General features: G+C 43.5%; 1 protein-coding gene across 1 annotated transcript; it reads left to right on the forward strand.

Annotated features, from left to right (window-relative positions):
* Positions 1-20,916: 20,916 nt before the first annotated feature.
* Positions 20,917-219,645, forward strand: SYNPR (synaptoporin). Its single transcript, XM_086939081.1, has 5 exons — positions 20,917-21,195; positions 104,214-104,338; positions 157,973-158,171; positions 177,814-178,005; positions 217,974-219,645. Exons 1-5 carry the CDS (start codon positions 21,172-21,174, stop codon positions 218,280-218,282), a joined length of 849 nt encoding a protein of 282 aa, XP_086795207.1. The 5' UTR covers positions 20,917-21,171; the 3' UTR covers positions 218,283-219,645.
* Positions 219,646-288,358: the final 68,713 nt, after the last annotated feature.

Below are 288,358 nucleotides of genomic sequence, written 5' to 3' on the forward strand. Positions count from 1 at the left end.
AGTAAACTTGAAACAATTGCACGTTTCCAGGCATCCTTCTGGAATTCTGTAGTAAATTCACATGTAAAAATGATACACATGCATATTTGCCAATTAGAAAAAAACGACAGTGCCAGCAGCGCAAGTGAACACCCTAACTTTTTTTCTAATGGGACGGGTTCCCTTCCTGCTCTCACATTTAATAGTGATGTATTTATTTCCCTTTTCTTAGGGTGGGAAAGTTCAAAAAATGTTTTTAGAACACTCAAATGTGTAGGTTGTGTGCCTCCACACAAACTGCCCGGGGGTTCCCATCCTGGAACGACTATTATACTCGTAACAATAGGTATTGCAGGCAGCTGTGGTGCTTGGCCAGACTAGTTGTTTTTGCGGACTAATTTTACCGCAACAATACTTGTTTTCAGAAAATGATGCCCTTATGTGTGGGGTGACTGAGCACTACAATTGAAACTCTGTTATTGATGGCACAATTAGTACACATAATCACTGTATTTTGATTGAGGACATAATTAAACTTGTTATTTTTAGTTAGAATTGCAGGATGTTTTTAGAACATGACAGAAACCTCATTGTGCCAATCCGGGGGCATTTGGTGCAAAATGTAAAACTAAACTATATACAGTGCTTTAAACACTTTGAAGAATTGTAAAATAATCTGAAAATTGTGATGTAAAGTTCATCATTTGTTTTAAAGTTTTTGTTTTCAGAATGTGTCTTGTGTAAGAGTTGACAAGAATCTCCCTGTTTGGGGAGTTGGGCAGGCTCACTTTGCTTAGCTTTTCACTACAGTTTAAAAATATGTATTTGACTATTTATTAGTTATGGTCCGGCTTGACTGTCAACGGGAGAGGGGCTTTTGCTCCACCCACATGTTGCGAGCCAGGAGTACATGTTTCGACTGGGCATGCGGAAGTTGTGTGCTTCCCCAAAAAAGAGCTTCTTCTCCACACAGCTGTGATCATTTTGTTTGTTTATCCAGCTGCCTGAGCATGAACATTTAGGGGCACAAATATGCCATTGCAATGCTAATAATATGTCTCAGATAACTAGAAAATGTAAAGCGTTTCTCTCTGGCCGCAGCACAGACAGGAGGAGGGCAGTCATTAATATAACTAGATGTTTAGCTCTGGCTTGAAAGTGCTTTCATAAGCCATAGCTATTAGCATTGCAATAACTTCTTTTAAATATTTTGCCAATTGAAATTCTGTTGATAGATTGACTATGCTTGTTGGGGGACCAGCATGGGTTGTAACCCTGACCCTTTGGTCCGGAAAAACACATTGCATTGGAGTGAGATGCTTTAATTAATCCTTAACAGCCTACAGTGTTGTTTTTGGTTAAATTTTCTTGATTTATGATTGTGAGTGTTGAGGGTCATTTGAGGTGTCCAATTTTGTATGTTCAATTAGTTCTTTTTTTGAATACCAGTGTAGATAAAATATCATTAGTCCATGTTGTTGGAAAGTGGGTTATTAGTAGTGGTAAATGTCTATCTACCACTGGCAATAAAGCCACTACCACAATATAGGCTCAGAATAGTTGTCATTAAATTATTCAGATGCTCAACCCTTGGTAGCTAGGCTGCGAACAGGTAGGCTTAACTACAAAGACAGGTATGTAAACCATTTAAAAACACCCATTCAGTAATTAATTAAGACACAACACATAATAAAAATCCATCACCAAGTTACAAAAATAGGAAATATGTTTATGTTTAAATTGACATCAAAACAAAAATAATCCAATACAGGGAACAGGAGATATGATTTTTTAAAGATTTAGCACTATACAGCACATACAAACCTACTATGCCTATTGGAACATTGGTTCGTGCTAGACTGGGACAAAGTCAAAGTTTCAGTCCGACCGGGTCCCTCAAAGCTTTCAGCCAGTCCGTATTCAGGAAAGGTTCTCTGGCTTGCCTTGCGACAAGCTCCCAGTCAGACTCATTGACGTCAGACCTCCAGAGCTTTCCAGTGGGACGAACATGGATGGTAGGCCGGCTTGCGGTTCAGGATCCTCTGCTCGGCTGTCCAGGCCGAATTAGTCCACCTATGGAGCTTTTTTCCAAAGTTGCTTTAAAGTTCTTCAAACTTCTGGAACTTCTTCCTGAAGTTACCTCTGAGGGTTCCAAAGTGTCCAAAACATACACCAAGGGTCTGGAAGCTCCAATATGCTCCTTGAAAGTTTGGGGGTTCCATTCCATTCCCACAATTCACTTGGACAAAATCCTTTCAAATCTACAGCTTGTACTCCAGGCTGGAATTCTTGGTGGTGATTGCCCAGGAGAGTTCTGCTTACCTATAGCTTGCAGGGAGTCCACTCTTTCCTCCTTTGGTAGCAGGTTTAAGCCACAGAGTTGTAGTTCTAGATTGTGCAGCAGGTGCAGTCAGTTTGAGTGCTGGACCTGGTTGGTGAAAATCAAACTTTGAGCACATAACCTTCTTCTTCCTTTAGTTTCAAGCAGCAGATCTGAGAGGCACTGCCCCTCTCAGATACCAATTCAGTGTTCCCTGGGGACATGCTGGAGGGCACTTCTCCGTCCGATGAGGTGCAGGGCAGACCACAGAGCATGACCATTTCTTTCAAAGTGTGCCACAGTGGTCTTCCAGACAGCCACCATTTCTCCAAAATTCAATATGGCTGAGAGGCAAGAGCTGGTTAAACCAACCTCTAGGATGGTTCATCTCCATGTTCTCCCTCCCCTGGCATCTGCAGATTCCTTTCTTAAGCCTGCCATCTGGTTGAGTTCGAAGAGTAGGGGTGTAACTCAAACTGGCTTCTTCTGACTGTCTCCTCCTTCAATTTAAGATCATTGTTTATGACCCCTCTTACTGCTTGTGCATGCCTATATAGCAGAATCCTCTTCTCCCAGAATGGCTCTCTAACCCCAGGGGCTACTTATCACCTCATCAAAGCAGCCTGGCTAATCTGACCAATCAGAGAAGATCACTGGAAGGCTGAATTTTGGCTTACAGATAAGAAAGTCTTATAACTTCTTGTCTGTACATTTTAAGATAAATTCAACAATAGATTATTATTGGATTTATCAATACCATACTAGTAATTCCTTGAATGATATTTTTGAGGGTTTTCCTGTTAATAATTATTGATTAATATCTTCGTGCCATGCTAACCTATATGGCTGGGGATCTGCAAAAGAAGAAAATGAAATGGGCAATTTCTCCAGCACCAGGGCTCATGACACATCTTTTATAAGGACCCTGCCTATATCTATAGGACTACCCCTACCCCTGTAACACCTACGGGAGACTTCAGGGGTTCTGAATATGAGAAATTTTCAATTTCACTAAATCCAAGGCCTATAAAACTCCTCCTTATAAATATATGACCCCCATCCCCCCCCCCCCCCCCCCCCCACTGGGACACCTAAGGGAGGCCCTGAGGTTACCTAATATGCCAAAATATTGTAGTTTATTAATGAGTAGGTGCCCCAAACACCAACGTTGATTTTGGACACAGCTTGAATGTTAAAAGCAGTCCTGCAACACAAGGCTGTTTTTAAACTGACCTCAGGCCTAAGCAGTGCATTCATGCAAGTGCAGAAAGGGCTGCTGGTCTCAAAACCTCCTTGCTCTATTACATAATAGGGACTTAAAGTAGGTTTGAGCCCCCTGCCCTATTTTGTAGTAGTGCTTTATAGGGGAAGTCAAGACAATCATAAGGGTACTGATGGAACTGGCCCTTCTTGCAGCGTCATCCCTAAACTTTTTGCTTCTTCCTCCCTTATTTTTTCTGACCCGTGGCTGTTGGCAATATGACTCTGTACACTTTACCACTGCTGATCAGTGCTAAAGTGCATATGCTCTCTGTGTAAATTGTTATCATGATTGGATATACATGATTGGCATATTTGTATCACCATGAAGTCCCTAGTAAAGTGCACTGGGTGTGCCGGGGCTGGTGATGACAAATGCTACTAGTGGGCCTGCAGCACTGATTGTGCCACCCACATGAGTAGCCCCAAAATGGTGTCTCAGGCCTGCCACCGCAGTGCCTGTGTACAGTCTGTGAACTGCCATGTCCTCCTGGTCAGTGTCCCCACTGACCAGGCCTAACCCTTCCCTTTATTGTGCACATTGGTCACCCCTATGGAAGGCCCAAGGTACCCCCCTGGGCAGGGTGCAGTTTATGGGAAAGGTAGAGCATGTACTGGTGCAGGTGACGTGCTCTGGTAGTGAATTACAGCCATTTTCGTTTTTCACTGCTGCAAGGCTATCTTGCTCCATAGGCTATCATGGGGGATGCTGGCTACAGTGGCTACCAGCATATCTTCCCAGAGGAACAAGATAGGACATAAGAGTCTAGTATCCCTGAACTCAGAATTTAATAACACATCTTTTAGGAAAGGTTGTTTTTAAATCCCGTGTTTGAGAACAGCACTTTTAAAAAGTTGCTGTTCTCTTGTCTGACCCTTCTGTGTGCTTTGGCCTGTTTGTGTATTGACTGTCTGGTTTGAGACTGACAGGGGCTGGGGATTCCCCAGGAGGCTGACTGAGTCAGCCCTAGGCTGAATGACTGCATTTGCAACTTGAATGGTGGGAGGAGATAGCACCTAGCCCTGAATAGGGCTGTGCCTGCCTTTCAGAATGCTGGCTCCACCTCTTGCTGGGTGGCTGATGACCCTGCCCCTCACTCTGAAAGGAAAGGAGAAGCCAGGAAAACAAAGTGCTCAAGAGCACCCAGAACTGGTTCAGACCAGGCTCAGGGCCCACTTGCACAAAGAGAACAAAGACTTTTAGGGGTATAAGTACAGGACCCCTGACAACAGAAAATTAGATCATCCTGGAATCAAGAAGGAACCTCTGCCAAGGAGAAAGCTGAATCTGAAGAAGGAAGACTGTCCTGCTGTTGCTCTGCTGGACTGACATGTTGCTTTGCTACCAAGGAGAGGGGAAGGACTTTGCTGTTGTGCTGTGTCCCCTGTCTTGAAGGAATCTCCAAGGGCCTGAGAAGAGCTGGCTCCCTGTTCTGAAGTCCCAGGAACAACAGGACTTCACCCCCAACTTCCCTGAACTCTGCTGAGAGAGTTCTGTCCTTCCTAGAGTGCTTGATCCAGTTGTGGGGCCTCTGGAAGTTGTACCTGTGCTGGGAAGCTTGAAACTAAGCTTGAGAGACTTTTTGCAAGTGAAAAGTTATCGCATCACTCGCTGCGGAGCGCATCCCCGACAGTGCGAGAAGTTACCCGCCGCTACGAAGGTCGAGATCGTCGCAGCGCCTGTTGCCGCTGTCAGAGCCGTTGCATCCTTTGCTTGCGGGACACACCCGATCAGTGTGGGAAGCCTAACATCGCTGCGAGTGTCGTTGCAGAGCCTGTCATCGCTGGGTGAGATCGCCGCACTGCTTGTTTGCGGACCGCATCACGTCGCTGCGAGTGTCGTCGCAGAATACATCGCATCGAGGAGCGCGAGAGAGAAGATCACCGCTGGTTCGCGCATCGTCGCCCCAGAGATCGTCGCAACTACAGAGATCGTCGCATCGTGCCTTTGCGAGAACAAACTTCCTATGGAACCTCCGCACCGGAATCCATACAAGTGGCCTTCCTCCCCAGACAGACCGGATTCGTCGCAACACGCCCGCTGCTGCAGCGGGGTTGTCGCAAACGCCTCCCCAGGGTCTCAAAAGTAACGCATCGCTTGTTTTCCACCGCACCAGCTTCTGCTTTTGGAACTTTGTCGCAACTAAAAGGTACTGTGAGTAAACGTGACGCAACTGGGAACTTTTCACGCAACTGTGGATTATTTTATCGCAACCTAAAGAACTTTTATTACAACCTTAAGAACCCTTTTGAAACCATATTCTTGAACTGTGTATGTTGGATTTTTGTCGTTTTGGTCTTCTGCAGTTGATATTAAATACCTTTTTTTTTCTAAACTGTTGTGGAGTCAGTTTGTGGTGTTTTCACTGTGTTAGTGTGAGTGTTAGTACAAATACTTTACACATTGCCTCCTGAATAGCCTTGACTGCTCGTGCCAAGCTACCTAGAGGGTGAGCAGAGGTTATCTCAGAGGGTTTCCTCCTTACCCTGACTAGAATCAAGGGTCCCTATTTGGACAGTGGTACCTACCTTTGTCAACTAGAGACCCCCAGTTCTAACAGGTACCCATAGTGTACCCATGTGTATGTAGGTGTTTTCACTTTCTTCTAAGTGTGTTTTCAGGATACTACCAATACCAGCAATGAAACAATGGGGGTGCCCAGAATGTCTTTGCAACACATTTGCACACAAACATATTTCATTCACTTGGGGTGGCGTATTTAGGTCTAAGTTACATTACTTTCTGCATCAGAAAGGAAGACTTTGCAGACTTGATTTTAACAAAAATGTAATTGTCTTTTCTTCCTTGTTACTCAGTGCTATCATATACATGTTGGTGTCAGTAGTGCAGAGCAAAAGCTCCATCTATTAGTTGCATTAGTATGGATGAATGATTGTATCCTCTCTAAGAAAACCTCTCAGATTAGCCCAGTGTCTTAAACCAGTTTCAGCAGGATATTGCATGTTTGCCATTATCTAGGCAGGTGAGTTGACCCTCTGCAATGTCTGTGCTTGCCAGTATTATTCTGATTCCTTCCAGGTTATATTTCAAATTATCCCTGAAGCTGTGACACCCTAATGAAATTGCTGAAGTATGACGGAGTGTTTTGAAATAGGTGGGTTGTTGCTTAGCACAATGGAATCAGCAATCACTTTATGGAGGAGTAGCTGATGCTGGCATGCTTGAGGGAACTGTGGTCTATTTGCATGAGAGGGGAACATTGATTATGTGTATGTTGTGAGAAGAGTGGTTTTGTAAGAATTCTACAATATATTATGCAGGCAGAGCTGGTAGGCACAATATAGGCATACATGTTATTTTCTAGCTACCTTGTTTAACTACCTTGTCTGCTATCAGTGCTAGAATGTTGATAATGATGATTATACAGTGATTGGTTGCATGAAACAAAATTCTAATGGGTCAGGTTTTTTCATATGACTCAGATATTTTCCTTTTCAGACTTGACAAATGTTATTGTTTTGAATCAAAATGTAGTTGTTTTGTGTTAAACAGTTATTGGAATATATTGAATTTCCTTTGACGATTCAGTGTTTTCTTGATGAAGTAATTTGTAAAATGGTACCACCTACATTGCCCTTTTCACTGCATTCTATATAGCACCTGCTTCCACTTTTCCTCTATTGACTCTTGCACTGAAAGCCCTCCTGCAGGCTGAATTTCATCCATGAATTCCTGCAAACCCAATTGAAGACTCCCAAAACAAGTGCTAAATTAAACTGTATTTTCAAGATAGACATTCAATCCAGAAGGACTTTAAAACAACTTACACTTAGATAAAAGAACTCCTGTAATTTGAGTGACAAGCTATGTAATGAAGACAATATTGCAAGTTTAGGCAGAGGAAAATAATTAATCTTATGTGGGAGTCATTCTGAAGAGCTCAATTATGCAACATTTTAATAATACCTTGCTGTTAACTATACATCTGAAAACTTAAGATACCTTTGACAGTAATTAGACTGTATTCTCTTCAAGAATGTTAAACCAAAAAAGTTTGAGATGAATTTATATTCAGTGGCGTTCTTGTGATGCCATTTTTGAATTTACTGTGCAGTAATTGTTGAATGTAATTGGTAGCTTTATTGTCATTTAAATGGGTAACTAATTTTAAGGTAAAGTAATTAGTTATTAGAAATTGACAAACATTTTTCACCATGCCATTTAGGAAAACATTCCTGTTTTTGTTTGCCGACACTGCCAAACATAGAATGTATTGCTGAAGCTTTTATGATTGCAATTATGTACTACAGAAAGAACATTTTTCCATGCTTGAGGCAAAATTATATTTAAATAAGTTGTTTGTTTTGAGATGAACACCAATCTTGTAGGCTAATATTAATCATTATCAATAATATGTACACATGCATAGATCAATCTAAATTAGCACTTTATTTGTAAAATACACAAGTGCTAGACCACAAAGTTATTCCACTGCATCAGTTTTCACTGCTACATGTTACATGCTACATGTTAGTAACCTGTGCTGCAAACTAACCCTAAATGAGACAATTTTCAATGTTGCTTGTACCCAAAGCTATAAGAATGGCCAAGATATGTTTGCAATGTTATTTTTTTTTAATAGTTGATAAATGTTGTGGCAATGTGCTCTGTTTAAAGATTGACAGGCATTGGCTGCGTGGTGGAGTTTCATGAATATGTACCTGTGTTACAAAATAAATGCTGCTGCTGTGTATTGGTAAACACTGACACAAATTAAAGACTGATTTGTAAAGTAATAGGAATCACTCTGGTAAGAAGCAGTACATTTATATTTTGAATTGTGTATTTAAATGTAAAACATCTTGTCCAGCAATGTGTATTCAATGCATATTTGTGCACATAAAGACAACCCACGAGAGCAAAGCTTAAGAAGAGAATCTAAAACAGCTGGTGAGTATGGCAAATGGAGAAAAAAAACTTGACAATAACATGATTTGCTTTCAGTTTTTTTTAAAGTGTGGGTGATCAGAGTTTGTCCTGGCCTTATTGCCGGCACTCCTCATTGGAAGATGAAACCCTCTTGTTTCATTCAGTTGTGCAACAGGAAACTGTAATAAAAGAGAGAAATACATAGTTTGATAATATAAGTTAGATTCATCAGCTCATGTTTTTAATCAATAGAATGAAAATCACACATTATGGAAAGTTTCCGGAATCAAACCTCTTAATTAAGATCAATATGGGATCCTAATATCACTTGAATAATCATTTGAATTTGATTGACTATTGTTAAGAGTGATTTTACGATTCAGCTCTTAACGGGTATAATGTCTGAAGATCAGGCAATTGACTTATATTTAAGTTCAACACTGTTGATCCCCATTACACCTATTTGTATAGTAAGTTTATCATTCTGTTCTCATGAGAAAGAATGATCCAATTTCTCATACATAAAACATCGTTTTTTAATGCCACTGTTACTTTTACAAAGCTCATAGTAAATGCCAAACTTCTTTCGTTCTTCAAGAATACATTAAGCATATATGTACTAGACAGGTTTTATCATCTCTTAATATCATACTCATAATATTAACAATAGTAATAATAATAATAATAGTAATAATAATAATCATACATGAAAATGTCTAGTAGTATCTTTCAGTATCTCCCTAAGTTTATGAAACATTAGATATGAAATGAGAATGTTGGTGATCATTAAAAGTATTAAATAATATATTTAATATCAAAAGTTTATAGATACATTTCTCTTTTATGGTATTTAATTTGGAAGGTATAAAGTGATAATACATTAAGTTGCTAAATTAGTAACCACAGCCAATATTACCCATTAAAATAAAATATGTTCCATAACATGTCATAGCTAATAATGTAACACTTCTAAACTGACAGTTTCTTTTAGTCCATTTATACCAGAGTTCGAAATTTATTTCAGGATAAATTATACATAACATTCTTTTAACAATCACGACTCATTCTTTTAAATTCATTTGGTCTAAATAACAACTATTTTCCCTTTATCACATATTCTGGTTACTATTGAAATGTTGAGATGTTTACATTATTAACAACTAACTACCCATAGAGTGTACAGCACACATTACCACTACCGTAACATGCTGCTGCCCAACTTACCGGAATGCCCGGAGTAATTGACTAACACACATTAGAGTTTTTTCCATACTCAACCATGCACATGGTAAGCTTTAGAACCTTTTTTATCTAACACCTAAGACATTCTAGAGATCAACTCTGTTTATAATTATTCATCAATTATTGGGATACAATCCTTGTTTTCAGGAATAGGGGGCCTCATACATCTATCCTTCATAACAGAGTTCTGTAAACACATGTCAAATATATATCATTTTCTAAAAGGGAAACAATCCCTAATAAGAAGCTAATGTTGGCATTTAAATAAAAAATGCCTTTATTTATAACTTGCTGATTTTAAATTGATACTGAAATTTCAATGTCAGTTCGCATAGGAACACTTATGGGGCATCTACTCCAAACAACCCAGGATGGATTTTCACCAAATATGCATGATGAGAAATAGCATGGTCCAAACCACAATCTCTTTTTTGCTTTTTTATAAATGAGTTAATCAGTTTTTGCAAAAAGGTTAACTAACTATGTGCTAAATCTGGTAAAAGAAAGTACAGATATCTTGATAGTTGGGCCACCATATTTTATTTTCCAAGTCTGTCATTCAAAAATGAAAAATAAAGGAATCTGGATGAAGTTATTGTAGGTAAACCTGCCTCTTCTGCATGGTCACCCTAGATTTTCTGCCTTTTTTCTGAACTCTACTTTTTTCCTGGATGAAAAATTCTTTGCACTTTACCTCTGCTAAATGGTAATAAAGTGTCCCTGCTCCCCATTTAAACATTGTTGAATTGTCTTAATACTAATTGGCATATTTAAATTATCTATCGTGAGTGCTAAGAGCGCTTCAGGTGTACCATTGTACTCTGACTAAAGCAGTGTAAAACTTCACTTTCACCAGACAAAAAACACCTTTGACAGGTCTATTTATTATATTTTAAATATTAACAAGTCATCCCTAAATTGGCCCTGTAGCTCTCAAGACAGACTGTTGTACCTAAAAATAGGCCTCTAGTAATGTAATACTAGCATATCTTTGCAGTGGCTCTCATCTAAAAGCTATTTTAACTGTATGAAGGATGGCTGGCCCATAAAGAAACAATGGGAACAAGTATTAAACATAAGTATTAATCATGCTATCTCATAGTAGGGAACAACTAGAACTTGGATTCAATAACTCTTTTAAAATTCATTGTTTAGTCAGCTTTTTGTTATACTTTTATTAAACGCTTACAAAGTTACATTTTCAGTGCCTAAAGCCTTAGGAGGCGGATTTGAATTGACCTCTAACCGCAGCCCTCTGAGTGTTCAAACACCAATGAGTTATGGAAACTGCTCCTAAAGCAGAGGCAAAGGGCTAGGGGTGGGTGGTTGTTTTTGTTGCTCTGGCATGATGACCATTTGGACTCTTCCTAGGTAGTTAATTTACTTCAAAGCAGCCTCCTCTGTCACAAGCTAATGTCAGATGACACATGGACATACCCCTTTGTTTGTTTCCCAAGTCATCCAGGCACCAATCCCAGCGGGAGGAGAGCCTCCCTCAGAATTGGTATGTAGTGATCATAGCGTTGGGCACATGGGCTTTGAACAAGGGGAGAAGGTTACCTCCATCTTGGATTTGGCCAGAGAGGTACATTGTGGGATTGTTTTCAGAATGGCAGACAGGAACTGCTGCAAATGTGAGTAGGGTTACCCCTGGGAACATGTATCCCATTGTTTAGGGAAGGACAAGGAGTTGCCAGCACTTACAAACTACTGCCAGGCACCAATGTGATCTCCTTTGGTGTCATCTTCAGACCACCTTTTAGACCTGAGCAACAACCATAGAAGACTTGAACTGCTGACTGTAACCTGGCGGTGTCCTGAAAGACTGGGCCTGCTGCCTCTTGTACCCAGGGCAAAGAAGTGGATACCAAGAGTCATTAGGCGTACCTCCTGTTCAAGCTACAGGAGTGCCTAAAGCTGCAAGAGGCTTCTCCTGCAACTGACAAGCTGACCAGTTCCAACTAGACCTGGCTCGAAACCTTCTGCTGGCCTCTGCTGGAGCATGCCTTGACCTCCCAGTGCTGTTTCTGAGGTCATGGAACCCTTGGCTTTGTCTGGCTGGACTTTTCCTACTACCCGTAAAAACCTGAGACTTACAAACTATTCTAACTTAATGACCTCTGGAAGATCGAACAAACCTGCCAAGCCACTCTTACTGGGCCATTACCAATCAGCTAAAGATTCAAGCTTCTTTGCACAGAACTTCGCTGCAGCATCAAATTTGAAAAAGAAGGATCTCACTGAGAATGTATCAGGCATTTTGAAGCCCACTTCAGCTACAGCCTGCAGTCTTCCCCCACTGAATGATTCTGAGGGCTGAAAAAGTTACGTAGGGCTCGTGAATGATGTAGTTTGGAAATCATCCCGACCAAATGGGTTTGGGAATGGTTTCCGAGTGACTCAAATCGGGATAGTCTGACCAACCAAGTACGATGCATCCGGATGCTTCCAGATATGATTAGGGTGGACTCCAATTGACTTCAATGGGAGCCTATCTTTTGACCAAACGCATAGGCTCCCACTGAGGTAAGGGGTGGCTGGGGAAAATCGTGCACACTGTGGCGGGCACCCACTGAGGGTTGAGCTCACTTTAATTTAGTGACTTTTAGAGTTTACCATAAAAAGGACTGTCATTATTACTCATAGTGGGTAGTCACTCCCCTTGACTAATCACCTAATTTTTACAGTTACATTTTTATCTATTGGTCTAATGCGGGTGTGAGAACCCAGGTACTAAGCGATCTAGCTGCCTAGCCAAAACAGAGATGTTTTGTTGTTACAGCCACTGTAAGGTGAAAGGCACTAAATGTACCACTCTGAAAAAAAATAGAAGGGTTTAAACGGAGCATCTTATGACCCCCAGGGAAGATGTTTTGTGGTCCCAGACAGATTAGCAACGTCCCAACCTCCCAACATTCATAAAAATACTCTTGTTTTTTCCCAAGATTCACAATCCCACATGCTCATTTGCAAATCTCATTGAGGGTATATGGACCTCTATTCAGTCCACTAATCACCATATTTTAAAATATTTGTATTTCACCTGTGAAAATCACACTGATAATCTGTACAACCAAAGACTATACAGTGATTACTGTGTGCTTGTGGAATGAGCTCAGGGCCTGTTGTAACCTAACCAAATTCTAGACCCTGTGACCAGACCCCGCTGTGGGGTGTTTGTGCTTGGCATTTGAGCAGGCTAGGACTTGTTTCCAGGACCTTCAGTGCATGACAAAAAGCAGTCCACATCTGAGGCCATATTTATCAAATTTTCACGCAATGCAGTAAGCCACCTTGATGTGCTGCGTGAAAGGGCAGAAATGTGCAGAATTTAATATTATACAGAGCAGGTCTTTGTGCCAGCTCCCCGTGGGTTTTGTGGTGCTAGCTCACCTCAGTTCCCGCCTTCTGCTCTGTTTACTGTTTTACTGTGATACCACTGTGGGTATTAGGTGTTTTGCTGAGATGCTTTTCTGTTACTTTGTATCTTTTACCTAACAAAATGTATTTTGCTTAGCCGTTCTCACTGTTACTTTGTATATTTAGGGCGTCAAAGTATATCTGAATGTTTCAGTGTATTGTTTCAAATGCTTAGCTTAACACTGCATTCATAGCCCCTTTTGTGCAAGCTCTGTCAATTGCTCAACTTGGCCCCCCAGCAGTTCACCTATTTGTTGCCACTACTTATAAGTTATTTTAGTCTTCTCCATATTCCAACCAGCTGATCACTTTCTTGCCATTTCATCCGAGCCCTCCCGCTTGCTTCCTGTCTCCCAGAGCCCCTCCATCATGCCAGGACATACTTAATGGAGGCTGCAGTGTGGCCATGGAGTGGACATGTTTAGTGAGCACGACACCAGTGCGCCAAATGCAAGCCTGTCTGTGCCCGTCCATGCCTAAACCGTTCCCAGTGCCTGAAACCCTATTTTTTCCACCCTGTGCAGCTACACAACTGCAGATCTCCGAGCCCTATATCCCGGGTGCATTAACAACTGCTTCCGCACATCCCAACTAGACCATTCTCCTGCCAACACTGCTGCCTGCTGCTTCACAATGAACACAGATGCAAAAAACCACACCGGATACACACCAAACATGACTAAGTCCACCACGCTAACCAAGATCTCCATGGCACAATTCCAGGGCATTCTACACATAATCACTCAGCAAAAGCCCTATGGAGATCTGGTACAGAATCTCATCCCTCACCCTGGACATCATCTTCGTCATATCGCCATCGTCACCCATGAAGGTTACAAGATACACACTGGGACCAAACCAACAAACATGGAGGTGGAATTGCAGTCATCTACAAGGAGATCTTCAGATGCATGACCTCCTCTGATGGCTCTACCTCGATAATGGAGCATCTCAACTTCCGACCACCAGGACAATGCCCCAGCTTCTTTAATGCAATCCCTGACCTCATTGCCATCAACTCTGAGCACTACATGTTCCTAGGGGATCTTAATTTGCACCTCAAACCCTAGCAACACCAAAGCAACCAATTTCCTGGAAAGAATCAGCAACAACAGCCTCAAGCATCTCCTTATCATCCCTACTCACATCGCAGGGCACACGCTTGACCCCATTTTCACATCTAGCGACAAAGTCAAATACAACTATGTCTAACACCTCACCTAGACTGAACAATTTTCTGTCTTATAAAGCTGATTTCCAAGTGACTATTTGTTCTTGGCAGAGAATTATGTAATTGGGTGCATTATTATACTCTATATGCTTTTTGTTTTGTTTCAGCTTCCATTCACTTTGCATGATTCTATGGATGTAGTGTTGCCCATTTTCTACCCATCTGCAATGTCTCCATGAGGAAGTGGCATTGCATTCATTACACAATCATTGTTAATTTTTCATTATGTTGACAGCACAGCATTATTGAGAAAAAATGATTCATTATTAATAACAATTGTTATTCCAGGATAATGATGACGCTTTACCAGAGACAGATGGGTCAAGCAAATTGTCATTCCTGCCTATGAAAGGAGGGTAGGGGGTTGTTTGTTGCAGATCCACTTAGGGTATGTGTACATCATGGGCATTTTTGAAAGGATCATCCACAGTGGTGGCTGGTGACTTTTGAAAGTGGTAGGGCGTAAAAGTTATTTCTAACTTTCAGGGTATGAGTGAGGCTGCCATACTCTCCCAAGGTCTGAACTGCACAATGTAAAAGCAAAAATCCTGGGACCAATTCCAGCTTCCCCACTTGACCAAAATGGGTGATCCTAGGCAAATATTTTATTTTCCCAAGCCTGCCTTTCCTTCGTTATCACATAGGAGTGCTCCTTAAAATACACACGTTTCAGAGCATGTGCTCTGTAGAAAGACATTATGCTTGATTTAATCGAAAATATGTTGCTTCATGTTAATGTTGCTTAATGTATCATAAGAAACAAGGCCACACACTAATAGCATTGGCATTAGTGTGTGTTCTCCTTTTTGAAAGTCCCAGCTTAAGCTTCATTAAGCAGGAGTGTACACAGGAATGTTTCTAAATTTACTTGAATCACGTTTGAAAGATCCATATTTGACAGACAGAGCAGGCACACAGTCTCTCTCTCATTGATGCACGTGCTTACACAGGCACACATACTCTCTCTCATACACATGCACGGTTACACAGGCGCACCTACTCTCTCTCATACAACCGGGCGCTTACACAGGCACACAACATACTCTCTCTCATACAGGCGCACGCTTACACATGCACACATACTCTTTCTCACACATGCGCGCTCACACAGGCACGCATTCTCTCACACACGTGCTCTCTTACACAGTCACACAAATCAGCGCCAGTCAGCCACTCTTTATTGAATTGTGGGGCAGCTAACACTGGGGCTAAAACAGTGCTGAGGAGGAGTGTCTCTTCATACTCATGCAGTGTTGCACCCCTGAAAAATGGGGGTTCCGATGACTGATAACACCTCACGGGTGGGCAGAAGAGGGACCTTGGCTCTCCGACAGAAAATGCAATTGTGAATATCAGTCTCTTTGTTTGTGAAAACACACACCTTTGCACTTCAGGAGAGCGAAGTTGTGACCGAGAGAGCAGAATACTCCCAGTCGACCATTCTCCTGGAAAAGCCAATAAATGAACAGCACATGCTCGAAACTTTGCTTACAATTTTTTATTATGACTGGACAAACTCCACAACTCCCATGTCCCCTCTTCACTATATTTGCCAAAATGGTGAAAGGGAGAGTAGGCATTTCTGTCACTTTAGTTTATTCCCAAACATTATTTCTGTGTTTCTCCTTCTAGGGGGTTGAATGCTGAGCTCGGTCACTTCGGACTCCAGGGAGCCCGTTTTGACATATTCGCCAAATTATCCGTGGGTTTTTGTGGGCCAGAGAGTAGATGAAATAACCTTTGTTTTACAGAGCTTTCCAATCATTTATGTATTGATAACAGTTGCGGCTGGCATTACGGGCGGGTGGGGGGGTGTAAATGGGGTTGTCGCGCTGCTGAGGGGATGGGTGGGGAGGCGGGAGGGGTTTCAGGGAAAAAATATATATAAAGTAATACTTACCGTCCTGAGACTCCCGACTCCCGCCGTCCTGCGTTGAATTCCTGGCTGCAGCGCTTGTCATCAGGAAGGCAGCCTCCCTCCCCTCCACCAATCACAGCGCTGCAATGGCAGCATTGTGATTGGTGAGGCCGCGCCCCACCCGGGTCATTTTCTCTATGTATGCTGCAGCATACAAAGAGAACAGGGAGAGTGGGCGGTGTTGCTCGAGGGCAGGTGGAGTGGCTTGCCCACTGTTTTTCATACTGCCTGTTTGGGCGGCCTCAGGCTGCCCAGTCAGTATGAACAACAGTGGGCAAGCCACATCCCCCCTGCCCTTGGACAGGACCGCCCACCCCCAACCAGGATCTTCTGCTTTCTCGCCATGCGAGAAGGCAGAAACAAATGGTAGTTATTACCATTTATGTTTCTGCCTTCTCGCACGGCAAGAAAGCAGGGGGGTGCTGCCCAAACTCCCCTATAGAGGAGCTGCCACTGATCATCCATGAAGGACGTTTGTGCTGTTGCTAATTGCACTAAGTCATACACGTTTATGACTCATTACAAATGAAGAGTGGGTGGAGGTGTTTCTTCTGATTTCGGAACAAGTCTGCTGGAATCTGTTAAGAATGATGGAATTTTTTTGTCAGGCCAGTTGAACTTTACTGGGCACTGAATCTTTTGATGGGCATACACATTTATTTTATATTCCAGTTATATTTCCTAAAAGGGGTGCATTGCTTTGTTGACTTTGTGCTTTAGTAGTTACTCTTGCAGGTGAGCACAAGGAAATGGATGAGGAGGTAATGGGCCAGTTACTTACTGGTAATCATTGCTCCAAGTCCAGGTCTGTCCACAGTCCTCAATTTCCCACCCCCATATCACCCTTCCCGAAGGAGCTAGAGGAGAACCAACTGGCAGAATATTATGGTGGGTATTTGGCTTTATAGGAAACACCTCATAAGTAGCTCTCTTTTATGTCCATAAAGAGGGCATCTGTTAGACCTGGCCTTTGTTAGTGTGGTCTCCCCCAACCGTTTTGGCTGGCGACCTCCTGCTTTCACCTTGTTGTGCTAGCTTAGGACTTGGGCGCTTTTTGCACTATTGTGTGTTGTCAAATCGTTAGGCTCATCAAGTACATACTGTGGAGCAGTGTATATATAATAGCCTGATTCAAGTGTGCTGTAAGTCATTAGGTAATACCCTGGGCATGTATCTAGAATGTGCCTTTGTAGGCCTGTCACACAAATTGTGTCCTCCATGGAGGTAGATGATCGATAGTGCCACAGGTTTGCCCTGGTGAGACTTGTGTGCACAGGTCACTGTTACTCGATTTGGCATTTACACAGCTGTGTGCCAAGGTTCTGCATGTCTCATGCTATATTGGAGTTCTCCCTGGTGACAGGGTGTGTTGTTGGGAAGAGGTTGGGCAGTTGTGTGTATATGTTACCTGCAAGAGTCATGAATAACACAGAATGATGTGTTCAGTACGATGGGGCCTGCTTCTCACATTGGATTAGCATCAGGGGGTGTAGAGAAAGGCTGTCTAGCAGTATGGTGCTTGGTATCTATGAGTTGTAATGGCGAATCCTGCTCCGTAGTGGGAGTAGGTTCTACATAACTGTGATGGAAATGTGACTTTGGAAAAGTGAGCGTTTCCATGTGCGTGGCTCTGTGTGCTTGGTGGCCTGGCTCCTAATTCACAGCTGGGTGCCAGGGTGATAGTCACATCTGTGTATTTCTGAAAGAGGGCCATAAACTAGTGGTTCATGGGAAACTGTGGGCCTCTGACTCTGAAGGGCCTTTCTGGGATGGTTACAAAGAGGTAGAATTCGCACCTGCATTCCAAGGGGCAATGTCTTGGCCCCACTAAAGATTGTGTTCAAACCTCCCAGAGTAGGATAGCAGAACAGGACACAATTTAGAGAGGGCCTGTGCTTTTCAACATTAGTCTTTTGAACTGATTGTATCTTCAAAGGCCATAGTGGGTATAACTACTGGGGCTTCGGCCTCAGAAAGTAGAGACACTTTTGGATTCAGAACCATACTTCATTGGTTTGATACTGTGACTTTGACATGAGGAATCATTACGGCAGGAGGGACTGCAACAAGACTATCCATAGACTTGTGGTGACTTGGAGATTGTTGTGCTCTAAGAATGGAACTATCACTTGGTGGATTTTGCCTGAACCTTTCTGGTCTGCAGCTAGTGCCAACTGTTGTGGCCAGGAGCTTGAAGTTCTCTCTGAAGACTGGTGAGCTGGCCTCCTGTCCACGAGACCCCTGGGACTCAAATGATCTCACTGTCTCCATGAGATTGTAAGGACTGCATTGGGTGAGGTGGAGACAGTGGGAAGTGTTCATGGTTCGGACAAGGACCTTCCTGGCATACTCCATCATCTAGCTGTGCAAGAGGAGTGTGTGTACAAAGATCAGCCAGCTGAGGTGGCGGGAAGTGAGGAATTTGAGGAATGCAGGGTAGTTTGAAGAGTGCAAAGGACGCATGCTTGCAACTAAGGGGACCTGTGCTCGCTTGTGCTCCAGTGTGTGGTGTCTGAGGGGTGTCTGGGGGAACCTGAGCTCGGAGCTGAGACTGTCTTAGGCCTCCAGATTGGAAGGACAGCAGTGCCTGACACTGCCACCTCTGTCCAAGGTTGTTGGCTCCCTCTCCCTGGAGCTACGCCACATGGTGCTTTGTTTTTGGAAATATTGTGATGAGACCCAAGAGTTTTCGTATTGCCTTGTAGGCATCTGCAGCTTCCTGCCAGGGATCTACGTCAGGTCATAACTTCGCTTGAGGGGAAAACATATCTTCTGATGGGGGATGCGCCATCTCCCTGGGTCACGACCTTTTGTGACCCAGGGTGGGTGCCTGGAGTTTGAATTCGGATGGACAAAACTAACTGTTTCTTTCCATGTTAGATGGTTCTGACTGTCTAGCCAACAGGGTCCCAGCAGGGGCAAGGTGTATCACTGGCTGGTAGAGTTGAAAGACTGAGGGTCTGGGTCACAGAGCATCGTCATAGACTAGTGACTGTTAGACCTTTCTGCAATGGGAAAGCCCAGCAATTTCAAATAACTGTAGAGTGTATATACAATGTGTGCTTTGCTTTGATTCAAGAGAAGATTGACAATTGTGTATACCTGTAGAGTGTATATGCAATGTGTATATCGTTTTGATTTCAGGGTATGTGTATAATACAAAGACAAGTGTTTTTATACCTGCGATGTGGAGTCTTTTTTATGGCAAATGCAGTGTGTTGCAAAGTGGGATGTTGTGAGAAAGCTTTACACTCGAGTCCTGAGGACAAGCCTGGCTGCTCTGTGATAAGGTACGACAGGATGAGCACAGATTATTGGACACGTGTATCACACTCATTCTATTTGGAACGGTGGGTTCTGAGTTGACTGGCTTGGATGCTTCTTAGCCAGCCCAAAACTGCTGGGTCTAACAGTATCTATGATTGTAGGTTTTTGCTTGGATATTAGCGAGGCTGAGTCATGGGGGTAAAACTCACGCGGGTAAGGACTGTAATGAGGAAGGCCTAACTCGGAGTAATGAAGAGTACCATTAAGTAAGCAGGCCATGAACACCTAGAAGACTATGTCTAATAACACTAACTTGTTGGTTATATGGCACCTCATACTATGCTTTTTGAGTGCCTTAAAAGATAGATGTTACTACTACCCACTCATGGTCTTCAATTGACAAACCTTTGGGAGGATAGAATACTGAGTCGATTTTGCTGGGATTCAAAGTTGTGGTCGGCTCATCGCTGCTTTGTTGTAGTGGCAAACATTCAGCTCACTGAGCTATCCCTCCGGCTAAGGCTTTTTAATATAGCTTTCCACTGTAGTCCATAGCAAATAACCTTCAGTGAATACATCTTCATGAAGTAGTCTTCTGTCATATACCTACTGACACATAACCCATCGGATAGGCTGGGTACACTTGAGAGGTTTGAAGGCACACACCAGTGTAAGATTAGCAGTGGAAGGGGTTTTCCCTATTACAATCGTAGGCCATCGAGGAAGCAAAGATTGATCAGACTTTTGATTATTAGGCTTTGTTTGTGGAGGGCACTGGAGGAGCTCACCAGGCCTCACTGGTCTGTGTGGGAGGAGTCTAATGAACGCCACCTGCCCACAGGTAGGCTGACGCGCAGGCCATGCCCCTGGATGGGACCACCGGGAGGCTACTCCTCCAACAGTTGGAAGCATCTTCATGTGTCCTATTCGTTTTGCAACGCTTGCACTTCAGTAGATGCCTACCATCGCCCCTTTAGTGAGGTACCTGTGCAGTGCCTTTGGGAGAATCTGGAGTGTCTCTGCTAATATTTGTAAGATTTTAATTAATCAAACAAATAAACTTGACTATGACTAGTGCCACCCCTGCTAAAAGGATGCGTGGGCCAGTATAAATAGGCATGTGCATGCTATTGTTGCCAAAATGTAAGGCTTTCTGAATATTGAGTTGCTAAATACCTTACACAGTGAGGTTATTAAGCAGGCATCCTTGGAATTGTATTCAAACTCAATAGAATTGGACATCACCTTTGCAGTGGAGAGTGGAATATAATTAATATCGCCCTCCCACGGCTGCCCATGCTTATCAGCTCCATCGGAGAACCCCCATAGACGCACGCAAGAGCCAGGCTTATCGCTGCTCACCGGGGGGATGTACCAGATGCCCCTACTCACAGCACAGCGAGCTCAGTGCAGCCGTCGTCTGTAACACGAACAGTCTGCCATCCCCCTGCATGGACCACTGAGGCTGCTCCTGAGCGGCGCAGCATCGCCCTGCCTGCCAGCATCTTCTCGCACTGCCTTTCTTCTTCCACGAGGACGCTGAGAGGCAGCCTGCGCCCCGAAGCCTCCGAGAGCCTCTCTAGCATGAGACAACCTGGGGTCGATTTCAAGCGAGGGAAGCAGGATTTTGAAGTCCGGTGTAAATGTGTATGGTGATATTTGCTCCGGTAAGTGATCGTCACAACCATTACTTCATCCAGATTATTTGAATATTATGCTTGCCAATGTCTGATCTTTTATTGTGAAAGCTTCTTTTTGTACATGCCTTGTGAGGTTGTTGTAAAGTTTTTATGTTTTTGACTTCTGAATGCTGAAAGCTGGTTTGAATATGTTTGAATAGTCAAAATAATGTTGTCAGTGTGGTTTAAAAAGAGTTGGCTGTTTTTGTAAAGGTGTTTGATGGCACATTCCTACCGTGCAGCCTTGTCTTTAATGCAATCATTTGAAGAAAGTTAATTTTAAAGTACATTACAGTAGAGATTGTTGATTTTACGTCCCTGCTCAGGTACACATTGAAGAACTATTTGGAATAAGTATGGTGTAGGAAAATGATGTATTAAAAGGCAGAGAGGTTTATTTTTGTACTAACTAATGCATGTAATTTCAAAAGAATATGTCCTTCTGTGCGCTAGGTTCAATCACTAATGGTTATGCATGTAATTTTAAAAGAATATGTTCTCCTGTGTGCTAGTTCAATCAGGTGTTCTAAAATGAATAATTGAAGCCATCAAAGTGAAACACACAGTCGGTGGTATTGTTGCCTTCACTCAGCTCTTACGCTGTTTCTTTCTCCAGAAAAGAAGTGTTGATCTTTTTGCTGAATTTTTCGCTTTCCAGCAAAACACATTTCCACATATTTCCAAATTGTGAGACTGGTTTACGATGGAATAATACATTGATTGGTATGCAGAGTAATAAATCAGGGAAAAATGTAATCTGTTTAATGATAATGGTTGGTAAAATAGTGTAATGTTTGTGAACTAGGTTTCCTGTAAGTCGGAAATAGCTTTCCTGTAAGTCGATTGCTACAACATGTTTCACACTTCTTTTGATCAAGGATATTGAATAAGTTTGTGTGCCTGCTTTACTATACCCTGCAAACTGTTACAATACACAACCTACAGATGGGTCACAAAAGGTGGAAAATTCGCTTCAAAACTATCAATAAGAATGGCAGACGATTGGCGATGGTTAGACAACAGATAGTTGTATTGATTACAGACCCACTGTGTTGTATGTATTTCCCTGGGTTTCACTATGTAGTTAAAGAAGGCACATGGAGATATTTGATGCCCCAAGGTAACAGAACTCGGCCGCAGATGTTGTTTAATACCCACAAATTGCTATAATCCAATGGTATTTTTTTTTAAATAGTCTAAGACAAAAATAAGTTTACGGTTGCATTAATGCAATGGAATTCACATGCTTGTTAGCTTCAATGGTCTGATGATTGTTTTCCAACAAGTGAATCTCCTAATCTGGCAATTACCCTCGATTTAAATATTTTATTAGCAGCTGGCGAGCCTTTTTAAATAAAACATTGTCTTTATAGGAAATGGATATAAAAGCAAAGTGGAAAGTTTTACTGTTGAGTCTATTGTGAATAACTTTTCTTGGAACTTTGCTGACATTCATTCTCCTTCGGTGGTCAGTTGTTACTGCCCAGGGAGCTGTCGTACTGCACTATGCTCTAGCAAGGCCATGTCATTAGCTCTAAAGGTTATTCATGAATGCAGTAACATACTTGAGTATACATGCTGATTGTGTAAAAACTCCAAATAGATGAATGATGTTGTTGTCATGGGTACTTTGGAAATCTTTTACTGTCACCTATACATGCCTGACTATAAATTGCTGTCCTTCACTGGGAGCTTGGAGGTGGGAGTTATATTTTTGGGGGTTTGGGGAAACAGCACTTTTAGTGAGTCTCTGAAGGAAACTGGGGGACGCGTGGCTGAAAATACACTGATCAGAATTGAGGCACACTGGGGTTATAAGTGATTGTGACCCATGGAACATACTGCAATAGATTTGCTTGGAAAGAGCACAATTGCAGTGTGTTCATATTTGTGGATTCAGGGGAACATAATTAATTTTGTTAATGGAGGTTAATATATGCAAAGGGGCATTTCTGCCACACCTGCTCCTGTGGACATGCCCCAGGTGTAAGTATAAGACAGTAGGAGCACATAGAGAAATGCATCATTCGAGCAGACTGCTGTGTAGACCATTTGAGATGATTACGAAGCCCTCAAATTTGCGACCGCTATACAAACACATAGGTGGAAATAAACTATCCGTTGATGTCTTACGTTCTCATTATTCTTTCTGAACTACCTAATTTATATTGTGTGGTGTAAAATATTCCATAATAATACAGACATACGTATAATTGCTTTAGGTCTTGCTTATAAGTGACAGATTTAGTCATGAGGATAAATCAGTCGCACCATTTGCCTGGTGGTAACAGATGAACGTACTGGTTTTGTAAATATTCCCAAGGAGGTGTTGCTTCCTTCTAAGCATGTCACAACCTTTTGAAGAATATATCAGCTGTGATGTCCATGTTCTGTCTCCTAGCCCTGAGGGGCTGCTTGGTGGAATCCATCCTTGCAGCAGCAGGCTTTCATAATCTCTGGGACTCCTCTGCAGTAACTGCATGAAGAGAAGGCTGGGATGGAATTCTGGGTACCCCAAGGGCCCCATGAGCAATGGCACCAAGGCAATCCTTAACTTTATCTTCCTTGTGATATGCAGCTCCCCACCACCACATAAAGTATTGTCCTGGGTTTTCAGTGCCAGCAATCCATTCAAGTGGCTGATGTAGATAAGAGGTCTTTCCTATCCAATGGAGACTAAATAGGGCTGAGCAGAACATACAAAACTATCTCAAGTTCCATTATAATGATAACAGATCAGAGATTTGTTTAGTCTGATGTTGAACTTCTCGTACCTGTGGATCTAAGTATTGATGTAATTATGAAGTTCTCCATCCAACATTTTGATCAGATCAGGTTTTGCGTGTTGCATGCAAACTGACATAAGAAATTCATGCACACAGGGTTATATATCAAACCTACATGCGTATTGTCAGAATAATACAGCCACCCAGCACATACAAACCAGAGCATCTTCAGACAAAAATGCACACACCACACAAAACATCTATGCATCCTTACACACCAACAAAGAGCCACCACAACACACATTACAAAAATACAGGTACTTCTGAACAACCACCTACGCACACTCAACCTCATCATCAAACACAGAGCAACTATACCTACAGGGCAATATATAAAGGTAACATGCACACAAGCTAACACACAGACAATGTACCTGCAGATCTATTTAGAACTGAACACAACATGCATGCAACTACACAGGAAACAAACAGGCTGGCATCCATATAAAGACATGCACCAGATGAATAGACAAACAGAGGTATGAAAAGACAGAAGGAATGAGGATAAATGATTAATAGGGTATTGTTCCAAACGCTTGGCAGAAATGAATATGCGTGATTAACTGAAAAAGGACAAAGATATAATGGACATGCCAAGTCAACTGGGTAGTTACATACAGGTGATTATTGCAACAAAGGGAAGGAATATAAGGCCATGAACATTGAAGTCTGCATTACACACTAGATTTATTCAAAGGGACACCAAGAATTGAATTAGCACTGACTAGCTACTAAGTTTTCAATCAGAAATTCTGCATCCTCTTGAGGAATGTTAAGTATTAAGTGAAAACATGAGCATTACATCTACCAAATGTAGAATATATTAAACAAACATTTGAACCCTCATTACAAGTTAGGCGGAGCAGTACTACCTCATGGAATTCCGCTCCGACCAGTGGGTCAGTTTCTACACTAGTTTTAACCAGATGTGGGCGAACAGAACCTGATTTTACCGTGCTGTAATTCCACACAGTAAATTTGCATGAGACGTTGGCTGCAGCAACAGCATTTCAATGCTCACCCTGCCAGAAAATAACTTCCCCCTTCCTTTTCTATTCCTTCCCCTACCTGACTCCCCACCGCAAACCAAGGTCCCTGCAAACAGAGCAGGTAGTGACCATATGTGTTGAACCCCATGGGATTGGGAATTCTATGTGGTTTTATGACTTGAAAAATCGGTCTTACACAATAATTCCCCATTCCATGGGGTTGAACCAATAACTGCATGGTACTGGGGCAGATTTACCATCGGTAATGATAAACTTATTTGCAATATTGCCGGCCCCCTAGTACTGTGCTTTGATATTTACAAATTAAATAATATTTTCTTGCTATAAAAGGTGTTTTATGCCGGTTTGACATTATGTAGCTTCCAACATACTATTGGTATGTTTTACTTTTCTTTAAGTCTTTAGAGCTTTATATTTGAAATTCAGTATATATTTGAAGTTTTATTTCCAGTAAGCCTAATATGGGCAATTCAGAGCTGCTGAACATTGAAAGGAACAATCTGTTACTAAAACTCCAACACATATTCACTGGGTTACATGTTTTCTGCTTGTAGGCTAATGATATTTCTTTTTTATTAGCTCCACCAATGAAAATTGCAGATGCACAGGCTAAATAAACTCCATTCCTGACGCATGACTGTTGCGTTCAGCTCTTATTTGGCCAATCCCAAATTGTGGAATTGCAAAGTACTTTGTTAAAGGATTTGGCTTTTGAATGCCAACATTTACACTGCCAAACCTGCAAAGTAGACAGCACTCAATAAAAGAATATCAATAACAGGACAGTGAAGAAAACAGAAATTCCAAATAGAAAACTGAATGGATTGATTTTAGGGATATTTAAAAAGATACACTTTATGTATTGTGCAATAATGTTTGTATTGAATGTGACCAGCAGTCATGATATATGATATTTTTACCAATTAGAAAAAGTACGTCTGTATTGGCTTCTGGTAGCCAAAACCTCTGTAAGGAAATGATGAGCCGACGAGAGTCATTGAACTCCTTCTCTGCAGTTCTGTGGAATATATTTGGATTTTGATCACCCATAGTAGGTGTGTGTGCATGAGAAACCAATGAAATGCTCAGTTAACTTCACCTGTTACTGCAGTCAAGTTTCATTTTCCAAGCATCTAGGTATGTCATGTGGGTAACACTGTTTGTTCGTCTCTGTTTACTGTTTGTGGTTACATTCAGGGTTGTACTTTACCTCCAAAGGGTGCCTCGTGAAATGGCTGGCAGTGCTCTGAATGTATTAGAAGGAGAAAGGATCGTGGTGTTGCAGTCTATTTTTAACTATTCGAGAAAAATGTAGCAATGTTCATTATGCATGCTCAACCCTCCTAATGAATAGTCTAAAGTAATTGTGTACTGAAGGCAATGAATGGAAGAAAACCCAGGCGAATTCTATCACGAAGCATCATGCTATACCTTGGGCCGCTTTGGGATATTCTACACATGATATCTGAATAAAAAAAATACATTGTGTGGCTGAAACGAAATAAAGGGTGCTATGTTTGGTTGAAGTCAAAATGTCTTGATATTTTCAGCATGATAAAAAATGCATATCTTTCACAATATATATTGTTTGCATTTTTCTTACAGCAAATGTCAAATGAATCTGCTTTTTTCTCTGCCTACATTTCAGTTCCCTTCTCCTGTATATGTTTTCTTCTTTTAATCCAGTTCCAAGACAGTCAGTTGAAGAGCTTGTTATCCGTCTACAGTGAATGTGTCAGGACCGACACCAAAACAACTGAAACAGACAGTTTTCTGCTGCAATGCCATTGTGCTGAAAAATATGACTTTTTTGTCCTTTTAAGATTTTTATAATGAGAGTTGCTTTTTTATCTCAGGCACTGACTGGAGCAGCAATACGCCACCAGCATTGAAAATATGAAAGTTTAAAGGTGGATCTTAGATCTTTTGTTTCTGCACTGTCTTAAGAAAGAAATTATAACATTAGATCAAGAAAGTGTTAGCACTCTACTCAGACTTGAGTGTCAATAACAGTAATCGTAAAAAGTGCTCGTCAATTTGTTACATTGTCAATTTAGAATTATGGGATGGTCTTTCAAACATATGCTGATGGTTGTGGAGATGGTCACAGAGGAGGAACAGATGGAGAAGTAAAGGGGTGGTCTGCTTAAGCAGAGAGAAAACAAATATGTGGTGTTTACATTATATTTGCAGCATCACAGGTTAATAGTAAATATCACTTTCTCCTGAGTGTGAAGAATGGGGAAGATTAAGAGCGGACAAGCCGAGCAAAACAGATTGGGTCAGATTTACAGGAGTTTACTCCTGAATTCCAGAAGTAAACTGGAGTGAGCCTGGAGGACTCATAGTTGATTGCTGAAGCTCACAAGTAAGTTAGGAGTACTACAAGAACAAGTCATGCTTATTCATGTTTCAGTCTTTGTGAGATAGGTCCTAGAGGGCCAGTTCTAACTGATTTTGCGGTGACCACCATTGGACCGTCGCCATCACCACAGAACCGCATTTCCTGTTGGTGGCGCAGCAATAAGGAGCTCACAATACGCTGGTCTCACGGCTACAGCACGCCATGCTTTTTACGAGTTTCATGACTGCCAGCAGTTTCCTGGAGATTCCTTCTCCATGAAACTTCTGGTGGTGAGGAAACAAAGGGGGGGCTTACATGGCCCCACTTGCCCCATGCATGTTGGTGCTTGCCCACCGTGTGCATGCACCCCTAGTTCCAGAAAGGCTTGGACTTAACAGTCAATGCCTTGCTGGAACTGCCTTTGGCGCTCCCATTGCAGTGCCCATTTTCAGTGGTACCACCATGGCACCGCCAAAGAAACGCACACCAGACATGAGAAAACTCGTAATATGGTGGTAGTGCTAACACAGCTTTGGCGGTGTGGGTGTGGGGCATCGGTGTGGCGGACCCGCTCCCACACTGCCAAAGTCATAATCGGGCCCTAAGTGTAAAACAGGTGACGATCTAGTGAAGTAAGTTCCACATTTTGTGTGCAAATAAAAGAAGCCCGGGACCTGTTAAGTATCTTCTCCAAGGACTTTAAAACAATAATTTCTGTACTGTGGATGGATCGTTACCCTTCAGTACTTAGTATATTGGCTACATAGGAAGGTGTTTGTTGGTATGTATAGTGCAAAACTTGCTTGAAAGTAAAACAGAGTTAAATGTTGGCGGAAGTCATCGTTGTTTACAGAGAATTCTGTAAGATCTATGGGCCTGATTCACAGAATGAACTTAAGACTCAATCCTAAACTTACTACTATTTTGGTATTCACAGAATGCACTTACTCATTTCGGTATTCACAGAAGGCACTTACTCATTTCGGTATTCACAGAAGTTAGTAGTCCTAACTTTAGGACTCCTAAATGCCTTCTGTGAATACCGAAAGTCTTAAAATTAAAATTTTTCTCAGTTTAGTAGTAGTAAAGTTAGGACTCCTAACTTTAGGACTCCTAAATGCCTTCTGTGAATACCGAAAGTCTTAAAGTTAGGATTTTTCTCAGTTTAAAAGTAGAAAAGTTAGGACTCCTAACTTTAGGACTCCAAAATGTCCTCTGTGAATACCTAAAGTCTTAAAATTAGGATTTCTCTCAGTTTAGTAGTAGTAAAGTTAGTAGTCCTAACTTTAGGACTCCTAAATGCCTTCTGTGAATACCGAAAGTCTTAAAATTAGGATGTTTCTCAGTTTAGGAGTCCTAAAGTTAGGAGTCCTAACTTTACTACTACTAAATTGAGAAAAATCCTAATTTTAAGACACTGGTGCAGCGAAGGCGCGTCAAAGGCAAGCACGTCTTCACCCATCTGCGACGCGTCTGCGACCAGCACCAGGAACCCTGGACCTCCGCCCCGCCAATGCTACGACCCAGCAGCATTCCACGCACTCAACCCAGGCTGCAACAACAACTGCAAGCTAGCATCACCAGCCGACACCCATGGACCCTTCAGCTGTCACCGCTGCCGGCACACCTGCAGCACCGCCAAGAACACGGATCCAGCACAACCCGCCCACAAGAACACAACCAAACCGAAGACCCTGCAATGCATCCTCCTCAACGTCCGATCCCTCCACAAACACGCCACAGAAATCTGGGACCTCCTCGACAGCACCACCCCAGACGTAGCATTTTTCACTGAAACTTGGACCAACACCACCTCGGGATAGGACATCGCCATCGCCATCCCCCAAGGATACAAGATCTCCAGGAAGGACCGCCCCACCCACCCAGGAGGAGGAATTGCCATCGTCCACAAATCCAGCCTCCGCCTGAGCACACTCCCTGACGAGTCCACAGAACTGATGGAACACCTTCACTTCAAGATACTGGCCAGCCCCACCACCGCCCTCCGAGGAACCCTCATCTACCGACCCCCTGGACCCCGCGGACCCTTCGCCAACTCCATCACGGACATTATCTCCCCGCAGGCCATCGCATACACCAACTACACCCTGCTGGGAGACCTCAACTTCCACCTCGACAATCAACTGGACCCCAACACCACATGCCTCCTGGACAACCTCCACAACATTGGACTCCGCCAGATCGTGACCAAGCCCACGCACTCAGCAGGACACACCCTCGACCCCCTCTTCACTACAGGAAACTCCATCACCTTCAGCCACACCACCGAACTCCCATGGACCGACCATCGTTGCGTCCACTTCACCTTCAGAACACCCACCATCCACAGACACCAGCACCTGCTTCCACAAAGAAACTGGACCAAAATCACCGATGACCAGCTCACCTCCTCACTCAACAACTCCACCCCAACCATCGCGGAAAACGAGGACCCCAACACCGCAGCCCGAACCCTGCATAGATGGATCTCGGACAGCACCAACACCATAGCCTCCTACAGGAAAAACAACAATACCCGTGCCAAGAAAGCCAGATGGTTTACCACCGAACTTCGAGAGTCCAGGCGCACATGCCGCCACCTCGAAAAGGCCTGGAGAAACACCAAATCCACAGAAGCCCACAACAACTTCAGAGCTACCACCAACGCCCACCATCAACTCATCAGAGAAACGAGGAAAAAAGCGATTGAAGACAGAATCTCCAACCACGCACACAACAGCAAGGAACTCTTCAGCATCATCATGGAGTTTGCCCAACCCACCAGCGAGTCTACCGACATCCCTCCCTCACAAGACCTCTGCGACAAACTCAGCATCTTTTTCCACCACAAAATCAAGAGCATCTACGACAACTTCGACGAAGACATACAACACACTGTACCCTCACCAACCACCCCCGACACCCGGAAACCAGCGATTGATGACTGGACAGCCCTCACCACCGAAGACACACTGAAGACAATGAAGTCAATCCACTCAGGGGCCCCCACTGACCCCTGCCCCAACCACATCTTCAACAGAGCCGCCAACACCATCGCACCCATGCTCCACCAAACCATCAACCGCTCCCTGGCTACCGCCTCGTTCCCTGACGACTGGAAACACACCGAGGTCAACCCCCTTCTAAAGAAACCCTCAGCAGACCCCACCGACCTCAAAAACTGCAGACCCATCTCCCTGCTACTGTTCCCAGCGAAAGTCATTGAGAAAGCCATCAACATCCAACTCGCCACATTCATTGAAGAACACAACATCCTCGACTCCTCCCAATCCGGCTTCAGAAAAAATCACCGTACGGAAACCGTCCTCCTCGCTGCAACAGACGACATCCGCACCTTACTGGACAAAAGAGAAACAGTAGCCCTCATCCTCCTCGACCTATCAGCGGCGTTCGACACAGTCTCCCACCGCACCCTAATACGCAGACTCTATGATGCAGGAATCCAGGACAAGGCCCTCGACTGGATCTGCTCCTTCCTCTCCGGCAGGACGCAGCGGGTCAGACTCCCCCCTTTCCTCTCGGACCCCACACCTACCACCTGCGGAGTCCCCCAGGGTCCTCCCTCAGCCCGACGCTCTTCAACGTCTACATGGCTCCACTTGCCCTAATCGTCAGAACCTACGGACTCAGCATCGTGTCATATGCAGACGACACCCAGCTCATCCTCTCCCTATCCAACGAGCCCAACACCGCCAGACGCAACTTTCGAGAAGGCATGGAAGCCGTCGCCAAATGGATGAAAAACAGCTGCCTACAACTAAACACCAACAAAACAGAAGTACTCATCATGGGCCCAAACCCCGACGCCTGGAGCGACACCTGGTGGCCTACCACCCTCGGAAACCCGCAAACCCCCACAGACCACGCACGCAACCTGGGAATCATCCTGGACTCCGAGCTCAAAATGGACCGCCAGATCAACTCTGTCTCATCTTCCTGCTTCCACACCCTCCGCCTCGTTCGTAAGACCTTCAAATGGATCCCCCTCGAACACCGAAAGACAGTCACTCACGCCCTGGTCACCAGCAGACTCGACTACGGCAACGCACTCTACGCCGGAATGAACAAAAACCTCATCCGCAAGCTACAGAACATCCAGAACGCCGCTGCAAGACTGGTCCTCAACCTGCCAAAACACTGCCACATCTCCCAGCACCTGCGCACACTCCACTGGCTCCCCGTCGAGGCGAGAATCACCTTTAAGATGTTCACCCACGCACACAAGGCCCTCCACAGCACTGGACCAGCATATCTGAACAGCCGACTCAAATTCCACGCACCCCAAATGACCCTACGATCAGCCCAGCTTTCCTACGCCGTGGTCCCCCGCACCAGAAAGACCAGATCGGGAGGCCGCTCCTTCTCCTTCCTCGCGGCCAAAGCATGTAACCCCCTTCCGCTCCACCTCAGACAGACAACATTGCTCCCCATCTTCGCACGAAACCTCAAAACCTGGCTCTTCGACAGACCCCCTCCTTGATGGAATTGAACCTGCACCCCCCCCACACCCCCCACCCCTAGCGCCTTTAGACCCTTACGGGTGAGTAGTTGCGCTTTAACAAACTCCTGATTAATAAACTCCTGATTGATATTCTAATTTAACATTAAAGTTAGATTTTGTGATATTATATTTCATACACTTCAGTCATCATAAGTCAGGTTGTAGATGTTTGTGGTATGACATTCAACAGCAGATTTTAATGAAGTATCATTTCAACTGATTTGATAGTTTGGAGGCCTCCCACAGATGAGCAAAATCTCAATTTTGTGATTTGAGTTTCAGCTGTAAATTGGCATCCAGGGTTTTAGTTTTGAAAGGTCAGTAAGAGTTCATTTATATTGGATTCAAAACTTATTTCCAGATATAGCTGTGTATCATTAATTATTGGAGATATGAGACACCTGAATATTGCAGCTGTTAACTAGATTGCTCCATAAATATATTGAAAACATGGGCGCTGAATGGAGCTTTGAAGCATTTTGGGGTTCAGTAGAGTAGTTAGGAATGAGAATTTCAAATTATAAAGCTATCAGGGTTTTTTCAGCTATGAGTAATGCCAGCTGAGTACTTGGCCGTTAAATCAATTTGGATTTTGATGTAAGAGGTTTTAGCCTCTTTCACAACTTTCCTGTAGATCCTCCTAGAATTTCAGGAGATGGCATGGAGGGTTAACGAGGGACTTCAAACCCACTTTATTTCCATTCCGCTGACAGCCCTGCGCATCACCATTGTTTTTGTGGGTATATTTTAGGCATTGTTAGTGCAGAAAGAGGTGTGTAATGCTAACAATATTGCTGCCTGGTAAGGTCATGTTTTTATATAGCATTTTCCCTATTGCTCGTGAATGCAAGAGAATTAAATCCTATTGTTGATATTGTAGAAATTGTCAGATTCTATTAATAAAAAAATAGGTCTCCACGTAAGTTCAACAAACACATTACCATATATTCTATCAAAAGGACTCCAGGGCCCTTATAACATATAGTGTGCACTGTCCTTGTTTGCTCTAGGCCGCACTTGTAAGCCAGTAAGCCAGTACAAAGAGGAACACTGCACCCTATAAAAATGTATGTGCTGCCCCCAGAGCAACCACGAACTTGCTGTGCACTGGGGGAAGCACATTACATAAAATACGGATCAGCTGCTTCAAAGATGCTATTGTTTCTCTGTAAAGGCAGCAACCCACCAGCACCTTAAAGAGGGTTGGAGATACCTTCAGGCGAGTGCAGTGAGTTAGTGCACTTATCTGTAGGGAGATATCTGGATAGGACTTGGGACCGCCTTTCTCCCTCCCTTGCTGCCATCGGGGCGCAAAGTGACACACTAAAACTGTGCCAACCTTTTGTGGTGCACTTTCAGTGCACCTTCTATGGATGTATTTACCTCTGCACTGGCATCCGTAAAACCTCATGGGCAGAGAGACAAAGTGATTCCATAACTTGCATGGAGCCATTAACCCATGCCAATGAGGGAACGCCCTCAGAAGATAGCACTGGCGCTGCATGTGCACCAGCACTTTCAGCATTACAGAAAGGGCCACACAAGCTTCTGCGACCTCTTCTGTAATACCATAGTGCCTCATGGTTGGAAAAAGCAGGCACAAATTCCTGTTTTGCCCCTGAAGGACTATGTGTAATATGGCCCGAGTTTAAAAATTAGTTGAGCACAATTGTCCGTATGTTTATTTGTTTGTATAGCACAACTAATACCCTGGGGCGCCTAGGCGCTTGGCATCAAACCACATGATTACACTGAGGTAACACTGAGAGACTAAGACCAAAAATAAGAGACACTATGAGGTAAATAGCCAAGTCTTTAGACCCTTCCTAAAGGTGAGCAGATCAGGCGAGATTTTAAGCTTAACAGGCAGATGTTTCCACAATCTGGCTGTGATGTTTACAAAGCATTTACCACTCCAGTTCGAAAGTCGGGGTTGGGCACCTCTACTAGTTTGTGTGATGAGGAACGAATATTTCTGGAAGGGACGTACCGGCAGAATCGATTATTCAGATAGTCTGGGCCGTGTTTATGAAGGGCCTTAAAGGCAATGCATAGCACTTTGAAATGTATAATTCTTTATACGGGTAGCAAGTTTAAGGCTTTAAGGGCCTGCTTGGCTGAGGACTGAGGAGTGTTTAGGAATGCCAAAGAGCAGATGAGCCGCAGAGTTTAGAAGAACCTGCAGCTTTACTTTATTTATTTATTTTTGAGATTTGTAAAGCGCTCAAATATCCCATGGGTGTCTTGGCGCTACGGACAACAGCATGTGCTGGTAATGTGAGTTATTGATTAAAATAACCAGGTTTTGACCATTTTTCTGAAGGCTAACAATGTCTGGCATGATTTGATGTGCAAGAGAAGTGATTTCCAAAGTTTTGCAGTGGAGACGATAAATCGTTTATCGCCCCATGTGGCAGTCTTGACGCGAGGGACCTTGATCAGTAACGCCGTGGCAGAGTGAAGGGCTCTGTTGGGGGTATACATAGCTAGCTCCTTTATTAGAAATTGAGGCCCAAAATCGCGCATGGCCTGAAAGGCAATGCACCGTGCCTTAAATTTGATGCGATTTTTCACAGAGAGCCAGTGGTACTGTTTAAGGATATGGGAAATTGGCTTGAATTTAGGAGTTCTGGGTAGCATTCTGGCCGCGGCGTTCTGGACAGATTGTAGCTTTTGCGTGACATTGTTTTGTGCATTTTCAAACAGTCCGTTACAATAGTCTATAGAGGACAAGACTAGAGTACTGACCAAAGTTTTACCGGCGTTCAAGGGGAGGAATGGCAGGATTTTTTTTATCATTCATAGTTTGTAAAAGGAAGACAATACCTCTGAGTTGGCATGATGTACAAAGGTCAATCTGTCGTCAAATATGATGCCCAGATTCCTGACCTTAGTGACAGGAATCGGGGGGGAGGCCAGAATAGGAGGCCACCATGACTGAGGCCAAGCGGGGGCCAGGTTACCAATTGTCATGACCTCTGTTTTGTCCGAGTTCAACTTAAGGCAATTGCTGGCCATCCAGCTACTAATTGCCAGCATGCCTTCTTGAAATTCAGCTGCAACCTTGTCAGCGTTGTTGTTTATTGCCAGTACCAATTGGGTATCGTCGGCGTAAGATGTAAGGCCCATCCCGTGTGATTTGATGATTCTCGCTAAGTCCGACACATAGATGTTAAAAAGCATCGGACTCAGCGATGAGCCTTGTGGTACACCGCATGGGAGGGCCAGTTGGGCACAATGGAAATTGCCCAAATGTACCGACTGGGTGCGTGAGGTGAGAAAAGATGACAACAGGTCTCGTGCCTTAAGCTGAATGCCCATTTTAGTGACACAGTCGATCAAGATGGAGTGATCGACCGTGTCAAATGCCGCTGACAGGTCTAACAAGATGAGAGCTGCAGCCCCGCCTTGGTCCAAGATGATTCTAATGTCTTCCGTCTCCTTAATAGGCGCGGTTTCGGTTCCATGCCCTCTGCGGAAACCAAATTGGGTATCGTCTAGAAGGTGATGTTCTTCTATAAATTTAGAGAGTTGAGTATTCATTATCCACAATTTTAGCCGGAAATGGCAGGCTAGCTATGGGCCTATAGTTATTAGTGTTTACTGTGTCCAAGTTAGATTTTTTTAGTAACAGTTTCAAGATGATTTTCTTTCAGGAGGTGGGGTAGATACCTGAAGAGAACATGGCTTTGAAAATGTTGGCCAAGGTTGGAGCCACTTGTTCAGGGAATTGATTAAGTACAGCAGGCGGGCAAGGGTCATTGGCTGAGCCAGATTTCACAGAGAACATTATGTTAATAATCTGGTCTGGAGTTGTGTCATGGAATAGTGCTAGGGTGTGGTCAGAGGCTTCTTCTTTGAGAGGCAGGTCTATGGAGTTGGTCTGGGATGCGAACTTTAAATAGATGCTGTTTACTTTTTCAAAAAAGTAGTTCGCTAGAGAGTTGCACAGTGACTGCGAGGGTGTAGGGGCAGCTGCTGATGCGGAGCCAGATAGTTCAGTGACTACTTTAAAGAGTTCTTGTTAGAATTTTTCGCAGCGTCAATCTATGCGACATAGTAATTCCTTTTTTCCTGTGCGATTAAGGTTTTGTACTTGGCAAGAGCTTCTTTATAGAGGAGTTTCTCTTGCTAAGAGTACGATTTGTCCCACTGTCTTTCCCTATTTCTACACAGTTTCTTTTGCTCCCTTAGAGGTTCAGAGAACCACGGGGCAGATGGAGATTTCCGGTTTTTAGAGTAAGTTTCATTAGGTACCAGCTTATCAAAAGCCTCATGTAGCCACTTTTCATAAATTGCTGACGCTGTGTTAGGATTTGAAGGAACCACTGGTTGGGTGGAGGACAGTTGAGCTTTGAGGAGTTGATTGTCAATGTTCTTCCAGGCTTTAAATACCACAGGTATGTTATTGGGCTTAATCTTAGGGGAGTTATTATTAATGAGGATATCAAATAGCTTGACAAGAAGTCCCTTTTGTATACCGACCAGAGAGGCATTGCAATAGTCCAACTTGGATAAAACTAGTGCCAAAACCACAATTTTTTACAGTTCCGGAGGCATAAAAGGAAAATATTTTCTCAAAGTTTTTAATGTGGAAAACGTAGATGAAATGAGCGCCTTTACATGGTGGGAAAAAAACAGAGTTGCATCAAAGATAACTCCCAAGGTTTTTGCCTTAGTGGCTGGATTGGGAAGGGGACCTAATTCCTGATACCGCCAGTCAGAGGACCAGAAGGATGGATCTCTGCTAAAAAGTAAAACTTCAGGGTTTTTTTAGTTTAACTTGACGCAGTTCTCTAGCACCCATCCACTCACTTGTTGCATGCAGGCTTAAAAGTTATGGACTATGTCCTGAATATTTTTTGAAATGGAGACAACAGCCACGGTTGGTAGTAGGAGTTTCTGAAGGGCGGTGATGTGGGGAGGGGGAGGGGCAGGGTGGGGGATAGTAATGTTTGGATTACGGAGTTTAACAGGTGAGTAAACATATAAATAAATTAAACAAATTTTGTTGCGCACACTGCATTGCATTTGGTGATGCAGTGCGCGCCACGAAATTCGTTTTATTTATTTATATGTTTGCTTACCTGTCAAACTCCGTAATCCATACATTACTATCCCCCACCCTGCCCCTCCCCCTCCCCACGTCATTGCCCTGCAGAAACTCCTACTACCGACCGCAGCTGGGAGACAATAATCTGTGTATCATCTGCATATGATGCCATAGCTACGCAAATGATTTTCTCTTTCTGACCAGCTATGTTACTGAGTAAATCAACTAGGGGGGGGGGTTATTCAGCACTGAATACCATGATAATAAGCAGGTGACAAATAAAGGTTTGGGCCTCCTGAATACTGTTTAAATCTTTTAAATTGATTTTTCCATTCTATTCATTTGAATTGCTTATTTTCTGATTAATCTCCTTGTGATGGGGGGGAGAGATATAAAGTCATTTTAACCCTTTCGCTGCTGATGACGAGCTCAGCTCGTCATCACCCACGGGTGTCGTGTGCTGATGACGAGCTGAGCTCGTCATAAATGCACCAAAATAGCAATTTGCAGCACAGCGCAAAAATCCCCGCAGCAGCCATGTGGTTAACATGATAAAAAGTTAGTGCCTAATTTTCTGTCTTCCTCAAGTTTTAAGCCGTTTTGACTTGGTGACATGATCAGCAACGACTATTTAGTCAAGAGTTACAGAGCTTATCTTTGAGAGAGTGTCTGTGTTTAAATGTCTATAACCCATTCTAGTATACCCCTATTATAAGTAACTGAGTATTAAAAAGAAATCCTTTATTCTGGTTTCCAGCACCTTCTAAGTATCAGGAATTTGAAGATTCAAAAGGGTCTTCAGTAGGTCTTAAATGGTAATCGACTTGGATTAGGCCTAAGATGAAATATCAAAGTTCAGGTTCCCCATCAGGTTAAAGTTTATTTAAAGCTAGTCTTCCCTCTGAGAACACAGGAGAACTATGTGGAAAGATTCCTGCTGTTCAGGCTTAGGGTGTAGGGAAATTGTATTGTTAGAACTGGCATCCACCTAGTGCTACCAACTTTTTGTCTTCAGATCTTCTGTCTTTGGTGAATTCGTTTTTGCTAGCTTTGGGACTCTGTACAGTTTATCACTACTATTGGTATTACTAGTGCTAATGTGCTTGTGTTCTTTCCCTAGAACATGGTAACATTGACTTATATCCAATTGGCATATTTAATTTACTTGTAAGTCCCTAGTAAGGTGGTGCTACATGTGCCCAGGTCCTGTAAGATAAATACTACTATTAGGCCTGCAACATTGATTATGGTTGTGCCACTAATTTAAGTTGCACATTAAAGATGTCTCAGGTCTACCAGTGCAGGGCCTGTGTGTGCAGTTTATACTGCAATTTCAACATTGAAAAGTAAGTCTTTTGCTAGGCCTAAATCGTCCATTTTAATACGTATAAGTCACACCAAGGGTATTTATTTATTTATAAAGTTTTATATAGCGCGAAGGCCCTGAACAGCCCAGACGGCAGGGTGTAATGTATTTCAAATGGGGGACATATACTTTTAAGTTTTGCCTGTCCTTGCAGTAAAAAGCTCTTAAATTCATTTTTCACTACTGCAGGGCTTATCTTCCCCATAGGATAACATTGGAGTTTCCTTATTACATTTTATAAGTGTCATTTACAAATAGTGATAGATTTCAGTTCATGTTTGGTGCCTCTGGAATTTGAATTTAAAATCCTAACTCATGGTGACAGTGGAGTTTAAAATGCAATTCTGAAAATACCACTTTCAGAAAGCTGCCATTTTCTTTCCATAACTTTTTGGTGCCTACAGCCTGCTTCTGGGTCACATGACTAGGTGTAAATGATAGTTGCAGGGTAGAGAATGTATGACAACAGCACACATTTTTTTATTTTGGCTTCTTGTTATGATTGTGTTTGTTTTTTGTGCCACTGTGTTTTTGTGATCCGTTATTGCATATGATGTTGTTGTCTTGTAGTGTGATTGTTGTGTTGCATTCTGTTTTGATTGTATTGTTATAATGTGTCCTGTAATGTTTTAATCAAACTATTATGTTACTTTGTGTATGTTATTGTGATACATTTAGTTGTTTACTTTAGATATGCCAATACTGCCGCAAATGTTATTCGCTGTCAAAATTCTTTTATTATTAATGTGCACAAGCTTATGTTTAAATATGACAAATGCAAAAATGCACAATTTGTACTAGGTAATCATACTTAAATGTTGTAGGCCCGCAAATAAATGTAAGGGCTGAGGGCTGTTTTAAGTTAACTTAACTGTAGATGCCATTTAACCCCTTGGCCGCAGCGGTAATTTTGCCGTGGCGCTGAGGGGGAAGGGTGGCCACGCGACACCGCCATGCTCATGACGGAACCACTCCGTCACGAGCCACGGGTGCGCTGTGCTTGTGACGGAGTGGTTCTGTCACAGCATCGCCCGCTCAATAAAACGGTTGCATATGCGCGGAATTGATGCCGCGTAGGCGAGGCGGCCGTGCCGTGACGGATCCACTCCGTCACCAGCACAGTGCATCCATAGCTCGTGACGGAGTGGTTCCGTCATGAGCACAGAAGGGGTTAAACCGAAGAAACATGTATTGACTCTCAAAGGCCTTTTTTTCATTGAATATTATTTGTGGACCAGGTTTTTGCTTTTTTCATTATAAATGTTTCCAGGAGCCTTCTGTTAGCTAGTTAATAGGCATATGTTATGTATTAGTCAGATGATAGTGAGTTCTCTCCCGAAAGAAGAGGAGATGACCAGAAGAATGGTTAATGGCAAGAACTGTCTGCACAGCAAAACATCAATGCTATAACTTTTCAAGTTCAATGTCTGAAAACCTATTGTGTTCCTCTAGAATAAAGGGAAGTAGGCTTATCCCCATGAGTTTGCTGATATTCTATTGAAGGATGAAGAAGATGAAAGAAAACAATGTTGTAACATAGAATTTATGTGTTTATATTAGTGTGCGTTCTTAGAGTAGGACATATTCCTTGCCCAACTGTAGACTCGCCTTGGGTTCCTGATGACTTTTCTTTATGAGAGACTGCCTTGCTTAGATTTCACTGAATCTTTAGGCTGAGAATACTTTCCAGCTATAATGCAAAGGCATCCTGCTTGAGCATCAATTTCTCTCTTTTTCATCAGAGCACTTCAATGAGTTTCTGATCTGACACCTTTTCCACCTTTATCCCAAATTAATTTTGTTTAGAGAATTTCCTTATAGAACACACTTGTTGTGTTATTACTGTTGTGATTGCAATTCTAATTCACATTTTGTTCTGCTTTAGAATCAAATATCGATTTTGACGGATTGTATTAACTTTCAATGCAGAAATCCATAAATTAAAACATTTTGGATAAATATATGAAAGACTAAAAGATTTGAAAATAACACTCTTTAACTCCCACTAAATGTTCGTTGTTGACTGAATTTAAAGTCTTTTTGATGATGTATTGTTATGTAGATGTTTGCTCCTCATTTCTCTTTGTTAATGAACAAAGGTTCAAACGTCCAGAGACAGGGGTTATTTAATGACTTCACCCAAAGAATAAAGTATAGAAAACACCTGCCGCCTCAACAACAAACACTGCTATATTTACAGTTAAAAGCACCATCTGCCTTGAAAGTTCATGTGAAAAGCAACTATTTACCACTTTCTAGGGTAGTTAAATGCCACTTAAGACACAGCCAAAAAATGTCATCACTGCTCAGTTTGTGCGATGTCATGAATAGCATATCAATGTGAGAAAGTCTGTTATTGTTCCTTGAAGGCTTTAAAAATACAGATATGTTCTGTTTTACAGCAATTATCAGCTATATAGTGTATACACTCATTCTATTCCATTATTTTCATTACAATGAAATATTCTTCATAGCATAGCCTTCAAATGGTGAGATTTTGGGACAGTCCCTTTATTAGAAATCCAGGTGAGATAGCTGTGATGAAGTGGAATACTTCTGCAGGCAGTAGCTATGGAGCTTTCTCATTTACAATGACAGATGAAGGTGCAGGGGAAGCCTGTCTTTGTCATATTTATCCAACAGAAAAGCAACAGGCTTATGGCAAGGAATATGCTTCAATAACAGAAAACATTTTAAAGGCCTTTTCTAAACAGGTATTTCATTTACAAAATAAACATGCGTATTTGTGTGAAATAGCATTAAATCCATTTCTGGTGTGGGATGAGCACACAGATAGCTTGAACTGTAAGAAATGTGGGCAATTCTGATTATGACTTGAGTTAAAACTGAGCAGTGGTGTGTGAAAGGAAAAAGTGCTTTACAACACTTCCATTCATAATTCAACAAACACTTATGTGAATCAATATTAGGAGTTCAATTTCAACTCTAACAGAGTTAATGTGAATGCAATTCAGTCAGTAATCAGAGTTAAGTAGGTTGAGAAAAGACGTGATCCACTTTGATTGCTCTCTGTTCTCTTTCTTCCAGGATGTCATTAGTTTTCTCCTTTCAAGTTTAGAATTGACTTCCGAGTGGCCCTGTTGTGATTTATTTCTGACACTCTCAGCGTCTTTGGCTCTGCGCCCCTCCTGGGATATGGCATTTTGTAGGTTATATATTCACATTTTCGTGATGCTTTCATCCAAAGCTGCAGCGCAGTTGGACAAGTACTCGTGTTTCCTTTCCCCTTCGATGCCCAGGCTATAATTCATAGGCAAAGTGGTGAATGTGTGGTATCTGGACTTTCTCCTGCCACCATGGTTTCTACACTACTGTGAAAGATATTATATTTGTGTTAGTTATTTTATGTTGCTTGCTATTTTATTTATTTTAGTCCATCAGTCTTTACAGTTTTATTCCAAATGTTTCAAGATATCATATTTTTATTGGAAATGTATTTCACAGGGATATTGTGACATATGTCTGCCTTACATTGTTTTCAATAAAATATTGTGGTACAGTCCCAAGTCTTGTAATTTATTTTAGACTTATTATATGGTTGAATAGATTTAACTCATGAGGCCTCTCACCTCATGGCCCAAGCTAAATGTGCCATTTGCCAGCCATTGGCGCAAATCATTTCCATTGAGTTGGTCACTCATTGTTTTATATGATATGGGGCATAACTAAACCAGTGCTCCCCCACCCCCGCAAAGTACGTGGAAGGCCCATTCACATTGACAAGCTTAAATAAACTAAATGAGAGAGGGCTCCTGACACACGCATTTTAAAAGAATTATAGCCCGTGCAAGGAAAAGATGGCAGGTTGGTCAGAGGGCTTCCCCAGGACAAGAACCTGAGGACCCCTCCATGCTCTGTGGGGGATGCATGGCCATGTGTTACGTAGGACCCTGTCTGTGATATATTTTGATGTTGATAGTCTTGATTATGCTCACCAGGACCAGCACAATTTGCTGTTCAATTAAATGAATGATTGTGAAGCAAATATATTACCCCCTGAAAACTTTCTAACATCTTCCTCGGTTTATGCACCTTTCTCACCCAATCAACATGTGCATTAGGTCTCTTGGTAGACCAAGCCAACTCCCAACCCATCTCCGAATTCCTACGGCCCATCCATTAATACCATTTGTAAACCTGCATCAAGAGCCAGTGAATCTATCACCCTCTTGGATTAATGCTTATTGTCCTTGAGCAATCACTGCCTTTCAATCTTCTTTATCAACCCTTGTCTTGATTCCCCAAACCGAATCACAGCATCCATTCCACTTTGTTCACGCCAACGCTTAAATGAATTTAAACTTCCTCAGGCATCCATCAAGCGCCAGTTCCTTTCGAGTCCCATCCAGGCTCATGGGACCTGGTCCCTAACACTCTTCCTATCATTCTAAGGGAGGGTACCAACTCTGTCAGTAATTGTCTACTCCAGAACTAAAACAATTAATTCCGTTTGATGTTCATCACACAACAACAACTCAAAATGTCATAATACAAATCACTTTCCAAGCACAAAAGAACGCCTCACATTCAACATTTATACAGAAACAAATTACCAAGTTATTGATCTTCATACCAAATAGAGCTCGTTTTTGTTTAGGGGAGCCAGGGGTGGGCTGTATCTCCTTTAATACCTAAAACATTCTTAAACCCATCAGACTGCTTTCACGGCCATCTTTGCTGCAGAATGTGTTTTCTAACATTCAGAAGTGATTCTAAAGTACGCAAACAATCTGTTCTAACCCTCTTGTAACACTGCTTGGGTGCTATGATGCTTGGCAGCAACCTTCCCCTTTCTGATGTATTGTATTCATCTAACAGGGTAATGTAGAAGAGATTGTAAAGAAATGTGTATGTGCTCTTGTTTTCTCGAAGCCATTGCCAGGAAAAATTGGCAGAGGCACGAACATTGCGCTTTTATACCACTTAGCAGTATGATACATACTTCAGGCTCAGATGGTCTTTTTGAATGGGTCAATATTAGGACATTGCCCCAAAAATTGTAGATACCATATCATCCCTGCTCTCTGTTCCACTACCTTACTTAGATACTGGAAAGCAGCATTAGAAACCCTTTGCTGCAGCCCATCCTCCTCAGAGGTACTGGCTTTCCAATATAGGAAGGCACATCCTATTTGTAGAGGACCTTCTGAGACTGTTTTTCCTATTTATATAAAGGAAAAATCAACAATGACCCCCTGCTAGGTGGAGGAAGACTCACAGTACATAGGGAAATGCTATTTTTAACAGGCACAATTCTCTACTGTAGGGGGTTTGTTTCTGTAAAATCTAAATGCCAGCCAGTTTGCCCATGACATAGTTGCACGTTCAGCAGGATATTTTTTGCGAAGGTTCATCCATTGTGTGTGTAGGCCACTTTGGTTAAAAATTCCTCACCACATATGGCAGTTGATTTGAAATACTGCATCATGATCTGGTGGGCTGATAGAGAAAGGACTTTTGCCCCCTATCTCCATAGTGCCATCCCTACTTAGGGCTAAATGAGCTCCTTCAGGAAAAAAAAATCAGATAGATATAAATAGAGAAAAATAGGTTTGAGATTTTTCAAATAATTTCACCTTGTGAACAAGGCAAACCATTAATACAGAAGTCAATGATGTTCACTTATAAAGCTGGAAATATTTAAGTTATTTTTTAACAGGAAAGTTGCCAATCGAGCTGGCTCGAGTGCAAGTGGTTGGATAGTGGATAGTGTCGATTGTCTCATGAAATAAAGTCACATTTAGGTTTGGGGATTTTTTGTATCTTGATCTGCTCATGCAGCAGTTCTCTCAAAGATGTATTCAATAAGGGCTCTACAAAAACAGGTTTAGTAGGAGCTCCATAGACGTTCTTGGAGAATAGTAAAGAACTGGTGAAAGTTCGTAGGCTGCATCATTATCTGACTGGAACTGTAATTTCTTCTGAGTCTTCTTATGTGTCTTGAAAAAAACATCATAACTACGGTAGTGACTCAGGACTTTTTATCCACTCACAGAAATTCGGCATCTGAATGTTCAGTATTCAATTTGGATACTGTAGGATGAAGTAGCACAACACCACTTGTCATGTGTCTTCCAATGTCTTCCTCACACTGTCCAAGAGTGATACAGACATTGAGGAGGAGCGTCATGGATCACTGTCATTTGAAAGCCCAAACAAATGTATATGTATCCAGTAAGCTACCTTGCCATTCACAATAGCTCCCTATATACTTTTTTATGCTACAGTGACCAGCAGATCTGTCTTTTTGGAACTTTTGTGCAAAAACAGCAGATAGGGGAGACTTACAGCCATTCTCGACCTATATTTAGGCACGTTGTATCCAGAGAGAGTTAGAGCACCTCTTTTTCTTCCCAGCCAGAGAAACCCAAAAATCTCCTTGATTCAAACTCAGTAGGTAGAGTTTGGTGACTGTACAGGGAAAAAACATCTTAATATTTTGTGATTTAAAATAGTTTGAGGCATCAACTCTGACCCTTGCTTAATTTTGACTTAATCCTTTCTCATCTGAGACCTATTTAAAAACATGAGTTTTGGCTTGGAATTGCTAACCCTCTATAGCTCACTTACTAAGATTACCAAAATTGCTTGAACCTTCACAACATATAAATAGCTAATTTCTCCTGCAATTCTGCATCACCTTAAAAGTTATCGACAGGCAATGGGCAATTACCAGGTTTTAATCATTGGTTTAGCCTCATCAACAATTTAACACCTTATAAAGCACACTTTTTTTTAAAACTGTTTTTATTTATACAAAAGGTATCAATACTCTGGGAAAAATACATGGCACACAGCAAGTTTGCAGGCTTACTGAAAGTTAAAACATTAATGAGCAGCAATATGTACTAGCATATTTCTCCACCAATTGTCACTGGGACGAAAACAGGAACTGGGCCCCCTCACACCTTTCCCCACCCATCTCGAGGATTCCAGCCGGAGGGGGGGGAGGGCAACCTCCAGGTCCTCTCCCTCTCATGTGCCTGACTCAATCCTAGATGCAGCTATTGTCAATATCATCACTCCCTATTTATAGACCATAGTGTCTCAGTCATGGGGTCCAAATCTTGGTGAACTTCTTGGGGCAGCCACGCGCATAAATTGAATTATATAACTAAATACCTACCAAGAGATTTTACAGCATCTCAAAATATGATACAATGGTATTAAATGCAACAAATGTAACTAACACTGCCTAAAACATAAGTAAAAAAACTATTTCCCAGTGCAAACCTTACTGACCCACTTTGTGCTTATGTTACTGCTGCAACAATTCGCCATTTCTGTAACCACATTGACTGTTACTGTGAGAGTAGTATTGATGCCTTAATCAGATATTCAATCCTTGTAGCATTAAATCGGACATTTCACCAGCCTTATTAGAAAGATCCATTAACATAAGGACACTTCTATGTAAGGCAACCAAAGATATGACAATGTGAATTAGAGTTGACATAATTAAGGAGAACAATGTTGCCAAACTAATTTCATAATTGGAAAATTCATCAAAAATTAGACATTACATTGACTAGATGAGCTGTCATAGCACATCTTAAAATGTATATTCATTCAGAGTTTTGAGACCGTGAGTCCCATTTGTAAAACTTTGCATGATTAAATAAAACAATGTGCCAATGATGTTATGTGAGATGTCATCAGCGATGTCATTTAGCACATCATGAGTGATGTAATATGTGAGGTCATAAGCAGTGCATGGCAGAACTGCAAATTGTAGTTAGCTCAGTAAACTATAACTGGTAAATTTCAGTTTTATTTTAATTTGTAAACATTAGTGTTCCTGTTTTGTCACTTTGACCTACTCAGAAAGAGAGCAAGAGAAAGAGAGAGAGAGATTCAATTAAGAAAGTAGCCATTTATTTGATCCATACTTAATACTTTGACATTAACTTTTTTGACAAATTGAGGAACTATAAGTCATTAGAAAGGATAAACAATTGCCTGAATAGCTTCCATTGTAGCATCATCATGATTTTTTCACAGATAGTGTGTGTACAAATGGCGAATAGTATTTTCAGTGGCTAAAGTATCTTGGGAGGCTGGAAAGTGTGGATGTTTGCATAATATACTGCCCTCTTTAGAGTTTCATTTAGAAATAACCCTGTAAAGAGAAACCCAGTGTAAAAGTCTCAGTTTACAGCACAAGCCCGGGTCCTGTAAATTAAATGCTACTAGTGGGCCTACAGCACTTATTGTGCCACCCACCTGGTGGTCCTTTCAACATGGCTCTGGCTTGCCATTGCAGAGCTTGTTTTTTGCAATTTAAACTGCCATTTGACCTAGCAAGTTAACCTCCTTGCCAGAACCAAACCTTCCTTTTTGTTACGTAAATGTCACCCCTAAGGTAGGCCCTAGGTAGCCCCACCTTAAAGAATGCCCTCCAGGAACATCATATTCCCATAGGGCATCCACTCCTACTTTTTAATTTGGCAGGATATTTTTATTTATTTATTTTATTTTGAATATTTGTATAGCGCAACTGATACCTTGCAGGCTTCCTGGCGCTTGAGAATACTCTAATGAGGAGAAACCAAAGTAAATAGCAGGTGGGAGGATTTAGGGGAGTAACCAGGTCTTGATCCGTTTCCGAAAGGGAAGAAGTTGTGAGATCTGGCGTATGTCAATGGGCAGACTGTTCCATAATTTGGCCGCTGCGACCCTGAAAGATCTGTCCCCGGTTCTGGCTCTGTTGTATCTGGGCACTTTTACCAGACAGGCCGAGGACGATCGCAGGTCTCTCGTCGGAGTGTACCACAGGAACAGAGCCTGCAGAGGTCTGGGCCCAAGTCCGTGCAGAGCCTTGAAGACAATGCAGAGGGACTTGAAGGCCACCCGCTGCTTTAAAGGTAACCAATGTAGATCGGCTAGGGCCGCTGTGGCCACAGATCTCCTTGTCCGGCCGAGAGCTAGCTTGGCGGCGGCTGACTGAATTCTTTGAAGCCGGACTAGCAGTGTGACCGGAGACTCCAGGAGCAGTGCGTTGCAATAGTCGAGGCGACTGAGAATAGTGCACCTGACTATCAACGCCCGAGCTTGTGCAGGGAGGAGTGGCATAATTTTACGCAGGGAACGTAGAAGAGCTGTGCAGATCCCCACTGTTTTAGCGACCTGGATTTCCATACTCAGCTTGTTATTGAGCATGGCTCCTAGGTTGCGGACCGAGGTAACTGGCTGAGGTTTGTCCCTAATCTCTGGAGGCCAGAAGTCACTTGGGAACTGGCGAGGTATGTTGTTACCAGCGCAAAACAGAACCTCTGTTTTGGAGGAGTTAAATTGTAGGGAGTTCCTGTGCAACCACCCAGCCGTCTCTCTTAGGCAGTCGTGGAAGGAAGTTAAGGGGATGGAGTCTTCTCCCTCCCAGGAGAGAATGAGCTGGGTGTCGTCAGCATAGTTGATCGTTTTTATCCTGAACGACTTAATTAACGTGATCAAAGGTTTGAGGTACACGTTAAAAAGGATGGGATTGATGGAAGAGCCCTGGGGAACTCCCTGGGGCACAGGTGCAAATGCGGATTGGAATGGGGGGAGACAGCCTGTCTCCTGTCCCGCAGGTAGGAATGAAACCATAGCAGAGCCGTGCCATCCACACCTGCCTCACTGAGTCTCTCCAACAGCGTCCTGTGGTTGACCGTATCGAATGCGGCAGACAAGTCCAGCAGTATCAGTGCTACTGGCTGGCCCCTGTCTGCCCGCATGCAAAGATCCTCCATGGCTGTCAGGACAGCTGTTTCGGTACCGTGGGCTGGACGGAAACCCAATTGGAGATCATCCAGGAAGTTGTTATGCTCCAGGTGATTAGAGAGACAGGAGCTGACCCATCGTTCGGCGACTTTCGCTGGAAATGGCAGTAGGGAGATGGGTCGGTAGTTTGATAGACAGTCTGGGCTCAAGGAGGGCTTTTTCAGGAGTGGGGTGACAAGCGCCTGTTTCCAAGGGGTTGGAACATATCCGCAGTGCAAAGACTGGTTACATATTTGGCGCAAAGTGCCGAAAAGTTCTGTTCCAGAGCTTTTCCAAATTTTTGGAGGCAGGGGGTCAAGCGGGGAACCCGAGGTAATTCCAAGCGCCAGTCTTTCAAACTCGGATTCAGAAATAGGGGGGAATTCCCGTAACCTAGCCGTAGGGATGGAGCCTGAGGGCGTCAAATCCTGGGTACTGGTGCTAGCTCCCAGCGAGGGGGGGTCTTCAAATTGTGAATAATGATGTTAATTTTATTAATGAAGAATGCTGCAAGATTGTCACAGAGGGCTTGAGTAGGAGGCTGCGTCATTGTGGCACAGTCTGGGTGGGTTAGGTTTTTGAGTATCTGAAAGATACTTTTCGAACTATTGATGGCATTGGCAATGGTAGAGCAGAAGTAGTTAGCCTTGCTTTGGACAATGGCAGTTTTATATGCTCGGAGGTTGTCTTTCCAGAGAGATTTGTTGTTATGCCTCCATTTCCTCTCTGATTGTCTGCAAGCTAATTTGAGGGCTCTCAATGAGTCATCAAACCAGGGGGCTGGTGCTCTTCTCTTAGGTTTGCACCTTTTCTGGGGGACAAGGTGTTCCGAGGTGTTAGAAATCCTTGTGCAGAGGGCCATGTAGTTGTCCTCCACCGACTGAACAGTGGAAAAGCTGTCTTCCACATTAAATACGGGGCCGGCCAGTCTTAGTTTGTCAAGAGCTTTCCAATCTCTGTACAGAGAATCGGGGGAGGTGCTGGGTGGCGGCCTGCTGGCTCTGCTGCCAGCTATGTGAAATTTAATAAGTGCATGGTCGGTCCAGCACATAGGCAATATGTCGCTCAGGAATACTAGCTGGGGGGAGGAGAAAATTAGATCAAGCTGGTGCCCAACAGAGTGTGTAGGTTTATTGACCAGTTGGGAGAGTCCCATACCTTAACAGGAAAGTATAAGATTATTTAGGGCATCAACCATTAAAACTATTGAGTATAGGACTGACCCTGACCTATTTTTAACCACTACCCAAGTACACACAACCCCCCATGGTCCCCACCCGCACACACCCAACTGTTCCCTAAAAAGATCTCGGACAAAGAGCCCAGGAAATGGTGAGCCCGTCGAGCATTGCAGCCCCGGCCCGAAGAGGCGCAAGGCCCAATGATGAAGCATGACACGTTTCGGGGTGTGTGAGGGCAACATGACAAAAGTTTTGTCTTTTCCCCTTCCCCCCTCATCTCCCCATTAGGAACTGCACTCCCCTTTTTCAACAGGCCCTAGGTAGCCTCCTGGGCAGGGTGCAGTGTAGTTAAAAGGTAGGACCTGTACTTTTAAGTTTTAGTGTGATCCTGGTAGTGAAAAAATGCCATATCTGTTTTTCACTAGTGCAAGGCCTATCGCTCTCAAAGGTTAACATGGGAATCGCCTTAAAACATATTTTAAGCGTAGTTTCCCATCGGGAGAAGATAGAAAACTGGAGTTTGGTGTCTCTGGACTCACAATTTAAAAACTCATCTTTTAGGAAAGTTGTATTTTAAATTGCAGGTCTAAAAATTCAACTTTCAGAAAGTTGCAAAAAGAAGAAGTGATGGACAGAATGCAGAACAATTTCATACATTCACCCCAGTACAAGGATCTGGGCCTAAATCCATCGTTTTTTTCTCCCCATGCCATTCCAGTTTGAACCCAGCCATATGCAAATCAGTCTTGACCATGGTCCCTGGCTGATGAGGGGTGATTCTCCAAAACCGGTCCCAGGATGCTTGTTTCAGTCCAGGGAGGACCTGGCCTGGCAGTTCAGGTTGGACTGTTCCCAAGGAGAACGGGGTCAAGACTGAAGCGCATATGGCTGGGTCTGAACTTGAATGGCATGGGGGCAAAACAACTATGGATTTAGGCCCAGATCTCTGTACTGCGATGAATGTTTGACATTTTGCAGCATTTTGTCCACCAATTGTTCTTTTTACTTTTAGAAATTTGGCAATTTCTTACTTTAATCATTCTATGCCTCTGCCTGTCTCTGAATACATGTCTGAGTTAGGGTGACAGGTGGACGTTCTGCATTCCCTCTTGACAGACTCACAAAGGCAGCTGAGGTATGACATTTGCATCGTGATGGACCATCACCAGGCTGATGGGCCTTCCCACGGTAGATTAGGAGGGAGGAGCTGACACTTGTACCTTAATAAGACTGTGCCTGTCCCCTCACAAAGAGCTGGATAACCCCTGTAGTATGCCTGGTGCCAGGAAAGGCGGAAACCTTGTGATCTTCAAAGGCCTCTTTCATGTCCCCCCACTTCAAAGGCATATTTGGGTATAAGTACTGGACCACTGACACCACCAGATCAGAACTTTGCTGGAACCAAAGACCTTCTGTCTGGAAGGAGAGCTGCTGTTCTGCAGGAGGGACTGCCACTTTGCTACCTGCATTGCTGCATTGGCCTACTATTTTCCGTGCTTTAGGCGGGACTGTCACTTTGTTACCCACTCTGCTGCATTGGCCAGTTGCCTGCTGCTTCTTGGCTGGGAATGAGAGGGACAGGACCTGCTCGCTACATCCTTGAACCCAAGTTTCTCCAAGGGTTTGTCAGCTTGCCACCTGCTCTCTGAAGTCTCAGGTACACAAAAGACGTCTTGCAACTTTGCTGGTGCTGCTGGACTCTGCCATCTGTGAGTCCTTCCCTTGCATGAAGAACCCCCTCCAGTCCTTGGCCTCACAAGTTGGTTCCTTGCACTACAGACCCTTTAAATCAAGCTTTTGGGCTCTTTGCGAACAAGCCCATTTGCTCCAGAACCGTCTCGCTCGCTCAAAAAATGTGTTTCTTTGCACAGCAGTATTACCGATAGCGATTGCAAAGCCCTATCCCATCTGTCTGCGATGCCCGGCGGCCCTTCACCCTGAACACCACCGGCGATGTTCACCGTGTTCCCAGCAAACTTTTTCCCAGCAAATGGGACTATTGGCTCAACTTGAGAAGGCATTTCCGCTGGGCTTGTGCCGTGGTTACAGCACATATTTACAACAAGGGGTGGTGAGGGACAGAGTCTCTGAATTAAGCAGAAAGCTCTCACCCAGTCAAGAGATCAGGGCTATATCCAACACCGTTTTTTAGCTCACTGCACCATCCCAGTTTCAGAACCTGGCTGTATGCAAATTAGTCTGTTCCTGTCCCAGTGCATGATGGGAACAGGGCAAACCAAACTACAAAAGCCAATTCTTACACTGGGAAGGAAACAAGCTCCCGGGGACCGGTTTCTGGCATTACAGCCGTCTTCGGCCCGGTTTGCTTGAATCCTGATGGTGCAATGAGCAAGGGTCTCACATCTGAGAATACCCTTCCACGCTTAGGGTGGACAAAAATATTTACAACAAGGGGTGGTGAGGGACAGAGTCTCTGAATTAAGCAGAAAGCTCTCACCTAGTCAAGAGATCAGGGCTATATCCAACACCGTTTTTTAGCTCACTGCACCATCCCAGTTTCAGAACCTGGCTGTATGCAAATTAGTCTGTTCCTGTCCCAGTGCATGATGGGAACAGGGCAAACCAAACTACAAAAGCCAATTCTTACACTGGGAAGGAAACAAGCTCCCGGGGACCGGTTTCTGGCATTACAGCCGTCTTCGGCCCGGTTTGCTTGAATCCTGATGGTGCAATGAGCAAGGGTCTCACATCTGAGAATACCCTTCCACGCTTAGGGTGGACAAAAATATTTACAACAAGGGGTGGTGAGGGACAGAGTCTCTGAATTAAGCAGAAAGCTCTCACCCAGTCAAGAGATCAGGGCTATATCCAACACCGTTTTTTAGCTCACTGCACCATCCCAGTTTCAGAACCTGGCTGTATGCAAATTAGTCTGTTCCTGTCCCAGTGCATGATAGGAACAGGGCAAACCAAACTACAAAAGCCAATTCTTACACTGGGAAGGAAACAAGCTCCCGGGGACCGGTTTCTGGCATTACAGCCGTCTTCGGCCCGGTTTGCTTGAATCCTGATGGTGCAATGAGCAAGGGTCTCACATCTGAGAATACCCTTCCACGCTTAGGGTGGACAAAAATATTTACAACAAGGGGTGGTGAGGGACAGAGTCTCTGAATTAAGCAGAAAGCTCTCACCTAGTCAAGAGATCAGGGCTATATCCAACACCGTTTTTTAGCTCACTGCACCATCCCAGTTTCAGAACCTGGCTGTATGCAAATTAGTCTGTTCCTGTCCCAGTGCATGATGGGAACAGGGCAAACCAAACTACAAAAGCCAATTCTTACACTGGGAAGGAAACAAGCTCCCGGGGACCGGTTTCTGGCATTACAGCCGTCTTCGGCCCGGTTTGCTTGAATCCTGATGGTGCAATGAGCAAGGGTCTCACATCTGAGAATACCCTTCCACGCTTAGGGTGGACAAAAATATTTACAACAAGGGGTGGTGAGGGACAGAGTCTCTGAATTAAGCAGAAAGCTCTCACCCAGTCAAGAGATCAGGGCTATATCCAACACCGTTTTTTAGCTCACTGCACCATCCCAGTTTCAGAACCTGGCTGTATGCAAATTAGTCTGTTCCTGTCCCAGTGCATGATGGGAACAGGGCAAACCAAACTACAAAAGCCAATTCTTACACTGGGAAGGAAACAAGCTCCCGGGGACCGGTTTCTGGCATTACAGCCGTCTTCGGCCCGGTTTGCTTGAATCCTGATGGTGCAATGAGCAAGGGTCCCACATCTGAGAATACCCTTCCACGCTTAGGGTGGACAAAAATATTTACAACAAGGGGTGGTGAGGGACAGAGTCTCTGAATTAAGCAGAAAGCTCTCACCCAGTCAAGAGATCAGGGCTATATCCAACACCGTTTTTTAGCTCACTGCACCATCCCAGTTTCAGAACCTGGCTGTATGCAAATTAGTCTGTTCCTGTCCCAGTGCATGATGGGAACAGGGCAAACCAAACTACAAAAGCCAATTCTTACACTGGGAAGGAAACAAGCTCCCGGGGACCGGTTTCTGGCATTACAGCCGTCTTCGGCCCGGTTTGCTTGAATCCTGATGGTGCAATGAGCAAGGGTCTCACATCTGAGAATACCCTTCCACGCTTAGGGTGGACAAAAATATTTACAACAAGGGGTGGTGAGGGACAGAGTCTCTGAATTAAGCAGAAAGCTCTCACCCAGTCAAGAGATCAGGGCTATATCCAACACCGTTTTTTAGCTCACTGCACCATCCCAGTTTCAGAACCTGGCTGTATGCAAATTAGTCTGTTCCTGTCCCAGTGCATGATGGGAACAGGGCAAACCAAACTACAAAAGCCAATTCTTACACTGGGAAGGAAACAAGCTCCCGGGGACCGGTTTCTGGCATTACAGCCGTCTTCGGCCCGGTTTGCTTGAATCCTGATGGTGCAATGAGCAAGGGTCTCACATCTGAGAATACCCTTCCACGCTTAGGGTGGACAAAAATATTTACAACAAGGGGTGGTGAGGGACAGAGTCTCTGAATTAAGCAGAAAGCTCTCACCCAGTCAAGAGATCAGGGCTATATCCAACACCGTTTTTTAGCTCACTGCACCATCCCAGTTTCAGAACCTGGCTGTATGCAAATTAGTCTGTTCCTGTCCCAGTGCATGATGGGAACAGGGCAAACCAAACTACAAAAGCCAATTCTTACACTGGGAAGGAAACAAGCTCCCGGGGACCGGTTTCTGGCATTACAGCCGTCTTCGGCCCGGTTTGCTTGAATCCTGATGGTGCAATGAGCAAGGGTCTCACATCTGAGAATACCCTTCCACGCTTAGGGTGGACAAAAATATTTACAACAAGGGGTGGTGAGGGACAGAGTCTCTGAATTAAGCAGAAAGCTCTCACCCAGTCAAGAGATCAGGGCTATATCCAACACCGTTTTTTAGCTCACTGCACCATCCCAGTTTCAGAACCTGGCTGTATGCAAATTAGTCTGTTCCTGTCCCAGTGCATGATGGGAACAGGGCAAACCAAACTACAAAAGCCAATTCTTACACTGGGAAGGAAACAAGCTCCCGGGGACCGGTTTCTGGCATTACAGCCGTCTTCGGCCCGGTTTGCTTGAATCCTGATGGTGCAATGAGCAAGGGTCTCACATCTGAGAATACCCTTCCACGCTTAGGGTGGACAAAAATATTTACAACAAGGGGTGGTGAGGGACAGAGTCTCTGAATTAAGCAGAAAGCTCTCACCCAGTCAAGAGATCAGGGCTATATCCAACACCGTTTTTTAGCTCACTGCACCATCCCAGTTTCAGAACCTGGCTGTATGCAAATTAGTCTGTTCCTGTCCCAGTGCATGATGGGAACAGGGCAAACCAAACTACAAAAGCCAATTCTTACACTGGGAAGGAAACAAGCTCCCGGGGACCGGTTTCTGGCATTACAGCCGTCTTCGGCCCGGTTTGCTTGAATCCTGATGGTGCAATGAGCAAGGGTCTCACATCTGAGAATACCCTTCCACGCTTAGGGTGGACAAAAATATTTACAACAAGGGGTGGTGAGGGACAGAGTCTCTGAATTAAGCAGAAAGCTCTCACCCAGTCAAGAGATCAGGGCTATATCCAACACCGTTTTTTATCTCACAGCACAAGCAATAAGGCTATGAGGGGAGCAACCTTTCACTTGACGTGTTTTTCTAATACGTCTCACTCCCCAGCCCTGGTCCTGTATTTGCATTAAAGTGCTTGCTCTTGCCCGCTCCTTCCCAGCTTGGCAGTGCTGAGATTGACCAAATTTAATCTGTCCTTTCAACATTCTTGTGAAGCATTGGCAACAGGATGTAGGTCACACAGCTATCTATATTGCAGCAGGTGCAGTGGCCCGCAGCCACAGAGTCTAGGAAGTTCACTGCACCAAAATTATAGCTGTTTTTTTACAATCAAACCATTCCCTTTTCTCTTGATTGCATTACTGTAGGGACACTGGAATTATGAGATTCTGTGGCTGCAGAATCTTCCAGATAATTAAAGATCTGTTGCATTTGCCAAATTATCATTATCTGCTGCATTATTTGTAGATTACAAAACAAATGGTTCTAGCTCAAATGGAACAAAAGTTACTATAACAGTAGTGATAAGTGTTACCTTTCACAAAGGATTGCTGGTCATGGGTGATAAACTGGTGCCAATGAGATGCAATCTTCCCCCATACAGTGTTTCCATGCGTAAAAACAACATACTGAAGCAATGCTATTACAAAACGTGTCACATTAAGCCACATAATTTGACTTTTCTTGCGGCCTGACAAATAATTTGATCCTCCCCTGCCATATAATTCTAGTGGCTCTGCGTTAGGGTCTACGATGCAATTGGTACATCAATGAAAGGATGGCCCCTGCCTGCCACAGGGTGGTAGGGTTGTTCAGGAATAACACCGATCATGCTAGCCTTCTGTTTGTTCAGGTCTGCCTAGCCTACCGGCTTTGACGGGCAGGAATACATACCCGATTCGGACAGGAGACTCACAAAGGCCAAAATGTCTTTATTTTACGTGTCTCCTTTCTAAAATCCCCTAATCTTCAATGTAACTCAAAGGGGAAAATCAATTTCTCAGATTTTTTTTTACAAAACCTCCCTTAAAATGTTGGTATTTATGGGAACCTAGGGTCTGATGATGTGATAAGCTGTCCCGATGCAATACTGACAGCAGCTCCTATCCCAAAAGGGCCGAGTGCTTCCTTTCTTAAATCCCCAACACTTCCTCGCTGCAGCACCAGGGATTAACTACAAGAAATTGTTGATGACATGATGAGAACCATTGGATTTCCAGCAGTGAATTCAAGGTCTCTTTCAGACTATGATGGGCGACCCAAAAAGTTTTTTATATGCTTAACATTTACACATTTTAATCATCGCCATGATCACAAAGTGAACACCCTTACATTGCAATACCGTAATTATCCTTTTTTAAACCGAATGAATTTAAAGGGTTGTTTTGTGTCAAGTAACAATAATAAGAACAGTAATAAGAACATTGAGTGAAATAGAATACAAAATTCGACATGTTTATTTTCTTTTTACAGTGAATGACCTGTTACCAGTGTAGAAAATATCGTTATTTGTTACATTTGGTACATTAAAGACGAAAAACGCTTTACCATGTTGTCACTTGGAACATTTAATGCAAAAGTCACAAAATGTCTGTCAAACAGAAACTGTCTTTTATGTTAGTTGTTTTCTGATGCACTCATACCGTAATCCTGATTTATAGAATTAATATTTAATGCAACTTCAGCATTAGTAGGCCATTAGGCTACATGTTTTGATGAAATGATCAATAAAATAATTTAGCATTCTACTTTTGAGATGACATTCTTGCTATCCTGGTCTTATTGGAATAGATCACCGTATAATGAGATTGCGCTAAAAATAGTTTGCTCTGTATGGTTTTGTAAGTAGTAATGCAGTCAGCAATCAGCTATTGTTCAGTGTTTATATCAAAATGGAAGACAACGGGCGCTAAAATGGAGTGAACCTCAAAAAGTAATAATCAACTACATCTGCCTAGTTCTCTGTTTGCCAAAAACATTCACCTCACAATAATTATTGGAATAGTGCAGAAGGTATTGGTAGGTGAGAATTTCAGGAAAACAAATTAAAACAGGAACTGAAGTTAAAAGATAAAGCTAAATTTAATCTGGTAACAGTTCTATTCTGCATTCCTAATGGAAGAACCCCCTCATGGTGTACTAAGGCTTATATATGATGATTACCAGAGCGTAAGGTGAGATAACATATAGAAAAGTATTATTGGGGTGTGTTTAGGATGGAATACAGAAGTATACAATGAATACAATCTTTCTGAATGTCTTCTTTGTCATGGATAGCAATCTCAGCCAACATTGCTCGTGGGTAGGATTGTGGGGGGTCGCGCGGAGAGGGGAGGTCATGCTGGTGGTTTAATTTAAAAATAATTGTAAAAAAATTAAGCTTAACTTTCAGCTGGCCGGGTCCTGCGTCTTCATTGCTCCTGAACGCCTGGTGACCTGCCTCTGGCAGTAACAGGACACAGGCAGCAAGGTTCCCTCCCCTGGGCCAATCACAATGCTGCAAGCAGCATTGTGATTGTTTGGGCCGCAGCCCAGCCAGTGGCTTATGTGGAGGCCATCTTCTCCATGCAGTCTGCAATGCAGCCTACATGGAGAAGGGCAGAGTGCATGACTGGTATGGGCGCCCCAGGGGGCCGACCAACCGGTCTTTGTGCACTTGCGGTGGGCAGGCACACCACTCCTCCACTGCCCTGGTTGCAGAGCAGCTCCGCCCACCCTCCCACCCGCAACCAAACATAAAATGGTAATAACTTGAAGTTATTTCCATTGTATGTTTTTTTTTTGTGTGTTCCTCATCTTCACCATGGCTCTAATCTGTCGGACCAATGGACAGGGAAGAATGGCATAAGGGAAGTTGACATGCTGTCTCAGTCAAAGACTGGTAGGGGTATAATCGATATACGGATCCATCAGAAACCCTAGAGCTATGTAATTCTCCCATCCAGTCCTTACCCCTTATGTACTGCTCGACAGATAATTACCATTAACCAGTTTCCACCATCGCTGTTACCACCAATTCGCCTAGTAAGAGGACGAAGATGTTATAGCAAAAAAGTGTATCATGGCTTCGTAATCATTGGAACTGGGGGGAAAAAATAAAAAAACCCAGCCCAAACTATTGGGACCAATCGAGTTTCTGCCAAAAAGTTCTATTGTCTGATTTTCCAGCCCTAGAAAGGTCCATTTTTGATATTTGTAACATGGAGGAACACCAATCATGTAGCGACGGAGGAGAAGCCTCTTTCCACCGCTTGCAGATTTCTCGTCGGTCCACTAACATAGAATAGAACAAAAGGTTGTTAGTTAGGCTTCGTTTCTGGTCTACTACTCCAAATATTACTAACCGGAGATCTATATTCACGGTGGAGCCTATTGAAGATGTTAGTTTATTGCCTATTGAGTGCCAACAAGATGTTAAGTGTGGGCAGTCGTAAAACATGTGTGCGTCCGATGCCGCCACTTGGCCGCATCGGGCACACGCCACCGATACACCTGATGAAAATTTAGACAATCTCTGAGGGGAGTAGTAAGCCCTGTGAAGGGTATACAGGTGGTTTCTACGGAGCCAGGCAGGTTTAACTATATGCCAGAGAACATTGCAGGAGGCTAGCCATAGTTCATGCAAGTTGATTGAAGGCAACAAGGAGCCCCACAGTTGGTCTGGAAGATGGAATTCCCCATCGATCTCCTCTAAAATTAGGTTGTAGAAAAAGGAAACCTCCTTGGGTGCAGATGTTTTATCAAGTAAAGAAGATTCCAATTGACTACTTCCTCCCAGGGGAAATTGAGGGCGGCGGGGAACCCCAGTTGTTTTTGCTTGTGCCCAACTTGAAATTTGTAAAAATTTTAATCTGGAAAAATTAGGGCCCACCTTGCTCACTAGAAGTTCCCAGGAAAGCATATCCCCTTCCACAAACAGGTCTCCCCATGTTGAGATTCCAGCGTCCATTAATGGACTTATCAATACAACGTTGGCCCAACCAGGAGGAGCAGGGAGATCCCATATAGGAGATCTATTTGAATGGTATCCTATTTTAGTAGTAACTCTGAGATTGTACCAAGTTATTGCTAGGCCCTGCAGCACCTTCAGTTTGATCTTCTTAAAAAATGTGGGGTCTCCAAACTTAAAAAGAAACCCCAACTGCCCTAGTCCTTCACACTGTAATAGTGTTGTAAACATCAGGCCGATATCTCGGTATGATGTAATTTTAGGCAGCATTCGGGCATGTGTCATCTGAAAGGCCCAGGCGTAAATCTGGAGGTCTGGGCCGGCCAAACCGCCCTTCTCCCTGCAACGCTTTAATTTCCTCCAAGCTATTCTTACACTTTTGTTCTTCCAGACAAATGAAGAGATATCACTCTGCATCTTTGCAATCAGTGATGTTTCAAAATATAATGGTATACTATTAAAAATAAAAGTCAACTTAGGTAGAATGGACATTTTAACTAGATTTGAATGGCCCAGGAGTGTTAATGGGAGATGTCCCCAAGAGCCCATTAATTTCCTGCACTCTTTAGCAACTAGGGTAAAGTTAGTAGAGGCGATCAAGTTGATATCCTTGACGATTCTTATACCTAGATATCTCATGTTACCACAAAGTTGCACAGGAAGCCCAGTTACTACGGTATTTCCATTTTATGTTTCTGCTTCTCGCACTGCGAGAAAGCAGTGGGTCAACGCTCCTCTGCCCTAGTGGAGGAGCCGCCCGACGGATAGTACAGAAGTGATTCCCATGAGCTTAGCTTCAGAGGGGCATGGGTTCACCCCCTCATGTATTCTGGGGTTGGCAGCTGGGTTTCCTTGAAAGTCTGAAACGTTCTTGTACACCCACAAACCTGAAGGTGGGGGAAACAAAAAGGACAACTTGCACACATTACCAACGGAAAGATTTCCAATAATCTGATCCCTAGAACCCTTCATTTGAATGTCTTGTCATCGGGTACCTGCAGGAGGCTCACAGACACGCAATTGATCATGTATTTTCAGTGTTGGGAAGGATGAGAGAAGAAGAAATATCGATAAGGTTATCCTTGGCTGCTCCTCTGTTTTTGGGAAGGAGTGAAATGGAGTGGGAGACCAGGACTAAGGTCCATGACATCCCTCAATATATGTTTTGTTTGCATTGAGAGAAATAGATAACATGCTGAAAGACCTCCACATTCCTGTACATAATTGCAAGGTGTCATAATATTTAACCACCTCTCACTAATATCTCTGGAGCACCCTCACCCATACGACTACAGTACCATCACACCACTCCATCAATCTCCTCACTCAAGCATCCTTCTGTGTGACTCATTGATAGCGATTAGTGGTCAAAATGCACAGTAATGTGTCTTTGTTATATACGGTATCTAACCTACTTCAGCCTCCCAATATTTTCAGTCTCCTGTGTTGTATTTCCCTCCTCTCATGTCTATCTCACATTGCCATTCTTCTCCCTTCCTGTCTCAGCCTCCACTAGATAATCCGTCTCCTTCATCATCTGTACAGTCTTTGCTGCTTCCTGCATGACTTTTTACAATGCATTTTACCCATGTGTTACTCTATTTTCTTCCTCACTTCCCCCTCATTCTGAAACTGTGTCTCATGTCATATCTGTTATGGAGCAGTCTAAGTCACATGCATAGATTTCTTTTTCATGGAGTCTTGATTTCATTTACTGACTTGTTCTCTCTTGTACTCTCTGATTCCGCCTGTTTCTCTATCTTTATCACTGTCAGAACGACCTAACAACATCACACGCACTGGCTCCCTAGCACTGTCTGTTTATCTGGCATTCTCTTGCTGCCCTGCAGTGTATTATTTCTCTATATTTGGTCTCAGCTGTAATATCTTTTTGCAGTCTCTGACTTCAGTGCAGATTGTCTCCACTCTACTGTCTCCCAGTCCCTTGATGTGTCCTGATCAGGGTCGGGCTGCCCTATACATCAAAGAGGAAGTCCCCGAAGAGCTGCTCTGACAGGCCAGTGTGTGGGCTTTTCTTGGCGGTTTGTGGGCCAGTTTTATGGTCTGCTGGGCCAGTGTTTACTGCTGATTTCCCTGACGTTAAACCTAACATTGCGGGGGGCAGCGGGCTCAAATCTGCCCCAATTTGCAAACATGGGCTACTAGTCTCTAATGGGGGCCTCCTTTATGTTGGTGCCCAGGTTTAGTTTCTGTCACAGTGTGACCCTGTTTTTGACTCCCATTTTTGCACTGGGATTACCCACAGCCTTCCCCTAGTTTGTTGAAGAAGAATACATCTTGGAAACAAAAAAAGAACTGACTGCTGCCCATCTGCAGTATGCTAGGAATACAAGTGAAGGCTTCTGCTGAATTTCTTGTGACCTCTCTGGCTGCTGCCTGTGCATAGTTGGTAGCCGATAGCCAAGATAGGAAATGCAGAGGTACAAGCACAGGGTTCTGAATGTCTCTCTGCCCTTCTCAAGAAACAGTTCTGCCCAAGTAATTTCCTGCTACAAGTTAAAGTGAGTTGAGTGTAGGTTTAGGGCTCGATTTATATCTTGGCAGTATGTATACTCCATTACAATGGCAACAGAGTATACATACTGCTAAGCTAAAGGTCTGCCCACTAACTTTAAAAGTGGGTGGACCTTCGGTATAATCACAGTGCAGACAACTCTGTCTCCTCCTTGATTAAACCCTTCCGACGTCCCTGAGGAGTGAGGGCCATCAGATGGAGACCTCTAATTCTGCCTGTCACCACCAGGAAAAACCCTGGCAGTTAGAAGTGGTAGAAACTGCTACATACTCCCCTTGCCATGTAATAGGACTCCTGCAGCGAGGGGAGCATTTTCATTTTTATTTTGAAAAAGAAAATCCCACTTCTGTTTTTTTTTTTTAAATAAAAAAGAAAATAGCTTGGGGCAGGGCTCCGTCATGTTGGGGTAGCCCTGAACTAAACTGTAATCAGCATTGACAGGAACCGCGGTGCCCTGCCAATACATTACAAATGACCACCAGCTTGGCTGTTATTTCTAAATTTGGTAGGCAGCACCTCAATCAGGGCATCAGAGTAATTTACTCCAGCTCAGAGAAACGAGCCACCCACCATTATTTAAATTAGGCCCTTGGCCCTGTGAGTTCACCCCTTTGCTGGACTACCTTTTTGTTAGTTTTGTTCTTCCTTGAACTGTGATGCAGTGCCAAACCTGGGGGCCGATTAGGATTGCGGTGATTCCGCATCCTCCAGGCCGGCGGAAGCCACCGCCGGCCTGGAGGATGCGGAATCACCGCAGCAGTGCCTCCAAAGACCCCCGCCAGATTAGAATGGCTGGGGAGTCATCTGCGGACGAGAAAACCGTCCGCCGCTTTTTCGCCATGGTCGCCTTCCGAGCTCTAATGTGGTGGTGGCGTCTATCAGACCCCGCCAGCCATATTAGGATGGGGCAGGAAACATGCTTTTCCACGGTGGCTTTTCCGCCGTGGAAAAGCATGTGGTCTTTTCAGTTTTGGGGCCCGTTGCGGGCCCCCAGGGTGTCAGGGGGTGGGGGGTGCACATGGGGGGTACCTATGGTACCCCCCCTTTATTTACATGAACAAAGCAGCAGGCACCGCGCGGTGACTGCCGCTTTGTGCATGTCAATGCAATACATACATTTTTAACCTTGCGGCGGGTGCTGCTTCAAGCAGCATCCGTCACAAGGTTAAAGATACGGGATGTGACCGCCAGGGTAGCGGTCACATCCTGATTTGCATAGAGGGACCGCCACTGCCCATGCGGACGGTCCCTCTACCTCGGGGGTGGCGGATGGGCGCAGGTCCCCCCGCCATCCTAATGACCCCCCTGGTTAGCTTGTAAGCTAGCTGAGTTGTTGAGAAGCTTTTGTGTCCGGAGAGAAGGACTTTGTACCTATGGACTTCTAAATACATCTGTAGATAAGACATTGGTCGGCTCCCATAATCGTTGAAGGTCCACCCCCTCATTGAGGAATATCTGACTGAGAGTCTTTACAGATAGCCTATTTTGGGTGACCAATATCACGAACCCTAAATCCAGACGATAGATAGGTAGGTTTACCTACCTTGAGCACCTTTCGAACGTCCCCTTTTTTCCATATTACCTGGTACCATGACTGTCCCTTATTTGCTTTGTATTGTATTGCTTTATGTGTTCCTGATTATTCAGGATATAAACAGTAACCATCACTGGGTGAAAGTATCATCATTTTGTTGTGAGGATTGTGAATCCTGTGTTTTAGCAATGTTTGATTGCAGCCAGCCGGTGATCACAATTATTGTATTTTTTCAAACACTGCTTACCCTTACCAGCAGTTTCTGCCACTACTCTTTCATGGTATAGAGTTTAGCATATAGGAATAGTGTCTACTTTGTTTTGATCAAGACCAGTATATATTGTGGATGAAAATGATTTACTGATACATACCGCAGCCTCAAATTTCATTGCACAAGACGTGCCTGCTTTCAGTTTATGAAGAATATTCTTTTGAAAGTCACGATGACCTTCCAGGCAAACCAAGCACAGTTTGTATATTTTTTCCACCTGCTCACATATCTGTAAACTCTGCCTTTGAAGAAGGTCTCACAGGTAGCAATGGTACTTACTCTTAATGAATGCATTCCTTTTCTGCACATTGAACAGTGGAAGACAAGGGAAGAAATAGCCAGAAGGGGCTACATTAAGAAGTTGGCACTGATTAAATCAAGTAACAAATTGTAGAAAAGCCGCCAGGCAGCGCTTGCGCCGATATAGTGTTCATTCAGAAGCTTGGGGAGATATTAATCTTGGTGTGTATAATATGACAGCAGATCTTGTGTTTGAACAGGGACCAAAACAGTGGCAATACAAAAATAAATTGTTATAGCAAAAAGTTGAAATTCATGCTCTTCACGATTGCTTAAGTATACTTTTGAAATTGCAGAAAGAGCCCTGTTTTTCTGGTAACAGTAACAGAGATTTTAGTATGCAGAGTTAGACATTACTTTCCAACATTGCTGATGAATTAATACGGCATCTGTGAGAGTCAAACTGATATTACTTGAGGCACTCTCCATTTAGCTCCATAGCGCCCACAGTTTTACATAAATATTGACCTCACAGCACTTAACTGAACATTGTTGGTTTTGTCTGGGTTCGTGGTGTGCTTTGTGCTATTTTCTTGGCTAGCATTCCTAAGAAGTGTAGAGACAAGTGGGATAATGCATCCAGAAATGTAGTGTGCCAAGCTAATTAGCCTTTATCAGGAAGGATTTTGTTTTGCTATGGTCATTATCGGAGGGAGACATTTTAAGACAGTGTCCCTTCTTTGTGTCAGCATGTTGGGAACACTAAGGACAAAAACGGTACTATTTTTGTTATACTGTAATAGTGATTTCTTTTATGTATTGTAATATTCTACTTTATCAGTGCTATTACTCTCAATGTGCTATTATCTCTTCCATAAGAGGGCAGGGGGAGGTGCATAACACGGAACGCCTTGGTCTTGCATCTTTTCCCCATGTGTTACATAGTGTATTAATGTATATTATCATATTGGTATGTATGAGAGCCATTAACAGGAATATTCTAATTGTGATAATTTGCTGCTATGACATAGCGACGGTGGGTTACAGATCTCATAACTCACTGTCACTAGGTCTTAAAGGAATTCCAGGCTGCTGTTGCAGGGGTCTAGGAGAGCCTTTCAGAGCAGCACTGGAAAACAGGGAGCACAGCTTCTGAAGGAAAGGCACAGAGGGGCATATTATCAAGGGGGTTTATCTCCGCTTTTTTGGCTTTAAAAGCCAAGAAAGCGGAGATAAAATTATCTCCCTATTACCTAGCTTTCGCTAACACCAGTTAGCGACAGCTAGTAGGAGATAGCGACCATCTTTGGCCCCACTTTGCATGTCAGTGATATTTATCACTAATGACATGCAAAGTGGGCGTGCCAAGTTGTTAGCAACTGGAAACAGTCACTAACATTGCTATCTCCTATTACCAACATTTGGAGATATTCGCGCTAAGCGTGAATATCTCCAAAAGCTAACACCTGCCCTGAGCAGTTCTTGGCCATGTTATCCAATGGGAGGTGAATAACATGGCTAAGAGCATTAGCTCGGTAATGCATGAATATCGCTGACTTTTCAGCGATATTCATGCATTGCGGCCGATTTTTATCGCATTTGCGATAAACCTTGGTAATACCAAGGTTTATCTGCGATAAAAATCGCCGCAGCTCAGTGGTAAATTTTTGTCTCTAACCAAGCAATAGCGATAATTATCGCTATTGTTTGGTAATATGCCCCAGAGAGTGGTGGGTTGGGTGACAGGATGTCAGGTATTTTTTTATATTTGGGACTGGGAGGACAGGCCATGTTATGTGTGGCTCTCCCATTTATCCTCTACTCCTGCGTAGCAGTCGAAATCAGGGGTAGATGACTTGGGCGGGAGGGACCATGCATAACACAAATATACAGATCGGTTAAAAGCGAATTGCGGGCATGTTTCTCACCTCGGGGTTCTGAGTGACATGATAGACAGCTCGTTGTCTATTTCTCGTCACTCAGAACACCTTGGTGAAAACATCCCCTTAGTTCACTGTTATCCATCTATAATTCTATATGTTAACTGTGGTTCACGAAAAGAACCGGTAGTGTAATTCCAGATTGTGAATCTGATTAATCACTGCTTCATACAGATTTATTTTCAACCTGCTCTGGCATCGTTTCAATGGCAGTGTGATACAACATCACTGGGATTTTGTTAGAGACTTTATAGAAGAAGGAATCCCAAAAGAGGGGTAACACAGATGCTACTTGATTTTTGCTTCTTGACAAACACCTTTTTGAATTTTACTACTTTGAGGCAACACCATCCTTTTTCTTTTCCCTTGCAAGAGGATGCTATGCTGATTGATTTTTGATGATTATGAGAACTGTCCTCTTACGTTTGGACTGCTTTTCTGATGCTACAGTCAGTAGAAGATGGACTGAAACCTTCTTTGCTGAACCAGTTTAATTAAATTTTTCTTTATTTCTTTTGTTCTATGCTAATGGGCTCACCCTTAATGGACTTTAAATCTGAACCCTTTCCCCTTCTTCGTAGGATTTGAGCTGTTAGACAAACAAACGTTCCTTCCACCTTTAATGGTAGTGGGACTCTGTAACTCTGAAAATTGATTTTTATAATAACCATCCGATAAAGCTTCGCCTAAATGTTTGGCAATTTTTAATACATGCTGTGATAATATTTACTGAAATCCTTTAAAGACTGCCTATTGCTATGGATTTTGAATCTTTAACACAATAACCAAAGTAATCTATTACCTGCCTGAGTCCATTATTAAGTCTTGTTGGTTCTTAGACTTATACTGTGCGATTTAACACGTATTCTGACTTCTGTCAGAACATCGAGCATTACTTCTGTTCTATGTTGCTATTGCAGAGCTTTTGTTTTGCTTAATTTTAGTCCAACTTAACTTCCTCAGGAGGTTGGGTCTTCCTGTTGTTATTTTTTATTTCTGCAGCATGGTCTAGAGAGTAGTGTACCTAAATCTGATCTAAAATTTGTGAGTTGGCTGTCAATTAATAGTCCTCACCGGACAGCTAGCGTGGTGATTTGGCCCCACTAATTTCCACCACACCAATCGGCGGAGATGGATTCATCGGAGGATCATTGCCTCTGTCGTACATTGAAATGCTGCAGATTGTCTTATTGTAAAGGGTCCAGTTTGGTTAGTTTAGTAAGGAAAGTAAGCATAAAATAAAATGTTACTACTCGTGATGCAATACATGCTACAGTTTCTCCATATTTTTCTCAAACCATTATTTTTTTTTAACTGTTTTATTCCTTTGTCAACTTTGTAAAGGCATTATTTTTTTATATTCTTCTATTATGATGGTCACAGGAGATAAGACTCTGTTGAGTCCACTGCCTTTTGGCTTTGTTTACGCTATAGAAATACCATACACATACATATGTACAGAGGGTTATCCTCCAGGAAGTAAGCAAAGCCACCTCATAGCACTGTCCATTCCTGGGCTCTTTTATTCCGTGGTGAGACCTGTGGTTACTTTTAAAAACACTCCAGGAAAGACTGGGCTTTGAAAATTGCTGCTGCGCTTACGTTGCAGGAGACTTGCGAAGTCCCTCTCCAACAACAGACGCTTCAAGTTCCACTATTCTAGTTGCTCTGTCCATCTAGGTTCACTCCTGCAATATTCCAGCAGATCTCAACAGGAAATGTGCAGAGAAACTGGACCTCAACTCCTAGCTACTGCCCAGCAATTGCCAGGGGATGTCTTCTTTAGCATGGCTCCATGCAGGATGTTGCATGCAGATACAACCCTTTTCCATGTGAGCTACAAATGTACTGCCTTTCAGTGCCAGACATAAGCTTACAACATTGCTTTGAGGGGTACAGTGGGGCTGTCCATCAAGGCTTGATTAATTATTGAATACAAACATTTTAAAATAATCAGCCTTGAAGAGCATTTACCAGTTGCAAAACTCACACATTTGCATTAAGCTTGTCGCAACGTTGTAGCCATAGCGACCCCTTCAAAAGAAAAAAATGAATGCCTTTCTTGCACTTATACCTCTTGAGTTTGCAGATTGACTGCTCATCAGGATTTGTATTTCAGGTACCTGAGATCCAGCTAGAGACTGTTTTAATTGCCTGCCAAGGCTTATATCATCAATTTGCGATATATAGAGGGTCAGCAATCTGCCCAGGTTTATGGCTTTAATACACAATCAGCAGAGAGTAAGGGCAATTGGTAAGCTTCCTTCAGTCATTAACATTTTGCCCACAATACCTCTAATTGTGCCCATAATTGGGAGGTGTACATCGCAGTCATGATATATGGAGTTATTACTCTTTACCACATACACCCATTTAATTTGGTACATTAGTTGGAAATGTATGCATAGGTGAGATGCACTCTTTCATTTGATGTGGTGATCATGCCTGAAGTTTGGCATACTCCAGTCTCAGCATCCTGTCAGTGTGACAGGGCCTGCCTGTGCTGAATCAGAAGCACATGGCACATCAACAGTTTGTTTGAGGAGCCACCCTTACTCAAGTAGATGCAGCAAATAATTATGCATTCCTTGCTGTCCATGAAAAAGTCCCCCAAGAAGCTGCTGGGTGTGTACCCCCACACAGGAAGGAAGCTCCCTAGGATTGAAGGCCCAGGAGAAAATGCAACATGTGGGTCCCAGACTCAGCCACAACAAGTGTGTGCATGGGTTTTCGCTCTTTGTGCAGTCACCTCAGGTGAGCAACAGTTAATATGACCCAAAAGTGGACAACACAGCAAGAGGGCAAGGAAAGAGCCCGTGAGCCCTAGTAGAGGGGGCTTTACTCAGCTATCAACCCACCTAAAATCAAAGAAAATGGCCAATGTTCAGGTCCTATTTGCCACCCACCCCAAGCAGTACTTTGTGCTCTTGACAAGACTCCAGGTTCTGTCTCACCGGACCACTGGTACTTCCCCTGAAACAGCATCCTACAATACAGAACCGGCAAGTAGGAAGTCTGTGGCCCTCACTGCTAGGGGACAATGACATCTAGAATGGTAGGTGCGTCTCAATAATCCACACATGAGCATCCAAAGCCAACCACATGGTTAAGACACATCAGTCCAATTGTTCTTTATCCAGCTTGTGTTCAGGTGCTATGGATCTACAATCTGGGGTGCCAGTGCGTTAAAACAAGTGATGCACCAGCAGAGCAACGGGCTTGAAAATACGCCCCTCAATTCCCTGCATACATTGGGTGCCTACACCAAATCATCCACCTCATAATCCATCCAGGATCAAATAATTTCATCCCTCGAAACATGTGTGACTGTCACTGTTGGCGTTGAATGCATTAACCATTGAGGTGGCGTGGTGTGACTTTTATTACATTACATTTTTCACAATGGTGTAATCATTCAGAATGTACATTGTTATTGCTTCTCTCAAAACAGTGATAATTGGAAGTACGTTTGTTATCTTTCGAAGATTAATGTCATCAAAATCACATGGTTACTGTCTCACCTTGCTTTGTTTATGCTTCATGGTTCATTGACATATATTTCCACTACTCGAAAAAGTACCCATATCTAGACCTGGGAGAAATATTAATTACGCTGGAGTAATTCTACATAATGTTGTGGTAACTATGTGTAAAAACGCTCTGCTGACTCTGTCTTACCTGCCGGGACCCTGTTTGTGATTCCTGTTTTTTAACCAGCGCCTCGCGGTACCCGCTTCGCGGGTCCCGCTTCGTGGGGTGTGCTCGAGTGGGCCCGTGGTCATAGGAAGTGTTGGCCCCTGGACCTAGTGACCTAGTTGTGGGTGCGTGAGTTGGCGGCAGGGCTGTGAGCAGCGGGACCAGGACTACATATCCCAGGAGTCCCCACCAGCCTGAATCACCATTACCTGGGCCGCTCTTCCTGCTTGCCCCGCCCCACCAACGAACTTGAAAAACCCCAGCCTTTGGAGATCATTTGGGACGCTCTGCTGACTCTGTCTTATCTACTGGGAACCTGTTTGTGATTCCTGTTTTTTAACCACCATCTCGCGGTACCCGCTTCGCGGGTCCCGCTTCGTGGGGTGTGCTCGAGTGGGCCAGTGGTCAGAGGAAGTGTTGGCCCCTGGACCTAGTGACCTAGTTGTGGGTGCGCGAGTTGGCGGCAGGGCTGTGAGCAGCGGGACCGGGACTACATATCCCAGGAGTCCCCGCCAGCCCGAATCACCATCACCTGGGCCGCTCTCCCTGCTTGCCCCGCCCCACCAATGAACTTGAAAAACCCCAGCCTTTGGAGATCATTTGGGACGCTCTGCTGACTCTGTCTTACCTGCTGGGACCCTGTTTGTGATTCCTGTTTTTTAACCACCGTCTCGCGGTACCCGCTTCGCGGGTCCCGCTTCGTGGGGTGTGCTCGAGTAGGCCCGTGGTCAGAGGAAGTGTTAGCCCCTGGACCTAGTGACCTAGTTGTGGGTGCGTGAGTTCGCGGCAGGGCTGCGAGCAGCGGGACCGGGACTACATATCCCAGGAGTCCCCGCCAGCCCGAATCACCATCACCTGGGCCGCTCTCCCTGCTTGCCCCGCCCCACCAACGAACTTGAAAAACCCCAGCCTTTGGAGATCATTTGGGACTCTCTGCTGACTCTGTCTTACCTGCCGGGACCCTGTTTGTGATTCCTGTTTTTTAACCAGCGCTTCGCGGGTCCCGCTTCGTGGGGTGTGCTCGAGTGGGCCCGTGGTCAGAGGAAGTGTTGGCCCATGGATCTAGTGACCTAGTTGTGGGTGCGTGAGTTGGCGGCAGGGCTGCGAGCAGCGGGACCGGGACTACATATCCCAGGAGTCCCCGCCAGCCCGAATCACCATCATCTGGGCTGCTCTCCCTGCTTTCCCCGCCCCACTAACTCAAGGCCCTATAGAAACAAACAGATAATCCCGCTGCACGGGAGTACCCGGGATAAGCCGGGGACAAGGGCGCGCCCTCTGAGGCCCTCAGAGACCGAGTGAGGCCGGGCTGGGCCTACTCCCTTTCATCACTTTTGTGGACTACACCTTCCAGCTAATCCCTTGGCAATGGCGCAAAGTCCTGATAAAGCTACTATGGAAAAAACGGGGGCAATCAATACTGTTGGGACACTTGACAATTATTTCACACGGGCTCCCACCGACCCAGGTAGGGAAAAGCTACTGGCTGTGCGCCGAGCAGAACGTCGTCGCTCTGTAGAAAGCTTAAAGAATAGGATTTCTTTAGATCCCCTACCTCATGTTCCTCCACCCACTCTAGGCCCAACCGGCAACAATGAAGATCCCCTATCTCTGTAAAGCTTCCCCCTTTTGTTACGTGAATCCACCCCAACACCTTTAGGCCCCATAACTCAGCCACTAGCTGACATTTCCCTTTCCAGTCCGATTTTAATAGAGACACATCAGACACCCCGGACTGTTGTCCGAACTAAACCAGTTTTAAATAAATCCCAAAAATCAATGCCCGCTAAGGTATATGGCCCTCCACCTGCCAAGAGAAGACAGAAAGGGAGCATCCCACAAAAGCCTAAGATCAGACACACTGACTTCGGCAAATCTTCAAGGCCTACCATCACATCTACTACGGCCTCAACGGCCGCACTAGTTAATTCACCAATCCTAACACTTCCCCCACCATTGGAATCACTTTCCCAGCCAGCGAATAATACGCCTCAATCTGACATCCCTGCAGACCTTGCTCCAAAGGACACTCCTCCTGCAGTCTCTCTAGATAATATGGAACACCTAATAAGGTCTTTCATCTTACCTATCATAGAGAGTCTGAGGAGGGTAGAGAACAGGCTTGAGGATATCGAATCTGTACTCAGCAAGCACGTAGGATTATCCAATGGATCGGTGAGTGGCACTGTTCCGCCCCCAGCCCTGGCTACACCAGCCATTCCCATTCCCCCCAAACCACCGGTCAAACCTATTGACTTAACACACCCTAAGCAACCGAGAGCTCCAGCGGTTAAGGAGCGCTCTAACTTAACTCTTAGTTCAGCTGGTGCACCCAATAGGGGACCAGGAAAAGTACCCGTGGGAAACACACGGGAGAATACACCGGTGATTACACAGGGTTCCATTAGAAATTCCAGGTCACCGTCTCGTAAACTTCCTCCAGTAGAACTATCCCCGGAAGCCCTCCCCTATGTGGTTGTGCTGACAGGGGTCCCTAGATTACCTGACAACAAGAGGGAAGGGTTTCATCAATTGAAAAATAAAATCATGCACTGGCTCAGCCAATTTAGACCGCTTGCACAAAACATCAATGGAGAAATTGTACATGTCAGGCGTTTGCCTTGGCTAGGCAATAGGACCAAGGATAAGGATGGGGATGTGGTTGTCATAAATTTCAGAGACCCGCGAGCGGTTAATTATAACTAAACTGGCCCCTAGGTAGTGGCTCTAATTCTATCGTCCCACGCCCGCTGACTTACTTTTATCCGAGATCCATAGTGCTCCCACACACCTATTCTGGTCCCATGGCTCTCAATTATACTACCCCCATATTACCTCTCAACTCTGGACATCCGTTACAAGTTCCCCAGCCCCTACCTGTTGCTGACCCCTTTGGGTGGAATATGGTACCTTCCAGGCCTAATAGGAACTTGAACAGTAGAATGGACCACCTGAGACCTTTCACACCACTGGAGTCAGCAAACAGGTTTGATGGGCTCTCAGGATTGGATAACTGTGATTGAAGTTCACAGACTCAACATAGTATGGGTACCCATCTAAACGCCACCGGCGAGGGAGAGATTGGTGTGCAATCCCAATCCACCAAACCCCCTATCGTGCTGGCGGATTTTACTGAGCCTTCTGTACCTAACTCCCCTGCAACTCCATCTGGAGATTGCACAACCCGACTTTCCATTCTTTCATGGAATTTGGCGGGACTCCAGGGCAAGTTAGACTCCCCTGAGTGGGGGACTTTCATCGATGATCAGGATATATGCCTGTTTCAGGAGACATGGGCACGGAAGGACACATGGCGCTCTGGGTATGCAACCTTTACAACCCCAGCTAAATGGGAGGGAAAAGGACGACCCTCGGGAGGGCTCGGTATATGGGTGGCTTCCCATCTGGAATGCAAGGCTAGGGTCCTTCACACTAATTCCCTGGATATTCAGTGCGTGCTGTTGGAATGGCCGAACCACAGCCAACTCGCTCTTATAAACGTATACTCCAGACCGACGGGTATAACTAAGCCCTCTCTATTTCTCCCCAGAATTCCTTTGGGTGCTGGGATTGTGCTGGGCGGAGACTTTAACTGCCAGTTTGAGCCACTTAGCCTGACTATGGAGGGTGCACTCATGGAGGAGGATGACCAGTGGGGAATTCCACAATTGGTTGGCCCCCCACCAAAGCCATGGTCTCCCCTAGCAACACAAATTACGGCACTCACTCTCAGTAATTCCCTGAGAGCTTGCAATGGCCGATTTAAGAGTGACATCACCGCAAAACCTACCTTTAACAAATCAGGGCAAGGGTCTCATTTGGACTATATCTTGGTTCAGACATCGAACTGGAATAGGGTCTCTGATTTTATGGTAGTCGAAAGAACTGACAGCGACCACAACGTACTAATTCTTTTCCTGGTCGCGCCAAGTGGGTTTTTGGGCGACCCACTGACAGAGGCACCCCCAAATCCCAAATTAATTCTCACAAATGATAGGCGTAGAGCGAGGTGGGCAAAGCTTTTGGACAATCCTGCCCACATTTCCGAGTTGTACGAATTGTGGAATTCCCTCCCGCTGGACTTAAGAACCTGCCCAACGCTGCTCCAGTTTCGCAGGAAACTTAAAACATGGCTGTTCACTCAATAACTCATTAAAGGTATTGCTAAGATAATTAACATCATTGAGACCACTGCAAACAATTAGCGCCAAGACGCCTTCGGGTATATGCAGCGCTTAACAAATAGCAATAAATAAATAAATAAATAAATAAATACGCTCAGCTACTCCCCATATTTGAACGGGTCGGGGCTCTTATTAGTCACTCCCCGCCAGAAAATATATTCCGCAAGCTGGGTACCCTCCATTTGGAATTGGTGGACACCCTCATGGAATTTTTAAATCCAATTGTGCGGAAGGGGATCCGCAGGGGCCAAAGACCCTCTTGGTATAATTTAGCTTGCAGGAAGGCAAAGGCTAACCTCCTCGCTGTATTGAGATATCCAAGGGATACGTACTTAATTAAGATAAGAATTAAAGCAAGTAATCCACCATGCAAAGGTGGAATGGGATTATTCCAATTGGGATAATATGCTGGCCGCTCTCCAGACTAGAGATGCCCGTAAATTCTGGCAGATAGTGAGAACAGGGTCTGCCGAGCCGACTCAGGCTGTGGAGGCTAATATAGCGGCCTCAGTATGGGAGTACCACTTTCGCAGCCTCTATGAAGAGGTTAGCCCTAGCTCCCCTAACCATCGTGATGATTTGACGCCCGAACACCATTTACCGTCTGGTGGGTCTACTGCTCATTCTGGAATTATCGAGGGTGCTGAGACACTACAATTCACCCTAAAGGAGGTCCATAATACAATATCCAAACTGCCCTCGGGCAAGGCCCCTGGTTAGATAAAATCCCGGGTGATTTATTTAAGCACCAACCCAGGGTTTGGGCTCCCTATCTGTTGGAAGTCTTCAATGCAATTCGGGGGAATGGCAGTCCCTAGCACTTGGCTGGGAGCAGAGATTGTACCTATCTTCAAGAAGGGCTCTCCTCTGCTCCCAGCCAACTATAGGCCAATCAGCCTCATTGATGTAGCACAAAAAACTTTTGCGATGCTGATACTGATACTTGACCGCCTGCAGGAATGGATGACGGACAACTCCGTTTTAAGTACATACCAGGCAGGGTTTTGGTCCAAGGTCTCGACGATGGACCAAATTTTTCGTTTGGCCCTTCTATTCTGGAAGACGGTGCGGGTAGAGGGGGGTTCGTTGTACACTGTCTTTGTCGATCTCCGCGCAGCCTTTGATTTGGTTCCGCGGAGCAAACTGTGGGCAGTACTCGCCGATCTTGGTGTCCCTCCTGCTCTTTTAAACATCATTGTTCGATTGCATACCCATAACTATGCTCAGTTCAGGTGTGGGAGGTTGGGTACCCTCTCACAAAGATTTCCCGTTGGCAGAGGGGTAAGGCAGGGATGTGTTCTCGCACCGACCCTGTTTTGCCTCTTTGTCAACGGGGTAATCGATCACCTAAACAATGTTCCCAATATAGATGCACCAAGGCTTGGTGGCAGAAGGGTGCCCGCAATTATGTTTGCGGATGAAATCCTCCTGCTAGCTAAATCCCGAATGGGGATTCAGCGCATTCTTGAGGGCTTTGAGGCATTCTGCCAAGACCACGGTCTCGAAATAAATGCCTTGAAGACCAAGTACATGATTTTTAATCCCCCCCAAAAAACACGCCCCAATCCCTCCATAGGCCCGAATAGGCTTGAAAGAGTTTTCACGTTTGAGTACCTGGGTGTGACCTTGAATGACAAACTGGAATGGGGTGAACATCAAATCAAGTCACAGCTCAGATTGGCTCAAATAGCAGGGGGAATAATTAGGCTAGCCAATGCCAACAAATCATCTATTAGACCGCTAGCCCCCCCCTTGGAGATCTATAGACTCCAGGCCAGAGGCGCGATTCTTTACGGCAGTGAACTCTGGGGACATATCTGCAAGAAAGAGCTGGTCATAGTTGAAAACAAGTTTCTTAGACAATTTTTAAAGTTACCGGCTAGCACCCCGCTTCTCCCTCTTAGATTGGATCTGGGCTTAAAACCGTTGGATGAAGTAGTGGGTGTAAAGCCTTTAACCTTTCGGAGAAGATTATGGTCTACCCCTGAGCTAGCCAATTATAGACAGGAATTGAAGGAAATCCTTGCTCTGCCTACCATAGAGAACATCCCGTGGTTCAAATATCTGAAAACTGAGTTTACCCGGCTGGGTCTCCCCACCCTTTGGAGAGACCCTGAAATGGCTTGCCTGGGTTTGTCTCGTAAAGATCTGGTGGCAACCTTCTATGCTTGTAATCTTGAATCCCATACACAGGGCATTCGCCCAGACTCCCTGGCTAACACCTGTCTTGGGGTGAAAGACTATTACAAGTTTGAACCAGTTCTTGACGATATTTTTCCAAACCTGGCCAGGAAGTTATACTTACAATGGCGGTATGGCACTCTTCCGCTTAGAGCATTTACAAGCAAATGGAATTTCCACACCTTGAAAAATTGTCCAGGATGCAATTGCGGGCTTGAAGACGAATTGCACCTAGTCTTCTTCTGTCCCGCACATTGTGCGGCTAGGAGGTACTGGATAATCCCACTATGCAAAAATCTAGGGTTTGTTAAATGCTCTGAGGCCTTTAGAATTCTTAAGACCGATCTCTCAAAAGTAACTGTTTTTGCAATGGCTAAATTCCTCGAAGCAGTATGGCACAAGAGAAGGCTTTTAACTTCCAGGTTACCCTATCCTTGACCAGATCGTGTACTACTGACTGCGCAACCCTTTGCATTTGACTCTTTTTTAACTAGAATCTAAAATTTGTATAAAACTGTCCTGTTTTTATTCGAATATATTGTCAAAATTACTACATAGTACTGATCTATTGAGTGTTGTAGTCCTTATGTTGCTATTTATTGGGACATTGTCCTGTTTTATCTGTATGCTATCCCGCTACTGTTGTAACACTGATGTCTAAATTTGGTTAGTTGTAATTTTATGTATATCTTTTATGGCAATCGCCGAAACAAAGATTTTGAAGTAGTAGTAGCAAAAACGCTAAAGGCAATTAATCAAGCTATGCACATCTCTAACCATAACTCAGGAAGTTCAAACTTCTCTGTGTGATTTCTGAGTTACAGTGTAAGCAAAGGCAGGGGACACTGTTTCTATATTTTGCAACATGAATGCAGCTTAAGCAGCTTAAGCAAAACATATTGTGCCGTATTATCAAGAACGGCGATAAGGACATCAAACCTGGACTTCTATTGGAATTCTCAAGGGCATATTATCAAGTCCCTTATCGCTGATTTAGCTGCAGTATCCTGACGCTAAATCGACGATGATGTTATCGCTGTTCTTGATAATATGGCCCATCCTTTTTTACTGTCAGTGAAGATTGCTTCCTCTGCAGTATTTTTTACACTTTATAAGTTTGCAATAGAATGCCCTCCTTACCTCCAAGTAAGTACTGCGCCTGATAAATACCGATGCCGATTGGAGCAGTATTAACTGGTAGAGTATTGCCATGTCATTTGTTGCTATGTTTTCCCCTATTCCGATGTACAAAACTCCGAATATTGAAATTTTTGCCTGCAAACATGGCAGCAGGTATTATCTTGAGAAATGTTATGGGGGAAAAAACACTGTTTGAGGTAATTTTGACAAACCTGGAAATCGTGATTAAAACACAAACTCCCTCAGGACTCTTGAGGTTCTCACAATAATGGCCCTTGTGAAGTTCTGGTATGCCAGTGAATGCTGTCACTGTGATTGTTCTGTTCTCCCTTGTCACTGCCTATTGGCAGGGGTAAATCCATGTCTGTGGCTATGCATGTTTTTGTCGAATAAGTGTGGTCACTCTGTCCTTGCACTATTTGTGCACTAACTTATCCACCTGCCTGTTTGTCCGTCTTTTCCTCCATCCATTGAACAGATTTCGCACCCAGCCACTGACATAGTGAAAAACACACAGCTTTACTTGGCAATCACGAAAGAACTGCTTCAAAGTAAAAGCCGGACCTATTGGCATCGTCTGGTCTGTTAAATCGTATCTCATTGATCCACCTCAGTCGGAGGTAGGTTTTCTGAGAGATGTTTTAGTGGTCTCAGTCTCCCCCTTTCTCACTGATTAGCTGAACATGAGTTTTTTATGGTATTTGTATCATGTGATGTGCTTACTTGCATTACTTTGTCTTGATATAACTGGCTTTAATACTAAAACACTGCATTAGAACAGTGTGTGTGTTGGGCGTGTTTAATATGACTTTGATGGTATAAATTGAAGTCTTTCTGTGAAGTTCTTCGTGCATCGTTGGCACGTTAACCGCATCGCTGCGGCGGTTATTTTTCCGCTACGCGGCTTTTTTGTAAAAGCCGCATTAGATGACGAGCTCAGCTCGTCATCCGCACACGCCCCCCATGGCTGATGACGAGCTCAGCTCGTCATCAGCATCGAAGGGGTTAAACATAACTTGCAGTTCTTTAAATACATGTGTCTGTGTTCTGATTCTTGTTTGAGCTTCATTTATTTAAGATATTATTTATTTCTTAATCTGATTGCCTCTGATTATAGTGCATACCAACGAGGGCTGTCTGTAGTAGACATCACTCGTTAGTGAATGTGTTCCTTCAATATCTGCTTTCTGTCAACAACTTGAATTTTTAAAAAGATGCAAGTTTTTCTCCTTAGGGATCTATAACTGCCAAGATGCAGCAGTACAAAGGCATTTCAACCATGTACTTCTCATTAGATTTACAAGGGATGCTACTTGTTTATACATCTAACAGTCTTGGTCCCTTGGCTAAATATGCAAATACATATTTTTTCTATATTGGTTTATTACGTATTCAAATGAAGAGGCTATGCTGCTGAAAATTGTCTTTTTATGAGGAATACATGACATTTTCTGTGATCATGTATGAGGGTGGTTTTAGCAATACATAACCCAAATTTCTAATACCTTGGTTTTTATCCTGACATTGTTTTTTAAACGGGCATTGCTTTTTTGACAATTCTTTACCCTGCAGTTGTGGTAAGGTTTTTTTTTTTGTTTTCCTGGGAAGTTTTACTCAAACTGTTAACCCAGATGTTTCATCATAATACACACATTTTGCATACAGCTAGAGTTTGTTAGTTCAAAAAATGTAATTGTATCTGCTAAACTAGAGGTGAAGATACTCATTGCATAAAGGGTGAAAGGCAGCGGCTAAGCTATGGTGACCAGTTTTTACAGGCATGACTCCCAATGTTACTGTTAGACCTAGCATCTCGGGCATGGTTTCACCTGTTTTTTTTTGGCCTCTATCCCCGGTATTTTTGACTTTACGCTGGACTTCGTTTTTGCTGAGTTATGTACCCTGGGCCCTTTACCACTATGGATCAGTGCTAAGGTGCAAGTGTTCCCTGTGTACATTGTAATTCTATTGGTTCTCCATGATTAGCATATTTGATTTATTGGTAAGACCCTAGCAAAGTGCTCTATGTGTGCCCAGGGCCTGTAAATCAAATGCTACTAGTCGACAAGCAGCACTGTTTGTGCCACCCACTTGACTAGCCCTGTAAACCTTTCTCAGGCCTGCCATTGCAGTGTCTGTGAGTGCCATTATGAACTGCCATGTCCACTTGTCAAGCGCACCCACTTGCGAGGGCACTAACCTTCCCTCTTACTACATGTAAGGCACCCCTAAGTTAGGGTCAAGTTACCCCCGTGGGCAGCGTATAGTGTATGTGAAAGGTAAGACATGTACTGGTGTGTTTTACATGTCCTGATAGTGAAATGCTTCAAATTTAGTTTTAATTACTGCAAAGGTTAGCTTTCCCATAGGCTATTATTGGAGCTGCCTTGTAACATTTTACAAGTGTAACTTTCAATCGGGAACAGCTAGAGATTTGAAGTTTGGGCTCTCCGAGCTCAGGATTTAAAAATGCATGTTTTAGTGATTGTTAACCATTTTATGCCTCTGCCTGCCTGTGGAATCAATGTCTGTTTGTGCATTCACTCCAGACAGCCACACAAAGGGAGTTGAAGTGTGCCCTGCATTTCCTGATGGCCCACCACTCTGGCGATCTAGAGTGGGGGAGGAGCTATCAACAGCCGCTGAATTGGGCTGTGCCTGGCCATTCACAATGATGTCACACTCCCCCAGGAGTGTGTCTGGAGCCAAGACCAAGCAGAACAATAGCTTGTGCACTACAACGACAATTCTTCAACAAGGAGAAGAGCTGACGAGCTGTGGAGAGGAGTACTACCACTTTGCTGTGTGTTGCTTTGCTGGCTTGGCCTGCAGTTGCTACTACTGCTTTGGAGAGGAAAAGGACAGGACTTTGCTTTGTATCCTGCCTGTTAGGTTTCTCCAAGGGCTTCTCTGTGCTTGCCTCCTGTTGGAAGTCTCAGGGCCATCAAAGACTTAATCTGCAGCATCCCTGAACTGGTAGTTCTGACCTGCCTTGTGGTGCCAAACCCAGTTCCGGGCCCTTGGAGGTTGGTTCTGCTTCAAAGACCTACCTGAAACCATCAAAATCGATGCTTCTGTACACCAGCTGCTGTTTTTCTAAATGCAGCACAGCATAGCCGCCGGCTAGCCAAAGACATCAGCGCAGTGTCTTTCACCGGCCAAAGAAACTACTGCATCCCAAGTTTAGCGCACCATGTCTTTAAAGTCCAAGACCCGCGCACTGACTCTGACACAGGCCTTGTTATGCAGTTGAAAGAATTGCACCCAGGAACCGATGCATTGCTGTGTTTTCTGATGTTTCCCTCCTCTGCGGCTGTTTTTCCTTGTGGATTTTGACGCATCTGAGTTACTTTGTGTAAAATCACAACATTCATAGCGTTCTATGGACAGAATAGCTTGAAACCTTTTAAAAGTTGTATTTTGAGTTGTCTATGTTGGATTTTTGCCATGTGTGTCTTGTTTGGTTTACATAAAGATACTTTATTTTTATAAACTGGGGTGGTGTCCATTTGTAGTGTTTTTACAGCGTTACTGTGTGTTATGTACAAATACTTTACACAGTGCCTCTGAGATAAGCCTGACTGCTCATGCCAAGCTACAGGAAGGAAGGGTCCCTACTTGGACAGGGTGTAAGCCACAACCAACTAGAGACCCCTATTTCTAACAGTTACTAGCTTAATAGAGCCGGTGCAATACTAGTAAACCGGTGGGGCCACAGCTGCAGAGGGCATGGCCCATGCAAATACATGTTAGTAACTGGTTTCTCCCTGCCCAAATTCCAGGTACTAGCTGAACCAGATAAAAAACTATTCAAAATTAGACCTGTCTTTTACAGTGCCTAGTTCAGACCCCCAATTTTTCTAAGGTGATGGGGACCCCTAGGGGAACCGCCAAGGCAGTGGTCAAAGCACAGCCAGTTTTTGCAGTGCAGAACCACTTCTGCTTAACTGGAGTGCTTGTGAGAAGGGACACAGGTAGGCAGGATAATGGCCTGAGAGTAATATGTTAATGTAATCCATCTGTGTGTATTGTATGTATGCAGGATAGTTTTTTACAACAGCCTAATATGCCTGATGTGGCACTGTTTGCCGCAGTGAAATGTGACAGGTATTTGTCTCGCCAATGACGTCTCCTCAGAACAAGGCAGGGAAGGAGAAAACTTGACAGGGCATTTAATCTGTTTATGGAAGATTCTGCTTCACCTGGTAAAGAATAATTGGGAAAGTTCTACAACCTTTAGCCTCAGTTATTGTTCTTGAGGCATGCACCAGAACTCTGTGAAATACTGCTGTGAAACCTCTACCAGTGAAATAGTTTTTTTTAATGATATGGAGTTTACAGCCTGAGGTGCCTGGAAGTTTAGATGCTCCTAGAGCCGAGGAAGCCTGCAGATCAGCTGGGGAATTACTTTCATTTTATTTTTTATTTTACAAGTTTTATATGGTGCTGACACAACCCAAGGAGTATAAAAACACTTCACAGCAACATACACAACAGAATCATAAACAGTCACAGTACAGTAATAAGCAGAGATTCTAGTTAGTTCAAAATTCAATATAATGTACTAAAAGTTCTGTTCAGACAGAGTTGAGAAGATCGATTGAGGAGCTGAGGATCAGATCAGCAAGAAACTTTGCGGCAGTGGTAATCATCATTAGTAGGGGTTTACGAGGTGACAGAGCGGATATTGTCCAGAGGGATAGAGATGACAGTGTAGGAGAAATTCTTTTAATTGTCTCTTGAAGCTTGTGAAGGAGGGGTTGTTTCTGCTACCCAGTGAGCGAGAGTTCAAGATTTTAGGGGTGTTGCCTGAGAAAGAGCATGAGAGGTTTTTTGTTTGTTTATTTTGGGGAGGATGAGAAGGAGCACATTGGAGATTCATAGGTTTCTTTACTGTTCTGCTTTTGTGAGTTTGGCAGTGAGGTCATCTGTTTTGCCAGTGTTTAAGGCTTTATGTGTGAGACAGGGTGTTTTGAAACAAAGTGTTTCATGGCTCCTGTGACCATTTTTGCTGTTGCATTTAAGGTGGCTCTCAAGGGGGCTACATGTGCTTTAGGTGCTCCAGTGAGTGTATCATTTCCATTTTCTAGTCTGGACAGAACTAGAGCCTGTTGTGCGGTTTTTAGGTCAATAGATGGTAGGAACGGCTTGATTTTGTTGAGGAGTTTTAGGCTGTAGAAAGCACCCTTTGCAGTAGAGCTTATATGATAGCTCATGTTTAGTTGGAGTCCAGAGAGATCCTTAGAGATTTAGCTGAGTCAGCTAAAGTAAGCTTGCAGTTTCGGAAGTCCAGGTTATTTATCCATTCTTGGATCTGTGGGGGGTGGCCGTGATCGGAGAAGACAAGAATTTAATTTTTTTCTTGATTGAGTTTGCGATGGTTGTGTGATAGCCAGGTTTGTACTTTTAAGAGTGTGGAGTTTAGTAGGTGAATTTAGTTAAGAGAGGATAATTCTAGGTAGAGTTGGGTATCATTGGCAAATAGGTGATAGGGGATATTTGCTTGTTTTAGAATGGTTGTCAGGGGTTCCATGTAAATGCTGAAGAGTGTGGGAGAAAGGACTGAGCGTTGCGGGACACCTTGGGGTATGGGAGGGATGTCGGACATTGAGTTGTTGATGTTTATGAGTTTGGGGATTGGTTATGTAGAAACTAAGATAACCATTTCAGAAGGAAGACGAGCAGGCAGCATCTGTTTGAGTCAAGGGAGTTGTGAAAGTAATTTGTTATGCTCAGTACAGGTGTTTCAGTGCTGCATCCCTTCCTGAAACCTGACTGGTGTGAGTTGAGTAACTTGTTGGAGTCCAGGTGTTGGTTGAGTTGGGAGAGAACACATTTCTTGAGGATTTTTGCTAGGAATGGAACATTGGTGATCGGTCTAAAGTTCTTGCGATTGTTCTGGTCTGCATCTGTTTTTTTAGCAAGGGGTGACTTGGCCTTGTTTTAGACAGTCGGACATCAGCCCATTGTTCAAGGATCTGTTAATGATCTTGGTCCATAGAGGGGTTAAGGTGAGGTTGAGGGTTTTAGCCTGGGAGGCAGGTAGTGGGTCTGCATAGTGGGGTGAAGGTTTGGATTTCGTAATCACCATGGAGATGTCCTCTTCTGAGAGAGGTTTGAAGCCCTTCCAACACTTGGGTGTGGAGGAGGGTGTTGGGTATTGGATTATTTTAACAGTCAATGTGGGAGGAGTCTCAGTTTTGGAGATCATGGAGTGAACTAGGGTTGGGTTTATCTCTGTTTTGGGTAAAGAGTTGAATGTGTTGAGTCGATTTAGATTTTTTTCTCATTGAAGACCAAGTTGTCCCATTGTAGTTTTGAAGCAGGGGGATTCCTTTTGGCAGGTTTGGAGGTTTTATTTTGGACAATGTTGAAGAGGTCTAAGGGGTGGTTTTTGGCTTTGTCTAGGGCATTCCAGAAGAAGGTGTCTTTATCTTTGAGGATGTGTTTTTTGTAGTTCCTGCATTCTCTTCTTAGCTGGAAGATGTTGGTTGTGGGTTTGCTCTCCTGAGTCTTTCAGCAGCTCTGACTTGTCTTCTTTCAGAGTTGAGGTCCTTGTTGAACCAGGCTATTGACGGGGTATCGCTGCCTCTTTTGTGTTTCAGGGGGTCTAGTTGGTCAAGGGCAGTTTTCATCGTCGAGGTGTGAATGGTAGTGAGCTCATCCATATTGAAGTTGTCTTTGGTGGGTAGGAGTAGGGATTTTATTTTTTCTTCCAAGTCAGAGAGAGGGATATGATTGAGGTTTCTACCCCATCGATGGGTAAACATGCTCAGTTGGGTGGTGCTGCAGCTTGGGTAATGTTACACAGAATGATGTGGTGGTCTGACCAGTCAATTGGGAGAACGTTGTTGATGTTCATTATTTCAGTTTTGGCTATGATGGCATCAAAGGTAGAGCCTTTGTTGCTGGGTTGTCCCTTGCAGCATTAGGTGAGGTATTTGCTGAATAGGAGCTCGTTTTGTGAGTGTATTAATGTGTCCTTCTCGTTATTCCAGTGGAGATTGAAGTCACCTAGGATAATGTTGTCGGAGTTAGGGTGGAATCAGTGTGTTAGTAGGTCAGATAGTTGTTTCCTGAACGTGGGAGTGTTTCATAAAGGTTGGTAGATCAGATGGCATTTTGTTACTTTGTTGCCTTTTTGTATTAGGGTGGTGTTGAGGTATTCGATTGTTGAGTAGGAGAGGGTTTTAGTTTCAGCTATTTTGATGCGATTCTTATGTATGATTGATATGCCACTGCCATGATGGACTAATCTGTCCTTTTTGATGATTGGGAAACCTGGGGGACTAGGAGGTCAAGGATCAAATAGGATGATTCATTGAGTCAGGTTACATTGGCAAACGCAATGTCAATGTCATAGTTCAGCTTGGACTCAGTCAACTCTGTTTTATGCTTGATTGCTGATCTACAGTTTATTAGCATGCAGTGTGCCTTGCAGATGGTGGTGTGATTTTGGGAGGGGGAGCCAAAGGTATTACGTGCGTTGTGATATTGTTCTTATAATCCTAGGTGAGTTGATGTCTCTGCCAATTCCGGTGATTACCTATATGTTAGAGGTTGGGGGCCTGGGCTGTCATAAGGTCATATGTCTTGGCAAGATTCATTGCCTCTCCCTAGGACATCTTAGGACTCATTTCTTTGGCCTGTGATGTTGGCTGTTGAGAGGGGTAGTGCACCAGCTTTTCAGTTGGGATTTGGGTAGCTGAGAGGCTTCACTGATGTGTACGTGGGAGGGGAGTTGCGAGTGTTGGGTGAGGATAGTGGAGGTTTTGGCGTTGATAAGGATTTTGTTTATGCCCTGAGTGATTATGTCGAGTTGGCTTTGTAGGCAGGTAAGGCTTTCAGTTACGGATATATTGGGCATAGGGTTCTAAGGCAAGAGAGACTCAAGTTGTTTTTCCACACGTGTTAGACATTCGGTTAATTCAACACTAGGTTCAGGGTAGAGAGGGAGGGGAATTAAGGGGATGTTTAATTTGGAGGTGTTGGTTGGGCTGGGAGGGGTTGTGGGGTGGTTGGACTGTGGGTAGAGGTGACCCAAGTGTCCTATATTGAGCAGATTGTGGGGAGTGTGTTTAGCTTGTGTCCTTAAGCTTTTTTGGCTGTGGTTTGGGTGGTGATTAGGCTTATGTTGGGGTTATGGGGGGTCGATAGTACAAGGTTACTGTTTTGAGTGGGGTGAGGGGTTGAAACAGGGAGCAGTGTCTTGGGGAAGGGGTGAGTCAAGAGGATGGGGTGGCGTATGTGGTGGCCCATCGCGTAGGGGTGGAGTGTAGGTCTAAGGTGTACAGTGAGTTTTGAGCTTCTGGTAGGTTTTGTGAGTGCTATTTTTTGTTAAGTTCTGGGGGCAGGTTGGGTAGTGGTTGGATAGTTGGGGGGACAAGAAATGGAGTTGCAAAGCCCAGGGAAGATGTGTTCAAATTGGTGCAGGTTAAGGTTGTTGGCTTGGACCATGACTTTGCCATTTCTTTATAATGTTATGGTGGCATCGCCTTTGAAAGTGAGTGAGTTGGAAATCTGCATTTTTTGGCCATGGGAGATGTTGGTCATATTACCAACTCAAAGGTGGCTTGCTAGGTTCTTTCTCCATTTAGCCTGGTGGGTGTTGTAAAACATGAGACCTGTTTTTGTATTTCCTTTGAAGGTTTTGGTTCACTGGTGTAATATAGGAAACATATGGTGGGTGTTTACTAGTTATGTGGAACACTTTACAACTTTTTCCAATTGAGCAAGAGTCAGTGAAAGCTATTAATAGAACTGACTTTTTTCTCACCTCTCTGTTTTAACTAACTTTTTCATGAATTTCCCACTGACGATTGCTGAGTGCCTTTTCTCACTGTCGTCCCATGGTATATGTCTTATTTCTCAAAGCCCTTCAGGACCACATAGCCATTGTGTTCATTGTTTGGTGTTTTTTTCATATAAGATTGTTATATTTTTTACTAAATTTTGTTCAGATCTTTCAAATTATTTTGATGGCTCTGTTAAGTGGTTAGTAGCTCTACACTAGCTCACACAGAGATCCGGGGGTGTTGCCCTGTTGCTCAAGTACCTTAGGAGAGATGCATTTGGTCACCACTCACTCACTTTCATCCACTCGCAATACACTCTCTCTCGATCTCTCTCTCTCTTTGGCTCTCGACAAAGGGACTCAAATGATGTGATGTGACATGCAGCTCAAGAGAGCGGTGATGCGGGATTCCAATGGCATCACTCTTCACCAGATCTCTCTTCATGTACTGAGCATCCAGAATAAATAGGGAATAAAATAGTGTTCAGGTGTTTCCTTTTTTGACTTTTATGTGATGCGCATAAAAATCCACAAAGGGCAAGGAAAGCAGTAGCCAGGCTCTGTGGACAGTTCCATTCTCTGAAATCTGCACCATGTTAATCTTCTTTACTTCTGCAAAGATAACTGATGCAGTGATGCGCAAATGAAGCTGACTTGTACTGACGTGTGTTAAGGTGGAAGACCGGAGGAAGGGTGATGCTTAGGGAGGTTGCAGCTACATCCTAATGCTTGGGTTGTATTTCAACAACGAATACAATGTTCATTGATATTAAGAGGACATGATCAAACGTGACATTGTACATGCTTGAGGCAAACAGAAAAGGCAAAGGCCCTACATCACTTTAACATTGAATTAAAACCTTTAAAATGGTGAGTCCACAAGTTAAAAGTCACAGGGAAACAGAGCTATTGTGGGGAGGTAACGAGAAATGGTTTTCTAAAGATAAAATAGCGAACTATCTATTATAAAAAAACAGATCCAACTCGTATGTAGAGTTGTATCCAAATCTCACCTGCTAAGGCATTGATGCTCGCTTAAAAAACGTCAGACAGAAAATGGGCGACCCCAAGAATAGAGCGAAGAGTTAGAAGAAGAAACCTCATCATGTCAGAGTCAAGGGGCATAGCACAAAGCAGTGTTGTGCTTTTCTGTTACATGTGTTACATAAAGCCATGCTTTTACCACCCTATTATCAAAGCAGGTTTGTGGAGGTGATAATGTGTGATAACAATATATATGCACATTTAAGCAGGTAGACTGCAGTAGAGGCAAAGCAACCACACTCATACACACCACATAAAAATAACCTAGCAAAATAATAGGATTACAGCGCAAAGCATAGCAACAAAACAATGTACCAGCAACATGACAGCAAACATACAATACAACAAAATACAGCATGCCAACAAAGTATGAAACTACAGCTCAACGATACCTGTACAATACTAGATCCCAATTCAGCACACCATCAAAACACACCAACGCAGCAACTAGAACTATAAAAGATAGCAGAATAATACAGTAACATAAAGTGAAATATGAGCACATATTTGCAATTGTTTTCTTTGGAGTATGCTGTGTTTTTTTGTGTTTGGGAGTTGTGGTGGTATTGTACAATATTGCGCAGCAATATTCTTTGCTGTGCTGTTCAGCACCAAAACCTCTGAAAGGAGGCCCCAAATGCGCCCTGCATCGCAAAATGTGATGCAGCGCACACTACGAAATTCGTTTTATTAATTAAATTGTTTAGTTCCCTCCAATTATCCATATTCTGTTTTTTTTGCACCCCTCACCCTGCCCCTCCCCCGACCCGCCTTTCTGCCCCACCCGCAACTCTCTCCACGGGCTGCGGCTCTCTATGAGCCAGTGGGTAATTAATGTGTGAGTAGGTGACTCAATGACTTAATAAGACTACAGCACAGTTCACGGTGAGTACTCTGTTCAACAACTGGAAGCTTTGGCACAAGGAGCAGGCTATTGTCATGAGAAATTCAAGATAGGTCCAAGCATTAACAAATAGTGTTAAATTCAGAACACAACACAACAAAAGTTCTAAACCAATGTGGAAAAACAAGATCAATTTAATAAGAAAATGTCAAGAAAGATAAAAAACAGACAAAGAGAACCAAAGTTACAGATGTATTTATCTCTGTGGCAAAAATCGCCATGAAACAGACCAGAATCAATTAAAGTCCAGGGCTAACTCGGTGTCCAGTGCAGTCCACTCCTAACTGGGCAGCTCCTTCTTCCACACATGATGGAGTCTTCTTCAGCCTTATTCACCCCTGGGGCATTTGCAAAAGGCCAACCATTCGGCTTTTTGAGAGCAGTCCAGTCTCTAGATTCAAGATGGGAACAGGAGGCTTGCGTCCCTCTCGGGTTCTCCAAGTCCCCTCCCCAATCCAGCACTATGATAAAGAAGCCTCACGCCTTTTCTTGATTCAGATCACGTTTCCCTTGTTGTTCTCTGGATGAAAGGCTTTTGTCACATGAGCTCCATTGTGGCATTTAAGGCAGGCCTCTTCCCTGGTCTTTGACAATACCTTCTGTTTCTGACCACTCCCACAATGGCCCATCCCAGATAAGTTGCCTGTGATGAACAATTACTCTGCCTTTTAATTTCATGGGAAAGCACATTTTCTCACTCCATTTACATGATAACTACTACCACAGGGAGGAAGAAAAAGAAAAGTTCAACCATTCTTCCAAACTTCCAGGCAGCAAAAGGTATAAATATCTTCTATTAATACATTTATTTTTATTTTTCATGACAACAGTACAAACTAATTGCATCATTGTTATAGTCTTCATGGAAGTCATTATATGAGCGGACAACGTTAACAGTACAATAAATACAGTACTTTATAAAAAGAAAAAGGTCTCTCCTGCAAGCATCTCCAATGTATCAACAAACTTGCAAATGTGCTAGTTTTATTGTCTTTGATTGACAGCGTGCCATCACCATCTAGTCCACATCTGCCATGTATTGGGCCCAATCATGTCATATCCCAGACTGTTGTGTGTGCACCCTCTTGCTTCATACCATGAATATTCCAACACACTTGACTCATCTAGACCGTCTTTCCATTTAGCAATACTAGTTGGGGTATGAGCATGTAAGTTATGTGTGATATATTAACCTGCTAGCCTACGATAATGGACACCACCAGAAAGAGTTTTAATATACTCAGGTATATTTAGTAATGCCAAGCGAGGATCCGGGGCAATTCAGAAACCAAGCACCGCATAACAAGTCTGTTCTTCTGCCTCTTCCCAAAAAACCATGTAGAGGGATGCCAGACCTTGTGAAATAGCACTCCCACTGCACCATGGAATTGGACACACCGGGGGAATCAGTCTTGTTTAATACACTATAATTTTTCTCATGAAATAAAATCCAATGTTCTGTTCCGATTCTCTGCCTAAGGTGTTAGCTGCCCTCCCCTCCTCCTATTACGCCTTACGTGCCGACCGGCCGGCTGGGAAGGCGGGAGGCGGTGTCGACTTGATCATTCGTTAAGGCCTCCATTTCCAATTGCTCTCTTCCCCATCTATCACGGCGGTCGACTGTCTGGTGGTGCGATCTGCCTCGTTCCAAGTTCCTATCACCTGTGTTTTAATCTATCGCCCCCCCAGCCAATGCCCTACTTTATATCTGGCATTCTGGAGCTGCGAGCTACGTTGGCAGTAAATAACTTATCTGTTTTAGTGCTTAGGGACTTCAATTTCTGGCTATCTGACCCCGCTGAAGATGCCACATCAAAAGATTTCACTGAACTTCTCCTTAGTTTAAATTTTGTGTCACACACCCACCCATGTTCGAGGGCATACCCTAGACCAGATTTGGGCACTTAATGTTCCGATCACGTCCCCTACTGTCACGCCCTGCCGCTGGTCTGATCACTTTCTGATCTCGTTTTTCCTTGACTTAAGTCTTGCAAAAAAACCTCCCTTTCCCCAGAACACCTGGGCTCGCAACTGGAACAAAGTGAACATGCCCACTCTTTGCTCCTCATTTTTAGCTTCCTGTCCCGTCCTTGAGGAATTTACTCCTTCAGCCCAAGCAACCACCATTAATAAATGGCTAACCAGAGCATGTGATCAAGTGACCCCCCTTAGGCGCGTCAGAATTAGACGCGCCCACAATGCCAACAGATGGTTCAACGCCGACCTTAAGGAGAAAAAACTGGGTGTGCGCCAGGCCGGGCACGCATGGAGGAGCGCTTATTGCCCAATATTAAAAACACAGTACACCTCCGCCCTTAACGGGTATAAAAAAGCCATTCTCCTTCCTAAGACTAATTACTTTTCGGGAAAAATTCTCTTGGCTGAAAACCAACCCAGGGAAATTTTTTCTACGGTCTTCGAGTTGGCTTCTTCAGATAGAGTTTCCCTCAAACCCTCTCCCTCCCAATCTCTTTGTGATTCTCTCAAAAAAAAAATTGTGGAGAAAATTGCGATCATTAAGGCCAATATACCACCGCTTTCTTCAACTTTCTCTATCCTTCAGCCACCCATCCAATCCTTTACACTTGGACCACATACCTCCCATGACCAGAGAAAAGTTTTTCCCTTTGTTGGCCCGAGTCAAGTCAGGATCCCCCTCTGACATTTGCCCTGCCTATGTCCTAAGAGAGATCTTTTTAGCCTGCCCCCTGCCCCCCCCTTGCCTTTCTTAACGTCTCTCTCACACCTTCACAAGTCAGAAACAATAATTCCCATTCTAAAAAAACCTGGTGCCGACCCCTCCTCCCTTTCTAACTATCGTCCCATCTCCCTTCTCCCGTTTTTGGGAAAAGTCCTGGAGTGCCATGTGACAAAAATTTTCAGCACCTTTGTTAAATCACTTTGCCAACTAGGCAATTGTCATATCACAGTTGTACAATGAGGTAAATAATTATATGTTGCACACATTGTAAAAAAAAAAAAAAGAATTGCTGGGCACAGGAGGCGAATCCTGAAATAATGCATGTTATCCTGACAATGCAAGACAAAAACGACATGCATTAGAAAACGTCTGGGCCTAAAATGCAGGTTATATCATACATAACTCAATGCTGCTGGGTATACTTTGCAAGTCCTGGCAATGTGAGGAAAAACAGCAAACATAACAACATCAGGGCATAAATATGAATACAAACATAGGAATCACCATCAACTGTGCTTCTGGGCTCCTATTACCTATTATACTGTAATTTGCACAACTAGTAGGTTGCAGAGACCCCTTCACACATACTGCTTGAGTTAACGTAATTATAGTGGTTCTCTGGGTGTGGCAAAATTCCTAACAGAACACGGGGCCTCCATCGAAGTTTCATCTCATAAGGTTATATCACAGAGCATGTGTCCCCCCAGGTAGGTCACAACAGGGGGGCATACACATTTCATATGATGGCAAGAGTCGCAAAAAATTGACCCGCACCAAGGTTTGTATACAAGTACTTAATTATCAGATTTCTATATTTAACAAGTGTTATGGATGTTCAGAAGAAAACTTCCCACATCTGATATTTTGCTAACTCGGTTTTGAGGGTAGCATAGTTCTTTTGGATAACCTCAGTTAGGTTGGTAGCACTAATTTCTTTCTCTAAAGATGTTATTTCCTCTCTGATGTTTTTTACTTTACGATCTGGAATTCTAATTAGAATATCCATCATTTTGTATGATACCTCATAGAGGCCTCCCTCCCATTCACTTAGATGGTCTGGCTCCAAGTCTTCATAGTTGGGAAAAATGAGAATTTTTCTAGATATTTGCTCCGTCCCACCATTTGGCGAGTTCGGATTTCTTTTGTCTTTCTAACTGTACAAACTAATTCTTTAAGCCTTCTGCTCGTGGTACCTTAGGTGCCAAAGATTTGGCGTTGTCATCTTTTTTTTCAAATAGTCCTCCTAGTAACTCCTCCCTGTTATCACCAAAATCCATCTTGTTATTATTATATATTGGCTAGTGCGTGAAAAGTGCTAGATCAGCTCAAAACTAAATAACACAAAAACGCTCAAGGGTCAGAGCTATAATGACCGGCACATATTTTCACTATTAGTGATGCCTATCTAGCAAATGGTTCCTTGTGCGACACGGTCGAGGATGTGACCTATATACACCCCCTGATAGTGGCTAAACAGTCACTGAAACATGTATCGCAAAAAATTGACCTGCACCAAGGTTTGTATACAAGTACTTAATTATCAGATTTCTATATTTAACAAGCTGCAGGCACCTAAAATACAACTGAATGCAGGTGGGAGAGAGATCTCTTGCGGTCCCTCCGGATGTGGAAGGATAAGCAAGGCAGCATGCTAATTAGTGTGGGTGGCTGTGGCAGACAGTACCTTACGGAGTCACATCAATTCAAAGCAGCACGCTGGTCCCGATTACAGGGTTCCTGACACATACTGAGCTGTTCAGGTGGGTTGGGCCATATCCTCAGACCCATCACTACTTCCTAGGGTGGGGTAAGCCGCACTGGATACAAAATGCAGTTTTGGCGTCATGCACTCGGGATATCAAGCCAAAAACACTCACCATGTGCTAGGTTAGTAAAAGCACCACAGCCGCCTTGTTCAAGTCAGCCCCAGCACCAAGAGAGATCAGCACGCTCACCACACTGTAAATCCACCCACAAAGGAAAGCTTTTGCCAAGCACTTGACAGGGCAGGTTGCCAAGTCCTGGGATATCACTCGGGCACATCAGCAGTAATGCAAGCAGGCCAACACATAGTATCCTTGGAAGGTGAAGTGGCAGTAACTCCGCAAGTTGGAAGAACGACTTATGGAGGGGGGACGCTGGGTGTTGGAATAGTATTTTATTCATTTTATTTATTTATTGACATTTGTAGAGCGCGGCGAATACCCGTGGGCGTCTCGGCGCTAATTAAGGGATGGATCAGCAACTGGGGTAAAGAAGATATACAAGGCTATTGGTCAAATAACCACGTCTTTAGCTGTTTGCGGAATGTGAACAGGGAGGGACTTGCTCGGATATGTGCAGGAAGGGTGTTCCAGAGTCTAGGGGCGGCAACCAGGAAACGCCTGTCGCCCCAGGTGACTGTTCTAGTGCGAGGCACAGCCAAGAGGTTCTGAATAGAGGAACAAAGAGATCGGGTTGGGACATGATGGAGAAGATTCTGTTTGAGAAAGTAGGGACCTTGATTATTGAGTGACTTGTAAACAATACACAGCGATTTGAATTTGATACGGCTGCGTATCGGGAGCCAATGGAGATCCCTAATGATGTTTGTAACTGGTGCGAACTTGGGGATCCCAGCCAGCATTCGTGCGGCTGCATTTTGGATTGACTGCATCTTATTTGTCACTCGGACTTGGGCATTTAAGAATAGAGCATTACAATAGTCCAAGGAGGACAGGACTAGTGAGCTGACCAGTGTTTTCCCGGCCGTGTTCGGTAGGAAAGGTAGTATTTTCCTAATCATTCTCAATTTCATATGAGCTGAAGCCGCAGTTTTATTCGCATGTGCCATAAAATTGAGGCCAGCATCGAAGATGACGCCTAGATTTCTCACTTTGCTAGCTGGACTCGGCGGGGGACCGAAAGATGGTGGCCACCAGACAGGAGACCAGCCCGGGGAGAGGTGACCGAAGATGACCACTTCAGTTTTTTCTGAATTGAGTTTCAGACAATTCGTGGCCATCCAGTCACCTATTGCCATCATTCCTCTCGTGAATCGATTGGCCACTTCTTCCCCGTCCCCTTTGATAGCCAGTACCAATTGGGTGTCATCGGCGTAGGAGGTCAGGCTCATCCCAAATGCTTTGATGACATTTGCAAGGTCCGACATGTAGATATTAAATAGTGTCGGACTCAGGGATGAGCCTTGAGGGACCCCACACGGCAGAGACACCTTCGATGATTGGTAGGGTCCTAGAGATACTGCTTGTGATCTATTGGCCAGAAACGATACAAGCAGGTCCAGAGCAGTTTTCTGGACCCCCAGTCGTTCGACACGGTCGACTAAGATCTTGTGGTCGACCGTGTCGAAGGCCGCCGAAAGTTCCAGCAGTACCAGGAGTGCTGTCCCCCCCTGGTCTCGTATGGCTCTGATGTCATCTGCAGCCTTTAGAAGGGCAGTTTCCGTGCCATGACATTTGCGGAATCCGAACTGGGTGTTGTCGAGCAACTGGTGCTGCTCCACAAATTCCGACAGTTGCTGATTCATGGCTTTTTCTATTACCTTAGCCAGGAAAGGAAGACTGGCTATCGGACGATAATTTTTCAGGTCATCTTTATTCAAATTAGCTTTCTTTAAGAGGGGTTTGACCAACGTGTGTTTCAGAGAAGCCGGGAAAATTCCGGAGCTAAACATAGTGTTGCAAACATGAGTAATAACCGGTATCAACGTGTCCATAACTGGCATAAGAACTTTGAGCGGACACGGGTCTAATGCAGAACCTGATTTGATTCTTGAAATAATACTCCTTGGCTGATCCATAGTGAGCTCGACAAAGCGGGTCAGTGTGTTATCCCGTGAAGTGGAGGACAAGGATAGTGGTGTAGAGTCCGTGTTTAGAGAAAAAGCCTGATAGATGTCATTAACTTTTGTAGTAGTAGAACTTACTATTCCAACTCCAGTCTGTGCGGACACTAGGGAAGGTGGGGGATTTTAAATCCAACCCCCCTCCCCTCCCCCTCCGCAAGTCGTTGTTCTGACTTGCTGAGTAATGGTATGCAGAATCACAATGCAGTCGTTGTAACAATTGCATTGAGATTCCATGGGGGAAAAAAGTTTTGTCATAAACATTGTTTACCTCTCGATGATTCTTATTCGTACTGTTTAAAAAAAAATCTTAGGTCAATCTTTTTGTCTATCTCTAGTCTGAATTTCCAGTCTTGTGTCATTGTTATCTATCTCTGTACTCGGGATGATGAACTTTTGGGCTTTTAGGGCCAGAAGCAATTCAATGCTTCATGACATGCTTTTAACCGCCATAATGATGTTGCTGTATACTCCGTGTTGTATTGTGTGGGTGATCTGTGTGAATGTATAATTTTAAATTTGTACTGTGTTATTCTTTTATGGGCTACCATGCCTGAATAAATATACATTGATGATGATGACGTATGTATGTATGTGGTATTTCTAAAACACAAACCTAGCCAAAAGGCTAATAGTTCAGTAGTTTACATAACTACAACTTTGAAAACTATCTTCATAGAAAACAAAGATACTTAGGATTGGCCGAGGGGAGTTTAGGCATAAATGGTGGATTGATTTCATATTGATTAAGGTAACAAACACATTTGGTGGACCTGATGACTTTCATGTGTCTATTTTGGAAAAATACAAATGATTAGTTTATGAAAGAAACAACAATTATCCTTTAGCTTTAATTCGAGAAATTTAACCACAAAAATGGCAGGTTTTGAGAAGAGACGTTGTTAACAGCCAACATATGTAAATGAACACCTATCTTGCTATACTGTTGTGGGACATTTAATTTATGGCTAAGTAATTCGTGGAATGTATTGCAGTGGAATGCTTGGTAGCTTCAAGAGCTGTAAGCATTTATCTACAACAGCAGTAGCCTGTTAGCTCGGGAGTTTTAGTAATCTAGCCATTACATGGTTGAAACACTTAACTCACTATAACAGTTTAATATAGTTCATAATACATTTTATTTGTGGTAACCCAAATTCGTATACTTGTAATTGAGTTTTTATATATAGTGGGCCTATTGTGATTATGGATAATTAAAGGGCATTCCTACTTTATTGTTTTGAAATGTTTTATAACGTGTAAGATACAGTTTGAAGCTTTCGCTGTTATGATAATTACAATTTATATAACATTTGCTATTCGTTTTTTAAAGATAAGATAAAAAAGATCTTCAACCTGAATAAAAGCTGGAGATTTGGGAATCACCAGATTTTTAAGAGCTAAAGTTTTACTTTGCTATTCCAGTTATACCAATTTTAATTCATGCACTCATGGAGCATTGAAACTTATATATTTTGCACACTTGGGGACATTTTATTGGTTCATCCTATACTTGCTTAATTCACACGAAAAAAATCAATGCAATCCCAATTAAAGTTGTGATGGAAAGTAGTCTAAAGCACAAACATTGCAACCATCCATGGGTTTTGATGCCAATCCTTATATGCTAACATTGGGAAGCAGGCACTTTTACCAGAAATCTACTCTTCCTTGAGGAGGCTTTAAAGTTTGAAAAAAAAATTATTTTCTTAAAACCTTTCCAACTTTGCATGTGTGGTGCACTGTATAGTACAAACACAATAGGCCTGATTACAAGACGAGTCTTTATTTATTGCCCCTGATAAAAAAAACATACTATGGAATAAATTATTTATCGGTTGTGATAGATAACACCTATTGAAAGATTATGGGGAATAACATGCATAGTTTGGAGTTTAAGGCACCAAATTCGGCATGATACAGTAAATGCCTTATGCTTTCCCCTGTTACTTTTCATTTGACCTGCCTAGATTTAACAAATGTTGAGTTATTAAACGCATCTGATTAATATCGTATGTGTTAAATGACACTGAAGTTGTAATTCTGAACCGTCCTTAAACAGGGGTTTATACTCAGGTCCGAAAAACATCTGACTGGTAATCAGTCCCATTGTGGGGAAAGTATTAAACTCTAGCAAAGCTAGACTTACCGTCCAGTACCAAACCTATGCTCGGCATCATGCACACACTCTTGCTCCTTGTGCATCGGCGCGAGGCAGCCTTAAGTGTGCCAGCGCCAGGGGAGAAAGAAATGGCCATATCTAAATAGATATTTGGCTGTACTGCTTCCTCCCTTTCATGCAACGCTGCACTGTGCAAAAACATAGGAAATAAGGCCTGATGCCTCTAGGAGTGGTGTGAACGAAATGCAGAGGTTACCAAAAGACAATCTTTTTATGCCCAAAGTGGTCATTCAAGGTTGAATTTATCACAATAATCTAGAAATTACTAAATTTCAGCCATATTTATACCGCCTGTATAGTGTTGACGAATTCTTGAAGGAAACATGGATGGATATAATGTTATATTATAGTCACAGCTTCCCTTAAGGACTGATGTGCTAGATGCATACGGCCCCTTCAGAGATCTGAGAACTAGTGGGAAAGGTGCGATCAAGCGAACAGCATTTGAATAGAGTAGATCAGAAGGAAAAACGTTGCCTATGTGGACTAGCGATTTCAGGATAAGCTAACTGATCAATTGGGAACTTGGGAGCAACATCTCCCTTTAGGATGGTGCTCAAAACAAGTCTGTTTTAATATGTGTCATTCTCTAGTTCCTGAGCCACAGCGCTTGAGTCTTATGCATATATAGTTGTTATATTCTCTAATACTTATACCTTTCATGTTATACTCCTCGCACATTTATGTAATCCTTGAGAGAATCATTTCCCCTCTTGCCCTTTCCTTTTGTTCCCCCCTCCTTCATTTCCCAGTTGGTACTACCCTGCTGTTGGGCCAGAGGCTGCCTTCGAATGTTGAGGTGGGCACCCTGACTGAGAGGAGAAAAGAGAACGCTGCGCCCTGTAACCCTGTAACCTGAGCTGTTTATTGGTGGAAGAGTGGAGACCGTAATAAAGTCTTATCTTGATTTACCTTTGTTTCAGTCTTCTTTGTAACAAAAGCCACATAAATTGTGATGATATTGATTAGCTATTGCATCCTGACAGCTCTGCTTTTGGCAGCTACCAGTTTCTTCACATGATAGGATAATGAGGAGGAGGAAGAGCGTTTGGCACATTTTGGAAAAAATATGAAGATACTAATGGAAACATAGACAATAGCATTTTTGGGCCTAACAAAAAGACGCCTCCTTTTCCTACAGGAGCCATTTCTCTTTATAGCTCACAACGCCTACCAATAATTACACAAATTAACAGGATCATTAGGCAGCAATGTTCACTCGTAATTCACTTCACACCATTTTCCAGGGAAAGGTTCGTGAATAGTTCAAAGAAAGAAGTAACACGTGAGCTTTTTAAGCATGTGGCATATATTAATTTAGAGGCATTCCTTTTCTGAAATTGACTATTTTGGACTGCATCTTCGGAAATTGCTTCTGTGTTGAAATGTCGTTTAAAGCTTTTACATTTTAAAGTAGGAATATTCCGATTTTTTTGGTTTAATGATGTTAGCTTACTCTTTCTTTACTGCGGTTTCACACAATATTCCTCTCAGACATTTACCCACCTTGCCACCCTCCCCACAGGAGGCTGAGATGGCATCCACCTGATTTTCAGCACATTATTCCATACACTGCGATCTAGATTAGATTTACCCACTCGATCTGTCAAATTAGCAATTATCCTTTAAAAGAAAGTGAGCCAGTCCTTCTACTCAATTGAATTTGTATTTTAAGGGTACGGCTATTGGATAAGTGCTTCTGCTTTTTGATAAGGCTCTTTTTTAGGTTTGGTGTAGTGGCAGTAGCAGCCATTTAGTCTCATGCAATAAAAAGAAAATCATAATTAAATACATATATATTTACAGACATTGGTCTGTTCAACTGTCATTCACATTTGGCTTCCACCCACAACATCCTATCTAGTTTGGTAATGGATCAGCCCACTTCAGCAATTGGCTGTCTTGCACTGTGAGTGCCTGCATTTTCCTTGTCCATGTCCTAGACTAGAAAAAAAATGCACTTCCGTGCCAAGGCTGGTGTGACAATTCTTGATTTTCTGAATGATTTCTCTTTCTATTATGTAGCCTTATTTAATGTATTTGTCATTCTTGTGTGTTTAAACTATGTCTTTTCGAAAAGGAATATTTCCTTTGATGTACATTACAATTTTAAAAGGTTTCTGTACTTATTCAAAGCACACTTATCTGCTAGAAATCACACATACTGTTCTATGAAAGTTATATACGATAGGTATTTTTTTAAATATAAAGCAAATGGGTGCCATGTTTAGACAGCAGCATGCTCTTTTGTGTTTCTTTATATGTTTGTAGCTTATGCATGCAATGAGCAATTAAGAAAAATGGCTCCAACACCTCATATTGGCTAGGCTAGACCTACTTGCTTTACCACTGATTGTCTGTTTAATTATAATGAATATGTTGCTTCAAATAGTCGTGCCAACACTGCAAAATAAATAAAGTAAAATCGCTGTTACTGCAGGACTAAAGCAATTTTAGATGTTAGATGGTATTTTTTATTGCACCTTGTGCTTTTAGACGAGAGAACATTGGCTCCATTCATCTGAGGTCTCCCAAGGTCAGTCAGGTACGAACATGCTGGAAATGCTCACTGACATTGGACTGTCAAGTGCTTCTTGAATTAAAAGGTCTCTCTGTGTTGTGGATTTCTGATTTGTAAGTGGGGTGACACCCTCTCGTTTCTAGGTACCTAACTCCTGGGTACTTCCAGCCGGATTGTGGTTTAAAATATGTGGCAGTAAATATCATGAAAACCAGCATCAGGTGCTAATCTAAAAACCTGCCAATTCTTTTTAAAATCACACATGTGGCTTATTGAAGCCAAATTTTTGTTAGGAGTGTAAGGTAGAGAGTAATTCACTACCGTTACTCTGATATAGACATGTTTGCTAACAGAAAGCGTGGCACAACGATGAGCAAACACAAATAAATAGCTGTAGTAACAATAAAATACTTGTTTAAAAAAATTGAAATGGTTAAAATTAGAAGCATTTTCTTAAGCAACTCACTTAAAAAATAGGCAGTATTGATAAAATCCACCTTTAATATTAGAGCAAACGAAATCACAGTTTAGAATAACATTGAATGCTCGGCTATTGTTCAGGTATAGGACAGCAGATTGTCTTTATTTTTACAGTCTTAGAACGGTTGTTGGAAGCCCTGCAAGAGACTGTAATATCTGACAAAAGAGAGAGTTACGCAGTAGGAATTTATCTTAAGGATTCTAGTTATAAAGGGTTTTGCAGTAGTGGTCGGTGCGTACCTGGGCTGTCTGCTTCAGTTTCTGCGGTCTGAGGAAGACTTCTAATGGCAATTGCCGGAATGCCGCGTCATCAGCACCCATATGTCTGTACATTCCTTAAATCTGTTTGGAAGCTAGAGTTCACTTTGGCTGTGGCTGATGTCCAATCAGCCCATTTGGCCATTCATGATTTTTTGTTTACTGCCGAGAGTGACAGTGAGTATGTGATTGATGTGTTATGCTTGCTTTTTTGTTTATTAAAATGTAATCAAGACGGGTATTTTCTGTTTTGCGTTTCTGGGTTTCCATGTGAGGATTCTTTTCGTCCTTCATGGTTTACTTTGTCCTGCTGAATAAGAGATTGTCTGATTTTATTGGGCCTGGGCAGCTGAGGAATTATTGCTTCCACTTTGCCAGGCTTGAGGATTTAGTGCTGTTTTTTATGTTACCGAAGAATTGAAACCTATATCTACTTCTATCATATGAATATTCCCTTGGTTGAATTCTCTGATGTGTGTGTTTTCTGGGAGAGATAATATTATGTTAGCTATAGAATTTCCTATCTCTTTTCCTATTCTCCAATTCGTTGTAGGAAGTTCAAGAGAAAACATTTTTTGTTTGAACACATTTGCAGCACAATACACAGAGTGTTGCTTGAAAGGTAATAAACATGGATTTCGTTAAATGCCTCTAGTAGTACGCAGATGGTATTTGGATGAGAAACAGAGCTTCTTGGTTTATTTAGACATAAGTGTGTGTATTAGAGCTTTCATTTATCATCTTATTAATTAGTAATCTGCAACTAATTATGTAGCATCTGAACTGCAGAGTTAATTAATGTGTTCTCAGAATGTGGTAAATTGGCATTAGTGGTGAATTGATGATTGTGGTTTATAAAAGGGTGAAAAATGAACAAAATTTAGATGCTAAAGATAGCTCGAATTAGCTTATCAGTGGTGCTGTCCCTTCAGCCATTAGAAGCATAACATCTCAAGTCTGTGGATTGTTAATGAGCTTTGGGAAACATGACATGATCACATACATCTTTATGAAGTATTCCCTTTATGGGGAGATGTCTTTTTAGGTTCTCAGTAATAAATCAGTATTTTATGCCTTCTTTCAAGACAATGTAGAGATTATATCGCAAATAACAAACGCCTAAAGTTGGATATGAAGTAATTAAATCATTTTAAACAGCGTAGGATGAAAATGTATCTGCATGCTGGAGCACATAAAGTCACATTTTCTTTAACTATGCTTCTATAAAAATATGCATCTTCATAATACCCCTATAGGTTTAGAAATATTACAGTAAGTCATGTATGCACAACAGGAAACTCTGTGCAAAGTGAAGCTCTCTGTGAAATGAGAGAGACCAGACATTTAGTGGCAGATGTACCACCATTCCAATTTGCGAGTTGAAAGTGCGTGGTTTTGGGACTTACACTTTGCGACTCCTAATGGGGTCGTACATGGCCTGCCTCATAATATTCATGAAGCAGGTGCAATTTGCGACCCCATTGGGAATGGCTTGCACTCCAAGGAATGGTGGACTGCTGGGGTCAGCAGTTCACCGTGTCTGTGACTCTCTTTTCAATAAAGAAGTTTTTCATGAAACATTACTATTTCATTTTTTAAGAGTAGGCAGTGGTCCGTAGGACCACTGCTTGCTCTTGAAAAATATTTTGAATGGCAGTCACAAAAGGGAAGGGATCCCTCGGGGACCCTTCCCTTTTGCGAGTGGCTTACCACCCATTTGAAATCGGTGGTAAACTGCAAGTATTTTGCAGCCGCAATTGTGCCCGCAAAACAATCTTACATTGTAGTGCGAGTCGCTATTCAGAAGGGATGACCTTGGCACGCCCCTTCCTAATAGCGAGTCACAAACTCTATTTTGCGAGTCGGTAATAGGTTACTGACTTGCAAAATAGGGTTTGCAAATAGGGCAGACCTCTTTTGCGGTTGCAAAGGGGCCAATTTTCCATTTGCAACCGCAAAAAACAGTTGTACGTCTGGCCCTTAGAACTTTACAGATCACAAGTGTTTAAAAGCCCATAAGATGTTATTGGGATTTCCAGCTGTCTCAAGCGATTGAGATTGAGTGTGCCCTATATCGAAGTCTCACACTCAAATACTGTAGCCATTCTACCTCTTTATGCTAAGCATATGTGATGTCAGTAGATTGAGAATAACAGGGCATAGCATTTTAGGGGCTTCTTTAGAACCTCATGAAAGATGAGTGAGGTACTGCGTTTGTGATGTAGCAGGGGTGCAAAGAGAAGGTTTTACTGACATGGAAACAGTTGATTTTTTTTAAAATACCTGGTTGTTTTATAAATGTATCCATGATTAGAGAATTTCAATGTAAGTAGCACTACATTCTGTATTTTATAAATATTAAGGCACTTTGTAGCTACTTTTTGGGATGATTCATATGTTGGTTAGGATAGTGTTTTAAATTGTAAATGTTAGGTAAATGGGTCTTTTCCTTATGGTCAGCAGGGAGACAATATGTATAAGATGTTCATAAAATTAGTATTTAATATTTAATGGTTATTTGCTTATCTATGTTTATCAACTTTAATTAAGAAAAAAAACATTTTGAAAAGAGAATTTATGAGTCCCAAGATGCAATTCTAGGCTTATAGCGGTGGACTGATTAAAAACGTACTGGTCCCGACTTGGCCAGGTTTTCAAGGTCTGGCTGCCGGACACATAGATGAAGATGTGACTGAGTTATCTAGAGCTTGGAAGAATTACCTAATTCTGATGCTGTAAGATTCTGAATAGAATTTTGAGGTACACACTTTGCATTTGGTATTGTAAATCAAACCTAGGTATGACCAGAAAGGTCTCATTATAAAAACCTTATTTTTAGTAGTCAGCTGCTTGCAGTGACATCAAAAAGACCGGAGCATATTCTAGTTGGTTTCTTGATTAATGGCATTAATTGCAGCTAAAAAGTCATCATTCTCTAGTTCATCCACAAAGACTGTGGTAGGTTTCATAGCCCTATAAACGCTGTCTTACTAAGGATGCCCAGTGTGACTAGGGACTTTGACCCCATTGCAAGAAATAAGCTATCTGCAGCGCTAGTTTGAGGATCTAGCAAATGCTCTTTAGACAGCTCCCAGCACTGAACTGAGGTGTTGCATTGCGCACCCTACGCCATGATGTGCAGAAGTGCAGGTGACTCTTTATGGCTCCTGATGTGAGCTTAGAAGGTCCCCATGAAGCAGGTGGAGTTAGTCATAGCGCCATCCCTCAGTGGGTCTTTCATGGCTCAAGTGCAGAGTGCACACATGTATAGGCATTTTTAACACAACCTGTGCCACACTGTATGCACCATGTTGGGCCATTCTTGACATACTAGTGGTTGTGATTATGGTGCATGCAAAAACCACAGTTGATGGACAGAATGCAGAACAATGTCATACATTCACCCCAGTACAGAGAGCTAGGCCTAAATCCATCGTTTTTTTGCACTCCACACCACCCCAGTTCAGACATGGCCATATGCAAATCAGTCTGACCCTGTGTCTCATGGGAACAGTCCAGCCTGAACTACCAAGCCCTGCCTTCCCTGGACCGGAAACAAGTGATTATGGCGCACCATCTCCAAGGGATCACAGATAGCATGTTCCACTCGTGTTTATCGTGCATGTGTGTACATGTTATACAGCCCTGACACATAGGACATGCACACAAGGGAATACCTAATTTACAGAGCAGGACTGCTGACATTATTTCAGGAAAGGCTGCAATCACTCACACTGCTTCCTCCATCATACTGCTGGGCACCGAACCCCAAGGCAAGATAAGGGCAACGTTCTGGTCACTCACGCACAACACCAAATTACCTCCCACACCGGATCACAACAAATACAACACTCTGTCAATCACGTATTCCCTACGCTATAGCGTGTTACCCATCTGACAATACACAACGGGGAATGAGGTGCTTACATGGATGATGAAATACAATGCAAAGATGCTTGCAGCGCCTTATGTAATTTTAAATTGCCAAAGAAGCTCAAAAAGTCAAAAAGGCTCTTTGAACGTTCAATGCAATTTCAGTACTCTAGACCTAGAATTCTCCTGAACAAGTTTTCACAGGCTATAAAATCTACAGCTAAATTACTGGAAGCCAGGAGGGCACAGCCCACTGATTGCATCTGAGGTAGAATAACATTTGAGAACCTTTGACTTATTAATAAGGATGATATATTCATGCTTTCATGATTTGAAGTTGATGACTAATTCTTCAGGTGCTTTGTTCCACATTGTCTGTTTGATGCAAAAATAAATTACATCACAAAGGACACTCCAATATGCCGCTCAAGAAGTACTATATCTTCTGAGTGCAGAAAAATACATGGGGCCTCATTTATGAGGCTGTGCGTCACTTTTACGCCGCTGGTGCGTCTCTTTTTGTGACGCACCAGTGGCGTAAAAAAATGCGCCTCATTGCACCATATTTACAAAGTGACGCATCTAGGTAGATGCGTCACTTTGTAAACCCCTGCACCACATTATACCTGCGCCAGGTATAATGTATGCAAGGGGGGCGTATTGACGCAAGGAAGGGTCGTAGAAGTGACGGAGTGAAATCTATGGGATTTCACTGCGTCACTTTTAGGACGCACTACCATCAAAATCTTGCGCCTGCCTAACAGCAGGTGTAAGACCGACGCAGGCCCTTTCACATGGGGCTTGCCCCATTTGAAAGGACGCATTGCTGGAGTTGCGTCACTTTTGTGTCACACTCCATCAATGCGTCACTTTTGCGCTTACAGATACATCAGATATACTGACGTATCTGTAACTCCTTGCGACATGATGCTCCATACATTAAATATGACGCATCAGGAATGTCGCAAGGAGTGCACACTGAGAAGTGACGCATCGCTGCTTTCACGCAGAGATGCGTCATTTCTCATAAATGAGGCCCCAGGTCCTCAAGAGCACAACGTGAGTTAATGTTAAAAACATCTTATTTCATGTGAATTAAAATTCTTGCTTTTTCACAGCTTTTTGCAATCTTTGCATTTGCAACATGTGGTGGCTACTCTGGAGAACTGAGACTCAGCGTGGCTTGTGCAAACAAGAGTGAGAGCGACCTCAAGATCGATGTACCCTTCACATACCCCTTCAGGTAAACACCTTTGGCTATCTAAAGTGTTAAAATTAACCTATTCATTTATATACCTTTGGTAATCAGCAATATGCATATTATGCTACATTAAGTAACCAAGCTGACCTTCTGCTGCATTTCATGGTTATTTTGACAGCTGAATGTAGGCGGGAAGCTGTACATATCCAGAAAGCCGACATAAATTCCCTCTGTGTGCATACATATATATACTGGTGGATTAAATTCGGATACTTAGGCAAAAAAAGCATAGAACCTATCGGTTCTATGCCTTTTGTGCTCAAGTATCGGGATTGTAAAATTGGCATGATGCTTTTTTTGCCAAGTATCAGGATATATATATATATATATATATATATATATATATATATATATATATATATATATATATATATATATATATATATATATATATATATATACATATACACACATATATATATATATATATATATATATATATATATATATATATATATATATATATATATATATATATATATATATATATATATATATATATGTGTGCTAATTAAATATTACAATAATATATATGCTTTGGTACTTTATTTAAATTGAAAAAAGGAAAAAAAATACTTTTGTTCTCAAGATGAATAAATTATTAACTAAACCGGTCTGACTTATGGTATTTGTAGATCATAAACGTACTGTTTTGTTATATGCAAATTTGGAGAAGTAGTCATGTTTGCTTGCTTTGTGTATCTTTCCCTGTACGCTTTTCCAAATAATTCTAGCTATTCAGGGACTGTCTCTTTTATTTTGTAAGTGGGAGATCATTCCACAACTTAGGTACCAATTGTGTAAATGATCTTCTTCCCCATTTTGTCCTTTTGACTCTGGTCATGCTGAGGAGATGTAATTAAGAGGATTTTAAGAGGCTGGCTGGAACATATGTACATACACGATTTCTGAGCTTTACTAGACCTTTGTTTTTTATGCCCTGTGTGCAAAACAGAGGGATTTGAACTTGATTCTTCCCTCAAACGGCCGCTAATGGAGCTGTTTAAAGGATTCTCTTACTCAAACGTAGCGAGGTACCTTTAGCAGGAGCCTAGCTGCTGCATTTTTTACCACCTGAAGTCCCTTCATTACATACTTAGGTGAGCCCACATAAAGAGAGTTGCTATAGTCCACATGCGAGACTATGAGGGACTGAATCATAGTTTTTCTTAAATGATCTCGGAGCAGAGCTAGTATCTTCCTGATCATTCTGAGCAGCCCAAAGCAGATTCCAGACACTGTGTTTGCTTTATGATCCATTACTAGGGCTCTATCCATCCAAATTCCCAAGTTTTTTTTAGAGGATTTGGGGTCAGGAGGGTTGCCCATACCATTTGGCCAGCTATCCAATGGTCTGGTATGGCCAAGTTTCCTAGTATTATTAGTTCTGACTTGTTACCGTTTAGCTTTAAGCAACCAGTGAGCCATTCTATCCAGGCAAGGTACCAATTGTTGGTTTCCAGAATTGGGACCATTTGTCAGAGAGGCAACCAACTGGGTGTTGTCTGTACATGAGACCATCAAGATGACGAACTCCAGCACTATGGAGGCAAGCTGTCGAACTTACATGTTAAACAGGGTAGAGCTGAGTGACGATCCCTGTGACACTCAACATATAGTTGGCAGGATGTCTGAGTAGCAGGCTTTTTCCATAACTTGTTAAGACCTGTTTTCGGGGAAAGAGATGAGCCAATCCATCACTCTATTCTGAATTACTAGTTCCTTATCTTTCAAGAGGGCATGATCAACGGTGTCAAATGCTGCACTCCGGTCAAGCAGTAGGATAGCAGTAGAACCTCAATTATCTAGAAGAGCTTTAAGCTCCTCTGTGACCACCAAAAGTGAAGCTTCTGTGCTATGCTGAGCACGAAGGTCCAATGTGTGCCCTTTGTCATATGTAGGAGTCGACACATATTTATTTTACCTCCCTATTTTACTAATTTCATCATGTTTTCCTTTATAAATCTATTATAAGTTTACTGTGCTTTAAGACTTATCTTGAAGCCGGTATATTGGTAGAGCCTATCTGTGTATGGATTGCTGACTGTGGTATCAAGGTGTGACTCTGTACAAAAGCACTGGTTCTCCAAGGCACCACGTATGACAAGAGCCCTTGAAAATTGTCCTACAAGTGATGCCATGATAAGAGGAATTTCTTGAAAATAACACAATACATTCAGTGCTGTTCAATTAGAACAATAGGAAATGCCTTCCAATTAGAATGCAGAGGCCACACCATTTGAATCACAAGACAACAAGTATGCACATTAAATGGGTAGTTAAGGGCGTGCTACCTCTTTTTTTTCTGTACAGCTGATGAAAGAAGACCAAAGCATGCTCATTATTGTGCACCAGAGTTCTGCAGCACCTGATGGGTGCTGGTTACTCAGTAACATATGTGTTGTTGTGTCACTGATGCCACATCGAGATGTACGTGTTGAGAGGGAGGAAGGTTGACACCCTTTTTAATGAAATTCATTAATGGACTACACTTTCCCTCTCGGGGAACTTTGTTTCCACTCAAAGGTAAAGGGCAGTTGTTCTGGTGATTCAGTCTCTGAAAGCACCTCAGTATCAATCAGACCCTCCCAACCCTGTGCTTAAACACCTACCTGACTTACAGACTTTTATCCACGAGGAAGCATGTTTGATATCTGAAAACACACGAGTAAGTCACACTTACGCCTGGAGTAAACAACATTACTCACAGCTAATGCAGTGCAAATGGAATCTGGAAACTCAGGTGTATTCACTTGGACAGAAGAAAGAAAGAAATACTCATAGAAAGATGTTGTGAATTAGACCCCAGCGTGTGTCAGGGTACTCTCAGCCTGCCTTTAATGAGGCCTGCATCCAAGGAGGTGCCTCTGGTGAGCAAATTAAGAGTAAATGGAACCCTTTTGGCATGATGCAGAAAGCCTATTGTCAGGAATCACAATTTCTATGCCGTTACTGAGGTGGTCTAGAAAGTATATACCAGAGGGAGAAGTGTTATGCTGTGTTCTGTAATTTGTTTGCAGTGGGGAGAATGCCTTAAGTGTGTTTCCCTAATTGGTGTTACAGAACTTGCAGAGTACTCTTCCTTTTATTTCAAGCATTTTTTCTGATTATACATCCAATCACAATCCTTAAATACATCAAATCACATCACGTTTGCCATTGTAACTCTGCAATGAAACATGATAAACTGCAACATTAAAACCCTGTGTAGGGTGCACCAATGATTTCATTCTTTTTGCTCCTGTCTTGTGTATCACCATGCATACTAACAAATGCTTCAGATCAATCTCCTGAAGCAAACTGCACAGTTACCTTAGAAGGCACAGATGTCTTGAATATTGCATTCTATAACTACAAGACTACACCCTAGCAAACTTCTTTTCCCTTTATATCTGTATACAAGTATTTCCATTTGGAAAAGGCTCCAGCAAGGGTGAACAACCCTCCTTTTCCATTTATCTTTTATCCGTTAAGTATATCCTATTTTTCTCGAAACCAATGACATGAAACACCACCTATTATGGATATGCTATTTCCATTTGGGAAAGTATCCAGCAAGTCTAAAGACCTCTTTTTCCATTTGCCGTGTACATTCTATTTTTCCATTTTCCATTTACGTAGGTACATCCTATTTTCCTTGAGACCACTGACATGAACATGAACCACCAACTATGATGGATATGTCTCAAATGATCTGCACCTTTCCAAAACCTTCTTTATTCTTCCTGTCACACCGCTCTCGATCCCCTCGTGACTGCTTGTAAGCGGGATCAGATGCACCATTTATTGCGGTTACCATGAAGTTAAATTTTTTCTTTGTGGGAAATGTACCAACCACACATGCAACATCAGCATCATCCTCGACAGCCAATTGACCAGGAAACGACTAGTTAACGCAGTCGCCTCCTCCTGCTTACGCACTTTTCACATGCTCCGCAGAATCTTCAGATTGATCCCAACTAACAACAGAAAGACCATCACTCACCTTGTCACCAGTGGCCTCGACTACACGAGTGCCCTCTTTGCCAGCATCTCCACCCAGCTTCTCAGAAGACTCCGTACCATACAGGAGGCTGCAGCTAGACTCATCCTGGACCTCCCCAAATGAAACCAGATCGTCCCCCACCTGAGAGACCTCCACTGGCTCCCTCTCCAGAAAATATGCCGGATCAAGTTTCTCACGCATGCCTTTAAAGCCCTCCATGACCTAGGACCTGCCTACCTCAACCACTGACTGAACCTCCACCAATACACTGGACACCTGCTCTCCTATTCACTCACCCTCTCACACACACCCTGCATCAATCGCAGCCACAACACCGGCCGTTGCTTCTACATCTCTGTCAAGACCTGAAACAACCTTCCACTCCAGCTCCTCGTATCCCTCTTGCTGGTAGACTTTACAAAGAGGCTCAGAGCCTGGCTCTTTGACAGAGACACAGTGCCCAGCTATCCGTAGGGGTGACAGTGTTGCATTTTACAAATGCTTGTTTGATTGATTGATTGATGTACCATCATTTCAGGAAAATACATTTTTGCACGTGAATTGTGACCACAATTTTCACTGACATATTTAAAGCTTTGAATATCATTAATTGGATTCAGCTGGCAAGCAAATAAAAAATATATTATATTGAATGTCTCTCGATTTTTATCAAGGATATTATTATAATTTGTTCTCAGGAATCTTGGGCAGAGTCTAGTTTTTTCTTGGATGGGTTCACTTTGACATTTACACCCACTGTTCCTACAGTTTATGTGAAGTGAAGGGTGGTTCATTTCCTATGATGGCATCAACCTTAAATTGTAAAGTCTCAGAGCTACTTTGATAGCATTCAAGTCTTCATATAGCTTGTGGTAAGTCAATTTATATAACTCTAATATGAATGTTATTAACAGTATCTCAAAAGATCTGAGTTGGCTAAGGATCTTTCCTAGACTCTGGACTAGGATTGGTTTCCTATGAATACTTTTTTGGCAGTGTTGGGGAATTTTAACCTTCACTTTTTTAAAGGTAATTGTTTTTGGTTTGATAGTCTCCTAGTTGGACCGCACCAATGGAGTTGGAGGAGGAATCGCCATTGTCCAAAAGAACACCCTCAGAGTCTCGGCCAACACCAATGGCACCCTGAGCACCGCCGAACACCTGGACTTCCAGATCCACACTGACCACAACACCACCCTCAGAGGAACCCTCGTCTACAGACCCCCGGACCCCAACCACAGTTCAGCAACTCCATTGCCGACTTCATCAGCACACACGCCCTCGCCTCCATGGACTACATCCTCCTCAGGGACCTGAACTTCCACCTTGAGAACAACAACAACACCAACTCCACCACCCTGATCGGCAACCTCACCAACCTCGGACTCAGACAACTTGTGACAACACCCACCCACGCTGCCAGCCACACGCTTGATCCCATCATCTCCGCAAGCCCCCTCGTCTCATTCAACCACACCACGGAACCCCACTGGACCGACCATCACTGTATCCACTTCACCTTCAGGAAGCCCACCACCGCATCCAACAGATGCCCCGGCGCTGCTGGAGCAAAGTCACCGAAGACCAACTAACCAACACCCGCACCCAGAGCCTACCCGCCGACTGCACCGACCCCGACACCGCCGCCCGCAACCTCAAACAATGGATCGATGACTGCGCCAACACCCTCACCCCGCTCAAGACACCCTACAACCGTCACACCAGCAAGAAAGCCACCTGGTTCACTGAAGACCTCCAGGCCTCCAAACGAACATGCCGAAAATTGGAGAAGAACTGGATCCGTGAACGAACACCAGACAGCTACGCAGCCCACAAGAACGGCACCTGAAGACACCATCACCTCATCAGATCTGCCAAAAGGGCCTCATTCAAAGACCACCTAGATAACAATGCACACAACAGCAAAGAGCTCTTCAACATCGAGAAGGAACTCTCCAACCCCAGCTCCAATACCAACGACATCCCACCTTCGCAAGACCTGTGGGACTCGCTGGCCACCGTTTTCCACCTCAAGATCGCCGACATCCGCAACAGCTTCAACGTCGCGACTGACCTGACAACCACTGAGAACTCCCCCCCACGACCACCACCCACACCAACCGCCTGCTCTCCTGGACCAGCATCAATGACAAGGACACCAGCAAGATTATGAACACCATCCACTCCGGATCACCGTTAGGCCCATGCCCTCACCACATCTTTAACAAAGCCAGCACAGCCATCACACCCCATCTATGGAAAGTAATCAATATCTCCTTCAAGACAGAAACCTTCCCGGAAAGCCTGAAGCACGCCGAGATCAACGCCTTACTCAAGAAACCCAAGGCAGACCCCAAGGACCTCAAGAACTTCTGGCCCATCTCCCTGCTCCCGTTCCTGGCAAAGGTCATCGAGAAGACCGTCAACAAACAATTGACCCACTACCTCGAGGAGAATAGCATCCTGGAGCCGTCCCATTACGGGTTCCGCAGCAACCATAGTACCGAAACCGCCCTCATCGCCGCCACCGATGACATCAGGACCCTGCTAGTCAACGGAGAAACAGCAGCCGTCATCCTCCTGGACCTGTCCGCCGCCTTCGACAGGGTCTGCCACCACACACTATGAACACGCCTTCACAATGCCGGAATCCAAGAGAAGGCCCTGGACTGGACCACATCCTACCTCTCCAGCAGAACACAGAGCGTCCCCCTCCCCCTTCCACTTCATTGCTACTGAGATCATCTGCGGCGTACCCCAGGGCTCATCCCTTAGTCCAACACTGTTCAACATCTACATGGCACCCCTCGCCCACGTCACCCGACAGCACAACCTCAACATCATCTCCTACGCCGATGACACCCAGCTGATCCTCTCCCTCACCAATGACCCTCACACTACCAAAACCAACCTCCACGAAGGAATGAAGGCCATCGCCAAAGGGGTGAAGAACAGCCGACTGAAGCTGAACTCGAACAAGATGGAGTTTCTCATCCTCGGATACACCCCTTCATCCTGGGACAACTCCTGGTGGCCGACCACACTGGGAATAGCCTCAGCACCCACCGACCACGCACGCAACCTAGGGGTCATCCTCGACTTCACCCTTTCCATGACTAAGCAGGTCAATGCCGTCTCCTCCTCCTGCTTCAACACCCTTTGCATGCTCCGCAGGATTTACAAGTGGATCCCCACCGAAACGAGAAAAACAGTCCCCCAGGCCCTTGTCACCAGCAGGTTGGACTACGGAAACGCCCTCTATGCAGGAACATCGGCCAAACTACTGAGACGGCTGCCACGCATCCAGAACGCCTATGCACGTCTTGTCCTCAACATTCCCCGCCACAGCCACATCACACCCCACCTGAGAGACCTGCACTGGCTCCCCGTCAACAATAGCACCACCTTCAAACTCCTCACCCACAAAGCACTCCACAACACTGGACCAGCATACCTCAACAGACAACTAAGCTTCTACACCCACACCCGCTGGCTCCATTCCGCTGGCCTCACCCTCGCCACAGTCCCCCACATCCAAAGAACAACTGCTGGCAGCAGATCTTTCTCCCACCTCTCCAGCAAGACCTGGAACACCCTCCCCACCCGCCTATGGCAAACCCAAGACCTGCTGGCCTTCAGAAGACTCCTCAAGACTGGCTCTTCGAACAGAAGCAGCACCCCGCCTCCCAGCGCCTTGAGTTGAGACCCTCACCGGTAAGCAGTGCGCTTTATAAGTGATTGATCAATTGATTGATTGACTGTTCTATCTGTTATATTGTTGAAAACTGTACCTCTTTGTGAACCTTATTTATTGTGTGTTAACAGAAGTATGCTTTATTTCTTGTTAACTCGATTTAAACTTAATTAATTGCCTTCTTGCATTTCCAAGGGCTGGTCTTATGCTTCTTCACTAGCTCCCTGAGGATGTGACCCCCATCTCTTCACAAGATACTATGTACTTTATTCTGTTTTGTGGATATTATAAGCAATTGCACATGAACATTTTAGTCTCTTAGTCGATAGAGAAGAATCTTACCCATTATAGGCCTGCCCTACTGCACTTAGTTACTACTCGATCAGCAAATTTGTATCTGATGCATGCTTTTTAACTGGAGCTGTTCAACTGGGATGGCTTACTGACTCTTAAGTTGTTTTGATTGTCTATGTATTGATGCATTTTAGTATGATTTGTTCTTTTGCATGCATAGCAGCATCACTATCCCACTAAGAGATACTGAGCCTGCTGGTTGCAGGCTGGCCAGCTGTATGTGTATTGCAGCAGGAGCTGGCCTGCGCCTCCTGCATGACGTTCTAGGACAGCCTCCAGCATCAAACCCCTCACAATTGCATACTGCCACCCTGCCCACATTGGGGGCAATCATGCTGCTTCTCTCTATTGCCGCACATGCCGATGTCGCTCTGCTGCGGCTGGAGCACCTGGTCCTCGGGAGGTTTCACCCGATAGTGGCCTGCCTTCCATTTTGATCTACCCCCCCTTTCCTGACATGAGGACTCTCCTCACAAAATGGCACCTGCAGCCAAAAGTATTTAGGACTGAAATCACAGTTGAATTGAAAGCAAAGCACAAACTAGAGCAGCCATCCTGAAATGCTTCGAATAGTATACAAACCTAACCTCCTCCACTCATCTTTACTATGAAGGGCCCGCCTTATCATAATTAATAGAGGTTAGAACTACACTCTCCTTACCCCATCACACCTACAACGCCAGTTTACTAACGTTTACCATAATTTTCTGATGCCCTTGATGTCTGTGATTAACGACTAACCTACCTGACCATATTCTGCCACAATACCCCGACCCAGCTGTGATGCCCTACTACTCAGCGCTACTGCACAGCACCCCCGGCCAAGCCCAGATGCCTTACCAAAGAACACTGCTGCGTTGCATCTCCCCTGTGCCTCCTTCCCTCCTGAATCCTCACGGTCAGTAATCCTTCACCATCACCCTCCCCAACCCATCTACAACAGCAGACAAAAACTTCAAACATAAACTGATTAAGCAACACCCTACTCATTGCAGACTTCTACCACATTGATTCTAAACAGGATAAGAGAACAGACCTCATCTTGTTTACTACCTGCCCTGCAAAATGGACCACAACCCTAGCAAAATACCTTCACATTATGGAAGGTACTAAAACCCCACATGGATGCGAATTAACAATCTTTAATTCACCCTATTTAAAGGCAAAGCCACCAAACCGTCTTCAAAAATGGAACCATTGTGATACATGCCAATGATTCCAACCTATACACTTTTGAATTCATTTTCCCCTTGCTAATAAATGCCATACCAAGGCAGCAAATATATTCCCCCTCTAGCCACTCTCCCCCACAGAACACAAAACAAAATAAAACACTTCCAAGTCATAACTCGAACACCAATCTCTCCCTTACTCTTCACCCTCCCCTCACTGAAACTTCCACAACTCACACCACTAATTCAGCTCACCCCCTAACAATACACCATACCCCCACCCACTCAGGACAGAACCCAATATAACAGGGAAGTCACTGGTCCACACAAATTCTCCTAGAGCACAAAATATGATGGGCCCTCACATTAGCACAAATCACAACACCACCCTAGGTCAGATCACCTCCTTCAATCCCACCCCAACCATTCAATACTTCCTTTATTCACCCTCTCACAGTCCTCACTCTCGTCCCTTACCTCAGACCTCTCAGAATGCAGGCAAATTTGCTCTTGACTCCAACGCTCACTACCTACCCTCTGCTCACACCAATGCACTGACAACATCATTCAAAAGAGACTGACACAGCTCAACTACCAAATCCACCACCAATAATAAAGAAATAAGGGACACCTCCAACTTCTCCCCTACTGACTTTCTGACTCCAGCTCACACCAGCATACACTCAAGGACTCTGATCAACCACACCTCCCACAACATAAAGTGACTCTCCAACTCAGGGACACAGACTAGAGACAGCCTCCCGCTGCAAAACAGGAAACAACCCACCCAGACTCCTACCATGCAGCAGCTAATGTTCATGTCCAAACTAAATGGCCGACTAACGTTCATGGAAAATCAACTAGAAAGACTACTACAAGGGCTCAGTCTCATCACAAGAAACCTAAGCATAGGTTCAATTCCCACCAAGCTACTTTACTCCCCCTACACAAAACAGCACACAACTCATAAGTAGAGTGAAGACACGACCAGGCAGCTGGACTACAACACTCCTCAGCCTCAAAGCCCAGACGCCTAAAACAACCCCCATGATGCACTGAGTGAGGTGGTGGAACTAGACAAATCATACAGCCTGGCATAAACAGGCTAAATCCTTTATCAAAAATCCAGGTTATTATGGTACAAGGAAGGAACCCCACACCAACATTAATGGCAAAAACACCAGCACACCTTGTCAATATCCCACAGACTTCCTCCTCCCACATTTTGACTAACCTCAGAGAGACCAAATGCATGTTCATAGACTGGAAATCTGCAACCACACATGCAACAGAAATAGCAGAAAAAATCTTAAACCCCCAAGGTTGAAATTGCATTCATTTCGGAAACCTGGCTAGAGGATTCCACCTACCCAATCATGACATGGTAGTTTCACCGGGATTCTCGATCATTAGGCAAGGCAAAAAGGACTGCAGTAGTAGGGCCATCGCCATTATCCATAAAAACAACATCAGCTTGAGCAAAACAGACACCTTCTCCTAAAATACATTTGAACATAACAATGAACTGTCACCTTCTCTACCACCCATCGGTTAACATTATATCCTACCAATGCTGTCTGTTTAAACGGGGCTGTACCATTCATAAAGCCCTGTCAGAATGTGGTCCTGCTTTCATTGCTTTGAATACTCAGCTGTATCTTCTCCCTCGAGATTTACGCTCCTCCAATAAAAACTTGCTGGTCTCTCATGCTTTTAAATGGAAGAAACACAGTGGCCTCAGATACACGATCCCGGCCCCTAAATTCTGGAACGCCCTCCCTCTTTACTTGCGCATGGTGGACTCCTATAAGCAATTTAGGAAACTACTCAAAACTTGGCTTTTTGCCCTAGCCTACAACTGATTATCACTCACTGTTTGATTTTGCGCCCGTCCTGCTCATAGTGCCAAGAAACCGGTGAACTTGCGCTTTATAAGCCAATTTTAACATAACATACAATTCAACAATGTCATTTCTTCTGGACTAAGTAGCACTTCTGAAACTGAAAAAAGGTGAACAACACTACCTCAAGTCTAATATTATGTTATAGTCTCCTCCTAGGATTATTGGGACAGTGGATGTTATTAGTTCTGAGTATAATTTCTTAAGTGTCGCGGGATCATCAATATTTGGGCCATAATATCCTACTATCATTAGTGTGGAACTTAATATTCTAATTTTGGCCATTGCCCATCTTCCCTTTTTATCCACCTTTTCTGATTCCAGTTTAGCGTTCAGTGATTTTTTTATGATAATTGCCACTCCTTTTATATTGCAATCTTGTGATGTATGAATGCTTGAGCCAAGCCAGTATAGGTTTTTCACAATTTGAGACCACTCTGATTTTATTAAGTGAGTTTCTTGGAGAATAATAATCTCACTTTCTACCTCTTTTAAATACTCCAAAATTCTTCTTCTTCTCTTGGGAGTCCTCAAACCGTTAACATTCCATGAAAGTATTTTTATCATCTTTTCTTTCGCCATTCCGTTTTTATAAAGAATATTTTGGTTGAAAGTTTGAAAAAATTAAAGAGAAAAAAGGACCATCTTGTCCCCATTGAAAACCTTTGTTTGCCAAATTTGAGGTTATTTTTTTGTTTTATTTTTTTCCCTATTTTGCTCCCCACCCACTTATGATTATATCTTACATGTTTACTGTACAGTATAGTCAGGTCATCCCACCCTGAGGAAGCCTCCCTTCTTCTTTTTTCAGGTGGTATCTTCCACCCTTTTCGGGCTCCGTTACGCCAGCCTTTTATTTGCATAATAAATGGATTATGCATTCACTTTCCCCTTTCATTTAACTTTTTGGCTTTTAAATCAATTTCGTCTTTTGCCAACCAAAGAGCTAATTAAGTATCTCCTACAATTTCATTAGACTTGATTCATCTTGTCAATTTCAATTTGGTCTTTTATCAACTGAATGAGGTTTTCTACCTCTGCTGGCTCTCTTAAGTTGTGCATCTTGTTTCTCCACATTATTCTTAGGGCAGCTGGGAATTTCAGTTGAACATTTGCTCCTAAACACTTTTAATTCTTGCATATATTGCCCCAGCTCCCATTGTCTGTCTTGTGTGGCTTTACATATATCAGATCTGACGCGAAATGACCAATTGTCTTTGTTAAAAGATCCGCTCTTTAATCCCTCATTGAGTAATCTTTCCTTCAGAGAATAAGTCCTGAAATTTGTTAGTATTTTCCTTGGGGCTTTACGATCTTTGCTTTTTCTGAAAGGATCCCTATGTACCCGCTGGATATCTGTTGATAGCTCACAGTCCTTTACCCAGGGAAAGAACTCCTCTAGCAGAGATATAACATATGCTTTTATATCTGATCCTTCCAGATTTTCAGGGATATTCAGTAATCTGAGATTATTGCGTCTTCCTTGGTTTTCCAAGGACTCAAGCTTCTCTTTGATGGCTCTCTCACTGTCTTTTATCTGTCGTATCTCTCTTTGGTTTGCATCTATTTTTTTGGTTAAAGAGCCAATCTCATTTTCCACAGCCGTTACTCGTACTCCTAAATCGTTTAATTTTTGGTCAAGGTTTTCGACTACTTCTTGAATTTTTGATTGATTCCCTTCTGATATTGAGAATTTCTCTCTCATTTCTCCCAGGATTTTGTCCATCATTTTATCTAATTTAGCTCCCATTATTTCTTCCATCTTACTTGCAACCGTGTGGTCCGTATCCTGTTCTGTGTCTCGTTCCTCTGACAGTAGTTCATGTAACTCAACATCCTTCTCTTTTTCAACTTGTGGGCCAGTTGCTCCCCCTTGTTGTTCTTGTGGGGTTATATCGGATTCAGTTTCTTTGTCTATGGGTTGTGTCACTGAATTACTCATTGTTGTGATTAGCGTTGGTTGGTGCAATGTCTGTAATGATTCAACTGAGATTAGGGAGTCTTTATGCTGTATGTCTTCCTCCTCTTCTCCTTCCGTGCTTACCTCCAAATATTCTAAAGCAAGTATTTCTTCTTCCTCGTCTACACCAATGCGTTTTTTACGCTCGCTGCCGGCTTCACAATTGGCTGACGTGAGTATGGATGTTGAACTATTCTTTGCTATAGACCCAGCGGTGTGTTGTCCGCCTCGTATCTGTAGCACTTGTTGCACTTTAAAATATGATCTTAGAGATGGAGTGATTTTCACTATTTTCCCACTGGTTTTCGTTTTTGAAACTCTGCCTTTAATACTTTCTGATAGTACGTCCAGTCGCGGTAAATTTCTTTTCTTTGTGCTTCTTGGTATGATAATCTTTTTCTTCTGGGCTAGCGGAATACTTTATTTAGGTAAATTACGACTTCTTAGAGAGTAAACTGATCCTCCAGTTACCTCTTCTTTTTTGTCCGGTGAATCTGGGATTATTGTTTTTCCTACCAGAGTCTTTTTTGACCTAGTGGTGTAAGTAAAAGCGGGGTTAAACTCTGTTTTAGTATTTTCTGTATTTTTTGTCTCCAGCTCTTGTACACCACCTTCTCCCGCAGGGCTATGTTCTAAGGTGTTCTGATGATGCCCTTTGTTTTTTTCCTTCCTTTGCGAGGTAGAATATGGTAAATTAAATTCAGTCGTAATTTTGTCCTCAGGAACAGCCAAGTTTCCTTTTTTAATCATCCAGTAGCAGTCATCTAATCTCAGTGGGACTTTATGGTGTTCCTGAATTTTGTTCTGTTTCACCTTTATTTCCACGGTTAAAGAGTGCTGGGAGTGCTGGAAATTTGCTTTATTAATTTTGCTGTGGTGGAAATAATCCTAGGAGGAGACTATAACATAATATTAGACCCGACCGTAGATAGGCAACCTCCGTCTAAACAAAGGAATTCACCGAAAATGAGGGAGTGGTTGGGGATATTTAAAAGAGATCTAAACATGGACGACATGTGGAAACAAAAAGGAGAAAAAACATACCCGTTTACTTTTCACAATAAAAAATTAGGACATAAATCTAGGATAGATTTTTTTTTAATAAGTAACTCACTACGAGATAAGGTTAAAAGCATTGAACATTATCCAGCTCACTTATCAGATCATTCGGCTGTCCAATTAAAAATTTCTTTAACACAAAATTTAACTCCGACTAGATGGACCCTGGATCGATCAATTCTAACAACGGAGGAAAGTGTGGACCAACTGCTAAAAACGACAACTAATTACTTTGCAGACAATGGAGAAGAAACCTCTGAAAGAATTAAATGGGACACGTACAAAGCAGTGATAAGAGGACACTTACTTAGTTTGGGTGCACATAAAAATAAGGGAAGAAAAACCGACATAAAAAAATTGGAGTCAGAAATTAAGGAAACAGAATCACAACTGGGAGCCAGCTCATCACCAATCTCTAAAGAAAAACTAACTGAGAGGATAAGTAAGTTAAAAGAGACCTTAACATATTACCTGGAGAACATAGTACAAGAGAAATGGGAGAATAGTAAATTGGCTAAACACGAATATGGAGAAGGATGCGGGAAAATGCTAGCGTGGAAGTTGAAAACAGATCAGACAAGGAACACTATACTATCCGTGTATACCAAAGATCACTTAGCCCTATGTGAGGACAACTCTGAAATTAGACAAGAATTTGCAGATTTTTTTTCAACAATATACAAAGAAGATATAAATCCATCAATTGAGACAATAAAGGAATATATAGAAGGAATAGCAATGCCAAAATTAACAGAAGAGGAAACTGTTTCCTTAAATATCGATATAACACCCGAAGAAGTTAGATCTGCAATAGGAAGTCTAAAGAAGGGTAAAGCGGCAGGTCCTGATGCCCTACCCAACGAATTTTACATAGCTTTAAAAGAGCCTTTAATTGAACACTTGACAAAAGTCTTGAATAAGATATACATGGAGCATGAAAAAATCCCTGATTCATGGAATGACGCTACAATAAGTCTTATATTAAAACCGGGAAAAAATCCAAAAAACTGTGAATCTTACAGACCAATATCTCTACTTAATTGTGACTATAAACTATTCATGAACATAATAGCAAAAAGACTATCAAAGCTAATGCCGAACCTGATTGATCGGGATCAGAAGAGTTTCATAAAGGGCAGACAAATTCAAGAAATAACACATGAATTAATAGCGACAATAGACGTAGCCATATCAGAACAGCTACCCCTCACGATCATCACCTACGATGCAGCAAAAGCCTTTGATCGCGTAAATTGGCAATTCTTAAATAACGTCATAGAAAAAAACAACTTGGGAATTAATTTCGCTCACATGGTGAAGGAAATCTACTCAAACCCTAGAGCAAATATAATAGTGAACGGGAGCTTGACAAGTAACATCACTATTCAGAGGGGTACGAGGCAAGGCTGCCCCTTGTCACCGTTACTTTTCAATTTATATATTGAACCTTTAGCTTGTTCAATTAGAAATCATAACAAAATAACACCGTTTAAATACAAAAATTGGGAAAAAAAAGTGGCTTTATATGCAGATGATCTAATGGTATTCACAGATAACTACAACAACTCAGAACTACCAATTAAGAAAATAATGAATAATTTTGGCAGGGTCTCAGGCTACTTGATAAATATCAATAAAACAGAGGCAATGAGTTGGAACTGTACGACTAAACCTGCTTTTTCAAAGGAAAAAATAAGATACTTAGGGATCATGCTAGCTGAAGATCTCAACAAAATTCCCCAATTAAATTTAAATTTAGTAGCAAAAGAAATGAGAAGTCTTCTTAAAACATGGTCTGGTCTACCACTAAACCTCTTGGGCAAATCAAACGCAGTAAAAATGACTATCATCCCCAAATTTACATACCTTTTTAATACAATTCCGTTGGAGTTTAATAAAACTGCCCTAAAGAAAATTCAAGGAGAATTATCCAGTTTTATTTGGTCAAAAAAAGCACAAGAATTGCTTGGAACAAACTCAGGAGAAGAAAGAATCAAGGGGGCATAGCAAGCCCAGACATTATTGAATATTGCAGGGCTTTTCAGTTTAAAAACTTTAGAACGTTGCTAATGAAACACAGTAATTTCCCAAGTTTCCTTCAACATATCACAAATGGAGAAGACTATTTCCTTTTCAAATTTGGCCATCCAAAATTCTTTAAAAAAGTAAAATTGAAGCTATTAACTAATGCAGTCAAACTATGGTCGCAATTTAGAAGTATCTTGAGGATCCCATATTATAGCAATATGGCCCCAATTTGGGACTCACCTGGAACACCAGAATGTCTCAAAGATGCATTATCCAGTGTAATTAGACAACTAAGTCTTGAAAAATGGGGACAACTTTTATGTGAAAATGAATTGATATCATGGGAACATCTACATACAATAACGGATGGGAAAGTGTCGAAGTTTAAATATTACCAACTGAAGAGTTGGGCTAACACCATCTTGAGAGAAACAACAGATCCAGGAAATTTTGAAAAGGAAATGACAAAGGAAGCCATAATAACAAAAGAAATATCAAAATGGTATTGGGCGTTAATTGAAGCTGGAGAAGAAGATCAATCAATATCGGAAAAAATATGGAGAAGAGAGTTTACCAACGAAGAAATTGATTTAAAGATGATGTGGAAAAAATCCTCTGAATTATGTTGGGAATGTGTAAAACCCGCTGCTCTAAAAAGAAATCATCTGTTCACAATACATAGAGCGTATTGGACTCCAAAGAGATTATCAAGGTTTAAAGGCGCATCAACAAAAACCTGCAGTAAATGTGGCGAGGAAAAGGCAGATGATACTCATATGTTTCAACATTGCCCGGGACTTGCGCAATTTTGGCAAGAAATTGGTAAGACACTCTCGGCCCTAATGAGAACCCCAATAACTGTAAGTACCTCTTTAATTATTTTTGGGATTGCTTCAAATAACATTAGACTGAGTAAACTTCAGGAAAAGCTAATGTTTACACTGATATTATTGGCACGAAGAGAGATCTGTATAAACTGGATAAAACCGACACCTCCAATATATGAGGACTGGTTAAACTCTGTAATTAGAGTATGCAGGCTGGATAGGAAAGGGAATTGTACAAAAAGAATGCAGTACTGGGATATTCGGGTAAATTTTTTTACTCCTGAGTAATCATCAAGATTTTTATTCTAGTGCCATGACCAGTATTTCTCTTCTTTTCCTTTTTTCGTTTTCCTTTTTTCTTTTTTCTTTTTTTTTTTGTTTACCAATGATTAAAGCAGAGACAATAATTTCCTGGCAGGACTGGATTTCTGCCGAGTAGCTCTAGGGCTAGCTCAACACAGATCCTTGGAATTACTGTGTTGGATAAAGGTAAAGAGGAGAAGTCGGACAGGTCTTGAGAGAAAGCTGGGAAACTCCCCTGGAAATATTCAGCAGAGATCCGGGGCAGTGAAGGCACACATATCGAATAGACCGTCAACTCCCCCGAACACCTCATTATCCACATTTTTTTTTTCTCTCGCAATATGAGGTTTAAAAAAAAAAAAAAAAAACACTACCTCAAGATCCTGGTTAAAAAAACTCAACACTGAAAGAAGACAGCTCAGAGCAGCCAAAAGATTCTGGGGAACAAATCCATCCACAACCCACCTCAGGAGAGAACACAGAAACTACAAAAAACACATAATGAATAAAAAAGCCTCCTTCTTCCGCAACGCTCTACATAAGGCCAAAAAAATACCCAAAAGAGCTCTTTAATATCATAGATAAAGAAACCTCCAAACCAGCCCTAAAAAAACCTCAGAAATCCAAAGAACAATGTGAAAAATGTGCCACCTTCTTCAATGATTAAATCACGAAGATCAAGACCTCCCTCAATCACAATCAGCCCTCCAATGGTGACCCCGCCCCCAGAAACAAAGACAACAATCACAATCTCAATGAACAGACAAGTCAGCGCCGTATCCTCTTCCTGCATCAACATTCTTCGCATGCTCAGAAAAACATTTCGCTGGATCCCCTCCGATACAAGGAAAACAGTCACCCACGCTCTGGTCACGAGCCGACTGGACTACGGAAACACCCTCTACGCGGGTACTACCGCAAAACTCCAGAAGAAACTCCAACGAATCCAAAACGCCTCAGCCAGGCTCATATTAGACCTCCCACGCAACGAACACATCTCTGGTCACCTTAAAGACCTCCACTGGCTACCCGTCAATAAGAGGATCACTTTCCGACTGCTTACCCACGCACACAAATCACTCTACGACATCGGACCAGACTGCCTCAACTCACGACTGTCCTTCTACACCCCCTCCCGCCAACTACGTTCTTCCAACCAAGCCCTCGCCATTGTACCTCGCATCAACAAGACCAGCATGGGAGGCAGATCCTTTTCATACCTGGCTGCTAAAACATGGAACTCACTCCCCGCTTACCTTCGCCTTACCCAGAACCACCTAGCGTTCAGAAAGCAACTTAAAACGTGGATATTTGACAAGTAATCATCCTCCCCTTCCTAAGCGCCTTGAAACCCTCTGGGTATGTAGTGCGCTATACAAATCCTATGACTTGACTTGACTTGACCCAGCAACAATCACCCCTCAGGACAACATCGAGAGCATCCAAACCCAAGGCCTCACATTAACCAGAGAAGCTGGAAGATGGAAGATATTCAACCCACTCACGGATGAAGACATATTTTCTTTGCTGGCTATGTCCAAACCCTCCTCCGACTTTGAGGACCCACTCTCAGCCCCCTTGGCAAAAAGCTCAACCACACCCTAATACCCATCTAGACTAAGATAATAAACACCTTCCTGAAAACTGGAGTGATGCCAGACTGTCTCAAACTCAGTAAGGTCATGCTAACAATCAAAAAATAAGGAGCAGACCCGAAAAAATTCAATAACTTTAGACCAGTTTTTATTCTACCCTGCATAGCCAAAACTCTAGAGAGATGTGTTCTCGCACAGCATATCGAAAACAATAATCATCTGGACCACCTCCAATCAGGCTTTAGAAAAGGATGCAACACGAAAACAGCCATTCTGAACATAATAGATGACCTACACAAGACTCTGCATACAGACCAATGCTGCCTACTCATTCGCCTAGACCAATCAGCGGTCTTTGACACAGTTGTCCACAAACTCCTCTTGGACTCCCGACAAAAAAGAATTGGTGCAGATGGCATGATCCTATGCTGGTTTGCATCCTTTCTAAATAACCACACTCAAAAAATAAAAATAGACAATCAGACCTCTGATACAACAGGGATAACATGGGGGGTCCCCGAAGGCTCTGTCCTCTCTCCCATACTATTCAATGTCTACATGGAACCTCTCACTGCCATTCTCAACCAAGCTAAAACCCCCTTACGTCTATATACGATGACACCCAGCTTTACATGGAAATCTCCTCACTTAAAGACATTCTCTAATTAAATGGCACCCTCAAAGAAGTCACTTGCTATTTTGCAACCACCTCAAGCTCAATCAAGACAAGACAGAAATTCTACTCATATCAAATACAGAGCCGCCCATCCAGATGCTAGAATGGGTCAAATGCATTTAATCAGGACCCCAAACTGACCATCAAAGATCATATTAAGAACAATGTGAAGGTTTCTTTCTACAATCTGAAACTTCTGAACAGATTCAAACCCTCCTCAACAGCCGCCTCAACTTTTACGCTCCCAAACGCCAGCTTCGATCGACCGGCCACGCCCTCGCGAGGTCCTTCTCCTACCTCGCCGCCAAGACTTGGAACTCCATCCCGACCCACCTCCGCCTGACCCAGGACCACCTCGCCTTCAGGAAGCAGCTCAAGACCTGGCTGTTCAAGCAGTAGCGGACCCCCCCTCCCCTCGCGCCTTGAGACCCTTGGGGTGAGTAGTGCGCTATACAAATGCTTTGATTGATTGATTGATTGATACCTTCTGCAGGAAGATCTCAAATCTGCCACACAAGTGCTGGTGCTGTCAAGATTGGACTACGGGAATGCCACTGTCATAGACTCTGCCAGATACCACCTTGCGCCCATCAGGACCACTCTCAACGTAGCAGCCAGAATGGTCAAGAGGAATAAAAAAAATACGACCACATCTTCCCAGTCCTGAAAGTTCTGACATGGCTCTGACTGAAGCTCACTGCAGCTTTAAAACAGCCTGGCTGACCCACAAAGCCCTACACACCGGAAATCCAACATACCTAGCCTCTAAGCTCAAAAGGGCAAGACAGACAAGAAACCCCAGAAGCTCAAATAACATGTTCCTCATCCCACCCAAAGCCCACAAACAAAAAAACACTCAGGCTAGCTCCTTTTCAAGCAATGCCCCCAAAATATGGCACTCCATACCAATACATATCCAGACCAATCCTTCCGTCACGTGCTTCAAGAGACAGTTAAAAGATCTCCTAATCAACCGGCATCTGAAATAATGGATCATTAACAGCCCAACAAAACAACAACTCCACCTTCAGCTCTCCCTGGACCTCCCCCTGCAATGTCTCCTCTCCTGTACTGATGTGACTTGATCTGACCTACCTGAGTTGATTTATCTCGTTACCTCGATGTAAGCATTTACTGATGTAAAGTGCTCTGATAACCTTGGGTCTTGACAGCATTATATAAAACACTTATGAAATAAATAGATAAATAAATATAAATATCTTTTTTAACTGAACTGAACTGGAATGTTTGCTGAGGATATAAATGAAATAAAGCTGGAATGTTTGAATTCTTTCAGAGGATGGACTTTAGAGCTCTGCATTTTTAAAAGACCTCCCATTTTACATACTCACCATTCTCAGTTTGGCTTCCGTAAGGAACACAGCACTGATACAGCACTTATTAATGCGACCGAAGAAATCAAAGCGGTTATGGAACAGAGGAGGCACTGCTGCATTAATTCTACTTGACCTCTCCACCGCATTTGACACTGTTCCTCATACTCTCCTGACTCACCGATTAAAAATCTTGGGTGTGGATGGCATGACATTGGCCGTGCTAGCCTCTTTTCTGCAGGAGAGGAGATCAACAGTGTCGCTTGACGGGTTTAACTCGGAGCCTTATGTGCTGCCTTGTGGAGTTTCACAGGGAAGCTCGTTGAGTCCACTGTTATTTAATTTCTACGTCACTGAACTTGCTCTGCTGGTCAGGGATTATGGTTTTTCGTTAACATCTTATGCAGACGACTGACAGATTGTGTCACCCGCTGTGCAATTTCATAACTGCATGGCCGCAATTAACATCTGGATGACTAGTCACTGCCTTAAATTAAACTCCATAAGACGGAAGTGTTGATTTTTGGCAATTTACATCCCTTTAGAGTAATCGCTGGTGGCCAGCAGAAATGGGTTCACCGCCCATTCCAACGAGAAAGACTAAAAATGTTGGCGTTCTGATTGACAACAGACTGACGTTCATTCAACACACTAACGCCATCGTGTCTGCCTCTCACTTCCTGATAAAAAAAATCATGAAGGTACTTCCTTACATCCCTGTGGAGACCAAGAAAGTGGTTATCACTTCCCTCATACAGGCCAGCTGTACTACTGCAACAGGCTTTATTTGAATGCCCTGAAGCAGTGCCTGAATAAACTTCAGGTAGTGTAGAATTTGGCCGCTCGCCTTTTGCTGAGTCTGCCTCGGCATAAGTCCATTTCAGAGGAAATTCGGAAGTTGCATTGGCTCCTAATGGTGCAGTGGTGCAACGGATCAAATTTAAGGCGCTCTGTGTGGCCTTCAAAGCCCTGACACAGAAGGGTCCGTTGTTTTTTCAGGAACTTTTTGTGTGGTACCAGCCATCCAGACAGCTCCGTTCTACGGGTGCAAAATTACTGGCGGTGCCTAAAATCCGGACCATGCACTGGGGGGGGGCGGAGTTTTCAGTATGGTACATCGAAGCTGTGGAACTTGCTGCCTCCCAAGATCAGGAAGGCCAGCTCCCTTCTGAGCTTTAGAAAAAGCTTGAAAACCTGGTTGTTCCAGTGAGGGGTGCTAGGGGGGGGTTGCTAATGGTTTTTACCGCCGAGACACCGATTTTGGTATTTGTGTGCTTTATAAATGTCATTAACATTAACATTAACATTAACCAGTCAGTCAAAATACACTTTATTCGATTTTTGTTAAAATCATAAAAGGCAAAAACATACATATATATAAAAACATTTTAAAAGTACCCACAGTTCATTTAGGTTTTACATAGTATCCATAAAAGAGTCACTTAATTAATCACCATGATATATACAGTGAAATAACATAACAATTACTGTATTAGTTTTTAGTTTAAAACAGTGCAGTTCTAGGGATTCTTTTGTTTCTACCTCTATATGCAGCTGTTAAAAAACTTGCTACACAAAAAGTGACATATGCATCAGGTAATCTTTGGAGATAAAACAAGGCAGGTCTCACTTGAATGAAGCCCAGTGTTTTCAGGAGGGGAGTTAGATATTTTCTCCTCTCAGTATTGTAAAATGCACAGAAAAACAAGAAATGGAAAGTGTCCTGGTTAGAGAACTGGTCACACTCACAAGGTGGTGCATGTTCCGGTTTACCCCACGTAGGAAAGATGCCTAATGAATAGTGGATCAAATTCATTCTAAATCTGGTTAACAAAAACTTATGCAGGGGGTTGGAGACATATTGCAGGTATGGTTCCATCGAGGGGGAAGAGGACAAAACCAAATGTGCTCTTACTAATGGTTTGTTAACCTCAGACTCCTCTCTCTCTAAGCGTGTCCTCCCCTGGAATTCCTTCTTGATCCATGCAATGTCAGCTTTCCTGATTGTTGACGGTGTTGTATACAAGTCAGGTCTCCCGAGGGCAGTGAATGATGACTTTATATATCTCAGCCAGGCTATTTTCATAGCCCCCTCCCTTGCAGTCACATCTTTAAGGATTGTGTGATTTAGGGACAGCTCGGTATTTAACCAGGTATTGGCCCAAAAAAGTAAAGGGGCCATTTTCAATCCATCTATAATGTAAGGTAGGCCAACTTCCTCATGTATGGAGTAGGTAGGTGTGGAGTTAGGGACCGACAGAATTCGTCTGATAAGTTTATTCTCTACTATCTGCATACTATCCAGATTAGTATAACCCCACAAAGCTGCACCATATGAGGCTATCGAAATGCATTTACTTTTATAAACTTTTAACACAGCATCCATCGGTTTAGCCCCTAATCTTTTAGTAAAATCCATCAGGGCTGCTGTGGACCGGGCTAAAGAAATATATTTGGCCTTGATTTGCGGGACCCAAGAGCCTTTCTCGTCAAACAGGACCCCTAGGTAAGGGAAAACCGGGACCCTGGAGAGGACCTCGCCGTTGCAGAGGAAGGTTTTTGTGTGTGATTTATTTTTCTGTGGGCCCACAATCATTGTATGCGATTTAGTCACATTGATTTTTAGGTCTAGTTTAGCCATAAAGGAACCAAAAAGTTCCAAAAGTGTCTGTAGCCCAATGCCCGTGCGGGCGATGAGAACAGCATCATCCGCATATAAAAGAGCAGGAATCTGCTTCCCACCTACCCGCGGGACATCAGCATTACCAGCTAACAAGGACTTCCCTAGATCATTAATATAAATGGTGAATAAAAGTGGGGCCAGGATACAACCTTGGCGAACACCCTTATTTGAACAAAAGCTATCAGAGCATCGCCCTTCCCTGGTTACCCGTACCTTCGCGGTAAGGCCTTGGTGCAAGTTTGCTATGAGGGCCACCAAGGGATCCTCAATACCGAGCTCGCGGAGTATAGCCCAAAGCTTGGCCCTATTAACCAAGTCGAAGGCCGAGGAGAGGTCCATAAAGGCCAAGTATAAGGAACCCTCCCCGGCCACCGTGTACTTCGATATTAGGAGGTGTAAATTTGAGCATTGCTCTAAGGTTCCCCGTTTCTCTCTGAAGCCATATTGGATCTCTGCGAGGTCCCCACAGATCTCCAAGCTTGTTCTCAGCTTAGTCAAAAGTACTCTGCCCAGAATCTTAAAGGCAGAGTCTATCAAAGAGATTGGGCGGTAGCATCCCGGGTTCTCCCTGTCTCCTTTTTTAAAAATGGGTACTATGATAGATGTGTTCCAGGTTTCTGGGAAACATCCATCATTTGCTGCCCTAAAAACATTAGTGAGAACTTTAGACCAGGTGGTTGGGGCGTATATGAAGAAGTCTACAGGGACTCCATCCGGGCCCGGAGCCTTATTTTTCGTGGAGTCCATTATGGCCTTATATACCTCCTCCTCGTTAAATTCTACTGCCACTAAACCCCTGGTCAGTCCTATCTCATTTCTATTCACAGGGTCATTGCCGCCATATATATTTTTAAAATGATCAACCCATTTCTCGTCACTGATAATGCAGTCGGAGATGGTATTAGTCTCACCAGAGAAGAATTGGTTGTTTATAATTTCCCAGAATTTTTTGCTGTTCCGCAGAATATCTACGTCCAGCAGGTCATTCCATGCATTTTTTTTAATTATACTTTTCCTATTTTGGACAGCCAATTTATACTCTCTTCTTAATTTAGAGATTAAAGTTCTATCCCTCGGCTTTATTTTAAGGGCATTTTTCAGTTCTTTATGGGCTTTAGAGCAGTTTCTATCAAACCATTTAAATGGCTTGGGTGGCAAGTTAGGATTAGGAACTGTAAGTTCTTTAGCCGTTTGTGAACAGATAGAGTTAAAAGCTGAAACAATCTCTTTATTAGAGGCTTTTTGGTCTAAACAGATACGCATGGGTCCCTCTATCTTTGGACACAGGGAAGCCATAAAGGTTTCCTGGACCACCTTACCCCACTTGAGTCGTCTGCCCTGATCACTGGGCACCGTCGATGTGCAAGCCCTGGGAAGACCCAGGTGTTTGCTCCATAAGTCACTCCAGTGAACCTGTACAGAGACTGGGTTGTGGTCACTATGTGGGGAAGCAGTTACCTCATAGATCCCCATCTTAGAGCTTAAGCCTTGGGAAACAAAGATAAAATCTATCACAGACCCATTTTCGGACCCTTTGTAAGTGGGCAGGGATTCGTCACTACCAGTGCTAAGGGGTTCAAACATATTAAGGCTAGCAAGGAGGAATTCCAGCGCCTCCCCCGCTTTGGTGTGAACAAAGTGCAGATAACCAATATCTGTTTGACCATCCAAGTTGCCTAAATTACAATTTAAAGGACATTTTTGAATATTAAAATCACCTAAAATTATGGAATCGAAATTAGTGCAAGATTTATGACTGTAATCATTAAGAACTTTTTCCAAATGATCCACATGGGCTGTATCTGTTTGTCTAGCCCAAGAATTATAAAAATTTGAGACCACTAGGACCCGCCCTGGTGAAATGGTCCATTCTACCATTAAAATATTTGGGGAGCCAGACTCTAGTTTTTTAAACGTCCCTGTCAGTTTAAGTGAGAAGAGGAGAACTAGTCCACCCTTGGCTCTACCAGCACTGCTTTGAATTGCTGGTATAGTAAAACTTGTGAAACCATCCAACCAGAAAGTTGGTACGGTATCCCATGTTTCCTGAAGGGCAATAACATTAACCTTAACATACCACCCTTTCTGGTTTTATTTCAATAACTATGCCGACAACACCCAGATCACAGAAAATTAGGTCAACATGAAGGCGTAGACTGCAGAGATGTTCTAGACATTCTTCAAAGGACATTAGTTTGTCATCATCATCGTCATCAGTAATCCTTTTTGATTATAATAAAAGTATAAATACACATAGCAACAACACATAAAATTAATTTTCAGAACAAATGAGAAAATATAGAAGCCACTTTGCATTTAATCTTGTTAATATCTGTACAAAAATGTAATGCAGGTCTACATTTATCACACCCACATCTAATACATTTCAACAAAGATATTAATAATGTCTGGGAGGAAAATTCATCACAAAGGCACACACAAATCAAATCGACACTATTATGTGTTAAGGGAAAAGACAAATAACCACACATTGAGCCTAATATAAATCTTGTCAAGAGAGCACTTTTCCTGGCTTTTTAAACGATAGCCAGCTACAGTTCCAAGCCTAAAGATGCTTCAACAATAACATCCATGCTATTCATGAACGAATTTGTGAATTAATTTGTATCCCAAAATAAACTCCTTCACCTAACTCCTTCATAATATTTGTGATATACGATAACCATGGAATTTATAAGCCTCTTTACGACTTTTTTATTCAAGGTAGCTTTAGGATTAACCCGTGCCCAATTTGAAAAATAGTGGCGGAGGAAGCTTAATTACATGTTTTTAATCTGCAGATTCATGTATTTTACTCTGAAAAAATCTATAGCTATATTTCACACATCTACTCCAGTTGGAACTTCATGTTTTGTTCAACAGTTCACATTTTAATAAATATACACACTTCACAAAAACTGCAGAAGCCTGTTTTTCCCAACTAGTCAACATTCAAAGCAGCTTAACATAGTTTAACACTCTAATCAAAATATGAGATTTAATTCTCATTTCTCTGTATACTCATCTTTTGTATAAATTACCACATTGTGGCCTCTTTTTTGCTGCTGAGGGGCCCATTAGGATGTCAGGCGGATTGCCCCCGCCAGGCTGGCGGTAGCCACCGCCAGGCTGGCGGGGCATTCCGCCTGACATCCTCACTCCTTACCCACCCCCCCATAATAGTATGGCGCCCTGCGGGCCCTGCGAGCCCCCAAAGTAAAAGAGGGGTTGGGGGGTGCACATGGGGGGTACCTGTGGTACCCCCCTGCATTTGCATATACAATGCGGTAGGCACCGCACGGTTAGCACCAGCAAGAATTACCTCTGATATGGTTGCAGTAGCAAGCACCCTAGCCACGATTTTCACTTCCTAGCTAGAGGTCTTCACTACCCAGTTGAATATGTACTGTAATTGTGCTGCAATGTAATTCCCTTCAATATCTGGCATTTTGAGCTCACCTTTTTCTGGGAACATCTGTAACTTACTCATAGCAACCATGTTAATTCCCAATCAAGGGGCTCAAATGCATAAAAAAACTGGCTTAGGACTGCAGAGAGGGTAGGACAAAATATATGTCTGGGCAAGGCTGTCACTTTTACCAAGACATTTCTTCCAACTACCAACAATGATGGCTCTTTTTATAAAAACATGGATCACTGGCAATGCAATGTGCAAATTGGCAAATATTAAGTCCTCTTCACCACGATGTAGCTTGATATCCAATTACCTAAATATAGATGACACTAAGGGATTATTGCCTACATCAGTGGGGTTCCCTTCACATAATGGAAAAAAGATTGTCCCCAATTAGCATACAGTCCACATACAGAACTGAATCTGGAAAAGTCAACTTTCAGGTCTGTTACATTCCAAAGCACATCATCTGCATATAGGGGAATCAAATGCCACATATGGTGTAAGTCTCTACCTCTAGAGGGGTTGCACATTTCGGGGCCTACATGCCCTTGACTCCATTGCTACAACAAACAGGATAGGTGACAACGGACAGCTTTGTCTCCTGCCCTGTTTCACAACAAAAAGCTGTGTAACCGTTTTACCAATTGTTATGTGTGCCATTGGTAGGTGCATATATCCGTCCAATTCATGACAGCAATTCAGATCCAATTGAGGGTAACAAATACAATTTAGATATCAGTGACATTGCTTTGTGTGCCTCGGTGAGGGCCATTGACAGTTATAGCCATAAAAGATTAGGAGAGGTGTTCCTACCAGGAACAAATCCACTCTTTCAGAAATCTATTCTTTGTTCTGCTATGTGAATTTCCCTTTTAGTGCCAAAGTAGAAAAGTTATTTCGTGTGGGCCACAAAATAATTTAGTGTGTATGGTCATTTAGACCACAGTTGAAGGCCTCTCTAGGATGCTGGGCTTTTACCAACCCTACCTGCACTCAGCCTATGGAAGACCGCCCAGCCTTTACTGTGCAGTTTTTTTCTGATGAAAGTGCTTCTGCCAACACCGCAGACATTCTTTCTCCATAGGTGAGTGTTATGTGGGTCCCCAAATAGAGGTCCGCTTGCCATTCTTTTTTCAGAAACAAACTAATAAAGCATGGTTTGTTTTTGAAGAGCAAAAGAATGTGATGGCCTTTTTTCTCTCTGTTACGTGGTGCTAATGTTGATATTCCCTGTCTGGGTCCACCATGGCTTCCATAGCAAACCTGGCTAGGAAAGAATCAGGATGCTGCCCTAAATAGAGCTAAGCTTCTGATGCATTAAAGGTGGGGTCCTCCAACAGTAGGGAGGATGTCAATGATTAAGTGTACCTGAAGCCAGTGAAGGCCTACCAGCGCACAATCCGAGATTGTCTCAATTCTAAAGGTGGAGTGGGAACTGGGAGTTTGGTGGTGCAGGATCACTTCCAATTTTCAGTAGCATCCCACTCCCCCAATCCAAAAATGATACCATTAGTATTCTTCAGGTACTGGATGCGTCGAACATGTGGAAGGGTTGTGGAATATATTGACATTGGAAGCAGTGGTGTTCCTGATGCTTTGCATAATCCACTTGACTGGTGACAGGGCAGCAAGAATGACCATTGGCCTCCTGCCAGCATCTCTCCCATGCTACAATGTGCAACCTCGCTCCACCGATGCAACTCCAGCCCTACCCAGTCTCAATACGAAGCTTCAGCACCAGGCAAGATCTTGGAGGCCCGTCAAAGCAAAAGGAAGTGGGTGAGAGAACCTCCAGCGACTATCATTGTAACCTAGGTCATGGCACGAGCACTGAACTGCCTTAGCCACAATGAATTGCAGGGCAACCATGGGAGACAAGGGGTCCTGGATGGTGGTGACAGTATGGTAAGAAGACACTGACGCAGGCGCTGGCATTCCCCTGAGAACCCCAACGATCTGTCAATCAGCTCCCCAAGGAGTGGGTGTGTCTGCACGTCAGCATCTAGGGTGCACTGTTAAATGCATAAAATATGTGACAAAGAGCTAAGATATTCAGGTGCATTGAGGACTCTGTGGAGCTGAACAATGTGTAATGCTTTTATTATTTAATAATTGTTGGACATGGCCCTTTGCCTTCCTCCTTCCCTTTTTCCTGAATTCTTTTTTGTTGGCTTTAGGACTCTGGGCACTTTACCACTGCTAAACAGGGCTAAAGGGCATATGCTCTTTACTCAAAACATGGTAACATTAGCTTATCCGCAATTGCCATATTTAATTTACTAGTAAGTCCCTTGTAAACTGTACTATATGCGCCTAGTGTCTGTGAAATTAAATGCTACTAGTGGGGCTGAAGCACTGATTGTCCCACCCACTCCAGTAGCCCTTAAACATGGCTCAGGCCTCCAACTGCAGAGCCTGTGTGTGCAGATTTAAACTGCTATTTCGACCTGGTAAGTTAACCTACTCTGAAGGCCCCACCTTTCCATTTTTCCATATAAGTAACCCCTATGGTAGGCCCTAACGAGTCCTATGGGCAGGCTTCAGAGTAATTAAAAGGTACTACATGTACTTTTGAGTTTTACATGTTCTTGTAGTGAAAAACTGCTAAATTCACTTTTCACTACTGTAAGGCCTATCTCTCGCTTCTGTCTGTCTCTGAATACACATCTGGGTAGAGTGACAGCTGGGGTTTGTGCATTCCCTCTAGAAAGTCACATTCACAGGGAGGTTCGGTGTGAAATTTGAATCCTGACTGCCCATCACCAGGCTGATGGGCCTTCCTGAGGTATATTGGGACGTAGAAGCTGGTACTTGCGCTTGAAAAGGGCTGTGCCAGTCCCCCCAGAAAAAGCTGCATACACCCCTGTAGTGAGTCTGGAGCTAGGGCAGGAAAGACAGGCACCTTGTGATCTTCAAAGACCTCTTTAAAGTCTCCCCCATTTCAAAGGAATATTTGGATATTAGTATTAGGCCCCTAACACCCCCAAATCAGAACTTTGCTGGAACCAAGGACATTCTGCCTGGAAGAAGAGCTGATGAGCTATAGGAGGGACTGTCACTATGCTAACTGCATTGCTGTGTTAGCCTGCTGATTGCTGTGCTATAGGAGGAACTGCCACGTTGCTACCATCCCTGCTGCCTATTACTTCTTGCCTGGGAGTGAGAGAGACTGGGCCTGCTCTCTACATCTTTGAGACCAGGTTTCTCTAAGGACTTGCTGGCTTTGGTCCTGTTTTCTGAAGTCTCAAGGACACAAAAGATGTATTGCAGCTTTGCTGGTGCTACTGGATTCTGCCACCTGTGAGTCCTACCCTTGCCTGTGGTGGCCCATCCCATCCTGGTCTCAGAAGTGGGTCTTGCAGCCGTTTATTACAAAAATCAATGCAGTGACACCTTTGCGTCGATCGGAACCAAAGCAGTGTCCTCTGACGCAGTGTGGATTCAACGACGACCTGAGTCCCATCTGCGGGGTTCGAGGATGGCGCAATGCCGATCCTTTGACCTCTAAGGTAGGCTTGATGTCAACGCAGCTCTTATCCTTCGACACAATCTGTATGGATCGGAACGACACACTACAGACTTCAACGCCAACAAGGTACTTTGTCAGTGAGCACTGCATGGGTCCTGTAGCTGGCGTGCCCTCCATCGTGTTTGGCCTGAACTTTGGATTTATCCCGGTCTAGCACGACCTCAAGTAACCTGTAAGTGCTATTGACTTCTAAGCATTGTGTTTGGATTTATTCTTTAAAAAATCATATCTCAAAATCTACTAATTGGATCTTCATCGTTTTTGGTCTTGTTTTACTCAGATGAATATTCTCTATTTTTCCAATCTGGTATGGAGTCTTTTTGTGGTGCTTTCACTGTGTCACTGTAATTAGAGTGTGCACAAATACTTTACACATTGCCTCTTAAGTTAAGCCTGGCAGCTCTGCGCCAAGCTACCAGAAAGTGAGCACAGCTTAATATTGAGTGTGTATTTGACTTACCCTTACTAGGATTATGGCTCCTGCTAGGAAAATGTGTATAACTGCCAACAACAAACTTCCATTTTCAGCAATAATATTCTACGATTGCACTTATTTTCACCTTTCAAGAAAGCTGAGGAAATCATATCTTGAGTTTCAGCAAACATGTCAAAGTGAGGTTCAAGAAACCCAGGGAAGGCAGCAACTGACTTGTGAACAATTGTGTCCAAGCCCTGCCAACCTCCAAGACAGTTTCTATGTGCCTTCATTAGATTTACCCTAGAGGACATATTGTTTGAGGTAAGCATGCCAGTTTACCTTTCAATAATTTTTAGAGGAGAATTAGTGGACTACTTGCAAGTTTAATCATGATGTTAAAATAGGTGGGTCTCATGAGTAGGCGGCACGAATTGTTATGGGCCGAAATACTGAGGGCTGGATTCATAAAGGTAAATGTACACTTGTGTGTAATTTTACTACTTTTAGTTTTTTTTCAAACTAAATGCACAGTTTTATGACTCCGCACTCCCTATACTTAGTTGTGTGGAGTTCTCCGGCTGCAGAGTCTCCGAGTGTCCGACTGCGGAAGACTCCGCACACATAAGTATAGGGAGTGCAGAGTCATAAATCCCTGCATGTAGTTTGTGTATACCTAAAAATAGTAAACTTACAGAAAAGTGTAACTTTACCTTTGTGAATCGGGCTCAGAATGTGTTAATTTATCAAATATTTCCTAAAATCTACATTGAATTTGTGTTATGCCTTTACAAAAATGAGAGAATTCTGAATTGCTCTTTGATGTAGTTAGAATAACCAAAAGGGGCACTTATTTTATTAGGAACGAAGATTTTCTCTAGTGAATAAACTCACACCTAAAAGCTGGAATTGCCAAGAAAACACAATAGTTAGGCATAGATTGGGGTCACTCTCTCTCAATTCAGGGTGAAAACAGCATCATGGCGTACCTGGTGCATCCCATAGCCAAGCCGTATATATTGTTGGACCTAAGGCATCATATAAACAAAGTAAAATATTTTCTAACTAGCAATTCTGTGGTGGATGCATTCTAACAAGACCAAGTGAACTTACTGACTTTGACACTGTCAGGGAGGACACTTTCCAAGTTTGGAATGGTTTTATCTTTGACATGGCAAGTTCTCTTTTCAGTTTGCACATTCCACAAACCTATTTTGCATAATTTGAAGCTGTAGCCAAATTATGGCATCGAGGTCCAAAGATGGGCCAGCATATAGTTCGTATGGCCGGTGGTTGATCCTGTCTGCGGCCCCTTAACTGTCTGTCCCCCCGGCAGCGAGAAAGGAAAGAAAGAAGGTAGAGGAGGAGAATTGTAAGGTTGTGATGTTGGGTGGAGCACAGTGCTTGTGTGCGATTGAGACTGGTCAGGATCTTGACTCGCTTGGGAGGTTTAGCTAAGTCTGAGCGGCTACGGTGGCTTGTGTGAGGACAGGTAGTTGTCCAGGGAGAGCCACATTTCGCTCTTTGTGTGGGTTTTGGGTGTATGGTTGGCGGTTATGGTGTCCGCTCCACGTAGGAAGATGACCCAGTTAAACCAGGCCTTAAATGGAAAGATGACATTAGATAATTGCCATAGTCTTTGAACGGACAAGAAAGATTTGGAAATCATTTGTCAAAACTATACCAAATATATCAGGAAGTAGTGATGTTAGAAGTTGTAAAGTTTAGTGTTTAGAATTTTGCATACATTTTAAAACATGGGCAGCTTTGCAAAGAGTGACCCTGGCAAAGATTTTTTAAAACGTATGATAAAATGGAGCAATCTGCAACAGCAGGAGAACAACCCTATTATTCATCAGAGACAGTGCCGCCCCATCATAGAGCCACAATCAACCATTTTTTTTTAGACCGTGCAGAGCCTGATGATAATATATAGTGCCTGTTGAATATCCCTGTCTTTGGCATAAGAATTCTGCCAGGAGTGAGCTGGGTAGTGCTTCAGCACTTTCCGCTGCCACGGAGCTGCAGTGGAGGACGTGTGCGCCAGATGCCTGGCTCATTTCTCATGGAATATCTGATCAAAGTGAAAAAGGTAAGACTTTGCAACATTAAAGGATGACAAAAGTCATGTAAATTTGCCTGACGCTAATGAGATGCAAAGAAGGCGTGGCTGTGAAACCAACACATGTTAATATCGTGAAGGCAGCTTTGCCATATTAACAAGGAGGTGCAGCGATAAAAAAAATCATGCTACCTCAGCCTTAACTCAGGTTTTTAACATCTGTTAAATTCCTGACTAAGGCATACTTTTAATGGGAGATCGATTATGCTGATACGACCACAGGGTCGTATCAGCAATGTTATCGCTGTTTTCAATTGAATATCGCTGGAAAACCAGCGATGTTCCATTAAAAACACCGCTTTCGCTGAAATATTATCGCCATAGCGCTATGCGTTGTAAATATAGCGCTATCATGGTGATAATATTCAGCGATAGCCAGCGAAAATATTTCTATCGCTATGTGCGGCCTAATTATCGCTGGCCGTTGATAATATGCCCCTAAGTTATCTGACTGCGCCAGGCTTGGATGGACAAATTAAAAGTAAAAGTCTCCCTAGAAGAATGTTATTTATTGGTTGAATTGTAATGGTAGATTCAGCAGTGTACACCATTTATTTGACAATGCATTTATGGATCAGTGTGAAGGCCACAGAATATTTTATTTCTCTGCCCATTAAGATCAATACATAGAACTTTGCATAGGAATATTAACAAACACTTCTACATCCATGCAGAGTATTTGTTAGCTTGCAATAGTTATTCTTTAACATGGTGATGTGGCACACACCTAACAGTATTCTGTGGATGACAATATGGGTGGGCGGATTTGGCGAAGTTTGATTCTGCCACATTTTGCGGAATAACATTAATATTTAGCAGAAATCTGAAAAAAGGACCGAGCAGGTATTTGGTGCTATTTTCATAGCGAAAAATCACCCTTGAGTCCAAAAATGGTGCGAGGATGCATTTTGTGCTAAGAAAATAGCACAGCCAAAAACCGCTCTGCACCCGTACATAGTACATGCACAATGAAACACTAGCTCCTCCCCCGACTTCTGCCCACTTTCCGCCCCCGCCGGGCCCACACATTCTCAGAATCAGATTATGTTGTGTCCAAGATATAGACTTTTTATTCACATCAAACCAGATAATTCACCACAACCACTACAAGAGTAAAAGTATTCTACTTGGATATATAACATTATTCAAGGCATCACATTTTTGAAACATCCACATGGAACAGGCAGTAAGGAAATTAGGCACCACATTACATTTGAACTTTAACTTGGCAGTACGCTTGAACTTGAATTTGGCCGACTCTGCCCCCGAGGACCCACACTGCTGCTCACATTGTGCCAGCGGCCCCAACGCGCTACAGCCAACAGTTGCATTACTTGAAATCCAGGGCACCGCAAGGCCCACTGGCCCACTGGCCCACTGGGGTACCTGACCACAGGCGGCCTCCACAAGATTCCACTCAGTCTATACGCTGCAAGTTAGGGCAGAAGAGTCCAGGACCATCAGCAGGTCAGTCCCCCCGCACCGCCTACCCTCTGCACACTTCAATCCTACCCCTTCCTTGGGTCCATCCAGTCGCTGCACCTCCATTGCTGTGCATGCCCCTTTGATGTTAACTGATGTGGAGAGGTGTGGTGCAGCAGCCAGGGCAGCTGACTTCGAAGCACAGGGTTCACGGTTCGATCCCTAGCTATGGCGGCAGCTCACCTCAGCACCATGTGACTCTGGACTGTAGCTCACTTAATTTCCACACCGGCCCTCAGCGCCTTGAGACCCGTAAGGGTGAGTAGTTCGCGTTTTACAAATACGGATTTAAATTTACATTTAACTGTCAGTGCTCCACGCTCTGCCTTGCTCTTCTGCTGGGTGGGTAGGTGGTTGATGACGCTCCTACGGCTTCCCTGGGGTCCAAGAGAACAAAGAGGACGAGATCCCTGGGAATTCGTCTTAAAACTAGCCACTGGGTTTCCGTTTCCTTTACGTACTCTCAGTGATGTCACCAAGGATCCCACACCTCATCCAGCCCCTGGTGGAGGCTCATGGGCACCCCTCCCCTAGGCGCCAGGGGCGCCTACGCATAGTACGAGCACAATGAAACACTTGCTCCTCCCCCCAATTCTGACCACTTTTCGCCCCCGCCGGGCACAAGAATTCTCAGAATCAAGTTATGTTGTGTTTAATGCATAGGCTTTTTATTCACATCAAACCAGATAACTCACCACAACCACTACGAGAGTAACAGTACTCTACTTGGATATATACCATTATTCACGGCGACATCCACAAGCCGCAGACAGTGAGGAAATTAGGCACAACATTACATTTGAACTTTAACTTGGCCATTCACTTAAACTTGATTTTCACCGACTCGACCCCGAGGACCCACACTGCTAAGCACATTGTGCCAGCAGGCCCCAACATGCTACAGCCAACAGTTGCATTACTTGAAATCTAGGGCACTGCATAGCTCACCGGCCCACTGGGGTACCTAAAAACAGGCAGCCTCCACAAGATTCTACTCAGTCCATACGTTGCGGGTTAGGGAAGAAGAGTCCAGGACCACCAGCATGTTAGTCCTCCATCAATGCCTACCCTCTGCACACTTCGATCCTACCCCCTCCTGGCTTCCATCCAGTCGCTGCACCTTCATTGCTGTGCATGCCCCTTTGCTGTTAACTGTCAGCACTCTGCCACAGGGTGAGAAGCTCACTGGCAAACTCGCCCTCTTCCCCCCTCTGGTGTTGACCATTTTCCACGATAGCCCTCAGTATAGTCTGTATAAAGATTTCCATCCATTTTGTCGACAGATGCACCCCATCCGGATGGAACAACTCCCTATTCCTGGGGAGGAGCAAGTTGTGCCGAATTGAACCCCTCGTGGAGCCCTCTAAAATACTTTTGATCAGATGGTTCAGCTTATTTACAGATTGGTTATAGGCTTTACCGGAGCCCCTCCAGCCCATAATGCCCGTGGTATTACCTCCGACCACAGAATTGATGCTGTTGGTAAGTATTGCCTAATCCTAGACAAGGCTGAAAACAAAGCCTCTCTCGCCCCTCGCCTGCCTGCATAGATGTGGAGATATACTAATCTTCAAGATACATAGATGAGTATTTACGAGTAGCAAATCTATTCATACTTACTTTGATGATGTAGCGGTAGTCTGTATTCTGGAGTCAACATTTTTGCATAACGATAATTCTGTGGTAAACAACTACAGTCTCTCCTTCAAAATCAGAAACAGCTGCATAAGATTGCAAAGTAAGAATAGGAAATTCAGGATACATTAAACAGGGAATGGCCATGAGCTGCAAGGAGAGAAGAAATTAATGAAGGCAGGCACATTGCAGCTGCCGGTTATGAGCGGTGTGTCATAGGACATCCTTTTCAGTCTGTCTGTGCAGCTTAGAGCTACAAGCCCTTGACACCTTCAGGCAAAAGTCACTTTCATCCTGTCACACCAAACCACCAGTACCATATTGCACTGCTTGTTCAAGGGTAGCTTTGCCAAGTTTCCAACTTCTTTCTGAGTGCCCAACAGGCAGACAACAGAAATCACTTGATCGTGCAGGACCAAGTTTGATAGTGACTGCAGCTGTCCCCAGACCCCAGCATAGATAATCCTATCCACTCAAAATGCATCTTTTCACCGATGTTAAGAGAGGCAGGTAGAATGAGGCAGACCCAGTAGTAAGTTGATCATTCACAAACATCATCAATAGCTGCACTGGCAGGACCAGCTTCCTTCCTACTGACTTGTACCCTTAAACTCTCCGACTTTCCCACTGACACTTTTTATCTCTCTCTGTTGTTTCTTTACCTATGTTACACACGGCCATTCATTTGACATGACGTAATTGGCATAGAGGGCAGGTCTCACTATGATAATCATTATTATAAGGCAAACAATATTTGTGCTCAGGTGTATTATTACCAAACTCTAAATAGTCTTCTACTATCATCCTAAAACTGAGAAATTAACACCTGGGGGCAGATTTATGATAACTGGCGCATCCCAGTTATTTTGCGCCGCTGCTCCGCCACCTATGTGCGCCGCATTTACAATGCGGTGCACCATGGGGCAAAAATGGCACAGATGCGTGCCGTAAAGGGGGCGCATTGCTGGAGTAGCGTTGCAAGCGCAACGCAGCTCCAGCAAGGCTCGGGGTGCCCCATCTTTACAATGCTGCGTCAAGACCTACGCCTGCTTCAAGCAGGCGCAGGGTTTTGATGCAGCATTGGCCTGAAAGTGCCTGAGTGAAATCTTATAGATATCACTCAGCCACTTTTGCGAGGAGCACCTGCCCCGGAACGCCCTCCCTGCGCCAGAACGCCCACAAGTGGCGCTGGGCTTTACAATGTGACGCATCTGCCTAGATGCGTCACGTTGTAAATGGTTCGTAGGGATGTGCCACGTTTACGCCGCTGTTGCGTGACGCAAACGTGGCGCATTCCCAACATAAATCTGCCCCTTGGTTTTTGGGTCTCTCTGGGAGTACTCAGTCCACTGAAAAGTGGAAGTTGACACTCGTAGTTTTGCAGCATAATATTCATATGATTTCCAATCAATGTGTTAACTGGAAATTCTAAGAACATAGAAGGGATTTGGCTTAACCGTAAAAAGAACATGGGTTACTTTCTGGTGCACTTTCTTCCGTTTTTGGCTGTAGAAATACGAGGGCATTCAAACGGTAGCAGCATTAGAAATGAAATTTTACTACATCTGCTAAATCAATCATTAATTTTTTAAAGAAAGAAAACAATATTTTCATGACTATCGGATCAAAACATTTGTTCTTTTTTAATGCTGGTCCACATCAGCTAAAGTAGTCCATACTACCTGAGATACTTTGTGTATTGCTGTTGTGAAGAGAATTATTATTTACTTTGGCATATCTGTACCTTTGTTGCTGGTGTTGTTTTTGTTGTTATTATTGTTACTATTATTATTATTTTGCTAATATTAATACTCCTAATACCATTATTACCACAATGTGATAGTAGTAGACAATCCAATACCAAATATCTTGAAAAATGCTTCTGAATTTAATACCCCATAGTACCAGTTAGTCTACAGCACTCAAATCTATTTTGCCTTATGAAGTGTAAAAAAATAAAGAAAAAAATATAATATGATTATTGGATTCTAACCGGCCATGTTAGCAGTGGTTCTTTTTATTATTATGGCAGAAATTGCTTGACATCGATAATAAAGATATCTATTTGAGAACCAGTGATCAGTATGAGATGTGATAAAATGCTGTTGATCGTTGTGCGCAGTCCCAAAGGTGGAGAACACAATCATTCCCATATTTAATGCCTTTGAAGTTTAAGAACATTATTAATAATTTTATAATTTTTAAATGGATAGCTGGAGAGTGGGATTTCTACTAGTCCCTTATGTATTGACCAAAGGAGCAGCAGGGGATTGTGTCAGTTTTTCGACAAAGCTTGCCATAAAGAGACTTACCCCAAAACACGTCACGTCCCGGATTACTACATCAATAACTTCTTTATTCGCGACAGAGAATACATTTGTGTTTACCTATGATTGATTCTTGCAACAGAAAATAGATTAGAGCTTACCTATGATTGATTCTCATGGATAGCAAGAGCCTACTCATTTACAGTGTTATTTATGGTAATGTGTATGAAGAGCCTTCTACACAGCTGTGACTTAAAAAGCAAACATGACATGAAAAATGTGGCTCAAATGAAAGATAAAAGCATCTCTTGGTGGGAAAAATTCGAATCAAATCAAAGCTACTCGGAACATAAATCTCCCAAGTTTCGATGTGTTTTGATATTCATGAGCTGGAATACTCAGTGTGAACCTCTCTACATTCATCTCACTCATTGTTAATATATGTTTTGAAAAGATAAATGCAATTAGTGTTAATTGCAAGTTTTCAACATTGTCAAAGAGAACTTCGGGCCAGAGGTTCAAGGAGTATGTTGGCAAAAAGTGGCTGCAAATGGCAGAATGACCTTCGGCGACTGCACTCTGATTTTGTGAAGTGGCATATGTTCTAATGGGTCGTGTTGCAAAATCACCATCCATAAGGGATCACGGAATGATTAACCTAATTTATATAAATAGGCGGATAGCAGTTTGCGACCCCCTGTGATTCTCTACAAGTTGGTGGCCTATTAGGGACAGCATACACCATACCTGTGTTTGTGTTACCAAATGGAAAGCTCTTTTCAAAGCAGCCCATGCTCCTTAACAAAACTGATGCTGCTTTAAAAAAATGAAAGGTTGCCTTTTGGGAAAGTATCAGGGGTAGCAGGTGGTGGTTACCTGGACTCCCTTCTCCCTAAAGGGCTGACAACACAATACTTTAAGGGAAAGGATTCTCAGGAGACCTGTTCCACCTTTGCAAATCAGTTGACTCACCCTTTGTGGTGTCAATAACCAGTAATGATAAGTGCTTCTTTTTGCATGGTCACCTACAATTTTTTCACCATACCTGCGAAAACGGGCCTCCCGCTCTCCGCTCAACATCCTCATTCTCACAAATATCATCCCCCATATGTCTGCTCCGTTTAAATCAACCAACCACCAACGAAGCCACTCCCTTCACAATGCAAACTACAAAAACCACCTGGCCTACTTTGCCTACTCTCCAAACTCAAATCACAACAGCTAAAACTCCAACTCCCATAACCCACTGGTTTGCCATAAATACAATGATACCTATAACTACTAATTGTTTACATGCCTTTTAACAAAAAATTACAGTTTAACACAAAATTATACATAGTGCGTTATTAACCATTTGATGCAAGACAACGTGTACGATTGTAGTTTGTATTGTGAAGGAAGTGGCTTCGTTGGTGGTTGGTTGATTTAAACGGAGCAGACATATGGGGGATGACATTTGTGAGAATGAGGATGTTGAGCGGAGAGCGGGAGGCCCGTATTCGCTTTTATGGTGGTGAATCGGAAAATGGGGGGGTTGGAAAATGATATGAGTATGGCTAAGTTGAAGCAGAGAGGATTGGAGAAATTTAGGAAGGAAGAAATCGGTAATTGGAAGGGGAGATGTGAGCGTGGAGAGTAGGTTATGAATGTGGTTGAATTGAAATGGATAGAGTGTGACTAAAAGGGGTAACAGGGGAAGTTTGGAGGATGGAGGTGTTGGATTGGTCAGTGTTGGGAAGTGAGATTGGAGTATGTGGGAAGGTGGTGTCACAGGATAGACTAAGAATCACGAGATAGTGGGGGTGCACATAGAAGTGTTTGGCATAAAAGGGAGCGATGTAGAGCTCATTAAATAGGGTGGGTGGGTTACACAGAGAGAGGGAAGGGGTTTGTTTCAGTATTATTTTTAAGGAATAAGGGAGGTACAAAGTAGCTTTAGTGATTGATGCAGGGCAAACTAATAAAGATGTTTTTTTTCAATTTTAATCTGCAGTTACCCCTGAAGAAGGGCTTAATAAGCCCGAAATGCATTGGGTTGGAAAGCGAAATACAATGTAGGACTAATTATGCGTTTTCGTCGTGCTCTTGAAAGAGGCCCGGATGGCACATCAAAAGCATTTGAAGCTTTGAAAAAGCATGCAACTGTACATTTGGACTCAAATGAAACAGTTCTTGCTAAAAATGGAATAAAAGCGGAATTAAATCAAGCAAAATAGATTACCGTTTTGAATTGGAATAATATTGAACACTAGTGCTGTGCGACTGGGCTGGGGCGCAGCTAAATTCCACTACTTTTTTTACTTTTAGAAAGTGGGCATTTTCTTGCCTTAACCATTTGTCTAGGAAATTTGGGATGCCTTCAGGGGGTCTTAAGCCCAGAAGCTCACTTGGCTATGCATTTCTTAAATTGCGATTTCCTGTTGGGAAATCGCAATTTAGGAAATACAAACCAATTCCTATTTTGCCCATAGGTGGAAATGCAATGGCATTTCCTATTTGCGATTCCCTAATAGCGATTCTCAATCTGTAGGAATAGCAAGTTTTACACATATCCTTTTGCATTTCTTAAAAAGCAATTCCTACATAATCGCTATTTAAGACATGCAAGCAGGAACCTTAGCACATTTGGCCCCAAGTCTCTTATCCCTCTATTGCACGCTCTTGCTCATCTCAGCTTTTTTCCATTTATCAGTGTTTTTTCTGTTCTTTCTAGTACCCCTTCATCCTCCTTTTGTGATTTACTCTTTCTTGGTTGGTATCAAAAAATAAGTGCCGGTGGGCCTCAATCCAAACCACGGGCTCAAAATAAGCACTAAGGGCCATATGTATCAAGGAACCAATTTGCGATTCTGAATCAAGAAAAACAATTTTTTTTGCGATTTCTTGATATTCCTTAATTGCGAATTCGCAAATTGCGAATTCGCAATTAAGGAATACTTTCCCATTCATTTCTATGGGCCAGGAGGCCCATAGGAAGGAATGGGAATTTTTTCTCAATTTGCGAATTCGCAATTTGCTAATCGCAAATTGAGAATAAATTCAAGGGTGCAGGTGTGTCCAAAGGACACCCTGTTGCACCCCTGAAATAAGCATAGGTGCACATGTGGTGCACATACATGCCCTAAGGGCATGTATGTGCGTCACATGGCACTTTGAAAAATGGAAAAATTTGCATTTTTCAAGGAATTCGCAACTTACCACCAAGTAGAAGTTGGTGGTAATTTGCGATTCCTTAAAGCCATTTAGCAATTTTTTTTGCCTTCTTACATTGCATTTAAGGAATCGCAAAATTTGCTATTCCTTAAATGCAATCGCAAAATAAGGAATCGGAAATTTTGCGATTCCTTATTTTGCATTGGATTTTCCTTCATACATATCATTTTGCGAATTCCCATTCGCGAAGGCCGAAATTCTGCGAATTTCGGCCTTTGCGAATGCGAATTTCAATGATACATATGGCCCTAGATATGTAAATTTGAAAGGTTTCCAGACCACCTCGAGCACCTTTGTTGCACCTCCTGATTTAAAAAGAGTTCCCTACCTGGGTCACAACTGGAGGCATGTCTCCTATGGAGATGCTTCTCAATCGTTATTATCTAGATGAATATCATCTGAATGGCGACTGCATGTATTTTAAAGCTGTATTTTCTGTTTGAGATTCATGACCTTGTTCCCAAAGCAAACCTGAATATTTATATATGCGTTTGATGTGTTTTTCATGCTCAGACCATCCTAATTTGCAGCATAATTCCAAAATGTGGTGCTTCTGTGAGATGCTTTTGCCTGTCCACAAGCAAGAGATTCATTAATACATACATATTTGAGAAAGATGTACTTATTGGCTTTCATCCTCAACTTTCCATCTTAAGTTTGAAGATATATATTTTGTGCACATTTTAAGGGGGCAGAAACAGTATGATAGGGACTTTTCAAAGGGCCTGGCATACTAATCAACTACTGAAATTATTGTTAAAATACATTCTTAAAGGATATAGACTGTGAAGGAAATTTAATTAAATCAAGTTATTACAAATCCACATAAATTCTCTGGTGGCCTTGGAAGAGCCAGGTAGTAATGTGACCTTGGACAGGTTAAAAGTCAGTGTCAGGCATGTTTTGAAAATATTGAGGTTATTTCCTCAATTTCAATTACCAAACCATTTAAAGGGGGGAAGGCTTGGTGCATGAAAAACTGAAAATCCTGAACCTCATTTATGAAAAGTGATGCATCTCTGCGTGAAAACAGCGATGCGTCACTTTTCATTGCGCCCTCTTTGCGACATGCTGGATGCGTCATATTTACAGTATGACGCATCATGTCGCAAGGAGTTACAAAAACATTAGTATTTCTGACGTATCTGTAGGCGCAAAAATGGCGCATTGCTGGAGTGTGTCACAAAAGTGACGCAACTCCATCAATGAGTCATTTTCACATGGGCAAGTCCCATTTCAAATGTGCCTGTGTCAGTCTTACCCCTGCTGTGAGGCAGGGGTAAGATATTGACCCATTTGCATCCTGAAGTGACGCAGCGAAATCTCATAGATTTCACTGCATCACTTCTACGAGGCTTACTTGTGTCAGAACGCCCACCCTGCATACATTATACCTGGCACATGTATAATGTGGCGCAGGGGTTCACAAAGTGATGCATCTACCTAGATGGGCCACTTTGTAAATATGACGCAATATGGTGCATTGTTTACGCTGCTGGTGCATCACAAAAAGTGACACACTGGCAGCGCAAAAGTGACGCATAAATAAGCCCCATTGTGTCCTTTCTCTGTGGCGGTTTTATTTGTTGTCTAATGATTGGCTTCAAATTGATGTGCACTGATAGATAAAAAGCATCTTTGATGCTGGCCTACGGAGCCACAACATATTCATCAACATTTGGTGGGGCCAATCAGAAAAAAACACATCTAGCAGCTATCCCTCTAAAAATTGTTAGCGTCATCTTCACTTTGAGGACTACTTAGAACAATTTTTGAAGGCTGTATTGGACGTTGTTCATGGACTCTGATAACCACAATTCTTATAAACCTTTTATGACCTGTTAGTAATTCATAATTCAATGCACCCTTAAAAAACATGTTTTGACAAAGAGTATGTCTGAATCCCCCTAAGTAGTTTCTTACTGTCAGTGTTGCGTTCTGTCCAGACTATTTGAATTCATCAGGGATGTATTTGGTTGAACAAATGGAACAATGTAAAAGCAGTAGAAAACGAGTTCTGGGGGGAACGAGAGACAAAACATGAAGGGGTAGATAAACAATGTGTGGGGTGAAGAGTAAGAGCGAGGGAGAGGCAATAGGAGGGAAATAAAAAAAGGATGCAGAGGAGAGAGGAAGAGAGAACAAGAGAAGAAAAGGGACATGAAGCGGAGAAAAAGAGGGAGTGAGAAAGATGCGAAAGGGAGAAGACCTACATGAGACAAAGACTCAAAGGTCGGTAAATTGAGAGGGGAAGAATAAGAGATTAGGAAAGGAAGCAAGAGACGGTTGTGGCAGAGTGCAAGAAGAGGAAGGGGATGCAAAAGGGAGAAGTGGGAAATGGAGACAGCTTCGATACCTTGAGGATGTGCTAACCTGGAGGATAATACACCAGAGAATTTCTCTTAACTTAGGGATAGTATAGTGATGGAGAAGATGAAACACTGTGCATCAGGTCATCTTCAGTCCGTCCTTGGTGCCATGCTTTAGGCTGTCTACCCATTCTACTCAAAGCAGCCCATGTCCTCATTTTTTGTATCGGACGCTTGACAGAGACACATCAGATCGTGCCAATGCACTTGTTCCTTGTGTCTAACTATGCAAAGAGGCGTCTGTACTCCATCCAAGCTCTGACAAGTGTATCAGGAAAGGCTCTCAGCTTCATCTGAAGCATACTCCTCTTGTCGGTGGACCACAGGATGAAGGTCATCGTACCATGAGCTCTGACATGCCAATGCACTTGTTCCTTGTGTCGGACTATACCAGGAGAGATCTGTACTCAATCCAAGCCCTGACAAGCATATCGTTGGTTGGCAATTCAGAAAAGTTGCATTCATTTTAAGGCCCCTTATAGAGTATTCCTGTTCAGAAATGGGAGAAACAGTTTCTGAAATTAATCACTTAATGCAGATATGGCTACATTGGTCAGCTCACATTAAAGTGTAACTCAAGTATCACACAAACGACACTTGGCACACGGTTATCATGAGAATTGGACACATGAACACCCTGGATGCCTAGCAGCTATGGCCCGCCTTGTTCTCTATTTACACTGATTCTTGCTCTTACTGGTCCAGTTGTCCGGTAAAAGTCCCTGTAAAAGTCCTGTTTACTTTCCCCTCCCTGGACTTCCACTACTACCTCAGGCACAGAGGTGGCTGTTGAGTTTCTATCCGTGGTTCCGGGTGTCAACCCTGTGACGTCTTTATGGGCCATACACAACTTGATGACACTTTCCCTTTCCTTGGCATTTTGGTGAAGTTACACCAGTGATTACATGACAAATGTCTAAATGCAAGAAGACTGAGAATGCAAACCCATAGCAATAGAACTCATCTGCAGTACCACAACCGGTTCTTCAGTATGGTGATGTAAGACGGCAGCCTTATAGCGCCCATTGACTCTTGGCGCTAAATTGATGCACAGGTCCAACAATGTATTTTGTTCTGTCTATGGGGAACACTCAAGTGGGCAAAATAGGCCCTCAAATACTTCACACTCTTCGTCTCTTTACTGAGAAGCAAAAGCAAGCTTTTTAACAAATAATTCATGGACGGATTTTAAAATTAATAAGAGCTATCTTCAAAAGTTGCAGACCCTAACGGGCTGGCATGAGCACTGCTGAGCGAACAGCAGGAATGCAGGCTCTTTTGCTTAAACCTTCATAATTATGCAATTTCACACTGCTGCTGTTTTTCTGATTTTCCATCTAATTTACATTCTTCATCCTACAAATATGTTTTTGTCTTGAGATAGTCCTTGTTGTCGTTTTCTCTTCAGCTTTCTCCTAAATATCACACCCGTTTATTTATTCATGTATTACACTACTTTTGCACTTTACATGTTTAGTATCTCTCAATGAAGTATCTGCATGCATTTTATAAATGTGACTGATATGAGGCATTCGATTTAGAAGTGTATTTTGTACGCTTGAGAACATTCTTTCAGTAGACCCAGCGTGAAACCACGCTGGTCTATTTTTTATTAAATATGTTCTGAAAAAAGAAGTGTGATGTCTCGTTTAGTTAAAAGGGTTTATTAGGCTCTGAAGCGCTTGGAGGTCCGCTTCAAAAGTGTTTGCAAAATGCAAATGAAAGTTTTGCATTCATCTTTGATTAAGGTTAGCTATTGTTGCAGCTGCATCAAGCTTGGTTGGCACTACCCTTTATGACCCCTGCTCTCCGAGGGTAATGAAAGCCTTGGAAGAAAGAGAAAGGAAAGAGAATGAATTTAAGACTCAATCCTAAACTTACTACTATTTTGTCATTCACAGAATGAACTTACTACTTTTGGTATTCACAGAAGTTAGGATTTTGTCTTAAGTTTGTCTTAAGACAAACAAGACAGACTTAAGGCAAACTTAAGACAAAATCCTAACTTCTGTGAATACCAAAAGTAGTAAGTTCATTCTGTGAATGCCAAAAGTAGTAAGTGCATTCTGTGAATATCAAAATAGTAGTAAGTTTAGGATTGAGTCTTAAATTCATTCTGTGAATCGGGCCCCTTGTTCGTAAGTTGTACTATTTGCGTTCAGTAGGAAACTGGAATCTGTTGAGGAGTCTAAATTGGGGCAAGGAATCCTCCTTGTGATGTCACTGGTGTCAAAGTGGGTGTGATGTCACTTCAATTTTCGGTACCATTTTTGCTGATTCAACGTCCATGTCCTTAACGTTGGTATATGTTCATTGGATTTAGAAGTCTTTGTTTTGCATTATAGAGTGGCACATGTCCAAATAAGACTTGAACACGCTACACAACACTTTGGGACGATTACAATGCGGTTAGGAAATCTTCCCGACCGAATCGGTTTGGAAATGGTTTCCTACCCACTCAGATCAGGAGAGTCCCACTGACCGAGTACGATGCATCCGGATGTTTCCAGATACGATTTGGTTGGACTCCTATTGACCTCAATAGGAACCTATGTTCTTAACCGCATCATAATTGAGCCCTCGGTTGGGAAGACACATTCCCAATCCGATTTTGAAGCATTCCCAATCCGATTTTGAGCATTCCCACCTAGGGCCCATCGTAATCGAGCATTAGGTGGGAATGCTTTCCTAACTGTATCTTAATCGGACCCTTTCTGTCTGAGTCAAAGGGATTTTACTGGACTAATATACATGTGCAAAAAGCTATATCATTACACACTAAAATCAACCTCTTGACACACAATGGCTGGAAAAGTGGATTTGTGCAGTACTCCGTTTCAACTGTGGAGGTTATTTTACATTGTATAGGCAGCATTTTTTATTGCATAGTTATTGCATATGATCTTGTGAATGACAGCAACATGCTAATTAATGCCTTCCATTGTGTGATAGCAGCAGTTTGAGATCTGAGGGCATTCTAGTAACACTGTAAAGATGGTAGTTGTCTAATGTATGCTTTGCAAAAATCAACAACTGCACAGATCTCTCATTATCCTGATAACGATTGATTCCACTTTACACATACACACACACACACACACACCCACACACACACACACACACACACACACACACACACACACACACACACACACACGTACAGCCTTTCCATTACAATTAATTGTAACTGATTTGTAAGAAAGGTAGATTCTGGCATAAACAACTATCATCACATACAATTCCATTATCATAAATAGAACATGCATACACCTCTGGAAATAATAATGAAATCAGGCATCCAAATATCTAATTCTGATGATTGTACTCACTAGTGCTAGCTATCCAACACCAAGTAACGTTTTTAATCCTCCTACAAAGCAATGACAAACTTTAACTATATATCTGTATAATATCCATGGGATTCAGATGTTGAATTGTAATTCCAACACACTTGCCTGATGTGTTTTTTTACATAGATGTCATTAAATTATTCATTTTGTAAATCCTAGTCATATCACACATCCTGGTGGGAGTAAAGAAAATATTAATACATTGTGACTATTTGTTATCAATAGTAAAATCTTATGCTTTTGATTCATTATAAGAAAATATAACCGAATCCTATGTCAATTCTATTATTGATATTTCATGATCTATTGTATATTTCAAGATTAACGGTAAACACAGTTAGGGTAATTTCTGTATTTAAAATTTGAGATTTCTGTCTTCAGCTAACATCTACAAGTGTTTGGACAGACCATACCATATGTGTCAGGCATGTCTATCAGTCTGGGTGCACGCAGAATAAGGTGTTCGTGTGTCAGCAATCTGAAGATTGTGTCTTTCAAGTGTGTGGAGAGTCCAGAGTATGAGATCAGGTGTGGAACATCGGGATCGCATGGACTGTGTATGTGCTGGATGTGTGTATTGTATGCAGTGTGGTACTGGGTGTTTTGGAGTGTGTGTAGCACTCAGATTTGTTAGGTGTCTATATCAGTATTAGATAATAGCAGTGTGTGTCTTTCAATAGTTTGTACACACCTCTAAATTGCGTATATTGTGTGTGTATGATCTCTATCTGTATCACATGCTCTGTTTATCAGTTGCCATGGATTATATTTATCTTTCGTTTGTGTTAAATGTGTTTATTACTGTGCATCTTGAGGAATGTGTATCAGAGAAGTGAGTTGCGTTCGTGTATTGTGTGTGATGTGAATTTTGTGGATGTGTTCAAAAACATGTTCATTCAAAATACAATGCAAAGAAAAACGAATCAGATATATGTTTTTCTATGATGCATGTACATAGAACTAAGATTTCAGCCAGGTGTGTGTGTTATTAATCTAACTACAAGCATACAGCTTACGAGTGTTTGTGGTTGCTATGTTTGGGGCATTATAGTGTGTCTTTGTCCATTATGAGTTTTAAGTATGTCTATCAGTCTGAGTGTACATGGAGTTAGATATTTGTTTTTTTACTGTGTTTGCCAGCAATCGGGAATCTGCATCTTTCAAGAGTGTAGTGTCAGGAGAGTAAAGTTAGGAGCAGGGCAGCTGTAGATCATGGACTGTGTGTTTTGGGTGTGTGTATCTTGTGGAGTGTGTGGAGCAGGTGTCATAGAGTGTGTGTATCTCTCAAGTGTGTTGGGCATGTATATCAGTTTGATTGTATACAGACTCAGGGAGTGTGTCTGTGATTATGAGTACATGTGCCAGAAGACATGACTGTGTATCTTTCAGGAGTATGTAGAACTGTTTATAATATGCGGAGTGTATGTGTGTTGAGAGAGTGCCTCACATGCAGTATGTATTTGAGTGTCATAGATTGTGACTGTCCTATGTGTTAGATATGTGTATTGTGAATTGTTTATATGTAATGGACATTATGAAGTGTGTTAGTTATGTGTATTATGTGAAGTGTTGAGTGTGTGTCTCATGTGGAGTATGTGTTCTGGAGAAGTGAATTTTGGCACTGTGTTTTTAGTATATTGAGAGGGGTGTTCGCATATCTAATCTAAGTTCGTACATTTTCAAAATGTTCATATTTCATCACTGTTTGTAAACATATGAATAAAAGAGCTGTTTGTAAACTTCTGTTAATATATCTATAGGCTGACATGCAGATTTGGCAATGACCAAGTCATGAAAAGGAAATGAATGATCAAAAGACTGCTGCACCATAACAATTTGCTAACCTTTCCTTTCCACTGGATTTTATTTCTCGACTGTGCTGCAAAGTCATTAAAGTGAATCAAAGTTATTAAGCATCTATCATTTTGGTGTCTTGTTGAGTGAGGTACGACCCATAGTTAGGGAAGTGCTAGAAGGTCTAGAGTTCATTAATGAAGTTAAAAATTCCTACAATTAAACTCCTGTTTAATATTTTAATTTCGGGAGGTCTCTTTGTGGACCCCACCCACACATGGACCAGGGCCAGAGTAGGCACAAACACGGTTCTCCATGCACCACATTGGTTACTTGTAGCCATGACCAACATTTCCTGCAAAGGCCTGCCAATTAGAGTAGCGATTCAAAATCCAGATTTATAGTTCTACAATGGATGAATGGAGAAGACATTCCCTAATCCAATGGTGTGCCTTTATTAATAAATCCTAAATGCATTTGCGAATTAATGTATGATCTGCAGATTCACAGTCCAGATATATCTAAAATGTAACCTCTGCCTGCCCAGATAGAACATTTGTACATTCTTATTTCTAGAAAACTTTACATCAAACTAAGCAACGACCCTTCTTCCAGTAAAGTTATACTTACACATGAAGCTTGCTGAAATACCATTCAGCAGTTTTTTCAGTATCGAGGAACAAAAATTGAATGGGAGTTAAAATGTAAAATGTCACTTTTGGGACACCCCTTTTTTTGGCCCTGCTTGACAGATTTGCTTAAAACAATCTAACAACAACTCAAAATGAATGAACGTATTTGTTTAACCAGACCATTGTAATTAGAAAACCAAGAATTGTCTTTTTAATGGAAAGTCTGACATTAACCTGACTACACAGTCACTCTCACCTCCTCTGTAGTACGAAGACCATGGGAATCTCCTTGGTCCTTCATTTGCCCATTCATGGTTACTTGTCAGTCAATGGTTCTGTAATGTGTCCCTAGTATATAGACCACGTTTATGAACTCACAACCCTTTTTAAGACATCATAATCCCACAAACGCACTTCACTTTCAAGAGGGCAACATCAGTATTTATTTCGTTCAACAGCACCAGGCATTCAGTTTAAGGCCTTACAGTTAATGAGCAAGTTGCTCTGCTAAATGTTTCTTGACAACAGCATAGTTCTGTGGCCTCTGACCAAGTGACCTCTAAGTGAAAGACAAAATAATGAAAGCCCAGTGTTCAAATTACATCAGCTCTGTGTAAAACCTCAACATATTCTTCTCTCTTTCAGGAAGCTGCTTACAGAGTGTATTGACTTTGATAAGCTTAATGTATGCCTTCTTTCAAATCAACCGTGTGCTCTTCCTCCTGCTTCTTACATGAACAAATGTCACATTAACCTTAAATACATACACATTGACATGAATAAGCCATCAGCTCAATGTAAAAATGCATTTAATAAAATGCTTATAATATCTTTCTTTCTATGGGAACTGCCATTCAACTTTGGCTCCCTACCTATTGATAAAAAATCCATTCATTTTCATCCCAATTCTGTTTTGTCTTCTATAGTGCAATATATTTTGGCATGTCAAAAACACTACATTTATGGTTTTCGTATATCAAATGCTGTATGCACATATTAAATGCACAGTGAAAGTCTATTAACTGATTGTGAGGTCACAGTTCTCCTATAGACTTCGGCCTGCTGCCTCAGAGTATATTAACACAGTGACCTTCCAGAGGGTCCATGGATGTACACTATGTAGTGCAAGTGAATTCGTTTTGAGGGTAGGATCTTTTCTTCTGTTAACCTCTGTCTGAAAATAGGGAATTCCCCTTTTGCTCTTTATATCCTTCCAATTGTTTCTGCTAGAAGATATCCCCAAGAAGCCACACAACCAAACCCGTTCAGTCACAGGAAACCAGTTACATTTCTTAGATCCACTGATCCATATCAGATTCACAGATAATGAAGCGCCAGTTAGGAACATATAATCTATTGTTGAACTAGAGTTTGATGGGGTTTTATTTTGGCTTTTGTTTGTACTATTTGATCTGGATTTATGGATTTTCATAAATGAACAGACTAAACACACAAGAGGTTAATCTTTCAATGCCCTTCAACACATCAAAAACAGCTGAACGAATTTTCAAATTGTGAAAATGGCCTATATGAGAAATGTTATAACGTAGCATTGAGATTGATTGGATTCTATTCAGACGTATGCGCTGTATCTGAGAGTACATATTCCTGTAGGACTTGGTAGGCTACTCTTAGATCACCACTATAGTTCAATCCCATTCGACTAATATACATGAAATTTTAACTGAGTGGCAATCGAGTTTGATCTGTAACTTGTCAAAATATTCTTATGAGAATTTGAATCAGAAACTCAAGTTTATATATCAATGCCATTTTTCCCAAAATCCTAGATAATTAAGCTGATGTACTTTTGCGTTAGGAACTAGTGGCCTTAATCATAACAGCAGTGTCCATATTATACATGTGGTAATTTGTATGTGTATAATCCCATAAAATGTAACTTGAAGCGAGGTTAGTATTATTATCCACAACCTACTTCTGAAATTCACCAGTTACAGTGAACTAAACAGCATACCTCTCACAGTGCACTGCCTTTTACTTCACAGGTTCATATCATGCATAATCACTGAAATGACTGATTACATATCTCCAATGAAATCAAAGTTTTCAATTACCCTGCCATCAGGGCTTGTTTAATACTTCCTTTGACTGTAACCAGGATGCTCTAGGCACATGGTCAAAACAGCACCTAGGCTCTGAGCCCTGTCCATTTCTCTCTGAGCCTAAAAAGCATGGCCTTTGGCCATCCCAACCTCATATTGCCAAAGTGAATGATCTTAATTCATGCTCTTCTACCAGTTCCCAAGGACACAGAGAGAAGGGCAAACAAGTAGTTCTGTCCCTTTGGAGTTTGAGCACATGGTGTGGCTATGAGTTATATGATACGCCCAGACTGCTGAAACCTGATCCCTTTTTCCATGCTGATTGTGATATCATTTATCGGCCGAATTTTCAGGAGTGTGTTTTATAGGGCTCTCCAAAGGAGCAAAAGTCCAGAGTCGCTAATAGTAAGCAGTCAGAGTACACATACGGTGTTGGAAAGTGGGGGTCACTTATGTGTATTTGACTCTGATTAGACGTGGAGGAGTAGCCTATGGCTTAACTCCTGAAATGGTGTGTACGATGAACCAGGATATAACATATTATAGTGAAACCTAATTATCCATAAGCATAAATGAACACACAAAAGTTGAGTGTACACTTCTCCTTTAATAATAACACAAATATTAAATATAGGTATAGTATAAGGAGAATTATATCTAACAGAAAGTACAAAACACAATACTAAGCAGTACAGCAATGTCCCACAATATCATATAAAGAGTCCCAAATCTCCTTATGAGATTGACAATCTGAAAAGAGGCATAGAATTCAACAGAACAGTTGCAAATACCATACAGGTCTACAACAGGGGCCAGTTGTCAAATGGCATGCAGTGTTTACCAAGCGATCTTAACCCACTGGATGTTACCACACATGCTTTACTCCTGAGGGCACAGTGTACAGTTGTACCCTGTGGCCACAGGGCACACAGCGTGGTCTCTGGATAAAAACCTGCACCCTACCATATGACTTAGAGCTCTGATTATTTTTTACTTCGAAAAAAGCAAACTGTTTACTTTTTTTTACCCTTTTAGATTAGCAGACCGGGGGGCTATTGCGTCCATCCTTTCTGATGCTGGTTGGACGAGGCAAAACAAAATTTCCACTCCATTCTTCCTTATCTTTTCCATCCACTCCTTCACCCTCCTCATTCAAGGCACCAAAGCACAATTTGTTTTTTTTTCTTATAAAAAAAACAGACTCGAACACGCTACTGTGAACTCCTGTTTTAAAAGATTCTGTGCTATATTGATGCAGTCTATTCCTTTGTGATTTATGTAGAGACGTTATACGCTTTAAATGACCAATCATTTCATCCACACAATTGTTTGAATACATTGTGTCCAAATCTATGGGGCAGCATATCACAAATACATATAAAATCTAAAATGCCACTTTAATTGATGGGGGATACTTTCAAACGAAGGTGTTTCACTGTGATGCAGTTTGTGAATAATATTTAACATAGAACTTTCAGACAAAGATCATATCTGAATACTGGGCAGTGCATCATTCTCAGATTAAAAACTAAAATCATATCTGCTGCTGCATTAACAGTGGGTTATTCTGGTCTCCAGAGCAAGATTAATGAGGCTGCATTGTGCATGAGTTGAGCCTGGATCCATCGGGCATATTAATCATGCCTTTGCCATGAAGGCGAATATATTTAACATTTAAATGCTGCATTGCATTTCCAAAGACAGTGATCGCTTTAAATTCATAAAGCTTTCATTCTGAACTTCTTTTTGAATGCAGGTTGTACCAGGTGGTCTTCAATGCCCCCACCTGCGAAGGGAAGCGACGAGAGACCCTCTACCTCATCGGAGACTCCTCTTCATCTGCAGAGTTCTTCGTCACCATTGCTGTCTTTGCGTTCCTCTACTCTCTGGCCGCCACTGTGGTTTATATTTTCTTCCAGAACAAGTACCGTGAAAACAACAGGGGTCCTCTAATTGTAAGTATTTTATTCAATGACAGTTCGTGATTTAACATACATGGACAATTCGCTCTTCCATAATATGGCCCATCTTTACCATTTGTTACTCTCCTCTATGGTTACAATGCACACAATATTGTACATGTGATGAGTTTCTGAATTGTGACATTAAGAGCCCAGCATGAACGATGTATGAACGATGTATGAAAAGCCTTTGGGATTATCCCTAGCCTTTTAATCAACTTATTTCAAAGGCATCCCTAAATAAACTGTACTTAGTTTATTTTTAGCATCTAGAGATTCAGCTCTATAGCGCCAATTAATGAATCCCCAGAAACCCTAAACTGACAGTGCTTCAAAGTGAGGCATATCATTACCTTCCTCATCCACATTCCTCTCCCCATTCCTTACTGTTTGCAAATTGAGGCCACGCCTGGGTGAAGACACACATAACAACTAACGGCCTATCTTTAATGTTCTGTCCATACTAAAAACATCCTATCCCTATTAAAGTGGAAATCTCCCACAATACATCTTGTTTTTTGTGTGCACTCATTATAAGTTATACTCCTTTTCCATAGTGCAAGGCCTATTTTTTTTATTTGGATTTTTTCTTTTATTTTATAGTGGTTCGAAAGGGTCCCGCTTTTTTAGAATATTGTTAGGAACTTTTCAGGGAAAGTCAGGAGTGGTGCTGGGTTCCACTTAAACATTTTCCGGGAAAGGGTTTCCGGCATGCAGACTGTTGGTGGTAACTAGGGTCTCCTGTGCCAGTGATACTTCAAACTATTTTCCTTTAGTGACTGTATAACAATTGACAATGGTTATGCGCCTTGTTAGCAACAGTGTGGAGGCCTGCTGAAGGCAGCTTGTGTTGGATTATTCATGCAGAAGCCCGACAGCAGTGCCTCCACCATGCTCTGCTTATGACCTCACAGTTTGCATCACTTATGACGTCCTCAATGATATCATTGATGACATCACTGATAACATCTCATATTACATCATTGATGACAACTGTGGGCATAGTGGAGGCACAAGTTCTAGTTATCTCAGTAAACTATAACTAGTAAATTGCAGTGGCTATTTAAGTTTAAAATGTTATGTTTTAAATTACATTTTCACCTAACCATAATGTCACTTTAATTACCTACTGGAGGTCGCCAGTAGGTAGGAATAGTTAGGACCCAGTTTCCATAGGAAATCCTCAACATTCTATTTGGAATAACTTTGGCGCCAGTGGACGAATCTTCGCGAATTTCTCCAAGAAAATGGGCTGCTCGGCTCCGCTCCTTCCCTGAAAGTTTGGCGGTGATTCCTTAAGCAGTGGCCGAGAAAAAAGGGGGGTCCCAAAATGTGTTTTCCCCATGCCATTTTCCATAGGGACCTTTAGCCTTTTGTTAAATGGTGTAAATCTGTTCAGTAGTTTCTGAGAAAATTGCAAGTAAAATCATAGCGATATCTAGAGACGGAGTTCAGTACGCGTACTGAAATCTGTTCAATTACGAGCGCGAGCTGCATGCTGGTTGGCTGTGAACTGTCTGTCAACACTCGAAACCAGGAAGTGTTTTTTTTTTTTTTTTTAAATGGCGAGGTACTTGTGCAGTACTTGTACGCGGTGGAAAAGGTGAAAAAAAAGTAAAAGTCTGTTTTATTCATTAGGTCCCAGGGGGCCAAATTATGGGGGCAATTTTTCTGCATAATGGGGGCTTGTAAGGTGCCCCGATCACTGGGGAACGGCACTCCTCTCGTTTTATTTCGAAGTATGTGGGGGGGGGGGGTTACGGTTCTACTCCCCGCAGTCTCGGTGAGCGGCATCTCTCGGGTCTTTTTAAAAAATATATATGTTTTGAGCTCTCTCTCTCTCTCCCCTTACATGTCGCGGGGAACGCCACATTTCTGGGGCAGTGATATGTAAAATTACCTTCCAGCTCCGGGTACCTGCATTGTCTGGAGTTTTTTATTAATGTTGGGAGGGTGGGCTTGATAATACGTCCTTGTAAATTCCAATAGAAGCCTATGTTCTGGTCTTAACATGGGCTTCTATGGGAAATAACAAGGCCGTATTATGAGGCTCATTATTGCCATATTATCGGCAGTTTCCTGCCAATAAAACGGTGATAATTTTAACACCGGTCCTTGATAATAGGCAACTAAGTTTACTGGTCATACGCGTATGGAAATACGTACAATTACGAGCAGGAGCTGCATGCTGATTGGCTGTGAACTGTCTGTCAACACTCGAAACCAGGAAGTGTAGGTGGCCATATTGTGCCTCGCTTGAACCGAGTCACAAGAAAACAGTAAAACAAAGTTGAGAAATAAGGGAAGGGGTAGGGTAGAGACATTCTGACCCTCCAGGCTTGCTCTGGGGGTCGTACATGAGTGTTTAGGCTCTATTTTTTATTTTTATTTTTTTTCAAGAAAAATCGCTGCATAGGTGTATGGAAATACGTACAATTACGAGCAGGAGCTGCCTACTGTTTGGCTGTCAATACTCCAAACCAGGAAGTGTTGGCAGCCATGTTGTTTGTCGGGAGAGGAGAGTCACAAGAAAACAGTAAAACAAAGTTGAGAAATAAGGAAACGGGGCAGGATAGAAAGATTCTGAGTCTATAGTCTTGGTCAGGGGGTGGTACATGGATCTTTAGGCTCAATTTTTATTGAAAAAAAAATAAAAAATGGAGGGGTACTCGTGCAGTACTTGTACGCGGTGGGAAAAGTGAAAAAAAGTACACAAAGTAGACATCTGTTTTATTCATTAGGTCCTGGGGGGGCAAATTACGGGGCCAATTTCTCTGCATAATGGGGGCTTTTAAGGTGCCCCGAGCACTGGGGAAAGGAACTCCTCTGTTTTTTTTTTTAAGTATGCGGGGGGGTTACGGTCCTACTCCCCGCCGTCTTGGTGAGTGGCACCCCTCGGGTCTTCTTAAAAAAAATATATGTTTTGAGCTCTCTCTCTCTCTCTCTCTCCCTGTACACGTCGCGGGGAACGCCACATTTCTGGGGCAGTGATATGTAAAATGACTTTCCAGCTCCGGGTGCCTGCATTGTCTGGAGTTTTTTATTAATGTTGGGAGGGTGGGCTTGATAATACGTCCTTGTAAATTCCCATAGAAGCCTATGTTCTGGTCTTAACATAGGCTTCTATGGGAAATAACAAGGCCATATTATGAAGCTCATTATCGCCGTTTTATCGGCAGTTTCCTGCCAATAAAACGGCGATAATTTTAACACCGGTCCTTGATAATAGGCAACTAAGTTTACTGGTCATACGCGTATGGAAATACGTACAATTACGAGCAGGAGCTGCATGCTGATTGGCTGTGAACTGTCTGTCAACACTCGAAACCAGGAAGTGTTGGTGGCCATCTTGTGCCTCGCTTGAACCGAGTCACAAGAAAACAGTAAAACAAAGTTGAGAAATAAGGGAAGGGGGTAGGGTAGAGACATTCTGACCCTCCAGGCTTGCTCTGGGGGTCGTACATGGGTGTTTAGGCTCTAATTTTTATTTTTATTTTTTTTCAAGAAAATTCGCGGCATAGGTGTATGGAAATACGTACAATTACGAGCAGGAGCTGCCTACTGTTTGGCTGTCAATACTCCAAACCAGGAAGTGTTGGCAGCCATGTTGTTTATCGGGAGAGGAGAGTCACAAGAAAACAGTAAAACAAAGTTGAGAAATAAGGAAACGGGCAGGGTAGAAAGATTCTGAGTCTATAGTCTTGGTCAGGGGGTGGTACATGGATCTTTAGACTCAATTTTTATTGGAAAAAAAATAAAAAATGGCGGGGTACTCGTGCAGTACTTGTACGCGATGGAAAAAGTGAAAAAAAGTAGACAAACTAGACGTCCGTTTTATTCATTAGGTCCTGGGGGGGGGGGGCAAATTACGGGGCCAATTTCTCTGCATAATGGGGGCTTGTAAGGTGCCCCGAGCACTGGGGAAAGGAACTCCTCTGGTTTTATTTTGAAGTATGCGGGGGGGGTTACGGTCCTACTCCCCGCAGTCTTGGTGAGTGGCACCCCTCGGGTCTTTTTAAAAAAAATATATGATTTGAGCTCTCTCTCTCTCTCTCTCTCCCCGTACACGTCGCGGGGAACGCCACATTTCTGGGGCAGTGATATGTAAAATGACTTTCCAGCTCCGGGTACCTGCATTGTCTGGAGTTTTTTATTAATGTTGGGAGGGTGGGATTGATAATAAGTCCTTGTGAATTCCCATAGAAGCCTATGTTCTGGTCTTAACATAGGCTTCTATGGGAAATAACAAGGCCATATTATGAAGCTCATTATCGTCGTTTTATCGGCAGTTTCCTGCCAATAAAACGGCGATAATTTTAACACCGGTCCTTGATAATATGCACCTAGGTTTACTGGTCAAAAAAAAGAGCAATGGGCCATATTATCAACAAAAGGCGATACATTATCATCGCTTTTATTGGCAGGAAACTGACGATAAAGCGGAGATAATGGGCTTGATAATACGCCCTTGTGAATAACCATAGCAGCCTAGGTTAACATCAGAACTTGGGCTGCTATGGGAATTTACAAGGGCCTATGGTTTTTTATTAATGTTGGGAGGGTGGGCTTGATATTACGTCCTTGTTAATTGCCATAGAAGCCAATGTTCTGGTGTTAACAGGGGCTTCTATGGGAAATAACAAGGCCGTATTATCATGGTCATTATTGCCGTTTTATCAGCAGTTTCTTGCCAATAAAACAGCAATAATTGTAACACCGGTCTTTAATAATTTGGACCTAAGTTTACTGGTCAAAAAAAGAGCAATGAGTCATTATCCACAAAAGGCGATGCATTATTGTCATTTTTATCGACAGGAAACTGCTGATAAAGCGGCGATAATGGGCTTGATAATATGCCCTTGTGAATAACCATAGGAGCCCAGGTTGATACCAGAACCTGGGCTGCTATGGGAAGTTATAAGGGCCTATTATCAAGCCCAGTTTCCCGTCGATAAAAGCGGCGATAATGTATCGCCTTTTGTTGATAATATGCTCCTTCATTTCCATGATAGTATGTAAAGCTTTCATTTTTTTTTTTTGGTGTAGCAGTTGTACTCTCTTCGCATGCTCAGCGTCGTTTCGAAGCCCACGTTTTATTTTTCTTCAAGTTCAACAAGCAAATCTTTCTTTGTATCAGTTAGTAAATCTGTCGCTTTCTTTTCCCGGTTCGTGTGTGTCAATCACTGCTGTACTTTTGTACAGTATTAATAGTCATATTTTTTATATATTTATTTGAAAGGTAGTGCTGAGGCGCCAAACGTTGATTATGTACTCCGTCCATCGTCATTTTCGTAGTTTCTCACTGTTGTTTTTATTATATCTGTTAGTTAGAACTCAGTAGTTTTCAATCCTAGTCTTGAATATCTTACAATAGTATTTCAACATTATTTTTATTGTGGGCCGTCATACCCCTCCAGCACAAAATAAAAGAAGTATGTAGTTTTTTTTATTAACTGTTAAACAATAAATATAAAGGACACTCAATTATAACTATATTAGAACTGGAAAAATAACTTAAACAATGTTATAAACAAATTGTGAAATGGATTCCAAAAGGAGTCCGATTGGTAATCTGCAAAAGAAAAAAGAAAATTAGAGTTTAGAATTATGTAAATGTGAGTAAATGAGCTGAAGCATTACGGGGCATATTATCAAGAACGGCGATAAAATTATCGCTGTTTCAGCGGCAGGAAACTGCTGCTAAAGCGGCGATAATGGGCTTGATAATATGCTGTTGTGAATTCCCATAGCAGTCCAGGTTCTGGTGTTAACCTGGGCTACTATGGGAATTCAGAAGGGCATATTGTGCTGTTTCACCCCTGAGGCGGAAGCCGGGGGCTCTACTGCTCTACTTGCTCTTACGATCTTTTTAACTGTGTGTAATAACGTAATTTTAATTGCGCCGTTTCTCTCACAAGTAGCTTACTTACTTGTGGGAATCCTAAGGACAGATTGTTGAGCTTGCTAAAAACCACCAACACCGATTCCCGCGCAGCCGAGTAAGGGCTGGCGCTGAGGGACAGAGACAGGGCTTACATCTTGAGAAGGCTAAGGGGTTTGCAGTCTAGCTGCAGGACGCCTCCCACCCTCCTCAGCACCATACAAATTCCATATGTCTCTACGTCCGCGCAGCGGGCGGGCGCAGCGGGTGCGCCGGCGGCGCGCAAAAGGCAAGCCCGTCTGCGCCCGTCCGCGCCCGACCGGGACCAGGGGCCACCCCCCCTGGTTGTTTTCAGCAACAGAGGCTAGTATATAATAAGGACTCCCTGCTCCAACTATGTCCCTCCACACCATCATGCTGCCATCACCACCTCCATCCTTTGGAGATTCCTCATTTCTGCCCTCACTGTAAGTCTGAGCTAATTAATCCATCAACCCATCTAGGCTCTAAGGACTATCACATGCTTCTCCTTAACTGCAGATATCTTCCTAAACATAGCTTAGAGATATCTTTGTTGTTGGAGGAACATACTCCGGATGTAGTTTTTTTAACTGAAAATTGGCTCACTCAAGACTCCCAGTTTGATGTAGTACAAGCCCTTATTCCTGGCAATCAGATAGCCCGATTAGATCGTCCGCAGGGCAAAGGCGGAGGGCTGGCGATCATTTATAAAGACATCTACGTATGTCGCTGCCTAACGGAGTCTATTGCGGACTGTGAAAGTCTCAACTTTGTCATTGAATTTTCACCCAAAAATAGCCTCTCTGGCATTCTTATTTATCGTCCCCCTGGTCCTATAAAAAAAATTCAAACGGATCTTCCATCTGTTGTGGCAGAATTAGTTACTTCCCCCTCAAACTTTACATTACTGGGAGATTTTAACATTCATTTCGATAATATGCTAGACACTACTGCCACAGGAGTGACTGCCAGCTTAGCCGCCATTCAATTAGAGCAACTGGTCCTAGGTTCAACACACATGAAGGGTCATCTCCTGGACCCAGTATTTAGTAACAGCAAACATCTAAAGGTGGGTAGTATCAGACATTCCTTGGACTGATCATTTTCTGATCCCTTTAATTTGGACCACTCCTAAATTCTCATCCTCTATTCCCCTTCCTTAAAAGTTCCATCCCATAATAATTATTCGACTTTGACTTTCTAAGAAGAAGCATTTGTTCTGAGAATCTTATGAAATAGAAGGAAGATCACCATAATAAGAGCAATGGAGTCATCTTCCAGCAGTTCTTCAGAGGGAGATTTTATTCCTGAAGAACGTCCAAAGAAGAGGAAAGAAGCTCTAATTTGGAAGCTTTTCACTTTTTCCAGAAGGTCAAAAAAAGGTTAATGCTCCAAAAGTAACCTGTAAAATTTGCAAAACAACTCTTTCAAGGGGTGATCCATGTATAAAATACTCCTTTGACACAGCAAATATGGTGCGACACGTGACGAACTTGCACCCCAAGAACTTTGCGCGAGCTGCAAGACGGAGGTTGCACGAGAGCCCACCTGCTTCTGCACCAAGCACATCAACTGTGGCAGCAGCATTTTCAGCAAGCAGTCCACACCCACATATTGATTCTGACTTTGCTAAAGTTAAAATTCTATGCATTTATTGCGATAAACTTTTGTGTAATGGGGAGCAGTCTATAGACTTGATGAAACGCAGGATGCAGGATCATTGCTGTCCTCGACATTAGTTGTTTTTTTCATTCTTTTGTTCTGCTTGGAATTTGTTGAGAAAACACAAAAAAAATACAAAACAAAAAAAACAGTTCTTTTTAGAACTACCTTCATTGGTCAAAGAAAGAACTATATTTCTATGTCAGTGTGTAAATGTTTGTCAGAATGAATGTGTAGTTCATAAAGGAATGAATGAATGAATATGTTACTAGTGTATGGAGAATGCGAAAGTGCAGAACTATAAGGAACTGCTACAGCATAAATCTATAAGGTATTTATCTATAGTATACTGTAGTATGTCCGAAGCACTTGAATGTATCATATGTACATAAATATGTTACAAGTCTATGTTTCAATTTGCGCTGCTAGTGAAAGTGCCTTGGAGAATTTGTATGTGTTAGGGGCGGATTTACAATCCCCTTGTGCCTCTTTTACACAGCTGTTGCGTCACTTTTGTGACACAACGGTGGTGCAAAAGATGTGCCATTGTGTGTGCTATTAACAATGTGACGCATCTGGAGGGTGTATTACATTGTAAAGCGCTGCGCCAGAAGAGGCTTTCTTGTGCAGAAGGGGGGTGCAGCAAGGTCCCCTAAAAGTGACTGAGTGAAATGTATAACATTTTATTCAGTGACTTTTGAGCTTATGCTGTGTCAAAACCTTGCACATGCTTGAAGCAGGTGTAAGGATTGATACAGCATTGTGAGCATAGGGCCCCAAGAGAATTGCTGGAGCTGTGTTATACTTGCAACCGACGTCAAGCAATAATTCATCCAAAATTTACTTTGCAATTTAGTTTTGTTATTATTTTATAATAGGAATATGAAATATAATCTAAAAAATAAAATAAATATAAATATTTATATTAAAAATATACGAAATTAGTATAGAAAGAAAGACATACTTATTAATACATTTATAAATTATCATTTACAAAACCTATGAAATTCATTGAAAAAACCATAGGTTTCACACATGTTATAGTTAGGAATTAGCATTTAAAAAACCTTGCAAATTTATTGAAAAAACCATAGGTTTCACATGTTATAGCTGAACATTTCTCTCATACAAAACCTTTGAAATTCCTCCGTTATAGTTAGCTCAGCTAACTATAACTTGCGCCATAAGTATGATGTCATTAGGGATGTCATTTGAGATGTCATCAGTGATGTCATGAGTGATGTCACTGACCATGTCATGAGTGATGTAATATGTGACGTCATCAGCAGTGCATTGCGGGCGCGCACGTTATAGTTAGCTGAGCTAACTATAACGGAGGAATTTTAAGGTTTTGTATGAGAGAAATGTTCAGCTAACTATAACGTGAAACCTATGGTTTTTTCAGTGAATATATATATATATATATATATATATATATATATATATATATATATATATATATATATATATATATATATATATAAATCAAAGTGGTGGTTGCCACTGTGTACTTTTATTTAAGTCAGAATCTTCATAAAAAGAACATTTATTGTTTTGTCAAATCTTCCCAAAACTTTCTAAAACAATATTCCTCCACCTCAGCCCCTTCCGAGAAAGTTTTGATGTGATCAGTGTAGAGAGTTCACAAACACATTTTTCCCCTATTGAATTTATATAGGGAATTTTGAACAGTGATGCAGAGAAAATGCCTGAACAGAATTGCACACATTTGGGCAGAAAACTAGATCTTTTCCTAGAAAGTGTGCTTTTTCATGATCTGGTGCAAATCTGTTTAACCAGTTAAGAGAAATTAAAGTTGAGGAACAAATGTCAAATGAAAATATTCAGATTGGCTGAGCCAGAGGAATCAAGAGCGGTCCTGAGGGACCAAGAGCTCTAATTGGCTGTCTGCAACGTGGGGAGAAACTTTGCAGCCACCATTATGGTCCTGTATATACTTGGCTATATATATATATATATATATATATATATATATATATATATATATATATATATATATATATATATATATATATATATATATTTATATAGATAGATTGATAGATAGATAGGTAGATAGATAGATAGATAGATAGATAGATAGATAGATAGATAGATAGATAGATAGATAGATAGATAGATAGATAGATAGATAGATAGATAGATAGATAGATAGATGGATGGATGGATGGATGGATGGATGGATGGATGGATGGATGGATGGATGGATGGATGGATGGATGGATGGATGGATGGATGGATGGATGGATGGATGGATGGATGGATGGATGGATGGATGGATGGATGGATGGATGGATAGATAGATAGATAGATAGATAGATAGATAGATAGATAGATAGATAGATAGATAGATAGATAGATAGATAGATAGATAGATCATATATCAAGGAGAAGCCAGTCTCTAGAATGCTTTTTGAAAGAAGACAGAACATTTTAGACAAGTAAAAGGAAATAGTGATAGGATCAATTTATGAGTCCTTCCAAAAACAACATAAAAGTCAACACAGAGACAGGCTGCCTTTTAAACCAGATTACTCACAATTTTCTTCTTCCTCATCTTCCATGTCCTCTTCTTGGTCCTTGCCTAGTTACGATCCTTATGAGACAGAATAGAGTAGTCTAAAGAGAAATATATTCAGAAAGAAAGTGTTAAAACAATTAATTGCTTACATTTTTACTAACCTCCCTCTGTCACTAGATGAGTATCAACCGCCTTCCAGTGACATTTTACTAGACCTGTTGCTCTGAAATGTCCTATTCTGCAGTAGAAGGGCTCTTGAAGAGAGAGTGGAGATATCCAGAAAAGACATCAGGAAGGAAGTTTATGGGTACGCTTCATCCTCTAGCCAAGGGAAAGCTAAAGATCCCAGAAAAAGCCTGTAGAAAAAACTTTTTTGTAACTGCTTGGCCAAGGGATCTCAGCTAGAGACAAGCTCTTTTTCTGGGTATGTCATCCCATGTGGAGACAAACACAATACTACAGTTTCCAAAACCAGAGAGAGAAAACACCTAATGCTCTCTGATATTTTGGTATATCAATCCCCAGGGGATTATAATCTGCGATTTAAAAAATGTACACTCTATTCCAAAAACAATATATTTCAAAATGACCACCATGCAACAGATAATTACTTGGCTAAGGGAAAATGACATTTTGGCATCAATAGATCTCCAGGATGCCTACCTGAATGTGCCCATCCATGAAGCACCATCAAAACAACAAAACTTGGGGAGTATAGAGGTAGTGGATAGAATTCGCCTCCAGTACAATGTTCATAAACACAAAGATTCTATCCTTAGATATATATTTGTTATTAATTACAATTACTCACGTTATGTGAACAGAGGTGGGTGCTGTTACTCCGGGAGATGTCCAGGAGGAACACTATGTGTTTTTAAAATACCCCTCACACACTATGAGTCCCATAGTGTCATGCTTCATCATGGGGGTCTTCCCGTTCCTCTATGGGGCGGGGCGTGCTACGACCGACGAATACGTTGGAGCACTGTTTTTCTGTGATAGGCTATGTGTGGTGTGGATAGTGGGAGTGGTAGGGAGTGTGATGACTAGTGAAAAACTTTAAAAATATCCTGGCTTGTAGAAAAAATATATTTTATTCGCTTCTCCAGCTGGAAATATTAAAAAGGGGTTAGGTAGAGTGTAATTAATATGCCCTCCCTGGTCGACATGTTTCGTAAGCAGTCCCCCCTGCTTTACTCATCAGGACCATATGCGCTCTCTACTACACTCAGAAAAAACTAATTATATGTAATATGCCTATTGTCCTGAAAACAGATTGCAAAAATAGGCTAATCAGTTTTAAAGGGGTTGATAATTAGCCCCTACAAAAATTGGCAGCTAGGCCATCTGAAATACAAAAGCAAAAAAACAAAAAAAAACATATTTTTATGCTATGCTCATCAACACATCACCATACCGTGGAACTTTCGTTATGCAAAAGGGTAAACAGTGATATATTTTGTGATATATTTTTTCAGAGATATATTTTTAGAGATATATTTTGCTCTCAGAGAGAAGTTATCTCCTTAGTGAGGTATTGCTTCAATTGAAGTAACCTTGCTGTTACTCCATTATTAAATGCACATCACTTGCAAAGAAACGAGAAAAAGCACTCACACAGATGCTTGCATTGTATCGAAATTGTGACGTTGGAAGACAGGCATTGACACACACACACTCACACGTATCAGACACTCGTCAGATCTCTTAGAAAATTAGAAAGATTGTATCTATATACAGCGAATGATTTTGTTTATCATTTGCATTTTTGTAGGGTTTGGCAGATATTATGAAAAACCGTAGTGAAATATATACAATACATACATTGTTCCCTTTTAAACTGTCCTCATGAGCTTGCCTCGGAGGGGAGGGTGTCTTCAATGGTAAACACTGCAGGGGAATCAAAGAACGAAAAAGTGTTTTTGATATCAATCTAAAGTTTCCGCTATATTAATAGGTACTTCTGTAAGAAAATCCTGCAGGGCACCCTTTGAGAATAGTTATAGATAAAAGCTCCATGGTTGTGGCATCTATAGGGTTTGTGCCGTTTATTAGAGCCTCCAGCCCGGGTCTATTACTCACATTACCTGTGATCAGTCCTATCCTGCACAATGGCCTCCTTGCTGCTCCATCGGTGGAGAAGAGTGGAGTGGCCATACTATTTAACTACCTGTTAATTGGATAGTTAATGGGTTGATTTAAGGCAGCAGTTGTTAGAGCTATTCCCCGTGTGTGAAATCTCTTGCGACTTGCTTCCTGTATAGCGCGTCAGTGACCCGTCACTGTTGTCCTGATAATCTAAGATGTTGAATACTCATTTCTGGTTTCGTTTTAAAACAGGGAAAAGGGTTGAAAATAAAAAATTAAAAACGGGGATCATGCAAATAAATGTGCATGTCCTTTGCATAATATACAAGTGTATTTCAGTGAAAGGTTGATTTTTAGAAACTGTAAGTTCAGAAAAACAGGGCGAATGTCCTGCGCATACTGTGCAAGTATGTTTGAGCAAAAAAAAAGGGGGGCTGTCCGTTGGTTATTATTGACTGCAAGTTAAGAGAAACTGATGGTCTGTGCCCTTAGTTTCCTGTCACAGTTCGTAAAAGCCTGGGATCACCTCAGATTTAAAAAGTCTATGTGTGGGGCACGCAGATAGCAAAATTTGTGCTAATAGTATGATAGAACTTTATACAAAAAAGTTTATCAAAGAAAGCGACTCATATGTTGCACGTATTTGTTGGCACCTTGTGCGCGCAGGTCAATGAAACATCAAGGTTTTTTATGTCAGCATTAGGATGCGCCTTGGATTGTAACAGCTGGGGATGCAATATTTTGGCGGAAGGGCCTGATTAAAGTTGACTCAAAGTTGAGTCACTTTCTTTGATAAACTTTTTGGTATAAAGTTCTATCATACTATTTAGGCAGATCTTCTGACTGGGTGTGAGTGTTTGATTGATTCAGATGCTCCGTCCATCACCACCCCCTTTTGTACCGCTTTTGGCCGCCATAAGTGTGGCAGGGTATGCTCAGACGTGAGTCCCTTGCTCACTTTGCCACTGGATTCAAGCAAGCTGGGCTGAAGGCAGCTGGAATGCCAGAAACCGGTCCTCGGAAGCTTGATTCCGGTCCAGGGAAGACATGGCTTGGCAGTTCAGGCTGGACTGTTCCCATGAGGCACAGGGTCAGACTGATTTGCATATAGCCATGTCTGAACTGGGGTGGCAGAGTGGGCTAAAGAACGGTGATGGATTAAACCCAGATCTTCTGACTGGGTGTGAGTGTTTGATTGATTCAGATGCTCCGTCGATCACTACCCCCTTTTGTACCGCTTTTGGCCGCCATAAGTGTGGCAGGGTATGCTCAGACGTGAGTCCCTTGCTCACTTTGACACTGGATTCAAGCAAGCTGGCCTGAAGACGGCTGGAATGCCAGAAACTGGTCCTCGGAAGCTTGTTTCCGGTCCAGGGAAGACATGGCTTGGCAGTTCGGGCTGGACTGTTCCCATGAGGCACAGGGTCAGACTGATTTGCATATACCCATGTCTGAACTGGGGTGGCAGAGTGGGCTAAAGAACGGTGATGGATTAAACCCAGATCTTCTGACTGGGTGTGAGTGTTTGATTGATTCAGATGCTCCGTCCATCACCACCCCCTTTTGTACCGCTTTTGGCCGCCATAAGTGTGGCAGGGTATGCTCAGACGTGAGTCCCTTGCTCACTTTGCCACTGGATTCAAGCAAGCTGGTCTGAAGACAGCTGGAATGCCAGAAACCGGTCCTCGAAAGCTTGTTTCCGGTCCAGGGAAGACATGGCTTGGCAGTTCGGGCTGGACTGTTCCCAGGAGGCACAGGGTCAGACTGATTTGCATGTAGCCTTGTCTGAACTGGGGTGGCAGAGTGGGCTAAAGAACGGTGATGGATTAAACCCAGATCTTCTGACTGGGTGTGAGTGTTTGATTGATTCTGATGCTCCGTCCATCACCACCCCCTTTTGTACTGCTTTTGGCCGCCATAAGTGTGGCAGGGTATGCTCAGATGTGAGTCCCTTGCTCACTTTGCCACTGGATTCAAGCAAGCTGGGCTGAAGACGGCTGGAATGCCAGAAGCCGGTCCTCTGAAGCTTGTTTCCGGTCCAGGGAAGACATGGCTTGGCAGTTCGGGCTGGACTGTTCCCATGAGGCACAGCGTCAGACTGATTTGCATATAGCCATGTCTGAACTGGGGTGGCAGAGTGGGCTAAAGAACGGTGATGGATTAAACCCAGATATTCTGACTGGGTGTGAGTGTTTGATTGATTCAGATGCTCCGTCCATCACCAACCCCTTTTGTACCGCTTTTGGCCACCATAAGTGTGGCAGGGTATGCTCAGACGTGAGTCCCTTGCTCACTTTGCCCCTGGATTCAAGCAAGCTGGGCTGAAGACGGCTGGAATGCCAGAAACCGGTCCTCGGAAGCTTGTTTCCGGTCCAGGGAAGACATGCTTGGCAGTTCGGGCTGGACTGTTCCCATGAGGCACAGGGTCAGACTGATTTGCATATAGCCATGTCTGAACTGGGGTGGCAGAGTGGGCTAAAGAACGGTGATGGATTAAACCCAGATCTTCTGACTGGGTGTGAGTGTTTGATTGATTCAGATGCTCCGTCCATCACCACCCCCTTTTGTACCGCTGTTGGCCGCCATAAGTGTGGCAGGGTATGCTCAGACGTGAGTCCCTTGCACTCTTTGCCACTGGATTCAAGCAAGCTGGTCTGAAGACGGCTGGAATGCCAGAAACCGGTCCTCGGAAGCTTGTTTCCGGTCCAGGGAAGACATGGCTTGGCAGTTCGGGCTGGACTGTTCCCATGAGGCACAGGGTCAGACTGATTTGCATATAGCCATGTCTGAACTGGGGTGGCAGAGTGGGCTAAAGAACGGTGATGGATTAAACCCAGATCTTCTGACTGGGTGTGAGTGTTTGATTGATTCAGATGCTCCGTCCATCACCACCCCCTTTTGTACCACTTTTGGCCGCCATAAGTGTGGCAGGGTATGTTCAGACGTGAGTCCCTTGCTCACTTTGCCACTGGATTCAAGCAAGCTGGGCTGAAGACTGCTGGAATGCCAGAAACCGGTCCTCGGAAGCTTGTTTCCGGTCCAGGGAAGACATGGCTTGGCAGTTCGGGCTGGACTGTTCCCATGAGGCACAGGGTCAGACTGATTTGCATATAGCCATGTCTGAACTGGGGTGGCAGAGTGGGCTAAAGAACGGTGATGGATTAAACCCAGATCTTCTGACTGGGTGTGAGTGTTTGATTGATTCAGATGCTCCGTCCATCACCACCCCCTTTTGTACCACTTTTGGCCGCCATAAGTGTGGCAGGGTATGCTCAGACGTGAGTCCCTTGCACTCTTTGCCACTGGATTCAAGCAAGCTGGTCTGAAGACGGCTGGAATGCCAGAAACCGGTCCTCGGAAGCTTGTTTCCGGTCCAGGGAAGACATGGCTTGGCAGTTCGGGCTGGACTGTTCCCATGAGGCACAGGGTCAGACTGATTTGCATATAGTCATGTCTGAACTGGGGTGGCAGAGTGGGCTAAAGAACGGTGATGGATTAAACCCAGATCTTCTGACTGGGTGTGAGTGTTTGATTGATTCAGATGCTCCGTCCATCACCACCCCCTTTTGTACCACTTTTGGCCGCCATAAGTGTGGCAGGGTATGTTCAGACGTGAGTCCCTTGCTCACTTTGCCACTGGATTCAAGCAAGCTGGGCTGAAGACTGCTGGAATGCCAGAAACCGGTCCTCGGAAGCTTGTTTCCGGTCCAGGGAAGACATGGCTTGGCAGTTCGGGCTGGACTGTTCCCATGAGGCACAGGGTCAGACTGATTTGCATATAGCCATGTCTGAACTGGGGTGGCAGAGTGGGCTAAAGAACGGTGATGGATTAAACCCAGATCTTCTGACTGGGTGTGAGTGTTTGATTGATTCAGATGCTCCGTCCATCACCACCCCCTTTTGTACCGCGCTTGTTCGCAAGGCGCTTTGCGTGTTTGCGGGCTTTTTTTTTGCCTGGTTAATCACTGCCACCCTCTCGTTTTTATGCCCTTCTGCCCTCTGTACCACTCGTTTCTGTGCCCTTCTGCCCTCTGCCCCTCTCATTTTTTGTCCCCTTCTGCCCTCTGTCCCACTTTTGTGCCCTCCTGCCCTCAGCCCCACTTAGAATGACGCCGGCAAGCTGCCAGCGCCATTCTAAAATAGCTACAAAGAGCTTTAACAGGAAGCACTAATAAATAAAGTAAAGCAGGTGCTCGAGTTGAAGGTCAAATTAAGTTACACAATCATTAATCACCCCAAGTTTGGGGTGATTAATGATTGTGTCACTGAATTTGAGCTCCAACTCAAGCACCAGCTTTACTTTATCTATTAGAGCTTCCTGTTGAAGCTGACTTTTGTAACTATTTTGAATGGCTCTGGCAGCTTGTCGGCGCCATTCTAAAAGAGTTACAAAAGTCAGCTTGAACTTTTGACCCAATCCGTTCCGCTCGCGGATTTTGTGGGAAATTCGCGAATCTCGCGGATTGCGAATTTACCGAAAATCCGCAAAATCCGTGAGCGGAACGGATTTTCCGCCCATGCTTAGTCCAGAGCTTGCATCTGGTGTGTAAGTTATGGTTTGCAGGTCTGTAGTGTGAGTTATAGATCCTATGTGCGTGTATCAAGAGGGAGAGAGAGGACCAGATAGCTAGTCCAGATCCCCGGTTTATATGTAGATTAATCAAAAAGAGACTAGCTATGGGTTGGGGTGGTATGATGTTTACATTGTAAAGATCATGGTGACTCAGGTAAGTTTTGTTGGTCAGGGGTGGCACCCATTGGGTGTCTTAAGAAAGCCCTCACCCACCAACCTAGTTGGTGGCATGCTTCATCATCGGGCCCACCCAGTGACACCTAGCGTGTCCCGGGTGTGCTACGACGCCTGAATACAGCGGAGCAGGTATGTCACTGTGCGGTGAGGGATGTTAAGAAGGTGGGTTTAAAACGGCTTGGCGGGGGTCCCTATACCCGGAGGGTAAAAGACTTTATTAATAGGGCCTCCGTCAGCGGTTAAAAATATGGCTATGGGACGTAAGAGGCGAGTTACGACCTCTCACGTCCTTTAGAGTGTCAACATGTTTCAGCCAGTGCCTTATTGATATGCTGGCTTTCTTCAGGACAATTAAAATGGGTGTAGGTGTGATTAAAACTAGTGGGTGTGTAGTGTGGACTATGTGTCTACACGCCCTAAAGTGTATCTAACTGTGAGAGGGGGATTTTCTTCTCAAGATCACCTGTACATGTAACATAAAAGACAGGAACAAAACATATAAGGAGAAAGAGTCACTATGAGGTATGAACTTCATATCATGGCAGCCGGCTTAATAGCGATGAGGTGCAGGCTATAAGCGGCTCAAGTGTAATGGTATTGGTGGTACCATTATGGTGACATATCGCACTAGAACTGCGTTAGTGGAGTGGTAATAAAAACGAAATTTCTTCAATAGTGGTAAAAAAGGTGAACACAAAGAACACAATGAGGCGTAAGGACTGTGTCTTACGCTAGTTTTAAGTGCTGTCCTCTTCAAGGTACTTAGAAGTGGCAAAGGTTAGACCCTATGGGGAGATAAAGGGTAAACCACTGGGGTTAGGAGACCTGTAGGGAGAAAAAGGTAGCGCTTACCCATGGTCGAGGTGGTAGTGGCAGCATACTCACAGGATTACTGGTCGATACCGGCTGTAGACCTAATGTGCCTCCTTCTTGGAACCGGTAAAGAGTGGCCTCTGTTCCTGGTTTTTATACTCAAGGTAATTGGTGAGACGATTGGTTAATTGGTTGCACCTGGAGATAGAGAAGAATGGTGGAAAGACTCGATTTCGAGTCATGCTCGCGCTCAGATAGGTGCCCGGGGCTCCGCGTCGGTGCGCGGTGTAGCGGGCGCGTTTAGCGCATGCGCATTGGAATAGGTGCAGAAAGCGCATGCGCGGCGGTATGGCGGCCGCTGCGCATGCGTGCGGCAAGAGCGCTACACGCCACTTTGAGTACAGCGCGTCTCGATGGACGCTCTAATCGGGGCATTAAAGGAGTGTTGGCTATTGTGCTGGCGGCATAACGGAAAGGCTAAAATGATAGTAAATACGTTATGACGCTCATGAATAATGATGGAGGCTCGGGTAGGGCGCGCAAGGCGCCGAAGAGTAGTTTATAATGGGGGGAACGGCGCTAGACTGAGTAATGCGTGTCAGGCGCTGGTGAGTGCAGAACAGTGCTCCTGTCACTGAGTTATTATGGGTGAACTATAAAAAATGCACTTTGCGGGCAATGCTAATGTGCAAGGTGAACCAATCATTATCAAGGGGATATTCTAGGGGTGAGTTCAGAGACCTGGGATCACAGGCTGGTCAAGGAGTTCCAGGGGATTGCATCATTCAGACCATGTGTAGCAGTAGAGAGGCGATATATCCATCTCTGCTCTTTACTGAGTAGGATCTTGTCATTATTGATGGGGCTTTCGGGAATCTGCTCAATGACTGTCCAGGTAAAGTCATTTGGAGTGTGGTAGTGGGTTATGAAATGGTTGGTCAGTTTACTTATGTTTTTCTTGCACCGCATGGTACTGCGATGCTCAGTTATCCTGGTTTTGACCTTGCGTGTGGTCATACCCACGTATCGGAGGCCACATGTGTACGTAAGGAGGTAGATCACGTTCCGTGAATTGCAGTTAGTGTGGCTTCTTTGCGACCAGGTTTTATTGGGTTCAAGGTTCAGAGTTTTTGTGTGAGAAGTCAGGTGGCACACGCTGCAGTCATTACAGGGATAGTGTCCTGTTATCCTGGGTAAGCCCCATGCATTGAGTATTGTGCTCTCCGGTGGTTTTGGTGGTGGTTTAGGTCGGGTGCTGACTAGTTGGTCTCGTAGGTTGTGGCATCTCTTATAAGCAAACCTCGGGGGTTCCCAGTTCCTGTGTCCTGAATTAATGATTTTCCACTGCTTTTTGATTATTTTCGCAACCTCGTTCGAGGCGGTGTTATAAGACACCCAATGGGTTTCTTAAGACACCCAATGGGTGCCACCCCTGACCAACAAAACTTACCTGAGTCGCCATGATCTTTACAATGTAAACATCATACCACCCCAACCCATAGCTATTCTCTTTTTGATTAATCTCTCTAGTTATAGATCCTAACCATAACTTGCAACATTCAGTGGGTTTTCAGAGTTAATTTTCAACCATAGCTCCTATTTAACAGTTGTTTTTCAGGGAATTATTAAGGGGTTTAATCAAATATATGCTGATGTGTAATAGTCAAAATTAGCAATAATTTGCTAGTTATGGTATGCTTCGCAAATCGTAAATTGCGCCTTGCCATGAAGTGCTTGTGAAATCATGCTTGAACTCACTGATGACATTTCAAATTATATCATCTTAGATAACGATGATTGTATATTAAAAATATATGTTTTCCATCTCCACCATGTATGTCCATTACCAGTACTTAAAATCGTAATTTTTATGTTTCAGGATTTCATAGTGACAGTGATCTTCTCCTTTATGTGGCTTGTGGGATCTTCTGCTTGGGCAAAGGCCCTTGCTGATGTAAAAAGTGCCACAGATCCAGATGAAGTACTGCTACTGATTTCAGCTTGCAAACAACAATCAAACAAGTGCATGTCTCTCCGCCGACCTGTTATGTCAAGTTTAAACACTTCAGTTGTAAGTATACATTTGGTAGTCTACATGTGCATGTAGCTTTCATGTCTCGAAAAACACCCATATCACATCTCTACCATTATTGTACCAAATAGCTTTTATTGCTTTTTTTATCATGTCTCTGTTGTGTTTTTCGAAAAAATGCCAAGGAACCGCAAAATATTTGTGAATTTATTACATCCCATTTGTGATACTCCAATAGCGATTCTCTAAAAATCGCTATTTGAGAATTGCAATAACGATTTTTGATTCATATGCCCCATAATCATTTAACTTTTGAAAACATATTGTTTAATTGTATCTTCTTTTCTGCCCCTATATTGGTACGTTTAAAAAAAATGTTGTGACCTTTCTCTCCAATACCGTTTAATATTTTAACTGCAATAAATTTGGGAGCCATTCATAAATACGGGGCTCCCCAATCATAGATATTTTTAAGCCTGATGGCATGTCTTATGAAGGGATTTTTAGTGTCATTCCTAGAGATACTCATTAGGAGGCTAAGGGCTTTTCTTAGACCCTGGAGGATGGTCTGGCCGTCTGGCCTTGACTTACATCATGGGGAAGGACCATCCTCCTTGTTTAGAGATCCTTGTCTGCCTGGTAGGGACCTCTGCTAGAAATGGAACCACCACCATATCAGCTCCCTTTACATCAATGAAGGTTTGTTGTGTGGAGGCCATTTTTCAACGACCCACTTGGCAAACTTTTTTATTCAGACAAACCAAACTCCCAAAGTGAGAGTTGGTTTTGTCAAACAATAAATGCTCTACATGTGCTGGAAGGTTCTCCTACCATTTACCTTGTCTATGTCCTCCATGCATTGCGCCATATGGCTGACACTCGGAGGGAATGAGTGATGGTCACGCATTCTATATAAGCCCAATATGAAGCTGATGCTAATGCAGATGTGCCCCCAACTTTAAATAGAGCAAATGAACCACAGTTTTGGCGGACAAGTAAGGCCGCTGGTTTACATCATTCCTCACTCTCTGACAAACCCTAATGAGGCCTTCAGTCATTTTAACTAAGTAGATGGTAAATCAATTGCTTCTTACTCCTCATTCTTTACATTGTATTGATTGATTTAGTTGACTTTCGCTTTGACTTTGCTGCCTATCCTCTTGTGTCCAGCTCGATTCCTAACCTGTCAGGAACACTTACATTTATTACTTAACTAAAGCATGTATTTTGTAATCACAGCTTTAAAATTGCCTAATGATTGAGCTTTCAACAATCAATCTTTTCTTCTTAGAGTTTCCAATATTCTTTGCTAGAAATAAAATGTTTGTGCATTTATCAAGTCAATGTGTATCTCCATACATTACCCTTTCCCTGTATCTTTTAAGCTTCTACTGGAATTCTTATGGGGTTATTTTTCTATATTTTATTAATGTTTTAATGGTACCTGTCAAGGAATATGGTTACTACTATTATTGTACAGTTTATAGAGTGCAGGCAGCATTCACATCTCTAAAACGGCCTTCCTTATTCAAATCTCCAGTGTCACATACACTTCTGTAGTAATGTGCTGGTATTTTATTTGTTTAATTAACAAGATTTACTGTGTCTTCATATTACAACCAGATATTAATTTGAGCCTCCTCTACAAGTCACTACCCGTGTTTGCATGTTACTACCAATATTTTGCTTTTGATGTTTGAACTAGGTGCAAAAACACATATGTTACAGCTGGGCGTACAAGTATTTGTGCTGGGGTGTTTATGCATTATTTTATTTTACACTGGAGACTTAATGGCGCTTACGGTAAAACCTGCTTGTTAAATCCCGAAATTAGTCACACAGGAATAACTTGAAAGATGGTTTATTTCCTTGCAGCACAGTACCCTGGTACAGCTCCAACTGTCCAGATAGGAATGGATCTTAGCACCCTTACATTCCTTAAGGGAACCATGTAACATAAAACCTATGACATAGGCATAGACAGCAAGGAAGCTGTAGATCTAACACACCTTTTCCTTATAATAAAAAGAAAGAAATAAAGGTACAATAAAACAATATACAAAAAGATAAAATCACTTAGGGGCCTATTAGGATATCTGGCGGATCACCAGTGCTGGAGCGATCTGCCCACCAAATATCCTTTTTCACCCCCGACATATTAGTATGGCGAGGGGCACCACGGCGGACGGAAATACCGTCCGCCGCTTTTGCACCGGTCACATTGCCGGCCAGGCAGGAAAGGGAGCCAACATGGTATCCCCCTTCATTGGCATGCACAAGGTGGCAGGCACCGCGCGGTGCCTGTCACGTTGTGCATGCCAATGCACAACATGCATATTTTGCATTGCGGCAGGTGCTGCTGACTGCACCGCCCGCCGCACTGTAAAATGTGCTGAATGCGACCACAAGGGTGGCGGCCGCATCCTAACTGCCATAGCAGGACCACCTCACCTCTAGCTGTCGGTCCTGTTTACTGTTAGGGCGCCATTGTAATGGGCCCCTTTATGTGAACAATAAAAGATAAGGAGAAAATAAGGGTTACACAAAATCAGTAAATCTGGAAGGACAATGCTTAACACACATTCCCAACTTAACTCCGGATGCTACAGAATCTTAAGCAAGGAATCACAAAATGTTCCCACATACGATGCATTTGAATCTTTAAAAGAGTCATTTTGTGCTAGATCAGCACCTTGCAAATCAGAGCAGACATGTGTTGCCAAGTTCACTCTCAAGAAAGATCTATCATCAAACTTTTCATTGAAATCTGGATTACATCTAGCCACACGTCTCACATTCCAGACCTTCCCATCTTGAGTCACTACACTCGTTCCATAAACTTTGATGATTCTCATTGCCCTACCAAATATTTGCATACTCTTTGTAAACAGCCGAGGTTTCTTCACTTTCACCCTATCACCCAACACAAAGTAGTGACACTTGGTTTTCTATTTTTCATCATATAACTTCTTGACCCTATCTTGCTTCATTTGATCTCTATCCTTGATCTCTTGAACATTCAATTTACCTCTAAATTTGGAATGGTCCTTCCTGAACCACCAAGAACACAACTTGGATATGGGTGGTCTACCTCTTAACAATCTAAAAGGACTGACCTCAGTGGTGGCTGAGGAGTAATACGATACCACCACAGTTTCTCTCTAAATTTGTCCTTCCATAAACCACCAAATCCACATGCCCAAATGATATACTCCTAAAGGATTCTCTTGAACCTTTCAACCTGTCCATTACCTTGTGGTTCGCACAAAGCAGTGGTTGCATTCCTAATATTGCTAATAGAGAAAAAATGTTGCATATCTTTAGACACAAGTTGAGTACCGTTATCAGATATCACTACTTCAAGATAACCTTCCTCAGCAAAAACCTCTCTGAAAAATTCAATAATGGCGCTAGATGTGGTATGAGGCACCAGTTTCACCTCAGGCCATTTTGAATGGTAATCAGTCAGCATCAAGGCAAAGCGACAATCAGAAGGAAGTCCCTGAAAAGGTCCAGAAATGTGAAATCCCACTTTTTGCCAACGAGTGGTAGGCCAGGGTATGGGTTGAAGTGGAGCTGGAACAGGCTTCAACATTTTCTCACTAATGACTAAAACTGGACATTCCCTCACCACCTTTTCTGCCATCCTATCCAAACCAGACCACCAAAACATGGTGCGTATGAGCCTTTTCATTGAGGACATACCATGATGTCCTTCATGAGACAATTAAGCATGGGCGAATTTTGCGAATCTGGCGTTCGCGAATTTGCGTATTTGCGAACTCGCAATCCGCAAAATCCGCGAATTCTCGCGAATTTGCAGATTTTTTTGTTTTTATAGTGTTCGCAAGGGTTTCTGCCAGTTCGCGAGGATTTTGTACCAGTTCGCAATTGCGAACTTACTTGTCGGCACGCAACGGTCGCGACTATGTTGTTTCTAGGTCTGGTTCATCATCACAGGTTCACAGCACCCTCTGGTTCTTGAAAAACGCCGATTGTGCCTCTGTGCTTCTTTGCTGTTCCGGACCTCCTGCCTAGAGCTGCGCCTACCTGTTCTGCATTCCATCCGCTCTCCTCCCGCCGCCGCAGCACGTCTCCATCTCCTGCTAGCGGCCGCTGTGGGGGGGAGAGTGCAGGCAGCCAGGACCACAGGCTCCAGCCTGCAGTGCGGCCGGAAGCCGCCAACTTGAAAAAAGCGCCAGGAGGCGCTTTAAATCCAGCCTCATCCTCAGTGGAGCGGGGGTTCTTGAAAAACGCCGATTGTGCCTCTGTGCTTCTTTGCTGTTCCGGACCTCCTGCCTAGAGCTGCGCCTACCTGTTCTGCATTCCATCCGCTCTCCTCCCGCCGCCACAGCACGTCTCCATCTCCTGCTAGCGGCCGCTGTGGGGGGGAGAGTGCAGGCAGCCAGGACCACAGGCTCCAGGCTGCAGTGCGGCCGAAAGCCGCCAACTTGAAAAAAGCGACAGGAGGCGCTATAAATCCAGCCTCTTCCTCCGCGTCGCGGGAGCGCGGGAGAGCGCCCGGGGCTAAGCCTGGGCAAAGGGCGGGCCCTCTACGGCCCTCATCCGCAGGAAGAGACAGGGACAGGGCCCGGAACTCTGCCCAGAACATCTTTTGTAAGTTAGCTCTACCAACATTGTCGCTGCATTTGCAGGAAAGTCATCCTGTGCGCTAGTATTATACGGCATTACTTGGGTGTCATTATCTACGCAGCCTTTTAATATGTCGAAGGCAAAATCGACTCTAGCTGTCAATACCATTGACAATTACATGGGCCAGGTGGTTGCAAAAATAAACAATGACAGGAGATCCTCACTGGGGTTGAGCCTTTCCCCTGTATTGCCACCCGATAACACGCCTCTGGCTACACCTGCTTTTGATATTAGCAATGAGGTATTTCAGACACCTAAGAATAACCCACTAACCCAGCTATTAGTAGCTATAGCAGACTCAGCCTCTGAGGGTATACCTGATGAAGAAATAGTACTGCTAGAAGAGGAGCCCCCAGCACCGGTACCAGCTCCAAGAGCTGCTAAGGGGGGGGAGAAGAGTCTTTCAAAACGGGGCGGGCTCCGCTCAAGTAAAAAACGCCCTGATGCATCCCCATCGAAAAGCATTGGAAAAGACTCAAGGGGAATCTCTGGAGGGAAGCTACTCTTGGACGAAGACCAATTTAAGAAACTGTTAAACGCCCTAGATAGCAACATTAAGACCATAACCAAACCTCTCCTATGTAAAATAGACCACCTCACTGAAGAGGTGAACAGGCTGGGGGGTCTTCTCCAAAAATCATTAGAAGGAACACCAAATATTGCTAAGCAGGAGACACTTAGAGTCGAATCAAAAAATACACAGACAGCCCCTAGTCCAGAATACTTGGAAAATACTCCCTTTATCCCTATGCTGACTAACGATACAGGGAGGGGGGTTCCAGGGGATTAGGTATTAACATCGGTGATCCTGAAGGGCCAAGTCAAAGGGACAGACTGGTAGATGCTAACATAGAGAAGGGACCTGTAGAATTAATTGTGGAGGCATCCCCGCTGGTACTGGTCCTTGCAAATGTTCCCCTCTTAGAATCTGGGCAAGTAGAGAGCACATCTTCCCTAATAAATAAATCACTCCACTGGTTATCCAGGAACATGGCCTTTTCCCCGGGAGGTATGGACCAGCTGGCACAAGAAGTTGTGAAAGCTAGAAGAGTAGAATGGATCGGGGGTGGTAACAAAAAATTTAAAGGGGATTGTGTGGTGTTATACTTCTCTGACCCCGAAGTGCTGCCAAACATCTTCGCAAACATATATCCTCCCCAGCGTAGATCCACAGAAATAGTCCCGCTAACGCTAGAGTTCTTCTATGCAAAGAAAGGGAATATTCTAAATCCCACAGTACTTAGAACAAAGTGGAACCCTGTGTTAAGAAAAGGCAAACCCCTCGGTATAAGAAGTAATTGGGGCATACCGATGGAGAATAGATTCTCAGCCCTTTCTGGCCTTAATGAGTGTGACTGACTGAAAGGGCGGACGAGTATAGTCAAGGGTAATTCAGCAGGGATTCAAGAGAGGGGAACAGGCATTGCTACGAAGCTTACTGAAACCAATCTTAGTAATGGTAGGATACTCTGCTCTAGTGGGGATTTTCCCTGTACTGTGGGGCACTTGGCTCCTATTCCCCGCATCAACGAACACAACGGGGCAACTAGCCCCCCACCCATTTTGATACAACCCCTGCAGGTAACACCATTGAATGGGAGGGCCAGTCAGTCGAAGATAGGTCTTAAACTCCTTTCTTGGAATCTGGCGGGAATCCTCCACAAATTAGAGTCCCCTGAATGGTGCGAATTTGTTGACAGCCACGATGTAATTATGTTCCAGGAAACCTGGGCAGTGACCCCTGTTCATCGTCAGGGTTTCTTACATTTTTTTGTCCCTGCAAAAAAGAACCCAAAAGGGCGGCCCTCAGGGGGATTAATCACATGGGTACGCCAATCTCTACAATGTACTATTAGAGCGAGGCCCGTCAACAACTGTGATTTACTCCCAATTGTGATAACATGGGCGGACGGTCAAGATATGGCCCTCTACAACATCTATGCTAGGGGAACACAAGGGGGTAAAGCCGCTGAGGTGGTAGTAGCATTAGATAATGATCTAGAGAATCTTCCAACACATATCACCATCCTAGTGGGGGGAGACATGAACACCACATTCGAACCACTAGGCCAAGAGGATAATGAAATGTCCCTAGAGGAAGATACTAAATGGGGAGTCCCTCAATTGGATTTACCTGTGGTAAAGAAATGGACTGAGGCGGCAATACAAGTGAAGAGTTTGTGCTTGGCTAGGGGGTTGAGAGCAGCAAATGGCCGCACCCCCTCAGACCTTCAGGGTATTCATACCTTTGACAATACAAGGGCAAGTAGTCGGATAGACTACATCCTTGTAGATGTTAGAGACTGGCACAAGATAATAGACATGAAAGTGACATCTAGATTGGAGAGCGACCACAATCCGTTGTGCTTGCTCTTTAAGCTGGACCAGGGAGTAATTTCGCCTAACCAGGAAAAGTGCGTTATGCCACTAGATATCATTTCAACTAACAACCTCCGCCACATTAAATGGGCAACTCTGATGGATAAGCCAGGGGATATGCAGGATTTATTGGAGGCTGTCGCAAAAGAGGTTAGCAGATTGCAGGACCATTGTATTGAACCAAATTTTAATAAATTAATTGAAGAGTCACACTCTGAGTTTTTTGTTAATTTACAGGGGTTTTTCTTAAAAAAAGCTCATCAGGGAAAGGGTGCTTGCCCCCAGAGAAATCGAGGATGGTATGACCATTCTTGTAGAAAGGCACGGCAGAACCAACTCAGCCTAGCTCTGAGGACTAAAGAAGGAGTGTTGAAGGCCAGGGACGATTATAGAAAAGCTCAAGTTAGGGCAAAAAGGCTGTGGGATGAAAATCAATGGTTAGATCTCAAAAAAGCCTGTGCAGCTAAACAGCAGAAAGAGTTTTGGGCTATCTTAAAATGGGGCAGGGGGGGAATTGCAGAGTGTCTAAAAAATCATGTGGCAAAGGAAGCATGGGTGGATTTTTTTAAACCACAATATGCTGATAATTTGACTTCGACATCCCACCCGTGCCCCAAAATGGTATTTTATAGCCATGAAATATTCACATTGAGAGATGTAAATGTAGCATTGGACGGGGTGACCAGAGGTAGGGCTCCAGGAATTGATGAAATACCGGCAGATGTATTTCTATCTGACCGGGCTAACTGGTGCCAATATTTTGCATGGCTTGCAAATTCCATCGCACAAGGAGCCATGATACCAGCCTCATGGAAGGGCGCGGAGATCATTCCAGTTTTTAAAAAAGGGGACAAGGCTTTACCAAGTAATTATAGGCCCATCAGCCTAATCGACTCAGCACAAAAACTGATGGGTAGAATGATACAAAATAAAATACAAGCCTGGATAGATGATAAGGATATCCTCTCCCCGTACCGAGCTGGCTTCCGACCCCTAACTAGCTCCGTCGACCAGGTATTCCATTTTTTAACTCTTTATTGGAAAAACGTGACCTTGACAAATGGCCCATTATATGCTGTTTTTGTTGACTTAAAGTCAGCATTTGACCTAGTACCCCGTCAAAAACTCTGGATTGTTCTTAGCGACCTTAGAATTAGCCCCGAGTTATTGACTTTGCTTGTGCGTATACACGAAAACAACTACGCAAGGATTAGGTGGGATGCACAGGGGGATGTCACAGATTCTTTCCCCGTGGAGCGTGGGGTAAGACAGGGATGCGTCCTGGCCCCCGCCTTATTCTCTCTTTATATTATTGGCGTAGTAGACTTTCTAAAGAAATCCCCAACTGATGCCCCTACGCTAGATGGGGAGCGGGTCCCAGTATTAATGTTTGCTGATGACACCTTACTGGTTTCGCGGACCCCTAGCGGACTACAAAAGACAATTGATGCATTTGGAGATTTCTGTCAGATTCGGGGCCTGGAGTTAAATACTACAAAGACCAAGTTTATGAACTTGAATCCCGCTAAGCAATTCAAGGGAAAAATACATTTTAAAGGGTCTTTTTTGGAAGAAGAGAACGCTTTCACTTACCTTGGCATCTCCTTGCAGGGTAGTATGAACTGGAAATCTCATATTGATTCGGTGGTTTTAAAGTTCCATCAGTTGGCTGGGGCCATAGCACAAAAATATAAATCCTCATTAACAAAACCCATTCAGCCTATAATGGAGATTTATAGTATGAAAGTGCTGGGCTCTTGTCTTTATGGATCAGAGCTATGGGGCTTCTCCAATCTGAGTGTCTTGGCTATTGCAGAGAATAAATTCCTTCGCCGGTTGGTTGGTGTCCCGCAGAGTACTCCATCGATCCCGCTCCTATATGACCTTGGGAGAAAAAAGATCGAGGATATGGCTTGTTTGCGCCCACTTTTATATTGGAGGCGCATAAAGACTACTCCTGAACCGGGTCATTATGCATCTGCTCTCATGGACATCATTAGCTCTGATCGGTTCCATAAAATAACCCGGCTTAAAGAAATTAGGAACCTGCTTCAAAAACTGCATTTAGACCACTTATGGACTACCACTGACCCCTCGGCCTTTCCATCTAAGGCGTTGTTGAAAAAAATGTATTGGGACATGGTATATCAATCTGTTTTAATTTCCAATCAACCCTCTATGTTGACATCCCAGTATTTGGAGTCTAAATTAACCCCAAAATGTGAACAGTACTGGGATTTGATCACAAAACCCTTGGACAGAAAGTTGTATTTCCAGTTCAGAGTTGGTTCTTTACCTCTAAATGCTTTTACTTTCAAATGGTCTCCAAGCAATGTTAATACATGTTGTTATTGTAAGGTACATGTTGAGGACATCCCACATTTTTTGTTTGTTTGCCCCTTGTATGCTGCCCCAAGAAGTAGATGGCTAAAACCGGCTTGCAAGAATTTGGGTGTAAGAAAATATCTAGAAGCACTAAGAATACTAAGATCAAATTGTGCCCCCAATCTTGCAATCGCCCTAGCCAAATATTTGGGATGGGCCTGGATTATCCGCACTCGCACTTTAACTGCGATTGATCATGTATGACGGGAAAAAATTTACTTTTAAGACTAATCTCATTTTTATGAACTAGGCACTGTGACTCTGATTTTTAAAATGTATAAATTCTTTTAAGTTGTAAGAATTCGCCAGCATTTGTGTATCTAATTGTATTTAATGTGTATTTTAAGTTGATCTTAAAACCTAGCATAGTATTGATATATGTTTAGAATAGGGATAAAATGCTTTTATGACAATGCTGTCGAATAAAGTATTGAAACTTGTAACTTGTTTCAACACTGCCACCCTCTGTTTCACCCATGCCACCCTCTGGTACATCAATGCCACCCTCTGGTTCATCATCATCACTGTAGATTATGGGGGGAAAAAGCAAGCACACCTGCCCTGCTTCAACTGACATGAATTAATTTGGGGTTGATTTATTAATGTGTCACTGTTTTAAAATTCCAGACTGGCACCTGCTTCCTTATCTGTAATTTGCTTTCTGTTGCAGTGCAATTTTTTTTTCCAGGACCTTTGTGGCCTACTTGTAGCTATTCTATGATCCGGCTGTGAGGGTCAGAGCAGGGTCATACAATTGTTGCAACTAGCAACTGAACTCTGGAGGGGCCCCAGTCAGGAAGCACTACAGGGAATGGTTAATAATGATGAATTTGAACTTTTACACCTTCTGAGTGCTTTCAGTTTAGCAAAACTCGTTTTTCTGCAGAACAGCAAATGTAATGCCCCAAACAAACTTACTTGTGAAAGTTGATTTCTAATCCAAAAGTAATCCAAAGAAAGTCAAAAGGCTTCAAATCCAAAAAAGGGAAGGCAAATGTCAACCTGAGGAGTTATTCTGATAAAAATCATCATTTTCAGAAGGTCTATGCTGCTTGCTAGTGGATTTCTTGTGCAGAATTGCAAATTTTGTAATTTCGCGAGTGCGAGATTGTTGCTGCCCGCCGCACCTACATGTTCGCAATTGCGAACTTACGCCGCACGCCGCAAAATTGTATCACCAAGAAAAAAAAATCCGCTGCGTGCGAATTTGCGGATTTTCGGTAAATTCGCGAGCGTTCGCGGATCGCGAATTTACCGAAAATCCGCAAAATCCGCGAGTGGAACGGATTTTCCGCCCATGCTTAGAGACAATCTCAAAATATCCGTTTGCATACCTTTAGGAGGAATACACTTTCCATTTTTTAAAACAAGTCTATTTTCTACAACTAATTCATCAGCTATTCTAAGAAGTGGAACAAGTTCTTCCTACACCTTCCTTCCTTCTGGCCATCCTACTTCCACATACTTTTTAACCTGACCCAAAGGCTGATCACCCGTATCATCCTTCACCCATTTGTCTTTCTGTAACTCCTTTAACTCATCAGAAACAGGATCAGATACTGTAAGTACAACATCCTCTTCGATTCCAGTTAAATTGTTTGCCATGTAATATAGGTGAAGATGTGACAAGCAATCAGCCATCATATTACTGCGTCCTGGCACATATCCCACTTCAAAACAATACTCTTGAAGTTTCGAGCCAAGCAGTGGCATTCCAACCTCCACCCGGAGAAATAAACCCTACAAGGGGCTTGTGATCAGTTATGAGAATAAAACGTGACCCCCAGATGCTTGACCCCCAGATAAAATTACAGAAATGTTCAATGGCCCAAAAACATGCCAAAAGCGCCTTCTCAATAAATGCATATCTTCTTTCAGCATCTGACAATGTGCGCAAAGCAAAAGTAATATTCCTCTGTTCCTTACCACACCTTTGTGATAACGCGCCACCAATACCACACATACTCGCATCCACAGTTACAATACATTGTGCACCCATTCTAAAAGGTTTAAGAGTAGGAGCATGCGCAATCTCATTCTTAATTTCCTCAAAAGCAGATGTGTCGGTCCACAGATATTCCAAATTATTTCTTGTGAGTTCCCTGAGAAGTTCAATTTTAGTAGCAAAATTCCCAAACAACTTACTGTAATCCTCACAAAGTCCTGCAAATGACAATAATTGTCCCCTAATATCAGGAGCAGGAGCTTTAAGAATGGCATCAACGAGGGACATTTTTTAAACACTGTGTGACCCAGGTACTCAACAGATTTGCAAAATAAATTAAATGTGTTACCTTTTAGTGTTAAACCACTTCTCTTCAAAACATTACACACTTCTCTAAGATGCTTCTCATGTTCCACTTAATCTTTTGAAAATATTAAGATATCTTATTGAAAACATTTGACAAATGTTTGCATATTTTTGAAGAGAGGAAACATAGTCATTTGAAAAACAGATGCCACAGAGGCTAATCCAATAGGCAAACATCTAACTTGAAATAGCACCTGCGGTGTAAAGAACGCTGTTAATTGATGTGAATCCTCAGTAGCTCAATCTGGTGGTAGGCTGACCTCAAATCTAGAGTGAAAAATACTCTGGCGCCATCAAGCATGCAAATCACTTCATTAATGTGGGGCAAAGGAGGACAGTTCACAATAATGTTGGCATTAGCAGCGCTCAAGTCCACACAGAGTCTCAGAGAATTATCTGGTTTGCATGCCAAACCTATCAGAGACACCCATTCTGAAGACTCTGTCTCTTCAATTACTCCCTCATTTACCATTCACAGCAACATGTTTCTTAATTCATCCCTCACATTAATGGGCTCATTGCGTAACATTTGTATGACAGGTTTAGCATTAGATTTAAGTTTGATTTTGTGGGAATAGCCTTCAGTTTTCCAACATTTCCTTGAAAACCTCAGGAAAATTACTCACAATTCCTCTATCCATCTCCTTTTCTTCTATCACCAAAACTGGTTTGTGATTCCTGGGATTGAGAATAATACCAAGCTTCAATTGATCTTTCCAACCAAGAACATTCACTCTCTTAGGTGCCACATACAATTTAATCATTGCCTCTCTACCTTTAAAAAAAATACCAGGGTCAACATATCCCACGATGTCAATAACAGTACCATTAAAGCTCTCAGCAATAATGTCAGATGGATTTAAACGTTCCATACTCCGCAACTGTCCAAACTTGCGATGAAAATAGTCTGTGGTCACAATCGTCCATGGTGATTCAGAATCTGCCATAAGCTCTAAATCAACTCCATTAATTCTCACTACACATTCATTTGGGACAACTTTTAACCTCCTCCTCTTCTGTCTTCTCCTCTAACCCCTCTGAGATGGAGACAACTACTCCTCTAACTCTCTCGGAATCCTCCTTCAAAAAGTGTCCAATGTTTCCTTCATCACCACCAGCTCTGCTAACAAGATTAGACACTTTATTTCTGTTACTCATATTATTATTCCTCCTCAAATCATGACATACTCTGTCAAAATGTCAATTTCTTCCATACTTTACACATGTCTTCCCAACGGCAGGACAGCAAGGTGAGGAGGCAACGTGAGAGGAACTTCAACAGCATAAGATACAAACTTATCCTCCCTGACATACCTTTCCTCTTCAAACCTGTTGGTTCTCCCAGTAGTATTTTTACTATATTAATCAAATCTTTTTTTAACAACTCCAGACATTTGGAAATTCCATCCCCACCTATTGTACCAAATACAACAAGATAATCTTTGGTGATTTTCTCAGAAGCATGTAGGGTTTTCATCCATCTCTCCGATTGCTCCAATGCCTTGGCTGTGAAAATCACATCTTGTAAATTAGGATCCCCAATGACCAACAATTGTTCTTGAACCTTCCTACTTTTCACATGTTTACTAGCACAGCTGCACTTTATTGCGATAGCTGTTTTAAATGGTATTTTATCTGGCATTTTTTATCTTCACAGTTCCCATTGTTATAAAGACTTTCTCAGAGTAATGTATTATATACTGTAAATTAATAGCTGCTGGCACAATGCACTTTACTTTTGCATGCTGATCATTTGCAGTTAAATAAACTATGTTAGGGCTTAGTTGTAGATTTTTGTTTGGATATAAATGTACACTGTAGCTGTTTATTGTTTAACCTAATTTTATTTTGTATATGTATTTTGCTGATTGTAATGATTTTAAGTAATACACAAATAAATATTACTTACTTACTTACTAGTTTTCACATCTACTATGATCTTATCCCTTATCGTCTCATCAGCTCCAAAGTTACAATGCAAAGCAGTTAGAAACTCATCAAAGCTTTCCTCAGTTCCCTGCGCTCTGGTGTAAAATTTAAATCGGTTCAAAGCTACAGTAACAGTCGGTTTGAATCTGAGCTGACATCACCTTATCTTGTTTTTTAAATGCCTTCAAGTTCACAAAAGTAGCATTTATGAGTGAGATCATGCATCTTTCATTTTTCTCAGTTGTTACCAGAGTACTAGAGTGTTTCCCACTCATAAGTGAAAGCAGAGGTCAAAAAGCAATTATCGGTCAAATGAAAATTCTAGGTTTTCATTTCGAAATCAAAATGTACCTTCATTTCTGACTTGATTGAAATATAAAATCACAATAAATAACACTGTGAGCCAGCATACAGCCTCTATAGGGAAACAAGGGAACCTAAATAAATACACAAGGCTCATTTTCACTCAATATTCTGTGTGCCATTTTCTCAAACCACCAAATGTGAGCTAATTTTTTACTATAGATGTTTGTGCAAAAGCAAATAAAAATCAATTAATGAATTATTATATACTAAAGATTGTTAAAGTTAATATATCTGGCCTAGCGTAGATGCATTCAGGGCTGGAGAATATGTTCACTCTCACACATTCTCAGAAGTGAAAACACAATTTAGTGCAATGACGATGGTTGATCGAAATGGTGATTCTTAAATGCAATGTCAAAGAGGAATTCCAAGTTACTTAGAAACATATGAGAAAATTGCACCTATTAAATCCTTGCTTTAATAAACCTAGTGACAAATATGATTGTCCTCTCTTATGTATCTGTGAGACCACAAATTAACAAACGAGACCCTGATTTTTTTTAAAGAAATTTGAAGAAGAAAAACTGTCTGGAAAAAATTTAAATAAGAGAAATGAATACCAATGAAATAGCCAACTGTTGCCACAATAGCTTTAATCAGTCATATGTTGAAGTAAACATTTTTGTTTTCCTTAATCTTTCGGAAGCCCTATAAAGCACATTTTAATAAAGACATTAATTTCAGCTTTCTTTCACCTTCTTGAGTCTTTGGAGTATTTAACAGATGCATTAATGAGTTATTATTTCCCTTTTGTAATTTTTTGAGCTCAGGAATTTCACAAGAATGTCCCTTTTAACTTGTAGTTTTGTTCACAAATTCATAATACAATGTAGGCCAATCCTCATATTTTGCTAAATTACAATTGTTTTATATGCTTCAATGGTGATTATAGCAATGCCTATTGCTAAAAAGTGGTTTATTAATTTGTTAAAGGCAGGCCATACCAATTTATTAAACATACACTTGCAACTAGTAGCACAAACAGTAGGCAATTCCTTGAAGATACTCTGGTTAAGTTCATGATGTACAAACAATTTTGAAGTCAAGAGAGCAGCACAATAGAATTCAGAACTTTGGGATGCTTTTTCTACTATAGTTATAGTGTGATAGACAGAAATGCACTTGTAATATAGCATATGAGACCCCCACTCCATTTCTGACTGCATTTACTACCTAATAATGCCATTAGTCTACTTATTTGTGCTCAAAGTCCCTCAGTTGAGTAAGGTACAAGGCTGAAGCCGACAAGTCTCTCTCAAAATTGTTTGCATCACCATCAGCCTCTTGAAGAAGCTGTTGGCTTTAGCACCAAAAGTTCTGAGCAGGACTAAGCTTCAGTCCATAGCTTATAATGTAGCTTCGCCACAGTGTAGATTTGCCGTCATGCTCCGGTTGCAGGGATCTAGCAAGTTCTGGACTATCTGTCAGAGATATTAGCTGAGTTTACGGCAAGGCACAGTAATGGGAGTGCTTGCTCTCAGCAGGGACAAAGGCTTCCAGAGAAGGAGTTAAATATAAACAAGAGAGTACCAGAAGGCTGGGAGGAAAGCAGGACAAAAGCAGGTCGGAGGAGGCTGTAAGTAGGAAACTGCGTCAGCATGGGAAACTATGAAGATAACACAAGTACAAACATTCATAGGGTAAAAGCAGGGAAACAATAGACAAACTATTATAAATTGTAGTTTGTCCGTTCCTTGGAAATGATCTCTCTCTGAGGTGAAAAAGATCTTACAAGAAGGCAGGGAGCAGGTTAATCTCAAAGAGTTCAGGGAGACACCGCGCAGCTCCTATTGAGAAGGAGCAATGGGTGGTTCCTGGAGTCTAACTGGTACCCTTGGAACCAATGAAAATCAAGATAAAAATTTTAACTCCCAAGAAGACAAAGTAGAACATTGGAAGGTACACGGAGACAGGAACTGGGTTTTGGAAAATCTTTATCGGAACATGGGTTAGGAACAGGACTGGAATGCACAAAACTGATTATACTGAAAATCTACTCACTAACTGGAACAGTTCATGTACATGCAGTCAGAACAATGTGTTCTCAGGCCGGCCAAAACACACATGCACTCTTAGGTTTCTCCAGCCCAGCTGCATTGAACAGCCAGGCTAGAGAAACCCCATAGAATCCCATGTCTGAGCCGAGCATCTTTCCAGCGGGTTTAGGCCAATCCCTGTGCTGTTCTGCAGCAAGGGGATTAGATGGTAATCTGTCCCAGGGGTTGCTGGGACCAGGAATAGAACAGGAGGTGCAACGTGTTGCAGGAGGCGACCAGCGGCTTCACATAAGTTTAAAAAATATATATATTATTACTTACACCCGCCACGCAGTGCCACCCCCGTGCTCCCCTTCCCCTGTTCCCTCTACCCGCCTCACCACCCTTTGTTTGTGGCAGCTGCAACTGCAGGGAAGCACCAATGAAGGGAAGGCAGAACTGGAACTTGGGAAGGGGAATACTAAAGAAACCAGCAGACAGAAAAATAGGAAAATCCAGGAAAATTGTACGGGTAGAAGCCAAGACAGTGAAAAGTCCACAAGGCAGTTATAAAGAAGTCAGAAAGGCAATGGAAAAAAGGGATCAAAAGAGAATAGAGCACCACTACCAGAGCATGATCAAGGCAAGCCTTGGCGGCAGAAAGAACTGCAGGGACCATAATGCATCAGGAAGGTGTGCCTGAAGCCTGGACTGCAATAGGAAGTGTATCTGGGAATGCAAGGTATAAAAGTGTATATAATCCGATTCAACTATAAAGGCAGGAACCCAGAGGGCCTTTGTGAGTGCCACCTAGTGACAGGATGGTACAATCCTAATTCCGGTCCAAGGTTTTACCTTCAAATTTAGTCACTCTTCGGTTCTACCAGGGGCAAAGGATGAAAGCTGTAACTAGGGAAATATCCATGAGGCTAAATATTTTTCCATGAGATCCTGCATTGCTTAAAGCATTTTCAGTGGTTCTAAAAGGTCAGAGGAGAGAAGCATATTTTTCTTCTCCATGTTAGTCTGGTTTTCCAGAAGTGATAAACATCACTCAGTCTCACTTTCCTTCAACTGCTGAAAAGCGTTTTTCAGGCCACTACTGCATCCCTTAGTTTCTTTGGACAGGCTTCTGGGCACCCCTGGGTGATAATGCGCTCTATAAGTGTATATTAACATAACATAACATTGGCCATATTACAGGGAGGGTGCACTGGACCAATCTGCATTTCACCAGCATGCACCAAGCCAAAATGTAAGGTAGTGCTATGTGCCAGGTGCAGGCCCAGACAGTGCACCCTATCACAGTAATTGCCTGTTCCAAGTGCTCATGCCTGCAGCATGTACAGCTGAAATTTCAAAGGCATACTAGCTGGTTGAAGCCACTGGTTTGACATTCAATGTAGATAAATACTGGTCTCACTTTCAGGAGGGGCAGGCATCCATCTGCAAGCAGATGAAGTAAGTGCACCTACCAGCATGGATGTTCCTGGCAGAGGGGGTCCTTTGATCACTATTCCCGGCTACAGACATGCACCATCAAAGATGATCTTACTCTTCACCACCTTCTATGTGGAGCCCTCCCAGAGACCCTCCTGACAGCTTCTTTGTCATTGATCTCAATTTCAACATACCTTTGACTCCGTTGTTTAAACACGTTGCAAACATCACCTGTTGGGAATACATTGCACCCCTTTTTGGTCCATAAAAACTCTTGTAGGCGGCTGTTAACTGCCTCTAAATGGAATTTAGGAGATTCATTACCTCCTGGGAGTTTTTTACTTCATCCTTTCTCCAGATATTCATTCTGGACATCGCTGTTTTCCGCTTCACCACACACCCATACAACATTCAATCCCTTCTGGGAATAATTCTTTTGCTTCTGTCCTGCAAACTCCCTACCCCCAGTTTACTGCCATTTATCACCTCGTCTCCCAAGAAGCTCAGCACAGGGGTCCCCCAGGGGTCGACGTTAAGCCCTCTGTTGTTTAACATTTATATGACCCCGCTGATCCATCTGGCTGAGCAGTGGGGAGCCAAAATAATGGCGTATGCCGACGACACTCAGCTGTTGTTTACCTGGCCTAAAAATTGTTTAGATGCCAGTGTCGTCCGCTCTTGTCTATCCAACGTCTTTCGGTGGTTCCTTTTAGCCCAACTTAAATGCAACGAGGACAAGACTGAGCTGTTGTTTTATGGCAATTTTCCGGCCAATTTTCAGGATCTCATTTGGCCGTCCGATTTTGCTTGCCCCAGCTCTCTTGGAGGCCTGGCTAAAAACTTGGGGGTCTGGTTTGGACAGGATCTTAAGTTTGAAGCACACCTAAAAAAACTTACGGCGACCTGTTTCTTGACCCTCAAGTCACTAAAAAGATTCCTTCCACTGCTCCACAGGGAAGCAAAAGAGACGGTTCTGCGTGCTCTGATCCTATCAAGGCTGGATTACGCCAATGCTCTCTTTAGTGGTCTCCCTAAATACCTCATTAATCGAATGCAGATTATTCAGAATGCGGCGGTTCGACTTCTCTTCTCTCTTCCAAAAAGAACTAGCGCATCTGTTTATCTCCGAAAGCTCCATTGGCTTCCAGTGGCACAGCGTATTGTGTTTAAATCCTTGGTTCTGGCCTTTCGTGCCCTGCACCAACAGGGACCACAATATTTGCACAAAAGGTTCATTTTCTATACCCCTCGCCGAGCACTTCGATCAGCTAATCTCCTTCTGATGGACATGCCTAAATTCAGATATGTGAGATTGGGTGGTCAGTCTATTTCTGTCCAAACAGCCCGAGCCTGGAACACCCTGCCGCTCTCTCTCCGAGCGTCAGCGACACTGATAGAATTTGAGAAAGGATTGAAAACCCACCTTTTTAAACTCAGCATCTAGCTGTTTTTCCTCTCTCTTTGGTTTGGCTCTGTTTTAGCTCACATATCGCGCCAGGATACTCTGTAGTAGCAGAGCGCGTAATAAAATATTTTATACATACATACATATCATGTGATCTAGCCTTGCTATGCCAGATGTCATCATGAGACTACAGAATAGGTTTCCTCAGCTTTCCTGGCAATATTACAGAATGATTCATGAATCTACAATCAATAATACCTTGCTGCTTTGTTTTATCACTCAGGGTCTCAATTCAACAATTGTGCTCAGTCAAGCCTCATTTTGTCCTGATGAGGGCTCGATAATTTGACAAGATGTAATGTTTTCTTTCAGTAATCAGTGACAAACATTAATGAACTTTGATATTCTGAAATATTATTCTGTACTCTACATAGAAGTTACTTTCTGCTCTTTTTTATCACTTTTGTGTGCCTCTTTCGCAATTGCTTTTGGCGGTGTGTTTATTCACATAATACAATCAGCACCAAATGTATATATTGTAAAATATTTCATTATTATATGCTGCATATGATTTAACATTATATAAAGTCTCCTTTGCCACAGTTACAACTTTTGACCCTATCCCCTTAGTTGTTTACAAGACTGCACATATCAGGTACTGTATAAAACTGATATATTCTTCTTCAGACTGTTACCTAATTGGACATCATACAGCATGGGCACAGTGGGAAAAGGTTCACACAACCATACAAATGAGGGAATACCCCCTTGAGATAGCACTCATTCCTATCTTGCACCCCTCGATTCATATTATACAAGGGCTGCACAAGCAACTGCAACCCCTTCTCTGATATCAAAGTGCACCGGCGGCTCAAACAACAGGCTCGCATTCCCAGTGCACCAACAGGGAACTTTCCAGCCAGGGTATATACATAGTTCAGCACTCAGTGATTAGCTAGATTTTCGGGATATCCCAGTAGCATTTAACAGAAGGCCATCCAATTGGCACGTAGAGAGCAGTTTCAGTCAAGTTTTGCCTGGTGGTTACGAACACAAAAATAGTTATCTGACAACCTATTCCAAATTGGTCGGCAATCCGATGACTAAATTCCAATGGCCCAGACACCAGCGGGTTATTGGTGCAGTAGGTGGGCAATGGAGCAGGAATGGCCTTTGTTGTCAATATTCTCAAGTTCTGCCCACTTCTAAATAGGACAGACAGGTTGTGAGTTTGGCGGAATGGGTCCCTCATCACCTTAGTGAAAGAATACCCTCTCTGCCAAACTCTGAATCAGACCCATAGTCTGCCTGCACCTAAAAATCGTGAAATGTGTACAAAATGAATTTGTGTAATCCCCACTTGATGCCTGCAATTAAGATTGATTCCATTCCATGTCAGGTACAGTGTTCCTTTCCTTCCTAGTTCGGTTTGTGCTATAGACAAATACCCATACCCAAAACCAGGAATTTTCTAAGGTGGTGATGAGGTGAAATTCAGATCCTGTGCACAAGCCAGTGACTGGAGAATCATCTAATTCAATTTTGACTACTTTTACATAGCATACTGCCCGACATCCTTGGTGTGGTTTCCCCTGACTTTTTTGCCTTCTGACCTCCTGTTTTGCTAATATTATTTTTGCTTTCCTAAGTATTCCAGGCACTTTACCACGGCTAAACAATGCTAAAGTGCATGTTCTCTTTCATTAAACTATGGCAACATTGGCATATCAGCAAGTGGCATATTTAGTTCATGTTTTATTGATGGACCGGCTGCAAGACATTGGAGTCAAGGGAACTGCCTGGAAATTACTCAAATCCTTCCTATCCAATAGAGTACAGACTGTGTCCCTCTCTGATTTCACAGCAAAACCTTTTCCATTGCCCTGTGGAGTCCCTCATGGGTCATCCATGAGTCTGACACTTGTTAACGTTTATGTATCACAGCTGGCTCCCCTGATTGAATCGTTTGGTTTCAATTTGACCTCATATGCAGATGACACCCAAATTGTAGTGCCACTGCTACCAGATGGGGTACAGGGAATGGTGTATTGTTTCCATAATTGTATGACACCGGTGGGTAGTTGGATGGCCCAAAATTGCTTTAAACTCAACTCCAGTAAACCGGAGGTGGTTTTGTTTGGCAATGATCAAACTTTTTGGACCCCTGCATGGTGGTCGTATAGTCAGGGTCCTCTTCCGATGCCTATTAGGAAAGTAAAAAATCTAGGAGTCTACATAGACAACAAACTCAGTTTTAGGGATCAAGTGAACGCAGCGGTCTCAGCTACGTCATACATTCTGAGATCCTGCCGGAAAAGTATGCCTTTCCTGCTCAAAGACAGCCAGCAAACAGGTATTACTGCCTTAGGCATGTCCAGACTGGACTATTGTAATAGTCTTTATTTCAATATCCAGGAAGGTCTTATGAAAAAACTTCAACTCCTGCAGAATGCTGCTGCCAGACTACTCATCGGCATACCAAAATATGCTTCAATCTCGGCTGACATTAAAAAGCTCTACTGGTTGCCCGTCAAAAAACGAGTTGTGTTTAAAGCTCTTTGTGTCGTTCACAAATCCCTTCAAGGAAATGGACAGCTCCATCTAAAACTGCAGTTCCAGTGGTATGTACCTAGAAGACATATGCGCTCTTCAGAAGCAAAACTGGTATTAGTGCCCTTTGTAAAGAAATCCAACTGGGGTGGCAGAAGTTTTGTCGTTGGTGCAGCCAAGGCATGGAATGACCTCCCATTGCATCTTAGATGCATGACAAACCTTCTGGACTTCAGAAAGGCCCTGAAAATGTGGCTTTTACTGTATAATTACTTATCATCACTCCTCCCATATTTTAGGCCTCCGTAGGACGTAATTTTCAGGACCAGGAAACCCTCGGGAAACAGTTGCACTTTAGAAATATCAATAACATTAACATTAACATGTTAAATTGCACTACATGTGCCCAGGGCCATAATCAAATGCTGCTAGTGGCCTGCAGCACCAATTGTGCCACCCACTGAAGTAGCCCTTTAAACATGTCTCGGGCCGGTCATTGCAGAGCCTGTGTGTGCAGTTTTAAACTGTCATTTCGACCTAGCAAGTTAACCCTCTTGCCAGGACCAAACCTTCCTTTTTAATGCATATAAGTCACCCCTAAACCAGATCCTGGACAGACCGAAGTGCAGGATGCAGAAAGTTGAACTTGTACTTTTAAATTTCACATGCCCAGGTTGTGAAAAATCAGGCTGAGACCCAGGCAGCTGGAGATACTTCTGGTAAGAACCCGATTTTCTGGGAGAAGGGTCGTCTTTATAGTGAGCCTAGAGCTCCTGAACCTATTGTGTTGGTGGCCCATCAGTGCTCCAGGACCTTCCTACTGGTCATGGATCATGATGTGCCACTAGCATGTCATTTGGGATAAGACAAGACCTTTGACAGGCGTGTCACCCACTTTTATTGGCATCAAATGAGGAGGGTCTCAGATGCCTACTGTAGGTCCTGTCCTACCTGCCAGGAAAGTGGCAAGACAGGGGGACGTGCAAGGCCCCTCTGCAACCTTTTTCTGTCATTAGCATCCCTTTGAGAGGACAGGCACTGTCAGACCTGGTACCATTGGTGTGAGTCTCCCTTCCAATTTTCACTGATTGCCGCCTCTGTTTTTGATATGTTTTGCTGGTGTAAATGCTTTGGTCACTGTGCCACTGTTATTCAGTGCCACAGTATGTATGTATGTATATGTGTTCTTATACAGCACTCGACTTACCCTAGGGCATCTCGGCGCTTGCATTGGGAACCCGTCCTGGCTTTTCCCTGTGAGATAACCCGTACTGGGTATCCCCAAGGTGAAAACCAGGCATCCCGCCGCCGGGGGCCGTTGTGGATATTAAGCAAGCTTATTGCCCAGAGCTGCATAGTGTGAACTCGTGCTTAGAGTGGGCACCGAAGCGAGAATTATCGAGTCCATGGACTACTGGGCTCAAGACCCTGCCGTGTCGGGAATCGAACCCTGGTCCCGGGTCTGACCTCTGCTTCAGGGTATGCCTCCTCTAACCAGTGAGCCACGCTTCTCCACAGTGCAAGTGCTCCCTATGTTAAATTGATGTACTGATTAGAGACTCTATGATTGGCCTATTTGATTTACTTGTCAGACCTTAGTACAGTGTACCATGGTGCCCAGGGCCTGTAAATCAAATGCTGCTAGTGGGCTTGCAGCACTGATCGTGCCACCCATAGAAGCAGCTTGTAAAGTCTGTCTCAGGCCCACCACTGCAGAGCCTGTGTGCAGTCTAATACTGCCATGTTGACTTGGCCAGTGCACCCAATTGCCAGTCCCTAAACCTTCCCTTTTCTACATATCAGACACCACTAAGGTAGGCCCTAGGGAAGGGTGCATTGTATTTAAAAGGTAGGTCATGCCCTGATGTGTGTGGCATGACCTTATAGTGAATTACAGCCTATTTCGTTTTTCACTATTGCAAGGCTACCTGTCCCCATAGGCCAGAATGGCCAGTTTGATTATAAGATCTTATAATCCTAACTGACCCAGGGAACATGGTAGAAATTCGAATTTAGTATGCCTGAACTCAGGATGATAAAATGCATGTTTTAGTAAAGTTGGTTTTAACATTCTGTGTTTGAAAATATCACTTTTGGAAAGTAGGTATTTTCTTGCGTAACCATCAAGTTCAAGTTCAAGTTCAAGGATTTATATAGCGCACTACTCACTCAGAGAGTCTCAAGGCGCTTCGGGAGGGGGTTCATTATTTATCAAATAGCCAGGTTTTAAGTTCTTTTCTGAAGGAGATGTGGTTCTGTGTAAGGCGGAGGTGAGTGGGGAACGTGTGCCAGGTTTTGGCCGCCAAGTAGGAGAAGGATCTACCTCCCATGGTGGATCTTTGGATACGCGGAACTGTAGCGAGGCCTTGATTGGAGGATCTTAGTTGGCGGGAGGGTGTAGAAGGAAAGTCGAGTGTAGAGGCATTCAGGCCCGAGTTCGTAGAGGGCCTTGTGCGCGTGGGTGAGGAGACGGAATGTTATACTCTTGTTGACGGGGAGCCAGTGGAGCTCTTTCAGGTGGCTGGTAATGTGATCTTGGCGAGGGATACCCAAAATGAGTCTCGCCGATGCGTTCTGGATGCGTTGGAGTTTTTTCTGTAATTTGGCTGTGATTCCGGTGTAGAGGGTGTTTCCGTAGTCTAGTCGACTCGTAACCAGTGCGTGGGTGACGGTCTTTCCTGTCTCGGTGGGGATCCAACGGAAGATTTTTTTGAGCATACGAAGTACGTTGAAGCAGGAGGATGAGACGGCATTGACTTGTTTTGTCATCGAGAGGGAGGAGTCTAGGATAAAGCCTAGGTTACGTGCGTGGTCTGTGGGTATGGGTGCAGAGCCCAGATCCAAAGGCCACCAAGAGTCGTCCCAGGCAGAGGGGGATGATCCTAGGATGAGCACTTACGTTTTGTCGGAGTTAAGTTTTAGGCGGCTGTTTTTCATCCATGTGGCTACTTCTTTCATGCCTTCGTGAAGGTTGGTTTTGGCGGTGTTGGGGTCTTTGGTGAGGGAAAGGATCAGCTGAGTGTCGTCAGCGTAGGAGATGATGTTAAGGTTGTGTTGACGCGCGATGGAAGCGAGTGGACTCATGTAAACGTTGGAGAGGGTGGGACTGAGTGATGATCCTTGTGGTACTCCGCAGATGACTTCAGTGGCCTCTGATTTGAATGGGGGAAGTCGGACTCTCTGGGTTCTTCCAGCAAGGAACGAGATGATCCAGTCCAGGGCTTTTCTTTTTATGCCGATGTTGTTGAGGCGTTGTATGAGGGTGCTGTGAGGGCCACTGTTTCTCCGTTGTCCAGTAGTGTTCAGATGTCGTCAGTTGCTGCGATGAGGGCGGTTTCGGTGCTGTGTTTGGCTCGAAAGCGGGACTGTGAGGGATCGAGGGAGTTGTTGGATTCAAGGAAGGCAGCGAGCTGGCTGTTGACGGATTTCTCGATGACTTTGGCTGGGAATGGGAGGAGGGAGATGGGGCGGTAGTTTTTAAGTTCAGAGGGGTCTGCTGTGGGTTTCTTCAGGAGGGCGCTGACTTCGGCATGTTTCCAGCTTTCTGGGAAGGTAGCAGAGTTGAAGGAGCAGTTGATGACATCACGGAGATGGGGTGCGATGATGGAGTCTGCTTTGTTGAAGATGTGGTGGGGACATGGGTCGGTTGACGAGCCAGAGTGGATGGAATTCATTAGACGGATGGTGTCTTCAGTGGTGATTGGGTTCCAGGCGTTGAGGTTGTTGGAGGGCGGTTTAGGTTCTGAGGGGGGTGGAGAGGATTGTTTGTTGGGACTGTTTCCGAAGCTGTTATGTATGTCGGCAATTTTGTTGTAGAAGAAGGAGGATAACGAATTGCAGAGGTCTTGGGAGGGAGTGATGTCGTTTGAGGCTGCGATGGGGTTGGTGAATTCTTTGACGATGTTGAATAGTTCCTTGCTGTTGTGGGCGTTGTTGTCGAGTCGATTCTTGAGTGCTGATTTCTTGGTGGATAGAATCAGCTGGTGGTATTTGCGGGTGGCTGCCTTGAAGGTGGTCATATTGTCGGTGGTTGGGTTTTTTCTCCATGTTTTCTCGAGAGTGCTGCATAGCTTCTTGGATTTCTTAAGGTCATCGTTGAACCAAGGGGCCTTTTTGCTGTCTTGTGTGGTGTGATGGTTTTTCAAGGGTGCTAATTCATCAGCGCTGAGCGTGATCCATTGTTTGAATTTGATGGCAGCTTGGTTTGGGCCCGATGAGGGGGCAGGTGGGTTAAGGTTGAGCGATGTGAGGAGTTGTTCGATGGTTATTTTGTTCCATTTTCTTCAGCGAATAGGTTGTGGGGGGTTGTGGGTTGAGGTGGTTTTGTAGCTGAAGTGAACGCAACTGTGGTCTGTCCAGTGGAGAGCTGTGGTGTGATCGAAGGAGATGTGCTTACTGGAGGTGAAGATAGGGTCGAGCGTGTGTCCGGCTATATGGGCGGGGGTGTCAACAAGTTGTTTGAGACCAAGATTGGCTAGGTTGTCCAGAAGGGCGGTGGTGTTGCAGTCGTTTTTCTTTTCCAGGTGGAAGTTGAGGTCTCCTAGTAGAATATAGTTTTCGGCAGTGAGGGCATGTGGGCTGATGAAGTCCGTGATGTCTTCGTTAAATTGTGTGCGGGTTCCTGGTGGTCTGTAGATGAGGGTGCCACTGAGTGTGGTCCTAGGGTCGGAGTGGATCTGGAAATGGAGGTGTTCGGCGGTTGTGAGGTGTACGTCAGAGCTGGTCGTGATTTTGATGGTGTTCTTATGGACGATGGCGATGCCTCCTCCTGTTTGGATGGTGCGGTCTTTTCGGATAATCTTGTAATTGTCCGGGATGGCTATGGCGATGTCGGGTGCTGATGATGCGTTCATCCATGTTTCAGTGAGGAAGGCGACGTCCGGTGATGTAGTGTCGAGTAAATCCCAGATTTCGGTGGCGTGTCTGTGGACTGAGCGGGCGTTCAGCAGGATGCATTTCAGGTGGTTAGGGTCGGAGCTGTGTTTGGGGTTAGTGGATGTGGTATGGGACTTGATGCTGGAAAATTTGCAGGAGTGGCATGCGAAGGGACCATGGGTACTTCCCGGGGCAGCTTCGTAGCATTGAGGTGTGCGTCCGGGGTTAAGGGCTAGGAGGGAGGCGGCGTCAAACGTAATGCGGGAGGAGTGCAGTTTGCGGAGACCAGGGGGACTGGCGCTGGGCGCGGTCCAGGCGCGGACGGGCGTAGACGGGCTAGGCTGTGTGTTGTATGTCTGGCTTTTTGAGTGACATGGGCTGGAGTGGCTCCAGGAGACAGGGTGAGTCAGCAAAGGGCTGAAAAGACCTATCTGCATGTAGAGTGGTGGGAGGAGTAGCACCTGGGCCTGTACAGGACACTCTGTCTTGAGAGGACAAAGGATTTTGCAGAATAAATATTGGGGCCCAGAACTTTAGAACACTTCTGGAACAACAAGATTATTCTTTGCCAAGGAGAAGAACCAAGAAAGCTGCAGGAGTTTAGACTGCCCCTCTACCAATGTGCTGTTTTCTGGGTTGGACTGCAGTGGTGTCTTCATTGCCAAGGAAAGGAGAAGGAAAGTTTAAGGAACTTTCATCATCTTGCAGAATATTTCTCCAAGGGCTTGAGCTTGTGCTTGCCTCCTGCTGAAGTCTCAGGGCTACAAGAGTTCTGCGCCAGCTCCCCTCTGAATTTCCTTGCTGGGAATTCTGTCTGCAGAAGCCTGCGTGTCACTGGGAGCTGGAAGCACGACTCAACCAGAAGAAGCTTGTCGCCATTGCAGCTGTTGGCGTCGCATCACCGGAGAAGCATGTCGTCGCCGCCACAGAGGCCACCGCCGCATCACCAGAGAAGCGTGTCTTCGTTGCAGCTGTTTGCCATGGTATCACCGGAGAAGCGTGTTGCCTCCGCAAGGGTCACTGTCGCATCACCGGAGAAGCGTGTTGCAGGGCCTGTCATGGCTCCAAAGTTACGGAGTTCACCGCACGGCCATCGGGTGTGCACGCATCATCTTCACGCCGTTGCATTGCATCAAGGGCACCAATTTATCGCATTGCACAGGAATGTCACATCGAGTCGACATCTTGCCGCATAATAACCGGAATGCCGTACAAGAATCAACGCATCACCTCCTCTCCGGTAAGGAACCGACGCATCCCCTACTATGCGCAAGCATTGAGGCGCAATGCATCACCTCCCCCGAAGCAAGGAACCAACGTATCACCCTCCCTGCAGACCTTTTGCTTGTTTTGTGTTACGCATCCAAGGTACTGCTGTGAGAAACGTGTCGCATTTATCACCAACTTGAACTAAATTACTTCTACCATCTTTAAGTCTATTTTTAATACAGTATTGTGAATTTTTGTCATTTGTGGTCTTGTGTTAAGTCTATATAAAGAATACTTATTTTTATAAAACCTGTGTGGTGTCCATCTGTAGTGTTTTCACTGTATTACTGTATGTCTTCACAAATGCTTAACACACTGCCTCTGAGATAAGCCTGTCTGCACGTGCCAAGCTACCAAGGGGGTGAGCAGGGATTGCTTTAGAAGTGTACCCCCTTACCCTGACTAAAAGCAAGGGTCCCTATTTGGTCAAAGGTACCTACCTCTGCTAACTAGAGACCCCCAGTTCTAACAGGCACCAACATCATTGGGCTTCTGTACCCAAAGACAGGCATGGGTGAAAGATGCATTCTAGTCTTGGTGGACCATGCCACTGGTACATGGAAGCTATCCTTCAGAGGACAGTGACTGCACCCAATGTGGCCAGGTAACTGATGGGGATCTTTAAAATGCGATTAGGTGCAAAACAATAAGCAGCTGCTGTTTTCTCCTGTCCAAATAGTTTTACTCAACAATAATTCCTTCACTGCATACCTGTTGTTGTGTGACTACCCGCGTTTATCAAATCGCACTCAAACGTAAGTCCTGTATACCAAAGAGTACAACTCAACTTTTGTTGATCTGTTTCCAGTTGAGTAGATGTCACTGGGCAGATTTAGAAAGACACAACATTAATTTCCAACATCTGCCTTCAAACATTTTGAAACTTGTTTAAAAGTGCTTAATTTGTAAAAAATAAAAATAAAAAAAAGAACTGCCATGGCCCTCATCAGGCAGTCACTGCAGTTTGTTCCATCCACCTGGTGCCCCTGCCAGCACTACCACTGATAATACCAACAGAACAACAAACCATAACACTCCTACAAGGGTAACAATTTAGACTATTATAGGCCTATAAAGCCATTAGAATGGCTTGGGTGGCAGGTGTTAGTCATTTTTAACGTAGATTATATTAATCACACGCTGTTGTTGTGCTGACCTCTAAATTAGACTGACTGTGCCATCGTGTGGCAGACAGCCATGAGGGTCAGTGCTGACAAGTAAATGCAGAAGCCACAGGCTCAACATAAGCACTGATTCTGATTTAGTAACCAAGTCCAATATTAAAAGCAGCTGGAATTACTTTTTGATTATATACCTTCAATTAGGGAGTAATCAAATGTCCTCCAAACAAAGATTCGAAGTAGCACCTTTCTTTTAGAGAAGACACTGAGAGGCATATTTACAAGCCCCTATGGACAGCACAACATCACTTTCAGTGACTTGATGGTAATAGGGGCCTCGCCTTAAGTGTTAAGCCACTTAACATGGCTTATCGCTGCCTTGTAAATGAGGCCCCCTTTCACGCTAGACTTAGTGTAAAAGGGGACGGCAATGGGTGTTTTGGTGGGCGTTCCACCGCAACACCCATTGATTTTGATGCTGCCAGATAACATTTCCAACCAAGACAGGGTGTTATTTAATTGAACTGATAAACATCTGAGCAGTTTTATAGTCTCCTATTTCTCATTGCCCAAACGTCAACAGTAGAAACACTTTTCACTCTTACTCACATTTACTAGATTTACTAGATGTTTTTCGGAACATTATTTTGAAATACTGTCAGTTGTTTTTGTAAAGCTCAAGGAGTATTATCAAGATCCTAAGCATAAAGTAATACATTGATATGCTTATTAACATCTTAGGAGGAATGGTATCGATCTGAGATAGCTTTGATAGAAAATCTGCAAGGAGTAAGGCAAATAGCAAACGATTTGAATTGTTGAAGCCCAAAAACAAAAATTCTTTATAAATGATCACTCAATCCACTATCACACTTACCAATCAATACCAGGCCCATAAACATAGAGAGTGAGGTAAATGGATACTATATGTTTGTTTAAGACATTCATAATAAACAAGACCAGCTTGTCATTTTAAAAAGTTTATTAAAACATATTTAAGAAAACCTAGGTTTGGAACTTTATTAGGCAAGCATTAGAAAAAGTCATATAAGTTTTATTCAACATTTTATAAAGAGAGCTTAATTCAAGATAATATTATTCATTAGCAGAAATAAGTGAAAAAGAGCATTTCCAAAACCTAACTAACTCTCTGACTCAACCCTCATCGCCTGGAAACAAAGTCTTAAAAGGTTACTTTCCTTACGCGTAATCATCGGACAGCAGAACACGTCCTTCTGGAATCAAGAGCGTAAGCCAAAAGTTTGCAGCTAAAGCCTATTCTTATACCCTAAATTAAGCTGAGCTAACTATTTTTCACATTCCAACAGCTGAATTCTGACTCTCCATTGGCTGAATCACCTCACGCCACAGTAAACTGTGACATCTTCCACCACAAGACCAGGTTTTACACAGAGCCATTGTTCATGCACAGAATCCTGGCGACAGTTCCTTAGTCTGCTACATTTTGTAGCAAAAATGTTCAAGCAATACAAAATCTTGTCACGTCTCTTCCTTTCAACCTTGAGCCTGACCATTCTGAGCTTTCCGTGGCACATCCAATCCCACTCCACAGAGTTGACTTTAGCAGTTCCTTTTTTAAAGATTTCACAATAAAAGTTTGTAGGCTTGTCATCTTTTTTTTCAAAATAAACTTTCTCCTGTGGCTTAGCATCAGCAGGCCTCTTTTAGAAGTCGTCAATTTTCTGCGCCACTTTTTTGCTTGCGTCACTGCGCCACTTTCAGCTTGCATCACTTTTTCTGAAAACTATTATTTAAACAAACACAAAAGAATAATTAATTCAGGTAAAATAAATCCTTCTGTTACCCACCCTTTCCCTGCTAGTAATTAACCCATTAATAAATGACAACTAGCAGAAGCAAACAAATAAAGCAACACATATAATAACTACCATTCTTCATGTAATCCAGCTTTATGTTTCTGAAAGAGTAAAAAGATGATTAAATAATACACAGACAGACAAACACAACATAGGACATACATGTAAGCACATATAAAAGCACATGCCATGAATGATCAGCTGCATAGTAATGGTGACAAAGACAATAGGACAGACATAACAAACAGGACAATATTAATAATGTGTTACAAAAACAGACTTGCAAATGCAACAAGAGCACATGTAATTAGTTTCCCGCGTGTATATGTGTGGTGCAAACTTAATCTAGGTTGTGTTAATTAAACAAATCATGCAACAGCTCATTAATATATTATTTCAAATTATGAGAGTATGACATCACGAGCTAGAATAAAATATTTTCTAAAGCTCGCTCCATCAACTCCCTCATCTGGTGATTTCAAAATCACCAAACAACACCCAAAAATGTTAATTAAAAATGTTATCTATTGAACACGTTTCAGGCTTACTCAGGATTAGTACTTAAGCTCTAATTTCATCTTTCTCATAATTAGTATTGAGTCTTACATCTTACTAATTCTGTATCCTTTACCCTTTCTTTATTCAGCTAAGTTGAATCCTTTCCACCTTTGAATCCCCAACCCCCAATGAATTTATAAAAAAAAACTAAGTTTTAAAATTACATAACTACATTTTGAATTGCACCAACAAAACAAATATCAATCGGAGTATTATTAAACAAAACAAAAAACAAAAAGTAAATTTTTGAAATTTTTTGAAAAATTAGTACATAGTATATACTCCCTCTTTTTTTTTTTTTCAAATTCTAAACATGTTTTCTTCGACCTTGCGTCTTACATAAAAGTGTTTCCAGCTAACACAATTTCTTCGACCTTGTGTCACCCTAATATAATTTCTTCAGCCTTATGCCAAAAATAAACCTCAACTTAAAGAAAACTAAACCTAGTCATTGTCACCATTCTTTCAAGACCACCTGACTGCTAGTGCGCTCCTCAACTACTGGAGGGATAGTTATGTAGGCCCATTCTGGAGACTTGTATTTTACATTTGGTCTCAATGGTCTTTTGCTTTTCTTGGTAATCATTTCAATGTTTTCTCCAGCTTGCTCTTTTTCGTCTGAATCACTCTTCTGACTTGACACTTTGAATTTGAACTTTAAATCTTTAGGCCAGACATCACCTTTTCTCAAGAGTTTCTTCTTAGACTTGCTTTCTTTACATTCAGCTTTCCAAGCCCTTTTTCTGAATTTTCTTATCTCAGACTCTTCATTACTCCCATCTGTATTTGTTTCTGAGACTTCAAATCTGTACCAAGGAACTTCTTTACTCAGCAGCTTCACTCCGTTAGAAACATCATCCTTACAGCTGGTACTTGGTAATTCTTCCTCTTCTTCAGGGATCACCTTTAGCTTCCCAGTTTCAGGATTTTTGTTCCCGCACACAGAGCTACTCTTCTGCTTTTCAATACTCTCCTGGACTTGATTAACTTCTTGCTCAGAATTTTCTGCTTCTGAATCTTCTTCTTTTTCTTGAGATTCTTTTTCTAGCAGATTTTCATCATTTTCTGAATCTAGAATTACAATCTCTAGATCTTCTTCATTCAATGTTTCATTCACATTGACATCATTATCCAGATGTCGACCACCTTGTCGATCTTCAAGATCTGGATTTTCTTCAGGAATTTCTTTTTCAGAGTCTGAATCAGTTGTAGTGTCTTCACTGTCTTCATCAGTGTTATCAGGTTCAGATACACAAAGGGTATTACTGATATGCATCCATCCAGTATCTGTTGTCCCCTGACTTGCTTTCTGCCACCTGGGTACTGGACAGTTTCTCCTCCAATGAGCCTTTGTTCTGACTAAGTCTCTTGGCAATAGATCATGAGCCTGCTCCTTTTCCACATCTGTTCCCAACTGATGGAATACAGAAACTGTATCATTCTTTCTTGTTGGAAAAGCTTCCACCCATTTTGAAAATAAATAAATGATGACTAGGACATATCTCAGTTTGTTATGTTGGGGCATTTCAAGGAAATCTATTTGAATTTTTGCAAATGGACCACCCTCCCGGCCTATGGTTCCCAAATTCTCAATAGTTTTTTGATCTGGATTGTTTTTCGTCTGGCATGTGTTTTTCTGACATGTCAGATATGTTTCCCTGAACAGTTGAATCATTGTGTCTCTTGCTAAATGACCTGGACCATGGTACATCTGTGCCATGTCAGCAATCATACAATTGGGCATAACAGGTCTGTCATCTTTGTAAAACCAAATTTCATCTTCCTTTTGTTGCCTGAAACCTTCTTTGAGCCATGTGTTTTTCTCCTCAACATGTGCCTCATCTTGTAATTGTTTTAACTCTTGCCATGTCTGAATTGCAAAGATTAGTATGAGGATGCATGAAACATGTTCATTGAAATTTTCCCCTTTGATTGCAACCCACTCCTGAGCATAAAACTTAACAATGGTACCTGCGTGCTCATCGCCTTTTAAGACATGATCATTTTTCTCTCCAGCACATTTTATCTCTGCTATTTGGTCTAGAAGCTCAGATTCTTTGTTGAAGTCTGGCATGCCCTGAACAGGAGCTTCACACAAACTCTTTTTAAATTGCTCAATGGCTTCGAGCTTTATTTCTGTCAGGACAATTGGGTCTTTTATATCTGCTTTTGTCAGACTCTGCAATGGTTTTGCAAATACTGAGAAAGCACTAATCCATTGGCAACAGTATCCAACCATGACTAGGAGCATTCTTACCTGTTTTTGCGTCTTTGGGGATTCCATTGCCTGAATCATTTTATTTCTCTCAATAGTTACCTGTTTGGGAATTCTCTCTTGGAACCTGAAAGCAAAAATTATTTGACTCTCTGGGTGCATTGGAACCCAATACCACTCAGTATCATGTGGTATCTGACAAAGGATCTCTACTAGTTTGGGCACAATAAGACAACAAGGGATAACTATCTCATTAACCTTTCTCAGGTCCTGTACTATTTTGTACCTTTCATCTGGCTTTCTAATTCCCATATCTGTATTGTATTTCTGCTCATTAACATAATTTAAAAATGGCGGCGGAGATATCTCATTCTGCTCAATCACCACCTGTCGCTGAATTTGTAGCTGTTCATTCAGTAACTGTTGCTGCTTATTTATATCATTCTGCATCTGTGAATTTTTACACTCTCCTACAACAGTTAAAATCGCTTTTTCCTTCTCCTTTTTCTTTGTCCATTTTGTTTTCCATTTATTCAGACTACCCCTTTTTCTCAAAGCCCAAATGAAGTCTTTTATATGGACAGAGGCAATCCTACCTGTATTGTTCAAGCCTTCCATGTCCTCATCATCCTGTAATCTTTTTAATCTGTCTATACTGATTGTATTATCCAGTAATTTATACTCACCAGGCTGTGTCAGGTCAATCAGGTCAACGTCCAAGTTTTCACTAGGTAAAGCTAGAGTCATCAATCTCTCTTGCTGAGTTGGAATCATTATTAACTTATTTTCAGGTACATTAGAATAAAGTTTTTCAGCAAACTTTTGAATTTCACAATTCAATGTGACCGTTAAAGCTGTGGGACTAGTTTCATATTTTCTAAGTACTTGGGGAACAGGTTCAATTGTCACGGGAACTGTCACTGCTTCCATGTCTGACATTAACTGCTCCATTAAATAATTTGTAGAACTTACATGATCAGGAATATTAATTTCAGAAGTACTAGACATCTCATCATACCCACCTGTTGTGACACCTTGAGAAAGGGTCTGGACTGGGACTCTTGGCGACACGTTAATCTGCTCTGGGCGTTTGCTTGAATTTCTATCCTGATCTGTATTTACAACATCATTTTTACAATGATCAATTATTTAAAATACTTACCTTTATTAAAATTAATTTCAATAATTACAATAAGTAATTACGTTCACTTAATTGGCCTAATAACGTTTACTGATCAATTAATTAATTAATTTGACAAGGTCAGGTGAAGTATAACTTTATAACCTGATCAATTTAATATAACTCCTAATTTACCTATATTACTAATTTTAATAAATCTGGAAAGAAAAACATAAATTTGCAAAAACAACACAAAATATTTATTTACAACAATAAATACCAACATATAATCACATGTGTTTTAAATGTACTTATTTTTCACTTACACACCTTCTGCAACATATACCTGTAAAAAAGTAATCCTAAATGTGCTTGCTTTTCTAATGTACAATGCTGTTAATGTGTTACCAATGTCCTTGCTCTATCACTTTTGCTGCTATTGTTTTAATCAAAATATTTGCTGTGTTATTCACTAATTAATAGTAAATTCCACTTCCCAATGTTGTGGTAAAAGTAAAAATTATCAAATATTTAAAATGAAGCTCTGGGCAATACCAGCGTATAATATTTAATACTCGGCAAAAGGTAAACAATGTGCATCAGCACAACGAGTGTTTTAGCCAATCAGCACATTGCTGTTACAATGTTCAGCCAACCGCAATATCCCCTTTTGGCTTTTAACCAATCCGGTCACGAAGCTCCAATCCAATCCAAACGCGACCTTTCTGTGACACTGCAGCGTCGTCAGCCAATCAGTGCACAGCTCACTCTACTCGAGCAATAACCTAATCATTTCTCAACCAAGCCTTTAAAAAAAACTCTCGAAGTGTAGCGCGATTTCTCTATCAGCGCTCACCAGCACTCTCTTGCAAAGGAAAAAAGAAAAGGAGAAAAGAAAGCCTATCTACACGAAGCTTTGACCGATCAGGTCGCGGCTCCTCATGTGACTGCACACGTCACACCCAGCTCCTCCGTGACACTCAGGACCTGCAATACAATGGGAAACCTCGCCTCAACCAATAAGGTCGCGGCCCCTGTATGACGCTGCGTGTCAATGGCCAATGGGTGCGCGACCTTTGTGTGACACGCCGGGACCTCAACAAATCACAGTGCGCCCCCTTCGTTGAGCAAGGCAAGTACACACAGGCCAAGTACACGCAGGCCGAGGAACTATATATACATAACAATAGTACACAGAGGCCTCGCCGGAGCCTCGCCTAATGAGAGCGCGGCTCTCCTCTCTTGACTTGGCACAGTGCTTCAGACCTCGCACAACACGGAGCTTCGCCCAATCAGAGCGCGGCTCCTCTCACTAACACACACGGAGCCTCGCCCAATCAGAGCACGGCTTAGTGTATGACGCGCCGATCTTTGGACCAATGGGAGCGCGGCGGCTGACGTAGACAGCCGCTGCAGGCAGCTCTCCCACTCGCTCCAGCCCCCCTCCTTCACAAAATACTCGGGACAGCGAGGAATGTTCTATTTAAATAACAAGCATTAAAAACGAGCAAAACATAAGGTAGGCTCGAGGTGAGCGAGTGTAGTTAGGCGGTGTGTGAACTAAAGGAAAACACTTATAAACTAAAAGGAAAGCACATTAATCAACAGGAAATCTGGGAATGAGGTCGAGTTCACAAAACTACACTACTAATCAGATCACTATTTTCTAATATAGCGCAATTTAAGAGAAAAGGATAAAATGAAAAATGCTCATAACTATTTTAAATATTGATCGCACTTCGACCAATGGGAGCGCTTGCTCTGACACTCCAGGGATTTAAACCAATCAGAGCGCGGCAGGCTCTGACGTATACAGCAGGCTGCAGCTGCAGGCTCTCTCCCCACACGCTTTACTCCTAAAACAACCCCTCCCTTCAGAATTTTCGATCGGGGCACTTTTCAATAGATTTAAACAGCGCACAATGCTTCTAAATGTATTTAAATGACGCAAAACACTTTACAATACCTAAAAATAGCGTATTCTTTACCATAAGGCTCAAAAAACGTTTCCAATCATTTTATATAAACGCAATTAATAACAACATTGAAACAAACCATTTGTCTGCTTCTCTAACAAAGAGATAGTTTTACACATTCATACAAGTATTCTCAGCGTGGAATAGACGACGCTATTCTCACAGAATAGTCTCAATTGCCAATAGAGTAATTCCTACCCTACCCTTCAGTTTACAAACCATTCACACACTTTCAAACAAGAAAACCCTGATCATACATACATGAAAACTTCGGTAGGACTCTAACCAACCGTAGTAATCCAGAATCGCCAGTAAGAAAACAACGCTATCTCTTCCTTAGGACTCTAACCTTAGGAAAGAAACAACGCCTACCTTCCTTCTTTGGACTCAAACCCTAGAAGAAAAGTAACTCTTACCCTTCACAAAAGCTTGGATAAATCCTACTACTCTTTTCACAGAAAGTTTTAAAACAGGCTCACCAGGTCCCTCTGCTTAATGCTACAATTTCATAGGCAATCCTCACTATTCATTTAACCATGCAATCTAAGGTCCCTAAACTTGTGTTGTACGCCCACAACACGTGATATATTCTATACCACAATTTTGAAACAGACAAATGCACTGTGTAACTCTTCTAGTCACACTACCTTGCCGGCAATTAACCAGGAATCTTTCACACTACTGGAAAAAATTCCATAAGACTACATATAACAATCTGACATAATCAAAAACTTAACAGTTGTTAAACATCAATCCTATGTCTATACCAACATATATGTAACATGCATGTCAAAAACAACATATAACCATCCTCTGCTACCAAATTGTTGAAGCCCAAAAACTAAAATTCTTTATAAATGATGACTCAATCCACTATCACACTTACCAATCAATACCAGGCCCATAAACAGAGAGAGTGAGGTAAATGGATACTATATGTTTGTTTAAGACATTCATAATAAACAAGACCAGCTTGTCATTTTAAAAAGTTTATTAAAACATATTTAAGAAAACTTAGGTTTGGAACTTTATTAAGCAAGCATTAGAAAAAGTCATATAAGTTTTATTCAGCATTTTATAAAGAGAGCTTAATTCAAGATAATATTATTCATTAGCAGAAATAAGTGAAAAAGAGCATTTCCAAAACCTAACTAACTCTCTGACTCAACCCTCATCGCCTGGAAACAAAGTCTTAAAAGGTTACTTTCCTTACGTGTAATCATCAGACAGCAGAACACGTCCTTCTGGAATCAAGAGCGTAAGCCAAAAGTTTGCAGCTAAAGCCTATTCTTATACCCTAAATTAAGCTGAGCTAACTATTTTTCACATTCCAACAGCTGAATTCTGACTCTCCATTGGCTGAATCACCTCACGCCACAGGAAACTGTGACATCTTCCACCACGAGACCAGGTTTTACACAGAGCCATTGTTCATGCACAGAATCCTGGCGACAGTTCCTTAGTCTGCTACATTTTGTAGCAAAAATGTTCAAGCAATACAAAATCTTGTCACGTCTCTTCCTTTCAACCTTGAGCCTGACCATTCTGAGCTTTCCGTGGCACATCCAAACCCACTCCACAGAGTTGACTTTAGCAGTTCCTTTTTTAAAGATTTCACAATAAAAGTTTGTAAGCTTGTCATCTTTTTTTTTCAAAATAAACTTTCTCCTGTGGCTTAGCATCAGCAGGCCTCTTTTAGAAGTCGTCAATTTTCTGCGCCACTTTTTTGCTTGCGTCACTGCGCCACTTTCAGCTTGCATCACTTTTTCAGAAAACTATTATTTAAACAAACACAAAAGAATAATTAATTCAGGTAAAATAAATCCTTCTGTTACCCACCCTTTCCCTGCTAGTAATTAACCCATTAATAAATGACAACTAGCAGAAGCAAACAAATAAAGCAACACATATAATAACTACCATTCTTCATGTAATCCAGCTTTATGTTTCTGAAAGAGTAAAAAGATGATTAAATAATACACAGACAGACAAACACAACATAGGACATACATGTAAGCAGATATAAAAGCACATGCCATGAATGATCAGCTGCATATTAATGGTGACAAAGACAATAGGACAGACATAACAAACAGGACAATATTAATAATGTGTTACAAAAACAGACTTGCATATGCAACAAGAGCACATGTAATTAGTTTCCCGCGTGTATATGTGTGGTGCAAACTTAATCTAGGTTGTGTTAATTAAACAAATCATGCAACAGCTCATTAATATATTATTTCAAATTATGAGAGTATGACATCACAAGCTAGAATAAAATATTTTCTAAAGCTCGCTCCATCAGACCACATCTCTGCTTTAGGCTGTTTATGATTCGAGTGTGTTGTCAGTAGCACTTTATTTGCTTGTTGGACATTTGCCCAGTTTCCTCCAAGAAGACATTTAGTAAGTTCTAACAGGCCACAGCTAATACCTATTTTAGGTAAACTGGCCCACAAACAGCTATGATCCAATGTTAAAGTACAACCAGAGGTCCATGAAATAGGAATGCAAATTCCTAGCAGAGCAATTAAGACATTGGAACTTCTACAGGGCATGCAGCATAACTGGCTTTAAGAGACCAAATAACACAATAACTTATCAAAAGACAGGTTTCCCTCCACTTATGTATCAGTAGCAATACTGTTGCCAGGTAAATTTAAAGTAGGTTGATACAACTCAGAAAGGAATTTGGACCAGTCCTCCTTATAATTAATAGGAGAATGGTCTTCATTCATTAGACTCAATACATCCAAACATTGTCTCGGCTTATGTAAAATCAATTTTTCTCAAGCACTGCTTTTCTTTTTCTTCTTCTTTTCCAATATCTATCATTTTGATTACCTGTAAGGAGTCTTTTTACTTGTTTAAAGTGGGCAGATCCTAAGTTTGCCCCTAACACTTAGAAGCCTTTATCAGTTGCTTACGAGCAAAGTAACAGTCATTAGCATACTGTCCACCATAGTTACTATTAAACAGAGGTTTTCTTCTAGGCCCAGTGTTGGATTGGCTTTTTGACAATATTGAATATAGATGTCTGCTGGAGTAGCTCTAGCCAAAGATGTTACCTTCTGTGCATTAGTGATCATTGTCTCATAACACTTAGAACGTTGCAGATTAAAGTTATTGGCTGATCTAGTGTGGCCATTAATTGTATGCCTTTAGGTGGTACGTACAAGCACTACAGTGATAGCAACAGTTATGGGGAGATGCCCACTGATTTCCTCAGTGAGAACGTACATTAAGACACAGTTAGTAAGTGCTAAAGAGTGAGTCAGGAAATTCTGGCATTGAATTGAGTTGCTGAAGTTGATGGCAGCTCCGGTTAGTACTACCTGAATCTCTTAGGAGATAAACAGATATGAAGTCACAGTGGACCCATGGGCTTTTGATATTGGTAAGGAGGGGGTATCAGAACTTGAGGGAGAGCAACTGATCAGACTTGTGCACATGGGTATGCCCAGTCATGATGTAAGTCAAACTTCTATGAAAACAACTTACTTGGTAAAAATGTATCTAAATGTTTGCATCAATGTCAAGGAATATATTTGTATATAAGTTGATAAAAAATTTATCATAAATATATTGCTATGTGATATTAGACAATATGCTAACCCCTTTGGGTCTTTTGTTAATAGGTCTTCGGATTCTTGAATTTCATCCTCTGGGCTGGAAATATTTGGTTTGTTTTCAAGGAAACTGGATGGCATTCTTCTGGACAGAGATACCCTCAAGAAACCATGGAAAAACAACCCAGCGGCTACAACCAATCATATAATCAGGGAGGGCTTAGTCAAGATACCTATGGCCCAACTGGTGGGTACAACCAACAGGAAGAAATAAGCCAACAGCCAAACCTAAGTCAAATGAGTGGATACTCTCAGCAACCCTACAATCAGACCGGTTATGCTCAAACTGTTCCAACATCTTTTACCAATCAAATGTAATATTACTATGGGCTATTTTCAATGATAATTCTTGTTAACAGTTTAACATTAAAAAGGCTCACTGTCACAAATGGTTGAAAGACCAGAAGTCAGTATATGCCATACAGGGTATTTAAAATAAAGATTTAAATGTTTGAAAAGGGGGCAGTTCTAATATAATACCTAATTGTGAATAGCAAATGATATAGGTCGTGAACTGGGATAAATGTTATATGCAATATGTAGACATCTTTGTTGTAGTTTTTTGTCTGGTAAATCAGTACAAGGAGCTAGTGAAATCTTAGATGATGTGCTATTCCTAAAGTAATGTTGAATCAACCTTTCTTAGGTCTTTGTGCAGAACATTTTATATGAGGTCCCAACTTTATACTTTCAATTCATAATGCATGAAGTATTTTACCTACATTTCCAAACTTGTGTGTATTTTGCATATGTGCCTTTTATTTAATATTTGTTTATTATGATTTGTGCATGGTGGTAAAATGTCAAAGAAAACTTATGATGTAACTGTCTAACAGAAGTTTACAGCTATGAAGCTATTTCAACAAAAGTATGTGACACGCATTGTGTGCATATTTCTGATGTGGTGACGTGTGTGAAAGTTTATGGCTTGCTCAATTCCACTTTATAACCTCCAGAAACAAAATGGTTCCTCATTTCATACAGTAGTGTTTGGTCTGTTTTTCATCCAAACTGATTTTGTCTGTATTAGCTAGCACTGGTGCTTTGTATATCACAAATGTGAATTGTAACATTTAAGGGCCAAGAAACATATTTTATGGGAACAAATGTACGTGGAGAGCATAAGGCTACATACCATTTGCCACTTTACTTTACAATGTCATTATAAAATGTACCGAACACTATAAAACATAGTCAACATTGGCAATGCCCCATCATGGTCAATATAACTATAGGCAACCTTTGCTGTATGTAGATGTTATATATTGACAGAATTCTACCTATGCATAAACTATTCCATAACATGAGCTGCCAGTTCAGCTTAAGCATAAATGGCTCTATACAACATTGCGGTCAACAGATCTAAGTAAGCCACTAAAATACTAGCCTATATGTCTCGTATACGTGGCTTGTTCATATCACAAATTATGTATGACAACTCCATTTATTAGTAATCATCGCTTTACTCATTTTAAAGCACAGTGTTAAATGAATAGCTAAACATCTGCATTCCTTCAGAACTTTATGTCAGTGTATAATAACATCAATGTATCACAGTAATGCTGCAAGAAATATAGCATAAAACATAATATTTCTGTCATAACTGTAATAGCCAGACTTTGGCTTCAAGGTGGATGAATATATGTTGTAATATCTATTTGACTCTAGTAAACTTATTGCTTACAGTACATTCTTGTTCAGTGTTTTTTTTAAGTTTACCAGTCACCTTTGAGCCCTGTGTCTTTATCGTTCTTAGGGTATATACTGTATTGCCAAATGGTGGGTCTCATTCAAAAAGAAACATGGAAATAGTTTCCTGTAGGCTTACTTCTCCATCTCAAAGGCACGGCTAGGAATGTGCAAGTGGGATTCTTAGCATGAGTATTCGATGATTGTCAGGAGAATGCTGGAAAGAGAGAGGGGTAAACTAGGTCACTCTGCTGATTATTTTCTAAGTAAGGAAGTGGATGCCCCTCCATTCTTGCCCTATAGTAAGTATAGTAGTAGTAGAGTATAACACTTTTTTTTTTAAGATATGGTCACTTTAGTGGTAATAACCTCCCTAATGAGCACCAGTCAGAAAATATTTACTATGGGAAATTTTACATTGTGGGGCAGATCTCTAAATTAGACAAGATATTTCATATTTCCTGGGTTGGAAACGGAGAGGGATAAGAAGTGGATTAACACACCCATCCATGAAAACATCCATGAGGCATACCCTAGTTGGTCTCCTTCCCACAGACAAGTTGCCCTTGTCATGCCCAGTTTTCCAGCATTTTATCATGCACTTGTACCAGCTGGGTTATGAGGGAAAAAGAAATAAGCCAAGGAGGTAAACAATTTTAAAACATTATAAGAGAAATCTCTCTCATCAAGCAATTGAACTGCTGTTATTAAAGTTCCTTAAATCACAGTCCCATTCCCATGGAGATGTGTAGGTAGATTGATATTCCACCTCTATAAAAGGATGTGTGACCACTTAGCACAAATTTAATTTGTTTTAGCCTGAAAGAAAGCCAATCATTCTAAAAAATGATGTAAAAGGAACTGAAGGGAATAAAAAGCCGAGCTTAGCGCTGTCATATAAATGGAGCATGTCTTGCACACATTCCATTACTTTAAATCAATGATGAAATATGCTAATGCCTGTACCGGAACCATTTAAGATCCTAAAAGTCAATAAAAAACATTGCTGATTTTTTGAGTTGTCGGCAAGAGATTAAGAATGTCTTTGTTGGCAAAATGGTGATTATTCAAGAGTGACCACATAGTGTCGAAATTCCCCAAGAGGCACCATTAAAAACTCTTTCTACATACCCCTTTTCGTAGTCCAGGCTCAAACACTTCCACAGACTACAATCACTTCCCTCAAAATTGAGATTTCTATTAAAGGCTGAGCTTTACTAAGTGCCCAGGTAACCCCTGCTGCTCATAGAAGAAATGGTTGCAACAATGGCTTTGATTCAGAAAAGGGGGTGGTGATGAACAGAGTGTCTGAATTAAGCAGACCACTCTTACCCAGTCCAAAGATCAGGGCTTGATCCATCACCGTTATTTATCTCACTGCACCATCCCAGCTCAGAACCTGGCTATATGCAAATCAGTCTGTCCCAGGCCCAGTGCATCATGGGAGCAGGGCAGACTAAACTACCAAGCCAATTCTTCACCAGAAAGGAGACAAGATACCGGGGACCGGTTTCTGGCATTTCAGCTGTCTTCGGCCCGGCTTGCTTGAATCCTGATGATGCAGTGAGAAAGGGACTCATGTCTGAGTATACCCTGCTACACCTATAGTGGCCAAAAACGATTCAGAAAAGGGGGTGGTGATGAACAGAGTGTCTGAATTAAGCATCATCACCCCTTGTTGTTAAATATTTTGTCCACCATAAGCGTGGAAGGGTATACTCAGATGTGAGTCCCTTGCACCATCAGGATTCAAGCAAGCCGGGCCGACGACCACTGAAATGCCAGAAACCGGTCCCCGGAAGCTTGTTTCCTTCCCAGTGTAAGAATTGGCTTGGTAGTTTGGTTTGCCCTGTTCCCATCATGCACTGGGACAGGAACAGACTAATTTGCATATAGCCAGGTTCTGAGCTGGGATGGTGCAGTGAGCTAAAAAACGGTGTTGGATCTAGCCCTGATCTCTTGACTGGGTGAGAGTATTCTGCTTAATTCAGAAACTCTGTCCATCACCACCCCTTGTTGTTAAATATTTTGTCCACCATAAGCGTGGAAGGGTATACTCAGATGTGAGTCCCTTGCTCATTGCACCATCAGGATTCAAGCAAGCCGGGCCGACGACGGCTGAAATGCCAGAAACGTGTCCCCGGAAGCTTGTTTCCTTCCCAGTGTAAGAATTGGCTTGGTAGTTTGGTTTGCCCTGTTCCCATCATGCACTGGGACAGGAACAGACTAATTTGCATATAGCCAGGTTCTGAGCTGGGATGGTGCAGTGAGCTAAAAAACGGTGTTGGATCTAGCCCTGATCTCTTGACTGGGTGAGAGTATTCTTCTTAATTCAGAAACTCTGTCCATCACCACCCCTTGTTGGTAAATATTTTGGCCACCATAAGCGTGGAAGGGTACACTCAGATGTGAGTCCCTTGCTCATTGCACCATCAGGATTCAAGCAAGCCGGGCCGACGACGGCTGAAATGCCAGAAACTGGTCCCCGGAAGCTTGTTTCCTTTCCAGTGTAAGAATTGGCTTGGTAGTTTGGTTTGCCCTGTTCCCATCATGCACTGGGACAGGAACAGACTAATTTGCATATAGCCAGGTTCTGAGAAAGCCAATCATTCTAAAAAATGATGTACAAAGGAACTGAAGGGAATAAAAAGCCGAGCTTAGCGCTGTCATATAAATGGAGCATGTCTTGCACACATTCCATTACTTTAAATCAATGATGAAATATGCCAATGCCTGTACCGGAACCATTTAAGATCCTAAAAGTCAATAAAAAAAGTCGCTGATTTTTTGAGTTGTCGGCAAGAGATTAAGAATGTCTTTGTTGGCAAAATGGTGATTATTCAAGAGTGACCACATAGTGTCAAAATTCCCCAAGAGGCACCATTAAAAACTCTTTCTACATACCCCTTTTCGTAGTCCAGGCTCAAACACTTCCACAGACTACAATCACTTCCCTCAAAATTGAGATTTCTATTAAAGGGCTGAGCTTTACTAAGTGCCCAGGTAACCCCTGTTGCTCATAGAAGAAATGGTTGCAACAATGGCTTTGGTCATCCCTAAAATTGTTAACTAATACCTTAGGAGACAGTCTAGCATTATCCCTTTGCATAACAAGCCCTCACTGAGTCCATCAGGCCTGCTATTTATAAACCTTTTGCTGAGATTCACTTGCTCATCACTGTGGACAAAATGGTGATAAAACAACCATCATACCGACCATAGGATTCCACATCTCTTCTTAAGATGTGCAGCTAGCGCTCCCAAAATTGGTTCATGTCCATCTCAAGTGTTTTGGATGAAATCCATAATTGGCTGCTGGAGATATGACTGGCCCTAAACTCCAGTCAGATTGGATTTGTTGCTCGTTGCATTTAGGACTGATGATGAATAAAATAAGCTCAGGTAGGTGGTAATAAAGGGGTCGATTCACAGAATTAATCTGAGATAAAATCCTAAACTTACTACTTTTGGTATTCACAGAAGGTATTTAGTAGTTGTAAAATTAGGACTACTAACTTTACACCCGCAGACATTCCATCAGGCTATACGAATTTCACCCAACGCCATTCAGTCTTAAAGGAAAGAGACCTGAATTAATTAACACATATAGAGCAATATCAGCCTACCCGTCAAAATGTAAAGCATCGCAGTAACAACGGGCCCGATTCACAGAACTAACTTAAGACAAAATCCTAAACTTACTACTTTTTGTATTCACAGAAGTTACGATTTTGTCTTAAGTTTGTCTTAAGTTTGTCTTAAGACAGACTTAAGTTAGGATTTTGTCTTAAGTCTGTCTTAAGACAAACTTAAGACAAAATCCTAACTTCTGTGAATGCCAAAAGTAGTAAGTTTAGGATTTTGTCTTAAATTAGTTCTGTGAATCGGGCCCAACATTGTTAAACAAAGAGCCATGATAAATCTGAATTTTCAAGCTTTTTTTTTGGGTACCCACCCATCCCTCCCACCAAGACTTCCCACCAACCCTTGAACCCACCCGCAAAAACACCACCCTCACCCCACCACCCCCCGAATAAGGCAACAGGGCCGAAGTCCAAGTGATGGAGGAACTGGTATGAGCACCAACCCCCCTGGAGGCTTTGCCAACATATAAATACTAAAAAAGGGCATGCCCATGGGGATAAAGAAAAAAGGGAAGGAAATGTCCTAAACAGAGAAAACAACAACCCCAGGTAGAGAGCAATACTCCATGTCAGACAATTAAGGATTTTCGTCAAGAAAAAAATTATACAGGCAATTCTTTTAAGGCTTAGCAATCTGGTTTGAGTCCATAAACTCTTTGGCCTGGATTTCAGAGACAAAAAATCTGGTCTGGCCCTGATAAATAACTTTAAGTTTTGAGGGAAAAAGCAAAAACACCTGCGCACCTTTGGACTGGAGGGGCGTAATTAGCTGCCGGAGCTGCCACCTCCGTTCAACCGTAGCTGGACAGAAATCAGGCCTAACAAAAAACTCACAGCCCTTCCCCACCCTTCTTGTATCCGGCCTAGCAAGATCATAAATCTTTTCCCTGGCTAAGAAACTGCTCAGACAGATTAGAATGGCACGAGGTCTATTGTCAGTTTGAGCAGAGCATTGCTTTGTCTTGAATAGGAACCGATGAGCACGCTGAATTTCAAGTTGCCAGTCCCATTCCTTAACCTCAGGAAATGCTTCAGTGAATAGTTCATCCACAAATCGCCTGATATCTGAACCTTGAACCCCTTCAGGGACTCCCAGGACTCTTAGATTATTTCTCCGGGCTCTGTTTTCGATATCGACAAGTTTCCAATGGATATCGTCCCTTTGGGATTTAATTAAGTCTGTAATACCCTTTTTGGTGGCCAGGTCATCTTCGAGAGTAGAAATCCTCTCCTCTGCTTCACCAATTCTAGAGGCGATATCTACACACATTTTAGCCACTCTACGAATAGAATTCTGAACCTTGCGGCAAGCCCCTTGTGTTCGGGCACTCTCCTGGCGGGTCTCTTCACGATGTGCCATTATCGTCTGATAAATTATTGCCAGTGTCATCTCGCCGGGAGGTTGAACAGAGCCGTTGGGAACTTGAGCTGAATCGTTGCCTTGCAGAGCGGACTGCGTAGAAAAAGAGTAATCTCAAGCTAGAGAGCCGGTGTCTGGACAAGAGTCCTTGGGTACCTTCCGCACTCTATCTAGCCCTTTAGATATAACATCCGAGTTCAGAGCCTCATTAATTCGCCAGTCGCCTGTCTCGCTGTCATCATCTGTCCAATCCTTATCAAGACCGCCATCATCTACAGAGGACCCCGTATGCTTTGACAGAGAGTAAAAATTATCGCCATCTGTATCGCCTTCAAGATTTAATAAAGCGTTCTGTAAAGAAGCTTGAGTCACTTTTCCATGAATAAGCGTATTCTGCTGTTGTGGGGGCAAAGTGGACTGTAGAGGAGGATAAGCAACTACTAATTCTGCATTCAGCACTGGATCAGAAAAAACTAAAGTTCCCAACAGGCTGCTGTACTGTGCATCCAAACGTTCTGAAACTGCCAAATTTTTCAATTGTTCAGAAATTTTATCACCAATTACCCCCCCCTGCTTGCTGAACATCTACCTTTTCCAAAGAGCCCCCAGCTATAGCATGAGCTGTCACCGCCAAGGAAGATAAGGAAGAAGCACTAACTGTCTTACAGGTAGGAGACATCCCAGAAGCTTTAGGAGAGGCAGCAGGCGAGCGGTGGGTTTTAGAATTAACTGAGTTCTGTGGCGTTTTGTTATTACCTGCCAAAGGTTTAAACATCGCCGGTAAGGTTTTAATATTCTTTGTGACTTTTGCTGCCCCGGTGTCTTGTTGGCCCCTCTTAGTATTCTCACAAGCTGCAACGACCGCTGGAGTACCTGCAGTTTGAGCCACTACAGCTCCGGTTTTCCAGGAGCTCCGAGGCGGGTTCTTCATCTGGCTTTCGGGAGGCATGTCAGCGCCGGGGGAGTACCGTAAATCACTGAAGTAACCGCCGATAACAGAGTGCCGGAGGGAAAGGATCCAGCGAATAAGACAGTCTCTATGCTCCCGATGCCGCCGGAGCATTTCTTTTCAACTCGTAGTAAGTTTGTTATATTTTATTTTTGCTTTCATTTCCCTCCGCCATGTAAAAATGCCAGGTCACATCAAACAGAAAGCCCAAAGCTTTTTCTTGAAAGAAAATCCATCAGGACGCCAAAGTCGGCAAGTCGACCAGGGGAGAGAGCACTGAGACTAGCTCACACAGCCGAAGGGACGGCCGCCATCTTGCCCCCGCTTGACAGTCCACTCCCAGCTCTGTTCTTGAGAGTTGTTCAGGCCTTACGTCTAGAGGTACTGTGCCTGCAGGAAAGCCATGCACCTTGGAGTAATCAAGGCTATTTAAAAATTCCTGGGTTTGATTTAATCATCTGCTCCCGACAGACCTCACCGATTAGAGGGGTGGCAATTATATTAAGATGAGGTCTTGGAACCTGTAGGAGAACTATCCAAGATAGTGGATGGAGATGGGTAATAGCTGAGCTATCAATTAATGGTAGATCTTTGACTATTTGCACTGCATATTGCTCAAATTTGGACGACCCTGCAGTCCTACACCATTTGAATGTAGAACTGGCTCTTTGGCCCCACCCCAACTGCTTTTACGGGTATCTTAACATTAATCTATCAGCTGATTTTAATTTACTGGGGGGTCAAAACTACATAGGCAAGAAACCTAGAGCTTTTAGAGCTCTTCAAGCTCTGGTTCAGGAGCATTGTCTAATTGATCTCTGGTCCTATCATTGTAAGAACTTGGACGGCTGTACCTATTTTTCGGCTCCCCATAATAAAATGGTTCGCTTGTATTATTTCTTTTTGTCCGATCAATTGGCAGACTCAACATCGATCTCGATTTCACCTAGGATCATATCAGATCATAATCCTGTGATTATTGGCTGTACGCTAACTCGCATTGCAAGGGTCCCAAGGGTTTGGACATTTGAGAGGAAACTTTTATTAGAGCAATCATATTTAGACCACATGAGGACCTGGATATTAGAATTTTTAAATATTAATAGGGGGTCTGCCTCAAGTGATATTGTTTGGGACACATTAAAGGTAGCAATCCGAGGTGAGACGAAGAGTTTCTCATCTTTTCGCCAGAAGAACATACAAGACCAAACTAATGGGCACATTGATGAATTACGACTAGCAGAGGTTCAATTATTATCTGCAATTAAGGAGTGGCCGGGATATAGCTTAAAGTCAGCTACAGGTTGCTCGTAATAGGGCTTCGCTGCTGGAGTTTTTAGGCCAGGACCTTGCTGCAAAATATTTGCAGTTCCGCTCGCTGATGTTCGAGTTTGGTGAAAAATCGGATAGAGTCCTTGCCAAGCGACTTCAGCAGAGAAGTCTGGCTAATCACATTTACAAGATTGAGGACTCCCAGGGCCATATCCAGGATACATCTGAAGGGATCTTGGCGGTTTTCTTTCAATTTTATAATTCTCTGTATACAGAAGAAGCCAGGGACTCAAACTTTGATAATGAATTTGGGACTTTTGTACAGGATCTCAACACTTTGCATGTTGCGGATCAGCAGAATTCTGCTCTTTCTGCTCCCATAGAATGGGAGGAGGTCGAATTAGCAAATAATTCATTAGCTAATGGTAAAGCCGCTGGCCCTGACTCCATCCCCTTGGAATTTTATAGCGCATTTCGCTCAGAGATTCATGCAGACTTTTTAACAATCCTTAGAGAATCTCAGTTAGGTCATATACCAGATTCTTGGCGCCACACCACCATTTTTTTGTTCAAAAAGAAAGATAAGCCGGAGCTAGATCCTTCATCATTCCATCCGATATCATTGATAAATACGGATAGTAAGATATATGCAAAAATCTTGGCTACGAGATTAGCTTCGGTGATTTCTCGATTAGTTTCATTACGCCAGCATGGCTTTATTCCCGGTAGGGACATGGCGGATCATATCCGCCGCGTTATTGCAATTTTGGACTGGGCCCAAGCTACAAAATCTCCCCTCGGTGCGATCCTGTTGGACGCCGAAAAGGCGTTCGACAGGGTCACCTGGGGGTTTTTGTGGCAAATTCTTTGTTGGAAGGTGTTCTGTCCTGGGTTTATTCAAGCACTACAATCACTCTATATTGCCACAGAAGCTACTTTGTCTATACCAGGCTCTATCTCAAGGTCGTTTATTATCAGCAGGGGCACCAGGCAGGGTTGTCCCTGCTCGCCCCTGCTGTTCGCTCTTTATATTGACCCTTTTCTGAGTGAAATTGAGGGCTCCTTGAATATATCCTCAGTTAGGATCAATGTGAGTATAAGGTTCTGGCATATGCCGACAATATTATTGTACTAACTAGTGATGTATCTTCCGCATTTTAGGACTTAGCTGAACTGTATGGCCAGCTCTCTGGGTACAAACTTAATGTCCTTTAAACTCAGGTGGTCCAATCCGCTACTATGTGTCCTTCTGAAGCACTAGTGGTTCAAAATGCGTTGTACTTAGGGATAAAAATTACAGCTGCAGTGGAAAATATTCCAGATTTGAACATTTTACCCATTATTGATTCGATTAGCTCTACTTTGGTAAGATTAGATCATTTACACCTATCCCTATATGGTAGAGGGAATGTCCTAAAAAAGCTGATCTTACCAAAGTTTCTATATTTATTTAGAACTTTCCCACTTGAATTTGCACAATCAAGTCTTGCTTGTGCTGAAAGATGCTGCAACAGATTTCTTTGGGGTTACCGTCAGCCGTGAAGGGCTGCAAAGTGGATGCACCTTCCGTTGGATAGGGGAGGATACTCTGTGCCAAATTTGGTGCTTTGTAGTTGGTCAGCTTTCCTTCAGCATTTTGCTTTGCCACTCATTGCAGATAGGGCGGTACTTCCGCTTTCTTGAAGACCTTCTATTTTTGAGATTGGTTTAGGGGAAGATGCGAAGGGGATATAATTGTCGGTTTTGGAACCAAGCTATTATAAAAAGACTAAGTTTAAGGTTATTAGGTCAATGTTTTCTGTTTGGCGGAAAGTTCGGCGGAAATGGTTAATTAGGAATGTTAATTATTATACTCCTCTCGCAGCAGCCAGACTGTTACCCTCTATTTTCCAAGACCAGACCACATTTAGATGGAGGCTACATGGAATAACGACTTTGGGCGATCTTGGCTGAGAGGGAAAAATGGCCTCCTTTATATTTTTAAAGGATAAGTTTGGTCTAGATACACATGAATTTTTTTAATATTTACATCTTCGTAGCTACCTAGATAAATTGATGCATCAAACTACTTTATTTAACAAGAATACACTTATGGAATTGATTCTGAGGAGGTCTAGAATTGGGCTGCTATATCAGAATCTGCTCTCTGGTCTTCCAGATGGCCTCTCTTCTCAAAATACTGAATAGGAGAATAAGTTGGATAAGGCTGGTCTGGATATTTCTCAGGCTCTAGAATTATCTAGTACTGTATTAATTTCAGGTAGTTTACAATCTCAAAGTTATATGGCTCTATTTGTTATACCCCGGCGAAAATTTCAAAATGGGGAGGTAGAGGGGGTCACAACTGCCCAAGGTGTGGTTTAGTAGCTGCTAATGATGTACATATGTTCTTTACTTGCTCCAAACTTTACTCATTTCTTCTTGACGTTCAACTATTCATCAATTCAAGGCTCAATATCCCGGCTGTCTTATCTCCAGAGCTAGTAATATTCGGCTGTGAGACTGATTGTCAGTTTGTAAGAAATAGGTATGTTTCTGCTTTGTTAAATATTGCTATGTCTTTGATACGGCTCTGCATAACATCAGAATGGATTAGTCCAGATGCCCCCACTTTTGTAAATTCGAGAGCAAGGATTATTGCTCTCCACAATTTAGAATCAGCAGTTTTTCAGAGGGAGGTTCAGGAGGAGGCGGGAGTTGGGCCAGAAAATCTCCTGTCGAACAATGGCTCAGAAAATGATGTTGGATTGTATGGGCTAATACTATTCTATTTCAGTTATTTATTTTCTCCCTGCATAGGTGTTTTATCTGGCCCTCTCTTCCTTTTTTTTTCTTTCTTCTTCTTACACCTGTCTGCTCTGTAGCTCTCTCTATCATTCTCCCCTTCTCTCCCTTTTTCTTTGCTTTTGCAAAAATGTGTAAAATTACAATTGTAGCCATGAATTGTTTATATATTGTTATTTATCCGCTGTTTTTTCAAGCTTTAATAAAAAAAAAGAATAGGACTCCTATCTTTACTACTACTAAACTGAGATAAAATCCTAAACTTTCTACTTTTGGTTTGCAAAGAAGGCATTTAGTATTAGTAAAGTTAGGACTCCTTACTTTACTACTACTAAATGCCTTTTGTGAATACAGAAAGTCGTAAAGTTAGGATTTTGTCTCAGTTTTGTAGTAGTAAAGTTAGGAGTCCTAAATTTACTATGACTAAATGACTACTGTGAATACCAAAAATAGTAAGTTTAGGATTTTATCTCAGATTAGTTCTGTGAATCGGCCCCACAGTAGTTTAACTCTCTCAGAAGGTCAGAACTCTGGTGACGATATTTAATAATCTACACCACATGGAAGAACATGCAATACCCTCTCACAGACCTGTTGCTTCTTCTGCTGTATAAGCTGCAACCCCTCATGACTGAAGATAAGAGTGCTACTAGAGTATGAGTTATAATTTTCTAGGCTCAATTGTTGCTACTCAGTCTTTGTTGGGGCATTCTGTAGGTATTAAAATGCTGGGTCTGGTGGCTCAGTGAACAAATACTGGCATTTGTGTTTTACTTAATGGTCACACATTTTATTACCAGTAGTTTAATCCAGTCTTTCTTCCTCCTGACATTGATAAAAATTAGTTTTATTGAGTCCTGTAAGATTAGACATATGTTATTCAGTGCCAAGTTATATACGTGTGAATACGAACTTTATAAATACATTTTAAATCATATGTTATTGTGTTGCATTCCGAAAAATAATCTTCTGCTAGGAAGGTCAACAGACCGATACATTAGGAGCATTTCATCCCAGCCACTCACAGATTTCACTGGATTCCTATTGAGAACTGTGCAAGGTTTTATGTTCTTGTGATGATCTAGAAAGCAATAATCGAAGGATGTGGTGCCACTGGAATAAAGCCCTATTTACCGAGCAGCCACCTGGGACTGCAAAGTAGGAATTGGTTCATCCACTTCAAGGTCAAAAGTAAAACAGTGAGATTTCAGCTCATTCTTGCTATAGAAAGAGAATGATTGGTCAATTGATCTTGTTTTAGAGAAAGAGACATATTTGGAGAATTATTTAGAAGAACCTGAAGGCTCCTCTTTTAGGTCACGCGTTCCCTCTAATGGCCAGTAACTTGATATCAGCAGTTTACAAATATATTTGCTTTGACCAGACAACTCGCCTGATTAAAAATCAACTCATTCATGAATGCAGTTAGTGTTTTTTTTTCCTGTTGTATGAATGTAACAAAATCAGTAAATTTGACCTTGCTTCTTTGTTTGTTTCACCGTGAAGAGAAATATTTAGACCCTTGGGTAAACCCCTTCTCCAACCTTCCACTAGCATGTAGCCATTTTCAGTTTTGAAAACTATGGGCCTGATGTAGAGTTTGTCAGGCAGATTACTCCTTCACAAACGTGACGGATATCCCATCCACCTTATCACAAGCAGCATGATGTTCTATGCCGCTTGTGACAGAGTAGGCTGTCCATCAAACTCTACATCAGGGTCTTTGTGTTAAAAGTTTGAAAGTAACCACAAATCTGCAGATTTATTGATATTCACAATTTTTTGCAGGACAGTTTTTCTGCTCCCCGGAAATGATCTCTGTGAAGGGAAAAGATCTTATACAAAAGCTAGGATAAAGTTAATCTCACTGAGTTCTGGGAGATATCCTGCAGCTCCAATGGAGAAGGTGCACTCGGTGGCTCTCTGAGCCAAATGCACAATCCTTGAAATCTAACTGACCCCCTTGGAAGCAATGAAATCAGGATAACAATGCAAGACAGAAGAACAGGGAACAGAAAAAGGAACACCAAAACAGAAACTGATCTCAGGCACAAGCAGGACTTGAATCAGTCTAAAATAGGACTGAAGTACTGGAAATAAGGCTAGGAAAGATCTGCACTCAAATAAGGCAAGACAGCAATAACTAGATAAATAGTTCAGGAACACAGAACTCAAGGCAAGGATTCTGCATAAAACAGGGTAGATAAAGAAGAGTGCAGTTAGGAGGTGTTAGAAATGGGGGTCTCTAGTTGGCAGAGGTAGATTCTTTTGTCCAAATAGGGACCCTCATTTCTACTCAAGGTAAGGGGATACACGCTATAGATAACCCCTGCTCACCCCGTGGGTAGCTTGGCACGAGCAGACAGACTTATCTCAAAGGCAATGCTTAAAGTATTTGCACTCAAAACACACAATATATGCCAAATAGACACCACACCAGTTTAGGGAAAATACATTATCTTTATCTAAAATCAACAAGACCAAAACAACAAAAATCCAACACACATGTAATAAGAATATGACTTGTCAAAGGTTTCAAGCTATTTAGTCTATAGAAAACTATGGATGCATGATTCTACACAAAGTATCTGTAGGTGCATCAAAATTCACAAGGTTAAACAGCCGCAGAGAAGGGAAGCATCGAGAAACAAAGAGATGCATTAGTACCAGAGTCCTCTGGAGGCAATACAACAGTTCTGCTGCACGCAGGAGAAGAGCTGAATCAAATTCGGACTGAAGGGGGAAGTGATGCGTCAACTCCAAGACGGTTCTCGTCTGCAGGTGATACGGTGGGAAAACGTACCGCACAGGTGCGATGCATGGAAAGTCGGGATGCGTTGGTGATCGATGCAGCAGCTATAAGCGGTGCTGTGTCAGTTTCTTCAGCCATGATCCCAAGATGCATTGGTTCTTGCAGCCGTGACAGGTGCTGTGTTGTCTCTGCAGCAGCGCAACAGTGCGTGGGCATTCTTCTCGCACGGTGGTGCTGCATCGGGAAAAACACCCACAAGAAGGGCAGTGCATTGATTTTCTCAGTTCTTCAGGATTCTTCCAGCTCCCAACAGCAGGAAAACCCTCCAGAGGCCCAGAACTTGAATAGGCACCTCTTGACAGGGCAGACCTCTAAGCAGTAGGGTTCAGGGAAGCTGGGCGTGAAGTCTTTGGGTCCCTGAGACTTCAGAACAGGAGTCCAGCACACACAGGTCCTTGGAGATTCTTCTTCAAGCAGGTTTGCTATTAAGTTCAAGTCTTTGTCTTCCCTTGGCAGAAACAGTAAATGCAGGCCAACCCCACACAGCACACAGCAAGGGGGCAGTACTCCTCCTCACAGCTCTTCAACTCTTCTCCTTGGCAAAGGTTCCTCTTGAGTCCAGAAGTAATCAAAAGTTATGCGATTTAAGGTCTACTACTGATACCCCATTTTGTATTTGCTCTCTTTGTGCAAGAGTCTCTGAGCCCAGTCCAAACTAGTGTTGTCATCACTGCTGAAGTATTACTACGGGAGGTGGACACAGAATTGTGCATGGGAGACAGACCCTATTCAGGTGCAAGGAAAACTCCTCCCACTACTCTAAATGCAGCCAAGCCCCATTCAGCTCAGCTAAGAAGTCATCCAGCAAGGGTCAGACACACCTCAACCTCCCAAGTGGCTGTCTACAGTGAATGCACATCCCCAGCCCCTGTCACTCCAAAACCAAACAGTCAATCCACAAACAGGTAGAGGCACACATAATGGTTAAACAAAAAAATAACTACTTTCTAAAAGTGGAATTTTCAAACATATAATAAAAAAAAACACCTTTACTGAAAGATGTGTTACTAAAGTCTGAGTTCAGAGAGCCAAGACTTTATTTCTCTGTCTTGTCCCAATGGGAAGTTATACTTGTACAGAGTATCACCCATTCTATCCTATGGGGCAGATAGTCTTTCAATAGTGAAAACCTAAATTGGCAGTATTTCACGATCAGGACATGTCACATACACCAGTACATGTCCTGCCTTTCACAGACACTGCACCCTGCCCATGGGGGTACCTTGGGCCTACCATAGAGTGCCTTACGTGTAAGAAAATGGACGATTCAGGCCAGGCAAGGGGGTGGACTTGCCAGGTCGACATGGCAGTTTAAAACTGTGCACAGACACTACAGTAGCAAGTCTGAGATCCCTTTCAAGGGCTACACCTGTGGGTGGCACAATCAGTGCTGCAGACCCACTAGTAGCATTTGAATTACAGGTCCTCGCACACTTAGTGCACTTTAATAGGGACTTACCAGGAAATCAAATATCCCAATCATGGATAACCAATCATATTGACATTTTTTACACAGAGCATATGCACTTTATCACTGATCAGAAGTGGTAAAGTGCCCAGAGTCCTAAAGCCAACAACAACAGGTCAGAAAAAAATAGTTAGAAGAAGCAAAACATTTGGGGATAACCCTGAAAAAGGGCCAGGTCCAACAGGAGACGATGATCAGTGAGACAGAAACCAGATATTAAAATAGCCAGAAACAGGAAAATGGGTGCCGGAAAAAAAGTGCTGAAATAGCTGGTGGCTCAGGGGAGGAGCACAGGTGCAAGGAGAAAGCCAGGTACAAGGAATTAACCAGTTACAGGGAATCAGGGAACCACTAATAACTAAGGCTGAACTGGGACCTGGAGAAGGGCAGACCAGGGGAAGTAGGAGACAGAAGACAGAAAAGGAAAACCTGGAATGGAGTATGGATCAGCAAACATTTAGTGAAGGGTCCAGAATACAAATATAAAGAGACCAGAGTACCAATAGAATCTAGGCATAAATCTAGTGAACAGAAAACCACCACCGGGACATGATCTAGGAAAGGTTTGAAGGCAGAGGGAACTACAAGGACCGGCCGTAATGCATCAGGAACATGGAACAGAAACCTGGACTAAAAGGTGAAGTAAAACTGAGTATCATATGTGTAGATGGGTTTATTGACTTATGCTGATAAAAAAACTGGCTTGTAAAGGGAACTTGTGAGTGACCTCTAGAGACAGGATAGCAGAATACTGACAGTCACCAAGCTGGAACACCCACAACCTGGTCCTTTGAGATGTATGTGCATACAAAATTGTGCCCTACTCGTACAAAAATGTTTGGGGGTAAGTCCATTCAGTAGTGCAAATTCATTTTTATCACAATCTTAAATTTGCACTGTTAAGGAATGCTACATGTGCACCTTTTTAATATTTAGAACTTCAAATAGATTTGTAAATGAAGGCAGTAGGGGACAATTATAATATATTATCAGCACTGAATTAGTGTGAAGGTGAATATTGAATGTTGCTTTTATGTAACAAACATGCCTTTTACTGAAAAAGTAGTATTTTATAGGTGTTAGCCACATTTTTATCAGAGTATTTTGTGGTTGTTATGGTACACTTTTTATTATTTATTTTATTTTATATTTTACTTCATTTAATTTGTGCTCTTTTCCCATGCTATGCTATCGATATCAGAGAATTAGGTACAATTTTTAAACTCAAATTTAAAACATTTTAACATTTAGAAAATTAAAACTATAGCTATGTGTTAAAGCAATAGCAGATATATTAAGACATGGCTTATAACTATGGATTTACTGGTTTCATCGGGGCAACTCTGTCGAAGCATTTGGTGATCCAATCGGAGAAGTTACGGACAGCCTGATCTAGGTCTGATGAAGATTTGGTTGGACGCAGCTGAAGGCCTCATTCTAATGTGCTTCTGGTACTTGTGGGAGGAGCTTTGATTCTTGGTGTTGGTGTGCTGAGTGCTGGAGATGGTGAAGTGAACAATGGTGTGTTTGGACCAAGTTGGAAATTCAGGTCGCTGAGTAGGACGTAGTAGTAGGAGTTGATGACTAGGGGGTGATGAGGTTGGAGGTAGTGTCTCAGAAAGCCAGTTGGGGTCCCGGCGGTCTGTATGGATGTATTGCGGCCTGCACTGGGTCGCGGAGAGCCCCCACCGCGGAAGAGCGGGTCCTGTGTCATTATTCCAAATGGCACTAACGGAGCAACGTGATGTTTTCTCCAGAGAAGGACAGCACATGAATCATCTTTTAACAACTCGAGAAACCCACTACGGGGTGTTTACTTGATTGTGAAGAAAGTGGAGGCGAGAACCTACTGAAAGGACTGTTTAATAGACTACAAGTACCATCTGCATAGTGGAGAAGCCAGAAGGTGGGACTTATGAATACTATTAAATGAACTATAACGCTGCCTCTCCCTATAGGCTATTTCTCAAGATGAAGGGCGCGGTGATGCCCGAAACGCGTTGGAACTCCTATGGCGATTTCTGCCCGAGTCTGTCAAGATTTTAAATGTGCTGCTGGAGGAAAACACATTAAAGTACACAGATGTGTATGGGCCTCCAAGCTGTTGGTGTCTCCTTCCTTTTGGATGAACCCGAACAAAACCGAACTACTCCTCATCTTGAACAAAGAAGAGAACCCTAAAGTGGATGAGTGGCTAAAGGAGATCGATGCGCTCAACGGGAACCTCTCCCTTGACGATTCTGTCAAATCATTAGGCATCAGGCTAGACTCAAAACTGGACATGACCAAACACATTAAGATTTCGGCTAAGAGCGCCTTCCTTAATCTGAAGCTATTAAACAAAATAAAACCTTTCATTCCACCCAACAATCTCAAACAAGTCACTCAACCATTGGTGCTGTCAAGACTGGACTATGGAAACGCAGTCCTCTCTGGAATTGCGAAAACACACCTTGCTCCACTAAAAACAACCCTCAATACGGCTGCCAGAATGGAACGGGATTAAAGAAATTTGACCACATCTCTCCTGCCGTCAAAGAACTCAAGTGGATATCCATAGAAATGCGAGCAAACTTCAGAATGGCCTGACTCACCCACAAAGCCCTCCACACAGGCAAACCCCAATATCTGGTGTCTAAACTCAAAAAAGCAGGTCAGAACAGGAACCTCAGAAGCTCCAACACCTTACTGCTTATCCCGCTAAAACCTCGAAAACAAAAAACTGCGGCCAGATCCTTCGCCGGCAATGCGCCCAAAATATGGAACTCTATCCCCCCCACATCAGAACTATTCCCTCCTTCGCTAAATTCAAAAGTCAGCTCAAAATCCTTTTCCTTGATCGATCTCCAGCTATCAGATAGGATCAATCGGAGTGCTGAAAATTACACTTTACCTCTCCCAGCTGTGTGATAACAAGTCCTTGTAATGGACCCACTCAACGTCCTCTTTACTACGACTCCAACCCGGACTGTCTTACTGTTTTGCTCAAGTTCTGCTCTCTTTTTTCGCTTTATTGCAATATGTTATGCTCTCGCATGTGTTGCTATGCAATTGCTGTGAAGCGCTCTGATACCCTCCGGTCAGGCTAGCGCTATCCAAAACTTTGTAAATAAATAAATAAAAATAATATTGTGGCCCGCACGGGGTTGCGGAGAGTCCCCGCCACGGAAGAGCGGGTCCTGTGTCATTACTCCAAATGGAACTTACGGAGCAACGTGATGTTTTCTCCAGTTAAGGACAGCACATGAATCATCTTTTAACAACTTGAGCAACCCAGTACGGGGTGTTTACTTGATTAAGGAGAAAGTGGTGGTGAGACCCTACTGAAAGGACTGTTTAATAGACTACAAGTACATACTGTACAGTGGAGAAGCCAGAAGGTGGGACTTATGAATACTATTAAATGAACTATAACGCTGCCTCTCCCTATAGGCCATTTCCCAAGATGAAGGGCGCGGTGACGCCTGAAACGCGTTGGACTCCTATGGGGATTTCTGCCCGAGTCTGTCAAGATTTTAAATATGCTGCTGGAGGAAAACGCATTAAAGTACACGGATGCGTGTGGGCCTCCAAGCTGTTGGTTCCTCCTTTCTTTTGGATTTATTGCGGCCCGCACCGGGTCGCGGAGAGCCCCCGCCGCGGAAGAGCAGGTCCTGTGTCATTATTTTAAATGTGGAAAAATATTAAAGTACACGGATGCGTGTGGGCCTCCAAGCAGTTGGTGTCTCCTTTCTTTTGGATATATATATATATATATATATATATATACATATATAAATCCAAAAAAAGCTTCTGTGGAGTATCCTTCGTCAAGTGGAGGTGGCGCGCTGCCGGTGAAGCATCCGGCAATCATATGTCTCCAAAGCGGCGTCCCAAGCGTGCACTCAGATGCAAATTAATTCACACTTACACCGCAGGTCTGTCAGCAATGGTAGGGTTTATTCACGCCATAAGCCCTACGTGACGCGTTTCGCACTCCATGAGTGCTTATTCACACAATGATACTCAAAAGTTTGCCGTATTTACCATATGCTCGATGTAAACATAAACATAAACAACGGACTAACAAACACAATGTTCTAAAATAAAGCGCCATCTTGAAATCATAGGCTTAATGTCATTGTGTGCATACACTTACACAATTGTACAGATTATCATATACAATACTGTACTCCAGCCTTGATTGTCGTGTGTAAATGATACATAGCTAATACACAAACAAAAGCAATCAAAAATACAATTCATGTACGATATCTGAAAGATACATATATTGTCCTGATATATGCGACGTGTTGATTGTGATGGCCTTACTTGTGAGTCCGTGTAAAGGAGCCGTGTCTCTTTGTATGTTAAACAGGTTATGATTAAGATTGGTTGGGTGGAAGAACCGACGTGCGTGAATGATCACATGTCTTGCCTGTCCAATCTCAGGCAATGGTGACGGGTTGTTATGGTAACAAGTGACAGCATTGGAGTTAATGTTTAGCGTCTAATACGGACGGTTGTCACCAAAAATGTTGAGCCTATTCTCACAGGATATATGATGTATGTAATCCTATATATGATGAGTGCAAAATTTGCACTAAACGGAGTACGTGAGTAGTCAGTGACTCCATCTCATTGTATAATGCAAGTTCCCTGGTTAGTGGGGAATGTAGATATATAATTGTACATAAATGAAGAGGCCACCCTAGCTAGTAGGACTAACCCGTAAAAGTTGGTTGAAACATTGGTTCTTCCCAGTTAATAAATAGGACATAGTATGGTCATTTCACTGTAAAGTACATACATATACTCTTGAAAGGACGGGCAAAACTTAGAGTACACTGGTATGATTAGGCCACGAAAAACCTGTGCTCCAATTTACCGTAAACAGTAAAGTTCAATTATGAACAACAACAAGTGCACAGTGATTTAATCCAAAATGACAAGGTAAAAAAACATACTTGGAGCGAAGAATGGAGAAAGCCAACGTTGAAAGGAATAGGGTGCAGATGCCGCAAGCCTGAGACAGAGTCCTTCCCTTTCAACCTGTTGGAGAAAGCACATAAGAGACAATGTATACTTATTCTTTTGGTATAAACTGCAATCATTGACCATGTAAATGTACATTATATTCCTCATCAAGGTTATGTCCTTTTGGAAAACGGGTACAGAGACCTATAATGTGTCTCGATTCCCGTTGCCTCAGTTTCAATGCACCAGTTTCAATTATATATATATAAGTTATAGTTAGGATAGAAATAATAAAAAACTTGGAAATTCACTTAAAAAAACAAAGGATACATGGACATTATAGTTTGGTTCATATTTTACACACACAAAACCATACAAATTCAGCAGTTATAGTTATACTTATCTCAAGAAACTCTACCTTAAGGTAACTATAACTGGAGCCCAGGAAACTGTGCTTGTTTTATTTTTTTAATTGTACGGCAGGTTTAAGGATCCTCTGCGAATTTGCAGTAACATTATTAAAAAACGTTTTTGGCACCAGGCGGAGTCCCTATAGGATTCATTCTGCAGGGGTCCTATAGGACTACCCTGCCTTTACGTTTTTTTCCGTGTTTTCTTTGGACTCTGTCTACGACAGTCCCAAGATGGCTGCCACCACTTCGTGGTTGAAGGTGTGGCAGCCAAATAGATCTCATTTTGATATCTGTTGGATCAGCTGACCCTCCATGTTGGGAATGGCCCTAAAGACCTGGCTGTTCAAATAAGCCTCTGGGGCCTGCACGTGCCTGAATACCTTATCGGGTGATTAGCCCTGCTTTACAAATCCTGATTGGTTGATTGATATGGAAAATGTGTGCTTTATTTAAAAAAGAAATCACTGTAAACAACCCCTTCCTGTAGTCCATGATCACTTACCAGTGATTGAGACTACAATTAATTCATGTTTTTTTTAACTTATATATTGGGGAACCTCGACCGAAGTTAGCAGAGCACTTTGCATGAGCACCAGTTGCGTTACAGATGGACACATCCATTTTTGTTAGGCATGGGAGATTAAGTGATTTGTCCAGAATCACGGGATGTTAAGTGTCCCTGCCGAGACTTGAACCCAGTTTAGAGGTTGACACTCTAGCCATTAGGTCACATCGTCTGAATTTCCGTTAATTAGTTGAAGTCTGTGTCCCTTGATTTTTTTTTTAACTTGGCAAGCAGTTCAGTACCTACAATGAAAAAGAATATATCAAATAGAATTTGCTAACATTTTTCACTTTCTCTGCCTATTTATCTTTATAGCAAAAGAAGGAACTGGGGTCCACCACCTCTCTCAAAGCTTAAAATGCAGCCCTGCCTCACATTGTAGTTGTTTCAAAGAAGGAAAGAAGAGGAAAAAGCTTTTGTGACTATTTGCACAATTACTCTGTCAACTTATCTCAGCCCATTCCTGCATATGACTTTGCAATGCATTGGAATAATTAACGGTGGTGTGGAAAGAATGAGCATGAGAGAATAATTTGTGAGCTGTAAAAACTGCTTTGTTGGGTGGGTGACAGGACAAGCTTTACTTTCTAACTACCTCTTTCACCCCTCCCCTTACTTGCCAGCAGCACAGTAGGTGACTAACCTCTTGAAACCCATGTCAACCATGTCAACCATGACAAACATGCAATGTTGGTAATTCTATGAGTCCAATGAAGATAAAAAGAATGTAACACATTCTGGAGGGCTACCACTTTCCTTTCTGTATACCTTAAATGCAGAGGAGAAAAAAACGGAGTACTCTATATGTAAGCAATGTCTGTGGTAAAATTACCAAACCCTGCTATTCCAAGCATAAACTAAGTTGGACAGTGTAATGAAAAACATGAATGCACCACAGAAATGTCATGCTTTGTAAAAGGTGTGAGTATCTTTCTAGCCACCATCACTGCTCTGAGGTTGTGTATCTTCATCTTAATTTGTGTTTACATTCTGCAGAGGCTGCAGAAACAACCGAAGCAGGGTAGATTACACACCAGTGTCCTATTATTATGACAGTCGTGCTTCCTTCAGCAGATGTCCTGGCTGGAGGCGTAGCTACAAATAAGGCAGCAAATGCAGTGACACCGGAGTCATACAAGATCAATGAACCCCACATATGGCTGTAGTTTACAACCAAAGTAGCAGGCAAGATGTTTCTTTTCCCTTCTTTAACCAAAAGGGGTGTACTGGGTGGCTTTTTCCCTCTTGACAGAGAGGGAGGTCCAGCATATATGCCCCAAAGTAAGTCTTGAAAAAGAAGGTTTTGCTGTTCCTCAGGGATCAGAGTCAGAACAAGGTAAAGCAAATCCAACCAGACCACGGGGGTTCAAAGTTGGGAGTCCATATATTGGATTATAATGCCCTCACACACCCTGGTGGGTGTCATGCTACATCATCTGGGCTGCTCCTCGTTGGGTCGGTGGTGCAATACCCAACGGGCTCCCTATAGTGGGAGCTCTTTAGCGGAGATATTCTTCCAATAGCCGTATGGTGAAGTGGGGGCGAGGGGCCAGAAATGTGTAGATGTATGGATTGAGAGTGTAGTTAAAATAGGGCTGGGAGTACTAGTGAACTAAACTTTAATTAATAGGTCTCCTATCCTAAGTAAAACGAAACAATAAGGCTCTCGGCTAAGTCTTATGTCTTAGATCTAAGCGTACCTATTGGTGAATAAAGGTCAACATGTTTCTCGCTTTATTTAAATTCTACATGCGATTCATCAAGACCAGAACACTGAAGACTATCTACACTTTAGAGTTGGTGACATGGAACCATACTCAAATCAACCAAGTGACTACCTATTAGTGTACCTGTCAGACCTGGAAATACCCAATCGAGTAAACTAGCCAAGCTTCAGCAGTACCCGGTAGGTGAAACACAAGGAGTTCCTCATGTAAGTTGTGCCAATGTCACGTGTTGTCTCGACCTACCCACTTCTACCGGGTCAATTTCCCTTCTTCATACCAGAGTGCATAGCATCCTTGCTACGCTATTGTACCTAGTCGTAGATCCTATTGTAAATGTCGAGCTAAATACTCAGCTCAGAATGTCATTCGCCCAGCATCACAAGATGTGGTCAAGACGGGCAGTTGACATAAGAATCCTATCTCCCTGGTTTCTTTCTCAACTGCTTAGCCACTAGACCACATCCTACATATAGATGTGAGCGGAAACAAAAAGTGTGCACTGCTTACTTTTTCCAAAGATTTGCTTTTGAACTTTTAATTCTGAACTGTTTATGTTACCTATTGAGAGTCAAGTGGTATGGTGGACAGGTGGATGAGCACGTGTAGGATATTGAATAGTAAGTGATTGTAAACGTGGATGTGTTGAGAGTGTGGTTTAGAGTGAGTGTGTGTGTGTGTGTGTGTGTGTTTGTGTTTTTGTGTTTTAAAACAAACTGCCACAACACAAGTGTGACCATCACATTTCCAATATAGATTTTGATGCAACAAATGATGGGAATACTTAGAGCCTAGTATCAAAATACTTCAACTAATGCTTTATGCCATCCTGTTCATCTTTCAAAAACCTAATTGTTTTAATATAAACAAGTGTGTTGATGTTATCCTCTCATCAAATGTTTTTCTCTTTTTAAGAATATGTTAATTTCCCAGTCTTTGGCGGTATCACTTTCTAAAAATAGCCACTTTCACATTCCCCCAAGAGGCGACTCTGTAGGGAATGTACTGTGCCAAGTTGTATGTATTCAATGTCTGTAGGTTTTCCTGCCCAATGTTGGAATGGTATAAAACAGAACTCTAAGATCAGTAATTAGATGGAGGGCGGAACATGGAGAACATTAGGGGGCATATTACCAACGTTTAGCGATATTTACCGCTAATGATGCTTAGCAACACATTTTTTAACGCTAAGCATCGCCGGAAATTATCGCAGAGATAACTTGCTATTAGCAAGGTTTATCTCAGAAGTGATAAAAATCCTCACGCTAACTGCCAATTGAGAGATTATGGCTGGAAAACCAACGATAATCTCTCGAAGTTTGGCGTTAGCTTGATGATAGGGGCTCACAAACTTAGCCATGATATCCACCTTCGATAGGATATCATGGCTAAGTCAGGAAAATACCAGGTGTAAAAAAAGCAGTGCTAACCGTGGTTAGCGCTGCTTTTTTTATCACTAACAGGGTTAGCAAAATCCTTGCTAATAGGAGAAATGTCGCTTAACAACATTTCTCCTATTATTTTTCTCTGGAACGCCCCCTTTGCATCTCATTAGAGATGCAAGGGGAAGCGTAGAGAAAAAGGGTGCTAACATGCGAATTTGCGTGTTAGCACCCTGTTGCTGATAGGGAGATAATTTTATCTCCACTTTCTTGGCTTTTAATGCCAAAACAATGGAGATAAATCCCTTGATAATATGCCCCTATGTGTCCCATTAGGATGTCTGACAGTAACCCTCCGACCAGCGGTAGGACGCTCTCTGCCCGACATCCTGGGTTTCCCTCTGACCACCGTATTTTGATGATGGCGGTTGGAACGGAACCAGCGGGGAAATTCCACTCCTCTTGAAACACGATCTGTGAGCCCATCGGAACAGGAGCGGAATAGTAATCCTGCTCCAATAGTAATGACGGCGGAGTCAGGCTCGGCTCTACAGTCGGGATTAAGATATTCGTTTTTGACTGCCAATCCATGTCAGAAGCCAACTTTGGGGGACCCCAAGCAGGTCACCCTGGCACCTATGATGCCACCCTCAACATCCTTGCAATGTGTGGCAGACACAGCATGGTGCCTTCCACACAGTGCAGGGATATTTCAAAACCTCCGTTTTTCAATGGAAGCTTGGCTGGGGGGCTTTTCCACCCACCACACAAGATTCCATTGAGAAATGGAAGTTTTTGACCACACCAACAGAAAAGTAACTGTATTAGAGTAATTCATAGTGCAACTGAACATGTAGACAGGTTATTACGAGTTGCATCAAGGGCGAAGAAAGTATTCCGCAACTAAAGTGGAACTAAGGATAAATGTCCTTTTTTTTACATGTAACTAAGAAAGCACTATTTCTGAATTCCCACACATTTGCTTTTTCATCATCAGGCAGCCTCAAGTGAATGCAATGTATATTCATCTGCCTGCCAGTCTGTGCTTTTCCCTCTCAATCAAACCTTTCACATGCATTCTGTTCTTATTGCTCCATCGTTGTCCTTTTATTACCGCTTTAATTTCTTTTTCTCTCCCTCTCCGCTCTATCCTATGTTTCTGACGTTTCCCAGTTTGTCCCTCTTCTTCCCAAATCTCAGCTTTAAAAGTGAGTGGGATCTCGCACAGCGTAGGTAGACAGATTTGTATAGGTAATGGATTGTGGCGTGCAATCGGGTAGAAACACTGTCTGACCCAACAGTGTGAGCACAAAGCTAGAAAATACGAGGGTCCCCCTACTGGGAGGGGAACAATCCGATGCACAGCGTAAGGACCGTAGTCTTATTCCATAGACACATTAGTCAAGAGTCTGCATGTGTAGTTTCACAATTTTTAATCTTCACGTGGTGAATATTCTTGCATATTCAACTTCATTATGGTGATACAAGCCACAAGTGTGTCACTACAAAGTCTATAACTCAAGCATGGTAATCCTCAACAAAAGATCCCGATGCATTTCGGGCAAAAGCCCTTTCTCAAGGGAATGCTCTACAAGAGAAAACAAATATAACCAGAATAAATCGTCTGTAAAAATAGTAGATATGCCCGATCGAATACACTCATGCATTAGCCGGCTCTTAAGTGGCTAAACAGAAGGTGACGAAAACTAAAACTAAAACCGTGTGACAAATTACAAAAAAACCATGCGGGTAAATGGCGGTATCCAAAGTTGTGAAACAAGGTATCCAAAGTAGTGCAAACGGAGTCAGAATATGGAAAAAACAAACAGTGACAAAAGGCGGTAGAAATACAGCGTCTGTTGCGGTTTCAAACCAGTGATGAAGTAAAAAACACGCGAGCGTGTTTTTGTGCCCTGAAAAGTGCTCCCGCAGTTACTTACATGAAAAGGTATACCAGGTGCCTCGCGGCATGCCAGACCGGTAGTGATACGGTGACCGGAGGGTCTAACGCGGATATACCAACAATGATAGACACAAACAAGGGACACAATGCTAGGGGTTAGTAGACAGGAAAGTGTAAAGACAATGTGATGAAAAATAAATCGCCATTTTGGAAGAGACAAAAAACACAGTGCATCTATGTAGATAGAGTGAAACAGACAAGTGATATGTACAAATAATGAAGACGTGAAATTATCAAAGGTAACAAAGAAATTCAATTCGATCGTTCAGCCCGTTGGGCGCCATCGTGGAAAGGAAACGGATCCAAAAGTTCTCACGTTTGAGTAAAGTGTTCTTGTTGTTGTAGGTTGCTGGTACTTGTTCCAAAATCTGAAATTTGAGTTGGGCTACAGTATGTCTAGATTCGGCAAAGTGGGAGGCTACGGTGGATTTCAGATTGTTGGTACGAATGTTGCTTTTATGCTCTAAAATCCGGGTGCGGATTTTTCTTTCGGTGTGCCCCACATAACATTTGCCGCACGGACACTTCAGGAGATAGATGACGTTATTCGAGTTGCATGTGGCATTCACTTTAAGTTTGATGGGATGCCTTTTCATGGGGTGACAGATGACATTGCCAGTGATGCAGTTGTTACAATTGGAACAGTTATAACAAGGTTTCAGTCCTTTGTATACCATCTGAGTATCATCGTGGCTGGGTTTCGATAGGATTTCTTTTAAGTTTCTACCTCGTGTGAATGCGAAGATCGGAGGTTGGTTGAACAGACCCCTGAAATCTGGTTCCAGGGTGAGGATGGACCAATGTTTTCGAATGATGGCCTGAAAGCGATTGGACGTTTTAGAATATTTGGATACAACAACCAAACGTTCTGATTTGTCTTTTGATTTTGGTTGCAACAAGGCAGACCTGCTTTTCCTGTCACTTCTTGCCATGGCGAGATCCAATATGGGTGTGGGATATCCTCTTGCTTTCAACCTGTCGAGAGTGTGTTTCATTTGTATCTTACATTCATCTTCATTGGAAACTATGCGTTTTATCCGTAAGAGTTGAGCATATGGTAGATTGTTCTTGAGACCAGGGCGATGGAAACTACTGTAGTGAAGAGTGGAGTTTCTATCTGTAGGTTTCCGATATACAGTGGTGGACCAGTCTCCTTGACTTCTGTGGATTTCCACGTCTAGGTAGTGTATTAGTCTTTCATTGTGTTCCCATGTAAACTGGATTCTGTCATTAAATTGATTTCACGTTTCCAGAAAAGCATTCAAAGTGTCTGTGTTGCCCTCCCATAGAAGGAAAATGTCGTCGATGAAGCGTAAGTACAGTCGGCCATGTGCTTGCCAACTGTTCTGACTCAGGATGTAAGACTCCTCAAATTGCCTCATGTAGATATTGGCATAGCATGGAGCTGCCGAATTTCCCATGGCAGTGCCATTAAGTTGGAGAATCCATTTGTCCTTGACTGAAAAATAGCTGTGATATAGCGTAAATATAGTTAATTGCATTAGGAATAATTTGAAGTCCGCATCTAAATCAGATGAGGATAGAGCGTCTTCAATAGATTCGATGCCTCCATCGTGTGGAATGGAGGTATAAAGTGAACATACGTCCACCGTACACATGATGAGTTGAGTGTTTCTGAGCTCATTCATGATGGGTTCAATTTTGAGTAAGAAATCAGTTGTGTCTTTAACATGCGATTTGGTGGCTACAACAAAAGGTTGCAGATATTTGTCCAAAAATTTGCCCACATTTTCGTGTAGGCTGCCTCTAGTTGACACAATGGGTCGAAAAGGGGGGTGCGTTGGATGCTTGTGCATCTTAGGAAGCATGTATAGTACCGGAGGTCTGGGATTTAATGGTGTCAAAAATCTGCAGGTCTTGTCATTGATGGTGCCTTGGTCAAATGCTGTCTTGACAATGGATGTCAAATCTTGCGAGTACTCCTTAGTGGGATCTCCAGGTAGGAAATCATAGGTATTTTTGTCGTTGATGTGTATGTTAACTTGTTGGTCATAAAAGGTGGTGTCCATGATGACTAGGGCACCACCTTTGTCGGCGTTCTGACAGGTGATAGTCGGGTCGTCGGCCAATTTTTGGAGGATATTTCTCTCCTTCCGGGTAAGGTTCCCACGTTTTATATTCGATTGGAAAGGCAGGTTCAAGATGTCTTGCTTGATCAAATTTTCAAAAGCATCAATAATCTTGTGGCTTTGTGGTGCCATGAATGTGCTGTGGGGTCTCAATCCCTTGAGCATATCTTCTTCCTGTGTTAGAACGGGGTTGATGTTTAAGAAATAGTGTTTTAAACGGATGTTACGAATCAGTTTAAAAGTGCTGACTTCCAGTTCCAGGGAGTTGATGGCGGTGGTGGGAACAAAGGATTGACCCTTTTGTAGGGTGTTGATTTCATCGCAGGTTAGATTGGTAGAGGATATGTTAATGACCAAATTTTCTTGGGTGTTCAACGTCTGCCCTTGGGTTTCTTTTTGGTTTGTGGAGGTGTCTTTTCTACTTCCTCTGCGGGTTTTTCCCAGCCGGGGTCTTTCTGTTGATCCGGGCCCGACTCTAAAAAATGAACCGAGGAGTCTGTGGAAGTACTCGGTGTTTGTAAATCAACATTTGATGTGGTGCGAGTTGGTCTGGTTCTGCTGTCGTCATCTGAAGATGATGTTTCAGTGGCTGAAGCAGGATTGTAGGGTTTGTTGGAGCGTCGGCAGGCATACACCTCTGCCCAGGTGTATACCTCGCCGAGCTTGTAGTCTATAGTGTCCCTCTTAAACTTACGCAGTTTTCTCTCCTGGGTCTCTCGGGTATGTTTCTCTAGTTGAACATTAATATCTTCCAACATTTTGTTCAGGTCATCTGCTGTTAGGGTGTCGGACAGCTCCTTCTTTATGTTTGTAATTTCCAATGATAGTTCGTTCAGAGATTTGGAAAGTTCCTCTACGATCAGCAGGATCAGATCGAGGGAACACTTGTTAAGTATGGCATACCAGCGTTCAACAAATTTCACATTGTTTTTGCATAGAAGTGGTTTGAGTGGGACACGAAGGCCCCGGGGTATCCGTTGTACACGATGGTACCGTATCAGGGTACTTGCATGTAATTTCTGGTTAGACTCCTTTTTCAAGAGGTAGAGCAGTTGTTTGAGGTTACTTTCCGCGCTGCGGGTGTTGCCAGCGGCGGTGATTTCTTCATGAATTAAATTATAGATTTTATCAGCATCTTCAGTTGTATAGGCGAAGGTAGATGCTTTTTGGTCAGTCATCCCAGAGACTGTATCTCAGCTTTGTCATTGTTTTTCATTTAGTTCAGTACCTCTTTATCTTCCCTCTTTCTGCTTGCTTCTCCCTCTGGGGTCACAGCCCCTCAGTGCGCACTTCATTTTGAGCCACGATGTCAATGTTCTCTTCTTCCTCTGTTCTCTTTTCTTCATGCTTCAATTTGCTAAACTGTCTCTATGCCCCCCCCCTTTATCAGCTTCTTCATGTCCAAACTAATTCTCTATATTTGGCCTCTTTTGTCGCCTCTCTTCTGAAATATTTTCCCTCATTCTTTTCCCTCTACTCATTCTGTTCCCCAATCTCCTTGTTATTGTATTTTCCACTTTGTTTTCCCCTCTTCCCCCTTCTCTCAGCTCCTTTTTACTTTTCTCCCTGCATTCTCTTTTTTTGTTTCTTCCCTTCCCCTCTGTCATCTGTTTCCTCCATTCTCGCTATCCTTCTCAACTTGTGTCATCTTCATTGTTCTCTCCCTTTTCCTGTTATTCCTTTCACTATTTCACCAGTCTACTGTCATTTCTTCATTTTCATCAATCTCCCAATTTTATCTTTACACCACTGCTTGTCACATATTATTCTTTTGTCGCCAATTTCTTTTTAATGTCCACATTTTCTTCTCCCTATTTTTTCTGTCTCCATGCTTTCTCGTATCTCCAATGTTTCCCCCTACTGTTACCATTCTCTTTCATTCTGAATTCTTACATACTAATCATTGTGCATCGTCCTCACATTTCTCTTCTTTGCCCTTATACTCTTCTCGCATGAACCTATTTCTTCAATCTCCCCACATATATAATTTCTCATCTTTCTCACTTAACATCCCTTTATCTCTATTCCCATGTATTCCTGTTTTCTCCATTTGTCTTTTCCATCAGTTTTACACTCCCTCTCTGGTCTATCCTCCCTCGTTGTTCTACCTTTTTCTCCATTCTGTCTTCTCTCTCTCTTCAAATGCTTTTCTCTCCTTTGGTTTACTGTGCATCTACTCCTGTTATCTCCTTTCCCCCTGTCTCTCCTCTCTTCCAGTTTCCATTCGTTTCCCCTTCTTTTCTCCTGTACTTTACTCTTCATTCTGTAATACTGTCTCCTTTTTCTCTCCATCTGTACTCATTCTCCCCACTATCCTCTCTTTCCCCGCATAATGTTACATGTATCCCATCTACCTCATTTTTAGTTCCTAGTAACCCCATCTGCCAATCATTCCCATTTTTGCCCCTTCTTCTTTGTCACGTTATCGCTCCCTCTGTTTAATTTTCCTCTTCTCCTTAGCAGTAGTTACACCTGCAGGTTGTATTGTCTCATTGGACACTCCTTTTAATTTTCGATCACAGAAGGTTCAGGAATTTTTATGGGGTTTGTCAAAAGTATTTTCCCTGTTTGCATTATCCCGCACTGATCCACTTAAAGAGGTGATTTGCTGCACTGAATGTTAGTGTTACATGAAGAAAGATACGGCTGTCATATATCAGACCTTAAAACCTCCCTAATCTATGTTCTCAGAATCACAACAGCATCCCAAAAGAATTTGACTTTTTGCATGTCACTATATCGAAGTTTAAGATATCAACACACAGTAATATACTTTTGTAGTATTTAGGTTAATGTACTGAATGTGATATTATATTACATCCACTACATTAACCTAAACACTACATAGCAGAGTAATTATTTACTATTCCTATTTCTGTAACTACTGATAAGGCGGGATTTTTAATCTCTTATCTGATTGCTATAGATCTAGATCCCCACTCAGGTCGACTGGACCTTTGTTACCTGTCATAGAGTAAAAAGCAATCCACTACCAGGTTAATCAGCTCAAGACTTTACGCAACTCTGAAGAACCACTTACCACGAATAAGTTTTAAAGTTTTATTATAAAGCCAAAGATAACTGGAGATACAAACATGTCAATATAAGATTCAAAAGATATACGGGCATCAATACAAACATGAATTCTCTAAATGCTCTTAGGCGACAGAAGAATATCACCAAGACTAACTCAAAGATCAGCAAGTTTGCAGGAATAGACACAAGTTGTAACTTGAGCGTCATTTACAAAAGGGAAAAAATCCAGATTAGACTGTCCCTACACTAGACTAAGTGACATCCCTACTTAGCAGAATCCTAACCTAAAAAGGTGTCAGCCGTGGTGACTTCCAAAGAAGTTCACTCACTTTCCCTTAGTCTCTGTTGTAAATCTGTGCATCGCAGTTGTGCCCTCTCTGCCTACCCATCCGCTCTTTAAGGTTCCTCAGGCCATCTGCTCTAACTCCACCCAAGGGTGCTGTCCCTAATACAAAATCACAATTACAGTTGAAACGCCCCTGAGAGACGCCCCTCACGTACACCTCTCACGTGGTGTCGGTTCTGGCTTTTTCCATGCTGATACTCCTCTGGGCTTCTTGTTAGCGTTGACCTTGCTTCTCAGGCTCTTCTCGGCAAGACGGTACCCCCCAGGAAATTCCTGAAGCCTCCTCCAGGCCTGCGCCTGTCTCCCAGAACAGAGCTCTATTCATCACTCTCTTGATTGGAACCCCCTCGCACCTGCAAACAGACACCCATGCAGTGGGCCCCAAATTCCGGCCTCCAGCTTATCTCACAAGTCGTAAAACTTCGAGCATGGTCCACAATTTATGCTTAGCACAACCTGATTTTAACTAGCACATGCAGATCAAAAGAAACAACTTTATCTTTCCAGGCCTACTAAATTACATGAACAGGCCTGCACACTCTATGAACCTTTATTTCTCAGCCTAAAATAGTATTCTAACTTATTATACACTTTGGTTATAGGAAACACTTCTACAAAACATATATTTTCAGTCTATGATCAATAATACTTTGAATAATAGTAATCCATCTTATGTGAAAATGTAAAGGCGCGTTTTCGTTCTTAATGCACTGCCATAAGGCCTACACATTTCTATGTTTGGCAGCATTACATTCTCATCTGCAGCAGTCACATAACATGGAATCTAATAACATTCTAATATTTCTAAACATTACTACATTAGCTTCTCACACTTGATATATGCATGCTATATTAATTAAACACTCATAAGTGTATGCACTCTATATATATTCGACACTCTTATGTTTCTTTAACTATACTCGTGCATCGTGCTTGTAAATATGGTGCACTTCTGCATTTTACTCAACTTGCGCTCTCTCAGTTCCCCCCTTTGATGACCTTTTAGTGGTCATCACCATCACAACACCATCCCTGAAGGAATGAATTGAATCAAACAGAACTTGTTGCAATGCTCCCTCGCTTTATCATTTCTAGAGCCCTCAGACTCCTGTACGGGTTATCCTGCATCGCAGCTAACCTCTGCTCCTGCTCTCTCATGGATCTTTGCAACTTATTTGTTCTATACCATTGATACAGCCTCACTAATCCCCACAGTGTGATTACACAAATCACTATTATGATGATAGGTTTCAGTATGTACCAAATGAAGCTCTTCCCTAGATTGGCAAACCAACCTCCAACTTTACCCATTCCATGACCCACTTTTTCCCATACAGTGACCTTTGTCAGATCTTCAATTTCTTGATGAATTTCAGTGATATTCTGTATATACTTCTCAAGAGGTTTTGAATTGTCTGGAATGTAAGTGCAACATTACTGGACCTTCAAAGCCTTACAGACTCCGCCCTCTTTGGCTAACAGAACGTCTAGAGCAAGTCGGTTCTGGAGAACCATTGCCCTTATCGATTGCATCTCTCCCTCCACCAGCATTAATGATCTAGCAGTACTGGCAGATAATCTATCTACAACTGTTGCCAATCTCCTGATCTTGACATCATTCAGTATTAACCCTAGAAGAGGGAACATAGCACCAAATACGTCTCCAACTACCTCATCATTGCTTACATTCCTTCTCCCTCTGGCTTGCGTTCTTCCCTCTATGATTTCTAGATCCTTAGCGTGATATATTTTGGGGAAGACAATTGCTCAATAACATGATCCATACCAATTATCCGGTAGTTTCACGTATGCATTTCTTCCACAGACAAAATATACATTCGGGATCACCTGCATTCCCTTCAAGAAATCCTTTGTATAGTATTCTATTTGGAAAGCATGTTCACAACTTACTTCTCCCACAAATACATTCTCATAGTAAGTTTTACCCCTATATATACATAGCTTCCCTCTTTGCTCTCGATCTAAAGCTATTGGACCATTACTACCCTTCCTTTTGTGTGACTTTTCCTCCTCGGTCCAATCTGTTTTCCATTGGCCTGAAGCCTTTAGAATCTTCTGCCTCCTGTATCGATCATCCACCTGCCCTATAAACTTTTTCTCAATTTCTGATACTTTGCAGGTCAGATTATTTCTTCGGGCATATGAAGTATCTAACGTTTTCCAAGGAATGAAAAATTTCCTTAATCGATCCTCACTCTTGTAATAGTCCCATTTATTCATATGCTTGTAAGCCGGGACTTCTGGTAAAACAGCGTCAAAGTTTGAAAAATAATACTCAAAGCTATCGCGTTCATAAAATATACTAAGCAACAAACTACATGTAATTCCATAAGTCAATGGAAGATGATGATACCTAATACCTTCGTCTACAGAGGCTGGCAATTGCATACAGACGTAACAGTCTTTGGCATCCATGGCATCAATGTATTCATACAGTAATGTAGTATATGCGTTTGACTTAAAATTTCCCTGTGATTTATCTACGTGCAACCTACGAGCTTCTGCTGCTAGTAAAGCTTTATCCTTCTCTGTATTGTCCCCCTTTTTACCAGCAGTAGTAGGTTTCAGGGTTACTACAACCTTTACTTCATTTGTTGCCTTCACTTCATTTTCATGTCCCACTATATATGATACAGTAACTACTAAAACTATAAGAAAAATTACTCCTGCTAAAAGTGTGCCCACTATGCATTTTGCTTTGCGGTTCGGGTTGCCGGCCTCCATGATCTCAAGACAGTGTAGTTCTAATTTTTCTGCTGTAACACAAAGTCCCTTTTCTTTGATCTTTCAACAGTCTTCTTTTGCTTATACAGTCTTTTTCGAACTACCTGGAAGCTGACAATCCTTCTTGTAAAATCAGTCCCTTGAATTATAGCAACAGACAACCCTAGTCCTTCTCCATCCACTAAATGGAAGAGTCCCTAAATGTCTTCTTCTTCCACTTGGCGCTAGGTTATCTTCTCATACTTGTTTATTTACAAAAGTCTTTAGGTGTCTACAATCATGCGGGTTCCAGCAGCTCTAATCACGTATTCTAACAGTTCTAAGCGAAGAATGATCTCCTCGAGTGTTGATACCGTTGAACCAAAAGTCGGAAATTCTACTCTGTTTAAAACCAGTTCTCTTATTCTGCTCAGATAAGGAGGATTGGGAACACTGAGTGTCAGCAACCCTTCAGCCTCAACTCCAGGTACCAACAACGCCACTTCCAACGTTATGATTGGGTCAGTACTGGTCACTGTCACTTCCCTCACTCTCCCGGATCTCCGTGCACAAGACATCTGCTGCCAGGTAGGTCCACTCAGGAGTGGCGTATCTTCTGCAGGGCACGCGCACCCTCCTTGATCTTCTTGGACCCTCCTGCTCTTGATTCTGTGCGCCTTCGTCCAGATCTGAGTCTTCGGATATAGGAGCAAGGGTTCTTCCTGGAGTTGGCTTCAAGCTCGGCCTCTTCTTCCTTTCAGGCCAACTAGCTTCTCCACGCCTTGTTCTCCTATTTCTTGTCCTCACACTCGATTCTTGATCACTTGCAGCTTGATCAGTGTCTGAGCCGTATTCACAGCAACTTTCTCACTCTGTGGCAACGTCAGTTTCGCTGTCGTCCTGTCCTTCTTCCACTTGGTCTGACACGCTCCCAGCTTCTTCCGACACCCCCACAGCTTGGCTGATCCCCTTTATCGATTCTTCGTCCACAGCTGGATTTTCATCTGTGAGAGGAGCTGTTTCTTCCAGGGGTGCTGGAACTCTTCGAGTGTGGGAGGCGTGTATCCAGTTTGGCAGCCCTCCGCACTTAACAGCAGTATTCGTTGTCAAGATTATTATGTAGGGTCCTCTCCAGCGCGCATCTAGGCAGTTCTTCCGGACCTGCTTCTTCACCACCACCCAATCACCAGGGCACAGGTCGTGACATAAGTCTCTGGAAGATGGAATTTCTGCAGCCCAAACCTGAAGAGACACAGAATTAATGACATCAGAAAGTCCCTTGCAATAATCCAGGATCAGATCATCTGTGATATTCAACAAAGCTGCAGTTGGGACAGATGGAAGTCTCATTGCCCTCCCCATTAGAACCTCGTGTGGGGGGCGACCTGTGATCTACTGTCTGGTGTGCTACGTATACTCATGAGTACCAATGGCAGGGCATCAGGCCAGCTTAAGGATGTCGATGAACACACTTTGGCAATTCGGGACTCTATCGTCCCATTAATCTGCTCCACAATTCCCGAAGCCTCTGGTCGATAGCTACAGTGCAGCTTCTGGTCAATATTTAATGCAGAGCAAAGCATCTTCACAACTTCACTGTTGAAATGTGTTCCTCTATCTGATTCCAAAGAGGCCGGCACCCCGAAGCGTGGAATTAACTCTCTAAGCAACAATTTTGCTACTGTGAGGGTGTCACACCTGCGTGTAGGGTATGCCTCGACCCATCTGGAAAATATACATACAACCACCAGATCATACCTGAGACGGTTGCATTTTGGCATTTCAATAAAGTCTAGTTGCATTCGGTTGAAAGGCCCACCAGACCTCCCAATGTGACTCAATGTAACTGGTGTCCTTTTCCCTACGTTCAATTGCTGACATGTTACACACCTCTGACACACTGCTTCTGCGGCTACTCTAAACTTGGGGTTATACCAAGTCTGCCTAAATACCCGCAACATGGCATCTCTACCTAGATGTACTGGACCGTGTATCTGACGTGCCATTGGACTCACTAATTCATTTGGTAACACTGCCCTTCTATCTGCTGAAATCCACAAATCCATTTCACTTTTTACACAACCTGCAGTTTCCCATGTCTTTTTCTCAAAATCTGATGCGTTCTCTTGCATACCTTTTAGATCATCCCAAGTATCAACAGTTTCTAGCATCATGTTCTATTCTGTCTTTTCCTGTGTCCCACCCACTTCCACTTCCGTGAAAGAGTATCCTTGCTCTGCACAGTAGCGAGCAACCTCATCTGCATATCTGTTTCCTTGGGACACAAAATCTGTATTTTTTGTATGGGCTAAGCATTTGACAACGGCAATTGCTCCCGGACCTTGTAACGCTTCTAACAATAGTCGCACAAATTCCCCATTTCGAATAGGTGAACCTGAGGAGGTCATGTAACCTCTCTGAGACCACAATTGCCCATAGTCATGAACTACCCCGAAACCATATTGGCTATCGGTGTAAATGGTGACTCGAATTTTGCTACCCGCTAAACAGGCACGTGTCAATGCAAGGATTTCAGCTACCTGAGCGGAGTGTACTCCTTCCAGGCAAGCGGCTTCCACAACTCCAGTAATGGTGCAAACAGCATAAGCTGCTCTCAACTGACCAATATTGTCTCTTACACATGAGCCATCAACAAAGAAAATTTCATCAGGGTCGGTCAACGGCTCATCCACAATATCTGGTCTCGGCTTGGTGCATAGTTCAGTCACATCAAGGCAATCGTGATCTTCACATTCTTCATCTTCTATATCATTAGGAAGTGGCATCAAAGTAGCAGGATTCAAGACAGAGCACCTCTTAAGGGTCACGTTCTCCGCAGCTAGAACAACTTGCTCGTAGCGCGTGAGCCTATTATTGGTCAAGTGCTGTGTCTTGGTCATTAACAATTCCACAGAATGAGGTACATACACCACTAATTGATGTCCCATTACAATACTTTCACACCTCTCAATGCTGACACCTGTTGCAGCAACGGATTTGAGACATCCGGGCAACGCTGCGGCTACTGGGTCTAAGGTAGCCGAGAAGTATGCAACTGGTCTACGGGCATTTCCATGAATTTGTGCTAGAACTGACAAAGCACAACCTTCTCTCTCGCAACAGTAAAGTAAAAATGGTTTTTCGTAGTCTGGCATTCCCAAAGCAGGAGCACGACACAAGTCCTCTCTCAGCTGTAGGAATGACATCAAACAATCCTTGTCCCATGGTACCGGATCACTCACCTCCTTGTGTGTCAGTTTTTGTAAGGGCTTTGCTTTCAGGGAAAAGCTAGCTATCCACTGTCGGCAATAACCCACCATTCCTAGGAACATCCTGACCTCTCTTTGTGTCGTGGGCGAATTCATTTTCATGATCGCCTCTATCCTGTCTGGTGACACCTTCCGTTTCCCTTTTTCAATTCGGTGACCCAAATACTGTACCTCTGTCAGACAGTACTGTCATTAGCTCGGAGACACCTTGTGTCCATTTTCAGCCAAATGGTTCAGCAAGGTGATGGTGTCTATCTTACAAGCTTCCTCTGTTTCTGACGCAACAAGTAGGTCGTCTATGTACTGAACCAGAACCGAGTTCTGTGGCAGTACTAGACTTTCAAGATTTTTCTTCAGCAGCTGGTTAAAAATCGATGGGCTTTCTGTATACCCCTGTGGGATACGACACCATGTTAAGACGCGATTTTCCAGCTTAAATGCGAAAAGAAACTGGCTCTCCTCATCTAATGGGATTGAGAAGAAGGCCTGGCAAAGATCTATCACTGTGAACCACTCAGCTTGGAATGGTATCTGGAACAATATCACTGATGGATTCGGTACCACTGGACAACATGAAACAACTATGTTATTAATCTTTCGGAGATCCTGAACTATTCTGAATTTCCCACTAGGTTTCTGCAAACCCATAATCGGGGAGTTACATGGACTACCCACGATTTCCTTCAGTATTCCCTGCTTAATCATGGAGTCGATCACGGGCTTTATTCCTGCAATCGTCTCCGGAGTTAATTTGTATTGAGGCGTTCTTGGATATTCAACATTTGGTTTTATCATGATTTTCACTGGTTCTACTCCTTTAATCAGTCCTATCTCTTCTCCAGTGAAATCCCACACTTCAGATGACACAGTATCCCTTAAGTCCCAAGGGAGCTCTTCCACCGTCAGGGTAGGATACAGTTCTACGCATACTTTTGAATTTGCAACCTTAAAGGTGGCATCATCGTCGTTAGTCTGTACCTCTACTCCCTGAGGCGTGCAATATATGGTGCAATTTAGTTTGCACAATAAGTCTCTTCCTAACAGACACACAGGGCTAGAATCACATACTACAAACTGATGTTCATCGCTGTATTTCCCTATTCTCACTAGCACTGGTTCCGTCAAAGGGTTAGTCATTCTCCTATTTGCGACTCCTACCACTTGAATTGTTTCCCCCGACATTGGCAGGTCCGGAACCACTGCTGATCTCAAAGTTGATCTAGTAGCCCCAGTATCTACCAAGAATGTCGTAGGACATCCTGCCACTTCAGCCTCAACAAACGGTCCCCTTTGGTCCACCTCTAGAACTGCCCGAGGGTACAGTCCTCCTCTCTACTCACTCGCTGTCCAGTTAGTGGATCAACGTAGTAACACTCGTCTCCTCCTACTAAAAGAGGCATTTGTCTATAGACCTTTCCCGCTGCCGCAATCTTTGGTGGTTGAGGGAACTGGGCTCGAGGAGCCAATGTCCCCCCTTTGACCACCTTACCCTTAGGTACTGTCACCCCTTTTACTGGAATGGTCTGAACTTCTTCCTCCTCTACTTCCAGTTCTCAGTTTTCAGGATTATAGGGACACTCGCGTTTCCAATGTCCCACCTAGTGACACTGGTGGCATTTTGTCGTCCTTTTCAAGGTAGCAAGGTCTACTCTAGGTCTTGGATTTTCCTCGTTGTCCCTATTCTGATTATTTGATCTCCTTCCCATTGTCCCTGTTCCCTGTTGCTGCTGTCCACCCTTTCCAGCCGACTGCATCTGAACCATCATCAACTTCTCCTTAGGTTTCTTTGCTCTGGAATCTATTTCATCACTGCAATACCTTGCGTATCTCAAAATTTAATCTAATGGTTTGTTTTGCCAGCAAATTAAATGTTGCTGAATCATCAAACAAATATCAGGTCTCAATCCCAAAACAAATTTCGATACAAACTGTCCTATGTCTTTGGGATCCATTACATCTAGTCCACTGTATTGTTTGAACGTTTTCAGCAATCGCTCATAAAATTCATGGACTGTCTCCTTGGGTTCCTGTCTAGTTCGGTCTATTTTTACCCAATCTATATCCTGCGGTGGCACCTTCTCTTTCAGCCATGTCATCACCCTTTCATATTTTTCCATTACTCTTTCTGACGGTCCATTAGTATTAGCATTTCTTTCTGGTTCTGTTGTGGGCCATTCAACACTAACTTTGCATGCTGTCCACAAGTCTCCTGGAACCACAATATCAAATAAGGTGTTCAAATCAATCCACAGTACTTTCGAGATTTTCACGAACCTCTCTACCTGTTTGTACCACTCCACTGGATTTTCTCTTAACTTAGGAAATTAATTGGTAAATGCAGCCAAATCTCCCCTACTCCAGGGCACATGTACATAACTCCCATTCGCTATTTCTCGCAAAGGGTATGCCTCCATCCGCAGTGGCCCTCCCTCCAGGGACATCACAATCGTGCTCCGCCTGACAGTCCCTTTCTTGGACCACCTTTCTTCCCACTTATCTAGATCTCTCCATGTCCTTATTCCTGTGATCAATTCCCTTATGTGTGTTTTTAATCCAATTGTATTGTATTGTATTGTATTGTAGCATACTTGTATAGCGCAGCCTGTCACCACCAAGGGCATCCTGGCGCTTTTGACCCATGATCCAGCGAAAACAGTAGCTCAACCTATCCTGGGAAAAAGGTGAGTTTTCAAAGCCTTTCTAAAGGCTAAAAGATCTTCAAGGCAGAGAGTTCCAGAGTTTGGCCGCCGCTACTCTGAACGAGCGGCCGCCCATCCTCACTCTCTGGAAGCGCGGAACTACCAGTAGCCTGGACGACGAGGAGCGTAAAGCTCGAGATGGACAATACCAGGCAAACATTCGCCGCAAAGGAATTGGGCCCAGGCCATGAATAGCCCTGAACACAATGCACGCTGCTTTGTAGCGCATCCGTAGATGGACCGGCAGCCAATGAAGTTCTCGCAGCGCTGCCGTAGAAGAACTATGGTAGGGGCGAGAGAGGGCGAGTTTGGCAGCAATGTTCTGCACCCTTTGCAGCTTGCCCAGAAGTGTTACCGGGGCCTCCAGAAGCAGTGCGTTACAATAGTCAAGTCGACTTAGGATGGTGCAACGCACAACTTCTGGTCTGGCTTGCTCAGGGAGGAGGGGTAGAACCTTACGCAGCATACGAATCAGCATCATACATGTGGAGGTGGTCTTATTTACATGTAGGTCCAGCTGCAGGTTAGGCCCAAAAATAACGCCCAGATTGCGCGCAGATTGTGCGGCTGACACCGTCTCTGAAAAGGACGGAGGCCAAAAGTCAGCTGGGAGATCTTGAGGAACTCGATCGGTGGAGCAGTGCAAGACCTCTGTCTTGGTTCCGTTGAACTGTAACGAGTTCAAACGGAGCCATTCCGCTGTCGCCTGCATGCACCGGTGAAAAGTCTCCAGTGTGACTGCATCCTGTCCCTCCAGAGAAAAGACCAGCTGGGTATCATCCGCATAGTTAAATGCGGAGATACCAAAAGATTTAATGAGCTGGACTAGAGGGCGGAGGTAGATATTAAAAAGTATAGGGCTGATGGCTGAGCCCTGGGGTACACCTTGTTGCACTCTCCGCTCCTCTGAACTGAAGGGGGGTAGCAAAACCCGTTGCTGACGGCAGTCCAAGTAGGAGATTAACCAATCCCTAGCCCTGTCTTTGACCCCGCATTCTTCCAGCGTAGAGATCAAGGTGGGATGACTGACCGTGTCGAACGCGGCCGACATGTCGAGCAGCACCAAAAATGCTGCCCGACCACTGTCGACTCGCGCCCGCAGATTGTCTAGCACGGTCACCAGCGCGGATTCCGTCCCATGCGCTGGGCGAAAACCAAATTGCATCTCATCCAACCAGGTGTTCCCTTCTAACAAGCCGGACAGAGTGCGGGTGACCAATTTTTCCATGATTTTGACCGGAAAAGGGAGCAGGGAGATTGGCCGGTCGTTAGATAGGCACGCAGGGTCGAGCGTAGGTTTTTTTAAAAGCGGAGATACCACTGCCTTCTTCCAGCAACTCTGTACAATACCTGTCTCAAATGACTGGCAGCAGATGGCATGCAAGGGCTGGAAGAGATCCTCTTGAAACACCTTCCATAGTTTTGGAGGAAGAGGATCCAGAGGCGAACCAGATGAAATCGTAAGGGCTAAGTCTCCAAACTCCTTCAGAGAGGGAAGGGGAAAGCTACTCAGCTGGGGTCGACTGGCTTCACTCGCCGGAGCTCCCAAGCTGAGAGCCGGATCCAAGGAAGAAGGAGAGGGACTACTCTGCTGGGGTCGACTGGCCACAGACGCCGGAGCTCCCAAGCAGAAAGCCTGATCCAGAAAGGAAGGGGAAGAGCTACTCAGCTGAAGTCGACTGGCCACCGTCGCCGGAGCTCCCAAGCAGAGAGCCGGAACCAGAGAAGAAGGAGAGAGACTGCTCGACTGGGGTCGACTGGCCACAATCGCCGGAGCTCCCAGACAGAGAGCCGGATCCAAAGAGGGAAGGGGAGAGCTACTCAACTGGGGTCGACTGGCCACAATCACCGGAGCTCCCAAGCAGAGAGCCGGATCCAGGACTGGAGAGGAAAAGCTACTCGGCTGGGGTCGACTGGCCACAATCGCCAGAGCTCCCAAGCCGAGGGCCTGAAAATACCTTGAAAATCAGTTTTGAACGGTTGGTGCTGGTAGCAAATTCATGAGCGTAGAATGCAGCTCTAGCTCTGCAGATAGCTCTATGGTAAAGTTTCAGCTCAGTAAAATACCGGGTTTTCAGAGCAGGGTCATATGATCGTCTCCATTCCCTCTCTGTTTTTCGGCAAGATTTTTTCAATTCTGCGAGAGACTCATTATACCAGGGACTAGGTGTTTTTGTCCGGCCTTTCGCCCATCGTAGAGGTATAAGAGAATCCAGGGCGTCGGTGATCCAAGCGCAGAACTGTTCGTAACCTTGTTCCACATTAGTGAAATTACTCAGAGGTTTCCGCTCTAATATACCGTAGAACTCTTCCAACGTAAGCTTGTGCCACGGCCTTTTAAGGATTGGCCTGTCCATGGATATAAAAGGCTTATCGTGGACCGGACAGAAAGCTTCTACTAGCAGATGATCAGTCCACCCTATCAACCTCGGATCTGACAACCTTAACCCGTCAAGTGTGGAAAAGAAGGGGTCAAGGATATGGCCTCCAGCGTGGGTTGGAAGGGTGACGAGCTGAGTAAGTTGGAGAGCTTCCAAATCCGCCAACAGGGAGCTCACGGTAGTGGATGACCCATTATCGAAATGGATGTTGAGGTCACCCAGGATGTTAAAATTGGCGCAGCCAAGCGCTATAGGACTGACCATGTCGGCCAGTGCGGATCTGAAGACAGAATCATTGCCGGGGGGGCGGTAGACCAGCAGCCCACTGAAGGTGAACTGATGGGAAAAGGCGACTTTGAAGATAGCACTTTCACATGCGGGTAGTCCTGACGGCTTCCATTCAGCCGGAAAGCAGGATTTGACTGCCATAGCGATGCCACCACCTCTTGTGGTCCTATTAGAGGTGAAGATGGTGTAGTTCTGGGGGAATGCAAGGTTCAATATGGCAGAGTCAGAGTCCTGAAGCCAGGTTTCTGTCATTAAGAAAACATCGGGGTCCTCTTTATCTATCAGGTCATAAATGGACAGGTGATGCTTTACAAGAGATCTCACATTAAAGCACCAGATACGGAGATCTCGCGATACAGCACGTGGCCGTGTGACAGGGGCGGCATTTTCCAAGGAGCGTATTTTGGTAGGGCTCTTAAGAGACCAGCCTTTGCAGGCGCAGCTATATGGGCCAACTAAAGGGTCCACAGGCTTACACGCACAACCTTTGGACAAATGACCTATGGCCAACAGCTCTGGCCGTGTGTAAGACAACATACCTGGAAGGAGCAGCAATACAACGCTGAGAAAGATGAAAAACTGAGCCTGCCCCGCCTCGCGCTGCCTTGACGCGGACGAGCGCAGACGGGCAGGACTCAGGCACGACTCCGGCTAAGCGACGGCGTCCTCACCTGCGCGTCCCGCTGCGCGGGAGGGGGGAGCTTTAAGTAGGCTCACCAATCCTGGCGCGAGGACGCTCCAAGATGGCGCCTAAAGCTAAAGTTACAGCCCAACCCAAAATGGCGCCCACAGTGAACCACCCCCGGGATCCAGGCCCGCCAAAACGGCAGTGCGGGAGCCAATTATGTGCAGAATGAGGAGGGGGCAAGACCCTGCTAAAACCAGGGGATAAGTGCTACAAAGTAAAATCAACAAAAAGACAAAATCAGGTAAGTTAAAAAACGAAGCGCCAGCAGCAGCGCCAGCAACAGCAAATGCGCAATGGAATAGGCGTCTGTCAACCCGGTATTTTACTGAGCTGAAACTTTACCGTAGAGCTATCTGCAGAGCTAGAGCTGCATTCTACGCTCATGAATTTGCTACCAGCACCAACCGTTCAAAACTGATTTTCAAGGTACTGAAGGACCTTATGAAAAACAGATCCTCATCAGAGGTGATTTGCACAGATTCTCACTGTGATAAATTGGCCTCCTTTTTTGTGGAGAAAGTGGAAAAAATATATCATGGGTTCGACACACTCCACCAGGATCGAGAAGCTACTGTCTCTGATACGTCGGATCATGAGCCTCTGGCTATCTTACCTAAACTGTCGGTTGAGGCCTTCGACAGGTTCAGCCTTAGGGTCAAGTCAGGCTCTCCTGCGGACCCGTTAAAGCCAGCCTTCATTAACACACTTTCCCCGCTGTGCCGTAACCCCATATTGGATCTCATCAATATGTCTCTGTCTTGTGGAACGGTACCCGCGGCTTGGAAACAGGCAGTGGTCACTCCTATATTAAAAAAAGCCAACTCTGACCCCCGACTGCCAGAAAACTACCGACCTATCTCCCTGTTGCCTTGGATCGCTAAAGTAACAGAAGCCCACGTCAACTCTGTTCTGTCTGAGCATCTGGTTCGTAACCAGATTTTGGATCCCAGTCAGAACGGCTTCCGGTCAGGACACAGTACCGAGACGGCATTACTCTACATCATGGAACATCTTCGCCAGGTACTTGACTCAGGTCATACTGCAGCGCTTATACTATTAGATCTAAGCGCTGCCTTCGATACTGTGTCCCACCAAATACTTATCCAACGCTTACAGGAGGCGGGAGTGACGGATGTCGCTCTCCAGTGGTTTCGGTCCTTTCTGGCAGACCGTTCCTTTAAAGTGGCTATACCACCTGGCCAATCCGCCACTTATCCCCTGGAGCTGGGGGTACCACAGGGATCTTCGTTGAGCCCTACAATGTTCAACCTCTATGTGAAACCGTTGGCTGGTGTCGTCAAACAGTGGGGTCTTACGATGGCCTCATATGCGGACGACACACAGCTAGCGGTGACACTTAGTGGAGACCCTGAGGTGGCGGCCCCCAGATTACGCGCGGGTCTCTTGGCAGTAGCTAGCTGGCTTCACACCAACTGCCTCCAGTTGAATGCCACCAAAACGGAGGTGTTGGTTCTAGGGAAGCACGCTGAGCTATGGGGTAACCAGTGGTGGCCATCAGAGCTTGGTGTCACTCCTATTCCAGCTGCTGGAGTGAGAAATCTAGGAGTCTGGGTGGACTCTGTGCTCACCTTCAGGGACCACACCAAGAAGGTGGCTGCCACGTGCTATGGAATATTGCGTGGTATTAGGCCGGTCTTAAAGTACTTTGATCCCCCTACCAGACAGCTTGTAGTCCAGGCCTCAATACTATCTCGGCTGGACTACGGCAGTTCACTGTTGTTAGGGGTGAATCAAGCGGAGGCCTCTAGGCTCCAAAGAGTACAAAATGCCGCGGCACGAGCCATTGTGGGCCTCCCCAGACATTGCTCAGTGTCTGGTACCATCACGGCCTTGCATTGGCTCCCGGTCAGACAGCGAATTAAGTTCAAGGCGCTGTGTCTGGCCTTCAAAATTTTGAAATCTTCTTCGCCGCCGGCACTCGCCAATCTACTCACGCCCTATGTGCCTTCGAGATCCTTGAGATCTGAGGGGCTTCATTTGGCTGTCTGTCCACGCTTTAAGTTGAGCAGAATGGGTGGCCGTTCCTTTAGGGTGCTAGCGGCAGGCCTATGGAATTCGCTCCCGGTACACATCCGAGCTCTTGAGGATTTGCTCGCCTTCAGGCAGGCGATTAAAACTTTCCTGTTTCCAGTGTCTAGTTAATTTCTTTTCTTTTATTGTGTGTTATGTTACAGCGTCTGTCAAAGCGCCAGGACGCCCCTTTGCTGGGGCAGCTGCGCGCTATAAAAATTTAAATAACATAACATAACATAACATAACCAAGAGAGGGGAAGGAGAGCTACTCAGCTGGGGTCGACTGGCTTCCGTCGCCGGAGCTCCCAAGTTGGGGGGCTGCTCGTCTGGTCGGAGTCGACTAGAGGGCGTGGCCGGAGCTTCCTGACAGAGGTGAGTGATCCTCTGCAGGAGTCGACTGGCCACCTCCTCCGGAGCTCCCTCCTCAGTGGTGGAATTCCGTGGATCCTGCAGACCTGTTAAGATTTTACGGATTTTTTCCTCAAAGGCGTCCGCAAGTGAATCACAAAGAGCTTGCGATGAAGGGACTGCACTAGCCACACACGTGGGGTGGGCAAGGTCCTTAACGATTTTAAAGAGGGCCTGTGCCTTGTTTGGGGCCTGATTCAAAGTAAATTCAAGGAAGGTCGCTTTCGCCGTCTTGATTTGAGCTTTGTATTTTCGCATGGCAGACCTAAATGCAATTTTCTCAGAGTCTAGGTACTGTTTCCTCCAGACCCTTTCTGCGCGTTTACAGTCAAGTTTAAGCTGGCGTAGTTCACTCGTGTACCAAGGGCTGGCTCGGTTCACCCTCCCTCGAGACTTCCGAAGGGGTGCCAACTTATCCAGCGAGCTCGATATGGACTGGCAGAAGAGAGTATAACTTTCTTCGGCTGTGTTGCCAAGCTTGAAGTCCTCACCTAAAATGTTCGGCAATGGAGAGGTTTTGAGGATTCGGGACCAAGGTCTCTCTAGCTTAGCTAGGGGTAGTCCAGCCTTTCGCGAAGTAGGGTCCTCCGGATAGAGGGAAAACCTAATCAAAGAGTGATCCGTCCAAAACTGGCACTTGATGTCAACTAATGATACCCTCTGAGGGTCCGCAAACACCAAGTCCAGAGTATGGCCTTTCCGATGCGTGGAAGCGTTCACCAGCTGTTCTAAGTTGATATCTATACAAGCTTGGCTGAGGGAGAAAAATGCGTTATCCAGCGAACTGCCTGCCCACAGATTAAAATCTCCAAGAACCAATAGCTTGGAGTGGGAGCTAGCAAGTTCGTAAATCAAATCAATGAGAAGAGATATGGAAGGTGCCGGTCCCGGGGGACGATAGCAGAGGACACCCGAGCAGCAAATCAGCTCCTGCTGTTTGACTGTAAAACCCATCAATTCGAATCCCGGTACCTCTCGAATCTTTAACTGGGAGAGGGTAAGCGAGTCCCTATAGATGTATCCAATTCCCCCTCCTCGATTAAGTGGGCGCGGAGAGTGGCTGATTTTATATCCTGAGGGGCAGGCTAGGCCCAGCTCGACCTCACAGTCCTCCCGAGTCCACGTTTCTGTGAGAAAGAGGACATCGAGCTGTTCAGAATCGATGAGGAAGGCTATTTCCGTGTGATGCTTGCAGAGGGATCTAACATTAAGCAAACCACAGGAAATTGGCCTAGAGGTTAGTGGCCTGACCGGGTCCTGACCAGGTCTGAGTCTAAGTAGCTCAGCCCGAGTATAAGCAATGCGGTGTGGACCAGAGGGGCCAGAGGTAGCGGCCCTAAGCGCGTCCGTTGCGCGAACGGGCGCAAACGGGCTTACCTCTGGCGCACCTCCGGCGCCCCTACGGCGCCCCCGCTGCGCACCGTCGCTGCGCACTTGTCTAGCGGCCATCTTAAATGGCCGGCAGGGTGCCGCGTGGGTCCTGGCAGGGCGAGTGACTCTCCCTCACCCAAGATGGCGCTCAGAGTGGAAGGACTTCTCCCCACTCCAAAATGGCGGTCGAAACCGGCGCGATGGTACTGCAGTGCCCCCGAGTCCCTTCTGTCCCACAAAATGTGGGTATGTGACGATTATAGTGCAGGTAAGAGCTCCCTTATTTCCCCCTAAGCGGTACTAATAATAGTTAAAAGCGCGTAGCGCTCGGCGCAACTAAATAAAAACGAAGCTAGTGAAATTTAAAAGTTTACAGGCAAGAAGGAGCGTTAAGCGCGCAGCGCTAGAGCAGCGTTAGCAACTAAATCAGAGTCAGACTAAGCGAGGTAGGAGGTCCTACTATTATTACCTCCTCCTCCAATGCGTGGGTCCTGGCAGGGCGATTGTCCTCCTCTCATCAAGGTCCTGATCTGAATAATGCAATCTATGGTTGCCCTGTAATGCCTTTGTTCTCGACAAGTCTACCATATACTTGTCTGCCAGTTCAGATGATTTCTTGTGAATTGCTCTCGCCTTCCGAGTAATATCCTTTGCTATAATCAACACCTCATCTTGCTTGTACGTGTCAATCCTTTCTAAAGGCAACGTACCATCTATTATCTCGTCCAGGTCAGATTTTAAACTGGTCACATCGAGCCTCCTTGCCTTTATCACAGCTTTCAGTGTGTTTTCCCCAGAGAGCCCATTGACATCTCTCCCATCCCAGCTCTGAGCCCCACGTTTGGGCTCAGGCGAGTTATGGGGAGTCCTCCCATGCTCCCATCCCTCCAGGTCCCATGCAGTTCCATCCTCTCTTGGTGTGTGGTGAAACACTGCTCTATTCCCCGCAGTCCCACACTGCCCATTCTGCTTGGTTTCTCTAGGTGCATGGTAAGACACTCCGCTATTCCCCATGCTTTCGCAATTCCCCTGCTGTCTATTATTGCTCAACACATGATAGGACCCTTCGCAGCTCCCCATGTTCCCGCAATCCCGCTCCTGCCCATGATCGCTTCACACATGGTGAGACCCCTCGTGGCTCCCCATGTTCCCGCGATTCCAATGTTGTCTGATATCGCCAGGTGCATGGTGAGTGCACTTAAAGCTAGCCCTGTATTCTTGCGTCCTTCGGTCTCCTTCACTGTGAATGAGACGAGACGCCCTTCCACACTCTGTACTTCTACCTTCTTGCTCCTGTCTACTTCCACTGTGGATATGACGTGTAGCTCCTCTACTCTCCTGACTCTTGCCATCACACTCCTGACCGCTTTCGCTAGCCCCACAGTGAGACAATGTCCCATCGCCTCGACTTCCCCATTCAGCTTCCGCTCCTGACCTGCTACTCTGTGTTCCTGTGGCAGCATCCCACTCCCTCAAGTCAGCCCTCAACTCCTTAAAGGATTTCGGCTGTGGTCCTCTCAGATCCATCGGTCCTCTCTGACCCTCCTGATCTGTTATGGGATCCACTGCTGAATTTAATGGGGTGCTCCAATCTCTTGGTCCTGGCAACTGCCTTCGGGCATTGGTCATATTGTTCCTTCTTTCCATTTCTGCTCTTTCTCTGTCTAGTCGTACCTGTTCCTCCTCTCGTACTTTCTCTGGGTCATAAATCGATACTATAGGACCTAAGGTAACGGGTACTTGAAGAGCATCTGGCAATTGATAGGACTTAGCACGCTCCGTTTCTGGCACCTTTTGTACCACGAACCATCCGACTACTCTCTGTACTGGACTAGGTTGAGGTGTTTCCTCACCTTTGGTGGGTTCCCAATCCGTTATAGGGAGTGGTCTATACTCCCCCATGCCAACCCTATCTTCCCTTGGGAGCTCGGCACCTTCCATTTCTCTATTGTACGGAGGCGGTCTATCTATCAACAACCTATTTATCAGGCTATCTCTGTCTTGCTCTCATCATCCTCCTGTGGTGTTCTTTTGTCTCCTGTAACCTCTATCACTGGGTACAATGTATCTACTTCAATAGTCTGCACTCTCCATTTCTTGGCTTCCGCATCCCATTTGGCGTCTTGCACTGCTCTTACCGATCGTCTCACCCTTTCTTGACGCCTGTTCTGATTCCTGTCGTGCGCCGCTCTAATCCACGGATTGAGGGCTTCAAACTGTGTTGGTCTAGGCAAAGGTCTCGATGCAGACATAACTGCTTTTAACTGGTGCAACACTTCTAATCTAAACGTTCCGTATTTCGGAAAAGTCAGTTCCTCGTTCCCTTCTGTAATCTTACTCAAAGTACTAAGCCACAGTATAGTATGCAACCCAACATTCGTAGCCATATAATGAGCTGGTGTACCCTCTGGCGGGGCCTCTTGCCCGTAATAAGATTCTCTCCTTTCTCTCTTAAAGATCGCTCTCCAGCATTTAAAACACTTCATGTACAAAATCTACAATTTTTCCCTAATTCCTTGCGTTTGTTTACTTCCTGATGTTGATCCACCAATCCCAGCGCGGTTCTTGCTAACCGGCCTATCCCAGCGCGGCTTCACACCAACCGGCCTATCACAGCGCGGTTCGCGTCAACCGGCCTATCACAGCGCGGCTGCACACCAACCGGCCTATCACAGCGCGGCTCTCTCTGACGTCACTCGTCTTCCCTTCGCAGCAGTTCCCCTCCTTTCTCAGCTCGTCTCCCGGTCATGCATGCGTCCCATTCATACTCTGAAAAATGATTACTTCCGACAAAGCGATCACTTTTCTTGACTGTACGCCCACAGTCTAACTGTAATTGTCACCGTAACTGACAAAATGTCTTTCCGCGAACGTCCAGACAGTCGTCTTAACTGATAGGTTACTTACACACGGTAACTTCCGACCTGCGTCCGTTACCCATACACTCACTCTTGCATTCCCCCTATCACGGTCCTGCGGGCGATCAATGGTACCTCATGACCCCCTTTACAATGGTCGACAATTACTCTGGATCTCCGATACACCCGAACCACTTAAGCTCTTCCCTGAACTTAAGATTTTTACCAGGTTGCGCGCGCTCACAACCCTGCCTCAATCACACTACAGGCATTCACTCCGCATGACATTACAACACAAATACAACACAAAACACCGCAATCTGACAACGCATGACCCTTATTATACTCACTCTCGACCGATTCTGCTGCTTTTCTCTCGCACCGTCAGCACCTTCTTCGGTAGGCGATTCTTCTGCTGCTCATCTCTCGATCTCTAGGGGCCTCGGGGTAATCTTAACCTAGTCTAGATCACCTTCCTCTAGAAGGCAACCATCCTACACTGCTACCAACTGATAAGGCGGGATTTTTGATCTCTTATCTGATTGCTATAGATCCAGATCCCCACTCAGGTCGACTGGACCTTTGTTACCTGTCATAGAGTAAAAAGCAATCCACTACCAGGTTAATCAGCTCAAGACTTTACGCAACTCTGAAGAACCACTTACCATGAATAAGTTTTAAAGTTTTATTATAAAGCCAAAGATAACTGGAGATACAAACATCTCAATATAAGATTCAAAAGATATACGGGCATCAATACAAACATGAATTCTCTAAATGCTCTTAGGCGACAGAAGAATATCGCCAAGACTAACTCAAAGATCAGCAAGTTTGCAGGAATAGACACAAGTTGTAACTTGAGCGTCATTTACAAAAGGGAAAAAATCCAGATTAGACTGTCCCTACACTAACTAAGTGACATCCCTACTTAGCAGAATCCTAACCTAAAAAGGTGTCAGCCGTGGTGACTTCCAAAGAAGTTCACTCACTTTCCCTTAGTCTCTGTTGTAAATCTGTGCATCGCAGTTGTGCCCTCTCTGCCTACCCATCCGCTCTCTAAGGTTCCTCAGGCCATCTGCTCTAACTCCACCCAAGGGTGCTGTCCCTAATACAAAATCACAATTACAGTTGAAACGCCCCTCAGAGACGCCCCTCACGTACAGCTCTCACGTGGTGTCGGTTCTGGCTTTTTCCATGCTGATACTCCTCTGGGCTTCTTGTTAGCGTTGACCTTGCTTCTCAGGCTCTTCTCGGCAAGACACAACCCCCCAGGAAATTCCTGAAGCCTCCTCCAGGCCTGTGCCTGTCTCCCAGAACAGAGCTCTATTCATCACTCTCTTGATTGGAACCCCCTCGCACCTGCAAACAGACACCCATGCAGTGGGCCCCAAATTCCGGCCTCCAGCTTATCTCACAAGTCGTAAAACTTCGAGCATGGTCCACAATTTATGCTTAGCATGACCTGATTTTAACTAGCACATGCAGATCAAAAGAAACGACTTTATCTTTCCAGGCCTACTAAATTACATGAACAGGCCTGCACACTCTATGAACCTTTATTTCTCAGCCTAAAACAGTATTCTAACTTATTACACACTTTGGTTATAGGAAACACTTCTACAAAACATATATTTTCAGTCTATGATCAATAATACTTTGAATAATAGTAATCCATTTTATGTGAAAATGTTAAGGCGCGTTTTCATTCTTAATGCACTGCCATGAGGCCTACACATTTCTACATTTGGCAGCATTACATTCTCATCTGCAGCAGTCACATAACATGGAATCTAATAACATTCTAATATTTCCAAACATTACTACATTAGCTTCTCACACTTGATATATGCATGCTATATTAATTAATCACTCATAAGTGTATGCACTCTATATATATTCGACACTCTTATGTTTCTCTAACTAAACTCGTGCATCGTGCTTGTAAATATGGTGCACTTCTACATTTTACTCAACTTGCGCTCTCTCACTACTTACATCTATTTACCCTGTAATGTAGCTGTTAGATCGAAGTAGTGGGTTCATTATTATTATTAATACAATGTAATCCTTGTGACCTGCTGCACTACCATCATGTGACTGCTTCCATTCTTTATTAACCTCCCATTCACATATCCTCAGAACCAAAATAAAATCGAAATCATTCTAGAAATGAAGTTATAGGCCAGACATTGGCTTTGCCAATGCTTGTTATAACATGTTTACTTTTCAAGAGGATACTAGCTCTTCAGGAGCTGCTGCTTCATGTGTAATGTAGGTGGTGTGTACAGAACGTAGCGATTATTGTACGTAGATCATACTGTGTAGTCACGATTCACATGGCCAGTGCTGTCAATTCAGATTTTTTTATGGTGTGAGAAAACCCAGCAGATTTATGCAGATTGGTCCTGTGGCCAGCATTTTCTTTTCCAGAACTTGACATTTACATGACATTTATTAATTCTTGAGATTATTCAGGAAGGTCAAAAATAGATACAGCTCTGGACCATTGTCGTCAGTCGATGCATAGCTCTGAATTAACGGAATCAACTGAGCTAGGTTTTTGCATGATTGAGGTTTCTGGTCCAGTTAATCATGATTAGACCAGCTGCCATATTTATACGTCAATTAAGGCAATATACAACCTATTCGCACGTGTTATTTTAACATATGTATATGCTTTCATGTGTTTAACTGTGTTTATGTCTATGCATGGTTGTTTAAATTGATTCACTGTAAAAATACAAAGGTTAAAATGATGTTATAGTTAGGTGTTGCAGTAATATCATAATGAATGGGATGAGGCGACACTCCAGAATTGCATTGTTTCCATCTGAGGAGCAGTAGCTTGGATGATGTCATCAGTGTTGTGGTATGTCATTTGAGAATTCAGCAGTGATGTAATTTAACTTATTATGAGTGATGAGTGATATAATGTCATAAGCAATGCCTGGCAGGGCATATATTATAATTAGCTCAGTTAATTATAACTGATAATTTCAGTGTTTTTGGGGGGGGTTTAACCATTAGTTTATGTATTGTTTCAACACCTAACTATAGCATCACTGTACCCTTTGTTTTTCAATAAAATTCGGGGGATTTTAAACATTAGCTAAAATCTTATTTCCTTACACAATTATAATATCAATGTAAACTTTTTTCCAGTCATTTTTTTTTTTTTACATAACTTAAGATCCTATTACCATACCTAACTATACCATCATTTTAACCTTTGTTTTTTTGGGTGCATTTCTGTTTTGTTTTGTTTTATCCAGCTCTCCTGCTGAACACAGCTTTTGGTCATACGCGGCAGAGGATTGGCCAAAGGATTCTAGCTTGCAGCAACCCACTGTGGGTGAGCAACCCTCTCCCGCACATGGACTTCGGGTGTGTGGATTGGGGGGCTGGCCAAAAGGCTTGGCCTGTGGCCAGGATCTATGCCCAACTCCTTGGAAGCAACAAACACCCTGCTGAACACAGATGTTAGCCAACTGAAGTTTTAAAAACTTTTTTGTTTTTCAATTTCAGTTTATAAGTATTGGTCTTTTGTATCATTGTATTTTCTGGTGTTATTACTATTTTGTAAGTTTTGAACTCCTGGTTTTGAAAATGTATTTTACTTTGTAACTTCACTTCGCTTTTGTTATTAATTAATTTATTTGTTTACACAAGACTTTCTAATCTTTTTGCAGGAGATGTTCTATGGCTCTTGTATATAGTCTTATGCTTACCACACCACAGGCTGCAAGTATTTTTTTCAAATTCTGCAGTATATGCCAAAATGCTGAATGATATAATTTTCTTCCTCTTCTTGTTGCGGCACATCCTCCGGAGCAGTTAGTTGTCTTTTAATCGCTCTTTTTTTGTACATCTTAACGTACTATCGTGTTTTGGTGCATAGCCCTCAGGTGCTTCTAGTTTCTAGTTGTTCCAGTCAAATACGGCCAGTTTTACCTCTGTGCAGCACCTTCTAGCAGAAAGGGCATGTTGCCTACTGTATACTCACTATTTGTCTGACTAGCTGGAAGGTCACCAAGGGCCGCACCAGTGATTTATTTGCAGGCCTTGCTTCTTCTAGTGCCGCAGAAGTGCTTTGGAGCACAAAGATGTCAACATCTTCTGATGGTGGGCCTTGCATAGGCGTGGTGGATGATGCACTTACTGAAGACCAGCAGACATTTGTATGTATTTACAGGCCATGATGACTTTGGCAGTAGCGGCTCGTGGAGGAAGTGCTGCAGGGCAGTGGGGCAGGGTGGAGCAGGGTGGGGGGTAGTAAACTATGGAATACGGCCGAACTGAGGTAAGTAAACAAATCAAATGAATTTTGTTGTGCGCGTCTATCGCATTTGGCAATGCAGAGCGCATCATGAAACTCGTTTTATTCATTTATTTGTTTAATTACCTCTGTTTGGCCGTATTCTGTAGTTTACTACCTCCCACCCCGCTCCTCCCCCGCCACTCCCGACTGCCCCGCAGCACTCCCTTCAGGAGCCGCTACTAGACTTTGGTAGTGGCTCCTGGGTGGCCAAACCTAAGGGCTGAACGTATTTTTTTTATTCGTTTTACCTCCCATGGGTATTGTGGTACACCTTCGAGGCCCACAGAAACAATGAGCAGGTCAAGCGAGAATCCTATGTTGGTTGTCCAACTCTCCTGTGTGCAGCCAGCTCCCCGTGCACAGCCTTTGTGCACAGTGTGTGGTTGGCCAGCTCCCCTCCTCACAGTGCACTGTCTTTGTGGCATGGGGGCCACTGGCTTGTGGGTGAGTGCAGTGAAAAGTTAGCCACAGGAGCTGGCACAAAGGGACCAACAGGAATACAATCCCGATCAGCCAAACAGAATTGTCTATTTGTTAAATTTGTCGTACCGTGGTACTTTGTGAGAGCAACAGTCCACATTGCACTATATTTTGAACCTTAATTTTTGCAATATAGCTGAGCGGATCTACACTACATCACAAAAACATGGTTTCTGAGTGAAGATCTTGGCCCAGATTTACTAACAGTTCATGCAAAGCTGCTTTGCTTGACCGGGGGAGAGCTGACCTTCACCATAAGTACAAATATATGACACTGTTCAGTTATCTCTCTGCCCTGGCACACTTGTGGCTGCCTAGTGCCAATGCAGGCACCCTCACACCGTGGTACAAGGCTGCCTGCATTGCAGGATAGGATACATTCCTACACCAACACAATCCTTACAGACTTATTACTCTTTGTTAGTATGCAGCACTCACATGCAGAGAGGAATTACATAGGCGAAATAATAATATTTGTCCCAGTTTGATGCCAGCCCGGGTTCATTGGCTTGAGTAAATCTGGATTTGAGTCAAAATACATGAGTGGATGCACAGGAACGCCAATACTCTACCTAAGTAACACCTTCTCAAAGCAGGTTTCACTCTTCTGCCTTGCATTTCTTTGTGGGTAAACAGTGATGCACCACCATGCAATTATCGATTTGTATTGCTTTGTAAATGTCACTTAAACACTTGCATTGCCTCGTATCAACTTGCATGACTCAAGGACAATGCAAATGCTTAGTAAGTTTGGGCACTAGCTTTCAACAAAATTTGGTGTAACTCCATTCAGCCATTTTATTTTGTATCACTTCCCACATTTTCTATGGGAAATTGCATGAGAAAAATACATTTTGGAACACCCCCTTTTTCTTGGGCCCCCTTTGTTAGATCACCAACGAATCTTTTCAGGAAGCAGCTGCAGTGGATGCACTTTTTTTGTTTTAACTTTCCTGAAGAGTCATCAAAAGGCTCCAAAGTTATTAGCAAAATAAAAAATGCTCCTCTTGTGGAAAGTGTGACCTCACTGCAACTACGCAGTGGCAACCACCACTGAGTTATAACGTTTTATCCATCCAGTGTTTGGTTGTGTTACCATCATCATCAGTCCCCATTTACAGTGAATTCAATTGGGCACATAGCAGTAGTTCTTATAGCTGCTATTTCTATCCAAGGTCTAGTAATTGTCTGAATTCCAAAAATAAATGACTGGTTTACCTTGCCAGGATTAAAATCTGAGACTTGCAAGTAAACCAGACCACTGCAGCTCTTGTATTAACTCAGCAATGGACTGACTCATACAGTTGTAAATGCATAATAATGGTAATGCTGGCTATATTGTAGAGCATCACATGCAATTGCACGGTACCTTTATGTTGATGGATGTCTATGCCAGGGACCTGAGGGACTTACAAATAACTAGGGCTTCAGACTTAGTGCATTGTATTAATCATCCCTAAAACACCATATTACATTTACACAGTAGCATTATCTATTGTATTTTTGATTATCTGAATCTCACTGTCAGCTCTCCTTATATGATTAATGGTGTCAAAAGCCACAGAGGGCTACAAATAAATCCCCATGTCATTGTCAGGGCATCTTGAGATCCTGCTAAATGCCAGTGAATGTTGGGAGGAGGGGCACCACTAGGATGAATAGTGACTGGGGGGGGGGGGGGGCTGTTGTTCTGCCACTGAAGGGAAGGTAAATGAAGTGATTACCCTGGTTTATTAAGACCATGATTTAAATCAACAGAATTCAGAAAAAACAAATATAATGTTTAGCATGTAATTTCTTATGTGCCTAATGCAAGGCTCCAGTGCAATATGAAGTATGGGAGTTTTGCCCCGTTCAGTGTGGTTTTCTACATACTGGATGTCTTCACATCTTTTAGAGGAACTTTTCATAGCATGCTTCCCAGGCTGGAGTAGCATTTTCAGAAGAAAGATAGCGGGCGTTGTAAATATAGCAGACACTTAAGAAGTATGTCACATAGTGTGACCCTCGACACTGGCCAACTGATTAAATCTCGAGAACCAGTTGGGTTTCTTTTTTTTTTTTTCAAAACCGTATTTATTGAGAGTTCAAGCAAGATTCGGTACAGCCCTCCATAGTCAGGAGGAGACTGTCAACAACAGACATGTAAAAGGCATAGCAGTGAACCCAGAGTTGTAGAAAAACAGACCCTAATCCCCTCCCATCCCGCCCATCCCCAAAAACGCCCTTCAACACCCCCCCCAACTACCCACCCCTTATCCCACCCTAACCCAGTGCACGTGTTCACAGTGTAGCAACATGAGATGGAAAGCAAAGGCAGTGTCAGCCAACAGCCTAAGGTGCGGGGTCCACATCAGGGGGCAGCACATCATCAATATCAGCCGGGGGATCGAGGGCCAGACCCCTGTAGTCCGCCCATCGTTTCCAAATTTTGTAATGTTTCCGGGGACACCCTCTGGCTTCAAAAACAGGTAGTTCCAGGCCCATAAGAAAGTCCAGTCCCGCTTTCCATGCACTAAGTGGGGGGGCACGTTCGCTCTTCCAGGCCTGGGCCAGATCTCGCTTGGCCACCACCAGTCCCAACAGCAGCAAGTGACGTTTGTAAGTGTTACCCCCAACATTCTCCAGGACATGAAGGAGACCCAGCCTAGGGGTACGGGGCAGGTCCCACCCCAACACCTCCGATAGGCAGTTCCAAACCCCCGCCCAGAATCTGGTCAGCCTCCCACAGGACCACACTGTATGGAAAAGCGTCCCCCTTTCATCACCGCACCTCAGACACTCCGGAGCGGCTATAAGGCCCGCTCGCCACAGCCGTTCCCTAGTATAATAGGCCCTGTGAAGGTATTTGAATTGAATGAATCTAAGACGGACGGCTATAGCAGCTCCCCGGAGGGTTTCAAGGGCCTCGCGCCAGTCAACATCATCCAAGGGGCCAACATCATTCTCCCAGGAGGCCTTCAATGTCGAGAGAGAGGGGGAGCAGTGCGTAACCAAGGAGCGATATATCTGAGAGACCTTCTTGTCGCCTAGGTCGCCCATGAACAGTTTTGCCTCGATGGGACTGAAGTCGGGGAGTTGCTCCAAGTCCACCAGGCTAGGGCCGAGGGCATGGCGGAACTGGAGGTACCGAAAAAATTGGGACTTAGGCATATTAAATTCAGAACGAAGGTCCTGAAAGGACTTAAGTGTAGTTCCAGTGAGAACGTGACCGAGGGCCGAAATCCCGATCGCGTCCCAGCCGCCAAACCCGGACAGGGAAGCCAGCGCCGGAAGCAAGCCATTATGCCACAACGGCGTCTCGGCTGTCAGCCTGCCCCACCACCCCATACGGTGTAAAGCTTGCCGCAAGACCGCAAAGACCACCTGAGTGACCTTCGGCAACATCCTCCTCCGTCTGGCCGAGTACAGCAACGTGTGGAGTGTTTTTTACAAAAGGGGGTGGTGATGAACAGAGTGTCTGAATTGAGCAGACCACTCTTACCCAGTCCAAAGATCAGGGCTTGATCCATCACCGTTATTTATCTCACTGCCCCATCCCAGCTCAGAATCTGGCTATATGCAAATCAGTCTGTCCCTGGCCCAGTGCATCATGGGAACAGGGCAGACTAAACTACCAAGCCAATTCTTTACCAGAAAGGAGACAAGCTACCGGGGACCGGTTTCTGGCATTTCAGCCTCTTCGGCCCGGCTTGCTTGAATCCTGATGGAGCAGTGAGAAAGGGACTCATGTCTGAGTATACCCTGCCACACCTATAGTGGCCAAAATCGATTTACAAAAGGGGGTGGTGATGAACAGAGTGTCTGAATTGAGCAGACCACTCTTACCCAGTCCAAAGATCAGGGCTTGATCCATCACCGTTATTTATCTCACTGCCCCATCCCAGCTCAGAATCTGGCTATATGCAAATCAGTCTGTCCCTGGCCCAGTGCATCATGGGAACAGGTGTTGGATCTAGCCCTGATCTCTTGACTGGGTGAGAGTATTCTGTTTAATTCAGAGACTCTGTCCCTCACCACCCCTTGTTGTAAATATTTTTGTCCACCCTAAGCGTGGAAGGGTATACTCAGATGTGAGTCCCTTGCTCATTGCACCATCAGGATTCAAGCAAGCCGGGCCGAAGAGGCTGAAATGCCAGAAACCGGTCCCCGGTAGCTTGTTTCCTTCCCAGTGTAAGAATTGGCTTTTGTAGTTTGGTTTGCCCTGTTCCCATCATGCACTGGGACAGGAACAGACTAATTTGCATACAGCCAGGTTCTGAAACTGGGATGGTGCAGTGAGCTAAAAAACGGTGTTGGATCTAGCCCTGATCTCTTGACTGGGTGAGAGTATTCTGTTTAATTCAGAGACTCTGTCCCTCACCACCCCTTGTTGTAAATATTTTTGTCCACCCTAAGCGTGGAAGGGTATACTCAGATGTGAGTCCCTTGCTCATTGCACCATCAGGATTCAAGCAAGCCGGGCCGAAGAGGCTGAAATGCCAGAAACCGGTCCCCGGTAGCTTGTTTCCTTCCCAGTGTAAGAATTGGCTTTTGTAGTTTGGTTTGCCCTGTTCCCATCATGCACTGGGACAGGAACAGACTAATTTGCATACAGCCAGGTTCTGAAACTGGGATGGTGCAGTGAGCTAAAAAACGGTGTTGGATCTAGCCCTGATCTCTTGACTGGGTGAGAGTATTCTGTTTAATTCAGAGACTCTGTCCCTCACCACCCCTTGTTGTAAATATTTTTGTCCACCCTAAGCGTGGAAGGGTATACTCAGATGTGAGTCCCTTGCTCATTGCACCATCAGGATTCAAGCAAGCCGGGCCGAAGAGGCTGAAATGCCAGAAACCGGTCCCCGGTAGCTTGTTTCCTTCCCAGTGTAAGAATTGGCTTTTGTAGTTTGGTTTGCCCCGTTCCCATCATGCACTGGGACAGGAACAGACTAATTTGCATACAGCCAGGTTCTGAAACTGGGATGGTGCAGTGAGCTAAAAAACGGTGTTGGATCTAGCCCTGATCTCTTGACTGGGTGAGAGTATTCTGTTTAATTCAGAGACTCTGTCCCTCACCACCCCTTGTTGTAAATATTTTTGTCCACCCTAAGCGTGGAAGGGTATACTCAGATGTGAGTCCCTTGCTCATTGCACCATCAGGATTCAAGCAAGCCGGGCCGAAGAGGCTGAAATGCCAGAAACCGGTCCCCGGTAGCTTGTTTCCTTCCCAGTGTAAGAATTGGCTTTTGTAGTTTGGTTTGCCCTGTTCCCATCATGCACTGGGACAGGAACAGACTAATTTGCATACAGCCAGGTTCTGAAACTGGGATGGTGCAGTGAGCTAAAAAACGGTGTTGGATCTAGCCCTGATCTCTTGACTGGGTGAGAGTATTCTGTTTAATTCAGAGACTCTGTCCCTCACCACCCCTTGTTGTAAATATACGTGTGGAGTGTGGCACCACCCATCAACAAGTGTTCCAGAGCATAGGCCGGATCAATACGGTCCCCATACCACCACTCGTTGAGCACTAGGAGGTGGGAGGCCTGGTAATAAGACAACAGATCCGTGGACGCCAAGCCGCCACAGTATGTAGAGAGAAAGCAGGTACGTAGCGCCACCCTAGAGGCACCCCCGGCCCACAAAAACCTACCCAGCACCGAGTTGACACTACGGAACCATTGCGGGTCGATTTTATGTGGATGAGTCTGCAGTTGGTAGAGGAGCCGAGGTAGGGCTACCATTTTGAAAATGGCCGACCGACCATAGATATTAAGGGGCATACGCGTCCAGGTCTTAACGTCCATCTGGACCCTGTCCCACACCGGCTGAATGTTCCGATCCCATGCCACCGTGGCCGAGGCCGAGAGGAAGACGCCCAAGTATTTCATGCCATCGACTGCCACCTGAAGGGACGCAGCCCACGGGCAGCGCACCGAGTCACTCCCCAACACCCACAGGGTCGACTTGCGTGGGTTAAGAAAGAGTCCCGATGCCTGACCAAACTCATGCATTATCTCAAGAACGCGAGGGCCCGTACGATGCAGATCAGTCATAAAGAAGAGCACGTCATCTGCATACAAGGCTATGCGGTCCGAGTGGTCCGCCCCCCCACACAAAGCCCCGATAAAGCACGTCCTGGCGCACCCGGGCGGCCATAGGTTCCATAGCCAGCGCGAAGAGGTACGGGGAGAGGGGACATCCCTGCCGAGTGCCCCTGGCCACAGGAAACCGCGCAGAGATCGCCCCAGAAACGCGCACCGATGCGGTGACATCCGTATAGAGCAATTTTACATAGGAGACGAAAACTGGACCCAAGTTTAGTAGCGGCAGAAGGGCAAAAAGATAGGTCCAGCTGACCGAGTCAAAAGCACTATCGATGTCTGCCAACAACAGTGCCGCTTGATCCCCGGTTGTCCCGATCGCGTCCAGCGGGGCCTGAGCCCGCCGAATGTTGTGCTGCGTCGCCCGGTGCGGCATAAAGCCCGCCTGATCCGGGTGGACAAGGGCTGAGATATGCGGAAGCAGGCGGATCGCGAGCGCCTTGGCCAGGAGCTTGGCTTCAAAATTAATGAGGGATATGGGACGGTACGACTCATGGCGATCAGGGGGTCTGCCCGGCTTTTGAAAGACCACAATTTCGGCATTACGCCAGTCCGGGGGGAGGCTGCCACGCTCCCGCGCCAGTTCTAACGCCCGCCTGTAATGTGGCCCGAGCTGCAGGTGAAATTTCCGATAGAATTTGCTGGGGAACCCGCTCGGCCCCGGTGCTTTACCCACATTTAGTTGGCCCAGTGCGTCGCCCAGTTCCTCCGCCGTCAGGGGGAGCTCCAAAGCGTCACGCACGTCATCGGAGACCGCATGTGGGTGGACCGCCGCGAGGTATTCCTCAATGCCATCAGAGGAAAGGCTCTCCCGAGGGGCATACTGATGCTCATAATAGCGTGCAAAGCTCGCCGCAAGGATCATGGGGTCCGTAATTGCCACCCCCGCGTCGTCAACAAGCCCTGGCAAAGTGATTGGTTGCAGAGTCTGCTGACAAAGCCTGTGGAGCATGGTGCAAGACTTGTCACCCCACTGATACACCCTACTACACGTAGCCAGCCACGCCTGGCGAGCCTCATCTAATAGGACCGAGGAGTAAGACTGTTGCGCCTGTAGAAGCAGCCGCAGTGTCACATCATCGGCCGCCTCCCTATGTCGCGCCTCCAGCACCTCCACCTGCACCGCAGCGGTAACAATACTTTCCTGTCGAGTCCGGCGAGCAGAAGCGCACCAGGCTATATCCACACTTCTCAAGGCGGGCTTCATAGCCTCCCATACCGTCACCGCATCCATCCCCACCGTAAGGTTGTCCTGCCAGTAGCGGGCAATCGCACCGCGCAGATGCCGGGAGTAATCCGGTCACTGCAGGTGCCACGTAGACATCCGCCACCGGAACGGCTGGCGCACCTTACAGAGATCAATTTGAACCACCAGAGGGGAGTGGTCAGACAGCCCGCGAGGCCGGATCGCCGCCCCCTGCACCCTGTCAAGGAAGGCCCCCGGTACAAACACACAATCTAGGCGCGAGAGAGAGCCATGTACAGCAGAAACATATGTGTATTCCCGCCTCTCCGCATGCAGATGCCTCCAAACATCCACCCATCCAAGACCATCAATCAGGGCACTCAGCCGTGTAGGGGAGGCTACAGCCGCGACCCCCCCGTCTCCTCTGCCTGTCTAAAGTCATGTCCACCACATCATTCCAGTCGCCTCCAATCACAGCCAGGGAACGGGGAAGCTCGGTCCACAAGGAAAACAGCCGCTCCGCAAGGGTCCACTGCAGCGGGGGAGGGGCATACACACTACCGAACACTACAGGCTCCACACCAATCTTCCCCTGCACAAACACAAACCGGCCCTGAGGATCGAGCCATTGACGCTCATGAGAATAAGCCAACCGTCTGTGGACAAGAATGGCCACGCCCCTCGACCCCCTAGTGAACCCGGCATGAAACACCTGGTGAAAGCCAAACCTCTGCAAACTCAGTGCCTTAGTGCCCAACATGTGTGTTTCCTGAAGAAAGAGCACATCTGCCAAGTCCCTTTTCGCCCAGCGAAGCACAGCCCCCGCTTGATCTTGTCCAGAAGCCCCCGAACATTCCAGCTCAGTATATGCATGGAAGTGCCAGGAGACACGAGCCGTGGAGCATCAGCCATTGTCACGATGAGCCAGTTCCTGCCACCCCCGGTACCCGACCCAGGCCCCCAACACTCCAGTTGCCAACATCATAAGAAGCACGTGCACCCCCTGAACACAACCCTGAACCCCACTACCCCTCTAAACCCGGCCCAACCCACAAGTAACCAAACACCCCAGTTCCCCCCTCCCCCACCCCCATACCTCAATGAACGATGAAGTATCTATCGCGGTATACGGGACTTCAGGCCCAAAACACAGCGCCTAAAGCCAGCCATACCAATGGATCCCAACTAGTCCCCCCCAAACCAATCAGACACGCTCCCAGAACCACCCCCCAGTCCGAACAGGAGGAGGCAGCCCATAGTACGTGCCCCGAACCCCATCAAACATATAGCAAAGTCATAAGCAAAGCACCACAGGAAGGTACCAGACCACGAGGGCCCAAGCATTCACCAAAGAAGAAGTCAATACTGCACCAGCCAATGTCCGTCCCACCGACCAAAGCTCAGCAGCCGCATTGTACAGTCACAGATGCAGGCAATCAGCAGATAGTCCTAGCGGACGGTGATCAGGAGTCTTTGCCAGATTGATCCGTATCGGGCTGTGTGTCCCCCAGAAGGGGATCCTGGGACAAGGACCTCCGCCGGGAGCGGGACTTGCGTTGTCGTTTCCCCTTGCCTGACGGGTTGCTCCGGCCCTGAGACGAGCCACGCGACGACCCGGAGTGCAACCCCGGTTGGACGTGTGGTCGAAGTCTGACCACCTCATCGGTCCAATTGAAGACAGCCTCCGGCGTATCGAAAAAAATAGTCTTGGAGTTGAAGATCACACGGAGGCGAGCCGGGTAGAGCAGCGAGCATTGGATTTTCAGGCCACGCAGCTTGGCCTTGGCTGCCAGGAAGGAGTGCCTCTGCTGGTGGACCAGTCTGGTATAGTCCGGGAATATCATAATTTTATGATTGTCAAAGAGCAGAGTGTCCTTAAGCCGCGCTTCCCGGAGAATAGCGTCCCTGTCATGGAAGTTGAGGAGCCTGGCGATGATCGGGCGAGGCCGCTCCCCGGCCGGCGGCTTCTGCGTCAAGGCGCGGTGTGCACGCTCCACCACGAAGCAGCGCGACAGGGTGTCCGGGGGTAGCCAGCCCTCCAGCCACCGGGACAGGAAAGCGTCCATGGGCCCTTTCTCACAGTCCTCCGGAAAGCCAACAAAGCGCAGGTTGTTTCGCCGCGCCCGCCCTTCGGCATCTTCCACACGAAGCGCCAGGCCCCGTTGAGTCTGTTCCATGTCGGCAACCTTCTTCTTGAGGGCACCAACATCTCCTTCCATTGCCGTGACCCTGGTCTCCGTTTCAGTAATGCGGGCGACCGCATTACGAAGGTCCTGACGCAGCAGCATCACGTCGGCACCCACCGCGCCAATCTTCGCATCCAGCATGTCACGGGACTGTGTAATGGCTGTCAGCAACGCCGCGTTGTCCGGTCCAGCATTTTGGCCCCCACCAGCCGCTCCAGCTCCTCCACCAGGGCCGGTAAATTTATCAATGGGTCCAGTCTTAGTGGCGGCCGTGCCCCTAGTCATGGCTGCCTCAGAGACAGCAGATCAACAGCACGCACCTGTATTGGGGTCGCACCGCGCGATAGTCCACTACTCAGGCCCCGGCCGGGGTGTCCAGAGCACACCAAGCCACTCGGTATCCCCTCGCCACCAGCCCGCAGATCACAGGTAGGCCCCCAGGTAGCGCCGCTTCACCAAGGTGCAGTAGGTCGTCTCCGCAGACCCTCGCAGGCCAGGTCCCTAAATGTCCACCTCCACCGCCTGCTCCAGTGCACCCTACAAGCCCCAATTACAGCCAGGGGACACCTCCGGCCCGACAGGCTGTTCAGGGCCCACAATGATCTCCCCGGGCACAGCGTCTCTCAGCAGGCTCCGCAGCACGAGGTGGGGGAGAGGGGGCAACATTCACAGTTCAATGGACCCCCCCTGCGGGTCGGCGCCAGGCCCACACCGGGCCCACCGGCACTCCTGGCTCAGCGCGGATATGGGCCACTCCAGTCCGGTCCACAGGCCCTCCGGCCGCTGCTCGGGCGACCACAGGAATAAGGAAAGGCAATAGTCCGGGCCAGGCGCCCGGCTGACCCCTCAGCCCCCGGGGGCTCCGATGTGTCCGCACACCCGGTCCAAGGATCAGGGCTGATGACTCCGGGCGGGGACCACCAAACTCGAGGTCCCGGCTCCACCAAGGCCAGGTAGGCCGCAGGTCCTCCGAGGCCCCCTCCAGGTACAAGCCCCCACCGCTGGTATGGTGAGGAAAGGCAGGGGATTCCGCAATGGGTCGCCGGCAGCAGGCAGCCCCGGATCGTGGCCAAAGAGTGGCACCGCAGGCCCCGGATCGAGTCTTCCGGTCCGGGCATGCCAAAATTGAGGCCCCGGCTTGTCCAACTGGCACTAGGCCGCCCACCGCTCCGACTCGCCGCACCGCCGAGAAAGGTCTCAGCGGGTCATTCCTGGCACCGGATGGCTCCCTGCGTCGTCCGCTACCATTACCCCAGACGTGGTGCACAATTCGGGTCCGGGGGCCAGGAGAAATCAAAGGATAATCATCGGGCCGGCGGGAGCTCTAACAAGCACGTCCGCCATGATCGCCCGCCAAGCCACGCCCCAGTTGGGTTTCTTTGGATCTTTTTATTTGTTGCAGAAGCTTAGCCTGATCACGACAATCAATCAGTAAGGCTCTGCCCACCCGATGTGGATAGTGCTTGTAGCAATCAATCTCAAAAAAGTTCCCTGACCCCAGCCCATTTCCTATTCCCTTCTCCCCCAAAAGTAGTGATTCTTTCCAGAGAGGTCGGATGACCTCCGGTCTCCCAAAGGGTCCAATCTTAACCTCTACAAACTAAAACCCAGACTGATTGCAAACAGGCTGTTAGCTTTTTGATGTTAATATTAATGAAATCCTCAACTAATTTTGTGCCTCCATTTTGCTTGATTATGAATGCTATGGAAATAAGACCTTGTAGCGATTATGTTAATTGTTTGCACTCCTGGGTGTCTGCCACTTGGTACGTGCACAACAAAACACTTGCTCCTCCCCCACTTCTGCCCACTTACCACCCCGGCCGATCCCAAGAACTCTCAGAATCAGGTTATGTTGTCCAAGGCGTAGACTTTTTATTCACATCAAACCAAATAATTCACCACAAACCACTACAAGAGTAAAATTATTCTACTTGGATATAAAACATTATTCACGGCATCACACTTTAGCAGCATCCACATGCCAAAGACAGTAAGGAAATTAGGCACAACATTACGCTTGAACTTTAACTTGGCTGTACACTTGAACTTGAATTTGGCCGAATCAGCCCCGAGGACCAACTCTGCTACGCACATTGTGCCAGCAGGCCCCAACGCGCTACAGCTGCATTACTCGAAATCCAGGGCACCGCATAGCGCACTGGCCCACAGGGGTACCTGAACACAGGCAGCCTCCCCAAGATTCTACTCAGTCCATACGTTGCGGGTTAGGGCAGTGGAGTCTAGGACTGCCAGTAAGTCAGTCCCCCCTCACCGCCTACCCTCTGCACACTTCCATCCGACCCCCTCCTGGGGTCCATCCAGTCACTGAACCTCCAATGCTGTGCATGCCCCTTTGTTGTTACCTATCAGCGCTCCACCACAGGGTGAGAAGCTCACTGGTGCACTCGCCCTCCCCCCCTGGCGCTGACTGTACTCCACAATAGCCCCCAGAATGGTCTGGATAAAGATTTCCATCCCTTTTGCCGACAGATGCACCCAATCCGGATGGAAAAACTCCCTATTCCTTGGGGAGGAGCAAGTTGTGCTGAATTGTACACATTGTGGAGCCCGCTAAAACACTTTTGATCGAATGGTTCTGCTTCTTTACAAATTGGTTCATAGCCTTTACTGGAGCCCCTCCAGCCCATACCGCCCGTGGTATTACCACCGACCACAAAATTGACACCATTGGTAAGTATTGCCTAATCCTAGACATGGCTGCAAACAAAGCCTCTCACCCCTCACCTGCCTAGTGGCACCATATCACTCCCACCAGTGTGAATGACTGCAGTGACCAGGCGGGGAACTGCATTCGATTCTATTGCTTGTTCAAACCAACCAAACAGATCCTGAAATGTTAGACCCCCCTACCCCAATCTAATAGTGTGCAAAACCCGCAGCCTTTGTGCTTCCTCCAGACTGGACCCATGAAATTGCTATTCCGCTCTGCCATTCAAGGAATGTCCACACCAACATACATGTACTGGGCTGCGAGCATCAACTGAAATAGAGAAAGAATTGCTGTTATGACCAACACTGGTTGGCCCCCGGGTATCATGCCTCACTCTACACTACATTCGGCCGCACATACCGCTCAAAACATGGGGACAGCCATTGAACCACCCGTTTGATTGCTTCTGCTACCAGGCCCATCTCCGCAGCTGTGGTAGCCGCACCTATGCAAAAGGAATGGAAACTAAAGTGTGTTGAATCCATCCCTAGGTAGGCCAACACCAGCCTACACACCTGAGTGAACTGGTATTGCGTCATTGGTGCCCCATCCCTGTGTACTAGAAGCCTGATTGAGGGCACTACTGGGCGCCCCCTGAGGTAATCTCTTGCAAATGCCACCGGACCGAACGTGGCGTTGTGCACAGCGTGCAATTTCACTCATGTCCCTTTCCCTAGCGAATCAGTTTTTGAACTTCAGATCCTAAGATGGATTGCCCCTACCTCCAGGCGGACATCCGCCACACCTAACCCCCTTCACCCTTCTTTGACAAAGCTACCACCTCGGAGATGCGCAAGACCCTAAAGAAGGCTAGCACGTATGCAAGGCTGAATATCTCTACTTCATATTTGGACCGGCACACCTGCTGTAAGGCCTCCAAAAGCCTCCCCAGCCTCTCCATTTTTATAGGTCACCTATTGTTTTGTACAACTGGTACCATGCGTTCCCAACCTCCGATGGTCTTTTGTACCCTAAAGTCCTTAGTAGGATCCCTGACTCCTTACAACCCGGCAAAGAAGGCAATGGCAGACAGTTGCCGGCATAATAGCGACATTGATTTTCCCTATCACTCTGTCTCACCAGAAAGCCCAGCACACCTTCCAGGATGAACCTGTCTGCTTTGGAACCTGATCTGAACGTTGCGATGTACACCACACAAGCTTTCTCGTACATACATATGTCTTGGGTGCCAGCGCTGCTGCAATTAGGTCTGCGGCAATGGGGCACCAAGCCTCCACAACTCCTATGGGAAGTCTGCCATCACTGTATCCACTTGGGGCCACCGTGCCCTGAACTCTGCCAACTTAGATTGAGGCAGAGGCTCAGTTGCTGCATTATCTACACCCGGAACATGTTTGGCAGAAACTTGCACGTTATGCAAAAGAAATAGGCGAATAAGATACTTCAGCAACCGCAGCACCCAAAGGCATTTCCCGCTCTGGTTATTAATGGCATGACAGCAGACATGCTGTCTGACCAAAAAACTATTCTCGTGTTCACTATTGATGCCCCGAAATGGGTAGGGTGACAATGATGGGAAACAATTCAAGAAAGATCACTTTGTGTCTGAGCCCAGACATAACCCACTCCCCAGGCCAATGCTGCATGCACCACCTAGAACCTAACACTGCCCCGAAACCAATGCTACCCACCTCGTCTGTGACGAGGGCTATCACTCTGCTGCTCCGGGCTGGTTGCTGCCACAATAGCATTCAGTTGAAATTATCTAAGAACCCCCTCCAAGTCTCCAAGTCCTCTCTGACCTCTGCAGACAATCTGGTGTGGTGATGCCTTGCCCGTAGGCTGGTCATTGCTATGTTCTTTGAAAAAACTCTCCCCATAGGAATCACTCTCAAGGTGAAGTTTAATTGCCCCACCAAGACCTGCAGCTGATGCAGTGTAACCTTCCTGGCCATTAAACAGGCGTAAACCGCATCCCTGAATGCCCTCACCTTCTCTTGCGGCAACTTACACTCCCCAACCACCAAGTCTATCTCAATACCCAGGAAGCAAACAAACATGTGGTGGGGCCTCCCATCTTGTCTTCAGCCAATGGAGCCCCAAAGCCTGAGCAAACTGCCGGAAGCCCTGCAGGGCCCTCCCGCATGCCAGGGGGCCCTATGAACAGTAAGTTGTCCAGGTAATGCACCACATTGTCCGATGACACCAAGTCCCTCACTGCCCATTCAAGGAATCTGCTGAATGTCTCAAACAGCGAACACGCTATGCAACACCT

Source organism: Lissotriton vulgaris, chromosome 9, assembly GCF_964263255.1.
Source record: "Lissotriton vulgaris chromosome 9, aLisVul1.2, whole genome shotgun sequence".
Classification (NCBI taxonomy): Eukaryota; Metazoa; Chordata; class Amphibia; order Caudata; family Salamandridae; genus Lissotriton; species Lissotriton vulgaris.

Excerpts from the sequence above, each read along its gene's own strand:
- SYNPR (XM_086939081.1), top strand. The coding sequence starts at position 21,172 with ATGTGTATGGTGATATTTGCTCCG. Across the intron at positions 21,196-104,213 it reads GTATGGTGATATTTGCTCCG|CTTTTTGCAATCTTTGCATT; the intron begins GTAAGTGATCGT and ends GCTTTTTCACAG. Across the intron at positions 104,339-157,972 it reads CCCTTCACATACCCCTTCAG|GTTGTACCAGGTGGTCTTCA; the intron begins GTAAACACCTTT and ends TTTTGAATGCAG.